The sequence below is a fragment of the Pelodiscus sinensis genome, chromosome 4 (genome assembly GCF_049634645.1).
Source record: "Pelodiscus sinensis isolate JC-2024 chromosome 4, ASM4963464v1, whole genome shotgun sequence".
Classification (NCBI taxonomy): domain Eukaryota; kingdom Metazoa; phylum Chordata; order Testudines; family Trionychidae; genus Pelodiscus; species Pelodiscus sinensis.
The window spans coordinates 30,368,439-30,656,796 of NC_134714.1; the positions used below are offsets into that span (position 1 = coordinate 30,368,439).

The window sequence follows — 288,358 nt, forward strand, 5'->3', positions numbered from 1 at the left end:
TGTCTACACTGCTATTTACACTCATGATAAGAAGGCACATAGTGTGTGTTTCCTATATGGAACCAAAAGGAGTATGTAATGTAGACATACCTTGTTTTACTATGCAAAAAAATTGCTGTGTTATAAAGGCTTTTTTACATCTAGCAATTTCATATCTGAACACAAAGAATTAATCAAATTGGGAGACAGAAACGTGAAGGTCATGTCTGAGCCTGACTCTAACAGGAAGGAAATATAGTATTTTTATAAGCAATGGATAGAAAAGAGTATTTTTCATGGAGGTAACTATCTGTCTATCCAGACTCTTAAGGATCTCTGAGTATGTGCTCACAATGATATTGTAAGTTAATCATGTATTCTCTCATAAGTGCTGAGTGGGAGTAAGCTGGTATTGTTCAAAAAAAATAGCATGGGTTGACATTAATGGCATCTATCAATAAGATACAACCATTATTATGATTGTCTGTAATGGAGAAAGGCAGATAAAAGCTAAAGAGTTAGGAACACTTGAATAGAAGACAGATTTAGACAATCATATTGTGGGGAGCGTTTTGCAAAACCTATGTTCGTCTTTAGGGGACTTGGTAAATATGTTAAAGACATGAAAATTGATGACAAACTACAACCTTTTATTAGATATACTTTGTAATCGATAAGGATGATGAGCCTATTTTTGCCCACTTCCTTATTTCCACGATATTTTTTAAAAATTCATACTCTATTATTGCAAGTGGAACTATGGTTTGTTTGTGAAGAGCTCTTTCTTGAAAGATATACTTTTTAACCTTTAGACTTATTTTTGTGTGTGCTTCTTTTCTTTAGATAAACCAACATTTAAAACACATGGTCCATTTCTCTAGATTCCAATTGTTAACACGACTCTTTGGGGAATCAACACACCTATATTTCGTTCACACGCAGTATGATTACTATACTTGACTAGGAACTGACAACAAACTTTGTACCTCCTTTGCCAATAATGTAGATGGTTCCTTGTACAAATGCAGTATACTTTTCTTTTTATCGAAGTGTAGTTGCTGGTAACCCCAACTATGCCTGAGAAAGTGGTTTGGCCAGTCATCCTCCTCGTCTTTGTGCAGTAGTATATTCTAAAGTGAGTTGCTTTCAGTGTCAGAAGATTCTGTACTCATGGGGAATTTGGAACTAGAGAATCCAGCAGAACTTGTTATAGGATGAGTGTATCTTGGGGACTTTTCCCCCTACATTTGCTTTCACAACTAGCATTAATTTTAACAATACGGAATGCTAAAGGGGCTTGAGATGTCATTCCCTGAACGGACATCATAGAATGTCAAAGGTGCAGTTATGCTGAAACGGTAATACAAGTAATCTGAGAAAAGAAATGAAGCACAAACTCCTTTAGCACCCTGAGCTTTATCTCTCGGTGTTCTTATTTCTGACTTTATTTTCTTCAGAACTAGGGGAATGTCAGTTAAGTGAAGATTAACTGTTTAATGATTAATCCCCTCCTATTTTTTCTGCATAAAAATTGACTTTGTTTCTTTTTTTTATTTCTTTGAGTAAATAAGTCCACCCATTTACTGGATAATTTTACTGTAAAATGCAATCAGAACTTAGTTCCTGTCTTCAGGGATGCTGGATGTCCAAGGGAACCAGGCTTATCATATCCAACCTCTGCACGGATTTTCAGGATAAGCAGTTTTGTATTTCTGTCACTTGGATCCATCTACTAAAATCTTGTTTTTCTGATTTTATAAGATTAAACTCTCCAAGTTGCCTTATTAACCATGTGATTTTCTAACCCTTCTCATATTGCATCTGACTTTGCTATCATTTCATTTCCTCTTTGTGTTTACTTAATAAATACAAGTTATTGCAAGCTCTTAAAGGGATGAGAATTCTGAAGGGCTCTCGAAAACAAGTCAGGGCAGACTAATGGAATATGAATATTTTTGCAGTTCAGTTCTGGGGTTAGCCAATAAGCTAGACAAAGCATCTAGCACTTAAAAACACTATGGTCCTGCCAAGAGTTTGTTGACTTCATGGCTGATGTCATCCTTTCACAAAAGCCCACTATGTGGGTGGCTATGAAGAATGTGTTTCAAATTTTGAGGAGCTGTGGTGAATAAGAGATTGTTTTTAATCACATTTATGTAGGCAATGTGTTGGTATTATTGCTGTGTAAGGAGACTTATGCAGTGCATCACCTTCATGCTACCTTCAATTTGCTTGTCCTGTAATGGTACACTCTCTAGAACATTTTCTTTATAGATTGGCAAACTTGCTAGCTTCATATGCTGCATTTTTTAATTAATTCTATTAACAGCATAAGCTAAACATTTGATTCTGTGGCTTAAGACCTAAGTTTGATTTGTGGCTCATGTCTGTCTCTTGTGAACTGAGAAGCTTCATCTCCCTTAAAGATAATCCCTGGCCAATGGCAGTGTTGCTGAAGTAAAAATAGCATATCTAGTCATAGAAGGGGCTGCTGCATGTTTTTATAGCAGCCCCTGTTGATTAAAAACATTATTGATGGGTTCCCAATCCAGTTCTCCTTAACTGTAAGGATAGTGATAGTATAAATATGTATACGTTAGAACACCTTCATAGCTACACCAGGAATGTAGAAGGATTCTTTGGAAGAGAGATGGCAAGCTATGTCATTATTAGTCTTCCAAAGCTTTACCCCAGGCTTGCATTGTAAAACTGGTGAGAATTCTGTCCGAATTCTATTTGCACAAAAGAGGAATTTCAGGTAAATTATAGTCACGTAACAGAACTATACCACACATGACTGTGCAGGACTTTCCATCTCGTGTTTACTGACGTCTCACATGAAAGCTGCTTACAAGGGCTTTTGGTTTTAAAGAGTATATTCAGTTCTGTTTTAGTCAGCAGAATTTTTTAGCCAGTTAGATAGCTTTCACTTCTCAAACAATTTGGTCTGGTGGAAATGCTCCAGAGTTTGTCATACAATGTCTGGGTGGCAGCTATGTTCGTGCCATCACACTTCTAGAGCAATCAGAATGCTTCATATGTAGAATATTCTTTCCAACTGACATGCACACACTTCTCTTTTTTTCTCTCTATCTCGAAACAGAGTATTTTTCTCACCAACCTGCCAATGGATGCACTTGCTTTCAATGCTCCCCCTTCCACTAGGTGGTGATGGTCACACTCTTTTAGCTTTCCTCCCTATCCCTTAACCGCTCTTTCAATTATTATAATACTGCATAATATAGCTAACTATATTTGGAGCAATTCCAGCAAGAATTACATTTAAGTTTTGATTCATCTTGAGAAAGGGTTTCAAATATTTATTATTATGATTATTGATGATGATGATGATGATACACAGCACCATCAACTTCAGTCTAATGTCTCACGTACTCATTTCACCAGACTGGCTGAGGGGGTTTGGGTGTGGCTGGGTGTAGGGACCCTGGGGTGAGGCCAGAAATGAGGAGCTCAGGACAGGAGCAGAGTGTGTGTGGCGGAGGGAGGTGCAGATGCTGGTGTGGGGCTGGGAATGAAGGGTTTGAGTGCTCCGGGCTGGGCTCAGAAGGTTCAGGGTGGGACTAGGGGAATCAGGGCTAGGGCAGAGATTTGGGATGTGTATGGGGTCCCTGAGGGATGCAGGCTCTGGGTGGCACTTACCAGAAGCAGAAGCATGTCACCCCGTTGGCTCCTATGCAGAGTTGCGGCCAGGTGCCTCTCTGTGTTGCTCTGTCTGCAAGCACCATCCCTGCAGTTTTCATTGCTCTGTGATTTCCAGATCCAGACAATGGATGCTGTGGGGATGGCACTTAGGGCAGGAGCAGTGCGCAGAGCCTCTTGGCTCTGCTGCCCCTGAATGTAGAAGCTGGAACAGCATCGAGTTACAGCAGGTAGGGAACCTGCCTTAGCTCTGTTGCACTGGCAACCAGACTTTTAATGGCCTCGTCAGTAGTGCTGACGAGAGTGGGCAGGGTCCCTTTTTGATCAGTAGCAATACAATTTAACGGATATAACCAAACCAGAAAATGTATTGTGGACTATTGCGTATAGTTAGCACTTATACAGCACTTCAAAGTGCTTTACAGACATGTTGTGGTAGGGTGACAATGACAACCCATCTCTTATTTTAAAGGATACACTCTTATTTCATTGACTTGCCCCCTGTGGTGACCACTTTCCCTTTATTTTATGATGCACTAAACGTATTAAAACTGGTAAGTACACATCTAAAATTAAATGGAAGCTAATGCTAATTGCACTGTATACTATAAGGCAATAGAAAAGTACACAAGAGAAAAATACAGGTTATGTTAAGGGAAATGTCGTTTCCCTAATGCTCTTTAAAATAAAGCATTGTCCCTCCATTTTCATTTGGTTTCCCTTATTTCCACCCAAGAACAAGGTGGGACTCAGAGTCAGAGGCCCCTGGAGCCTAGACCACACCCTGGGGTCAGGTTCTCTGTAAAACACAATCCCCGCGTGCCAAACTGTGCCTGTCCCTTGTTTTTCCACACGGAACACCCTAGCACTACAACTCCCAGCATGCATTGTACCCAGAGCCCTTGGCTTTGCTTTCGGAGGCGGAACACAGCATGCTGGGAGCTGTAGTAATGGGTACTTGTATTAATAGGGAATGTAGTTGGACGGCCTCTCGCCGCACCTCTGCGCTGACGGAATTGGCCTATGGCGCCGCCACTCACCCATCTCCCCGCCCAGCCTGAGGAGGCCGGCAGGCTCTATACAGTGCCCCCGGCCGAACACCGCAAATCACAGCAGCCGAGGTGCGCGTGAGGAGAGGTCGCCGATTCCAGCCCAACACCCGCTCTGGGTAAGACCCGGCCCGGAGGGCGGCAGCGCTACCCGGGCGGGCACAGAGGCGCCAGCCTGCGCAGAGCGGAGGGGAGCCCTCCAGGAGATCGGGGGACGAAATGGCTGTAGGGGCGGATGGGGGGCGGGGGTTTCAGGGACCTCGCCCTGTTAGGGTAGGGGTCTGGGCATCAGCTGACAGGTGCGCGCCGCAAGGGGACGCTGGGGATGCCCCCCTGTGCGGGGGGCGCGGGCGGCAGCTGGCACGACTGGATACCCCGTGTGCTGGGGGCCTGGGCAGGTGGGTGCCAGGGAAGCCCCCTTGTGCTGGGGGCCTGTGTAGTAGCAGGCGGGGATGCATTAGCCGGGATGCGGGATACACCCTCTCTAGGGGCTTGGGCGATGAAATGGGTAGTGGGCATGGAGCAGAGCGAGACCCTGGCCTGGCTGGTCAGCCCACCTGAAGGTAGTGGGTACAAGGGAGTTCTCGGGGGGAGAAAGGATTGCCTCAAGGCCCAGTGGACCTGGACCACACAGTCAAAGAGTAGGCAGGGAACAGGGGCAATGTCTCTTTCCCACTAGCACAGTGCCAAGACCTATTAAAACCAACAGGCTACCAGTACTGGTCTTTGATGCAGTAGTGAAGGGAGTTTATTCAAAAAATACTTAAGGGGCTCAGAATAATTTTGCTTGTTAATTCATGGGTGACTGTGTCAGTGTCCAGCCTTTGTTAGTGGTAGCATTGTAAAATTAACCCACTAAACAAAAAGGCAATATACATTGAGAACTAAAAGCAACAAAATCTAAATGCAGGTGTTCATACTGAAATAAGGAAACAGTGAGCAGCAACTGAAAGGAAACACCACCTGTGAGTACTGCATTTGCAAAGGAAATTTTTGTACAAGAGAGTTGTTGGAAAGTCACTTAATTTGGAGCCTGTTGTATGTGGTCGGTATTACTAGTAGTATTTAGCCTTTTCTAAGCACCACTGACAGACTTAAAAATTGGATCTAGTGGATTTCTGTTTTCAATATCACCCACAATGGGTTAGGCATTGGATAAACAAAAGACACCACAGTGCCTGCCAAATGTAAAATGATGCAAGTGGACGGGAAAGATACACAAATAAAGTGGTCAAAATGGGGAATTACTTCAGCTTGAGAGTTTGTTTGTTTTAACATACCACTACTAGTTTCACCTCAATGTAGCCATTATTAGTCAGTTTCTCTTCTCACTTGTCATCAGGATGTGTAGAGAGGTGTACTGGCTTTGAAGAGCAGAAAAAGCATTCCATGCATAAAGGGCAGGGAATAGAAGTAAGTGTGGAAACTTTTGTTGAAGCAATCTCTTACTGTTGGGCATGCACAGATTTGGTTCACAAGGACAGTGGTTCTCAAGCAGAAATGTGTGTCCCCTTGTGGTATACAGAAGTTTTCCAGGGGGTACATCAACTCACCTAGATATTTGCCTAGTTTTACAGCAGGCTATATAAAATGCACTAGGGCAATCAGTACAAACAAAAGTTTCTTATACACAGTGACTTGTTTATACTGCTATATGTACATTATACACTGAAATGTAAGTACAATATTAATATTCCAGCTGATTTTTTTATAATATGGTAAAAATGAGAAACAGCAATAGTAATAGGGTGCCATGATACTTCAGTGTTTTATTTTCTGATTTTGTAAGCAAGTAATTTTTAAGTGAAGTGAAACATGGGGGTATGCAAGATAATTTAGATGCCCCCAAAGGGTACAGTAGTCTGGAAAGATCGGGAGCCACTGCTCTAGGATAAGTTTTTCATTGAAACACTAGTCAAAAGAATTTAAAATTTCTTGTATAGATAATGGACTTTGCAAATTAAGCTGAAAATGGACTACAGCACATACATGCATTTATTTACAGTTGAGGTGGGTAGTGTTAGCTTTATATGAAAGTGTGTTAAACATTTATATTACATTAGTGCTCCATCCTCTAATCAGGGTTGGACTCCTCATTATAGAAGTACACAGTATGACACTGTTCCTGTACTAAAAAGTTAAAATATAAAAATGGCAAGACAAATAATAATAAACAAGCAGAAAACTGTTAAAAGTACAAAGTTTTCTAGTTACTATTTTCCCCAAACTACTCTCCCTCACATATGAATCATTTGTACATTGATATCTATACCTGTAGCTTGAAGAGTGATTTCATGATAAAAAATTCCTCACAAAGTGTCCCTACATATTAAGTATGGGAGAATGTGGATATGAAAGTAAAAAGCTGAACCAATTTCACTTAGACGTTGAACTGTCATGTTACAACCTGGATTTAATTTGAGAATAGAGCTAATGGTTTATCTGTGCTTGTTTCATTTAAATTAAAATAGGCAAAAGCAGCATTGTTCTTCTGCACAGTAAAGTTTCAAAAAGCTGCATTAAGTCAATGGTCATTTGTAAGCTTTTGAAAGAACAACCATGATATTTTGTTCAGAGTTATGGACATTTCAGATTTACGATCTACTTCCATAACTGAGATTCTACTGCATATGGGTACTAAACGTTATACACCAAATTCTGAAATTAGCATTAGTTGTACACTCATAGGTACAGTATCCCTGACAAAGTATTGCAGAATGAGTTTCATATGACTGATGTGTTGGACCTTCCCCCAGTTTTCCTGGGAAACTCAGCACCTAGATACTACAGTACATTGATTAGCTCTATGAAAATACCTACTAAGGGAATGGAATTGTGACTTGGTTTGCAAACAGGATGGCCATTGAGTAATGAAAAAAGCATCTGAAGTGCAGCAAAGTATAGCAAAAACATTTCTAGAGAATTGAAATCTTGAACTCTGATGACTCAAATGAGGTGGAGGTTGACCAGTCAATTTGTAACTTTGGTTTTCATAACTTTACTGTGCTACAATAGATGTAAACAACTGCAATGTTTAACATCATTCTAAATATAGTGAAGGCATCATATAATCAGTTATTTAAATTTTATCTAAGGTGACTAGGTAATTAGATCCAAATCATCACCATCATCTGGATCACCAACACATGATCTGATCTTTGTGTGAATTTTAAACCTTTCAGAGTAGCATTTCCCAAACTATGGGCCGCGGCCCAGAAAAAAATACTGGGCCTCAGCGTGGCTGCAGGGAGGGGAGCAGAGCGGGGTGGGCTGGGAGGAGTTGTGTGTATGGGGGGGGGGGAAGCAGAGTTGGAGGCAGCGGGGCTGTCCTGCAGAGATGGGAGGAGGCTAGTGGCCGGTGGAAGCAGGGTTGGGGATAGCGGGGCTGTCCCGCGGATATCTGGGTGGGCGGGCAGGCAGCGGAAGCAGGGTTGGAGGCGGCAGGGCTGTCTCACGGAAATCGGGGCAGGCGGCGGAACCATGGCTGGACAGGGGGCGGGCGGGCTAGCTGGGTGAGATCAGGAGGAGGAGAACAGGAGAACCAGCTGCTGGAAGCAGGACTGGACGGGGGCAGCGGGGCTGGTCGGGGGGGGGGGGTCTTTGGGGGAGCAGGGCTGACTGGGGGAGATTGGTGGGGGGCAACGGGGAACTGGCTGCCAGAAGCAGGGCTGGACTGGGGCAGCGAGCTGGACTGGGGAGATGGGGAAGAGAAGGGGGGAGGGAGCGGGACTCACCCGGGCACATGCAGACCCTGGAACACAAGTGAGTCCGACCCTGGGGATTCCATTTTGCCCCCCCCCCCCCCCCATACCCACCCTCGAGTAGTTGCAAACTGCCTGGCAGGTAAACACACTCATGCAGCGTGAGCACATTTACCAGCCAGGCAGTTCGCAGCTAAGGACTGATACACCTAATTATAATAAAACTTACCTAATTAGAAAATACCAGACATTTTATATGTTTGGTAATTTCTCAATTTGTTTCCCGGACAAAACCCTCAAATACCAGACTGTCCGGTACAAAACCGGCAACCCTATCCTTCCTTGCACTTTCCTTTCTAGCCAGATACCCTACCCCCAATATGCTCCTGCTCCCGCCTCCTAGAGTTCCCAGGTGGCGCCGGGTCCCCCAAGTCCTGGCCCAGGATGGGCGGAGGATGCATCCGGGTGAAACACTGAACATTTATTAATTTTCCATTCTTTTTTGTATATGTGTTTATATTTTTGGGCTGCAAAAAACTACTGGAAAAAAAACGGGTTCCAACTAAAGTAAAAAGTTTGGAAAACCCTGGTCTAGCCAGCTTTCTATCCCTCTTACAGTCCATTTATCCAATCCATATTCCCTTAACTTGCTGGCAAGAATATTGTGGGTGACTATCAAAAGCTTTGCTTACGCTGGCACTGGGGGCTTTGGGAGGACCAGAAACAACTTATTTGAATATTCATCATTTGCTTAATGAATATGCAAATATGCAAATAAATGTTACCCATCCTCCAAAAGCTCGTGAATGGATTTATTGGTCCCCGTGTCAAAAAGTTTGGGAGCCCCTGCTTCAGAGTACAGACAATTTTTTTTGTTTTAGATAACAAACAACATACTTCACATAAAATGTGTATTCTCAAGGTTCTACTTTTTTACTAGACAAACTGAGAATTTCACTTCTGTGTCTTTTTTTTTAAACAAATGAAAGGAACTTACTAAAATTGTATTTTCATTCTGTACCTATAAATTCTTGGCAATCAAATTAATTGATTTCTGTTGCAATTTGTGACCAAAAGGTTTGGCATGTGACAAGGAATATTCTTTTCTCACTTTACTGGTCTGGTATCCTCTTTCAACACAGTACAGAACACTGTCTCTTTAATCTCCTAACACCATTTCAGCAGTTTGGGTTTGGGCTTCAGGCTAAAAGTTTGAATCAAGCAACGAACTCAGTAAAGTAGCTCTATGTTACATTTTTGCTGTTTGAGGTTATTTTAAAATCTGTTCAGAAAAGCTTTCAGATTTTAGCATTTGTTTGTACCTAGCTGGTATTGTTCTATGTCTAGTTTAATTACTTTAAATTTTGAGCAGGAAAAAAATAAAGGAATTAAAATCATGAAACAGAACAAGGGAGACAGATAAGATTGATGAAAAGTAAAATCTGCAAATGTTGTATAGAAATTAATCTCTATTTAAAAGTTAGTCTGTTAGAGCTTGTTTACACTACAGAAAAGATTGAAGCTGCCACAGTCAATTTTCTGGGGTTTCAATTAACGGGTTTAGTGAAGACACACTAATTCAAACTGAGAGAGCACTCCCATCCGCGCCATTAGACCTGCTTCTCACGAGGAGTAAGGGAAGTCGAGGGGAACGTGTGCTCCTGATGACCTTCCACTGTGGTGGTGGTGCCAAAACACATTTAAGATACACAACTCCAGCTACATTAATTATGTATCTTAAGTTAACTTTCATCTTTAGTGTAGACCAGGCTTTAGACCTTGAGCTGAACTGCATTCTGCTTTGAGATTGTGACTGTGTCACTGAAACTACCTTGTTGACTAAGTTTAGCTATTAGCTGTAGTGATTCACCAGTCTGGTTGGGCAAGAAGCAGTACATGTTGGTCTGTTTATTAATCCAGATAAAATTAAGTTCCTGGCCATCATCAAGGAGATTCCAGCTCCAAGTTATAACCTGCTTAGTATTAACCTGGGAAGATGAGACATTGAGCAGCTGGCCACAATTAAACATTTGAGCAGAATTGGTCATAGATAGTGCAGCAGGGTGCTTGAAGGATGTCCCAACCACCCCATATGCATCATCAAACTTACTGTAAAGCTGCATATCTATAAAACCACTAACTATTGTGTGGAAGTAGAAGGTGGGAACTGAGGAAGAACATTCCTTTTGAAGTTTTTGATTCTCATCATCTTTATCAGCTTCTTCATTTCAAATGGCAGGATGGGATCTGAAATGAGGTTATTTGAAGCCAAACTTAGCAATTACCACTATGCTTTCTTGATATGGGCATATTGGAATAAAGACCAACACAATTCTGAGGCATGTAATACAGCTAAATGACTGATGATCTTGTGGTCAGGAAAAGCTTTGTTGGTGCTACAAGATTGCCAGTGGTACAGATAATTTTAAGCACTGTGCTACCTGCTGAAGATTAGTTTGGGTGATGCTCAATGTGTTAGGAAGCCGTGAGGCTTTGGGATTTACCATGCTGGTGATACCAAGCAGTAGACATTATTTGCTTGCATGGTTTGCATAAGATAATTTACAGCAGCGGTGGGCCCATTGGGGATCTATGTGTTGGCGTGCAAGGCATTTTGTTTATTGTTCCCCACACACAGGGTTGCCAGATTCTTCTGGTTTCCATCCGTGTCATTTTTTTCCTATTACCAAAGTGACATGCATGTAAAGCAAAAGCATGTGAAGTGAAGGGCATGCTAGCCATGTGCTTCCTCTGCATCCAGTCAAAGTGCTGCCACAGTTGTCAGCCCACCCTATAAATTCTAGGTACACAAGTGCAGTTAGCAAATGTACCCTAGCCCAGGCGACCATCTTCATTATGATAATCTTGTGGCACAAGATGGAGGGCCACTCACTCAGCCTGCTCATTAGTCTAAAGTTGTCCATCACTGTTTTACAGTGAAAAATTTGTCCTAATGTTATGCTTAAACAAAGCACACGAGATCTTTTATAGGGGAAAAGGCAGTACGCCGCATTTATTGAGAATACAACAATTGCATATGCTTTTCAAACACACACATACACACAAAACATCATGCATACACAGTTCTGCCAGATGATACAGTTACCAGTCTAGACAGAGTCTGTGTCAATCTAGTGGGCAGCTAGATTGAGCACAGGGGGGAGCAGGGCCTTGTCGATTGATCAATCCGATACTCCTCTTGAGACAGTGTGGCAGACAAACCCAGAATTCAATAGCAAAACACCCTGCTTTTTATAATCTTTCTTCTCTGTTAAAATCCATGGATCCCGCTCTGTCAACTCGTGATTGGAGTGTTATATTGTTGATGTCAATCGTTCCCAAACATCTCTTCAAGGCTCATCCTGTAATCAATTGTCCTTTTGGGGGTGCCCGCTCTACTTCAAAGTTTGTCAATCTGCCAGTCTGATCCATTCTTTGACCGTGGGTACGCACTGACCGTTTCTCTGCTCTTTTCAGTCTTTTACTGTTTGTCTTCACCCCACATTCTCCCCCTTCTCTGGCCATCTACACGTAAGAATTATAGTGCAGAGTGATTATTAGCCTTGCCTGCAAGGAGACCAACATCAGAGTAGCAGTACTTTAGTCTTTATTTCTATTCAAATCATTGGCTTGTCTCCTGAAATTGCTAACTGGTGCAAATTATAGTGATACTTTTTGAATATCTGTCAGAAACTGGACAAGAGATCCACCACTTCATGTCACATAGGTCGCTGAGCCACATTCACATGGTAACAACTCAGTCAATATTAACATACCCGGATTTGAACTAATGACCTGCATCTATAGGGGAACTAAATAGTCTGTGAAAGGCTTCATGTCTGATTTCTAATTCTCTGAGCCATCTGTTTCCTCTCAGCAGTTCTTAAAGTAGTAACAGTATTTTCACTTAAAAACTTCAATCCCCCAAAAAACCCACTGGGAAAAAATTTTGTTGCAGGAAAAAAAAAAGGAGGGGGGACCAAAATTTTGTTGAGGGAGGAAAAAAAACCACCACCACCCTCCGAGAACCTGGATCACTGCTAGGGGTTACGAGGTAATCATTTAAAAAAAAAAAAAAAAACCCGGACACGCTTTGGGGGGGGGGGGAAGGTGGAGGACATGGGGGGGCAACGGGAAGCAGGGCTGGTCGTGGGGGGCGGGTGGAACGGGTCTGGCCACAGGATATTGGGGGAACGGGGACTGGCTGGAAGGGGGCGGGACTGGCCGGGAGGAAGGGGGAGCTGGAAGCAGAGCTGGTGGGGGCGGGGAGAGGTGCAGCGGCGCTGGCCGGGGGAGACAAGGAAGAGGAATGGGCCAGCGGGAAGCAAAGCTAGGGGCAGTGCAAGGGGGGTGGCCGGGGAAGATCAGGAAGGGAAGTGGGAGAGAACCGGCCAGCCAGGAAGGGCGGGGGGGCGGAGGGGTGAGCAAATTGGCCGGCGGGGAACGGGACTGACCTGGGCACTTGCTGCCTGTCCCGCCCAGGTTCCCGGTGACGCACGAGCGAGGAGGAGGCTTCCCCTCCTCCTCACACTCAACCAATTGAGGGCTCCTGGCAGCAATCGCGGCCCCACCCCCAGCCGGGACTCCCAGCCGCTCCCCCTGCCCCCGCCAGGCTTCTGTCTGGTGCGCAGCCAGAAGAAATCAGAAAATACCAGACATTGCACATGTCCGGTACTTTCTGTTGTTGTTTTGTTACCAGAGCGTGCAAATACTGGACAGTCTGGTACAGTACCGGATACCTGGTAACCCTCTGCCTGTACCTTAGGTCTGTTGTTCATAGCACAAGTACAGGCAGTCCCCGACTTACGCGGATCCGACTTATGTCGGATCCGCACTTACGAACGGGGCTTTCTCGCCCCGGAGGTCGAGGTGGCGGATTGCTTACCTGCGAGCTCCGGGGCGAGAAAGCCCCGTTTGTAAGCTGCTCCGGTGCCCCTGGTCTGCTGGAGACCGTCTCCAGCAGACCCGGGGCACCGGGCGGGTTCCCGCGCTTCTGAGGCTTTGCCAGAGCAAAGCCTCAGAAGCGCAGGGAACCGCCGCTGCTGCCGCTTCAGTCCGGGTGCCTGTGGTCTGCTGGGGACCGTCCCCAGCAGACCACAGGCACCGGGACTGAAGCTGCAGCCGCGGCAGGGTCCCGTGCCTCTGAGGCTTTGCTAGAGCAAAGCTTCAGAGGCGCGGCACCCCGCTGCCGCTGCGGCTCTGCTCCCCGTGTCCCCGGTCTGCTGGGTGGGGGGCGCAACTAGTGTGCCTCCCCCCCAGCAGACCAGGCTTTTATTTTGGACCCTGGGGCAGAGCAGCTGGGGCGCTGCCGATTGGTCCTGCAGCACCGCTCTGGGCACTACTGGACCAACCCGGCAGCACCCCAGCTGCTCTGCCCCAGGTCCTGATTCAGTCGCTGCTGGTCAGTTTCAGCAGCGGCTGAATCAGGACGCCTGGGGCAGAGCAGATGGGGTGCTGCTGGGTTGGTCCAGTAGCACCGAGGAGTGGCGCTACTGGAGCAACCCAGCAGCACCCCAGCTGCTCTGCCCCAGGCGTCCCCAAGTCAGCTTCTGCTGAAACTGACCAGCGCTGACTACAGGAAGCCCGAGGCAGAGTTGCTCTGCCCCGGGCTTCCTGGAATCAGCTGCTGATCAGTTTCAGCAGCAGCTGACTTGGGGACGCCTGGGGTTCTTAAGTTGATTCTGTATGTAAGTCAGAACTGGCGGTCAGTTTCAGCAGCGGCTGAATCTGGACACCAGTTCCGACTTACATACAGATTCAACTTAAGAACAAACCTACAGTCCCTATCTTGTACGTACCCCGGGGACTGCCTGTATGTACTTTGTGTGCATGCCATAAACATGGTATCTCACCAAGACAAGGGCTGTTCTGTTATGATTATCCCTATTTAAGGTGTGATATGCCTGAAACTTCTGAAGGGAATGGCAAAAATAACATACAGTTTTGTTGATGTTTGTGTTTCTGTAGAATGCAACAGGTGTTAAAACTTATAACCATTTAGTTGTAGACAGACTTTGCTTGTTAGTTCCTGGTGTGCTGAAGGAAGCAAAATGTTTCTTTAGCTCATTATCAAAAGTTCTTGTACAGAAAGGGCTGTGAAGGGTAAATTGACACTTTGACGCTTATTGGCTGCTCCTTTTCAGTTGTAAATTTAAGTTCTCCAGGAAGTGAAATTGAAATCTGTTTTCTTGGCTGACAACACCACCTCTAGAAATTAAATTGGGGACTTCCCGAATTGACAGCATAAACTAAAGAGCTCATAATTGGAACATTCTCACTGGAACACTGAATTACATAAAGAGTGACTGAAGAAACAATGAAATTTATTATGAAAAGTCTAATGGGTTTTTATTTCAGAAAATCTTTATCTATAAAATGTGGCTGGTGATGATATTTATTTCATGTGTATGGGTCCTAACCAATTTATTAGCTATTGTAGAACAGAATATCCAAAGCTTTTGTCTTTGTTTTTTCCATTTCAGATTTGTTTTATAGACATGGAAAGCTTTTATTCTAGGTAATTGAATTTTCACTTCAATGTCAAACTAACAGGAACTGAGTCTCACCAGTTTTGCAACATGCTGGTTTTTTAAATGCTGAAATTGCTGCTGTGGCTTTATTCTGCTATCTTCTGACCTAGTCTTTCAAAAATTTATTCCGTAGTTTCCGGAGCTGTGAAGTAAACAAGAAAGAGAATGATTTTGAAAGCAGTTGTATTGCTAGGCTATATCCTGGGAATCAGCACATTTCCTCTTGAGGATCCTGAAGATGGAGGCAAGCACTGGGTTGTCATTGTAGCAGGGTCAAATGGCTGGTATAATTACAGACACCAGGTAAGATTGACCTCTCCAGTTCACAATGATATCTAACAGTGATTCGTGTAATATTATGCAAACACCAGTCACTGTGCAATGTAGTTTCTTCACAGATACCTGTTCCATAAACGTATTATTTGCTCAAAAGTCAGAAATACTTACTGTAGTATGTAACCTAATGCTTATATTAGGTTTTATACCAGACAATTGGAGGATAGGTAATGTGACACCGATATTTAAAAAAGTCTCCTGAGGCAGTTACAGGCCAGTAAGACTAACTTTAATACCAGGCAAATCAGCTGAAACTATAGTAAAGAACAGAGTGATCAGACACCGATGAATTGATGTTGAAGAGTCAACATGGCTTTTTTTTAAAAGGGAAATCATGCCTCAGCAATCCAATAGAATTCTTTAAGGAGGTCAACAAACGTGGATGAGGGTGATCCAGTTGATACAGTGTATTTGAATTTTCAGAAAACCTTGGACAAAGTCCATCACCAAAGGCTCTAAGCAAAGAAAGCAGTCATGGGATACGAGGGAAAGTCTTCTCATGAACCAAAACAATGAGTAAGAATGAACAGTTTTCAGAATGGAAGGAGATAAATAGTGATATCTTCAGGGATCTGTACTGGGTCTCTTACTGTTCAGCATATTCATAATTGGGCTGAAAAAAGGGGTAAACAGGTAGCAAAATTTCAAGATTAAACAAAATTACTTAGGATATTTACATTCAAAGCAGATTGGTGACATCGTTTTGTAACTCTTCACAAGCTGTGTGGCAATAAAATGGCAGATGATGTTGACTTGATAAATGCAAAGAAGTTCACATTGAAAAACAATCCATCTAGATCAGTGTTTCCCAATTTTATTTGGCCACGGAACCCTTTTAAACTCGAAAGAATTTTGCGGAACCCCTCATAACAGTCTTTTATATGGAGCTGAAAAAGTAGACCACAAATAAGTAAGGATAATAATAAACAAATTCTAAATAAGGTCATGAAATCAACATTAAGTTTAGTTGCACATATTTAAAGACAAAAATCAAATTGAATATGTACAAAAAATAAAGCTAAAAAACCTAATATGCATTATATTGGCAGTTTTCAATGTGAAGACTGGTTTTTCTTCTTTTCTTGGCAAATTCTTTTTATATTTGGTTTAATACTGGAAAGTTGGATTCGCATATCTGGCGTGGCATTCAGTCAATTTCTGTATTTTGTTTTTGTTGCTGTGTAATTCGAGAAACCAGTTTCACACAAGGGTAACAGCTGACAAATTGCACGTCTTGATAAAGCTGAATATTCTTGACATAAGCCGCCCCAAAATGTAATCAGAGAAACTTCTTTACATTTTTGTATCATTTGGCTGTCTGAAGCGATTTTGATCACGTTTTCATAATCTCGTGTAGAAAAACAGACTGGCTTTTCTGTTTTACTTAATGGATTTCGAATCCAGTTGTTGTAATTTATGGTTGGAAAATACTTCATGTTGTTTGTTTATAAATCCCAAAGATGATCTGCAATGACGTAGCGAATATCTTCATCAATTCGCATTTGTTTTCTTCAAGGAAATCATTCAGGGTTGGGAAACAAACGGTGGTATATAAAAGGCGATCGTACTACTGACTGCGCGCGCAGCGCTGAGTAGTGACATCATCATCCCCTCTCTCTGACTAAGCTGGCATTACACAGGGAAACTTATCGTGTCAAACACAAATGAAAATTGTTTTCAATAAAGTTAATAAATACTTAAATATTAATTATTTTTAAAAAACCATAAAATGTTATTGTAATGGAATTTTCTCACGGAATCCTTATTTTCACTTTGGAACACCATTTGGGAAACACTGATCTAGCTATACAAAATGATAGGATTTAAATTAGCTGTTATAATTTAACAGGGAGACCTTTGCATAGTTTTGGATAGGTCTCTGAAAATATTTGGTCAGTGTGCGGTCAAAAAACTAACATTAGGAAAGGGATAGATAATACAGAAAATATCAGAATTCTGCTATATAAGTACATACTACATCTGTACCTTGAATACTGCACACAGTTCTGGTTGCCACATTTAAAGAAAGATTGGAAAAGGTAAAGAGAAAAATCAACAAAAATGAGTTGGAATATTTTCCATATGAGGAGAAATTAAAAAGAGACTGGAACTATTAAATTCACAAAAGAGACAACTAAGAGGGGAGGTAATATGTTAGAGGTCTATAAAATCATGACTGGTGTGGCAAAATTAAAGAAAGGAAGTGTTGTTTAGTCCTTCACATAACAAAAGAACTAAGGGTCATTCAATGAAATGACTAGGCAGCAAGTTTAAAACAAAGAAAAGGCAGTATTTCTGCACACAATGCAGTCAACCTGTGGAATTCATCCAGGGATGTTGTGAAGGTTAAAAGAATAACTGAATAAAGAATTCAAAAAAAAGAATTGAAGGAGGATAGGTCCATCAATAGCTATGAGCCAAGATTAGCCTGGAATGCAGAAACCCCATGTTGTGGGTGTCCCTAAGCTCTGAATGACAGAAGCTGGGACTGTCATGAATTTATTGCCCCATTCTGTTCATTCCCTCTGGAGCACCTAGCATTGGCCACTATAAGAAGATAGGATACTGAGCTAGATGGACCACTGGTCTGACCTAATATGGCCATTCTTATGTTCCTATGCAAGTTTTAATTAGTCTGGGCATGAACAAATTTCTGCTATCATCTCCCTATCAGTTCATATTAACAGATGTTTCCTTTTGTGGTATATGTATTTCATATGAAATGTTTTTTATTTTGAAATTAAGTAAAATGCATAAATAATTTTTGCTAATCTAAAAGCCAATCTTGACTTGACTTTTCCTCTTATTCAAACTAGAGATGTAAGCGACTAGTTGACTACCCGAGAAGCCAAAGGTGGGCAATAATTTTTGCCCGGGAGCCACTTCAGAAATTTTTGAAGTAGCTCCGGGCCACCCTGGAAGTAGTGGGTTCTAAATGGGAATGGCCCCAGACCATGATTGGAAGAGGGTTTCCTGCCTCCTCCCCACTGCTAATCCAGTAGGGATTGGCAACCCATGGCTTCATTAGCAGCAGCACTGAAGGTAATCTGCTGCTGCTGCTGGTAGGGTTCTGGGTAGGGTTGCCAGATGGTTTCAACAAAAATACCAGACACACTTGACATTCCATCACAATTTACATTACTTCTTATTAGAAAATACCGGACATTTATATTTTCTCAATTTGTTTCCCGAACAGAAAACTCAAATACTGGACTGTCCGGTTCAAAACCAGACACCAGGCAACTGTACTTCTGGGGTGAGGGGAGGAGGACAATTGCAGGGGGGTGGAGGGTTTAGCAGAGAGGCCTGCTCTGGGGGAGAGGGGGGAGTTCTAGACTGGGGGACACTCTAGCTCCTGAACTGGGCTGGGAGGCACCCAGGTTCCTGAGCAGGGGCTGGAGCTGGATGTGCATGTGGCAACTTGCCAAGAGTTTCTATTTCTGCCTGTGGTGCCGGGGGTGGGAGGATGGCAGCGGTGAGGCTTATGGCAGGGGGTGGGGGGCCCCGCTGCAGAGTCCCGATGCGGTGGGGAGGGCCAGACTGGTGTTCACTCTGTGGTGGGCGGGTGGCTGTGAGAGTGGCCCCTAGTAGTCTTAATTTTATTTTTTTGCTTAGCCCTCTTGTTTCTTGGCTTGACAAGTCAGAAGAGCACCCTCTCCTTTTAAAAAAAAAATACCTCAGAACTGTTTTCTCGTCTGATGTCTTGTTAGCAGGTCATAGAATTTCACTTAGTCGTTTTTTAATCAAGTTTAATAATGGAGGATTGAACTAGAGCAGGTGTTTGAAAACCAGTTCTGTATACTATCGTCTGTTATGTTCCCTCAACTCACTTCTAACTATTTGGTGACTTTTCCCTCTTTTTGTTTCTCTCATCTTCCACTTTATATTCCTACTAGTAAAACATTCAATTAAGTTTCATGCTGTAATAATGTCCTGTTCAAGTACCTGGTCCCAGGACATCTAAGCTTAATGGTTTTGGAGTCTTGCTTTAAGTTTAATATATGCTTTGAGGTTCTATCAATGGACTCTTAGTGATAATAAATATATCTTCCAGATTCTTAAAAATAATGAAAGAAATCAATCACTCTTAACCTTATCCATTGTATTTCTAAAGCAAACATTTTGAGGTCTAAATTTTTTTTAAAGAAATAAGTTAATTTTTTGTAGTTCAATTATTATCTGACTTTTTTCTTGCTCGATTAGTAGACACTAAATGTATGCTCCTTAAGTCTGGAAAGATGAGATTGAATAGGTCTAAAAATGTATCTGTTTCATTTTTGGATTCAGATGATATTGCAGACCTGTTGTACTGTTAAATTTGATACTTTTTTAAAGTTTCAGTTTTAACTTAATAAATTCCCTTCACTTTTTAAGTGTGTGTGTTGGGACTCATTATTTTATCACCTTTTTAAAAATGGGGAACCTCACTAAAGTGCTATCAAGATTAAGAAAATGAAAACAGCAAACCTTTACAATTTCAGAGAAATACTTATGTGAAACCTTCTTTACAAGGAAATTGGTCTAGTCAATCTACAATAAAACCTGCTTTAATATCACCTGAAGAGGCCAATCAAACCTAGTTGCCCAGTAGGTCTAACCTTTAAAGGTGGAACAAATGGTACGTTGGGCTACTATAGCACCTTCCATCTGAAAGCATGGTAAAAATACTGTTTATGCTTCACAGCATCCTTTTGACATAAGTATTGTTCCCTATTTTCCAGATATAGAATCTGAAGTATGGTGATAAATGACTTGGCGAAGTCATGTGCTAAAGCCAGGAATAGAATTCCGGTCTTGACTCCCATCCCATCCCATCCCATCCTTCCTCTCTTACTAGAAATTCTTGAAAATACTTTTAAGTGCTCACTTATGACACTGAGGGCTTGTCTATACTGTCACTTCATTGCACTGTAACTTTCTCACTCTAGGGAGTGAAAGCATTTCCCCCTTCCCTCCCGTCCCCACACAGAAAGTTACAGCGCTGTAAAGCACCACTGTAAAGGGACTTCCAGTACTGGGTGCTCCCAGCATTGTTAGCTACTCTCTGTGCAAAGATGGTTTACGCAGAGCACTCGGAGAGCTCTCTCCCACACAATCCAGTTTGTGTAAATTAAATTACAAGATGTGAATTGTCCTCTCAGCAGTATCTGTTACTCAGTTTATCTGCTTTCATTGCCTCATTGAATGCTATTCTTTGAAAGCTTGAAGTTTGCTTCAATTGCTGTTAATTCTCAGTAAAATATGATCACCCACAGCTTTTTGCCTTGACTAAATTACTCAGATTACTTCCCTTGTGTTTAACAGCTGAGGTGTCCGTTTACACTTCATAGAAGAGGCAAATTTCAAGTAATGTACATTTATACATAATCTTGTATCCTGAATTATTTCAAACCATTTTGAAGGATATCTACAAACAGCATCATTGAAATATATCCTGTAGCCACCTGCACAGCAACTCCAACCAGGCAACATACTAATACATAATCTGCTACAGAACAGTGGGATTGCTGATGGGGAGAGGAAAACATTTTGATCAAGAACTCTGAAGCTAGCCCTCTTCTTATATAAAAGTACCATGGGATTTTTGATATTCATGTTGAATGGATATGGCCTCACCTTTCAAAATACTATGTGAGAGATTCCATACACAAAATACTGCAGGGAACTCAGTTACCATACTGTACTTTGTAAGGATAAAGGGTTGGGTCATCCTTGGAGATAGGAACCTATAGTTTCAGGTCATTTTTTTATACTTGAAATTTAGTCACAGTAACCAGCAAATGGTTCAACTGCACTGATGCAAACTCCAGGGCTACGTCTACATTGCGCTTTTTTGCGCAATAACGCATGCAAATGAGGCACGGCGATGAATATCACTGCACCTCATTTGCATACTTAATGAGCCACCATTTTGCGCAATGTGTTTTTGCACAAGAAGGAGCCGTCTACACTGTTCCTTCTTGCGCAAACCCCCCCTCTTGTGCAATAGCCGTTCTACCACTTATTTTCAGCAGCTGCTAACATGCAGTCCTCTAATGCCATGGGTGCCTAGAAAGGATAGACAAGTTCTGTATAATTAACTGGGAAAGTATTTTGAGAGAATGACTCAGTTTACAACAGTTACAATAAAAAAATAAGAGGCTATATTAGTGCCACAAATGTGGGTGCATCTCATTTTCTTGTGCCATATGACAGCTTTTGCTCAAGCTAGGCTAATGTCAGTTAACTGCCATGAAGACATAACCAATAAAACAAACATACAATTGCCTCAGAACAGTCTATCCTAAATTACAATATAATTCACCAGAGGATAAACTAAGCACATGATCCAATCTTTGTGAGTATATCTAGTCATATCATTCTTCCTCAGAAGTCCAGAAAACTAGATAGGCTGTGCAGGAAACCCTGTAACTCAATAGATTCAGGCAGGTTTACACTTAAAACACTGCATCAGTGCAGCTGCATCACTGTAGTGCTTAAATGAAGATGCTTCTTCTGTCAGCATATTTAATCCACCTACCAGAATGGCGGTAACTATGTTGACAGAAATAGCGTAGTCTACATGGAGTTGTTAGGTCAGCATAACTATGTTGCTTGGGAGGAAAAGTTATTTACTTATTTTCATAACACAAGAATGAAGGGCCACCAAATAAAATTAAGAGGTAGCAGGTTTAAAATCAACAAAAAAATAGTATTTCTTCACACAACACATAGTCAACCTGTGGAACTCCTTGCCAGAGGATGTTGTGAAGTCCAGGATTTTAACAGAGTTCAAAAAAGGGCTTGATAAATTCATGGAGAATAGGTCCATCAATGACTTAGCCACAATGGGTAGGAATGATGTCCCTACATTCTCTTTTTCAGAAGCTGAGAGTGAGTGACAGGAGAGGGATCACTTGATGATTATTTGTTTTGTTCATTCCCTCTGGGGCACCTGGCATTCACCACTGTCAGAGGACAGGATACTGGGCTAAATGGACTTTTGATTTGACTCAGTATGGCCGTTCTTATGAGGGAGGGGTGGATTTTTCACCCCCCTGAGCAAAGTAATTATACCAATATAGATCTGTATAGTAGATCTATCCTTAGGATGCCTTTTAAGCCAGATATCAGGGTGAATTCCAAAAGGATCCCTCACAGAGGACATCTTTCAGTATCTCCCTCTTTTACCCCAAGGAAAGTCCTATGCAACTTGGGGCCATACATGTTAAACTGGACCCAGAAACTAATTAAGTAATCAGTATAGATTATGAGGCACTCTTTTACTTGTGCTCATAGCGAGATGCTTAAGTGGAGGCAATCTTGATTTGAATTTAATCCCACACAAAGAGCATGTGAATATAGCCTGTATTTGAGGTGACACAAACATGGTTGACATTCAGAAGATAAGGTTTTCATTCTTTAAAACACATGATGCCCCATCTCCATGGGCTGGGGTGAGCAATAAGCAGCCTGCGGGCCGGCTGCTGTTCACCAGGGTTAGCCTCTGGTGAGCAGCCACAAACTGTGTTTTCCTGAGCATCTGGAGGTATAGCTGCTTGCAGCTCATGTTGGTTATGGTTCACAGTTTCCAGCCAATGGGAGCTGTAGGAAGTGATGTGGCCTGGGTCATCGCTTTCCGCAGCTCCCATTGGCTGGGAACAGCAAACCGTGGCCATTGGGAACTGCAAGAGGTTTGTACCTGCAGATACTCAGGTAAATAGTCTGGTGGATCAGCGGGGCTAGCCCTGGCAAACCATGTCCAACCCATAGGCTGCTTATTGCCCACCCCTGACATAGGCCAGTGGTGACCAACCAGTCGATCAGGATTGACTGGTAGATCTTGGAGCCTTCGACAGGTGATCCTGACTGGTTTGGCCAAGAGGCTATCAAGTGCAGCATTTCAGCTGCCCCTCCTCGCACTACTGCACATCGCCTGCCCTTTGCCTTGGAGCTGCCCCTCCCCCCGGGAGCCTCCTGCTTGTGGTACAGAGCAGGGAAGGCAGAGGAGGTGGCACTGATGTCAGGATCAGGGACCCCCACTCCCAACCTGTGTTCTATCTCCACACAATGGAGGGGGGCACAACAGGGCTTGGGATGGAGGGAGTTTGCTGGCTACTTTTGAGAGTGGTGCAGGGCCACAGGTAGGGGTGAGCCTTCCTTAGCCTCACTGCACCCAGAATTCATCTGAGATAAGCAGCGCCCAGCTGAAGCCAGCTGTAATCCCCTGCCCCAGTCATGAAGCCCCTCCTGTACTCCAACCCCCTGGCCCAGGCTCAGCTCAGAGCCCCTCTCACACTCCAGATACCTTAGCCCACAACCAGAGCCTGCACCCCAACTCTCTCCTCCTGCCTGGTGAAAGAGAGGGAGAATGGGGGAGGGAGAGAAAAACAGAGTGAGCAGGGGCAGGGCCTCGGAAAAGGGGCACAAAGGAGATGGGGTAAGCGTATTTGGGTTTCAGGTAGATCCAGGATTGCACTTAAATTCAAGAAGTGATCTTGTGCTTAAAAAGGCTGGAGACACTTGATATAGGTGATCAAAGGATATATGCAGTTAAGTAGCTCATGAAAGAGCATGCTCTTGCTCTGTATGCAGAGTCCTATAAGCGGTGGCAATAGAATCGGAAGTCTCTGTTTCTGGGAAAACAGATGAAGAAAACTAACCGAATTCCTCCTCCAAGAAAATTAAAATACTGAAGACAAAAATAAGTACAGGTAGTCCCCGGGTTACGTACAAGATAGGGACTGTAGGTTTGGTCTTAAGTTGAATCTGTATGTAAGTCGGAACTGGTACATATTATAGGGGAAACTCTAGCCAAACATTTCTCCAGAGCTCAGTTTTATTCTCCCACACCTCACTTCCCTCAGTCCTTTATTCTCAAGCTGAGGTGTCTGCTGAGAGAAGCCGCTCCGTGTCTCCCTGGTCTGCTGGGGGGGGGGGGGCGCTAGCTTCGTGTCTTCCTGGTCTGCTGGGGGGAAGCAGCTAGTGCGGAGTTGCCTCACCCCGTTTGTAAGTAGGGATCCGATGTAAGTCGGATCCATGTAACCCGGGGACTGCCTGTATACATAAAATATCTGGAAGCTTTTGTCTTGGAGTTTGCTAAAGAGAACTGGTTTTGTACTTTTCCCCAACCTTTCTTTCCAGCCACTCTGTGCCACTTAAGTCAGAAAAAATATACATCAAGTAACAAATCTACAGATCTTTTAGTTTGTCAAATACAATAGAAAGGATAAAAACAGTGATAAGTTTAATTAAAGAAACTTGCAAATCACCATTTCGATGCCTGAGATGCAGACACTTATATTCTTGCAAGGTTTTTTTCCTCATGCATTCAAATACTAAATTTTCTCATGTTTTAACAGATTTTTTTTTTTGCAGGGAATAAATCATTAAGATTACAGCCTTTGTATCTACTTTGTGGGAAAAATAATTTCCAGTGGTTTTAACATTAGTTTAAGTGAATGCTTTTGGCATTACACCTGAACCTTCCTAATCCGGGTGTCCTCTATCTGGGAATACGTCTACTTCTGACCCCACTAGGGGTCAGAAGAAGTGGCCCTGTGCACTTGAGCTGAAGGAATGGCAGGACAGCAAAGTGCTTCTCCAGAGGCTTTTCTTCCACCACTTTTATAGCAATGGGGGATAGTGCCTGGGAGTGGCGGGGGATGTTGTGGATACAAGTGTGCCCTGGGAACCGTGTGCCAGGTAATCACCCCATCCCTATGCCCCTCACATGGCCTCCCTCTCTGCCTCCCTCCCAGACCCTGCTGCAGCACCCTCCCATGGTCCAGAAAAATTCTTTAATCCAGCATACCCATTTCCAGGGTTGCTTGATTAAAGAGGTTCAAGTGTGTCAGAATGTATACTATAGAGTATAGACAGCGGCTGTGTCTAGACTGGCAAGATTTTCCGCAAAAGCAAGTGCTTTTGCGGAAAAACTTGCCAGCTATCTACACTGGCCGCTTGAATTTCCGCAAGAACACTGTCGATCTCATGTAAGAAATCAGTGCTTCTTGCGGAAATACTATGCTTCTCCCGTTCGGGCAAAAGTCCTTTTGCGCAAAAGGGCCAGTGTAGACAGCTCAGATTTGTTTTGCGCAAAAAAGCCCCGATTGCGAAAATGGCGATCGGGGCTTTTTTTGCGCAAAAGTGCGTCTAGATTGGCACGGACGCTTTTCCGCAAAAAGTGTTTTTGCGGAAAAGGTCCGTGCCAATCTAGACGCACTTTTTTGCAAATGCTTTTAACGGAAAACTTTTCCGTTAAAAGCATTTGTGGAAAATCATGCCAGTCTAGACGTAGCCAGCTAGTTTTGCTGTTGTTGCCATTTTCAGCACTCTGTCATCTAGCCTACTAGGAACAAGTCTAATGGATGTTGTTACGAAAGCTGTAATGGCAGCCTTGTGTACATTAACATTTCCAATGTTGCTGACACTGCTACAATTGAACAAATGGTAGGGACACTTTTTGAAAGATTCTCTGATTGCTAATACAGCTATCACTATTGAACTGAAATAGTTGACATTTTAATATATATTCTCATAGCAGATACTTCACTATCAGAGATATTGTAGCCCCTCACTTATTACTTCAGATCACTGCCATGTTCCTTGAACAGGACAAAAACATAAACATGTACTATCTTGAAGCCAGCAATTCTTACACATTCTTTTTAGCAATATGTCAGCCAGTCATAAGATTAGGAGTGACTAGCTTTTTCCACTAGAAAGTATGTGTGTCAATTTGCAGCTTGATTTTTACAGAAAGGAAAAAAACACAGCTTGATACCAACATAGTGAAATATTGCAGACATGAAAGAAGATGGGGGAGGGGGAGAAGAGGGGAGAGAAGGCATGCTGCATTTAGGGATTTTTTTTACATAGGGAGAGTCTAAAGCTTCCTTTCATAAAATGTTTTTGATTTCCATTTCCATGATGGCGATGTAGCCATAGTGGAATCCATACTCTATTAGCCATAGTCGCTCCTGCCAACCATCCTAGCAGAAAGGTGGAAACTCTATCACTTTCCCCTACAAAGATGGTTTTGCCTTTCAGATTGAATGGAGACCATTTAAAGCTATTGTGGTTAAACATGAACAGGCTAAAACCACGCCTGCATTAGAATCTTTGCCAGCAGGACTGCCAAACAATTCAAAAGGGCCCACTGCTCACAGCAGCAACAGCAGGAGCCAGAGGCCCAGGCCCTTTAACTTGCCACCAGAACCCTGAGCAGTGCTGAAGAGCTGGCTGGAGAAGGCTAGCCCCAACCCCACCCTGCCCAGGGCCTTGCAAAGTCTGTCAGCCACCCTGTTTGCCAGCGTATGCTGTATCTACCTTCTTCTATACAAGTAGCTCTTTATTTGTAAAACACATTGGCAGAGTACTTCTAATGTGGATGCAGATTGCTAGTAAAACTACTCACCCTGAACAAAAACAAGCTCTATGGGTAAAATGAAGCTTTGCCCATATAGCTGTGCCTATACTAAGGACTTTTACCTGCACAGTTATGCAAATCAGGAACCAAAGCTCCATAGCTGTGGCAGTTGAAAGCACCTAGTGTAGCCCTGTCCCTGGTAATGTCAGCAGGGTATGCTCAGAAATTTAACTTTGACTCCTTTTTTGGGGGGTGGAAAGACATGTTCTGTGCCTTGGGGGGAGCTTGCTTTTCCCATCCAACTGACAGGAGCTCACTCACTTTAACAGCCCAAGCATTGAGGAGTTTCATATCTGGTCAACATACACCACGGGCCTGTGTGATGCTTTGTTTTAATTAAACTGTTGGTTTTACCTGGTCCGCACTAGTTCTGAGTCAGATGGTAGTGCTGGCTGAGGTGGAACATCCCCCATCCCTGCAGAGAGGAAGAGGCAAGTGAAGCCTGCCGCAACTGAGGCAATCCACAGAAAGGGCTTGGCTCACACCCGCAAACTGCAGAACCATGGGAGAGGGCAGTGCCTCATCTTGCTGTGGTTCATGCTCAGCTCTGCTTTGTGCCCAACCCCTCCCCTGGCCCTGACAGAAGCTCATTTTTTCCTTCCCCCTCCCAGCCCTAGGGCCAAGAGAAGCTCACTTCCCAGCCCCCCCCCCCATCACTGCTGCTGTGGGGCAGGAGGAGTTCTGTGCTCCCAACAATTATTGGACTGGACATGCCCCTGTTTGTCTTCCTCCACTCCCCACTGCTCTTGTGCTTGCCCCTGAATGTCTAGAAGTGTCTCAAAAAAGTCACATTCCTAACTGCCAAAAGCCCTATTCTAGATGCAGTTATACTGGCGTGAACATAGCACACAACATGACAGAAATTTCTCTCTGAACAATGAGTGAGTGAATTCAGTTGCCATTAAGAAGAATGTCTCCAATTGTTTTTAAAAAGTGCCTTAACTTTAGGGATTGAAGGTTTTTTCTGCAAAAGTGCCCACAGTTTTACACTGCCTGACTTTTACCCCTCCCTTACCTGGAGGAAGCCTTTTAAAACAGTCCCATAGGTATTAATTGGCGGCAGGTATCTGTTTCAGACAAGTTCTTAATTAGCCTCAGGGGCCTGCCTTGATTATGTGGCTGCAGTCTTTGGCAGTTCACTCTGGAAACAAAAAGTCATTCACCCAGCACCTGGTTTATCTGCCTTCCCTCAAACTATTGCAGCCAGCTGCCCAGCGTCTATCACACAGGGTAAAAAGATATTTCCCTACCCCCAAAGCTTTACCCTTTAATTAAGTCAACATGTAATAATTGAGTAACAAGAAATACGGAAAAGAGAGAAAACAAAGGAAACTAATAAATCTGTTTACAAAAGCTAGTTATGTGCACATGAAATTGTTCTGAGTTGGTTATTCTTTGTACATCAGATTTTTATTGTCCATTTATTTAGAGCTTATGTACATAGAGAAATATACTATAACTAGCCAATTAGCCTGTCATAAGACCGGATTTTCAGGTCTCTCCTCCACATCAGTCTTCTCTCCTGAGCCTCCGGTCTCTCGCTCCATCTCTCTCTCTCTCCTCCTCCTTCTACTGTCCCTCCCTCCCCCAGCTCTCCTCTGCCTCCTGTCTGTCTCTTTCTTTCTCTTCTCCTCCCCCTCCTGCCTCTCACTCGGGGGACTTCTGCGCCCCCCTTCCTCTCCCGCTGTGGCACTCGGCTGACTTCTGCGCTGCTCAGCCAGGCCGTTGCAGGGGAGCAAGCAGCCGTTTGGGCCCCACGCTCTCCCTGCAGCATTGCTTGCTCCCCCGCGGTGGCCTGGCTGAGTGGCGCAGAAGTCAGCCGAGCGCCACGGTGGGAGAGGAAGGGGGGCGGGGCCTGGCCGTGTACGTCACTTTATGTGACCACAGGAAACTTGGCCATACTCATGAAAAGTGGACATCCATCTAACTAAAATCATTCCGGACAATGGATGTTTCTGGATTACAAAGGTTCAACCTGTAGTGTATATTTATACTATTATGGTGATAGATATTCTTGTGTAGCTAAGCTCATAACTATTAACTGTAGGCACCAAAGAAGTGGTAGATCATTCGGAAGGATTTCAAGATCAGAATAGTGGCTGCATAGATTACTGCTTTCTTGTTCTCTTTTTCCCTAGTAAGTCTTACAGACATCTGATTCACATCCTATGTTGTTACCTTGATCTCTCTTATTGTCTTGTCTGTCGATCTCTTATGAAAGCAGTTTGGGGCAAGGACTGGTGGTGAACTGCCATACAGATGTCTATGTTCAAATATAAATAAATATGAATTTAACAGAGCTGGATGGAAGAAAATGAAGTCTGATGTAATAGGAAATATAACAGTGTTAGTAAGCAAAGTTAGATTTCCAAAGAAAGTCATGTGAAGAGATTGTGCTACTGCTACAGTATTTTTTTGTTTTGTTTAAACACGGAATGCACCACACCCTTTCCGGGAATCTTGTACAATTACCACCTCTTTTCTATGTCAGACTAGACTCTGAAGACAAAGCTTTTCCTATATTAAATTTTCTAAATTGATACTAAATTGATCTAATTAAACCAGGTCAGACCCCTAATGTGGACTCTCCTAAACCATTTTAACTTTTGCTTAGTATGTGCTAATAACTGATTTAAGCTAAACTAGTAAAAATCAGAATTAAATGTGTTTTAGGGTCTGTGTCAGGAGTTCTCTGGTTTAACTGAATTGGTTTAATTAAACCTGTGTAACTTTTCTACCAAACACTATATCATAGGAGATGGTTAAAACAAGCAACACTGAAAAATTAAAAACAAGCAAAACAAAAGAAAAAACAACCTTCTCTCCTCCCCACCACTCATAACATAACTGGACAGAAAACCTCTTGGTGTAATACTATTTAAAGTTCCACTGAAATGTTGAAAAACATGTTTCTGGCAAATTTCATAGTTTTCTAGGGGTAGAGGAGAATTATTTTGTTAGTAATCTATTAAACATCAATGGATTATTGAACTAATATAATTTTTTATTAGGGAAGTTTTTAAAACAAAATTAGCACATTCCTGGTACAGGCATGTATTTTTGCTAATATACATTGTAGTATCTGTTATCAAAAGAAATTTGAATAGAGCAGCACTGTATCTCTTTAAACAAAATCTGCAGTTATATCCTGTTTATAATAAGAGCCAAAAGTATAAGAAATTCTGTTGTTTAGTGTTTCCCAGAAATTCTGTTAACATACCCTTAAGCTGCTTAATGGTTATTGCACAAGAAATCTTCTAATTAGGTGGGGGAGGATTTTTCCTTGCTCAAAACTGTGTTCAAGTTATTTTCAGATGTCAGACTCCATAAATCATAACTGTTTAGGACAAGTGCTTAGTCATCTAAGGCCTATTTCAGTGCTCATTGCAGTTATGCAGCTACAGCTTAAGTCTTTCATTGATAGCACTGGACTTTGGATCAGACCTTTAATGTCATTAATGGCTCCCCCCTCCCCATTTGGGACATGGAACAATTGGATTTAATAGTACAGAGATGGGTACTATTACTGTAAGTAGCCATTTCTGTACTATCTAATTGCTCTGTGTGAGGGGCCATCTCACCACCACAGTGCTACCAGCTGGCTGTCCTGGGAGTTAGCTTTTCATCCTCATTGGATGCCTTTCTCTAGGTGGTGTCGCCCCCATGTTTCTCCTCATGTCACATCATCCTCTTCCAGACACTTCCCTCCGGCAGTGCCCACTCCAGTCTCTCTGCATCCCCTTCCTGGGGCAGAGGAGGGGGGCAGTTGTTGCTCCCACTGCTCACATCCCAGGGTCTTCTCTTTCTCAGAACACCCTGATCTCCTCCTTAGGCGCTAAAGCCTGGGAGCTTGCCTGGCTAGACCTCTCCAGGATTGCTCTAGCTCCAGAGAGCCTCCTGCTTCCCTAGCAGTCAGGGCCCCACTACTCTCTCCCCAGAGTAGTTGTCAATCCCCCCTTATATAGCTCCCAGCTGGGCCCTCATCAGCTAAAATTGCCTCAGCTGGGGCTTTGCTCCTAGCCCCTGCTCCGGGCTAGGGTTTTGCCCTTAAAGGGCCAGTGGAGGGCAAGTGCCCTGTTACACTCTGGCTGCGTCTAGATTGGCATGATTTTCCGGAAATGCTTTTAACGGAAAAGTTTTCCGTTAAAAGCATTTTCGGAACAGAGTGTCTAGATTGGCATGGATGCTTTTCCGCAAAAGCACTTTTTGCGGAAAAGTGTCTGTGCCAATCTAGACGCGCTTTTCTGGAAAAAAGCCCCGATCGCCATTTTTGCAATCGGGGCTTTTTTGCGGAAAACAAATCTGAGCTGTCTACAGTGGCTCTTTTGTGCAAAAGCTTTGCGCAAAAGGGACTTTTGCCTGAACAGGAGCAGTATAGTATTTCCGCAAGAAGCACTGACAATCTTACATGAGATCGTCAGTGCTTTTGCGGAAATTCAAGCGGCCAGTGTAGACAGCTGGCAAGTTTTTCTGGAAAAGCGGCTGCTTTTCCGGAAAAAAGTGGCCAGTCTATACACAGCCTCTGAGTCCTGACTGGGAAAAAAAGAGATTATTATATTACCATAGTATGCAGGAGCCCTAGACATGGACCAGAAGAACCCTGTTGTGTTAGGTGATGTACAAATATGGTATAAGACAACACAGATAACATGAATATAGATAGACCAGTGGTCCCCAAATTTTTCAGGGTCATGTCCCTCATTTCCCTAGTCTTTGCCAGTGAGCCTGCTGAGCATGGGGCCATGGAGGGAACAGGGTATGGGTGGGGGTAAGGCGGTCAAGGCTGGGATCACAGCTAGGATCTCTACCTGGGGCATGGGGCATGGGGCAGGACTGGAGTTGGGTGGCATTCCCTTCCCACTCTCTGTGGGGGCTGGTCCAGGCCTCATCTGAGCCCATTTGAACATTCCTCCGTACCCTCTATGGAAGTGCACCCCATAGTTTGGAGACACTGATATAGACAGACTGTAGGGGTACAGGAAAACAGTAAGATTGTACATTGATTTGGCATGATTGGCAGTTGTCGTAGCTGCTGACACAATGTCAAGTGTTTTGTAGGGTTCGTTGCAAAGGAGAGTTTTAAGGAGGAACTTGAAGGTGGAGAATATGTTTTGCAGATGTTTATAGGATGCTTCTCCTAAGCATGGAAGACAGCCTGAGAGAGAGCTCTAATGTGCTTGTTTAAAAGTTTAGCAAGTGGATGATGTAGGCTGGTATTATTGGCCAATCAAAGGTAAGAATTGACATTTCAATAGCAAAGGAGAGATGGTAGGTTGGGAAGGACCTTGAAAATGAATATAAGCAGTTTATGTTCCGTGCAGTGGAGAAGCAGCATCCAGTGGAGGGATGCAGAAAGAGAGGATGGTCAGAGTGGCAAGCTAAGAGAAAGCCACTCAGCCTTTAATGACAGCTGTGTGTTCAGGAGGCTTTTAGTCCTTTATATTTACAGCTAGCTACTGAAAGCCCATGTGTGTAAAAAAGCTGAAAATGGAGCCCTTATTTCCCATACACTGTTTATAATGAGAAGTGTTGCTGTTTATACATGTTTTCCAAAGTCTGTTCACAGAACTGCCCCCTGGCTGGAGATACAACCACCTCTTTGCTATCCCTGCTTCTCTGATCAGCTGCCATATTCTACCTGCCACAGAGCCTTTTGGATGCTGACATTCCATCCTGTTCTCACGGGGCCCAGTGATGATAGAACCTAGTGATATTCTGAACAGAAAGAGCTCTCAGCCATGAGTATAATTGTCAGAGACACAATGTGGAATCTTATTACTTAGATGAGGATATTAGTCTGGAGTTTCTTTCAGACAGAAGCCTATAAAGTGATGTTTTTTGTTCCCAAAAATTAACAAGAAATCCGTAATGACATTCCACTCTATTTCAGGCTGACGTATGCCATGCTTACCAGATTGTACACCGAAATGGAATCCCAGATGAACAGATCATTATCATGATGTATGATGACATTGCAGAAAATGAGGAGTAAGTGAAGAATATGGCAGGAATATCAATATATCATATCTATATTTTTTGTGTTCCACAGCTAGCAGTAGTACTTTGTGTGTGTATATAGCATCTCAAAAAGAAAGATCCTAAGCACTATACACAGTATGTACAGGGACCACTTTACCTATCACTGAAATGAGTCCATTTTAGTATGAGTACCTTGCAAATTCCTAAACTTCAAGAGTAAGAGTCTGGACTTATGAATGACATTGTAAACTCAGAGCTTCTTGTCAACTTATTTTTGCATATTGTGATGCAAGTAAATAATGTTTTTTATACATGGTAAAAATTCTCTCTTATGTAGTGCTGTAGAGCACAGACATACCTGTATAGTGTAAGTATCTTTAAAGACCAGGGTTAGCCTGTTTAATTTCCAAAGCATACTATATTTACAAAAAGTAAATTCCCATGCATCATCCCTGCAGAATGTGTAGTCATCATTGGGTTTGATATATTTGGCCATATTTGCCTTTATAATACAACCAACTCTTATATTGCACTTTTCATGAGTAAATATTAAAACACTTTACAAAGGAGGACAATATTTGTGTGCAGCTGCACCCAGTTTCAGTGATAGTCCTTTACTGTAGATTAATTTCAACACTCAGCTCTGAATTTTGTTTCTTAGAAGTTGTGTGGTCACAGTGATAGCCACACCTTAGTCAGCTGCCTTAATTGATAAACTGAATTAGATGACACTAGCTGGTTAATATTTTGCTATCAGTGACTGCAGTTGCACGGCAGTGGCAACGGTTCAGGTGTCAAAAGAGAATAAAACCATTTAAAAGCAGAACCAGCAACTTGAAGTTCCCAGGCTAAAAATATAGTAATTATAGCCAGCACCCTCAGAACAATTTACCTGGTTTTACTACTGAGTTCAGGGGACTTGAGCTGAACATATGGCACAAAGACTGCCACGTGATCATTCAAAAATAGTTTTTAAAGAGGTGATATTTTTGTAAATACAAATATTTGGGCTTCATCTTCATGACATTACATGATTTTTAAATATTTTTCTAGTTAATTTATTGGCACTATATGGCATATGAATTATTCTTAATTTATGTCCAATTTAATTTTCAGGAATCCAACCAAAGGCATCATCATCAACAGACCCAATGGCACAGATGTATACAAGGGAGTGCCAAAGGACTATGTACAAGAGGTAGGAATGAAGTAATCTTTATTATTCACCAGTATGTCTGAGATTTAAAATCACCTAGTGATCCAGGCAAATCTTTTTTCATCCTCCAGACTGTTTGATATTCTCTAAAACATTTAGTATTGAGTCTCTGGTTGATACAAAACTTTCCAGGGTGTTCATCCAATTGGATGACTTGGCCAAACTGGATGTCAACATAAGGGTATATTCAATTGGAGCAGAAACTATAGCAATAGACTATTACATTATTTCTGCACCATACTCATAGTGAAGTGAATGGAAATATTATATTTAAAAACTGATAAATCAATATGTAAACATATACTGATGAATTTACACTGAAGATTTGATGAAAGAATCACTCACTGAGTTTATGGGTCAGTCTTCCAGTATCTGAGTAATTTACAAGTTGCCACTAAGGTTACGTCTAGACGTCATATTCCTTACAGTGACACATAGAAATGGTGAAGCCTGCTTAGGCAAGTAGAGTAAAGACAAGCGTGGACTTTGGGTATATACCCTACATCTCTTTTTACATGTCCAAGCAGTGCCTCCCCATCTACATGGCTATTTTTAGCCATGTAGTGTCCCTCTGGTTCCTTGCTGCCAGTTTTTCTGTGCCTTAGTGAAAACCTCCAACATTGGAGAAGGGCTCTAGTGAGGGGAGGCTGAAGGGAAAGGCTCTAACAACTCCCAGCAGTGGAAAAGAACTTTTGCAGCTCCCTTCTGCCACTCGCCTTCCGGAACCTTTCCTTCTCCCAGAGTGAAAGGCTGTGGCAGTGGGGAACTGGTAGGCTGTGTCTAGACTGGCCACTTTTTCTGGAAAAGCAGGCGCTTTTCCAGAAAAGCTTGCCAGCTATCTACACTGGCCGCTTGAATTTCCGCAAAAGCACTGACGATCTCATGTAAGATTGTCAGTGCTTTTGCGGAAATAATATGCTGCTCCCATTTGGGCAAAAGTCTTTTTCCGAAAAACTTTTGCGCAAAAGGGCCAGTGTAGACAGCAGAGAGTTGTTTTCTGCAAAAAAGCCCCGATCACGAAAATGGCGATCGGGGCTTTTTTGTGGAAAAGCGCATCTAGATTGGCCACAGATGCTTTTCCGCAAAATGTGCTTTTGTGGAAAAGCGTCCTGCCAATCTAGACGCACTTTTCCGAAAATGCTTTTAACGGAAAACTTTTCCGTTAAAAGCATTTCCGGAAAATCATGCGAGTGTAGATGTAGCCGTAGAGTATTTCCCTTTTGCCTTCTCACTGCCAGTGCTCTTCAGTGCTGTATGTAGCTTCATACCGCAGTATGAACACAGTGTGCTTTTTACTGTGGCATGTAACCACATACATCCTACACCAGTGGTCACCAACCAGTACGTCGGGAACTACTGGTAGATCTTGGAGCCTCTGACAGGTAATCCTGACTGGTTTGGCCAAGAGGCTAGCAAGCATAGCACTTTAGCTGCCCCTCCCCCCCCACTGATGCACATCTCCTGCCCTTTGCCTTGGAGCTGTCCCCTCAGGAGCCTCCTGCTTTCTGGGCAGGGCAGGGGAGAGTGAGGATGGGTGCTCATGTCAAGGTGCCCCCCTCCTACTCTGTATCCCATCTCCACAGAGCAGAGAGGGGACACAACAGGACTTGGGAGGGAGTTTTCTGGCTGCTTTTGGGAGTGGTGCAGGGCCAGGGCAGGGGTGAGCCTGCCTTAGCCCCCTGCACCACCACCCAGGAGGCACCTTAGGAAAGCAGAGTCCAGCTGGAGCCCACATCCTGAAACCCTACCCCAGCCACGAATCCCCTTCCTGCACTCCAAGCCCCTACCCCAGCCTTGAGCACCCCTGTATCCAAGTGCCCTTCCAGAGCTTGCAACTAGAACCCCCTCTGGCATCCCAACGGCTTGCCCCAAGCTCATCTCAGAGCCCCTCTCACACTTCAAATCCTTTAATCAAAAACCAGAGCCTGCACCCCAACCCTCTGCCTCAGCCTGGTGAAAGTGAGGGAGGATGGGGGAGGGAGGGAGGACACTTCATTTGCAATTGCGATATGTCTAATTTGCATCCCTTTTACGAAAAAGGGATGCAGTCTAGACACAGCCATACAGTTATATTGCTATAACTGTGTACATATTTATTATGGTATAAGTATCTTTTTTTTCTTCAATTTAGCTTATGTTGCTTTGAAGGTGTTTAAACTAAATCAAAGAACCACTTCTATTCCAAAGTAACTGCACACATGGGGGCTGTGTCTAGACTGCATCCCTTTTCCGTAAAATGCACGAAGGTGGCGTTTCAAAGGGGCAGCAGCGCACAGGGGATCCGGGGATCAGCTGTGTGGTGGCTGCCCCTTTGAAACACCGCTTCTGCTCATTTCAAAAGGGTAGTGGAGCCTAGGGTCAGGGGCTCCATGGCTCTGGGCTCCATGGCTTTGAAATGCACAGCATTTTGAAATGTTGGGGACTCTTGTACATTTCAAAGCAGGCACCCGCGTTGAGCCCGGAATCAGCCTGGCCATCCCAGTCTGGGGACTCCCCAACTAATTCCGGGTTCTGGGGAAATGCTGTGCAGAGTCCGGGATTAGCTGGGGTGTCCGGTTGACCCTGGCTCCACTACTGCCTCTTTGAAACATGCGGAGGCGGCATTTTAAAGAAGCAGCTGCTGCATAGCTGATCTCCGGATCAGCTGTGCAGAGGCTGACCCTTTTAAAGTCTGCCTTGGTGTTTCAAAGCAGAAGTGCTGCACATTTGTGTGGTGGTCACTTTGAAGAACCCTTTCCTCCTTCCCCCTTTGCTGCCTCTATCTTATAAAGCGGGGAGAGGAGGGAGGAATCGACTAGTCAGAAGACTTTCTGATAAGCAAATGCTTATCGGATAGTCAAATAGTTGACTAGTTTTTAACATCCCTACTGCCAAGGGCTCTCTCTGACACTGGGGTTCCCCTACCTACTTGCTACTGGCCCATCCGGGACTCCGCAAACCCCATGTTCTCTCGGCTGGTTCCTGCTCCTGGGACTCTTTGGTCCAGCAACATCTGTGCCAGACCATGGATGTTGCTGGACCAGAGACACGGATTTGGGAGCTTCAACCTGTGGTAATGGTGGTCATATGCACCAGCTCCCAAAGCCCATCCCAATAATATTCCTTTGCATTGCAAAGCACTTGTTGATTCTGTGCACAGAACCAGTCTGTCTGGGTGAGTAGATAAAGCTAACTTACTGTGTTTCATATTTATTTTTAAAACTCTCTTAATCTATAGGATGTTACTCCAAAAAATTTCCTTGCTGTTCTAAGAGGTGATGCTGAAGCAATGAAGGGCATAGGATCAGGAAAAGTATTAAAAAGGTACTTTTTAGGGAATGATAATTGATTTCATATGGCTGGACAGTCGTGTTTAGGGTATGATAATTGATTTCAGATGGTTGGACACTCATGCACTGATGATGAATAAAGTTGGGATTTAATTGCCATCTTCATTATATTGTTGTCCAGTGTAGGATTAGTAAAACTGGCCAATGACTATTCTACATCTTTGGAATGAGCAAGGAGACATTTCTGCTTTTTTAGCAGTCTACTATCAAACAGTGTGTGTCTGTAACTGCCTGATACCAAATACAGTGTGGACTGAGGTCTAGATATCCACAACTTCCACTGCAGACAAGGTGGTGGAGGGAGATAAGAACTCTGCCATTGGAATTGGGTGGAAGAAAGGAGAAGAGTTATGAAGCTGGACTATTTAAATTGGCCATTGCCACATAGTTCTAGTCATGTGGAGTTCACCTTCCATCGCTCAGATTTAAAATAGTCATGTATAAATACAAGATTAGAAGGGCTGAGAAGGGTTCTGAGCTTGTATTAATGGATATATTGCTGTACTGCTGCACAACTGCTCCCTTTTGGAAACTGGAGTAAGGCCTAAAAGGTGAACACAGCTAAATATTTCATTAGTCAAATTAAAAATTTCACTTAGGCTCATCGCTACTCATACATATATGGACATCCTCCCTCACCCCCTGCATAATTGCAAGTACTGGAGTGGATGTGCAGGACTCCTACCACTTATTGCTACTGAGTAAGAAGACAGTAGTTAGTGCTTAATGTTACTTGCACCTATGTGTTGTTGCTGTTTGTATGAGAAGAACAATCATCTGATCCCTGTGGCAGGCTATTCGAGGTCTTCTGAGATCAAGGCCTTTAAGTATCCAATACACAAAGAATTTCAGAACCAGACTAGTACAAACATAAATCTGGCAAAATAGGTACATTTTAGCAGACTGGAGATAGACTTGGATCCTAATTTGGATAAATGTAACCATATGATTCAGAGCAGCTTGGTCACATTGTCGTCTTCTACATAATTACTCTCATGAAGGATTTTGACAATGAAGAAGAACTTTTAGACAATATCTTTCAGATGTGTGAGTCAATCCTGTGTTAATTATGTCTGGTACTGGCTTACAATATTCCAGATACATTGGGAAGCTGAAAACCCCATAATGCACTGGGGGCCTATTGTGCAGCGCCATGCAGAGGGATTGTCTGAGGCTCAGAGTGTAGACAGTATGCTGATGGGTGGGATTTCTCCCATGGGCATAGGTAATCCACCTCCCAAAGAAGAGGTAGATAGGTTGGCAGGAGAATTCTTCCGTTGACCTATCACTGACTACATGGGTATTAGGTTGGTTTAACTATGCCGCTCAGGGATGTGGATTTTTAATACCCTTGAGTGACATAGCTAGCTTGATCTAACTTTTTAGTGTAGACCAGGCCAGAGGATCTCCTTTCTTAATGCAATACAGGTTGAACCTCTTTAAATATGGTCTTCCCTAGCCTGGCACCACCCCCAGGGGTTAACCCTAACTCCCGCCCCCAAGTCCGGCATTAGTGGTGACCCAGTAGGTGCTCCAGGGATAGTGTACTTAGTGGGAAAAACCAGCTGGCTTAAGCCAGGATTGTTGCTGGACCAGAGAAGATGGAGCCCGATGGGATGGGGAAGAGGTGCCCCAGGAGCCGACAATGGAGCCCCAGCACATAGAGGCCAGCAGCGTGGGGGCCAGCTGCTGGGAGCAGAGTCCTACCAGCCCAGGTACCAGCAGCGGAGCTCTGGCCGGCCGAGGGGAGCCCCGGCCAGCTGAGGGAAGCTCCGGCATTCCAGGAGCAGGCAGCAGAGCCCCAGCATCCCTTGGCTGGGGAGGGACCAGAGCCCCGGAGGCCAGTGGGTGAGAGCAGAGGGGCCAGTATTTGCTGGACCAAGGGAGGTCAGTTCCCTGGTTCAGGACCAGTTAGGTCCCAAGGTTCAACCTCTGTCAATCAATTTACAGCCCAAAACTTGGAGTCAGATTACCCATCATCTATGTTTGTTGGTCAATACAGTTGGCTAGTCCCTTTAAAATTTCTAGTATTGTACAATAGCTGAGTTTGAAAGACTTCAATTCTAGTGCTCAAAAATCTCAACTGCATTAGCTTTTGATTGTTAAATTATATTTTAAATTGATTTGCCTTTTTACCACTAACACACGTTTTGGATAGTCTGCAGCATGGATGCTGAAACAAACTATTAAGTCTCAGGACACAAGCACAGTGTTGCAAGGTTTAGTCTCTAACCACTGCTATGAAAGGTTAATATGCAAACTTCCTCTTCAGATATTCTTTTGAAGTCTGACAGAGGTTTCCTGGTTCAAATAAAGTTTATGGTATTGTTTTTCAATTACTTAAAAATCACTTATTAACTATGGCAGTTTTCATGCTGCTTTTCTGGCCAACTGATATAAAGATGTCTTCTATTTTTTTAAAAAACGTGTGTATTGTACCTATACTTGATATTTGATTTTTGAATTCCTGTTGATGCAGATAATGCAGCATCAAGGTTTGTAGGGCTAAAATTCCCAGGTTTTAGTACATTCTAATCATAGAACATATTTAAAGTGTACCAATATTTTCTGATATTTGCAGCACACATTTATGGATCTAAATTAGATTAACACTAACATTAAAAATAATCATGGAAACAGCAATCGAGTCTCATGTTTTGTAAAATTATTTTACAAAAGTTTAAGCTGGGACTAAAATTACCCAAATGTTTATATTACAAAAGAAAGACACTTAAATAAATTTAAATTGCTAGCGTAGAAATTCTGAGCATTCTTAAAAGATGCCTACAATCACAGAATCATTGGACTGGAAGGGACCTTGAGAGGTCTTCTAGAGCAGTCCCCTTCTAGTGCAGGAAGAAGTATTATCTAGAACAGCGGTTTTCAAAATATTTCCTCATGACCCAGTTGAAGAAAATTGTTGATGCTTGTGACCCAGCATAATTTAACTAAAGAGTGGGCTCTGGCGTGGGGCTGAGGATGAGAGCTACAGCTTTGGGAAGGAAGTCACAGAGGCAGGAGGGGCTTGCCTTGAGCGGCTCCCGGTCAGCGATGCAGTGAGGGTGCTAAGGCTGGCTTCCTGCCTGTCCTGGTGTTGCAGGTCATTCTGTGCCCCAGAAGCAGCCAGCAGCAGGTTCCCAGCCAATGGGAGTGCAAAGCTAGTTCTCAGGGCAGGGGCAGTGTGTGGAGCCCTGTGTTCTTTCCCTTCCTCCCCTCCTGACCTAGGAGCCAGGTCTGCTGGTGGCCGCTTCTGGGGCGCAGCACTGTCTTCAGTGCCAAAACGGGCAGGAAGCCTGCCTAAGCACCCCTGCTGATCACCCTGCAGCAATGAGACCCTGTGCCTGACATTCTGTGATCCAATATTGGGTCACATCCCGTAGGTTGAAAACCACTGCTCTAAAAAGACCATCCCTCACAGGAGTATCTTTTGTTCAGTTCCAGATTCTGCTTCCTATTGCATTTCTTTTCTAGTCATTCATTTCTTCCCATAAGCACCCAAAGTACAGTACATAATAAGAATGGCCATACTGGGTCAGACCAAAGGTCCATCCAACCCAGTATCCTGTCTGCCTACAGTGGCCTATACCAGATGCCCCAGAGAGAGGGAATGCAACAGCTAATCCTCACATGATCTCCCCCCTCCCCCCCGTCACCCACCTCCAGAGAAACAGAGGCTAGGGACACCATTCCTACCTATCCTGGCTAATAACCATTGATGTATCTAACCTCCATGAATCTATCTAGCTCTTTTTTGAACCCTGTTAATTTAAAGAGGTGATACAAATGAGCCCACATATTCTGATTTATCTTCACAAATACCAACATGTCCCAAATACTTTAACACAGCGTTTCCCAAACTAAAATTCCAGGCCTCAGCATGCCTGGTGGCTGCTGGCCCTTAGGCCGATTGACCCATCTGGTTGAATCGGGCCCCGCGCCCCTGCACCCGGAAGTGCCGGCGAGTTAAGAGCCGGGCCCTGCTCCAGCGCTATGTGGAGCTGGGTCTCTCCCCGGCTCTGCCTGGAGCGGGCCCCACCCCTGTGCGTGGTCTCCGGCCCCGACCCCAGAGCATCCCCTCGGCCCTGGATGTCTCTGCCGCGCATGGCTCCTCCTCGTCGCCTGCCGCCCATGCGCGGCGTTGCATGTGGGCAGGGAGGAAGTGACATCACGGCCCGAGGTTTTGAAACCCACGCGAGGCACATGGCGGGGCCTGGGTGGCTCCGGGTTCGGCCTCTGGGGCCTGAGCGCGGACCCCGGCCCTGCTACGGGGAAAGAGAAGGTGGGAACCGGCTCGTGCGGCGGCAAGGAAAGGAGAGGGGTGGGGAAAGGGGTGGAAGGAGAAGGGGCTTGAGAGGGAAAGGCACCAAGGGACAGGGGTGCGGGAGAGAGAGACAAATGCCAGGGGGCCAAGTGCAGACCATGAGGGAAAGGGCAGGAGGGGAGGTGTCAGTGGGAGGGGGGACAGGGTGATGCTGGGAGAGGAGAGGAGAGGGGAAGTGCACTGGGGGCTGGAGGGGGAGGTGCTGGGAGAAGGCTTGAAAGAAGGGGTGGGCATGAGGAAAGTCAGGATGGAACAAATTGTGTGTGAGGGCACAGAGGGGCAGGAGGGGAATGGGGCTGAGACTGGTGAGGGGGTTGGTATTAGGGGAAAAGGAGACACCAGGAGGGTGCAGGGCTAAGGGAAGGTGCAGGTGCCAGGGGATTCTGGGGTGAGGAGGAGGGGAGAACTGGCCACCTGAAGCAGAACTGGACGGGGGAATCAGGGCAGGCTGGGGATATTGAGGGGCCGGTGGAAGCAGGGCTGCCAGGGGGTGCGAGGTTGGGGGCAGGGAGCTGGCCGGGGAAGATGTGGGCGGGGTGGGAGAAGTGGCCGCTGGAAGGCGGGCTGGATGCAGGCAGTTGGGCTGGCCAAGGAGATTGGGAGGAAAAGCGGGGGAGAACTGGATGCCAGGGAGGGGGTTGTGGGAAGTGGGGCTGGCCAGAGGCGCAGCAAGGGGAGCAGGGGGGAGGAATGAATCGGCCTGCAGGGAGTGGGACTGACCCGACCCCGTTCCCCCCTTCCCCCCCCACCCACAAAGCATGAGTTAGTCTGGCACAGGGATTCTACTGTCGTCCCCCCCCCACACGCACACATACAAACTCCTTGAGTAGTTGCGAACTATCTGGCTGGTAGACACACTCATGCAGCCTGAGCACATTTACCAGCCAGGCAGTTTGAAACTACAAACTGATACATCTAGTAATAATACAACTTACCTACTGAGAAAATACCCGACATGTTATATGTCTGGTATTTTCTTAGTTTGTTTTTCATGTGTTTATATTTTTGGGCTGCAAAAAGCAGAACTGAAAAAAAAGGGTTCCAATTAAAATAAAAAGTTTGGGAAACCCGGTCTAACCAGCTTTCTGTCTGTCTTACAGCCCATTTATCCAACCCATATTCCTTAACTAGCTGGCAAAAATATTGTGGGTGACCATATCAAAAGCTCTGCTAAAACTGGCACTGGGAGATTTGGGAGGACCAGAAACAACTTATTTGAATATTTATAATTTGATTAATGAATATGCAAATATGCAAATGAACATTACTGGTCCTCCAAAAGTTCGTGAATGGATTTACTGGTCCCCGTGTCAAAAAGTTTGGGAACCCCTGCTTTAACAGGTTTTTATGTAATGACTAAGCTGAAATGTTTAGAAAGTCAATTGTTTCTGAATTTCTCTTGGCAGTGGTCCCAAGGATCACGTATTTGTTTATTTCACTGACCACGGAGCCCCTGGACTATTGGCTTTTCCTAATGATGATGTAAGCATTTTATTTTGAACATTTTTAAAGTTACCATAACATAACTTTAAATCTGATTTTCTTAACACTATTATTTCTTGGAAAGAAAATAAGGGACCACGTTCTGATCTTCTGGTTTACACCAGATCACAATCTGGGACATGATATAAAATGTAGTACTTAATGTTTGAGAGCTAAGGTTCAAACTATTTATTTGTTGTGTGATTTTATTGCTCAGCTTTGCAGAGCATCATCCAGACTTTTTAATTGCATGATTATTTATCTTGCACTCTGTAGTAAATATCATAATCTCTATTTCCAATGGGGGCAGTACATTAGAGGTAAAAATATATATCTCCTTTGTGTTAAATTTGGACTTGATCATAAGATCAATAAGATCACTTATTTAAATAACAAAATGGATACAAGTTTGTATTAAATATTCAAGCAACTGTTATAAACTCAAGCAATTAAAATATATCTCCAAATAACTAGAAGTACTGTAGTATATATAAAGTAGCAATTTTTTTCTAATGAAATGTGTTTCTTTACCTATTTATTTTGCTGTAGTAAGATGGTATTAAAACAAATGTTCTTATTTTACAGCTTCATGTAAAGGACTTGAACAAGACCATTTATTATATGTACCATAACAAAAAATACCAAAAGGTAAATAACAGTGTGTCAGAAGTTGTGAAATTAATAGAGGAACTAATGCAGAGGAAGCATCTTTGTGACTTCTTTGTTTGCACTTCCCTCAATTGTTTAAACAATAGAATCATATTTGTTTGATGGGAAGTTGATTCAAAGTCATGAAATTTAGATCTGGATTGCCCATCTGCACAGGATATATGTTGCATTTTTGGACCATCTTCAGTTGTTTACTTTCCAGTTGTAGCATGTGATTTATTTGGATCAGTATGGAAAGGTTTCATATCATAGCACAGCTCTGTGATACCCATATATTTTGCTTGCCAGTGGAATTGAAAAACATCCACTGTAACTTCACCTTGCCCTTGCTTCTTGTGTTTTGTTAACCCTTGATCCTTTGTCCTATTACTATTGGTTGGTTATTGTTAAAAAAATCCAACAGTTCATCTGAGGATAAAGTGACACTTGTAGAAGCCAATATTTGAATTTAACAATCCAGTAATTCTTTTATCTAAGTGGCTTCTATTCCCATTTCAATATAGGTGAACTCACTGAGACCAAAGAAAACTAATGTATATCTAAAGCTTTTTTTTAGATTGCCTTCTTAAAAGTAATTTTTTATTAATCATGTCAGCATATCCTAGTTCATTGTGTTTAGGTATGTATAAGTGGTGATGAGGTCTCAAAAATATTAAGGCTACAGCCAACTCAGAATGGTATATTATTTACAATAAAAAACCCTAACCAGCTAGTTGAATTCTGCTTGAATTAGCAAAAGGCCCATGTATGATATAAATATAAAATTAATTAATAAACTTTTGCACTGCACTCTTTTCTTCACTTGTTTCAGTTTTTCAAAACAAGAAGTGACCTAATTTGCTTTTATTTAAATATAGGACATATGCACACTATGTTTAGTGCGCTGTTGTAATAGATTATCAGTAAGGACCAGATCAATTACCATTTGAAAGAAGTGGAAACTCCTCTCCAGCCCAGTGTTTTTTTTCTAATATGTCTCACTTATTCTGCAGCTGGTGTTTTACATTGAAGCATGTGAATCTGGATCAATGATGAACCATCTGGCTGAGAATATTAATGGTAAGTGATCAATCAGCTTTTTGGCCTGGTGTTTCCCAGCTTTAAATTGTGCTCCGTTGATCAGAAGTGTGAAAGTCAGGCCTGGAATTATTGCACCCACTTTTCTGTCGAGGTTTTAGCAGAGTATCAGGACTATTGAGTTCTTTTATTAGCTTTGCCACCAACTTGAGACGTTATAGAATCATAAAATCATACAATACTAGAACTGGTAAGGAACTCTAGACATCATCAAGTTCAGTCCACTGCCCTCACAGCAAGACCAAACACCATCTAGATCAGGAGTGAGTAATAATTTTTGCCCAGGGGCCACTTCAAAATTTTTTGAAGTAGCCCTGGGTTACCCCGACGGGCCTAAACAGGAAGGGGCAGAGTTACCCCACCCCCAGACCATGATTGGTCATGGTCAGGAGGTCGGGGAGCCCCTTTGCTTCCCCTTCACGAGGTTTACCGGAACGGTTGACAAAGGCTTCCCTTGTCAACCATGGCACATCTAGACTGCCCCGCTGTGCCGGATCAGCTGATCGTCGGCACAGCACGGCAGCCATTTTTATGTAAATGAAGCGTGATCATTTAAATCGCCACTTCATTTTGCTGTGTCTAGTAAACTTATGTACATGGCTTCGTCGACGGAGCCATGTAGTCTAGACACACCCTAGGTGTCCAGTCCTAGGAATGGGATAACTTGCAGAATGCTTTGAACATGTATCCCATTGTGTTAGAAAAGACTCGACTGGTAATAGTACATTTTTGGATGGAGCTGTTGCTCTAAAGATTTCTTTACCATAGTATGTTCTCTCTATAAGGAGTGTTAATAATGTACAGTATTATTCCAATGGCAGTGTTTACTGGAAAAGAGGAATTTCAGGACTGTTAATACCAATTGTTAGTATGCACGCAGGATAGGCAATTCAGCTGTTCCAATTAAGAATCTATTTCTTCAACTAGGAAAGTGTCTGTATTTGCAGCTTTTTAAATAGTAGCTTTTGCTCAAAGCCCTCTTTCCCCAAAACTACATGTTCTTCATTATATACTCACAATATAGCACACAGTTGGCAACAACAGCAACTGCAGACAAAATATTAGCAGGCTGATTTTTAAATTCAAAACACTGCTGTGTGGAAGTCTGAATATCATGGATTTTATTCATTTACAAGTGTAACATGCATTTAAGTATCGATGGGGAAACATAAACAAAGGTTGCGCTTCAATTTATCTTACAGTTTATGCAACTACTGCTGCCAATCCTAAGGAGTCTTCTTATGCATGTTACTATGATGATAAGAGACAGACCTACCTAGGTGACTGGTACAGCGTCAACTGGATGGAAGATTCTGATGTGGTAAGTTACTTAGATAAGGTATTTGGTGCTTTAAATTTAAGACAGTTGTAAAGCTTTAAGCATGATAGTATTTCTTTATAATTTTGTTATTGGCTTTTATTTAAGATTAAAAATTGTTTAAACTCCTTTAAATTTGTAATTTTTTGCAATGTGGAATTGGATGGCTTGTAAACTTAAATACTTTACTGAAAAAATTCAGCATTTGTGCAAGTTGTTCATTTGGACATCTTTAAATTTAGTTCAGAAACTTAATTCCTCTTTGGTGGGTGTTGAAGTAGGAAAAATTAGAAATAGTCTAGCCCCTTATTTTGAATTCACTTAACCTGAAGTGAATTTGGGGCAACATCACTGCAAATTTTTAAACATGAATCTCCATGTGCAGTTACTGAATAGTTTACTCTGGCTTATTTAGTGGTCCTTAAATATGAACAAAACCTACTCCCATTCATTAAAGCTTTGTCTATACTACACATTTTTGCGGCAGAAAATATGCTAATGACATAGTGACTCATGCAATGAGTCCCTCATTAGCATATTTTCTGCCACAAAAATGTGTACAGTAGTGTAGACATAGCCTAAGTGTTGTTTGGGGCCAAATTTGCAGTGGTAATGAAACACTTCAGGGATTTGCACTGCAATCTGAGAAGATGCCATACAATCTCAACTTCACCCAAGTTTCCTAACTTTTCATATAAATCTCTTTTGAAGTGCTAATAGCCATTGCCCTGGTACTCATCTCCTGTGCAGGGGAAGCTAAGACTCTTCTATGTGTTCCTTGCATTTTTACAACAGCTGTATTTAGATATCTATACACATATACATTTCTTTATGCAGGAGGACCTGGGAAAAGAAACTCTCCATAAGCAATTTCTGATAGTGAAGAAACACACCAACACCAGCCATGTGATGCAATATGGAAACAAAGTGAGTATTCAACTAAGTGGTTTCCAGGACAAGTCCCCCTATATAACATATTCCCTTTAAAATTGCTGTATCCTAGCGAGGGGATAAATCCTCAGGCTCTGAATATCTACCTGAAAAAGTAAAGCCAGTTCAAAGGTAGAGAAGCAGAACTTGAGAGGTGAATGTTACAGCTCAGTCCCAGTTGTATCTAGAACAGCACGCTTTCAGTCTCTGCATTTACTTTCAGATTGGAAAGTGCAAGCCAAGAGTCAAGAAATTCTCATTTCTCTCTTTTACTCCCTTGCCTATAGCAGCTCCATCCTTTGTTCTACACTGTGAACACTTAATCCTTCCTAATTCTCTGCTCACACCCTGAGAAGAGCCAGTAGCCATTTGCTGCTCCTCAGTCCCTTAATTTTTATGTTTCTCTTGAGCACAATTTCATGCCATTTTCCTGGCTACTCTCTTGTTCTCTGCTGTTGCCATGAGTGCCTTGAGGCCTGATGAGAAAGCAGGGCATAGCGACCTGGCAAGCAGACTGAACTGGGCAATTCCTGGTCGGGTTTGCCTCCTTCCAACAGATCTCACTTGGCCCTCTTTTCCTACAGGGATATAACAAAAATAAATGTGGTCTAAAGGCTAATGCAAGGGTCTGGACGTGAGGACATTATGGTTCTCTTTGTGCCACTGATTTAACCTCCCAATGGTTCATGTTACCCATCCATAAAAGGGGTCTAACTAGACCCATTGACAAGTTATTGTAAGTCTTCATAAAAGATAATAAAGTGCTCTGTGCTCTTTGGGTAGCAGCTGTCATAAACTGGCAGGTTATTCATAAACACAATTGAAAGCATCTCTTCCCATTGTTCTTAATTTCCTCAAGTGGCCTTAAATCTGTAAAATCCAGGCTGTTCAACCTGGTGGCCTGTTGTGTTGGGGAACTTTGAAAATGAAGATTAGCCACTTTTAGGGCAACCTGCCATGTGTAAAACAGTACTTGCCTTCAGATGTCTTCCATAGCCAACCAAGTTTAGAGAATTAATAGGTTTTCATGGCAACACAAAGGTTTAAATGGTTAACTTGCCAGCAAGTTAAGGGAGTATTGCCAGCAAGTTAAGGGAGCATGGATTGGATAAATGGACTGTAAGATGGATAGAAAGCTGGCTAGACTGTCGGACCCAACACGTAGTGATCAACGGCTCAATGTCAGGTTTGCGGTCGGTGTCTAGTGGAGTGCCCCAACGACCAGTTTTAGGACCGGTTTTGTTCAACATCTTTATTAATGACCTGGATGAGGGGATGGATTGCACCCTCAGCAAGTTCACAGATGACACTAATGGAAGGGGAGAGGTAGATATGCTGGGGGCAGGGATAGGTTACAGAGTGACCTAGCCAGATTAGAGGATTGGGCCAAAAGAAATCTGATGAGGTTCAATAAGGACAAGGGTAGAGTCCTGAACTTGGGATGGAAGAATCCCAAGCATTGTTACAGGCTGGGGTCCGAATAGCTAAGTAGCAGATCTGCAGAAAGGACCTGGGGATTACAATGGATAAAAAGCTGGATATGAGTCAGCAGTGTGCCCTTGTAGCCAAGAAGACTAATGGCATATTTGGTTGCATTAGGTGGAGCATTGCCAGCAGATCTAGAAAAGTGATTATTCCCCTTTATTTGGCTCTGGTGAGGATACATCTGGAGTATTGTGTCCAGTTCTGGACCCCCCATTATAGAAAGGATGTGGAGAGGGTCCGGCAGAGGGTGACCAAAATGATTAGGGGGTTGGAGCACATGACCTATGAGGAGAAGCTGAGGGATTTGGGTTTGTTTAGTCTGCAGAAGAGAAGAGTGAGGGGGGATTTGATAGCAGCCTTCAACTTCCTGAAGGGAGGTTCCAAAGAGGCTGGAGAGAGGCTGTTCACAGTAGTGACGGATGGCAGAACAAGGAGCAATAGTCTCAATTTGCAGTGGGGGAGGTCTAGGTTGGATATTACGGAAAACTATTTCACTAGGAGGATGGTGAAGCAGTGGAATGTGTTACCTAGGGAGGTGGTGGACTCTCCATCCTTTGAGGTTTTTAAGTCTCGGCTTGACAAAGCCCTAGCTTGGATGATTTAATTGGGATGGGCAGGGGGCTGGACTTGATGACCTCCTGAGGTCTCTTCCAGCTGTATGATTCTATAACTGATTATCTAACAGACATGTTTAACCTGTGTGTGTTTGTTTGCTATCTTACATGAAGAGCATCTCTTCCATGAAAGTGTCACAGTTTCAGAGCATGGGGAAGAAATCATCTCCTATTCCCCTGCCTCCAGTGGCACGCTATGATCTCACTCCTAGTCCCGATGTGCCTCTTGAAATCATGAAACGGAAGCTGATGGCTACCAATGATATTTATGAGGCCAAGAAGATTGCCGGGGAGATGAAAACACATCTGGAGGTAAAGCTAAAAATTGTAACAACTATTCATAAGGGCAAATTCAGTTTTGTTACCTGGATGTAAATCAAAAGTAACTCCAGTGAGACTAATGGAGTGACTGCGAATTGACCCCAGTTCATGATAAAATACATTTTACATCAATAACAACCATCTGATGTTTTTCTTCACAAGTATCTAAACTTCTAGGCTACGTCTACACTGGCATGAATTTCCGAAAATGCTTTTAACGGAAAAGTTTTCCGTTAAAAGCATTTTCGGAAAAGCGCGTCTAGATTGGCAGGATGCATTTCCGCAAAAGCACTTTTTGTGGAAAAGCATCAGTGGCCAATCTAGACGTGGTTTTCTGCAAAAAAGCCCCAATCGCCTTTTTCACGATCGGGGCTTTTTTGCGGAAAACAGTACTATGCTGTCTACACTGGTCCTTTTGCGCAAAAGTCTTTTGGAAAAAGACTTTTGCCCGAACGGGAGCAGCATAGTTTTTCCGGAAAAGCACTGATGATTTTACATGAGATCGTCAGTGCTTTTCCGGAAATTCAAGCAGCCAGTGTAGACAGCTGGCAAGTTTTTTCCGGAAAAGCGGATGATTTTCCGGAAAAACTTGCCAGTCTAGACACAGCCCTAAGCTCTATAGACAAAGCATCATTTATTGGCAACCTACCAAATGGGAATGTAAACATGCAAAAACTAAACTATCAGAGTTTACTGCCAGTAGTTCTACCTCCAGGAGGTATGCACTTGCCCCCATAATGCTTACACAAGGACACCATACTTCAGAATGATTGCCTACTTTAACCTTTTTGGGATAAGACTTTCTCCAAAACCAAACTCTCCCCAATCTCTCTGATATCATTATTGAAGAGCAAATACATTTTCCCAGAAGGCAGCTGAAACAAGTCTAGCCATGAGTACTATGCATTTTCCCCCTTTTAGCAAGGGGAACTAATAGGTTAAATTAGGGCTTTATTAGAAGCCCATAACCTGTAACCTTTCTTATTTCCCTGCTTATTTGTTCATCTTCTATCCAGGGACAGGCTCAAAAGGGACTTTAATTTAAAATGTTATTTATTTTAGAAAACAGAGTATTTTGTAAAAGCCCTAGGGGTTTGCTTGTTTGTTTGTTTTTTTGAAAGAAGGAAGTGGCATTAAGTTAATAGACTCCAGTAAGGGGTCAGGAAAAGCACCTAAGTTGTCTTTGCTTTGTGTGCAGGCTAAACGGATTATTCAGGAATCCATGCGAAAGATCATTTTATTTGTAACAGCATCAGAAGAGCGAACTGAACAAATTCTGTCAGACAGACTGACCATCAGCGACTATGACTGCTACCAGTCAGCAGTGAATCACTTCAAAGCCCACTGCTTCAATTGGCACTCTCCCTTGGTAAGCATAACAGCTAAAAACCAGTTAGTTTGTCAGTAGGATAAGCATAGCTGTCAAGGTGCTCTTCCAAAGTCCGCTTTTACCACAAAACAAAATTGGCTTTATTGAACAACCCTGCATATTCACTTGAATAAGCAAAAGGAAAGACATGCCATCTTCAAGCAACCATCTACAAGTAACAAGATGATCAAAATGGAGAAAAGATTTCCTTCTCTTCTTTTACTGTTTCCCCCTTGCCTTTCACAAGTAACAGGACACTCAGTATTGGTTTTTAATCAGCTCGATTCAATTAATGGCAAGCTTGAAATACAGCACCAAATGTACATAATTCTATCCCACAAAGAGATCTCCTTGACTGTGCATTGCACACTACCAGTGACAGCCCACTTCACAGCATTTGGTTCTTACTGAGTTCATACTAGGGATGTGAACAGGTAACCGGTTAACCAGTTATAGGGCAAGCATCACCCTTACTGGGTTAACCAGTACCTGGGAACAGCCTCATGGGGGTCGGGAGCCACCCCCCCAGGAGGGGAGGGGAAGGGAAAGCAGCAACTGGGAACCTCTCGTGCGGGGGAAGAACTGACCCCCTACACAAGGCTGTTGGCTCCTGCTGCCAGACCCCCCTCCACTTAATCAGTTAACAGGTTAAATCTAAGGTTTAAAGGGTTAACTGATTAACCGGGATTTTACATCCTGAGTTCATAGAAGTAATTTTCTTGAGGTTTATTACAAATAATTGTTCCAGTGATATCCAAGAGCCTCAGTCAATGCGCAGTGCCCCATTGTGTTAGGCATTATGCCAACAAGTAACAGAGGAATCAGTCCCTGTCCCAAAGAATTCAAGATCTAGGCATCCCACAAGATGCACACAAAATAGATGCAGAAAACAGACAAATGGGTGGGTTGAGAGGATGAGGCAATCATAAAGCAGAATTTGGTGGAAAAAGCAGAAGTCAAGTCATCACTTGCCTAATCTACTAAGCATTGACAGAGTGTTCAGCATTGTACATAAGGCAAAAGCATGTATACTCTCTGCCTCAAGAAGTTTATAGTCTGGAGAGACAACCAACACAAGGGAAGGCCAGTTTGATCTACCTTAGAGTTGTAGTTTCAGAGACATTGATTAGAATTATGAGTCTTCCATAAGAGGAGAATTTGAAGTGAGAACTGAATAAAGGAGAAGAAAATGCCTGGCACTCAGGGATATAAAGACATTGTGTGTCTGAAGGTGCAAGGAAAGATGTGGGAGGGGGTAACTTTGGTTTGCTATTAGACTTCCAACAAGGATAGAAATAATTGGTGTTAACAGTACCTACAAAGCTCTTTTACAACTAGCTTAAATAAAGAGAGGTTGGGATTTGACACTGCAATGCTTAACTTTCTTTGTTTAATTTCAGTACGAGTATGCTCTGAGACAGCTATATGCCTTAGTCAATGTTTGTGAAGGAGGATATCCTATTGACAGGTAAGTCAGCTTGCACTATCAGCCTTATTTATTGCCTTTTACTCTGCACTGTGATTTGGCCTCAGCAAAATTGTGTATTCCATTCTGGGTACCACATTTCAGGAAAGAAACTGTAGCAAGTACAGAGAAGAGCAACAAAAATAATTAAAGGTCTAGAAATCATGACTTATGAAGAAAGATTGTAAAAAATTGGCTTAGTTAGTGTACACAAGAGAATACTGAGGAGGAGACATAACAATTTTCAAGTACATAAAAGGTTTTTACAAGGGGGAGGAAAATAAATTGTTTTTCCTAATTTATGAGGCTACAGCATGAAGCAATGAGTTTAAATTGCAAGCGTGGCTTAAGTGGATTTTAGGAAAACTTTAATTGTCAGGGTAGTTAAGCACTAGTGAGGTTGTAGATGCCATCATTGTCTACAGTGCTCTTAAAAATCTGCAAATACCTGTCAGGGAAAGCTAATACTTGGTTCTGTCATGAGTTCCAGGGACTGGACTAAATTACCTCCAAGGTCTCTTCTAGTCCTGTGAGTCTACGTTGGTTTAAAAAGCAGAAGCTGATAATTTGTAAATGTTTAACTTCAAATGAGCTGCATGTGTTTTGCTTCTCTGTTCAGTCTGTTTTATAAATAGAATGCATAAGGTACATACCTCATACTCCTTTCAGTAGTGTGTAGAGTAAAAACACTACCCACCCTCTTGCACATAGATAATATAAACATCAGCATAGATAGTGAGAGACTGCTTAGGCTAGTCAAGAAACACCTGAACCCTAGGGGTATGTAATAAGGATGTTAAGTATTGTGTAATTCACTAATTGAATAGTCAATGCATTTTTGCATTTTGCATCTATCTGATAGAGGCAGCAAGTAGGGGGGAAGCAACTAGTCAACTAGTCCTTAACATCCCTACGTAAGCTATCCGACTCTGTCCCCAAAGCAGCACTTTCCCATTAACAGTGCTGTTTTTAGCATTGTAGCTTCCTGCAGTTGTCTCCCTGCTTCTGGATTCTTTCTATACCACAGGGAACAGCTCCAGAATTGGGGAAAGGTTCTGGCAGCTTCCTGCTTCAGAAGCTTTCCCAGCTGTTTCCCTCCACCAAAGTCTTTTGCTGACACATGGAGCTACAGAGCACAGTGTGGGCATGGTTCACTTCTCTGTGGTGTGTAGACACACACTTCCTTTGCTGACTCAAGAAATGTGCATCGAGAATGTAGCCTAAATCTGAAAGTGGCAAGACTGTTTTTGTAAAGGCATTTCTAACGTAACTAGTTTTTGTTTACATTATAGATGCAGATGCCTAATGAGCAGATACTAATTTCCTTATTTATAAGTATTATATCAAATTAATCTAAATAAGAAGACTCTGCTGTATTTATAATTTTTGCTCTTGTCTGTTGCAGAATACAGCTGGCCATGTACCATGTGTGCCTTGGATATTAATGCAAACAGCATTCCCGTTAATAATCCTTACTAAAAGTGATAGCCTTTTTATGAAACTTTAATAATCAGGACTACCACTGCATGCGAACAGAAGAGAAATGTCAACCACTAGATCAGTTTTAAATAGTGCACTGGGAGTGGTGTCAGACAACACTGAACTGAGTCAGCACTTCAAAGCCTCTCATCTGACATTATGGACTTTGTCGTGTCCCCAAGTCTTTCAGATCTAATTAGTGTTCTACAAAATGCATTTGGGCAGGGTTAGCATTTGAATGGAAATGATTTGTTTCAGAGCCCAATACAGGCTACAGTAGCATCTTTTAAAGAGTCTCCAGTGGAACACTACAAACAGTCTCTTGGGGGATGCTAACTTTATGATTAAAAGTTGATCTTTAACTGTTTTGCATTTAAAACTGTTGGAACTAGCACTAATTAGCTTAACTAAGTATATTATTCATGAACTTACGTTTACAGTGATTATTTGCAAATTGGTGGAAAAATGAACAAGCCATAGTTTGTACATCAAGCTTTACATCCTTAATGCTATCAAGAAATTACTTGTACTTGAGAATTATCCCATTTGTAAATTGAATTGGTATAAAGTTACACTGTTTCCCAAATAATAAAAAAGATTGTCTAATGCTGGAACTTTTAGCACCATTGTGTAAGTGTTATGTATATACAGGTCTGTGAGAGATAGCACTGCACTTGGAATTATCTGTGAATAAAAAGAAAGTTGAATGTTCCATGGGCCCTTTAAAGCATTATGCTATTGTGTCAACAAAAAACTTGCTTCAAGAGCTAAGTAGAAGCTTGTACATTTTGTATGGCTGCCTGAAGCGAACTTCCATACTATATACTTACAACCCGCTTACAGCATACACACTTCCCTCTCCTAAAGGCTATCCCAAACGCTTAAGAAGCCATTTCCTACTGAGAGGTCTGAGAGAGTCATAAGCTGAGAGACAGCCGCGTTAGACTATAAAGTGCTTACTTTAAAATTCTCCATGCCTTTCTTCGTTGTTGTTCATTTCAAGGACTTCGCAAAAGCATGCTATAGATTGGATTGCAAAACCTTCTTTTGCTCTTCTAGGGAAGGGAATGGACCTGGGGAAATAAACTAGGCCATTGTTTGGGGTGTGGCATAGTTGGGAATTCTGGGTAGCCCTTCCATTAGGGGCAGGAGCTGCTTGAAATTCCATTTATATAGGGAGGAGCACCAAGAGGCATTGGTCCGCCCTCAGGTTTCTGCTGCCTCTTAGAAATAGGGAATAAAAGACAAGTTCCAGAGCATGTTTTAGAATGGGAAATAACAGATGCAGTGTTTGCAAGAATCTCTTTCTGCTTGAAGGCTTAAAGAATTAAGCCTTCACTCTTGCTTAAACATCAGATTTTTTTTAACTTCTTCTTTCTTTCAGTTGTGAAATTTTTACAGATGGGGTTAAAGTTTAAAAATAAAAACGAGAGAGAACAGAACAGTGAAAGGCACGAAACATCACTGTCATCATTTTGGCCCTGTGACTTAATAGCATGAGACAAAAAATGTGACATTTGAAGATCACACAAAATAAACCCCCAATCCTGCATGCTTTCACTTGCATATAGACCCAGATGTGTATCTGGAGTCTCACTGAAAGCAGTGAGGTCTAGCTGCATAGGATAGTTTGCAGGGGGTGGGGCGGGGGAGCTGTGAGACCAGCATATTCTGACAGGCAACCAAATTGCCTTCAAAACAGCAGGAAAAACAAACTCTTTCAGGAAGCTGGTTGAATGTATACACCAAACTAGTCAACATTTAAAACCTTTGGAGGCCACTCTTAGAGATACACTCATTTATTCTATATCTGTCATTGACCCCCATAACCCATCACTCATAGGTTAGCAATATTCTCCAGGGTTTTTTTTTCCTTTTAGTAAGGATAAATTTTTTCCAAGTATTCAAAAGAGCCTTTCAGTCTTCTAGAGTTCTACTTTGTAGGTTTGTAAATTTATTGAAAAGAGTCAAGAGGGTCAGGACCCATGGCGACATTTAGATGCCTAATTCCCATTCATATCAATGGATGTTATTTACCTAAATACTTTCGAGGATCTGGGTTCAGAGCTCCCCTTTTCTCTCAGGTAATAATATGATAATAAGGTCTCAAAGCCCCATAACAAATAACCTCATTTTTCAGATGATAACTTAAGTGACCAGCCAAAGATGACATAGCACCTGTGATCTGGCTCAGATTTTCGGCCTATCAGCTCTATTTTCATAACTACCCTATACGCAGGTGGGACTTGTCCTCAAGCAGATGTTACATGATTTGGCATTAATGCATTGGGTGCAACGTGGAGCTTCACTGCTCCAACAAGAGGAGAACTGGAATGACAAAATATAAATTTTAGTTCCTTACCTCAGAGCCATAAGCTTTTTTTTTTTTCTTCAAGAATAGGTTCAAGACTGTCACTTTGCATAGCTTTGCAACTCATGGTGTGGAACATCCATGTCTAAATGACTAGCATAGCATGGAAAAGAAGTCAAGACCTAAGGGTATGTCTAGACTGCACCCCTCTGCCAGCAGAGGGATGCAGATTAGGCTGGGCGAAATTGATAATGAAGCGGGGATTTAAATATCCCATGCTTTGTTAGCATAAAAATGGCCACCGCTTTTTTCCGGCATGGAGCTTTGTCGGAGAAAAGCGGCAGTCAAGAGGCTGATCTATTGCTAAAGAAAGACTTTTCTGATAGAGTCTCTATACCTCGTTTTACGAGGCATAAGGGAGCTATTGGAAAAGGCTTTCTTTAGCGATAGATCAGCCTCTATACTGCTGCCTTTCTCCGACAAAGCTCTGTGCCAGAAAAAAAGCAGTGGCCATTTTTATGCTAATGAAGTGCAGGATATTTAAATCCCCGCTTCATTAGCAATTTCGCCCACTCCTGGCAGAGGGGTGCAGTCTAGACATACCCCAAGAGATGCACCAATGATTCCCTGTATTCAGCTGAATTCTCTCCCCAGGCTGCTGAAATTGTTAGGCCTTTTCATGCATTTTCTTTGTCTTAGCAGCAGCTCAAAAAAACCTTCACTCATCTGGAAGTAAATGTAAATTAGTGGGCTCATCATTCAGTTTGACACAATCACCAGAGAAGGAGCCACTCTTCACCAGCATGTCAATGCTAATACACAATGGTACCTAGTTCACATGAGGGTGTTTTCCGAAACAAGTGTTAAAAAATTAGTCCAGCACTGACCAAAGTTTGGCTGATGAGCTATGGAGTTCTACAATGTGCACTGCAGTCATCCTCAAATGTAATGAGGCTGCAGTTATTACATTTCCCAGGATGCAATGCTTCATCTGAACTTGGAAATGTAGACACATACATATTAAAGATAATTGGCTGGTCCCTCTATGCACATGAAGAGCAGTTCTCAGGTTTCTGTGAAGTTGACAACAACGGGGCAAAGTTTACATTGCTTGAGTTTAAGTTTTATTTCTTGTATTGCATTAAAGCCATTCAAAGGGTGCTCTCCACAACTCAGACCTAAGGTGGTTCCACCACTTCCTCCTTTGATGTTAGCAGGTGCATATCTGAAAGTCCAAAACAAATGTTTTGCAAGTGTAGGGCCCAGCTGTCATGCTAAGGATCAACTTGAAGCCCTCCATTAAAAAGGGGCCCACAGGAAGTTTTTTGCAGTGCAAAACAACTTCTTGTATTGGTCCTAGAAAACCTATGAATAATTCAGCAGGTTCTTGAGCACCATCTTCTGGTACATTTTGTACTTTGTGTCCTATCCTTTGGTGGCTAGGTTGGCAGCTATCCTGCGTTCCTCCTTCTAATGTGGAGAGCATGGACATTGGGGGCACTTCCCCCTCCCCCAACCTGAATAAGGTCCATGATCTTCACCCAGGACAAGGAAGGCGCCCACCTTCTCCGGCCCCTGGCAGGCTCCTGGGAGCTGGCAGACTGCTCCTGGGGAGCGGTGGAGGGCTGGCTGCCAGTGGCTTCCTTGCTCATGTTTTGGGGCCACTGGGTCAGGGGCAGTGGGCTGGCAGGCTTGGAGCTGGCACAGGCACTGTGGCTAGAGTCAACCCCTTTAAGGGCTCCGGGGAGGGGGGAGGGAGAGGAGTGTTCTTGTTTGAGGCTGGAGTGGCAACCAGGGCACCCTGGGAAGGCTGGAGGCCCCCTATTTCGAAATAAGTGTCTATACAGCACTTATTTCGAAATAGCTATTTCAAATTTGGCGTTATTCCTCGTAGAATGAGGTTTACCAAATTCGAAATAAGCGCTCCGCTATTTCAAATTTATTTTGAAGTAGTTGTTTGGCTGTGTAGACACTAGGAAAGTTATTTCGAAATAAGGGCTATTATTTCAAAATAACTTTGCTGTGTAGACATACCCTTCCTTATGCTAAGACAGACAAAAGAAACAGTCATTTGGTAGCTGATTTTTTGCTCCATAGCTATTCACAGATGCCAGGTTATTGTTAGTCACGATGTGCCAGTGTGAGTGTGTGCACCAAATGAGGGTGCCCAACCCCTACAAACATCCCTGTGCACAGTCCCATTTGAAGCCAGTGTTTCGCAGCCTGTCTCTGAAGGCCAGATTTGTTCTGGCTCACATGTGGATGTAACGATGGGGGAAAGAGACAGGCCACCCATCTCTTCATCTCTTGTGCTCAGGGCCTTAGGTGCCATGTCTTTGTCATACCCCAGGCACTGGCCAGAGGAGCTGTCCAGATGCACGTGGGGCATAGGCTGCATCTTAAAAAAATGGCATATTGGCTGGTATGCTGGATCTGCATTCCTGGGTGCTCTGAGCGGCATTCTGAGGCCTCAGGGCAGTGTCTAAATGGCATGACCAAGCCTACTGATACCGTATCTGCTTCACGTTAGTCTGGGCTAAATCCTGCAAGGGAAAAGGCCCAACGTATGTACGATGTGTGTACGATGACAGGTATTAATAGCCACAGTGCTAATTCTTACTGTGCATATGGCATATGCACTCTTTTTTCTCCTTCCTATCCAGGAAATAAGAATGGCCAAGCACCTCTTCTATGTGATTCCACATATAGATTAATGTAAGCATTTTGTCTGGTGGCAGTGGAATGACTCCCATTCTTTTCAATGGGCTTTGGATCAAGCCCTGCATGACCAGCATGTGCAATTGGCAGAGTAAATTATTGCCAGTTTGTACTCTGGCTTCATTTAAGCAGTGCTTTAAAGGTGTCCATGCACAGCAGGGCTACTTGAAATAGCTGTGTTTGCTTACAGACTTTGATGTGCTCAGCAAATTTCTCGTGTGCATTATTCCTGGCCTTACAAGTAAGCAATGTCCAAGTACTTTCACAATGTTTCTGTGGAAACTAGCACATGAGGAACACTTGGCTGACTCAGACAACTTCACTAGTTCAAAGTCCCCTGAAAGGCTATGATTTGCGCTCCATCTGCTGATCAGTCATGTGAGGGCTAGTGGCTGAGTCACTTAGTAACTGGACCCTGACTAATCACATGATGGCTGTGGCTCATCAGACCAGAAAGCTTCCTTCAGTTAAACTGTCAGTTAAGTTTCTTTTAGCTGAAAAGGAGAATTGTAGGTTGAAAGGGAGACACTACACCAAAAACAAAACTACTTTTTATTCAAATAGGTCCCTCCATGTTTGCAGGGCCAGCCCACAACATTTTGGCACCTGAGGCGGGGAGCTCAAATGACCATCCCTCGCTTGGGCCAAAACTTTGAAAGGTCTCACTTCTCTAGTGGCGCCCCCCACAGTCTGGCACCTGAGGCGGCCGCCTCAGTTCGCCTCATGGTAAGGTCAGCTCTGCATGTTTGTCATCTTCACTAACTGGAACTTTGGCTTCCAGCTGAGAAACAGTGATTTTGGACTCTCTTGCAGCATGACAGCAGAATGGTCCAAGATACATGGGCCCAGTTCCTCAAAGGTCTTTAGCCACCTAATTTCTAGTGACCTCAATGGGAGTTAGTATCCTAAATACCTCTGAGGTTCTGGGCTGTGGAACTTTCCCCCGTCTATTCATGGGTTCATATCTGACACAGTTCAGTAATGGCTAGATGTTATCTGAGTTGAGCTGCTCATAGTTTATAGTGGGGACTGGTGTGGTGCTCTGGCAGAAATTCAAAGGGGCCTGGGACTTCAGCTGCTGCTGCTGCTCCTGCTAGTGCAACAGTGGCAGCAACTGGGAGCTCCTGGCCCCTTAAAATCACTGGGCCTGAGGGCAGTGTCCCTTCCCCCCCCCCCCCCCCCCAATCAGCAGGCCTGAGTGGGAAGATGTCTGTACCGTGATTGGCAGTCTCAGCTGAGAAGCCAGTGGACACATGGCCATGTCCCTCTAGCACTGACATTACATCTCCAGCTAGGAAACAACCCTCTCATAGGGACTGGCAAATCTGAACTGCTTCCTATCACTGCTGATGCTGGCATCTGTTGAGGCTTTAAGCAACCCTGAGCTAATAGTTACGCAAAGCTGGATTACCAACACAGTGGTTCTGAGAGCTCCTACATATGCATGGGAATCAGCTGGCTACTACACCTGCCAAGGCTGTGCATTGAATGCTCCCAAGTATGGCTGACCAGTTTGCAGGGGTGCAATTGAAAAGTCCCACCATACTCGTCCTTGCTGCCTTTGGGGTGCCTGTAATCAGGAGAGTTCAGGGCCTGCCAGTTGGCCAGTGGATGCAGGTAGAAGGGGATCATGTGCTCTAACCTCACTTGAGCACTAAGAGTACCCTGCCAGAGTCTGGCTCCCTGGGCTTGCCTTTAGAGAGGGAAACACTCTGGCTACGTCTTGACTGGCATGATTTTCCACAAATGGTTTTAACGGAAAACTTTTCCATTAAAAGCATTTGCGGAAAAGAGTGTCTAGATTGGCATGGATGCTTTTCCGCAAAAGCACATTTTGCAGAAAAGCGTCCGTGCCAATCTAGACATGGTTTTGTGTAAGAAAGCCCCGATCGCCATTTCCGCGATCGGGGCTTTTTTGCGCAAAACAATACCACGTTGTCTATACTGGCCCTCTTGTGCAAATGCTTTTACGCAAGAGGGCTTTTGCCCGAATGGGAGCAGCATACTATTTGTGCAAGAACACTGACAATCTTACATGAGATCGTCAGTGTTCTTGCGGAAATTCAAGCAGCCAGTGTAGACAGCTGGCAAGTTTTCCACAAAAGCAGCTGCTTTTGCGGAAAAACTTGCCAGTCTAGACACAGCCTCTGTGTTTCTTGAAAAATGCCATTTAATTGGTATGTTTTCATTTATTGGTGATTTAGGGCTTGTCTATACTTGGACAATAGCCATCATCAAAAAGTTATTTCCACATAAGCATTCTGGACACACTCAATCTGGTATAACAAGCAGCGTTCCCCATAAGCCAGGCACTTGTGCAGCCACTCAGGAGAGAATCGGATGCTGCCCAGCTGATTAGCAGAGTGCCCACAACTAGATTTTTTGTTTCTAGTGGTGGTGTACATGCATAGGCCTCAGTCCACATAAAATTATTCTGCATGTGGATGGAAAAAATTAGAGGGAACACTGAGAACAGGTTTAATTCACAAAGTGGATCCTAAATGAACAATTAACCTAAACGGGAACATCTATTCCGTATTAGCTATTTTGATAAATTTCCAAGTGTAGACAAGCCCTTAAACTGATTTACTATACTGAAATGGGACCACACTGGCAGACCTGTGGAATGTCAGAGATTCACATTTGTCTCAGGATGAAAAAATCCAGAATTCAGGATAGATTGTATGAGGTAGAGCCCAAGTAGCCTATAATTTTCTCTCAAATAATTCATCCCCAAAGTTTATGAATATTTGCTTTAGTATTGTTTTCATCTTTATATAGAGCCCCCAAGTGGGCCAGGTACTCTACATATACATAGGAGAGCAAACCTTTCCAAAGCCCTGAGAATCTAGAAAGTGAGCCTGCAAGCACTTACCCACTAGGTGTAGTAAGCCCTTAACACTGGGAAAAGTCTTGTTGATTTCAATGAGAGAGATATGGTACCTCTAAAAATCAAGACACTGATTTACATGCCTGAATATGGCTTTAAGGACAACATTCTTAAAGTGACACATGACATTGGGTTCCTCACTTTTGGGGAGCCCAACTTATAGCATGATGCTGGAGCCCTGTTTTCGGAGGACAGATGCTCAGAACTTTCTGTGTCTCAAGTCTCAAACTCATTACTTAGCTTTGAAAAATCATGGCTTCTCTGTGTAATTTTAGGTGCCCAAGTTGGCAAACTGTAGTGAGTAGGAATTTATATATATGTAAAATCCAGAGGAGAAGCTAAGGGGCAATAGTTTGTATTCTAGCCTATAGGCTGGAATAATCATTGTGGAGGGGCTATATAATAGCCCAGTGGAATGTGACTCTTTGTAAGAGGATGGATTCCTTCCCCCAACCCTGTACAGGATTTGTACATAAAGCCGAATCCCTCAGGCTTCACAGGGGTGTCCTGAATTTCACCCTTAGAGCAGAGAAGAAGTTCCTTCTACTTGCCCTAGATACAGAAATGCCCTTTTCACTCCCCATAAAGAGCTCCCAAGGGTTTTTTCCTCCCAAACTACAGATGCCACAACTCAGCTATGCCCTGGGATATATTCCCAATATTACCATCAATGCATCCAGCTTAATCCAAGAAGATCTCCAGGCTCTTCAAACAGTCACTTCAGAATGCACGTGTGTGGCGTGGTGGGCAATAGACTCAAAGACTTTGGGGCAAATCTCTATGACAACCATGGCCAACACAAGGCTCGCGAGCTGCATGTGGTTCTTCCCTCCCAGGGTGCAGCTTGCGAAGCCGCCCCGCTCCCTCCCCCCATGGCTCGTAAGCCACCCCTACACCCTCAAAAATGGCCCTCTCCATCCGGCTCCCTGTGCTGACCTGGGCAGGGGAGCTGTCCAGAGCAGCCATTAAAAAATGTAGAATTAAAGATGGTGTTGGCTGGCGGGAGCATGTGTTTAAATGCATTTTCTTAAAGGGGAGGGCTTTTTTTTTTCTTTTGCTCAACAACCGTGCCCTGTCTCTTCACACTGGATCCACTGATATCTTGGCTCTTTCCCCAGAATGGGGGTTGGCCACTCCTGCTCTATTATATTATATGGAACATATAATGACACAATGTATTTGAAGCCATGACATACTGTATTATTTACTCTTCTCAAATGTAATAGCACTTCCTCCTAGCTACATGCATTACAAGGTAACAGACTCACAGTAATAATTTCTAATTTTTATGCTAGATTGGTCAGTGACCTGTACAAAGGATTTATTTAACACCCACACACACAAAATGCCAAACTACAGCACTAGTTAATGTAGGGACAAAGGTTTCAAACTCCAGAGAGAATGACTGTAAGTCACTGTTCAGCATTAAGGCTGGGTCTCCTTGGAAGGTAATGTAAACATAGAGAGGCTTGTGAACTCCAAACCACTTGCTAAAATACCAGCCATTTCCTTTTTATGGCTAACTGGATACAGAAGTTGTGCTGAGTGAATGCACAACCCCCTTTTCTAATCATAACAATGTGTTTTTCTTATTATAGACCACTCAATCAAACTTGGCCTGTTCCCCTGGTCCTTAGAGTGGATACTCCCACTGCACAGATAGTTGTGGATATCTTTCCTGGGAAGATTGGGTCCTTTATGTACATTAACATGAGTGGAAATTTTGGCTGAGCAAGGGCTATGGGATCAGGCCCATGACGGTTTAATATCAGTGTTTAAACCAAGCAGTCTTGTCTCCATTCTTCGCTCAGGAAGCAGAAAGCCAGCTTGAGGTTTTGTGTGATTTCGCATCAGGACATTTTACAGGAAATTCAAACCTGCAGTGAGATCTCATTGGCAGGTTCTGAGCCCTTGAGAATAGGAGTGGAGAAATCAAAAGGTACTTCAGCAAATTTAGTCCGCAACAGCATGTATTTACTCATGTAACCACCTGAAGATATAAAAACATCAGAGAAAATGACAGAAGCTTACAGTACTGTCGGAAAAGGAAGTGGTATTTATACTATGACCTAGAGTCCTTTCACTGATCTATTTGAGAACAGTTTGTTGTAATGAAAATTGCCTTTTCCTTCTGTGTTTTTACACTATCCAGTTATCTACAAACAGAATGCGATTTTAAAGTGATGACACATGGAAATAAATACATTTAACCAGACATTACTGTACAACAGATTTGATCAAGGATATTGTACATCTAAAATAATGGTAACAGAGTTTCAGTTTTGAGGAGGAAAAAACAGTCCATGGATGGAAGTGTCTAAGTTGCATCATTCAGTGAAGCATATACCGCACAGCATGGGTGCTTCACGCACACACAGTATTGGATTTCATGTTCTGATATTCCATGTATAACAAACCAGGGTACAGAGGGAGTTCCACTGCATGTTACACTTCTATGCCACTGAACACCTCAGTCATGACTAAGGCTAAGATTCTGTTGCAGGCAGTCAAGAAAAATTCATGGAAGCTGAGACCGGTCTGTGACCTTTACAAAAAAACACCTGAAACAGAATGCGGATCTATGGGTGCCCATGTTGTGTGCAGCAGGGCAGCTGTGGAGCAGATAGGAGCTTCCAGAGACCCCCCACTGCAGGTTGGGTGTTGGAGCTCCAGGGTCCCATGCAGCCCATGGCTGGGAGCAGTGGGACTCTCTGCTGTCTGCAGCTTTGGAGCTCCCTGCTGCCTGTGAGGGCTGGAAATTTCAGGGTGCCACTTCTGCCCACAGCCCTGGGAGCCAATTGTGTCAGGGAGCTCAGGGATTCTTCTTCCACCCACAGACCCACTGTTCACCACAACCAGGAGCTTGGAGGTCCCACCCTGACTATGGTGGCCAGGAGTTCAGGGAGTCCTCTGGTGGCAGGGAGTTTGGGGATTCCCCTGCCATCCCTGGTGGCTCGGAGCTTGGAAGTCCCCCTGCCAGCCACAATAGCTTGGAGCTCTGGGGGTGGCCAGAGGTGGTGGGGGAAACTCATAGCTTCCCGTCCCTTGTGGGCAGCTCCCAAGCACCACAGACTGAAGTCATGGAGGTTGCGGGAAGTCATGGATTTGATGATTTCTGTGACTTCCATGACTAAATCGTAGCCTTAATCGGGACTCACAATTTATTCAAACTGGGTGAAATTCAGCCTTGTGCAGGGAATCAGCACTGGGCACTCATACCACATAAGTCCTCAAAAATATGTGCTTAGGCCTTTTACGGGCCTTCTGTTGAAGTGACTCTCCCCTACATAATTTATAATGGGAAAGTTACTCTTCTGTAAAAACTCTGGAGCAACTAGATTAAGCTCCACTGTCCACATCCATTATGAGTTTGTTGCCACAGGGAGGTTTTGAGGTTTTATACTTCAAGTTTTCCAAGGTAGGACCATTCCTATGAATGCTCTGTTTGCTTCTGCAAATGCAAAATGCCCAATAGTGCGACAGCATTTACAACTACACCCAGACTACCACTGCTAAACGACTTAGCTCCAACATGTTTCTGACATCAGTGGTGGCCGGAAGATCTCATAAGATAAACTGTCTCAGTTTTTCCAAGCCTGCAGCACATACAGTACAAAAGCAGTTCTGCCATTATAAAAAGTCTGGCTCTTTGATGACTGGAATTTGTGTCTCTTCCTTGCATATCACTTTATAAATAAAATGGAAATCTTTTTTGGGTTCGCTCTTCAGCAGGTAGGATTTTATGTGATGGGGCTGGGCATCGTCCGCCAGCTGCAGGCATTTGTCATCGACGTGAACGAATAGCCCATAGTCCTGGGGATCTGATACCTCAAACTTCTCAGCGCATTGCTGGCCTAGCTCCTGAGCTGTCGTATCTGTCCGTGAGGCCATTGTCCGTGTCTTGGCATCAATCTCCAGAAAGGAGATGGAGATGAAATCCTGCAAAGAAAAATATAGACGCAGCTATAACTCGCAAGTTCAGGCTCTAAGGATAGATTAGTTACTAAAGATTAGCCTGAGATTCAACATTCAGGGAAGTCTGTATTAGGATTTTGGTTCAGATCCAGTTCTAGAGTTCATAGCATTTTCATTCAGAAAACATGCAACCAAGGAAATTCACTGTTCAAGTGCAGGATAATGGCAGAATGTCTGAAAGGCACAATGCAAACAAGTGAAGTGTTTCTTCGTGGATGTTCTCTTTGTCACAGAGGGAGTGCTGGCTAACCCTTGCACTGCCAAAACACTAGTGCTGTCCATAGCGACTTCTGTTGCTTCTCCACTTGGACCTTCGTTTAATGGGTACCTCGTGTTAGTTACTGATTAGTAACTAATCATGCCTATAAAAAAACTGAACCAAATGATCTTTGCTGCCACCTTGCGTTGAAAATAAGGATGAATGTAAACTTAATTCATGTGCTTGGGGAAGTTGCTTGTTTGGCAGCATATTTCTCCACTGACCAGGTGCAAGATAGGGTGCAGCTACAGAAGTGTTCTTGTCTGCCCTGCCTGAGTGCCACACCTCTCACTTGAAAGCACATCTTGGGAGGAGAGGACAACCTCTGACAACTCTGATGAGACTGACAAGAGTGACTGCTAGCATCCACTTTAAAGGTGTTTTTTGCAATGAGTATATCTCTCCAAGTAGTCACCAGAGAGAGAGGCAGCCATCTATCTCACTGCCAACCCTTTTCAGCCTCTATTGGCATAAACCCTATTCAAGCTGCTTCTTGAGATGACACCGCAGTATGGGAGGGCAGCAGCTCTGAGTAGGCTAGTTACTTCCATGCTCGTCCTTTTTCAGTCCATCCCATTGTGTTTACTGCACCACACCCACACAACCCAAATGGAGGAAGTGTTTGATGGAGGTATTGTATTAATGAGGGAAGAGAGGCAAATTAAATAGGGGGTGGAATAGGCCTTTATTTTCCAGTTACACCCTATTGTACATCAGCTATTATATAACTGCATTTATGCTCTCTATCCCATCTATTTCAAATAGATCCTTTCCAAATTCTCTCTTTTAAATAATGAGAGATTTATGGACATATTCTCTCTCCCATTAATGTGCATATGTGACTGTTGACTGTGCTAATGGGAATCACATATGGCTCTCAATCAATCTCAGTTAACTCACATGATTAACTCAAAATTAATCATGATTGATCAAGTTTTAATCACACCGTTAAACAGAATAATAATTGAAACATTAAATATTTTGGATATTTTTCTACATTTTCAAATATATTGATTTCAATTGCAATAAAATACGAAGTCTATAGTGCTCACTTTATATTATCTTTTATTTTAAATATTTGCTCTGTAAAAATATAAACGATATAAAATATAAAAGAAATGATATTTTTTCAGCTCACCCCATACAAGTACCATTGTGCAATCTCTTTATTCTGAAAGTGCAGTTTACAAAGGTAGATTATTTTGTTATGTAACTGCTCTAAAAAACAAAACAATGTTAAACTTTAAAGCCTACACATTCGCTCAGTCCAACTTCTTGTTCAGCCAATTGCTAAGACAAACAAATTTGTTTATGTTTAATGGAAATAATGCTTCCTGCTTCTTATTTACAATGTCATTGGAAAGTGAAAACAAATGTTTGCTTGACACTTTTGTAGCCAGCAGTGCAAAGTATTTACCTGCCAAATATGTTAAACATTTATATGTCCCTTCATGCTTGGCCACCATTCCAGAGGACATGCTTCTATACTGATGATGCTTGTTAAAAATTTATGCATTAATTCAGTTTGTAACTCAGCTCTTTGAGGGAGAAGTGTATGTCTCCTGCTCTGTTTTACCCACATTCTGCCATACATTTTTTGTTATAGAAGTCTCAGATGATGACCCAATACATGATGTTCATTTAAGAACACTCTCACTACAGGTTTGACAAAATACAAAGATATCAATATGAGATTTCTTAAGACAGCTACAGCTCTAGACCCAAGGTTTAAGAATCTGAAGTACCTTCTAAAATCTCAGAGGGATGAAGTGTGGAGTGTGCTTTAAGAAGTCTTAACAGAGCAACACTCTGATGCGGAAAGTATAGAACCCAAACCACCAAAAAAGAAAATCAACCTTTTACTGGTGGCATCAGATTCAGATGATACATTGGTATCATGCATTGGTCTGCAATGCTTCAGATGGTTATTGAGCAGAACCCATCATGAGCATGGATGCATGTCATCTGGAATTGTGATCAGAGCACAAAGGGTCATAAGAATCTCTTGGTACATAAAACTGTTGTGATGCCAGCTGTAACAGTGCCATGCAAATGCTTTTTCTCACTTTCAGGTGACATTGTAAACAAGAAGTGGGCAGATGTGAACAAACTTGTTTGGCTGAGCCATTGGCTGAGCAAGAAGTAGGACTGAGTGAGCTTGTAAACTCTTAATGCTTTACATAATTTTGTTTTTGAAAGCAGTTATTTTTGTACATAATTCTACATTTGTAAGTTCAACTTTCATAACAAAGAGATTGTATCACAGTATCTGTATTAGGTGTATGCAAAAATACTATTTCCTTTGCTTTTTACAAATATTTGTAAACAAAAATGATATAAAATGAGCACTACATACTAGGAATGTTAGATAGCAAATAATTGAATAATCATGTAACTGCACCAAAATGTAGCTGTTACATGACTATTCTATAGTCCCTGGGGGTGGGGCCAGCAGCCAGTGTGCTCCTGGCCCCACTCCCGGGAGGTCCCCTGACACACCATGCTTCTGCCTCCCCATGGGCACTGGATCCTGCATCCCACCCCCCTTGCTGTTTCTGATATAGAGGCAGCAAGGGGTGGTGAGTGCATGTTGTCAATAAGATTAACTGATAAACCTAGGCTTATCGGTTAATCATGTAGTTGACTACACATTAACATCCCTACTACTGTGTTGTAATTGAAATCAATGTATTTGAAAATGTAGAAAACATCCAAAATATTTCAATACATTATATTCTATTATTGCTTAACAGCACAAATTAGTCACAATTAATTTTTAAATCACTTGAGAGCCCCAGAATCATGAAACAGACTAGATCCATTTATCCAGAAGAATATATCATTCAAATTTGCAGCTTGTCTTCAGAACTCAGACCAGACTGCTTTAGGATTAATTCCATTGCTCTATCAGTCCAGAGATGAACAAATTCTCCACGCTTTCTCTTTTCCCTGTCTCTCTAGTGCAGCCTTCTTGCAATTTCTTTGAATTACCGCATTACAGTAATAAATCATTTGGGTTGCTCTAGGGCAATGTTTCTTAAACTTTTTGAGACCACGGAACACCAAACAATAATATTTTTTTTATGCAGAACACCTATGAAAATTTTCTTCAAAAAAAATTGTTGTCAGATAAAAAAAAGACTAAAATAAAGAAATAACAAAAACAAAGAAGAGGTCGCGGCACACCTGCAAGTTGTTTACGGAACACCAGTGTTCCACGGAACATAGTTTAAGAAACACTGCTGTAGGGAAATTCCTAGGAGTGGTCTTTGATGACGGGTGATAGGGATTAGGATCACATGCCTGTCTGAATCCTCTTAATGGATTCCACCAGACATTGCATCAGCTTCCTACTTCTCTATCTCACTATTAAGAAAAGACAGGACTATGAAGCACTTTAAAGACTAACAAGATGGTTTATTAGGTGATGAGCTTTCGTGGGCCAGAAGCTTATCACCTAATAAAGCTCATCACCTAATAAACCATCTTGTTAGTCTTTAAAGTGCTGCATAGTCCTGTATTTTGCTTCAGCAAGACCAGACTAACATGGTTACATCTCTATTACTATTCACTATTAAGAGATTGTCAGAAGCTGCTGTGACAGATATGACAAGTTCTTGCCTTATTCCAGAGAGACATCCATAGTATTCAATGAATGGTTCATGTACTATTGTGGGCTGGGTTAACCTCTTGCAGGGGGAGTTGTGGCAGACGTAAGGCCTGGAAGGTCAATGGATTATACTGAACAATCTGCAAGACAAAAATGGGCTTTTGGGACCATACACATGATGTGGATTTCCTGGGGCATATCTAGTGGGAGGTGAATGCAAATTCTTCACCTTTGGTGATGGGAAAAAAATAGCTACTCCTTGAAGGGGTGGGTGTCCTTGTCTGCTGGTTACCTGTTACATGAGGCCAAGATAAAAGGCTCCAGCTGTAGAGAGGAGAAACAAAGCTATTCATGGGGTCACTAGTTTTGAGGTGAGGCTATTTGGAACTGTTCACTAGAAAAAAAACCACTTGGTGTTGGAGCTGGGGAAGATTGTTGATCTCTGATAAGCTTATTAGAATGTGTATAGGTTCTGATACGGGTTTTAATGTGTTTTTTCTGTAATGCTTTCACCTTATGAATGAATGTGGTTGCTTAAAAGGAGCTGTGGTAACCTGTGACTGCTGGCAATTACAGCTGTCCACAGCCTTTGAAGAGAAAGCAAACCTGACCTGGTTAGGATGCCTGGCTTGCTGGGAATATCACAGAGTAAGGAGGAAACTGTTCAGCCTGAAAAAACCCTGGTCAGGAGGGAGAGAGACATACATCTGTGCCCATGAAGGATGACAGCTGCAGAGCTGGGGGAGCCTCAGACTGGCTACCCTGGAGGGTCCATGCAGAGGGGGATACAGATGCGATGGCTCTGAACTGTGATAGCTGCTTAGTTTTCCACCCTCATTTTTTTCTACTCTTCTTCCTCCCCCGGCTCAAGCCTCCCACTTCTCACAGCTCCTGTTATAGCTTTTTTCCACTCTGCACTTCCTTGCTTCTTCCCTGGTGCCCAGCACAGAATGTAAGCTCTCGGGGAGAGGAATTTTGACTTCCTCTGTCCACAATGCAGTGCCCTAGGGGTGCACTGAGTAACAGTATGTGGGCAATAAAATTGCTGCCCCGCTTGAAGCCTGGTTTCTAGTCGGATTCTGGATCGATTTCTCACACTACGGAAGCTTCATTCTCCACCACCCCCTCTCCCAAAGCTGCTGACCTGCACCGACGAGCGGGATGCCCGGGCCTTGTTGAGCGTTCTCCTCCTCTCCCACCGGTGAATGGAATCCTGCACTTCCATGCTCAGCTGCCGAGTTACTGTTATTTTGTCATAGTTCTTGATGTGCACCAAGGCGCCGTAGGTAGTAGTTAAATAATAGGAACCTACAAAAAAGACAAGAAGATCCCAAAACATCATCACATCAGAATCTACCTTACTTTGTCCTCCCCAGCTCCCTTCTCCTATGTTCATTCACCTGTTGTGAATTGTGTGAGCTCTGGGGGACATGGATTGTCTGTGTTGGTTGTACAGTGGGTCCCTGATTGTTGTTTGGTGTGTTTAATTGTGACCGCAACAGAAACAATAAATAATGACCACAAAGCTTTTCATTCCACTCTGGTTCATGTAGCTGGAGGTGCAACACCTGCTATCTCACCTGCTTGTGTCACTTCCTTCACACACTGCTAGGAAGGAGCAGTGACTGTTTGCGGGCTGGCAGGACTGCATGTTTGTAAATGGTATCTTAAGGTTAAACACAGAATTCATGTGAATGAGCAGTCTCCTTTTTTTATGGATAAACCCAAATCCACAACCTTCCCTCAGCCTGTAGGACCATTTGGAGCTGGGACTTCCCTTCTGTTCTGTGTTTGCACAGCACCTAACCCCATGGGTCCTGAGGGGTAGCCAAGGGGTAGCCAAACTAGAGCTTCAGAGGGGTAGCTGGTCTTGAACCATGATTGGGGCTTTGGTGATGTATCTAAAAATAATGTACTTGCAAAAAGCTGTGCAGGAAATAAGTAACTAGAGTGGAATGAATCATTTATAGTTTAGTTTAGTGGCCCAAATGAAAAACTCAAATAATTTCATTTTGGGTCACACAGAACATTTTTTGATCATCTGAATCTTAAAGGGTGTGTCTAGACTACTGAGTTTTGTCGACAAAAGTGGACTTTTGTTGACAAAACTATACCAGCGTCTACACTACAGAACTCAGCAGTTTTGTCGACGCTGGTATACCTCATTTTATGAGGCATAACACCTTCTGTCGACAGAGTGCTGTCGACAGAAGGTGTTATTGCCTGTAGGGTTGCGTCTAGACTACAGGGTTCTGTCGACAAAGCAGCTTGCTTTGTCGACAGAACTCAATGTGTCTGGACGCTCTTTGTCGACAGAAGTTTTGTCGACAGATACTGTCGACAAAACTTCTGTCGACAAAACGCGGTAGTCTAGACGTACCCTTTATGAAAACAAAAGAAAAAAACTAAAGACGGCAGGTGATCAAAATGGCCACTAGATGGCAATTCAGTAACATACAGATCCTCCCACTCCTGTGTGCTCCTGCTTCCTATGGTTGTTATGAAACTCAGAGGAATCATCTTGGGTGGCCAGACAAATTAAGTACAGAAAAGACTTCAAATAATATTTTCAGAAACACACCAGGCTCTTAGCACAAAGACAAAGCAATTTAATTGTCTCTCTTTCTGAATGGAGACCCCATCTTTGCAGTGAATGTTAGTCCACTTCCCCTTTGGACCATCACAGTGTATTTATAACTCAGATAACTTTGCCAGTGGTGTCAGCTGGTTCACACAAATACTCTGGGGGTTGACAATTAGGCATGACCAAAGACATACCAACCAATTAAAGCACTGGCAGAATCTATTACTGAAATGTATTTTTAAATTGGGATCAGTACACTTTCTAACCCCGGGGCCAAGATCTTCAAAATCTCTCTGCCTCCTATGTCCGTATGTAGGTAGCTGAATTAGTGGCTTGATTTTTAGTGTGCTGAGCCCCTAAACCTCTAATGGAAGTCAAGGGGAGCTGTTGAGAATTCAGCTTTTTAAAAAATCTGCAGAGATATTTAGAAACCTAACTTTAGATTGCCCCATTTTGAGGCATATGGGGGCAGCTTACGCAATAGCTGCCTGACCCTAGCTAGAGCTCTTTATCTAGTTCACGAAACTGCCATGTATCCCACAGAGAAGTACATTGTCATTTCCAAAGGGAACATGCAACAAGCTCTTTCTCACCCTCTCCCAGCTGCAGAGCAGGGTCCATGAGCTCCATCATGTACTCCACATTCAGAAGCACCTCAGTCAGGTTGCTGCGGGCCAAGACATACATGAGCACTGGGAGGAAATCATCTGCACCATAAGGCTTCCCTGCAACCAAGAAGAATACACCCAGGTATCAGCAGGTTATTCGGAAAAGCAGTGGTTCTGACACAGAAATGCCACTTCCCATTAAATGGCTCCCTCATGGACAATTTCCATTGGGTTACCTCAACTAGACGGTTCATAGCTCAAATATGCCATGAAAGCACACTGAAAACTGCAACATCAAATAATAAAAACCTCATCAATCCCCAACAACAAGCCCCAAGGTTGAAGACTCCTAGTGGTTTCTATTTTATGATTCTTTATCAACTTAAAATAAAAATTTGTGTTGTTATGAAACAACAGAAAGAGACAATTGTGGACTGACACAAAGGCTGCATCCTGCACCCTTAAAGCTCAGTTCATTGTTGTCCAAAAGTGCAGGGTCTGTGGTTTGTGTTGTTCCCATCAACAGAGTGGACTACAGACTTATGTACACTTTGGGTTCCTGCTCATTCTGTCTGACTGTAGAACCAGGGGTTACACAGAACCTGAGAGAGACCCAGGGGAAAGTGAAAGCAGCATATAGAAGGTGTCTCTTAGGGCTGGAATCCTACTTTTCTGGTCCCGCAGGAGGTGACTATTGTACCATATGTACTAAATTACAATGGATGCCCCAAGGAGGCTGGGAGCCAAAAGGAAGCATTTTTATATTCAGATGTGTTTTGCATTGGGATATGACAACAAAGAGCTTTTCTGTAGTACTGAAAAATCAAACACGTTCTCAGACTTGGTTTGGAGACCAGTGGTGGAGGCAAGAGGTGCCTTCCCCTGGCCTCTTTTAGGTATACATATGGCATCTTTTCAGGTTCACTTTGCAATTGAAAAGTGGCCACTGTTTATTCATTCCACTTGGTTGCCCTTAGTTACAAAACCTGGCTCCACAAGTGTTGGAGATGTAGAATCCTGAGCTACAGAACTGATATGGTTATAACCATGGCATCTTGGAATAAGCGCTCGTCAGAGCTCCTAGGCTAAGCAATGTCAGGCTGAGTAAATATTTGGATGGGACACTTCTGAGGTAAACACACCTTCTACAGAAAGTGATACTAATGGGATTGTGAGTATGGTCTTGTGCTTAATGCATCCATAGAGAAAGAGAGAGAGAGAGAGCTCAGCTGTGAAGCAATCCATATTCAAAATACGTAAATCTCTTTGGGACCTTTTAAGATGAAAGGCGCTATATGTAAACTCTTATTAGTATAAATCAAAATAGGACCCAAGGAGAAGTTCCATTAAATGAACTATGAAGAACCAAAGGTCAACTTCTTATCTAGAAGCTGGTCATCTCAATTTGAACTGGCATGCCTTTTGTTCATAGTATACAGTACATACACGATAAGGTTGGCTTACCAGTTCCGACTTACATACAAATTCAACTTAAGAACAAACCTACAGTCCCTATCTTGTACGTAACCCGGGGACTGCCTGTATATACTTGACATCAAATTCTCCTTTGACAGAGGAAGATATTCTGCTAGAGTTTAAAATAAATGCAAAGCCTAGTTCTTGATAAAAAAAAGTAACTTTAAAATAAACCAGAAACTGTATCTAATGAGCAATGTCAGATGAGTTAAAACAGAGTGCCTGAAGCTGTGACTGTTGTATTCACTTCTGAAGCCATAAGTTAGACTAGTTTGTACAGAGTCAGCACATATGGTAGAAGGAAACTGTAGCACTATTCAGTGAAAGTAGAAATAATACTTGGTGGTGCTTAAATATCCAGTTAACTAAATGATGTTGCAGGTCCCTAGGCAAACCATTAAAGGGCTTCATTGTTTAATTAGTGTCTGGCTGAATGTTTTATTCATACTGTGTTACTAAGCCTTACGTTTCTATGAAAGCTCGAGTTGGCTGACAACACAGGGGCAAACCCTTTATTGTCATAAATTTTAATCTAATATGAATGTGTTAATATGGTTGCTATTAAAGTTTTGTGCAGCTGAAAAAAATATGCAACAGAGACACTGAGCATTGGAAAAACTGCTGGGAGAAGGGTCCTGATTTTGATCTCATGTACTGTATACCAGAATCAATCAGGATTAATGCTGCTGGTGTCAGTGAAGTCACACTGGTGTAAAGACAGTGAGAGGGAGCATACAAGCAAGCCTTCAGGAGCCTACTTAGCTTAATTGTTTCTGCCCCTTCAAATGCTTTATTTAAGAGCTGAAGTAACTGATGGACAGAGCTAGACAATCAGGCCTGGAAACTCAAGTTTTCTGGGAAGCTCTAGAAAGATACATTACTGCAGCAGCAGAGCAGCCTTCAACCTATTGCCCCATGTCTCAACTGGAAGGACTACCTGTAGCAGGGAGAGGGTAAATCAGTCCTTATGAGGGTTCTGTGTCCTCTTTGCTAAAGTGCCCAACACGGATACCTGTCTGGAATCTGAACATTTGTCTCCTGGGACCTAGACTCACAACACAAAGTCCTTTCAAAAGGTCACCAAATGCCTCCCTGATGAAGAAGACCTACTAGCCCAGGCTGGACTCGAATCAGGGACACAGAAGTGCAAGTTCCATGTGCACTCCCCTGAGCCAGCTAGAGTTAACTGATGATATTTTCCAGGACTCTTACAGAATCTCTCCATTTCTGTTGTATTGACTAAGCTGTGGTTTACATTTACAACCAGGCTTTGAGTCAATTATTTTTCATTCCTAGCCTCTCATTTCCCTAAGAGGATTTAGCTGCTTTGCTCACCCATCCTTATTATGCACTTCTCAATTTTAAGATGTGATAGAAATATTATTTGAGAAAGACTTCTGTCATTCCAGCTGTTTGCATGACTTAATTATTAGACTCTCTTAATTTTTTTTATTATTAATGCCGTCAAACCAGGGAGGTTTGTGGTGTATGCTCACAATTTACATAAAATAGTTGACTTGATTTCCGTCTCCCTCTAGGACAGGGATGGGGAACCTAAGGCCTGGGGGCCAGATGCAGCCCCTGGCTTGTCTGGATCTGGCTCCTGAGACTTGGGGCTCCCCCCGCAGCATTGTGGAGTCCACACTGGCACTCCAGCCCCCCACCTTCTTACCATGGGGGTTGGAACATACAAAATCTACTAGCCTGGCCCCGCCTAGGCTCCAGTGTGTGAAGGGAATCTAGGGAGTGTCTCTCTCCTTCTCCGTCAGGGGCCATACCAGCGAGGGGCTGTTTTTTCTTTTTTCCTTCTCACTTGTGTGCAGCCACTAAATGATTGTTCTGTGGGTCAGCAGCCCCTGACCCACAAAAGGTTCCCCACCTCTGCTCTAGGAATACAGGCCCTGATTTCTGAGCCTCCACAGCCACATCTGAAGTTAGTTGGAGCTGTAAGCACTTGCTGTCAGGAAACATTGTCTATGGGTTATGGTACTGACATTGACCCACAGGTTCAAGTACTTGCTTTTGCCACAAAATGCTGAGAGGGGCTCAGCTACTAAATGGGGGGCATAGAAGTACTTATCAAAACACCATTGAAAATTGGGACAGTGATTTTTTCCCCCATCGTACTACTGACTGAGTACTTGATCCAGACATTTCTCAGCACCTGAGGATGCGCTGAGAAGCCCCATCTCCCAGCAATATTGCTTAGCACCTTGCAGAATCAAGCTCTTCTTGCTCCGATTTAAATGGAGTTGAGGCAGCTTGTGTCAGTGCTCATTTGATCCTTTCCCTGTAAGAATCTGATCAGAACCCTGCAGATGTTTGAAGAACATCAGGTCCATGCTTGTCTACTGTAACTTGATTACCCAGCCTTACTGAAAACATCCATGTTTGGTTCGTGTCTTTCACAGAAAAGCTCTTTAACAGCTAGCAGAATTATATCCTGCGGTTACTGTCCCCACTCCCCACCCCAACTGCAATCGCCGTGACATTGGGCAATGGGCTTGTGAGTTCAAGGTGGCATCATCCACTCCAAATCACACTTATTTGCTTTTTTCCAGTGTCAGGAAACAGTTGTTTCATAAACATCCGTAAGAGGCTTAAAATAAGCCTACTCCTCTGCCACATACCCACCCTGTTACACTAAAGGCAAAAAGGCAAAGTGTTTGCAGTATCAGCTGCTGGCTGCTCTGCAGTGCTTGAATGGAATTGGTATTAATTAAATGCATGGTTTAACGCCATTGGGATGCTGCCCAAGTTTGCATAAATAAATCAGGGCTCTGCACTAACACATTCAGCTAGACACTTCTCCAGTGGCTCTTCTGTCCAGCAGGCCTGATAATTATCATATTAAGCTTGGAAGGATTCAATGTCAGTAAACATTGATTTGATTGTACACAATATTTCCATCAATAACAACTGTGATCTACAGAGAGGAAAAGAAAGAAAAAAGTTGCTTGAGAACTAAGAGTTTGAGTTTATTACTTTGTATCTTTTGGTATGTAATGTTGACAATTTGTGTTTTAATGGTTATAAACTTTAACTTTTTGAATTTCAACATCTTCTGTCAAGAAATAATTACGGTTTGACCTTCCCATAATTTCATGCCACTGTGTAAAACTAAATAGATAAAAATTTTAAAAAGTCTTAAAAATTAACAAGTGATATTATCCAGAAGGATAAAAATCAAATTCTGTCAAGCCTAATCATAATATAGTAATAATGCTTTGTACCTTTATTGCATTATGCGAGCCACACAGACATGCAGCCATTGCTTTTGAGGCATTTTGTAAACATGCATGCATGAAGTCTCACAAAAAGTTCTCCGAGGAATAAGGTGTAGAGCAGAGTCCACTGGGCAGGAGGATTGGAGAATGAGTTCACCTCACTTTGACCCTGCAGCAGAGGCGCCTGACCCATGGGCTGGGTTGTGACCCCCCTACCAGATGGAGATTAGGGTTGTGGTACCAGGGTGATCAATGCCCTTTTCGTGGGGCAAGGAGGAGGAGTCAGAAAAGGATGACAGAGGCCATCGACCCCATGAATGTGGACCCTGAGCAAGTTGCAAAAAAGACATAGTGCAGTTGGTGGGTCCCCCTTACTAAAATACTTGGAAACCACTGCCTTAATTTGCAGGTCAGAGGAGTCCGTTCATATTGGCACTTTGACCCAAATGCAGCAATTGTACCATGTAAAATAAATAGAAATGGAGAGGTAGCCGAGTTAGTCTGATCTTGCTAAAACAAAAGGAAAAACTATGTAGCACTTTAAAGACTAACAAAATGGTTTAATAGGTGATGAGTTCTTATGGGCCAGACCCACTTCCTCAGATGATACTCTCCAGTTCATCATTAATAGTAACCTTCATATAACATCTTCTGCAAGGCCTTTGTCTGCTACAAGGCAAAATTACTATACAGACAGTGTTCCCTATAAACAATGCGCTTATGGAGCCACTCAGGAAACACTGAAATGCCACCCAGCTAGTTAGCACAGCTAGATTTTGTTTCTATTGGTGCACATGACTTGGTGCATATAAAACTGTATTCTGTACATGGATGGAAAAAATTAGAGGGAACATTGGTACACACCCGATCACACCGCCTTCCTTGAATTCCTCCATTGGCTTCCCCATTTTTAATACATCAAGGTCAAGCTGCTTGTTTTCATTTTCCACGTCTTTGGTAATTCTGCCCCTCTTTACTCCTCTGCTCTTGTCTCTTATCACATCCTCCCTACCTCCTCCACTCCACCTACATGACTTCTCCGGCCATTTGTCAGCCTTCTGAGCAAGCATTTTTGTACTTTTTACTCTGACCTTCATGCACAGAACTGATCATCAGCCCACTGCCCTCTCCTCTTTAAGATACATCTCTGCTACAATGCCGGCAAGAAACCAGTTGGTTAAGTATGGCTAGGTCTATTTGTGTCGAACAAATTGTATATCTATCTATGTGCATATACAATTGTATTCTTTTGCCTTCCCCTGCCTGCATCTCCCACTGGTAAAAACAGCTTGCAAGCTTTTCAGGGTAGGAACCATGGAGAGCCCCATGTCTTCATATATGTGTATACAGTGCTCAGTGCAGCAGTGTGGCTGTCCTAACTGAGGCCTTTGGGTTTTACTGCATTATAAATATTATATTTCATTGTGGCAGCTCTGGGAGGCTTCAGCCACATCTGGCTGCCATTGTCCTAGAACCTGTACAAGCATTGAGTAGATGATGGACCTTCGCTGAAAGACCTTAGAATCCGGAAATACTAATCATGCGTTTGTAACATTACCATGCAGAAAAAGGCTCCGAGAAGCAGATTTTGGCATCTAATGCAATCCTGCTCTTCACGCTTTGCTGAGGCCATGTATCTGGCACTTACTTTGCATGGTTATATTTTAAAAATAGTAAATCAAGCAATGTCACAATCTAATGGATAATGGAAAATCTCACTCACAGGGGGCGAGCCAATAGTGGCTGGGGAAAGGCTCTTCATGTTAACAAAGGCACCAGCTCTCATTGTGTAGGGAATTTAAGCAGAATGGGATGTCAGCTTCATTCCAGAAAACACAACAAAGATCCAAGAGCTGTAAAGAGGAGGCTGAAGCTCAGATCAGTCACCACGTGGCTGTACCTGGATGTAGGAAGTAAATAGCAATTCCAGCCCCCTGATGAGGGAGACTACAAATTGGTTAAGTCTCCTCTAGCATATTCAGACCCGCCCTCACCCCTTGCCTCCTTCTGGTGCAGCTGGGCACAGAAAAAGAGCTGGATAATGTTCACATCACATGTGCCCTGTGTGTTTGGAAGAAACTAGCAACTTCCCCATTCTGTTTTACCCTGTGTCATTCTTCCAGCACAAATCTTTTCCCCTAACAAAACATGAAGGACCTGATCTGCTGGAAGATCAGAATCAGGCCTTAAATGCTTCAAACTCTTCTCAGCACAATTATGAAATTTAATACAGATCTGGGGTGCTGGTGAGGCAGAAACAAGTGAGGTACTATGGTACAAAGATGTGACAGTCCTTTGCTATGAGGAACTGGTGAAACCACAACTAGAGCCCTGTGATCAGTTTCAGGTGCCTGAAAGATGTTGATATGTAGGCAGGATGTGAGGGAAGAACAAAGATTAAAGTGCTACAGAAATTCATACATAGAGAAATATTGGAAGGTGTAATAGATTAATCAGATGATGACCATGGAGTCTACAAGTACATGAAGGCTGAAAATGCCAGAGCTGGGGAAAGCAATCATGTAAGGCAGTCCAAGGAATAAAGGAACAATTTTCTAACAGTTTGGTCTATTCATATAGACCTTGAGGGGAAGTGGTTGATGCTTCCTCATTTGAGTCACCTAAAATTGACTGAACAAAACATTGGATCATATATTTCAAGGAACAAGTCTGTATTGTCTGTGGGGATGAATGAGGTGAATTAAATAGGCCTCATCGGTAGCATTTCGTGCTTTGTACAAATAGTATGACTCTCATGTACTATGCTTCTAGGATGAAAAAAGAGTGTAGTAAAGGTAAATCCAATTTTTCAATTGAAGGGTTGTTTTATTTAAATCAGATTTGTTTACTTTGTTATTTAAATGACAGTAAGTTTTTAATTGTTAAAAATAAACGTATTTTGAATATGAAATTTGGATTTAATTATGGCAAGGGGAGAGATGTGGAGAATCAAGGAAGAAACCCGGGGGGAGAATTGGCCTTGAGATTTTCTTGTGAATAGAAAAGTGTGGCAGGAGGCTGGGGTGTGGAGACAGAGCAGCCACCAGTGAGGGACAGGCTCTGGTGGGAAGGCTTGACAAAATAGCAGGATGTGAATTTATAAGGAGAGAGCCCTGGGAGGCATCCAGGGCTGGTGGGCTGAGGTATGGGAAGAGGTGGACCACCAGAAGACCAGAGTGTCCATTGGCAAGGAGTGCCAGAGAACCGGGGGAGAACTTGTACAGTATGCCAGGCTACAAGGAGTTGCTTCAGCAGAAAGGCTTGCCCCTTCACAGGGTGATATGGTTGAAGAAATAGGCAAGGAAGATGGATCTTGTCTTCCACTATTTTCAAACCAGAACAAGAAATAGTGATCGGGTCTATAGCTTCCTTGTTTTGAAGTCTAGGAAGCTACTAATTTTTCACCAGATGATTATCTATTCCCTTGTGTTTAAATTCTAAACATAGCAAGTAGGATTTGGGGCAATTAAACTGCAGAAAACTTAGCATGCATTTTTATTATGTAAATTCAACTTCTGACATCAGGTTAAAGTTCTCTGTCAAGTCTGCATGCATGTCGGCTGAGCAACATTTTTCACCAGGACATATCCCTATATTTCACCTCACACTTTTGTTTTCCTTGCTTTAAGCAATGAGAATTCTGGAAACTCTCTGTGGTTCTGCTCTGTGGTTATAACTTGAGGAATGATTAGGAAACTGCCCTGGGTGGTTATTGATTTTTATGAAAGTATAAGGAGAGTGCCAGGTGCCCCGGAGGGAATGAACAGAACAAGTAATCATCAACTGATCCATTCTCCGTTGCTCATTCCCAGCTTCTGACAAACAGTTGGATAGGAACACTATCCTTGTCCATCCTGGCTAATAGCCATTGATGGACCTATCCTCCATGAATTTATCGAGCTCTTTTTTGAACCTGTTAAAGTCCTGGGCTTAACAACATCCTCTGGCAAGGAGTTCCACAGGTTGATTGTGCGTTGTATGAAGAAATACTTCCTTTTGCTTGTTTTAAACCTTCTACCTATTAATTTAATTTGGTGGCCCCATGTGCTATGTAGAGTAAATAGCACTTCCTTATCTACTTTGTCTATGCCAGTCATGATTTTATAGATCTCAATCATATCCTCCTTTAGTTTTCTCTTTTCCAAACTGAAAAGTCCTAGTCTTATTAATCTCTCCTCATATGGAAGCTGTTTCCATCGGCCTAATAATTTTTGTTGCCTTTTTCTGAACCTTTTCCAATCCCAATATATCTTTTTTGAGATAAGGCAACCACATTTGCACGCATTATTCAATACTATGGATTTATATAGAGGCAATATGATATTTTCTGTCTTATTATCTATCCCTTTCTTAATGATTTCCAACATTCTGTTCACTGTTTTGAATTAAGGGCACGAATGTTGAAAGCATAATGAAACTTCAAAGTCAGGCTGGACTGACTTATGAATACAGTGAAATCTTATCTTAAGAAACTGGAGTTCACCATGGTGAAAACAGAGTTGCATACACTAGCCTCCTACCTTAAGCCTATGCTTTCCTCTCTTACCATATAGGGATTCTGTCCTGGTTTTGACTCCAGCTCTGTGAAATGATCATAATCCTCACAAAAATACTCTGACTTTGGGGTTTAGATAGAGGTGAACTTTAGCTACCAGACCTGGTTATGAACTTCCCCAGACTTCACAGTTGTTTGGATTAAAAATTCTGGTTCAAATTCATTACAGCGGTGATTCCCCACTGCAAAGTCTGGAGAGAGATAACATGTTCCTCTCTGGGCTTATTTCCAGTTTTAATGGAAACTCGAAACCTTTGTGACAATTATGTTTTATCTTGAAATATTAGGTGGATTCTCTGAGCTAAATTATCCCTGAATTGGCACAAAAGAAATGCAGCCAACTGGGAAACCACACCAAGTAGTGTAATTAATTACTATTACTCTGCAGTTACCATTCTTGACATAGCTTTACTTTTGTCTTTTTGGCATAGGGAATGGTTTGGCCTTGGGACTTCACGTGCTCTGCAGTTGGAAGAGATGGGAACTTATTGATTCAGTGATGAGCAAAAGGAGTTTAATGAAGTACAGATAATTATAAAGAAGGTTGACCACAGAGCGTACTCTTCCTTTATGAAGAAAACTGCCTGACTTGAAGCTGGCCTAAAGAATGAGAGGGATTGGATTCCTCTTTTCTGGGTGGTCAGGAAGGATAAAGAAAATCCCCAGCACAGTTAAATCTGACTCTGAACAATCTAAAACACATAGTTAAATTTGTCAGAAAACATTTTGTATTGCTATTAGGACAATCAAAATGAAATATATTGTTTCAAGTTGGTTTGACCCGAATTGGTATATTTTGTTTTGCTGAGCTAACCCCTAAATGGTCAGTTTAGAATCATTTCTATAAAACATTAAGCTGCCTTTCCCAATCATCTTATGGAAGTCGTAGTTTAGACCCCAACTCACTTCTATGGATTATATCTGTTATAATGCAATGTGGAGTTCCCTCTGAACTACTGCATGTCATATCATAGGAGCCAGATGTATCTGGGTGCATCATATGAGATATAGTCCCACCAGAAACCTGGCCCATGGGGTGTACAGGCAGTCCCCAGGTTACGTACAAGATAGGGACTGTAGGTTTGTTCTTAAGTTGAATTTGTATGTAAGTCGGAACTGGCGTCCAGATTCAGCCGCTGCAGAAACTGACCAGCGGCTGACTACAGGAACCCTAAGGCAGAGTTGCTCTGCTATGGGCTTCCTGGAATCAGCCGCTGCTCTGTTTCAACAGCGGCTGAATCTGGATGCCTGGGACAGAGCAGCTGGGGCGCTGCTGGGTAGGTACCCGCAGCGCCGCACTTCAGCGCTGCGGGGATCAACCCGGCAGCACCCCAGCAGCTCTACCCCAGGTGTCCCCAAGTCAGCCGCTGCTGAAACTGATCAGCGGATGATTACAGGAAGCCCGGGGCAGAGTTGCTCTGCCCCGGGCTTCCTGTAGTCAGCCTCTGGTCAGTTTCAGCAGTGGCTGACTTGGGGACGCCTGGGGCAGAGCAGCTGGGGTGCTGCCGGGTTGGTCCAGTAGCGCCCCTCCTCGACGCTACTGGACCAACCCAGCAGCACCCCAGCTGCTCTGCCCCAGGCGTCGGCGAGAAAAGCCTGGTCTGCTGGGGGGGGGGGCGCACTAGCTGCGCCCCCCCCCAGCAGACTAGGGAGACGCGGGCAGTGGGACCGCCGAGACGTGCTGTGGTCCCACTGTCCGCGTCCTCTGCGGCTTTGCTTCGTGTCTCCTTGGTCTGCTGGGGGGCGTCCCCCCCAGCAGACCAGGGAGGCACGGAGCAAAGCCGCGGAGGACGCGGGCAGCGGGACCACAGCACGTCTCGGCGGTCCCACCGCCCGCGTCCTCCGGGGCGAGAAAAGCCCCGTTCATAATGCGGATCTGACATAAGTCAGATCCGCGTAAGTCAGGGACTGCCTGTATAGGGCAAGCCTGTGGGCAGTGGTGAGCAAAGGGGCTACTTAGGTAGCAGCGGAGACTAGAGCCTAGACCCTTTAAATTGCTGCTAGAGTGCCATGCAGAATGCTTCAGGAGGCTCTGAGGGCCACTGGGGGAGGGGCTGCATGGCAGGCTGGCTGCCCCAGTCCCTTCTGCCCCTATTGCCCATGGCCCCGCCCCTTCTGAGATCATGGAGCCTGCCCTCCTCCCCCCACACCTTGCCCAGGGACCGGGCAATTCTGTCGGACTGTCTGGTATGGGGCCGTCAGTCACTGAAACAATAGTTCCCATGAGGCAGCGAGCTGAACTGGGAAACAGCATAAACATTTTGTTGAACTGATTTGAAATTCCAGTTCAACAAATCAAAACACTTGGAAATTTCTGAAACACTTCAATTTCAGGAATGCCAAAATGTTTTGTTTTAAGATTTTTAGTCAAAACAAAACACAACATTTCAACACTTTCGAATAAAATATTTTCAAAATTCCCATTCCATGACAAATTGTGAGTTTTTGACCTTCGAGGCAAAAACAAATGTTGAAATATCAGAATGGCCTGGGGGACAGAAATTTAGAATTTTTTGCAGCTTGCGTTATAATTTAGAAGCAATGCACAAGAATCTCATGGAAATTATGCCAGAGATGCAGCTCTGAGGGTTAACACTTTGGTCAGTCAAAATTCAAAATGTGGTTTTACAACGAATATGATAATGAATTTTCTTAACATACAATGCTGTATATTACATCCCAATGTGTCCAAACATATTTCATTACAGTTAAAGTCTATCTTGATCGGACAGATACACTAGAGAAATGTAGTAATGGTTTTCTAAGCCTAGTGAAGCATCAAGAAATAGTAAAAGATAATATTAACACTTTTCACCCACACAAATGCCTGATCCTCCTCTGTACATTTCAGTCAGGATTTTGGGAAGACCAAACCCAAGAAGTTTTCCCCAGATAACTCTTCTCTGGTTTTACACTTTTAGTTGAGTGCCTTGTGGGACAGGACTTTGGGAGTTTAGGAAGGGCTATGTAAACCCTTGTGATGATTTAGGAAATCTATCTGGACAACTTATGCATTCTGGTTGCTATTATGATTTATTATGCAGTTGTTATTATGAAAAAAGCTGTATCATTAATTTATCTCTGTTTCTGTGTATCCACCATTGCCAACAAAACTTTCAACATGTACCTCCCAGACCAAGGACAATGGTGGGCCGCTAGTACACAACAATCATCTCTTCAGACAAAGTTCTTTGGGACATTGGGTTTGCTTTTGCTGGGAGAAAAGGCGTGGGGAAGTGGAGAGTGTGAATTTCCCATGCAGGATAATGAAACTGAGGTGACTAAACAGGAGGTCATAAAAGGACTTGGTGGGGTGGGAAGGAAAGACTCACAGGAAGTTTGGCCAGGAGAGAGGAAGGGGACAGATCAGCCAACGTCAGAGCAGGCAAGCTGTGGGGAGAAGGCTCCATTATTTCAGAATCGAAACCATGCAGTGCAACAGAAGAACTCTCGATGGCACTGAAGGACGCTGATCCCAGCCCACGGAATGGTCTGGAATGATGAGGAAACTGAGGCATGAAAATGTATGCATGGTTTATATTTTCATGCAAAGCTCTGTACTTCTTGATCTAGTAAAGAGAGAGCAATAGGGGAAGTCTTAGAGGTCAGCACTGCTTCCAGGGACTGGATAGTAGGCCACATAGAAGATCTGTACCCCAATACCGTGCCAAGATGCCTTAAGATTGCCAGTGTCCTAGCTCCATTCAGATTCCAGAGGCTTAAAATACATGGAATCCAAGAGCTGGAAACCCTTACAGCAGTCTCCTGAGGGCCAGGAGGAGGCTCTCAACTGGACCTCTGACACTTGTGCAGAGCAGAAATGATGATCAATGAAGTGTATAGTCTTGGACCTGAAGAGATGATTGTTAGATGATTGGACCTGAAGAGATGATTGTTGTGAACTAGTGGCCCACCATTGGCGAAAGTTTTGTCGGCAATGGTGGATTCACAGAAAGAGAGAGAAATTCATGGGGTACATCTTATAACATTTTCTATCTGAGCATCTTAGAGTATTTTATAACCATTAAATCTGAACATACCTCTATGAAGGAAAAATGGTAAACATAGTAGCCAGCAAGTTAACTTCCAAACCAAAATCTGTCCATGTAAACTGCAACAAAACCCTTAATTCCTTGGGTATCAAAGCCATGAAAAAAGCAAAGCAGAGATGAAGTGGACAGAGAGCAAATGTTTCAATATATTTCTACTATACCTGGGTTTCCCTGAGCCATGGAGTCATAGATGAGTTTACAGGATTTCAGCAGGATGCTAATCTTCTTCTCTGGGGAGTATGCCTTGTTCATGAGTGTAAACTTGTGAAGGATTTTTTCTAGCACGACAGTTTCAGGCACACTGGTGGTGACACCCAGGTCTGTTGTGGTTGTGTTCTGTACGACCAACTGATTCTCCTTCAGCATCTGTAAGGATCCATCTTTGTTGTGGATTTCCTTTAAGTAGGAATCGATGGCATCTTTTAAAGGTTTCAGGACACATTTGTGCAAAGCTGATTCAACAATCACTTCTGCATAGGAAAGGGGCGGGGGAATAAGAAAACATGAGATCCATGAAAAAAAATTAACTTAATAGTACAGCTTCAACCCTAAACCAACCTAGTGCAACCTTCAAAAACCTGGGCCACATCAGCAGCAAAGGTATTTAAAAGATATTGTCAGTTACAAATTTAAAAGGTATTATTGGATGCAAATAAATGCAGTTGCTAAAATAGTGTTGTTTTCATCAGGTTGGCATTCAGTAGGTGCGCTACAGGCAATTAACACACCGAAGGGGCAGAAGCTGGTGGGGGAGGTATAACCATACCCCATGGGCAGGATTTGAACCAGAAAATAATATCTACCAGTTGAGCAAAAGGAGTAACTTCATTAACTAGCAGCAATAGTGTGACACACATTTTATCAGACAACCCACTGACGGGAGGTGGAAAGTAAAGCAGATTTCCACTTGCCCACACTACTTTTGGTTGCTTTTTCTTACTCTGCTTTTCTGCACCCTTTCAGTGTAGGTTATGCTAATTTACTGATATGCATCATCTGAAGAAGTGGGTTTTGCCCATGAAAGCTCATGATACCTTCTACATGTTTTGTTAGTCTTTAAGGTGCAACTAGACTATTTGTTGTTTTTTAAGTTTTTCCAGTTGCAGACTAACTTGGCTACCCCTCTGAAGCTTACTGATATGCAGTAATTTATACCACATTTTACATCACTTGTGAATATATGGCCCATGAAGCCTATTTCCTAAGAGTTGCTTAACATTCAACAGAAGAGAAAAAAACCACCCAGATGACAGCAAGCTTGAGAAACTATAGGAAATTGCATTATGCCTGTTGCCTACTACAATAATATGGTTCAATGGCACTGCAGAACAGTGCAGCTGCTCAGACAGAGCAGGTAATTACATTTATGGGCATGATACGCAGCTGTTTTAAAGAATCTATTACAGGTGACAAGGGAGACCATCTGTGGGCATGAGTGGTTAGTCTGGAGAGGAATCGGAGTCTGAAAACTTTTCCTAGGGAAATCCCCGCTGTTCTCAGTAAAGCTATCTCTGGGCAAGTTTAACCTGTAAGAAATCTGCTGACTTTAGGCCAGATCATCCTTTCACTAGTCTGAAGAAATAGGGTCCTGCTCAGAACCTCTCCCGGTCTCCAAGGCATTGATTAGTGTGGACCCTGCAAACAAAGGAACAGCGGAGTTTTGGTGGAGCTCTGAGGGCCTAGAGCCATCACCGGGTGATCCTAGCCACTGATGACACTCAGGGAATGCGTGGACTATTTAAGTTAAAGCCTATGGCTGTTTTGAAGGTGATGGTGCTAGATATGAATGCCACTCACAGTGGAGAGAAAACTCAGGCAGTGGAAACCTCCCTCTACAGGAATAACCCATAATGGAGCCAGCATTTAGAGAATGGGGACAGTAGTCATACACCAGAACTCATAGAGTTGAGGGGTTTGGTCTTCACTTCTAAAAAAGCTGTGCATTTTACTGCAGGATAACTAATGTGTTCAAGTTATCTTGAGGTAAAGACACAGTGAAAACCAGGGACTTTAGTTTTACCACAAGATATACTCATGGAGTTCAACTGTATATTCTTGCCTAGAGGTGACCTCATCAAATTTACTTCACAATAAAGTGTCTTGTCTTCAGTGTGTTTTTGTGATAGTTCACATAGGTTAATTACTCTGAGGTTAAAAAATAAAGGAAACAACACCATGGGTTTTTAGCAGTGAAGACAAGCCCACAGTCACCTCTTACTTGACTGATGGTTTTTTGCTCTGCTTATTCCCTTCTCAGTTTGTCTTTAAAAATAGTATAATTTGTTGATGTTCATTAGTATGCCTGCAAACCTCACTTTTTAGCCTTTGTAGCATTAATGCCTTAAAGTTTGTGGAAGTGTAGGCTGTGAAGAAAGAGAGAAAGAGGACAGCAGGACATGTCAGTCACCACTAATGGCATCAGATAACACACCTTATGCAAACAGGAATGGGTGTTCCCATTTTTCTTCATTTGAATTCCTATGTCGTGGGGTACTAAATAATGAGACTCATGACCTGTCTAGATGTGAAGATCAGGGATGATAAACACCAAGATAACATTACAATATAGGTGCTTCTTAAAGCAATGTTCAAGTTCTCAGAGTGGCTAGCAGGACTTCAACAGGACTGCTTGTTGTTTTTACAGTTATAGACTAACATGGCTACTCCTATGAGACTTTTTGCCACAGGAAAGAAATAGGGTGTATGATTTTGCATCTGCAGATATTTGCATGACATAAAGGATTTTACATATTTCTGTACTACTCTCACAAATAAACTTTAAACTACTTCACTTCTTGGTACAAAGGCTACTCTGAATTTTAAATTAAAAGCACTATATTGTTAATAGGGTTATTCCCCTTGAACAGAAGCTGTGAAATAGGTAAAAATGAGACGTGCGCTGTATTATGACGTACGGGCTGTGAATGCAGCTCCAGTGTTTTTACCAGTTGTGGCACATGAAGCAAAAATTCATGGGCCCTGCCTTTGAAAATAAACCATCACCTTGCCTTTCCAAGCAAATAGTTAGCTGCTAATTACCTGAAACGGATGTCAGCAATGGGGTAAAATTTTGCTTCCAGAGCTCCACTCTAATGTCTTACTTTGAATGGACCTTCTCAAGACATGGAGGTCCACAAAGAGTAGAATTTTTTAACAGAAATCTGCTCTGTGGACCTGGCAGCTGCAGACAGCTTTTTGTGATGCTTAGGGAAGACTCTGCTTAGTTGAATTACTCTCAAAGCCCGTACATTTTGTTCTAATTGGTCAACAGAGTTTTAATACTACTCCCCTGAATACAGCCAATCTCAGAGCAACTTTAGCCCACATTTAGCCCACATCACACATCTAACAATTTTCCAAGGAAACATTTTTCTCCCATATCACTTATCACCCCCAAACCTCCAGAAACACTCCCCCTGAAAAGATTAAAATGTGAGCATTACCTAGTTGTTCTTCGGAATAAACAAATGGATCTACGAGCGATTTCAGCTCTGTGCTTTGTATTAAATAACTCTTCAGCTGGGTCATCATCATTCGAATTTCTTGTAGCATCTCTGTGCTGGAACTCTGTTTTGCCATCATCTCTAGACTGTACACTTTATAGTCCTGCACCAAATTGCCAAAGTAAGAGTCTTTGTCCTGTGACAGCTCTACAATCTTCTTCTGCAGCTTTCTGTCAGCAGATAAGAAGACTGTGAAGACATTAGTTAAGCTTACAAAAGAGAGTCTGTGCTTGGCCTTACCCAAGATCACAGAACGTGTCTTTTTAACGGCAGGGCAACTCAATTGCTCTATGTCATCTTCTGTGCTGCTTGTGGAATAAGAATCAGGCTCAGAAGCAGAGGTCTGAGCCAAAGTATTGCTTCCTGGACAATCCAGGGAGGTGTGAGAGCCTTTAAGTTCAGATGAGCTAACAGATTTACTGCTAGCACTTGATTCATCCTGAGTGTCTGGACAGGTGGTATCATCTCCTGGCTGTGGCCCATCCTTGGATGAAGATTGTACGTTGGGTGGATCTGGCTCTGCAATGTTTATTTGTTTCAAATTGCAGGTGCTGGAAGCAGACCACTGTTGAGAAATCCTCTTCTTTCTTGGTGGTGGGATGGGGGGCGCTTTTACAATTGCAGTGGGCTTTATTAACAGCTCAGGCAAGTTCTCCTTTTCTACGGCTTTGGGCTTTGCTTCCTGGCACTCTGATATGTCTCGCTCAGGAACCTCAACAGGCATTTTTACTGCATTTCTGCACTGAGAATCATTACTCTCTGTACAAACATCCCGTTCTTCTTGAGTGCATTCCCCTTTAGGCATGTCACATTTTTCAGACTTACCAACGCAGCTCTCTTCTGAAGTTCTTTCAGATGGCCGTCTCCTTGGAGGTATGCAGGGATGAGTACATTTCTGAGAGGTGGCTGACAATGGGTCGCTGGATGAGCCAGCTTCTTTTCCCTTTTCTTCCTTATCTTTACTCCCCTCAATTTTCATTTCCTTGGTGCTCTTCCCCAATTGTTGAAGAAGTAGCTGGTCCTCTTCACTGGCAGTCATGGAATCCTTAGATAGCTTTTCAGGTGGCTTCACAACTTGCCTATGAGGAGGAGGTGGCGGAGGGGGCCGGCGAAGAGTCCTCATAGGATTTGGTGTGGTTGCACTACGGAGATCAGCGCTTGTACTGGAGCTCTTGTGAAGAGGTACATCTGGAGGAAGAGGATTGCTGCACTCCTCTATAAAAATAGGATTCACAAACCACAGCCGGTCATTTCCTATTGACAGCTCAATTTCACATGAACAGTGGTTTGTGCTACTTGCAAACTGCTGGCTAGACCTTAGATTGTTCGTGTGCGCAAGGCTTAAGGCAGAGTCTTTCACAGGCTGGGAAATCCCCTCTCCTGTTCTTCTGTGGTTTAAAGAGGAGTCCCAGAAACCTGTAAAAAAAAATTAGAATGAGACAATATCCTGAGAGACTGTTATGTCTGACAAGACGTGGGAAAATTACTTTGTATCAAAAGGTGTGATGTAAACTTTGACCTCAAATCCATTCTGGACCCAATCCTCTTTGGGGTTCAAACTCAGATGCAGGAAAGAAAAAAACCAGACATTTCCCTAAAAAAACTGTTCATACTTCAATTGTCAGAAGCGTATCCAAAGATTATTATAAAACAGCTTTCCTTACATTTAACAACCTATTGACATCAATGCTAAGCATGGGACACTTCTAGTCAACTCAATTAGCCTCATTAGCACTGGGACTACAATTGACAGGCACCTTTTTTCTCCCTTTCCCTCTCCCTTCTTATTCTGAGGGTCTCCTTCCCCCCTCCCCACTCAAGATCATGTCACCTGAAGAAGTGAGTTTTGCTCATGAAATCTCATGATACTATATACACTATACAATACTATATACATGATATGTTAGACTCTAAAGTGCCTAAGGCTTGCTTGTTTTTAAAATTACAGACTAGCATGGCTACCCTTGTGAGAAAGTTAACCTTTGATAACCAAGTAGGAGGGAGCATGACAGTGTTATGTTGTGGGGAGTTTCACAGTATAGGAAGAAATCAGTGGCAATGCAGAGAGCTTGAGTAGTTGCAAGTGTCCATTTTATTGCCTAGTACAGACTAACTAGAACAAGCCCAAACTAGCTGTGGGCTAGTGGGCTAGCCCAAACCCCAGTGACCTAACTCAGTTCCTATAACAACAAGATCTATATCTACAACCCAGTACACAACAGACAGGAATGGGTGAGGGCTAGTATGTTGGAGCTGAGTTTCCCTATTGCATGGTAGAAGTTGGAGCAAAGCACCTGCCACTCTAATTCCATCATGGCCAACTGCTTTGCCATGGCTTAGACTCAGAGAATGGAGCATAGGGTCAGACTGAATCAGCCCCAAGTCCACAGAGTCCAGCAGCCAGCACCAGATGCTTCAGAGGAAGGTTGTAAGAACCCTGCATGTGTGGTATGATCTTTCCAGGCCCACTGACAAAAGGGCGCAAGGGTGGCAGCTGCCCCAGGGCCCAGCTACTTAAAAGAGCCCCAGGTCCTTTAGATCACCACTGGGATTCTGGGGTAGTGTGTGTGCCAGGCAGCTCTGAAGGGCTGTGTCTGGAAAAGCCGATCCAATAGCCCCACCCCTTCTGGCCCTTCCAGGGCTATGGAACTTCTCCCCTCCCACCTCCGCCCCACACACACACTTTGCCCAGGGCCTGGTGAAGTCTGTTAGCAGCCCTGGATCTGATCTGTGTATTTGGTTTTACTCTAGTCTCTAATAGCTGAAGATTGGCTGTCCCTTCTGCAAACCATTGTTAGCATTCACTGTTATAGCTTTGGGTATTCCTGGTGGCCATAGAATGCCTGGTCCCTCTTTGAATCTTGCACTGAAAGCCTGGCTTTCAGTCCAGCTTCACCACTACAGATCATGGCAGTGAAACAGCCTGGAGAATTCTGTGCATCGCTTTAAGGCTTTATACCAAAGTACCAGAGAACAGTTAAAATATTTCAATGTCATCTGCATCTGCTTCGCAGAGAGGTCATTGTTTCAGTTGAAAATGACTTTGATGCACTGAAAACCGATCTGCAGTGTTTGTAGCATTTTATTAAAAAAGGATTGAAGTGTTTGTGTTTGTAAATGTCTTATCTGCATTTTTAGTGTCAAATTTAACCTTGGATAGGATTCCCCTTCTCTCTGAGATGAATTCCTGTCACTTGCATGAAAAGACCATATAACTTAAGATACCGCTTGTTTGTAGCCCCTTTTGTGGTTGTTTAGTACAAGTTTCACTGTATTCCCTGTAGGAAGTATCAGGATGCACAACAACTACTGCAAATCCCTTCTCTATTGCTTGAAGGAAAAAACTGATGCTTGTTTGTAAGGGTATCCACTGTTCAGTCGTAGTCACTCAGGAATCCCACACCTAACCAAAGGCATGTCAGGAAACAGAGGTGGAGTACAGTTAGACACCAAGCTAGTGACAGGTCCCAAGGGGACTCCCTCTTCACTTTTTATTATGTGTTGGGGGAAATATTCCTGCTTAGGGTCCCCAGTGGGCTAGCATTGCTAGACACAGTAGATTAGAATGAGGATCCTACCTCTTATTTTACCCAGCCAGGACCCCTAAGCCTAGAACTGATGCTCCTTGCACACTGCCAGTACACATGGTATGACCCTGTGCCTTGCCATCAGGCACAATGTTCATTCTGCCAGGAGAAGTCCCACTGATTGACTGTAACTGCTCTCAGGAGCCCACGCTATGCCTTCAGCCAGGCTTTCATGCCTGTGTCCTCAGTGTTAAATTCTGAGGGCCAAAGCCTCCTCACAGTTACACCAGCATAACCCTGTAAACTTCAGATGGGGCTGGAAGACAGGAGACTTTGGCAGTGAATCACTAAATTAGCTCTTGGGTTCATTTTGAGTTTCAAAATATGAAAGCAGCTTAGTTCTCCTCTGCCTTTCCTCACTTTCACACCTCTTCTAACTCTTCTGGTTTTCCCTGAGGTTACTTTAACCATGATAGGGCTCGCACACATGATGTAGTGGCACCAATGCTAACCATACTATTACTTTTTCTTCGCATTTGTCACGTGCTGCTCAAAACCTGCCGGTACCTCGCAACTGCAGCAGTTTCTTACAGTGAAACTTATGGACATCACACATCTCTGTGGGCACTCTCACCACTTATTGCAAACAGAATCAAGCTGCTACTTAAACCATAAAATATGGGTCTGGTATCTAGGACAAATTTTGGTGTATACGCCTGTCAGAGTATTTTCTTACTCAGAAAGGCTGAGACTATAGTCTCTTCATATTCTGGTTTCCTGCCTGGGGAGATGATGATGATGGATTGGACATGGCTGTTTTGCAATAAACAAATACATATTATTGGGGGGCAATCAATCTGAGAACAAATTAAACTAACAACTGCAAATTCACAGCCATTCATTTGGCATCACCTAGTCACATACCGTGCTTCCAAGATTAGCAAATGGGGCACACTTCTCTTTAAATTGTTAGACCCACCATATGTGAGTAAATGCAGCACAGTGGAATTTGCTTATCTAGGCAGTGGTATGGAATTACAGCATCTTGTGGGTCGAGGAAGTGACAGGCACGTCATCCACCATCCCATGAAAGGGGAAGCTGATAATTTTCTCAGTAAAATACAAGCACAAAGTACTACACAGAAAACCCATACTCAGCATCCAGGCTGAGTAGCCTGGATGGGCATTGTGCCAATGTCTGGACTTGGAATGGGGGAAGATTTTTTTTCTCCCCAGTAACAGAGAGCTACACACAACTGCCTCCCAGAAGCTGTTCTGGGGCAATAAATATTCTCTCCCATTGCAGAAAGAATAGGATGATTTGCTCTCCGCTCCTCTTTTGGCACACTCATAAACCTACTGCTTCCCACCCCCAGCCTGCTGCCACATGGGTGTCTGTGCTGCCTTCTCATTCACCAGAAACACACGAGTTCCCGTTGCACCTGAAAGGGCTAGATTTTCCTCTGCCCTCTCAGTGATGTGCCAATTATAGGGGATTCTTTATTTGATGAATCCACTCTTTGAAAACCACATTTCAGGGCTCTATACCTTATACTCTTTGACCCTTTGTGTAATAACCAGGTCCTGAAAAGGGAAGTTAGCTTGCGGCAGGACAGCTAATTGTTGTCCCATGAGAATATAACACCATTTTTGAAGGAAGTGGACACTGACACAATAGAATTTCAAACAAAGCCGTCTTTCCTTCTGGAAGAAAAAAAATGGCAGCTACCTAGTGCAATCTGTCTGAATGCATTAGAATGTGTTTTAAGAAGCAATAAACTCAGTACTCAATACTTCATCCTCTTCGACCTTGCTAAGGTGTCCTGGAGTCCCAAGGATCCTTGGTGATTTAGCAACCCTTACAGAGCCACTGCCAGAAGTGCTTTGTCTTCAGACATGTCCCTGGAATCCAGGACACAAGTTCAGATGCCAAATTAGGTTTTCCAGGTGTCTGGTATTCTACCGGAGAGTCCGGTTTTTGTGCCCTCTGTCTGGTAAAAAAAAATTCAGAAAGTACCGGACATGTGCAATGTCCTGTATTTTCTGTTTTTCTGGCTGGGAGCCGGACGGAAGCCTGGCGGGGGTGGGGAGAGTGGCTGGGAGGTGGGGCTGCGATCAGCACTGGGAGCCTGTGGTAGCGTGCAAAAGCCTGACGGGGGCGGAGGGAGTGGCTAGGACTCCCAGCCACTCCCCCCGCCAGGCTTCTGCAAGCAACGAGAGGAGTCGCAGGCTGGGAGGCAGGGCTGCGATCTGAGGAGAAGAGATGCCTTGGGGAGGAGGAGAAGCCCTGTCCCTGCTCCTAAGCGCTGTTCAAGTGTGTTGTGGCACCGTAGTCTAGGGGAGAAGCCTGCAGGTGCTTTGTAGTTGCGTTTAGGCGCCTTCCATGGGCTCGCAGACAAAACTCACTGGGGTGGAATTTCTGCTTCTTCCCACTGGGACACCCAAAGACCTGGCTATGGGGGAGTCACTTTCCTACCCATGATTGCCTCCTCCATCCCCCACCCTGCCATTGTGTTGCCCTGGGGTCTGCCTCTCTCTGCTTTGGATAGCAGGCAGCTGCTTTGCAGAGAAGGCTCTGCTGCCTCCCTCTTTGTTCCCAGCTTGGTGGCTCTTGGTAGTAGGCACAGAGGATGTGTGTTCAGTGTGAGTGGTTTTTTTTTTTTTGCTTGACAAATTTTTAGCCCATGTGTTCGGTATTTTTTGACATCTGGCAACCCTAGATGTCATCACCTCTATTGCCATCACCACAGGGTTAAAAAGAGGCACAAAAACTCCTCAATTTGTTTTTTGAAAAGCAATTTGTAATTTTGGCTGCCTCTGTCTCTGAATTCCCATCTGAGACACCTTAAAGAAGCCTCATTTCCAAAAGCCCTTTGAAAATTAGAGTCCTTAAAGTGTGTCAGGTTGGGCACACAAAAATTGCAGTTCCCAAAATCACAAACCACCTTTGAAAATGTAGGATTTTTTTTGTTATAACTTTGAACTGTAAAGTAACATTTTCTGATATCAACAGCCAAGGTAGTTTGGACAGAAGCAAAACTCAAAGTAATAATAGGTGATCCTGAAACTTGAGTGAATCTGCTGGCTAAATTCATCAAAGCCAGTATGAATTGAAACTGGTGGGGTCTGCCCAAACCTACTTGGAAATATAATGTCGATTATAAAAAAAAATACCAAACAGGTGTGAAAACTCCCAAATGATTACAAACTATTAATGATAAATTAGGTCACTACAAGATATCTTGATTTTGGTTTGTTCTATTGGATAGTGTAATGAGAGGTTATTAAAATACTGTTTACAGAATAAAGCATTTCTAGATATATTTATTTGACAGAAAGCACCAAGTAAAATAATTTTTCTGCTATATTAGTTCATGCAGAAGAAACAATGGGAGGAGCTATCATGCGGAGTACATTAACTTAGCAAACAACATAAGAACATAAGAATGGCCATACTGGGTCAGAGTAAAGGTCCATCTAGCCCAGTGTCCTGTCTTTGAAGAGTGGCCAATGCCAGATACCCTAGAGGGAGTGAACAGAACAGGTAATCATCAAGTGATCCCTCTCCTGTCACCCATTTCCTCTCCTGTCATCCCTCTGACAGACAGAGGGTAGGGTAGTGTTTCTTAAATTGTGTTCCATGGCACATTGTGTGCTGCAAGGCAGTTGGAGGTGTGCCGCGGAGAACAACAGAATTCAAAATGGCCACCCTTAAAGGGGCAGGTGAAATTTTCTCTCAATAACTTTCCCAACTTTCCCCGATTACTTTTTTTCCTCAATAACTTATAACTCCCACCTCCGACTTTTTTTTCCCCCTCACCAAAAAATCCCAAAAAATTATTGTCTGGTGTTCCTCCGTCTTTAAAAGTTTAAGGAACACTGGGCTAGGGACACCATTCCTCCCCATCGTGGCTAATAGCCATTGATGGACCTAATCTCCATGAATTTATCTAGTAAACAAGGCTTACAGTACTTGGCTTCATCATGGATATAAAAGAAGCCATGGGTGTAATCGCAAAGAAAAGTCAAAGCTCATCTGGTTCAGAAAGCAGAAGAAAAGCTGAGCAGCAACCTAGTGTTAGAGATGGTTGTTAGATGATTTAAGTGGAGTGGGTTTAGTGGTAAGGAATCGGAGCAGCAGCGGCCTACTTCAGTTAACAGAACACTGAACTTAGTGGGGGAACAAAAGTGCATGTGAGCAACTGTTATCTAAGGCATTATGATTTTGAACAATCATTTGCAGCAATAAGTAGAGACAGGAGTCATCATAAAACTTTGTTCCAGTTTGTTACTCTCTAGACCTGATTTTTTGGGTTAAGCACCAAATTCCTGTACCTTGAAGCCACCAAAAATCAATTCCAAGGCAAAGTAAGGAAAGCAGGTCAGCTTTATACATCAACATAAATTAAGATGGTGTAATCAGCAAATCGACACTGGCCTGATATCCTTCAAGCAAGAGTATTTTTCAGAATGCCATGGTTCAAGGTCACTGGTTTGGAGGTGGGTCAAGTAGTCAAAAATACCTAATCTTCTGAAAAATCTGGCCCAGCCAAAGCTTGACCCAAGTAACCAAAAGCAGATAAGCTCTAACACTTGATATAAAGAAGAAACTGTGGTAAGTATTTGCTCTTAAGGCAATACCATTATAATAATCTAAGAGTATATCTACACTGCCACCCTAGTTCGAACTAGGGTGGCTAATGTAGTCATTCGAACTTGCAAATGAAGCCCGGGATTTAAATATCCCAGGCTTTATTTGCATGTTCCCGGGCGCCGCCATTTTTAAATGCTCTAATTCAAACACCGTGCCCATGGCTACACGCAGCACGGACTAGGTAGTTTGAATTAAAGCTCCTAATTCGAACTACCGTTACTCCTCATTGGTCACAGGTCTTTTTTCCTCCCAGCTACATGAGGACAGGGAAAAGATTGTGAGGTAATGAACTGCTGCAACGTGAGGGTGATTTTAGTTTTTCATTTGCTTGGATTTTCAGATATTTTGAATATTTGCCAGGTATGCTGAATGGCACAGATGCACTTTAGTTATGCTGGCATGTCATTTAGTGTGGGATTTTCTACATTATATCCTGGGCACCAAGGCCCTTTTTCAGTCTGTCTGAAAAAAAAATCCATCTCCCTGCACATAGGCTTGTCAACCTGGCTACAAAAAGCCTCAACCGCACGTCAGCCTCCAGATTCTCATAACCTTGGATAAAGCTCAAGTTGTTTGACAAAAGACTTACCTATCCCCAGGCTAGCAATGATTTCGAGGTCTGCAGAGCTATTGGCCTCCAGTATAGCTTGGGGCAACCTGAGCGGGAAAGGCAGCAAATCCCTGTGAAAATAAATAAGGCAAAAATCCAACCATCAGGAACTCAGTTTTGCAGTTTGATTTTAGAGTTCTGATTTGCTAGCAATTCTAGCTCTATTCTGCCAGGGGTGCAGGGCTCTTAATGCCATTAAAGTCAGCAGCAGCACAGCTGCGTCAGAGCAGTTGTGAAGCCCAGACAAGGAAAGTGGCAAGAAGCACTGTCTGAGATTATTCTGTTCTCAAGCAGATTCCCTGTGACAGTGAGGCTTCTTTGTGCCAGGCTGGTCACTTCATCTTGGTTTCTTCTATGCTAAAGAAGGGATTTGGATACCCCGCCTCCCCCAACCACAGGGCCACTGTGAAGTTAAATGACTAATATTTACATGAATAACAAATATTTACATGAATATTTGTAAAACAACTTCGATGAGGCCTTTGGATGGAAAGTGCTATGATAGAATCATAGCGTTAGACAGGACTGCAAGGGACCTCTAACCTATCCCTATATTGCACTTCAGTACTTAGACTGTGAGCTCTCTAAACCAGGGACTCTCTTTTTGTTCTCTCTGTATACAGTTCCTAACACAGCATTGCTTGTGGCTCCTAGGTGCTACTGTGGTGCAAAGAATAAAGAATAATATGTATGTACAAAGTTATTATTACTTATCACTAGAATTATCTTGGGAATAACAAGAATATCATCTCTTCCTAGTCTGCCTCTGCCCTTTATGTACAACCAGAGCTTAACATATTTCAGATTCTAAATAGCAAGGTAGGATTATGGTGCAGGATCTGGCTACACTAAAGGAGGTGACAGTGAGTGACTGGTGAAGGATCATACGGGCAGTGGGAAACTCGCTACATTTGTCAGTTGTCTTTTCACAGACTTTCTATATTTGGGGTTTTGGAGGGTGTAGAATTTGCTGGATGTTAACTAGTTTCCACTGAAATACACCTTCATTCTGAATTCTGTGGTAATGTCACTTTTGGGATTGCTGCAAATTGTTTATGTTTGCTCCTAACAATAATGTGCTCTACTGTCTCTCCCTACTCCCTATCCTAGGAAAGCCCTTCAGAGTCAATACTAAAATTAACAAGATGGTGAAGAGCTGGGTCTGGATGACTGCGTGTGTGAAAAAGCTTAACTAACGCTTCTGCAAGCAGCAGGAAATCACTTACAAAAAACAGCCACATGACTGGATGGTCTCTATTTAAAATAAACTGTATGACTTTGCAGTTCTGAGAAGGGCCCTCTGTTGGTAGATGAACCCACTGTGAACTGCCTTCCCCTTTACGAAATGGTGTATATTTTGCTGACTGAAATGCACACACCATAGCTTGTTATGAATGCTAGTGATGATAATGTAGTAGTCAGGCCTGAGATAGAATTTGGGGTCTTGTTTTCCTCTTCGACTTTTGATATTTTTATATTCTTACTAATATGTGTGAACAAAGAACATCTGCCCACAAGCAGATGGGGTGAGAAGAGAAAGGAAATGGAGCTCAAGTGTTGTTGTGTAGCATGGAAGTTTAAGATACAAGCACAAAATTGAAGGACTGTCTGGCTTCAATTCCTCTCCTGAGATAAAGTCAAGCAATCAGTCAGAAGGGGTGAAGCCAGTAGAAATGCCTGTCCCTGACTGAAGTACAGCCTCACTCCTTACCCTCTTCCATGGGATACAAAAGAGTGGTACTGAAGCCCCCAGGCCCAAGATCCTCCAAAAACGGAACATGACCATAAATCAGGGATGGGCAGTAAGTGGCCAATGGGCATAGGCAGTTTAGCAGAGTTATCCCTTGGCAGGCTGTCAGCACTTTATTTATTTGTGTGTCTGGAGGTACAGCCACTTGCAGCTCCTGTTGGCTGTGGATTGCCATTCAATTAATAGAAACATCAAGAACATAGATTACATTCAGTAATATAATTTATAAAAGGAACTCTGGGTACGTCTAGACTACAGGCTTTTGTCGACAGAAGTTTTGTCGACAGATACTGTCGACAAAGCTTCTGTCGACAAAGAGCGTTTAGACTACATTCAGTTCTGTTGACAAAGCAAGCTGCTTTGTCGACAAAACCCTGTAGTCTAGACACAACCCTAGATGCAATAACACCTTCTGTCGACAGAACTCTGTCGACAAAAGGCGTTATGCCTCGTAAAATGAGGTTTACCAGCGTCGACAAAACTGCTGAGTTCTGCCGACGTTATGTCAACAGAACACAGCGGTAGTGTAGACGCAGGTATAGTTTTGTCGACAAAAGTCCACTTTTGTCGACAAAACTCTGTAGTCTAGACACACCCTAAGTGAAACGTTTTCCTTTTTGCTGGGGGATGTACATTTTTAGCTGTGATTGCAACGCAGAAGTGAGCCAAGTTGTCTTTTTGTTTTTCCCAGTGGATCATATAATTAGAGACTCAGCACTAAGGCTCTTAACACCACTCTGGCTGTGTAATAAATGTCCTTAAATGTACCTCCTGGCCCTTTTACACAGCCCAAGCAATGTAAGGTAGCTTTAGGATAAATGAAAATCAGACCTTTCTTAGAACATGAATAACCACTGAAAGGGTCATGCTCTTTGCATTAGGAATGACAGCAGTTTTCGTCAAATTTAAAACTCAGCTAGATAAATCAGGAGCAGGATGCTCAGATTGTCAACATGATTGGCAGAAAGGTGTAGATTAGATTAGACTGGATTGCTAAGTTAGGTTATCTGGGAGGATTCCATTAGAGCAGGCCTGGCCCTGCTGAAATGGACAAGATGTCTTAACAAGTCTTTTCCTGCTCTAGGATCTGTACAGTATATTTCTGAATTTCTGTATCTATTTCCTCAGTGTTAAATCCTCTCTCATTATATTTTTTTGTTTCATGCTGGTCAATTAATAGAAATAACACAAGTAACACTGAGACTTCTATCAGTATCTGGATTAGATTCAGATTCTTCTGAAATGGAAGGAATGGTTTATTAGTCCAAACTTCTAACGTGGAATGTCTATCCTCAGGCTTGAAGAATTTAAACTTAGGTCCTGTATGCTCTATATGAACATTAATGATTCCATGGCATTTTTTAAGCAGTAGGTTAACCATGACACCTTTTTACCAAATATTCCCTTACCCAACTACTGTATAGCAGGCTGTGCACCAGCCACAGGCCCAAGTTTTACAGATTTTATTTAGACAACGCTTCCAGGAAGTCAGTGGGACTTGTGTCTGTGTAATGATTAAGAACAGCTCAAAGGTAATAACTATGGTCTGAAAGGCTAGTCATGGGCCATGAGCCTTTCTGAGAGCCAGAATTCAGTTTAATGTGAACTCAAGTAGATTATGGTTGTAGATGTAGGCCAAAGGACACTTGTAAAAGCTCTAGGATTATGAAAGCCCACAGAGAAAGACTGAAAACAAGAACAACAAGGAGTCCAGTGGTACGTTAAAAACTAACACATTTATTAGGGCATGAGTTTTTGTGAGGTATAACTCACTTCCTCAGATGCTTGAAGAGAAAAGGAAAAAAAAGGAATGTCATGTGAGTTTAAAACTTTAAAACTTCAAAAGCAAATTCATTTGCAAATTTGACACCCTGAAAAAACCATATAATAGAACCATAGTGTTATTCTCACAGTAATTTCCCTTCAAGTATTCTCACCTCATTACTTTAAGTCTTCTCAGCAATGTTGGAGATGAATCACATCCACTCTGATTAAATTAGCACTGATGTAACACTCCCATCTTTGTATCCCTTCCCTTGTTTCCTTTCTTTTCTCTTCAAGCATCTGAGGAAGGGAGTCGTATCTCATGAAAGCTTGTACCCCAGTGCCCTAATAAATGTGTTAGTCTTTAAAGTTCCACCAGACTCTGTGTTGTTTTTGCTGAAACAAACTACCATGAGGGAAAGCTGAAAGCAAGGTTTGCCAGCCCTCTGTTATCTAAACCCACCAAGTTCCCTCCAGAATTAACACTACTAGAAGGTGTACTATTTAGAACTTTACTTTACAGAAGTGTAGCAGAGCTTTTAAAGATAGGAATACAGTGTGTGACTGAACATTCTATCCCTAAACAACCAGAAAGTTTGGGTCTGGTCTCAGACCTGGATATGAATCTTATGACGGGGCTTCTTAGGAAAATGGTCTGAACTGGAACTCAGCTCTCCAAACTGAGGAAGTTTTAATTTAAATCTTAACTAGAATTTCACAATGTTCGGGGCCAACCTCAAATTTATTCTCAGTGACAGTATTTCCCATTTTCCTCTTTTAAAAAGAAGGAAAAATAAGCATTCCTGAGGCCAGATGTTACTCTTTATGCTACTGGTGTGAATCGCTGATGTCAATGGGGTTACCCTGACAACAGAAAATTTTCCCTTACTCTGCAATTGAAACTGTGCAAATAAGGAAAGTAGAAAGATTATTTAAGAATTGGTTACTTTGCATGATCTAAAATATGACATTAATTCACACAGGAAACTTGTATTTCTAGACTAAGCTGTCCTTCCTGTTGTTCTGTGAATGCCCTCAGGTCAAATTACCAGCTTCAGCACCACTTGTCAAGATAAAAACCAGTTCAAGCCACAGTGTTACCCCCAGTCACTCATGAGCTAATCCCCTCTATGAGCTCAATGAGTTCAACTTACCTACTGACACAGTAGAATGCTACCAGTTTGAAGATGTCCTCAAACACTAGAACAGATCCTTCCAGATATAGTACTGATGAGAAAAAAGAAAAATATTGAGTGACTACTCTCATTGAACCCTATGAGGGAAAAAGTCATATGGGTTTCATGCTCACTTATGTGTGGTTTCCTAGCCATCACTTGGACTAGTACAAATGGCAAAGAACTGGCTTCAGATGGCATATTGCAAAAAGATTTTTTCAGGGAAGAAGAAGGGATGAAGACCCAGCTTGCCTTAATATTAGTTAATTTAGAGGATGTTAAAGTATTATGATGATAATAGAAACAGTGGGATGAAAAATAGATCACAGCCAAATACAGTTTGTTCTAGTTAAATCTGTCACTGGCAGATGGCCGTTTTGGAACTGACATGTGGCCATTCTCCTTTGCATGATTCTTTCCCAACAACTACATGTGTGTGTCTGAAAAGCATTTTGAAGTTAAAATGCAAATAATTATTTTTTTACTGTATGTGTGAGTTGGTGTATTTCCATTCAGTATATTCTTCTCTCTAGGTATTTGTAGAATGGGAGTAATTTATTTCTATGAGAAAATAGAGTCTAAATTTTTGTTGCCAAGAGTCTAGTATAAAAATATACTAGAGAGTTTTGCAGTAATAGTCCAAAATATTTACATTATTGCAGAGGTTTTGGCCATTACCATACAATAATACAAATAATATCACCTCACATCTCTATATTAACTATATATATTTATATTCATTTTGGGCTGCCAGTAAATGCTGTGTCCACTGCAAAGGTGTTGGAACTAGGAGTGCTGAGTTGTAGCTGCACCTCCTTGCTTAAAGTGATTTTAGTCATAGACAGGGTTTACAATTTGGTTTAATGGATACCAATTGTTCCAAGGGTGACTATGCAGATTAATGCTACAATGCTACAATAGTGGCAGGGGGAGGAAAGAGAGAGAGATGGAATTCTAACAAGTTGCACAGGTCTCATAGCATTTAGTAGTAATTTAAAATAGTATACTATAGAATGTCAGTGCACCTCAGATTACTGAATTTTAGAGGCTTACCAGAGAGTTTTCAATTCATATAATTCAGTACAATTTGGACATTGATTACAGTTCAGACAGGGCAGCATAACTAGTTTTAGAACAGTTTTACATGGCGGTTTTTTGTTTGATTGTCTGCTTCAGAATTTCCTTCCATAATAGCAAAATGGCACATGAAAAACTAACACATTTTGTGAGTCTCTGATTTCAAGTGACATTATAACTAGCTGCTCCTCTTCTGTTCTGGCACATTATTATTCTGTAAGACAATGGAACACCTGCATAATGCATGGGTTTTTCATTGAACTACTTGAGTTTCATTCTCCTTCTATGTACATCACTGTAAATCAAGAAGAATTCCAATGAAAGGAATGGGTGGAAACCTGGGCCCACTGAAATCAATGGGAAATTTGCTGTTGGTTTCAGTGGGGCCAGGAGCTTGATTGATGTTAAACCTGCATCAGTGGGATCAGATTCACTTTCTGAATCTGCATCCTCCGTGGAGGCTCATGGCTACCAGGATTGCAATTGGCACCATGGGTTCAGTGTTTCAATGGACCTAGTGTATTTGGAACTATCGTTCCTCTTCTTTTTAAATCAGAGATGTCCAAATTGACATCAAACAGACATCAAAACTCATTTTCTACTCCCTGTGATTTTTGCTGGAGATGCTCTTAAGTTTTAGGATACAATAACAATAATTTACACAGACCTCCAAGTTGTAACATATTTAGTCTGAAATTCTGCCAAGGCTCACCTAGATAGAATCATAGAATCATAGAATAATAGGACTGGAAGGGACCTCGAGAGGTCATCGAGTCCAGCCCCCCGCCCTCAAGGCAGGACCAAGCTCCACCTACACCATCCCTGACAGATGTCTATCTAACCTGTTCTTAAATATCTCCAGAGAGGGAGATTCCACCACCTCCCTTGGCAATTTATTCCAATATTTGACCACCCTGACAGTTAGGAATTTTTTCCTAATGTCCAATCTAAACCTCCCCTGCTGCACTTTAAGCCCATTACTCCTTGTCCTGTCCTCAGAAACCAAGAGGAACAAATTTTCGCCTTCCTCCTTGTGACACCCTTTTAGATATTTGAAAACCGCTATCATGTCCCCCCTTAATCTTCTTTTTTCCAAACTAAACAAGCCCAGTTCATGAAGCCTGGCTTCATAGGTCATGTTCTCTAGACCTTTAATCATTCTTGTCGCTCTTCTCTGTACCCTTTCCAATTTCTCCACATCTTTCTTGAAATGTGGCGCCCAGAACTGGACACAGTACTCCAGCTGAGGCCTAACTAGTGCAGAGTAGAGCGGCAGAATGACTTCACGAGTTTTGCTTACAACACACCTGTTGATACAACCTAGAATCATATTTGCTTTTTTTGCAACAGCATCACACTGTTGACTCATATTCAACTTGTGGTCCACTATGACCCCTAGATCCCTTTCCGCCATGCTCCTTCCTAGACAGTCGCTTCCCATCTTGTATGTATGGGACTGATTGTTCCTTCCTAAGTGGAGCACTTTGCATTTCTCTTTATTAAACCTCATCCTGTTTACCTCTGACCATTTCTCTAACTTGCTAAGGTCATTTTGAATTATGTCCCTATCCTCCAAAGAAGTCGCAACCCCACCCAGTTTGGTATCATCTGCAAACTTAAGATAGAGCCACTGTGGGGGAGTTGCAGAAAAGACATAAGCTAAGGCTGAAATCCTGATCCTACATAAGTCAATGGGACTTTTGCCATTAATTGCTGGGCTTAAGGACTTCTTGATCACATTCCCTTGATCCCTGGGAGGGGGTGACATAGACCTAGGCCCACCAACAGAGGGGAAAAAAAGGGGCAACTGTCCCAGGGCCCAGTGAATCTAAGGATTCACTCTGTCTAGTGTGGTTAAAGCTGTAGACATTGGAAATGACCTAAGTAGTGTCTGCTGGTACAAGAAGGGAGCTCACGATTTAAACTTTGATCCCTAGTTAACAGAATAAAAATGTATAGAATTTGTAGTTTCCAGTTTTTTAATATTTAGTTATAACACAGCACCATGAAACACCTTACACAGTGAATCAATCATAAGGTAAATAGAAAAGGGAAATTTTCACTAAGATCTTGAAGAAAACAATTTGGTAAACTGAAGGGGGGAATAAGGACTAGAATGAAGCCACTAAAAGAAAAGTCAAAATTTCCAACTGTATACAGGAGGGTAGAATTTGTTTTCTACGGATGGAGATGGCTAGAGAAGTCAGTCAAGAGAGTGATGTTCCTTGCTTGGTGTTTCCCAAATGGTGCTTCGTGGAACCCCAAGGTCCACGAAGTGAAAATAAGGTTTCAGTGAGAAAATTCCATTACAATAACATTTTATGATTTAAAAAAATAATAATTAATATTATGTGATTTTTGGTTTTAAATATGTGCAATTAAACTGGATGTTGATCTCATGGCCTTGTTTAGCATTTGTTTATTATTATCCTTACTTATTTGTGGTCTACTTTTTCAGCTCCATATAATAGACTGTTATTAGGGGTTCCGCAAAATTCAAGTTTAAAAGGGTTCCGTGGCCAAAAAAAAAAAAAAAAAGGGAAACAATGCCCTTGCTTAAAGGGCCACCCTTACAGAATATTAGCTCACAGCATGAAGGAAGTTCTTAAAGTTAAGGTACAGAAATGGGAATCTGAAATTCTAAATTTTATTCCCAGTGTAATGCCAACAGATGGAACCAAACCAGGGACCTCTGGAGCTTAGTGCATGAACCTCTATTGCATGAGCTAAAAGCTGTTTCTCAGCTAAGGCTATAGAAGACAATCATCATTCTCTCTGTACAAGTGACATCATTACTGGACCTATCCCCATAAGCCACCACATCAGAGACTCATACAACTGCACATCCACTAATGTGATCTATGCCATCAAGTGTCAGCAATGCCCTCTGCCATGTATATTGACCAAACTGGACAGTCTCTACGACAAAGGATTAATGGACACAAATCAGATATTCAAAATGGTAACACACAGAAACCTGTTGGAGAACATTTTAACCTGCCTGGGCACTCACTAATGGATCTAAAAATGACTATACTATTACAAAGCCATTTTAAACACTAACTGAAAAGAGAACCTGGGGAGCTTGCCTTTATCTGCAAATTTGACACCTTTAATCAAGGTCTGAACAAAGACATGAACTGGTTAGGCTGCTACATTCAACACCCTAATGACATCAAAAGTTAAGTATTGGGCACTTAGACCCCACTCTATTAGCCTCATTTAGCATGGACACTCTAAGGGTATGTCTACACTAGCCCCCTAGTTTGAACTAGGGTGGCTAATGTAGGCATTTGAACTTGCAAATGAAGCCCAGGATTTAAATATCCCGGGCTTCATTTGCATGTTCCCAGGCGGGCACCATTTTAAAATCCCCTTAGTTCGAACTGACTGCCCACGGCTACACGCGGCAGTCAGAAGTTAATCCGAATTTAAGACCTTAGTTCGGATTAAGTGTTACTCCTCCTGCAATGAGGTGTAACAGTTAATCTGAACTAAGTACTTAGTTCGGATTAACTTCTGACTGCGGCATGTAGCCACGGGCAGTCAGTTCGAACTAAGGGGATTTAAAAATGGCGCCCGCCCAGGAACATGCAAATGAAGCCCGGGATATTTAAATCCCGGGTTTCATTTGCAAGTTCAAATGCCTACATTAGCCACCCTAGTTCAAATTAGGGGGCTAGTGTAGACAAACCCTAACTGACAAGATTTTCCCCTCCCTGACAAGATTTTTCCCTCCCATCCCCTTTTTTTCTGCTATTTATTTGTACTTCTGGACCCCTTGATCCATTCATCTGAAGTAGTGCCCACAAAAGCTCATGAAACTATTTACATTTTTTGTTAGTCTCTGCAGAACCATTCATTGTTTTTTAACCTTTTGAGGAGCTTAAGGTAGCACTTCTAATATAGACACATCCTAGGTCTCTCTCATCCCAGAATCACCTGTGAACTAAATATTTTCCCTCTAATATATTCTATGGCATGGACCCAGGAATAAGCCAGCAGGTTTCTTACAGCATCTGAACAGTGAGTTAAGAGTACAGGTTGGGCCTTCCCGATCTGGCACCCCGGGATCTGACTGGTCCTAGATGAGGGATTTTGTTGGGCAAGGGGAGGTCATCTCAGGACCCCCTGCTCCCACCCCTCCTCTCGGCCAGCTCTTCACCTCCTGCTGACCCTGCAGGGCAGCCATCGCTGCTCTGGGACCTGCAGGGCAGCTGCACATGCTGTGCTGGGGATCTGGGTCCTGCCAGGCAGCCATGAGCACCACGCTGGGGCTCAGGGTCCTGTAGGCAGCCACATACGCCACACTGGGGACCCATGACTTCAGGACAGCCATGTGTGCCACACCGGGAATCTGAGACCTGCAGGAAAGCTGCAGGTACCATACTGGGGCTCTGGGACCCACTGGGCAGCCGTGTGCTGTGGATCCCTGCCCCACCAAGCTACCACAGCTCCCAGCCCTGCCGGGCAATCACACACATGTCTCCCAACCCCGCCAGGCAAACCTGCTGCTATATGCTGATGGCAGGCTCACTACAGACAGCCCACTGCCCTGCCAGCACCACAGGGATCCTTGCCACTGGCCCTCCACTGGGACAATCTGTTCCTGCAACAGCCATGCCAGACCATAGATGCTGCCAGACCAGAGAATCCCGGTTAAGAGAGTTTCAAGCTGTATTTCAATAGTTTTCACTAGCACTGGGCAAATAATTATTTCTGATTTGCTGGCAGTTCCAAGAAACTACTTTGGGGTTGAACAAAACATTCTGATTTTTTTAGTTAAATTCGCAAGAAGATGTAAATGGCATTCACAAAACTGAGGAGGTGCCCCCCTTACATGCAAAGCACTTTGGTGGGAAACCCGGCATTCAAACCCACTCTGGAGCTGGGACTTGAACCCATGTTTCCTACATCAATGTACAAACCATGGACTCTGGGGTAGAGCTTTCTCAGTCGCCCCTGTTGCCATCGTTCCCCTTTGCAGTACTACTTAAATAGTCACTAGGCCCAGGGGATCATGAGAACAATTTATAGTCTGATGCTTAGGGCACTCACCTAAGAGGGGGAACATCTTAACTCAGTGCCCTGTGCAAGGACTACCTTCTGGTAAGCACCCTCACAGCTGCATTATTGGCTATAAAAGGATGGCAATAGCAGTATCCCCTCTCCAATTTTGTGAATGAAACTTGAGTTTCCTTGTGAATCTAGTTAAAAAATTGAAACATGTTAGAAATGTCAACGGGTTTATTTTGACATTTCCCCTTTTTCTCAATCCCATAAATTTACCAAAATAGATCCAAATTTGTAAATTGTTTCAGTCAACCCAAATCTGCGTTGTTGTTTTTTTTGGGGGGGGGGGGGGGGGGGGGAGAAGGAATGGAAAAGGATTCACATCCATTTTTCTCCAACTGTGGTCTACTTGTTCCATATTTATCCAGTAGAATCATAACCCCCCCCCATTCTAAAGTGAAACAGCTTTGTTTTCTTTGAACCAAAGTGCCAAGCATATTTTGATTGCTGGTTTTGTCACCATATAGTGCAGTGGGATGGTTATCATGATAATGGTCAGTTGGCGCCATTTATTATTGAATGACAACATTGATTTTTTAAAATAAACATTCTCCTCTATGAGGTCATATTTAGCCTTTAATATATGAGAGAAATCAGACACAAACAGTCATTTGCTTTGTTGCTGTATTCATGGCATATCATAAAAAGATTTATATTATGAAACATTCTTTTTTCTAATGGTTAAAGCTGCGGAGTTGCCATGTGGGAGAGGCTAGTGGTTTTGGCCCATTAAAATGAACAATGCTGTCTTGTAGAGTCTGAAAAACCGATTACAATGCAGGGTACATTGCAGGTAATAGACTATAAGTGCCTTGACACATTTGGGATTCTGTATGGCCCCTGCTGAGCAAGTGGTTAGCTCCAGGCACCTGCCTACAAGCAGGAAGAAAGTTTAACACCCATTCAGTGATATTTGCTGGTCACGTTGTACCCTTGGTGGGAGCCTGCAATAAGACCAGCTCACATAGCTTGAAAGATGTTAAACTTGTCTACATGGGTGTTCATGGGCCTTTAAAAATATTGAGTTCACTCAAATGAGCTAACGTGATTGGAAAAGTGCACCTATATCTTTGTTTAAGCAGACCTGAGCATGGCCTCTCCTTTCCTATACATAGCAGAAGCTTGTAGGCTGAAGAATGAGATGTATTTTGGAAAGGTCACTGTCCATGGTCACAGTCATAGTACTGGGGTGAATCTCAATCAGAGAAGAAGTTCTTTGGTTTGGTTATTTATTTATTTTCTATGTTAAACTTAATCTGATGTCCAGTTATAACTATTATTCCTAAAGACACTGATGAGTGTGCCTGTGTCAGGCTACTTCTCCAAAATATTCCACTCATTTATGAACCTCTGTCTCTTGGGGATCAGTCAGAGGGATGGATTTGATTTAACAGCTCATTTCTGTCTCTAACTGTAGCAGTCCCAAAAGGCTTCGTGTTGGAGGTCAGAATCACACAGGATACATGTGTATCCTCTTCTGAGAGCTTGTTTTTCAGTAGAAAGACTGATTGTAGCCGTAAAAACCCATCTGATATTTTGGATTTCCTTCTTCCCCTGAAAGTTGTTAGGTCAAACTCAATCCAGACTAGAAATTTACTTTAAAAAAAAAAAAAATGGAAGCCAAGAGTTCATGTAATTTCTTGATTCCAGCACCTGGTACTTTAAGAAAGAAGGCATCACAAGACTCTCATAAAATTATTAGAGTTGGCAATACTCAAGAAGCCACTCAATGATTCAGTTGGTACAGTTGGAAATAGGACTACAATAATGAACTCTATGGAACTGTCAGTGTGCTCCTGCAAGGCCAGTTAATGAGCAGCAGCTAATGTACACTAGAATTTATACCTAGCTGGTACAGATTAATGCATTAGATAGTCAAGCCCTAAAGAATGAATGGGCCATCAAGACTGAAGTATCCACTCTTACCAAGGGCCTCTCTTTCTCAGAGTGGGAGGAGGTCAGTCTCCAGAGCTGTTACTCTGATATTTATAACACCATATTTTTTTTAGCATATCAACAAACTAAAGAAGAGGGATCTACCATTGATTACCACGGTAACATTTAATTTTCCAACTGGTACAAACAACACAGGGCAGACAATTCCACTAGAAGTGTCTTGTGGAATTTTGAGTCAATGCAGAACATCTAACTGCAATGTAGGTATTATTTATTTCAATTCATATTTAGTCTGCTCGCTTTTCCTCTGCCCTGCTCAGTGCCCACAATGAACACTGGCATACCCTGTGCAAGGTCAGGGGGGAATAGGACAGGTTCTGAGATAGTCGAGCCCCGCCGCTCCATTTTCAGGGCAATGGGGTATGAATGTATGCACAAAGTCTTCACCTCTCACTAATTGGGGATATGCTCAAGGATTTTTATTTATATCTGATCCTACAAGTGATATATAAAGCTCTTCCTCAAGTGTGTTTATTCCCCCACCCCTTTCCATTGCATGGCTTTGTGCAGAATATGCAGACTTTTGGGATTCTCAACCAGGGTACGTGTAAGCTTGGGGATACACAGCAGCAATGCTGGAGTAAGGCTTAAACTACCTAAGCTACAGTTCAGGACCTCACAATATGAAAGACCTCTAAAAATGAAAAAACTGACTCCATTTCAAATTTTATTAAAATTGGTTGACAAGTAAAGGAGATATGAAAAAAGTTTCTCTCTAAATATAGACATTTTCATGCAAATATGTAAAAAATATACACGTCTGATTCACAAATACTGTTATCTTACCCTTACCCCTCACTAACTATTCATTATTGACAGGCAGGAGGTCTGGGCTGAGGGAAAAAATGATAAATTGCACTTGTAAAATTAGTATTTTTACAAGTAATTTTACTATCAGTCTCTTAAGGCAGTGTTTTGTTTGCCAACTGGTAAAAGTCTGACCAGTCATAATTTATTTAAATAAAAGTCTGCCTTCATAATTTATTTAAATACAGAAACAAATAAATAATCTCACTGCCAATAAAAACCGGGAAAATGTGAGATCGGAGACAGCAACGTCATGAAGCAATTTTGTCAAGCATATATTCATATGAGACTAGTCGTAGGAGTGATGTTATGTATAGCATGCCCCTTGACTACTAATAGCTGGAAAGCTGTCATCTTTTAAGTTATAGCAGGCTTAGTCGTGTAGTGCCTTCACTCCTGTTTATTTTCTTAAGTGTTAGTGTGCTCTCTTTTTTTATCTGTATATATGTATAAGTATGTATTTCAGTGTGCACACTGCTTTCTGCACTATCCATGCTTCACATGATGGAGTTTGCAGGTGATTATCTTATAGATTTGGTTCAACTGGACCTTGAGGAGGATAGATTTATGCTGGCTTCCCTTGATCAGTTTGGGAAAACTTCACTGTATTTTGATAGTTTTTCAAAAGAAAAATCCCAACAATTCATTGTTTTGTAGTGAAAATGAAATTGGAATAAACATTTGCACATATTTTATATAGTCTGGATAAACTTTGTGTTTCCCTAACAAAATTAATATTGTTTTATTTATTCATATGAAAAGGATAATTTTCCTTATTCGTAGTGTAAATAAATAATATATTCTCTTGTTTTCCTGTGAGACTATAAAGCTTTTGTGTTTATATATTCAATATCCTTTCTGTGAAAATAATATACTCTTTTTATGATATGGAGCCTTTTACATAGCATCGAGCTTCAGGCTGTCATAATTCAGTCCTGCACAGAGATCTTCTGGGTGTACATAAGCTCATCTAGATATCTGCCTCCTTTTAGAACAGTCCATGCAAAAAGCACTAACAGAATCAGTACAAACTAAAATTTCATAGAATGACTTGTTCATGCTGTTCTATGGACTATACACTGAAATGTAAGTACAATATTTATATTCCAATTGATTTTATAATTATATTGTAAAAATGAGAAAGCAAGTAATTTTTCAGCACTAATGTGCTGTGACATTTTGTATTGTTATGTCTGATTTTGTGTACAAGTCATTTTTAGGTGAGGTGTAATTTGGGAGTACGCAAGACCAACCAGGCTCCCAAAAGGCATACAGTACAGTTGCCTGAAAAAGATGAGAGCCAGTGCAACAAAACACCTCACAGTGCAATCACAGCCACCATTAATTCACCTTAAATGCTCCTCATATCACGCAGTGCGAATGACTGAAGCCCATAATCACAGTGTTTTCTTTTCTTTGTTGCTCAGAAAGGGCAGGATTCAGGACAGGATTCAGGAAATAGCTGACATAACTTGGTAAGCATGAAAAAGATCGGTAACTTGGTAAGCATGAAAAAGATCGGTATCTGTAGGTTTAAAGCTATCTGGTTGTGATGCATTAGAAAGCAGATCCACTTTCACTAGTGCAGCTAAGGAATCAATTGCAGAAGCTCAGCTATTGGACCAGCTTCTCTGTGCCACTGTTCTTTTGCCTCTTCCCTTTGTCTAATTGATCTCTCCCCCCTTCTGAACTCCATCATCCAGGAGCTCCTTTGACTATGTGAATTGCTGCTGATTTGACTCAGCAGTGTTGCTTGCTTCTAGTTGTAGTACTCATCCACCTGTGGGAACAAGGGCATGAGCCTAAACTAGAGATAGGCCCACAGTGGAATGGCCCAAAGTTTGATCTCTGATCCCATCTTTCCTCCTCGACTTTTGGAGAAGTTGAAATCTGAATCTAACTCTGAACTTCATGACTGTGCCTATTTCTGTGATGGGCTATGTAAGTGATCAGTGCAGGATACAGATCTCTGATTGGTTGGAACAGAACCAGTGCTTTGATACTGATTTGCTTTGTCAACATCTTCATTATCTCTGCAAGTTTGGGGAGAATATTCGGTGACTGCTCCTACATTTCTTCCAAAGACAGTAATTTTCAGCACTTTTCATATCAAAGTAAATTATTTGTCCTTTTCAGCTTTGCCACACAACTCTCGTGTGCACTGAAGTACAATAGCTGTCTATAAGCCAAGGTACTAGCATAACCAACTATATGGTTGTGCTAATGCATAAGCTAAGATACCGTGAAGCATAACCTAATAAAATATGTCTCATTATAAACAACATATTTGAATAATCTTGGACATCTCATTTTCCATTTATAATATCAAAGTTGTTTGTTTTTGTTAAGTTTAAGAATTTCAATTATGCTTAAATTCAAACCACGTGAAACCTCACTGAACTCAGTGGAGATACATCAGGCATTATTTTTGTTTAAAGCTCAGAATTTTTCAATTATTGCTCTGGCAACCGGGGGGGGGGGGGGGGGAGGGGGAGGAGAGAAAGCCACAATTGTTAAAGTCCTAACTCAGTGTTACACCCATTATGTTTTAACATCAAACAAATTCTTTTTAGTAACCACACAGTACACCTCCATCATAATCGTTCAGGAACTCACCCTTGCAATCAGTCTCAGTGCCAACTCCGCCCACACATCTACACAAGCGATTTCACCACTGGACTGAACCACATCAGAGGCTCATTTAACTGCACATCCACTAATGTGATTTATGCCATCAAATGTCAGCAATGCCCCCACTGCTATATATATTGGCCAACTGGACAGTCTCTATGGGAAAAAATTAATTAACACAAATCGGATATCTAAAAAGGCAACACACAGAAACCTGTTGGACAACATTTTAACCTGCCCTGGTACTTGTTAATGGTTCTCAAACTCACTGTGTTGTTTCAGGCCAATTCCACAAGCCAAATACACAGGGAAGCCTTGGAACTTTTAATTTCATGTACAGGTTTGGGACCCATCACAAAGGTATGAATAAAGACATTACCTGGTTAGCATACTACCTTTCACATAGTAATGACTTAAAAACAAACAAACAATGGGTATTTAAGAACAATTTGCACCTTCTTTATCAGCTTCATCTAGCATGAATAGTCTAATTGACTATTTTTCCTCCTTTTCTTCTTCTCCTAACAGAGAAGTCTTCAGGGAACTTAAACACACACAAAAAAGGGATGTCTAGATTGGACATTAGGAAAATCTACTTCAATAGGACGGTGGAGAAGCACTCGAAGGCCCAACTTCAATCTATATCCCAACTTAAAAGAAAACACACGCACACACACACACACACACAAAACCAAAAAAGTGCCATTGTGGCTTAACAACCAAGAAAAAGAAGCAGTGAGAGATAAAAAGGCATTGTTTAAAAAGTGGAAGATAAATCCTAGTGAGGAAAACAGAAAGGAGAATAAACTGTCAAATTAAGTGTAAAAATATAAGAAAAGACAAAAAGGAGTTTGAAGAGCAGCTAGCCAAAACCTCAAAAAGTAAGAGCAAAATGCTTTTTAAGTATATCAGAAGCAGGAAGCCTACTAAACAACCGGGGAGAGGGGGACCCCAGAACAATCGAGATGCTAAAGAAGCACTCAAAGATGATAAAGTCACTGCAGTGAAACTAAATTCTTTGCTTTGGTCTTCACGGCTGAGGATGTTAGGGAGTTTCCCAAAACCGAGCCATTCTTTTTGGGCAACAGGCCTGAGGAATTGTCCCAGATTGTGGGGTCGTTAAAGGAGGTTTTGAAGCAAACTGATAAACTTAACAGTAACAAGTCACCAGGACCAGATGGCATTCACCCAAGAGTTCCAAAAAGAACTCCAATGTGAAACTGTAGAACTATTAACTGTGGTTTGTAACTTACACTTTAAATCATCTTCTGTATGTAATACAAGTAATATTAGGTCCCATCAGATCCCTGAGGGAGTCAGAGTCCAAGAATATTGATTCTTACTTTTTGGAGGGCTTCAAGATAGTAGGAAGATAGCTAATGGAACACCAATATTTAAAAAGGGCTCTAGAGGTGATCCTGGCAATTACAGACCCGTAAGTCTAATGTCAGCACTGGGCAAATTAGTTGAAACTATAGCAAAGACTAAAAATGTCAGACACATAGATGAACATCATTTGTTGAGGAAAAGTCAACATGGTTTCTTGTAAAGGGAAATCATGCCTCACTAATCTACTAGAGTTCTTTGAGGAGGATCAACAAACATATGGACAAGGGGGATCCAGCGGATATAGTGTATTTAGATTTCCAGAAAGCCTTTGACAAGGTCTCTCACCAAAGGCTCTTAAATAAAGTTAGTTTCCATGGTTTGATAACTGGTTAAAAGACAGGAAACAAAGGGTAGATATAAGTTTTCAGAATGAAGAAGGGTAACTAGTGGTGTCTCCCAACGGTCCATACTGAGACCAATCCTATTCAACCTATTCATAAATGATTTGGAGAAATGGGTAAACAGTGAGGTGGCAAAATTTGCAGATGATACTAAACTGCTCAAGATAGTTAAGACCGAAGCAGATTGTGAAGAGCTTCAAAAAGATCTCACCAAACTAAGTGACTGGGCAACAAAATGGCAAATTAAATGTAATGTTGATAAATGTAAAGTAATGCACATTGGAAAAAATAATCCAAACTTTAGCTACAACTACTCAAGAGAGAGATCTTGGAGTCATTGTGGATAGTTCTCTGAAAACATCCACTGAGTGTAGTGGCAGTCAAAAAAAGCAAACAGAATGTTAGGAATCATTAAAAAAAGGGACAGAGAATGTCTTATTGCCTCTATATAAAACCATGGTACGACCACATATTGAATACTGCATACAGTTATGGTTGCCTAATCTCAAAAAAGATATATTGGCATTGGAAAATTATTTACTTGTTCCCATAATAAAAGCAATAGGGGTCACCAAATGAAATAGGTAGCAGGTTTAAAACAAACTAAAGGAAGTTTTTCTTCACACAATGCACAGTCAACCTGTGGAACTCCTTGTCAGAGGATGTTGAGAAGACCAGGACTTTCCAAGGTTAAAAAAGAACTAGGTAAATTCATGAAGGTTAAGTCCATCAATGGCTATTAGCTAGGATAGGCAGGAATGGTGTTCCTACCCTCTGTTTGTCAGAGGCTGGAAATGGATGACAGGAGAGGGATCACATGATGATAATCTGTTCTGTCCACTCCTTCTGGGGTATCTGGCTTTGGCCACTGTTGGTAGACAGGATACTGGACTAGACAGACCTTTGGTCTGACTCAGTATGGCCATTATTATGTAATAGGTTACAAAGGGAGGTGATAAACTGTCCACATTAGAGGTTTTTAAGTTCCTGCTTGACAAAGCCCTAGCTGGGATTATCTGAGCAGGAGGTAGGCCTATATGACCTCCTGTGGTCTTTTCTGTTGTGTAAAGCCTCCATCCAATCCGGTGTAATGTGAATGTAAGACACGTAACTTTTTGTATTATAAGTCATGTTAGTTTCAGCCATTGCAAGTCAGTGCCTCTCTGCTACTGTATGCCATGTAATTCTCAGTTGTTCTAAATTATGCCAGTTTCTATTGCAAGCCATGTAACTTTCATGTAACGTTTCAAGTTCTGCCACTTCTTGCACAATTTGTAACTTCCACCTATTGCTTGAACAATCTTTAAGCTCTGTAACATTCTGTCCAGTGGCAAGGGAGTATGTGTGTGTGTGTAAATGGTGTGAACAGGGTAATGTCTGTGCCTTTGTGGAGAGGAGCCAGGAGATCACAGAGAGGAGCCAGGGGCTAGGTGTGGTCTGATGTAATCTTTGCTTGTGTAACCCACACACCTAGGGTGGTTCACTATCCCATGCAGTGGTACCTAGACCACAGCAACAGATAAGAACAAGAGACCTCTACAACATAGGCTAAGAGCCACCTGGCTTGTAGCGCCAAGGGTAGCAGCTCCTATACTAAGTTTCAGAGTGCTCAGGTTCAAATCCACCTGGTGGCAGTTACACTTGCATATGAGACACACAAAGGAACAGAAGTGCAACAAAAATGAGGAGAAGAAGAAATTAATATACATGAAGAAAATGAGGTCTGGGTGGGCCTCTTGGTGACAGAGAAAGAACTCAGTGTAGGTGACAGGGGCCACCCAGCTCAATGAAGAGAGCATACAGACTAATGGTCCCCAACCTTTTGGAGGTGCGGGGGCAGTGCCCCCCATAGCCTCACACCTGGGGCCGGTGCTCGCCATGTGCCCGGGCATAGGGCCACTCATTCACTGCATGCCCGGGGGCAGGGCTGCCCATGTGCTGTGCACCTAAAGCCGGTGCTTCCCATGTGCCACACGCCCGGGCACAGCAATGCCCATTCGCCGCACGTCCAGAGCCGGCGCTCCCCATACACTGTGTGCCTGGGGGCGGGGCCACCCATGTGCCCAGGGGCGGGGCCACCTATGCGCTGCGTGCCCGGGACTGGCACCGCGCATGCACCGTGCGCCCAGGGTGGGGCTGGCCCCGAGCACTTGGCGGGTGCGTGTAAATGCCCCGGCGGGTGCCATGGCGCCCGTGGGCACCGCGTTGGGGAACACTGATACAGACCATAGGTTGTATGATCAGCTCACTGGCCTGCATTGGTGAGTGCAGGCAGATACATCAGACTCACCATACTTGGCTTCTTTTGCTGTCTGCGCAACTTGTCGTGCACAAGGGTGTGAGTGTATGAACGTGTGCACATATGTGAAGGAGTTCTATTCTCTTTTTGCTTGATTCAATAGTGGCATTGAATAAATCAATATAAGTATAACCCTGGGTTGGTCTCCAGTGAAATTCGGTAACATTTTCCAACCCTAATCTTCTATGACTCTGTACCCACAGAGGGCATAGAGAACAACTGATCACCATCATCTTTGTAACAGCCCTACCACCTCATTACGCAGAGTTTGGAGAGAGTGGTTGAGTTTTGTTCTTTAGTGTGACTTCCAGCGGGTTTCTTAGGTAAGTGTTACAGCTTTAGGCCCACAGCTCTTGTTCAGACCACATCCTATGGGCCATCTGTATTATGTATTTGGAATTTTTCAGTGTGATTTTATGAGCTGAATACACATTTTAGGCTGGCCCATAATTCCACTGACCCCCTAGCACTGTGCCTGGGGTTTCCTTTTTAAAAGTGATACTAGCTTGTGGAGCTCTGCCAATGAGCAAAGACGGGGCAGGACAGGAAATACCTGGTGCACAGAGTCTGATCAGAGGTACAGGGACTCTGGACAGAAGGTCTTTGTCTCCAGGTGATCACTTACCAGGATTTGTGGGTTGGGTCTATTCCAGTGAGGGGCAAACCCTGTTTCCCAACAAAATGTTAGGGACCTCCATCAAGAAAATTAAAACAACCTTGTGGAGATTCCCACCTTGTACCCGCTTCTCCCAAGTGCTTGGGATGGGGTGAGAGGACCCAATATTGTCCATAAAGTGCTATCGTTCTCAAGGTACTTGGGACACTTCAGAGATCACCCTCATCATAGCAACATGAAATACACATTATAGCAATAAAGTTAAAAAAAGTCTTACAAATCTCAAAAATATAGAGACACACGCAAATAGGGAGAATCCAAATAAAAATAGGAGATTTAGGTGCATCAGTCTGAGTGGAGGAGAAGGTGCTAAAGAAAACACCTTAGGAAGAGAAAGATTTCAAACATGGGGAGAAAGCTATTGATCTTGATTTCAAGAGGAGAGTGATTTCCACAGCCTAGGGCTATGTTTACACTGCAGAGTTTTTGTGCAAAAACAGCCATTTTTGTGCAAAAACTCACAGAGTGTCCACACTACAAGCACATTTTTTCACAAGAAAACGTATAGTAGATCGTCAGAAGACAGGGCTTTTTGTGCAAGAGTTATTCCTCTTTCTATGAGGAATAAACCTCTTTGTGCAAGAGCTCTTGCGCAAAGAGGCATGTGTGGAGGGACAACGTGTGCTCTGATGGCCATTCTATGAATAGCCATCAGAGCTTTCTTGTGCAAGAGCATCCATGGCAGTGTGGACGCTGTCTTGCACAAAAGCACATGGCAGCATGGATGTACTTTTGCGCAAGAACTTTTTGCGGAAGATCTCTTCCGCAAGAAGCCTGCAGTGTAGACGTAGCCTAGCAGACACCATCACCAAAGCTACAGTACCTGTTTAAAGTCTGTCTCATGAACTCATGGCCAAACCTGCAACCCTCTCTCTCATGAGCAGTCTTGAAGTCAATGGGACTAATTACATGAGTCCGGGTTGCAGAATGAATTCTAGAAAAGCAATACCCATGCTGAAGTTCTGATGCTTACAGTACTTTAACTATGTTTGGATGTCTCATACTCTACAACCTTCCTCAGCTCTGGTTTATTTGCCTGGTTAACTCTTTAATGGTTTTATCAAAAATCATCTGTTCTTCCCTATTTTGTAGGTGAAGTGAGTTACTTCTCTTATTCACCCCTTGCTCTGTGCATTTGGAAAGGACTCACATCCTCTCGTGTGTCAAGAAAGAGAATCAGTTGTTATATGGTGCACATTCAAAATGCAAATGTATTTGCAGAACTATAGAAAGAAAACTAAACTTGAAATAGACATTTTATGAAACTGGATTTTAAGAATGAAAATCTTGAATAATTCACATCATTTCTCAGAATTAAGCAGGAAACATAACATATATGGTGCTTGAGGAGTGCTTTATTAGATCCATCTCCCTCATTTTTATAACCATATAGAAGATTCATAGATGTTAATAGATAAGAAGTCCTAGTTGGCTCTCAATAATATGCAGCATTGTTCATGGGTTAATAGGACCAATAAGAGCTGTTGTGCAGTGTAAATGGCTTCTTGTACATTGTTTTTCTCCTGTTGTTAAAGGCACATGGACTCTAATGGTGAGTCTAAACTTTACACAGCACCCTTAAACTCTAAACAAGATACGCAATTTGCGCTCTGCATGTATTTTGAAATAGGTTATTTCAAAATTTGGTGCATCTACACAGCACCAAATTTCAAAATAACATGCTATTTTGAGACATCCCTTAACCCTCGTGCCGGAATAGCACACCCATTATTTCAAAAGATATTTTGCAATATTGGGTGCGTTTCACAGATGCGGGGTAGGTACCTCAGGTATTCCAAAATAGCCTCACTGTCTAGACGTACCCTAGGTGTCTGATCTTTTTCTACTACACAGGTTAACACTAATGTAACTCTTGATTTACATGAGTGTAAAAGAGAGAATCAGAGTCTGAAGATTCTCTGTTCCAAGATGGTTCTAATCACCTGAAATTACAGCTGAAAATGGGCTAAGCAGATGGTGTTCAAAGCTGGAAAGATTTCAGGTTAGGGATCAGGATTAGGGCAAGTCAAAAGTAGGGGTTTGAGCTCAGATTTAAGATAATAGAAATGCCACACAAACTAGTAGAAATACTACTGGGTCTCACGTAATTTCTGCCATCTCTCAATGGAGAAAACCTTATAAACTAATTTTTTTGCAACTTGTCCATTTTCTTGGGGGGCATACAAATTGTAATTAAAACAAAAGAGTTATCTTTGAATTTGGGATCTGACCTAGAAAAAAACCCTGTAGGGGCAGGCTTGGATCCAAGGCTTCACACTCCTCATTGTCATTGTCAACTCATGCAATCATATCACGAGTCTCCTGATATTTGCTGTTTTTCTCAAAACCCCAGTGGCTGGATTCAGGATGTTGCAAGAGAATCTCAGTTGTCATTTTTAAAAAAATTGTAGGTTGTTATCCTTCATGGTTTGGAGACAGGCACAACTGGAATTTAAATGCCCTGGAAGTAAGAAAATAGAACAGGTCAAATTCCACTCAGCTACACCTGTGTTCAACCACTGAGCTCAATAGAGCCCAGTGTTGAGTAGGACTGTACAGGTGTGTCAGAGAAGAAGTTGTCCCCATTTCTTCATATCTTCTAAAAAGACAGCCTCCAAAAGGTGATAACTGAGGGTACGTCTAGACTGAGAGGATCTATCGGAAAAAGATACACAAACTGCAGAGTGCATTTTGCGTTTCTTTTTCTGATACTTTTGTCGGAAGAGGCTTTTCTGAAATTGGCCCTGTCTAGACAGGGCCAAATTTCAGAAAACTCCCCTCTTTCTAAAGCCCCCTTCTACCTCGTGGAACAAGGAATACAGGGGTTTCTGAAAGAGCGAGTTTGCTCTTCCACAAAAAAAAGTGGAAGAGCAAATATTCTCTGGCTGTGGCAGTTTTTTCGGGATAACTCTGGTATCCCGCAAATACCCCCCCCCCCCAGTCTAGCCATACCCTGGATCTCCAAAGGCCAAATATTTAGTTCCTTCCTTTAGAAAATTTTAATTAGTGGGAAACTGCTTGAGCAAGGACTAAGAAAACCTTTAGCAAAAGTATCAGAGTTAGACCTATATGATTTGTGGGAAAAGGTTTGAAACTTGGATTTGCATTCTGCCAATAAAAATATTTCTTAACAATGGGCATATTGTCTAACCCACATGAAATAACAACAAGTCCCCTATTAACAATTAGAAGGCAGGAAATACAGCATTTCTATTTGTTAAAACTCCATCCTTTATATAGAAATTCTTATCAGATACCCTCAAGTCACATAGATAAACTTCTTACAGGAAAAAAGTAACAGGAACATACCAGCAAAATAATACGTCCCCTGGACAGCTATGAAACTAATTCTACACAAGAAGATCCTCAGAATGTTGTTGGGACACAGTTATCCAAATATCACTTTCCTTTATTTCATGATGTCTGTAAATCAAGAAAGCAGCTAGGAGTCACCATGATTAACTCAAAGGTTTGTGATGTGCAGTGGGAGGCTGCTGAAAGAGTAAAGGAAGCAAAACAAGGCCTCAATTTAGGATTCTCAGAGGAACTAGAAAGGGACTTTTCAAAGTCAGAACAAGTGATGTCCTTGGAAACCCCCTGGGACACCGGCAAACTAGGTGCCAGTTCTTGCCAGAGCTGTCAGCGTCAGATTAGCATTGACAAAATTCATAGCTGGAAACTATACCAGCTTGCTTGTATATTAGTATTGTTGAAGATAGGTGTCAGGTTTAGAAGAACATGTTTAGACTCTGTGGAATGCTTGAAAGTTGCTGCATGTATTAGTTTCACTTGTAATGTTTATGCCTAAACTATGAGGTGATTTGTAAGTATTGCTTGATAATTGTAAAAATGCCTGCTCTGGACCAGTGAATCCAGACAGGAGGAATGGTGCACTGCCCAACAGCAAGGGCTACCAAAACTAAATGGGCCACTGTGAATATCTCACATAAAGACTCAGTTAGTGACCCTCTCACACCCAGCAAGGTGATACTTGCAAGAAAGTCCATTCATCAGCTTGCATGCTGGAATAAGGGACAGTGAACAGGGTCACACGAAAATTTCCTTCTCTTTTAGCTGTTTGAACTCTCACAGGGCTGGAGCTAAGAAACAGAGCTCGCCAGGGTGAACCTGGGTTTTCTTAAAACACATTCAGAGCTGACAGATTACTACAATTCTGTCACCTTTTTAAAGATATATACACATACATATATGCACACACACGTTGCCTGCTTTAACCTGTAAATAACTTTCCTTTCCTTTTCCTGATTAATACATCCATAGTTACTTTACTATAGGATTGGCAACAAGCATTATATCTGGTGTGAGATCTGAGGCACTAGTTGATATGGGGTGACTGACTGTTGTCTCAGGACTTTTGGTAACCTGAATCTTTTCTGATCTTTGATGTATGGCAACTGACAAATCACTAAGTTCAGCTTGCCTGGGTGGCAAGATAGACTGGAATGCCCACAGGTCAGTTTGTGAATCTGAGGTAAGACTGTTCTAGTGCTTCAGGAGTTCACATATGTTACGGGGATGGTGACATTTAATCCCAGATCACACCACTAGTTTGGGCTGTCTGCCTTGCTTATTGGCTGTTTGCCCTAAGGTTGGCACCCTCAGCTGTGATTCACTCCAGACAGCATGACACCCTCATCCAGATTTCAACTGGTATGACAGTTCCTTGTAGGGCAGCTCTAATTACAGATTTGGTCAATTTTGTCAAGGATGATTGGTATATCATAGTAAGAGTACTCTACACTCAGGGGTGCTGAAACAATTTTTACAGTGGGGTAGGCAGAGAGCCACTGAACTACACTAAATGGAAACCATGTCAAGTTAGGGCATGCTGCAGCCCCTGACCCTCCCCCCTTACTTTCAGCACATATGTCTACATCCACCTACTCAATGCACATTCCCACACTAAGCAGTTTCTTTTGTTTGCCTCAGCAAGTGTCCTAATGCTAATGTTTACATGGCTTACATTTGTTCCAAAATAAAAAGAAATGCACTTTAGGAAAGTAAAAGAATATGAACTGCCACAATACTAATCTCAAAAACTCAGCACTTGTATTAAATCCATTTAAAGTCTTTTGACATGAGATTCTTTGCTAAAGCAACTATCTTTCAAAGAAAAAAAATCAGAGCAGATGTATTAGGTTTCTCCAATTTTACCATCTTCTCATGTAGCTTTGTATCTGATACAGTCCTTTAACTTTATTAAAAATAATTCATTTCTATTCCTCTAGATTGAACAAGGTGAGTGACTTACCCTAAATGAAGAAGAAATCAAAAGCATGACCCTTAGAGCTTGCTCTAGTCTGTTGCTGTCAAGCTTTCTAAGTATGAAGAACTGACAAGGTATCTAGGACACATCACTGACAGAACTCAGGCTAAAAATAATGTGAAGAGCCATGATAGGAATCTGACTTCTGCATGACTATGGAGATCATGATCCATGAGGTGCCATTTCTCATGCTTCTGAATGGGAAGCAATTTTTAATTTTACCATTCCACTAATTGTACCATTTTGATAAATATGGTATATAATTACTTACTTGCTGTTATTCACAAGAAGTTCATTTCTGTATGCACCCTAGACTATCTGGGTTATACATGAATTAAAACTGTGAGGAAATTATTTGGAGAAATGTTACACTAAATCCTTAAGTTTTTTTGTCATTCTTGGGGACAGATACTGAGCTGGAGTAAATCAATGTAAGGAATGGAGTGAATTAATTACACCAGCTGAGAATGAGGCCCAAACTTCTACCTTACTATGGATAGTTCACGTACAGAAAAATTTTTAAAAAATTAGCTACACTATTATATTGTGGGTTTTTTTTAATAAGAGTTTCCTTTATTCCTAGGAACCTGAGATTTTATAGTGCAGAATACAAGCTGAATAACTGTAGCATCTGGACCCAATGATGTGGGTTCAGAAATTCAATTTGCTAACAGCTCCAAAGAATAACTGGTAGTATAAAAATATAGCTCTCCAAGCAATATCTAAATTATATTTTCATAGAGTTTTAGAAGATTGGGATTAGAAGAGACCTTCTAGACACCTAGTTCAACTCTCAGCTCAGAACAGTACCAACACCCCAACTAAAATATTTATTTACAATAAAGAATCTTCTCTCCAGATCCTTCAGTTATCCCTTAAAGTTCGCATAATGTGTTCTTTTGGAATAATGCATAGATATTACTACAGAAGTTTAATAATTCTTAAAATTGTTCAAGATGGTTTGACACACTGTGCCATGAAACACCATTATACACAATTCAAGACTAGATGCCTTTTTGGAAGATGTACATTATCAGAGCCAAGTTACTCAGTTCAATATATGATTAAATAAATCGTATAATAAAGCTCTATGGCCTAATGATACACTGCAAATCAGACTGGATGATTTGAAGGTCCCCTCTATCATTAAACTCAATTAATCCATTAGTCTAGGAATATTCCTGAGCTATTACGGTTTGATAATCCAGACAAACAAATATAAGAAAAAAAAGTCAACACAGTAACTGTGAGGGAAAAGAAACCACTAATGATTCTAGTTATCAGAAATTAATATAAAACATTACAGGATGAATCCAAGAGTAAAACTTGGTCCCCACTCTGGCTGGCTGTGTATACTGTTGTAAGCCCTCTTCCAGCAGCAAGGGCTAGGTCTTTATTTTCTAGGATTCTTTACAATTTCTTAATTTTTGGCTTGATTACCCCCCTCCCCAGTAACCTAAAAACCTATAACCACTATGGGGCCTTTGTGAGGCAAATCCATATCATGCACTAGCACAAACTGAGGGGGAGGGGAAAGGTCAGGTTGAATGGGCACAAATATTGACAGTTTACTGTTACCATTTACCTCAGGGTGCAGAAGTCCTATCTCATAGAGCTGGAAGGGACCTTGAGAGTTGTTGAGTCTAGTCCCCTGCCCTCATGGCAGGACCAAGTACCATCCCTGACAGATTTGCCCCATATCCCTAAATGGCCTCCTCAAGGATTGAACTCACAACAGTGGGTTTAGCAAACCAATGCTCAAACCACTGAGCTATCCCTCCCCCACAGTCCCAAGAAATTAGAACAAACTGCATCAGTAAGTTAGGGTATATCTCCCAGCTTCACATTCTCAGTTTGTAGATCCCCAACTTCACACTCACAGTCTGGGGTTCCAAGAGTCCAGGAAAGATCAGGGTTCCTGTTTCATAGGTTGCTCTGGGGCTCTACCATCTCTCTTGCCATATTCATATCATCTGGCGAGGACTCCCAGTCCTCGCCAAAGTCATTAGGCTGACATAGATGCTTGCTATAAATTTCTATGCTCCCACTATAATGCATGTAACTGCAATGCTCCCCTGCTGGAAGTTGTGGTCTGTGGTGAGTTCAACTTCTGGTTTGTTCTGCCTGAGTCTCAAGTGATCAAAACTGCTGCTAGGTTCTCACTTCTGCTTACCACTGGCTAAAAAGCTGGATCATCTGTTTAGCTTTGCTTAAGTAAGGTAACTACATCTTTTAGCTCTGCCTTGTTTTTTAAGCTATAAGAGGCTCAGTGGTCTTAGAAACTCTTCCAAGTCTCTGCCACCCAAAGAGATATTCCCAGCAGCTTTCTAGGAATGCACCATTTCTTTATCCTCTGGCTCTGTCCTGGGCCTCTTATCCCCTCTCAAGCAAACATCAGTTTTCATCAGGGTGACCCCATATCCAGTCCTTGCCCAATTCAACTCTCCTTGCTCTCCAGCAGATGCCATAGAAGTGTGAGGGCACAAAACTGCATCTTTCACACAGTGCGACATTGAATGCTCCATATGCACTAGGTCACACTGCAGGGAGGATGCCATTTTGTTCTACTAACTGGCCTCCTCTGCACAGCATGACCTTACACACCTTATACAAGTGAAGTCATGCTGTGCCCCTCTGATGGAAGATGTGCTAGGGCTGCAGGGCAGCGTGAAACAGACGTGCCGGGGCAGAGCCAAGGCACATATTAAGTTCTGGTGACTTTGTGCTCACACAAAAGTCTGTATTGGACTTTGATTTCCTCTTGCTTTCTTATAAAAGGTTCAGTCAGCCAATCAGAGAACAGAAATAGCACTAACACTCCTTTGGGAACCAGTCCTACACTGAATGCTGAAGACACAGTCAAAACAAATAATTCGGGAACCACCAACTGGTCAAAATGTTTGTACTAAGTGTCTGAATAAGGAATAAATTAGCAAAAAAACAAAGTCTGTTGGCAGCTATTTTAAGAACAGAAATAAAGACTTAATAGATTGAGATTGATTCTCCATTGCCTTGCATGTTCTATCACTACTGACACCTGTATAAATGCTTCCATTCTGGATAAAAAGCTACCCTTATAATATGGAGTATGTTGCATTATCCTGTGCACAAGTACAAATCAGTAGAGAACTGGGCCAATTAATCTGAACAAATTTTCCTAGAGGAGTCAAGATCTGCTCATCAATCTTTTTCATTACAAGCACATTATGTACATACTTTGCAGTCAAGAGAAGAGACAAAAGACTTGAGAAAACTTACGTGATTTTTCTTCTTTAATGTTATACTCCTGCACATCAGAAGCTGCATTCTGGCCTGGGAAGTAGACTGAAAGGACCATGTTGTTCATGTTACCATCTTTCCTAACTAGGAATATCTGGAACAGAAGTAGAAGCTTGTGAATTTGATGTTAGGCAGCAGAGAATAAGATTCTCTCCAGTAACCATAGAAAAGCCTTTTTCAATTCAATTCAAATCTAACACATTTCATTCCAGTTTCACTCCATGACAAAGATCCCCAATACTGTGGGAATATTTTCTCTGGGCGAAATTCATCCCTGCAAAAGGGACAAGCAAAATCCCAATGCACCATACACATCCCACCTAACCTGAAGACAAAGCTGCACAACTTCTCACATTTTGTCAAGGGACACGACCTGATGCAATACCTCACAGAATGGTGAATTTACCCAGTACATCCTTGCTCAAGTTTCTAACACTGGTATAAGAATAGGGGCCACCTAAACCTGCATAGGAAGAAAGATTAAAACAACCATAAGTTGATTTTATAGCCAAAAAAAAAAAAAACTCTTGGTCCTGAGTGGCTCAAAGCAGTGGGTGTAGTGAACTAGCACAGTGGCAAGTTTAATCAAGAAGAGAAAGGGCTTTCTGGCTGAGCCAGTTCCTTCTATACACGCTACGAGCTCTGTATGCATTTCGCAGTAGTGAGTTACTAATCACACTCCAGTGTCAAATATTTATTTAACTTGCAGCTTGAAATCCTAGGGGCAAAGACAAATCTTTGTCATCATCTCTTCCTTAAAGAAGCTATAGGTAAAAGACAGCCAGTCAAGGTGTTTATAAAAAGGATTTGGCTAATTCTGGAGTCATGGTATTAACATTATAAAGAAGTGAGAGTCTGGGAAATGATTCAATAATTGCAGTGCAGTGGAACTACACCCAGAAAGCTTTGATTTCTTTGGAAGAGGAACTTGTCTCATAGCCAAGTGGCAATGCGGTATTGCCATAGAGGGAACTGAGTATAGCTCAAACCTTCAGGTTGGGAGCACGTCACATTCACGCAACCACCCTGGCCACAGCCTAGAGTAGTTTTGCTATGATGGGAAGTAGAGTGTCTATCTTGTGTGGCTCTCCATTCAATTCAATAGAGTAGAGAGCCTGATAAGGTCTTCTGCTCTCGGATATGAAATCCAGTCTTTCAGCTCATAGTTACACTGGATCAAACTCACTGAACGGGCAGCCTGACCCCAGGCCACGATGGTGAGGAACAGCCCAGTGACATAGGTTAGAACTCTCAGCTGTGGGAGCTGAGGAACAAAGATTAAATAATTCCCTCCCTCTTCTCTCATCACCGAAGATGGGAAGGTGGAGGATGCTCACACCCAGTGTTCCCTCAAAGCTGCATGGCAGTCCCACCCACTCAGAGGCTCAGGGCTCCGTGGACTGACTGGGTGGGGCTGATTAATCACCTGTGAAGCTGTGTACCTTAGAGGGAACACTGCTCACATCCATCTCGGGCATCTGGCTATCTAGGCATTCCTATCCTTGGAGAATTAATATATGTTTGACTCCTGAGATGACTGAGTTATTATCACTTGATCCATTTTGGTTCAATTCAGATTAACAAGGTGAGAAGTGAAACCTGGAAACTGGTCTGTTCTTTTCTGTTCAGGAAGGCTCGTTGCCATGGTTCCAAAGGTTAAACTTGGGCCATGTCTGCTGAAATGTGGCCTTAACCACACAGGTTTCCCAAAACGTGCAGCTAGCTCGTTGGGTGGGAGCTGTTTGTGTAAGTCTTTCCAGATTGTGCTTCTGGGGGGTGTTGAGAGCAGCTCCGTTCTAGAATGAGCTCCAGAGCAGCAGATCATGTGCTGCCCTACCTCTCTGACATTAGGGCAGGGGAGGGCAAGATGCAGCCCACCAAGCCTTTTGATCCAGCCCATAACCCACCCTGCTAAGACCCCGAGGCAGGCTCTCCACTTGCTGCAACCTGAGGCTGCTCAGAATGGCTGGCAGCACCCTCCAGGCCAGGGATGGGGAACCTTTATTGGTTGGGGCCACACAAAAAAATATCGGTCGGGGGCCACATACAAGTGGGAAGCAAAAAATAAATTTAAAAAAACCCCAAACCTCTCACTGATGTGGCCCCCGACTGAGATGGACAAAGACACTCCCTATGTTCCCCTTGCACACGAGACCCTGCGGGGGAGCCTAGTAGATTTGGTGTGCTCCAGGCCTGTGGTGGGACGGTGGGGGACTTGAGTACCAGCATGGGCTCCCCAATGCTGGAGGAGGGGCCTGAGTCTCAGGGGCAGACAAGCTGAGGGCCATATCCAGCCCCCAGGCCTTATGTTCCCCACCCCTCCTCTAGGCACTGAGCACTTCTGGCAGGATGGAGGAGGGAGATTTTGCGCACTGACCCCACCCCAAGCCCAATCACCCTTTCTATAGAGATGTGCGTCCCTTAACCACTTACCAAAATCTTGGCATGGCCCCACATCAAAAAGTATTGCCCACCCGTGCATTAGGAAGCGTATATCCGATGCACCCCCTTGCACAGGACACAGCATCAGCACATGCTGGTGACACTTTTCTCCCTTTGGGTGTCACACCTCTGTAGCTGCCTCTCCTGACTGCCCATTGCAAAGTAGGAAGGATCACGTCTGTGAAAGAAATGGGCTGGGGGAGCGGAGGTACAATTTGCCCCCTAATATCCTTTGGAGACACTGCCCATCCCTTTATGTCTTGGAGAGCTTTCAAGACATTTAAAGTCGCAGCAGCTGGATGCCTTTGCAGGAACCAGCAAATGTCAGAGATGTTGGTTTTTAGCTTGGCACAGGCTGGATTTTGTCCCTCAACACTGACTCAGAAAATGGAAAGGCGACATCCATAGCCATCCTCATGAGGCCATGTGACTTCCCTGCGTACGCTGCAGTTTATGCAGCCTATTCCCATTTCTCACCTTGCCTTCAGCTAATGGTAACACGCTCATTTCCACGACAATGGGTGAAAATACCCACTACATCTTCCATTACAATCTGGAGATTAAAGAAAATGGGAAAGGGAGGATCATCTTTCCCAGAAATGAATTTCTCTCTTCAGGCAAGCTGCAAGCGCTCAGCCAGTCTGACATTTTCTAATGCTCTGTCCATGACCTGGAGGGAGAATACACCAGCTAATGTATCAACCCCCACTCCACCGAGCAGTATCAGGATTTCCATACCTTTCCTTCAGGATTTAGCCTTATTTCTCTAAATTTAAACCATGCAACACAGTGTCATCCTATAGATCTGGTCCTTTCCTTAGGCCTAGGAACTTGTGCCTTACTCTTGGGTCTTACTCTTCAAGCTTCCTGCCTGGTCACTAAAGAGAGCATCTCTGCTCCATTCTGCTGAAGTTTCGTCCAGCTGACTGGCTTCCGTGGTGTGACGTAGTGGGGGTACTTGCTGGGCTGTGGTGACCCCTGCTGTCTGGAGCAAGACCCAGCAGGGAAAGCCTCACTATGCAAGGGTAATTCCAAACTTGTTGAACCACTGGCCAGACACCCCCCATGGAGAGGAACAAAGGAAGGTGGAATGCTGCCCTGGCTGGGGGGCAGGGCTGGAAGAGGGTTAGTTAGCTCCTGGCTGGAAGGCAGGGAATAAGGAGCTGGGGAGGGGGCTGGGACTCCCCTATCTCAAGGGGGGCACTGAGGCCTCTTAGCCCCAGTTCCTGTAACCAGATTACATCTGTGCTGCGCTGTGCTGGAGGAGCAATAAACCACCCTCAATTCCACTGGCTGGTGCAGTATGTTTATGCCATTTCGGGGTGCAGGAGATGGGGGACCCCCAACGCGTCATCACACCTGGAACCTTGCAGTTCCAGGGGAACTTTTCTACTCTTTTCCTTGTGTCCCTGAATTCAAGCTGCCCTTTATATTATCTCTCAGTAGACCTAGATCTGAGTCAATTAGCTTCTACCTGTGATCCTGGGAATTACTCCCGTCACCTGGGCAATTGGCTGAGCCTTGCACAAAGTGCAGCCAAGCCCCAGCTTCTCTAGAGCAGTATTTCTCAACTTTTCTTTTTATAAAGTACCCCTTTAAAAAAATTAAGTACCCCGTACCTACAGTTTTCAGACACACAATTTTTTCTACCATTGCGACACATTTGTTTAAAACAACTTAATCGTAGCCGGGTAGACAATGAAATTTTTGGGTGTAAAAAGTACAAAAATAATAAAGTGCTGTAAAACTTAAAACAAAAATTCAATTTTCTCCAAATTTCAGTTGTGTTGATGTACCCCCCAGATGTCTCTCGAGTACCCCTAAAGGTGCTCATACCACTGGTTGAGAAACACTGCTCTAGAGGGAGAATAATCAGGTCTTAGTCTAAACCAGATACAGCCTTTACTGTGAAAAACCCTCCCTCATCACAAATACCAGACCATTTTTTTGGTGTGGGGGGAGGGATCACCCCACCTCATGCACTGGGGTTCCATTTAAAAAATTCCCTCAACACCACAGCAGTTTCAAAGCTCATAACATGATCAGACCAAATACATACTCTCCACCAAGTGCAATTCTGCCCCACCTATTCAGACTGAGCCCAGTGACAATATGCTGATAAGCAAGGTACAACTAAACCTGAGTACAGTCCGCAGGCCTGAGTTGACTCTGAAGTCTGTACTAACTTAACCCCTTCCTAGGACTTGGCTTCATTGGTAAGCTAAAGAACAATGAAACCATAACACTCAGCCTAAAATTTCTCCTTTAATTTGGCTGTGCTCTGGGTTCCCCTGCAGCTGCTGCAGCAGCAGCTTTATGTTTACCACAAATCCTAGCTTCATTCCACAGTGATTCTCATTTCACCATTTTAGCCTCTGCTGTTTGCACACCACTACTTCCTCCATTTAGCCTCAGCTAGCAAATGAAGAGAAGTGGGAGCAGCTAACTGTAGTAAAAGAAAAATTGGGCTTATCCATCCTAATTGCATCCCAGTTCTTTATGACAAAAGAATTCCTGAGAGTTTCTCTCCATAGCCAGAAAGGAGGGGAAAAACCTGAAGCCCTGGTTCCAGCTCCAAGGGAGAAGTAAACAAGAAAAGTAAAGATCCTGATACCTGTCCCTCTCCCCTTCCAGGTGACCATATTTAAAAAAATAAAACAGCCTGGGAGAGGGGGATAGCCCAAGCTGTTCCTTCTGCCCCCGGGCGGGGCTCACCCAAGCCACCTTTTCTGTCTCCTGGGGCTGGGACTGACCTGCCCCACACATCTGATTCTGGGGCTGAGTTCCCTCCCCCCCCAACTCTGCAATGCCCATGGTGGGGTCTATCCCCTGAGCCCAGGGGCTGACCCCTCTCCTGAGCTGGGGGGCTGACCCCCACCCTTGAGCCCCATGCCACCTGCAGTTGGGGGCTGAGCCCCCCCAGCTCTGCACAGCCCATGGCAGAGTCAACCCCCCTCCAGCCCTGTGCCACCTGCAGCTGGGGCTGAAGATAAAAAAGGACTCTTTTGAATAGGACACAAATATATTAATTATATAGAAGAATTTAAGTTCAGCTTTCATGATAGAATTTGCACTACAATACTTCAGTGAGGTGAACTGAAGGGTTTTTTTTAACAGTGTAAATATTTTGTAATAAAAATAAACACAAAGTGAGCACTATACACTTTGTATTCTGCATTATTGAAATCAATATATTAGAAGATGTAGAAAACATCACAAATATTTGAATAGATAGTATTCGTATGATTGATTTACAGTGCTATTAATCGCGATTAATTTTTTTAATCGCTTGACAGCCCTACATTTTATATCTTGTTCTGTTTACATAAGAAATTCAGTTCTTGTTTATTTTGGGAGCTACTATGAATGATTGGAGTGGCATCATTGCCACCAAGAAAGTGAAATCTGAGAAACCAGAACAAAACTTTTAAAAACACTGCATGTTTGGTTGGGGTTTTTTGGTCAATTAATCTCTCTCAAACACCTGACACACACATGGGAGGAAAGATTTCTCTCTTAAAGCTCCAACCCCTGTATCTTTTGAATAAAGGGTTGACAACTGTGTTGTCCTGCAAAGAACACAAGGCTTAATTTTAAGTAAGGTACAAAAAACCACAAAACAAAAACAAAACAAACCCCCACACCCCAGAAAACAAAATTGACACCTCAAAGAAGCAAACTGGGGATGTGAATACATTTGTTGTTGTCAACCTTTAAGATTTCACTTTTTAAGAAAGCTACCAATCAGATATTGGAAAAATGCTGCAGACTACAGAGAGCGTATGGAGATATCTGAAAGCACCAAAGAGCAGGGATATGAAACAAAAAGGAAAAATTGTTCCCAGACATCAACTTTTAAGTAAATTAAAGGTATAAGCCTTCTCGATCACACACACACCATCACTCGAGAGAGAATGGAAATGTCTATCCCACAAACATAAGAACAAGCTAATCACCACGGAAAAAGGTAACAAACACCAGGTACTACTAACTATGCTTGCTTTCACATGAGAAGAAACCACACCACACCTAACCATCTCCCCTGAGGTGCAGAAAATGTGGTTGTCTGAACTGAAATTATTTTGGACAGTTGCAGACTTACCCCAGCTGTTTCTTTGCTGAGTATCTCTCCAGCCCTGTCCTGATTTGTGTTCAGCTGAAGCCAGACTGGGCACGTTTTAATGAGTTTATCGAGGACACAGATGCCAGCTGCTGGAAGGCAGTTTTGCAGATTGATGGACTGATGTGGCAATTTCTCATCATCATCTTCTTCACCAGGATCTGCAACAGGACTGAGACAGCACAAGAGAGCCCCTTAAGCAGAAGTTTGTTGTGAAGAAGTGTAAACACACACATTACACAATGGGCACTGGACTCGAGACTATTATTTAACAGTTCTATTGTGGTAGTGCCTAAAAGACAACTAAGTCAGAACCCTGTACAGGCACAAACATACAGGAAATGAGAGTTTCTGCCCAAAGTAAGATGGGCTTAAGCTATAAATTCACCTGGGGGAAGGGGGGGTCCAGTCATTGATGGGTATTTTGCTCTGGTATCTGGATTTACCCCTTTCCCATTCTTCCAGTGATGGCACCTGAAGAACATGGTAGAGGTTCATTGTCAGGGTGGCTGGCTGGAAGCTCACACTACCCCATGCTGTAACTCTTTGGATAGTAACAGAGAGGTAGCCGTGTTAGTCTGATCTTGGTAAAACAAAAAAAGTAGGCATGTAGCACTTTACAGACTAACAAAATGGTTTATTAGGTAATGAGCTTTCATGGGGCAGACCCACTTCTTCAGATCATATTTGAAAGTGAAATGGCATGACTGTTTTACAACAGAGGGATACAATGAAGAAGTAAACAAATCAGCTACATAGAATAGAAGGTAGAGGCAAGGGGATGAGGAAGAGACAAGGAAGGAGGAAATTGCTCCCCTCGCCCCTGCCTTCTATTCTATGTAGCTGATTTGTTTACTTCTTCATTGTATCCCTCTGCTATGTAATGGTCATGCCATTTCACTTTCAGAATATGAACTGAGGAAGTGAGTCTGCCTCATGAAAGCTCATCACCTAATAAACCATCTTGTTAGTCTTTAAAGTGCTACATGACTGCTTTTTTGTTTTACTCTTTGGATAGGTCAGCCTCCCGGGGCCCAGTTTGCCAGTTGAGGGATCTAACTGCCTTTGACTTTAAAAGGAGGCATTTGTCTTCTATAATAGAAGATTAGAAGCACCAAGGCTATCAAACCACCTTTCAGGAATACCAAATACATTTAACCTTACTGTATTTTTAAAATGAACAGGGACCCTGCCAACTCATGTCACCAGAACACCTTAGGCTTGGCCTTCATGCTTCTCAGGATTCCTGGCATCATACAGTAGCTTTAATGATTACTCTAAGAATGCCACAGGGAGCACCCAACCCAAGCCCCGCTAAGAAGTATGTCACCTTTAAGATATAGTGAGTTAAAGGTCAGATTTTAGCTAGGAAGCCTTGTTTCTCTACCTTTTAAAAAGTCCTTTTAAATTTAAAGACTTTGAATAAATAAATATTGAGACCCTATAACAGCATAAACAATTGAGATTTCCCGCCCCCCCCCCTCCCCATTGCTATAATTATATTTCTCTGCAGATGCTAGAAGCAGGTGGGATAGCATTTGCAAAGTGTGACATTTGAAATCCCACCCCTGCACATGCTGGCAACAGGGTTCAATGAGCACACACCAGAGCCACAGTGTAGCTTTGTGGGAGTGTGTGGGGCTGGGATAGTCCCCACCTTTAGTTAAAACCATGGCAACAACCAGGCTGAGAGAAGGAGGTGGTGTGCTTAGGGGCCCAAGTCCCTAGAGGATCTGGGCATCCGTGCTTTTTGTGCACAGTTAAATTTAACACAGAGAAAGACCTGCCTTTAATTTATAAGGATTCCTCAGTCAGCTTGGACTGAAAAAGAGGTTATTCACTGAATGAGGGTAGGTCTCCTCAGATTAGTGGAGACTGCAGGACTGAACCCAAAGAACACAAGCAGAACTCATCTCATGCTGCTAAACCAAAGGGAGCAGAGGCGAGTGGATGCAATGTGTATGTCTGAACACTAGAGGGAGCCCAGGGATTAGACTGACAAGGAGCCTGATTCTTCTCCTTTGTGGGACCAGCTACACTCTTAACAGACCTTGGGTCGTAACTGGAAAACTGAGGGGCTACGTCTACACTGGCCCCTTTTCCGGAAGGGGCATGTAAATTTCACTAGTCGTCGTAGGGAAATCCGCGGGGGATTTAAATATCCCCCGCGGCATTTAAATAAAAATGTCCGCCGCTTTTTTCCGGCTTTTAAAAAAGCCGGAAAAGAGCGTCTAGACTGGCCCCGATCCTCCGGAAAAAGTGCCCTTTTCCGGAGGCTCTTATTCTTACTTCAAAGTAAGAATAAGAGCCTCCGGAAAAGGGCACTTTTTCCGGAGGATCGGGGCCAGTCTAGACGCTCTTTTCCGGCTTTTTTAAAAGCCGGAAAAAAGCGGCGGACATTTTTATTTAAATGCCGCGGGGGATATTTAAATCCCCCGCGGATTTCCCTACGACGACTGCTGAAATTTACATGCCCCTTCCGGAAGAGGGGCCAGTGTAGACGTAGCCAGGAGGTTTTGAAAGTAAATAACTAGTCTCCTCCCCTCCCCCCACACCTGTGAATAGCTACTGCTTGAGCAAAAGGCACTCACTCTATAATAATGCTTTATATAAAAGCTTTGTAAGTTTTTAACGCCATGGAAAAGAGGGTGAAGTACACATTGGGCAGTGAACACCATTTCACTTTGTATGGTTACTTACACCTGGGAAAAGGAAATGTAACATATTATCCAATCAGAATTCTTCATTCTGGTACACAGATCTCACACCCAGTTTGCACTGGTGTAAAAACTATACAGGGTGCATAGGCTGGAAGAGCCAGGCGCAAGACATTTGCAGTTCTTGCACAGATGTTAGAAACCATTGGAAAGGCAACATTTGTAAATAGTGACCAAAAGTAGCATCATTGTAAGTAAAGAGAGAAACCACATCAGTCGTCGACACTCACTGGCAGAGAGTTTTACAAGTGACTTCTACCCTGTGTACAAGAATGTCTCTCACCTCTCCATGTGCAAGCCTTAAAACAGGGCTACTCAGCCTGCGGCCTGTTTATTTGTGGCCCACGGTGGAGTATAAGTTTATGTGGGGCTCAACTCACAGCCTCTGGGTGGGATCCTTTGAACATGGCCTCCACTGGGAACATGCTCCACAAGGGCGAGGCATCTCCCAGGTGGGGTGAGCATTGAAACAAGAGAAAGGGCTGGCTGGAACAGACAAGGTGTTGGTGTTTCTAGCCCCCAGGGAGGAGATGGCGGGAGTACTGGGGCATTGTGGGAAGTGCTTTGCATTCATGCCCCTCAGTGTGAAAAACTATTTACATATATATGCAACCACACTTAAGTTGCATTCCCTCAGCATGTGCTGTGAGTATCAGTGTGGCCCCCAGGGCTTCCAAGTTGAATAGCCCTGCCTTAAAGTCAAAAAATTAAAACTCCAGCAGGGCAGTATGTTTTTATCAGGGCTCAGGGAACTTGATGTTAGGTTGAATATTTGTACTCATAATTCTGATTGCCATTGAGCTCACTTCAATATATAATTTTACCACCTGTCCTATATTCAGCATATGGAGATATGATCACCCTAATAATGATGCTAACCTCCTTTGTAAAGTACTTTGCACACTACTGATGAAAAATGTTACATAAGCATTAGTTTTTTCTCTTCATTATTCTTACCACTGGCCCTGTGTATTTTTAAAAGATCACTTTTTAAAAGACATTTCCAAGCAACTATGTGCTATTTCTTTTAATATCAATTTCTATTGATTTGTGAGCTGAAATTAAACTGTCTCTATTTTTTCCTCTTCGTTTAGTATTACTTAGGGAAAATACAACTCTTATTATCTGGGGCACATTGTGAAGTAGGTCAAATTTCCGAGCTGAACTAACTGAAAGTCTCCTGTCAAAGGCCTTAAGTCTGGGTAGCATACTGGGTCCTCAATTTAGGTTGTCAAAACCTTTTACAAAGTTTAAGACCAACAGAAAAGTTTCACTCCATGGAATGCCTTTGAAAACAGCTCTTTTTGAAGTATGTACACCCACATACCCAATCACTGTGATTGTGGTAGTGCAGGAGAACTTGACATTAATCAATCCATTCTCATTTTGGAAGCAGAGAGAAATATGAGACAAACAGAACAGCTAGTGATAAGCTAACCACATAAAAAAAAATTATATAAAGCATTATTTTTGTCACACAGGTGAGGAAATCTTTTTAAAACAGCAGTAGATGATGCTTTGAGAGTGTCCTTTAAACACAAGTACAAAGAATCCATTAAAATAAAAATGAATAAAAGCTTTAGCAAATTAACACACTCCATCTCATATCCTCCCGGTCTTTTTCTCCCCTTTGCGACAACTATCAAAATATCTACAGGTTAATTTAGTCTTGAAGATATCTGCCAAGGAAACGCATGTGAGGCAACAACAATTAGTGGAAGAAAGGATTTCAGAAGAGGAAAAATACAATAAAATAGCCTATAAGATGTTGCATGAAATCCTGTCTAAAAAAAAAAAAATCAGACAAATAAGGCTGGACCCCTGAATCCTGCTAATAGAGTGAAAACTAGCTTTAAAAGCTCAACAATGTTCATAGTTGTTTGTGTTGGGGAAGGGATAGATTTTCAAAAGTGATCCGGGACCAAAAGATTCAGATTTGAAAAACAGCATGTGCCAAAGTGTGTGCCTCATGCTGGTTTTTCAAAAGTGTGTGCCTTCTTAGGATTCTAAATCCCTTTGGAAATCTGCTCTGCTGCACTCAAAGGACTGCAAGCTACACTGCACAGGCATAGCAGACATCCTGTACGGAGTTTCACTGACTTCCGTGGCACTTCTCAGTTGTGTTAGTCCATCCATATGTTACGCACTGCAAGATTTAATCATCAATGGTGTACATAAAGGTGAGGGTAAGCGTGAAGCAGAATTTTGCAGGGACTGCTGCTTTTAGATCTAGTGTTATCAGCATGATTATAACTAGTAAACTAGAGGGGTTAGTATAGGACACTTGTTAACATACATCCAGAGAAGCTACTAAACTGGGAGGAAATGCAAATACTAGCAGAGCCAGAAGACAAATAGATAAAGCAGCCTGGAATCAGATTAGATTAGAAACAAAGGGAGAATGTGTTGTGGAAGAATGCAAGCTTAATACCTAGAAACTGAAAGCAGTTCAATGAGAGAAGAGACTATAGAAAACAGGACTGCTGGGAGAAACCTGATGACAAGAATGAGTTACAGCAGATGAGATATAACCTTGCAAAACACTAGGACATCAGAAAAGATAAATGCAATTTGTAGCTGCATATGCAGAGTCATCACATTGCAGGATAGGAATCGGGCGGGTAATAGTCTCTCACTGTACAGTTCCAATCCAATTGTGAATATTGCACCTTAATAATGGAAAGGTAAATGGCAAACGGGAGGGAGCTCTGCAAAGAATAAGACAGATTACGGGTGAAAGGGGCTGACTGATGAGCAAAAATAAATCAGCTAAACATGCAGAGTTTGGCTCATTTACTGCCAGCCTGAAGTGCAAAGGAGAATTTGGTGAGCTAAGACGGGGTGCAAAGAAGATCAAGTAATGGGGTAGAATTAAGAAAGGGACAGATTTTACTGCCAGGAAGCTCCGCCTATTAGGGTATAGAATATCTTCCCTGTGGTACAGCTGGGAAACCCATTCAGGGCCATCCTTGGAATTTATGGGGCCCCATGGAACTCATCTTCCATATAAACCACACATGACTTGTTCCCACCCCCAGCTTGCTGAGAGTCAGAACCACTCCAGCCTCCAATAAACAGGGTGCCTCGCTCAGGTGGTCTTTGGCCAGGAGGAACCAGTGGTAGCTAAGTAACTGCTCAACCCCCAGCATTTTATGCACATGTTACCATAATTTGGAGGACTACTTGGATGGTAGGTAAGAGCCACTCTTACCTGGTGTTCCACTGGTGCCCAAGTTTTTGGGTCCCCAGTGCAGCTGTGTATTCGGCATATGCCTAGGGACAGCCCTGACCCCACTTCTTGAAAAATCCAAATGCTACACACTTTTGCTGTGTCTACATTGGCACCCTTTTCCGGAAAAGGGATGCTAATGAGACACTTTGGAATTGCAAATGCCGCGGGGGATTTAAATATCCCCCTGCATTTGCATGAACATGGCTGCCGTTTTTTTCCAGCTCGGGGCTTTGCCGGAGAAAAGTGCCAGTCTAGACAGGATCTTTCAGAAAATAAAGCCTTTTCCGGAAGATCCCTTATTCCTCTTAAAATCAGGAATAAGGGATCTTCCGGAAAAGGGTTTATTTTCCGAAAGATCCCATCTAGAGTGGCGCTTTTCTCTGGCAAAGCCCCGAGCTGGAAAAAAGCAGCAGCCATGTTCATGCAAATGCCGCGGGGGATATTTAAATCCCCCACGGCATTTGCAATTCCAAAGTGTCTCATTAGCATCCCTTTTCCGGAAAAGGGTGCCAATGTAGACAAAGCCTTTCAGTTGTAGATTCTAGAATGCACTGTAGAGTCAATCCTGCATTGGCAGAAGGCTAGAGCGGATGACCTAGCTAGCTCTTCTCTATCTATGCTTCCTGGGACCCCCATGCTGTGCTAGTCAAAGGGTACACAGTTGCAACACTTGACTTCTCTGCATGCAGCAGCCATAAGATCTGGATGCCAGGTGGTGTAAGAGCTTAGCCTGGCCATTTCATAGCAGACTTCATAGGTAGCTGCACAGAGCTGGGGAGGGGGGAGATTAGGGGGCAGAACTCCTTTTGCTCATCCAAGTGCAAGGAACCATGCAGGCTGCCACACTGAGCAGTGGGTTGATTCCATTTTGCTTGTTTGGCCCTCACATACAGCTAATGACTTGTATCCCCAGCCTTTTTCTGGGTGACAGCTGCCTTCCTGCCCACACAGCTCAGAAGAGATTTGCTGGGGACAAGAGGGACATTTTTGTTCTGGACAATGTAAATATGAGAAGCCAGCCCTGAAGCTGCCTGCATCATTGCTGGGTTCTTACTGCAAATCAGGATTAAATCCCCTTGCCCCCAAGCTGACTTCAAGCAGCTTGCTGGGAACAAGCACAGTTCATATTCTCTTGGCAACGTGGATTAGTTAGTTGCATGATTACAAAAGACACTGTGCCTTATTTGGCAGGATTGAATGGCTGCACTGCTGGAAATAGTCCCAATGGGATGGTAATTTGCTCTCTCTTGGTAACTGTATAAAGATGTCACTGCTGTAAACTCATTTGTTCATCAAGGAGCCAAATTTATAACCTATACAAACCTCACTGAACTCAAAGGCATTGACAAGGGCTGTGAGCCTATCAGCCCAGTGCAGACTTGGCTGGCACTCATAACGTGTACTAAAACCAGCCAGAACACAGAAAGTGTATGTTGCCTGGCTACAGAAACACAGATCTTTACCACTGATCTGCATGAGAATCTGTCTACTGTTAGCTGTAGGGGGCCTATGACACACAGCTGAGTTACTCCAATTCCAGCCAGGAGACTGCACTAGTATATACTCGCACTAACCAGTTCACTTCAGTTGTGTGTGTTAGCCAGCACCAGTTCTGAGAAAACTCACCAGATCTTCAGAATGGCCACAAGTAGAAAAAAGCCCTTTAAGGTATTTTGTCCGTTTGTCTTGATTTGGCATTATTTGAGTAAGCCATTTGTCAGAATTGATGACCCGATGAGTTTGTTTTGTAATACAAGACTGTAGCTACATTTCTCTTGAATCTTACATTAAATGACACCAAGAGAAAGAATCAAGAGTTTTGCTATGCTTTCCTTGTCTTAGGAGAAAGGATGCTCAGGAATATTTAGATTCCGGGGAAGAGCAGGAATCCATCTATAGGTCTCATATTTGTCAGACAGCATGCTACAGAGAAAGAAAGAGGCAACAGCTGTCAAACACCACTTGTAAAGATGAGAGCAACAGATTAATCTTTGGATCACAAACGTCAAGTACCAAGAGACTGCAATCAAGGACAAGCCAGCTTGTGACAGAAGCACATAAATCTGTGTGATACCTTTGAATGCAGTAACATTATCTTCAAGGAGTATCAGATCCAACACAGGGAGACAGCTAATGATGTTACAGCTCTGTTGGAATTAGATGGAAAATTGTGATAATTGCTAATTTAGAGAGCCCAATTGAGAGCAAGGGGCTGGGTGGGGAGGGTACTTCATTTGCAGTCCATGCAAAAGCTGGCAGAAAATGAGAAAGTATGCATTTGTGGCATGCCTCACAGACAAGCAAATTAAAACAAATTTGAGTCCAGTCCTTCGCTGGAATAGAAGCAAACGACACCACATCCTTTATAGCAAGTTTCATGTCACATGATGATAGACAGTAAGTGGAGTTGTGCAAACTGATTTCTTGTGTTTCTAGCTAAAAAAAAAAAATCTGTGGGGTGACAAAACAATTACAAGCTTGTGTCAAGCTGAAAAGTCAGTCAAATAAAATTTCATTCAAATCAAAATGAAGTATTTTTTATTCAATTTTCATAAAACTGAAGGCATTTTGAAGGCGTAAAATAGGTTTGAATAAAAAACAAAGCATTTAATTTTAAAAAAGTATTAAACTGTTTAGGCTGACAGAGTTAAGGTTGTAAGCTATCTAGTCACACAAATCCCACATTCACTCTCAGCAGGATTGGGCAAGGGGGTTGGAATTGAGGGGTCTGGAGTGGGGGGGGGGGCTTTGGGCTGAGTCTGGCACAAAGAGGCCCTGGGAGGGAGTCGGGGTGTAGCAGCACCTCAGGACCAGGGCAGTTCCAGGTGCAGGGAGGGAGTTGGGGCATTGGCTCCAGGAGACTGTTCAGGAATGAGGTACAGAGTGTGGGCTCCACCTGGGCAGCACAGCAGGGCTAAGGCTCCCTGCCTGCTCTGGCTCCGGCTCCACATTGCTCCTGGCAGTGACCAGCACATCCCCACAGTCTTTGGGGGGCAGGGAGAGGAAATGGAGTTCCCTGCATGTGTAATCCACATACCTACTGGGTGTGGTTCACTGTCCCATGTAGTGGTACTTGAAGAGAAAGAATGAGTTTCCTCTACTACAGTCAAAGCTGAGAGCCAGCTGGCTCTTAGCTCATGCACAAAGCTCCAGAAGGCCCAGGTTTGCTTACACCTGTCAGCCCTACATAAGCACTATCCCAGCAGTGCCAGTTGGCCCTGGTTTTGCCCCAGCTGCTGCAGAATCAGCACTCAGGGCAGGGGCTGTATGTAGAGACATCCCTTCCTGCCCAGGGATGCACCAGTCCAACAAGCCTGCCTTCACCCTGCTGTACCGCTGGACTTTCAGTCCCTGATGGGCTTTGTCTCTATGAGGCTACTGTAGCCAAGTTCCAGGAGACTCCTACCCAAACAAGGCAGGTTGGTAACTATTTGGGTCATTCTAAAATGAACAGTTCAAATGGAGGAAGCATTTTTGTCAAAGCTGCATTTTTTGGCCCTCCCAAAATTTCTCATCCTTCCCCCATTGTACATTCCAACCCTAGACTTCAAAATAAAGATTAACTAGGATTGTGGTAAGCTGTAGAAGAGGTGACAGGCTAGGTTTGCATTAGACAAGCCTTGTGACAGGGCCTTCTACTCAGAGGTGACACCTCCTTCAGGCAATTCTGGGGATTAGTTCTATCCTCCCCCTTCTACCACCTGGAGCTCACCTCTTTCTCATAGTTGCAGCACAGCAGCTTTGCAACTTGTTACTTCAGTCTCATTGTGAGGCCCACTCTAAGGCTAGGAGGGAGATGTATTCCCAAGTCCTTCTACTTAAGCAGGATCAGGCACCCCTCACACCCACTGCCCTGACCCTGCCACTCTTGTACCAACTCAAGCTGCGCCTCTCTACAGTAATTAGTAAGGAAACCCAGACTTACCCTCTGCTCTAAATTCTAGTCCAGTGTTTCTACCAAGCAGTCAAAGTCTACATCTTCCTTAAACTTACTGCTCTCCTACCTGGACTACTTCCTATCATCTCTCCATTCTAGTTAGACCCACTTTTCCTACAGCCTACTCAGTCTCAGGAAAGGACAAACCATGCCTGTGATCAGTCTCTTGGCTTTATGTAAGCCCCACCTAATCCCTCACAGGTGAATTTGCTTCCATTTAGTGGCTTCCTCCTAGCCAAAACCTCTCCTCCATTAAAATTGCCACCAGGAAATGCTATAGTTAAGGTTGCTCACCCAACATTAAGTCAGTGCCTTTGTAAATATCAGTGCACAAAGGCTTTTTGATCACATGATCACATATTGCTTTTTCATTGTAGTTCCAAGAGAATAATTGAAAAGGGCAGGGGAAAAGTATACCCTTTAAATGTTATCAGAGATCATAGCAACAATCATGTCAAGCATTTGTGGGGTAGACATCCATTTATTTAACAATCAAGTTTCTTCTTGGGTCTTGGTACTAGAGTTGATAAGAAAGGAAAGGAAATAGGTAACCGAAGAATCTGCAATAGCTACTGGATAGCTTAGGGGTAGGGCACAGAGGTTTCCTGCCCCATACGTTCTCGGAGAATTACAAGAAAGAACTGAAAACAAAATTAGATAAGAAAGAGAGTGATGGGCTCTAACCTGATATCACTGGATACTCCCAGGCTACGTCTACACTGGTGCGTTCTCATGCAAAAACTCTTTTGCGGAAGAGTTCTGCAAAAACTCTTCCAGAAGAGAGTGTCTACACTGGCATGTGCTTTTGCGCTAGAGCATCCATGCCAGTGTAGACGCTCTCTTGCGCAAGAAAGCTCTGATGGCCATTTTAACCACAGGGCTTTCTTGCGCAAGAAATTCATGTTGCCTGTCTACACTGGCCTCTTCTGGAAGCGCTCTTGCACAAAAGGGCTTCTTCCTGAGTGGTGGAGTCAGAGTTCTCGCACAAGAAGCCCTGATTTTATACTTTAGAATGTTAGTTTACTCGAGCAAGAACACATGGCCAGTGTAGTCAGGCAGCAAATTTTGATGCAAGAGCGGCCGCTTTTGCGTGAGATCATGCCAGTGTAGACACAGCCCCAGTGAGGGAAGTCCAGCCTATAAACAGCCAGTCTTTCTTTGTAAGATATGTGCACTACTTGATACAGCTTTTTTCAGGTACCTCTGGCTTTGGAAGTAGCCTAGTGATTCTCAAATTGTGGTCTGTGGTCAGCACAGCACATCCTCACATTTAGTGGTTTCCTCTGTCCTGCCCCATTCTTTCACAGTTTATTTTGACAACAGCCTAACTACAAACTCCTTCAGCAGAGCTCTTGTCTATTTATTGTAATCTGTAAATCACCATGGAACTATCAAAATGATAGAATAGTAACATTTATGATGCATGTTCCAACAGCCAAAGAGTGAATAATATTTAAGCAAATCTTCTCTTAAATGCAGAGTGATAAAGGTTCCCTCTCCTTTATTTCTGGATCACCTACATGCTATTAATTCAGTAAATGTCTTTGTACCCCATTTTTGTTCTGTTCTTTGAAGCCCTCTTTTGAAACATATTGCCCTGAATGTCAGCAATCAGTTCCCTCAGACTGAGTGCTCACTTCTGTAATCTCTTTGATACTTGTCAGGCTTGAAACTCCTTACCTCAGAGAGCTCAGCAGGAGCCCAAATGGAATAAGCTGGTGGTTGTCTATTTCTCAGCAGATGAATGCTTACCTCAGGAAAACCACTACTGATGCTGGCACTCACAGGAGGAGCTTTCAGTGTTGAAGGGAAGAATGAATAGGCCATGGAACCTGAATTACTCTCTCTCACTAACAGTGGTGCCTCTAGGGCTGTGAATTGAGGCATACTGATGAGGGTGATCGAAGGAGGGTTTCACTGTCATTGATTCTGCTATGTCTTATCTGGGAACAGGTGGAAGGCTTCAGTCTCTTGGATGTGACCCTGGTGCCTACTAATAAAGTACCATATCCTAATTTTAATGGACACCTATGTAATAGTATTTCACAGGTCCAAATACCTTCCAGCCAAGGATTTCAAAGCACGTTGCAAACATTAACCCTTGACCTTCTTTTACACAAGCTGAAGTTCAATGTTTTCCACTGTGGATGTCCAAAGCTAGGCACCAAGATACATATACAGGCACCCAACTAATTCTCCGGGCGCCACTAATGAAGGAAAGTGCTGATCAGCAGGATTAAGGATGTTGCTAAATTGTGGAAAGTTCACAGAAGAGCCATGAGAATGATGTAAAACATGCCTTATAATCGAGTTATCTTTCAAAGAAAAGGGGTTATTTATTACAGTCTCTAAGTATTTACGTGGGGAACTGAGGTTTAATAAAGGTCTCTTCAGTCTAGTAGAGAAAGGTATAACGTGACCCAGTGGCTGGAAACTGAAGACAGACAGAATCAGACTGGAACTAAGGCATATGTTTTTGATAGTGAGGGTAATTAACCATTGGAATAATTTACCTAGGGTTATGGTGGATTGTCAATCATGGATCATTTACAAATCGAGATTGGATGTTTGTCTAAAAGATATTGTCTAGGGATTATTTTGGGGAAAGCTTGTGTTATATAGGAGGTCAAACTAGAGAATCAGAATGGTCCCTTCTGGGCTTGGAATCTAGGAACTATATTTTAACAGCAAGAGTTTTGGCAGACCCACTGACATGGACGGGAGGAGGGAGAAAGGGTCAACTGCCCAGGGGCCCAACAATTCAAAAGGGCCTGGGACTCCTGGCCACGCCACTGCTACTACAGTTTCAGCCAAAGCCCTGGGATCTTTAAATGGCAACTGGAATCCTGAGCAGCATACCCCAGGTGGCACTTAGGGCTGGCTGGGGAGCGGGGTCATGGAGAAGTCCCAAAATCTGCCTCTTCTGCTTGAGGCCCCATCCTATCTGGGAGCACTGAGCCATCCCCCCAAACCTTGCACAGGGACCAAGCAATTTTGTTGGCCCCTCTGGGCTTTGGCCTCCCACTTCTATATTCCAATTGTAATTAGATCCCACGTAGAAATAAGTATGTTGGGTTTGGTAGTTCCCTGTTGGGATTCTCTACATCAAAACATCCATGTAAGTGGCAAGTCAAGGTTAAGCCATGCGTTAGCAGACGTTTGTACAAGAGGAAGCTTGCTGAGCTCTTGCCCATATCATGCTTGGCTACAGTCAGTACTGTTGGGACCTTACTTTTCTGCACATTAAACTCCCCCATATAATTAGAAATATTATCTTGTAATGTTAGTTCAATTACTTCTGTGCAGGTCAAATTTAGTCCCGAATTTAGGTTTTGTAAACAAACTTTTTTGAAAACCTAAAATCTATAGCTATTTGGAATTTCAAAGTTGTTCCCATTTTTAGCAAAATGCAAAACAGCAGTTTTATTTCTGATTTTTAAAAAAGGTTCACAATTTTTTCTGAAAAAAAAATCAAAATGTCCTATTTTGCAATGTCTTTTTTTCTCCCTTTTGTGTTACTCTGTCCAGTACAATGAAGACTGTCCAAGTTTGTTTTCTTCTTTATTGTATCTTGTTTACTTCTTTACTGTATCCATCTTTTCTGCAGGTTTTCTTTTTTATTATTCTCTAATTTTTCAAAGATTCCTCAACTATGAAATAGTTACAAAGCAATAAAGGAAACTATGTTACTTCGATGCTCTGTAACTTTTCCAATATTAAGGATTTTTTATAAAGTTAGAATAGAAAACACAGTTAAAGAAAGGCAAACTCCTCCCCATGCCTAAATATTATTCATTTTCTTGCATTCACTGGGGGAAAAAGGGTGTGGGGAAGGGTGTCTAATATTTTAAATAATTTTCTATTTTTGAAAAACAAAATTTCAATTAGAAACAAATATTTTCATTTTGTTCCATTTAGAACTTCTGAGTCAAAAATTTGAAATAGTTAGTCCTACTTGATACGTGCCTATTTTTTAATGAAACCCTCTTTTCCAAACAGCAACCGTTCACCAGGTTTAATTGCACCATTATGCTAGTGTATTCCAAACCAGAAACTGAAAGTGACTGGTCTGCAGGCATTGGTCATACTAAAAGGAATCCAAAATATAAACACAGTGCACAACTGGGAATGAGTCAAATAAGATTTTTTTTTAAAGTTCTTTCCAAAGTTCATAATATAAAGTATTATTAATATCTTAGGCAAAGGATTTTTTTTTTAAACAAATGGTGTCCCTCTCAATTATTTATGTGTTCTATTCAATAGCTCTGGTCCAACTGACTGGGGGTTGAGTAAAAATCTTTGTCAATATCATGGGTCATTGAGTCACAGTTGGGGTGGTCTTCGCCTAAAACTTCTTGACATGCTTTGGAATCAACAAAGCAAACTCATCCATATTTTGCCCTGCTGGTAGGCTATCCAAATTCTCCCTAATATTCTGCTTCGTGGGCATGAGGAAGTTCAGAAAACCTGCTTTAGTTCCTCCTTTTTAAAAAAAAAACCAGGCAACTACTTACAAAAATTCCCTTCCTGCTAATTTTCTCCTCAGTTGCTATGGAGCAAAAATATCCCTGCATACCTTGTTCACAAACAATTGGAAATGGAATTACCCTGCAAACAGACCTACAAAGCCCTCGCTTCAGGAAGATTTGCTTTTTTGTTCCCTTGAACTTATGAAGCCTTTCTCCACCCCAGAGAAATGCTCAGGGAGCAGGGGAAGGCTCTGGTGATAGAGAGTTGCCAGAGCTTTTCCCTGCTTCCTCCCTAGTGCCTGAGCCAAGATTCAGAAAAGGACAACACAAATTACTAGGGGTGTGGAACAGCTTCCGCATGAGAAGAGATTAATAAAACGGAGACTTTTCAGCTTTTAAAAAAAGGAACAACTAAGGTGGGAGGGTGGGGAGGGAGGAGATATGATAGAGGTGAATAAAATCATGATTGGTTTGGAGAATGTAAATAAGGAAGAGTCATTTATTCCTCATAACACAATAATTTAGGGTCACTAAAATATATTAATTAAAATAAACAAAATGAAGTGTCTTCACAAAAAGCATAGTCAACCTGTGGAACTCCTTGCCAGAGGATGTTGTGAAAGCCAAGACTTTAACAAGGTTCAAAATAGAACTAGATAAATTATTGGAAAATAGGTCCATCAATGATGGGCAGGGATGGAGTCTCTAGCCCAGGCCTTAGCAAAATAAGGCCCACGGGCCAGATCCAGCCCACCAAACAACCAGATCTAGCACATGGATGCAGCAGAGAGCCTCAGGCAGGCCCACTGTTCAGAAAAGTGGCTGCCAGGCTGTTTCTCTTTCAAAACTGTGACCCTGGAGGGGAGAGGTGTAAGGTGTAACCCTCTGCTCCACTCCTGCACTTATACCCCTCCCAGACTTGGCAATACCCTCCCCCAGATCACAATACCCTTCTACCCCAGGTCACAAATCAAACCCCTGCACCCCAGTCCCTTGTCCTAGCTTACAACCCCCTCCTGCCCTCGGTCACATTCCAAAAGCCTGCACCCCAATCACCCACTCTATGTAACAGCTGCCTCCTTCACCCATACTCCCTCCCAGACCCCACTCTCCCTCCTGCACCGCAATCCCTTACCCCAAGCTCTCTTCTGCACCCAACCTCTGTCCCAGACCCCACACCTCCTCCATTAATATCATGGAAGCGTGAGGCCCTCGACCACTTTCTGAAATCTTGGAGTGCCCCCCATCAAAAATTATTGCCCAGCCCTGTTCTAGCCTGTTTTCCAGAAGCTGGGAATGGGTGACAGGGGAGGGATCACTTGATGACTCTTGGACATTTGGCATTGGCCATGTCGGCAGACAAGATACTGGACTAACTGGACCTTTGGTCTGATCCAGTACGGCCATTCTTATGCTTTTCATTGTGGCAGGCAGCTACGCATATCCTACATGCTGCCACCCGTGCAGTCACATCCTCAGTTACACTTAGGTTTCTTTACACCACTCTTGAATAAAGGAGTATTCAAATAGGCTATGCTTCTACAGAGTTAAAGCTGCTTTACTCTGCCAGAGTGATGAAATGGGGCCTTAATGTAACTTGATCAGGCCCTCAGTTTCCAGCTGATAAATGGCCTCATTCTGCTATATTTAATCCTGCTGAGTAGCTCTACTGAAACCAAAGACCACTCAGAGTGAGGTACTGTTTAACTGAGGAGTGTCCAAATGGGGCCCTACACATTTCCCTTCAAATGAGTCAGAATAGTTAGGTACAGCTCCCAGTATGGTAATTCCAGTCCAGAGACTCTTCTAGAGAGTTTATATGATTCCATTTCAGTGACGTTCAAAATATATTCCAGATTTTAAGAAACAAGGCCTGATTCAATCTAGTTATGTTGATTTAAACCCAGAACAATGTAGGGCTTGTCAACACAGAAAAACTTTGATAATTATACTGGTATAATTACACTGGTATAGCTAAATCAGTACACTTGTACTGATATACCTGCACTTCATTAGTCTAGTTTATGTGTTTCAGTTTAGCTTAAATCATTTTCAAAACAACATAGTCTACGTCTAGACTGGCATGATTTTCCGCAAATGCTTTTAACGGAAAAGTTTTCTGTTAAAAGCATTTGTGGAAAAGAGCATCTAGATTGGCACGGACACTTTTCCGCAAAAGCACTTTTTGCGGAAAAGCATCCGTGCCAATCTAGACGCACTTTTGTGCAAAAAAGCCCCAATCGCCATTTTCGCAATCGGGGCTTTTTTGCGCAAAACAAATCTGAGCTGTCTACACTGGCCCGTTTGCGCAAAAGCTTTGCAAAAAGGGACTTTTGCCCGAATGGGAGCAGCATAGTATTTCTGCAAGAAGCACTGATTTCAGACAGTAGGAAGTCAGTGTTCTTGCGGAAATTCAAGTGGCCAGTGTAGACAGCTGGCAAGTTTTTCCGCAAAAGCAGCTGATTTTGCAGAAAAACTTGCCAGTCTAGATGCAGCCCATAAAGTAATCAGACAAACAAACAAAAGACCAGCCACCTGTACTCATATAAATAGGGCATAAATGTACAATGCAATAATTTACACAAGTATAATTCCTTATGGGGGTGAGGTTCTTTTATTGTAGCATAACAACTGCATTGTAAATTCACACTGTATCTTAGACTGGTATAGCTGCCTTTGCAGAGAAACTCTTAGTTGATTGAAGTGGAGATAGTCTACTGATACCATTGAAACAGAGTGTAAAATCTGGCCATATGTACTGTAAGAGAGCCGGATGGAGTTGTATGCAAGCAGGAAATCACCCGTGGCTGCTTAAAGTCCAAGAGTTTAACACCTTTATTGTTGTTCTTACACCATTACATCAAGGAGATGTCACATAGACATACCCGGGTATTGCTAAACAACTGGGGATCTTGTATGTGGCAGATTGAGGTATACATGTCAGGCCTTAGAAACCTATAACTCTGCAGGTTTGATCACCCAACTAGTGCTCACAATCAGTAGGTCCCAGCACCAAAACAAGGTTGATTTGAAGACGTTTTAGTAACTCAGCATCTACTCAGCATTTTTTTTTCATTTTCAAAGTACTCTGCAGAAAGTTACCTTAGCATTTCAAAGAGCGGCACAAAAGTGAATGATACTAACACTGGCGGTTTCACATAAAATGACCAGCACTTAAACACATCATAAATATGCTTCTGAACATGTGGATAGAACACGAGGCAGTTAGTAAAGCAACTAGGCCAAGAGAGGTCAGAATTCTGCTGAGGATACCTTCATTTTGCCTTCATTAAACACGGAGGAAGAGAAGGGCAAGTCCCTTTGTCTAGTTTTTTTTATCCTTCCAAACTACATAATGTATCCCACCAGTTAATGATTAGGAGCTCAGTTCCAGTGCAGTTCAAATTGTAGCCATCCTAACTAATACATTTAGTCTCTGCACAAAAAGAAAAATGGCCCCAATTCAGGCTATTGCTGGGCTGAGTAAGCATGAGGAGCTCAGTGTGTTGAGCGGTTTCTGTTTTTTTGTTGTGCATCATGAGTGAGATTCCCTGGAGATGACTTAAAAAAAAAAAAAACATTTTTGGCAGTGAGGCTGAAATGCTGAGCCAGCTCACAGGCTACAACTTAGCCAAATGGGCCTGTGTGATTAAGGACAATGTGAGACTGCACAGGAGACTGGTAGAGATTTGCAAAACAATATTGCAGGTAGCCAGCAAAGCTGGGAGGCTGCCAGCCTTTTGGTGTTTGTCCTTGCTTGCTTACGTTTCCCAAGCAGCTCTGCACTTAACCTGATTCACAGATAACCTAGTTCTCAGACAGCTGCATTGCAGCAACTGCCTACTGCTTTATGAAATACAATTTATTTGTATTTTTTTAAACAGTGTGCGCAGCCTTTGGAGAGCCAAGTATTTGCTTGTCAGAGCAGGTTGCCCTAGGAATAGGGCACAGTGCTTCTTCAGCTATGGGTGCTGAGATAGCACTGATTTGGAGTGCAGTCTCTCAGCTGTGAGTCTTGGGGGTGGGAGGAGGTTGCCCCCCCACTTCTGCATCACAATCCCAAAGACATGAAATGGCTGGCAAAAGAAATCTGCAGCCTACAAAAGATAAATAGCTTCTGTGAAGGGGACTGGATGTTGGAGAAGGTCAGGCACAGCACCCAGCCACTGATGAAAAGCAAAGCTAAGTAAGGAGAAGATGGTCCCTCTACCTTCAGAGAGTCCAGCTAGCAGAGGGTCACTACCTGCTTTCTGCAGGGCAAGGGAGCTCTTGAATCGAGCTCTGCTTCTAGCCGAGTGCTATCCTCCACCAGTCTTGGATCCTCCCTTTTAAGGAGCCATCCCTCTTCATGTGTTATAGGCCTTATGGGTGTGCTGGGTTGGGACTGATTGTGTGCAGAGCTTTTTAATATCTCCCTTATCAGGGTGGGCACCTGCCCCACCATGTACTCCACTATCCAAGACAGATGACTAGGGAGGAATATAAATATATTTCTTGAGAATGCAGGAGAGTTATCAGGAAGGTGAAAGCACAATTGGAATTGCAGCTGGCAAGGGATGCGAAGAGTAACAAAAAAGATTTCTACAGGCATGTTAGCAACAAGAGGGTGATCAGAGAGTGGGGGGCCCTAACTGGATGATGGAGGTAACCTAGTGACAGATGATGTAGGAAAAGCTGAAGTACTCAATGCTTTCTTTGCCTCTGTCTTCACGGACAAGGTCAGCTCACAGACAAATGCACTAGGCAACGCAGTATGGGAAGGAGGTGGACAGCCCTTGGTGGGGAAAGAACAAGTTAGGAACTATTTAGAAAAGCTAAACATATACAAAACCATTTAATGCATCCAAGGGTACTGAGGGAGTTGGCAAGTGTCATTGAGGAGCCTTTGGCTATTATCTTTGAAAACTTGTGGAGATTGGGAGAGATCCCGGAAGACTGGAAAAAGGCAAATGTTGTGCCCACCTTTAAAGAAGGGAAGAAGGACAATCCAGGGAACTACAGACCTGTCAGCCTTACCTCAATCCCTGGAAAAATCATGGAGGGGATCCTCAACAAATTCATTTTGAAGCACTTGGAAGAGGGGAAAGTGATCAGGAATAGTCAACATGGATTCATGAAGGGCAAGTTGTACCTGACCAACCTGATTAGCTTCTATGATGAGGTAATTGATGCTGTGGATATGGGAAAGTCAGGGGATGTGATATACCTTGACTTTAGCAAAGCTTTTGATATGGTCTTCCACAATATTCTTGCCAGCAAGTTAAGGGAATATGGATTGGATAAATGGACTGTAAGATGGATAGAAAGCTGGCTAGACTGTCAGGCCCAACGGGTTGTGATCAGTGTCTCAATGTCAGGTTGGCGGTTGTTTTCTAGCAGAGTGCCCCAAGGATCTGTTCCTGGACCGGTTTTGTTCAACATCTTTATTAATGACCTGGATGAGGGGATGGATTGCACCCTCAGCAAGTTTACAGATGACAGTAAGCTAGGGGGAGAGGTAGATACGCTGGAGGGCAGAGAGAGGGTCCAGAGTGACCTGGACAGATTAGGGGATTGGGCAAAAAGAAATCTGATGAGGTTCAACAAGGACAAGTGTAGAGTCCTGCATTTGGGATGGAAGAATCCCAAACATTGTACAGGACCGAATGGCTAAGTAGCAGTTCTGCAGAAAAGGACCTGGGGATTATAGTGGATGAGAAGCTGGATATGAGTCAGTAGTGTGCCCTTGTAGCCAAGAAGGCTAATGGCATATTGGGGTACATTAGGAGGAGCATTGCCAGCAGATCTAGAAAAGCTTGCTAGTCCGAACTATCTAGCCCGTGCCGCGTGTAGCCGCGCGGCACGGGGTTCGAACAAGCCGGCATTTAAAAATGGCGCCGGCCGGCTTATGCAAATAAAGCCCGGGAAATTCAAATCCCGAGCTTCATTTGCACGTTCGGTATGCATACATTACCCCGCTAGTTCGCACTAGCGGGGTAGTGTAGACATATCCTAATTTATCCTGTGGGAAGGGCCAAGGAGTTTCTGTCCAGGGTTGGCCTTAGGGCTGGGCAAACTGGGCCCATGCCCAAGGCGCTGTAGCTAGAGTGTGAGGGGCAACTGGGCATGGGTGTTGGGAGGGAGCGTAGGGTATTGGGCAGGGGGGCAGTGTGGCAGGACATGCTAGAAGTGCAGGGCTGGATTGGGGGCACAAGTGGGAGGAAAGTGCAAGGGTTGGGATGAAGGGGGTACTGTACAGAGATTAGGGCAAAGGGGGCACATTGCAGGGGTTAGTGGTAAAGGGGGGCCACAGAATGGAGGTGTAGGGGTAGGGGAACCCATGGATGCCAGGGGAATTGGGTGGTGCGATGCTCACAGGCGTCCGAGGCACTAAAACACAAATTTGCCCAGGGCTCCATTTCCCTCAAGGATGGCCCCGTCTGTATTCTACTCACCCAGGACTGTCTTGCTGTGGCAGAGTATCTGCCGGGTGCAGCCTGATGCAGAGGGAACTACATGGGAGAAGGCCTCAACAAGGGGTAAGAGAGGAGTTCAGCATCCATCTGCACCTGGGCAGGCCTTGGAGGGATGGGTATTTGGAGACTCAGCATAGGCTCTGGCAGATACAGAGCTATTAACATCTCCTCTCTGGTTTTCCAATGCTTAAGCAAGCTCCCTTGTTAGAACCTAGTGTCTTTCTGCTATTTAGGAAAATGTGACTAGTACAACCAGCTATGCAGAGCTCACATCTGCTAATCTCTTCCCGCTCAAGTAATCATTTTCACTCACAGAAAGATGTGACTTGTACTATTTTTGGTATTGAGCAAAGCAGAGCAAATCGCTTTCAGCGTGAACCTTTGCCATATGGAATCCTTAAGGAAATGCTGGCACTCTCCCATCCCCCATGCAGTTCATATAGTTTCAAAGATGGAAGCTCCGGGGTGAGTTGGAATTAGTTTAGGTAACTCGAAAAGGTAGAAGGTGGACAGAAAAAAATGTGCTTGTGGCTACAGCAGTAACCACATCTGGTGAAGCTTGAAGTTAGCTACATTTCCAGAGCTTAAACTCTGCACTTTGCTTGACCACAGCTGCTTGCATTGCTGTTTTGTCACAAAAATATAAAACCCACATTTTTACTTTAGAGTGGAAAATGCCAGATTAAAGGGTGTTCTCATTGCAATGTGAGCACAGCACATACCAGGCCTGATTCTAACCTCCCCTCTATCCATGAAACTTGAACCTCGGGAAGGCTCCAATTCAGTGAGGCAATTACAAATGGGCAGGTGGGTTAATGTTCTGCTGAATTAGAACATTGGTCTGAGTCAGGGAAGGCTCTGGCCTATTGGTTTCAAGTATTCTCAGTTTTTCTATATAGGATCCATGCTGACCAGCACCATGCTTTGAGGGGAGAAAGGAGGGAAATTAGGTTCTGTGCAGAAACTAGAGGATAGCAGGAAGTATCTTCTTTAGGAGCACAGGGTATGGCTACACTGCATTAAAACATTCATGGCTGGCCCATGGCAGTTGACTTGAGCTAGTGGGGCTGGCTGTGAAACCATATAACTATGACGTGGACATCTGGACTCAGGCTGAAAGCTGAGATCAGGGACCCTCTCCCTTCCCGGTGTCCCAGCATCAGACTCCAGCCTGAGCCAGAATGTCTATACTGCAATTTAATAGCCCCATGGCCCAAGGCCTATGAGCTAGTCAGCTGCCATGGGCCAGCCACAAGTGTTCTAGTCACTCAGCATGTGCTACAGCATTGTTGGCTGTCACTGTCACTGGATTTCCCATCCTTCTTTGCATGCTCTCTGTGTCCTTAAGCACTACAAGGTAGATAACAGTGCAAAAGTCGTGCTTGAACTACCCATTCTCCCTTCTGATATTGCAACTTATCACAACTATCATAGGAGGATGCAAACTACAGAGTATGTGTGTAGGGTCTGGATAGAACTGGATGCACAAAGTATTTTTTCAGTCATGTGTCTGAAAAATAAATACCAGATGATTTAGCCCCTATGTCTTTAATCAAACTCTCTTCTCCTCAGACTTGTGCAGGGTGCTATGTAACAATGTTGTTGCTCTCCGACTCCATATGTTCATGGAGTGCTTTGGGGACCTGCAAGATGGAAAGCACTCTAAAAACGCACATCATTATTCTTACAGAAGTAGGGCCTTAACCTGCAGCCACCTCTTTTTTAAAAGGTGATTAACTCAAAGATCTCTCACTTCTTTTGTCTTTATTTCAGTCTGTAAAATTACTTCACTAGCTGATTACCACAGTTAGGTAGTGAAAACAGCTTCCTGTTCAGAGTCACAACGTATTATTGCTTTGGCTGAAATTTCAGCTCTGAGCTCCAGGGGGCTTAAGGCTGTAGTTTATCCTACAAGTGCACATCCCCTCACTCTCAGTCTATCCCCTCATCAGCCAGACCGGTGCTTAAAGCTCTGGGATACTGAAGACACTTTTCTCCTCCTATCTCTGGAGCTGGACTCCAGAATCAGGCCAGGTACATAAGAATGGCCATGCCAGGTCATATCTAAGGTCCATCTAACCCAGTATCTTGTGTTCTGATATTGGCTGGGGCCAGATGCTTCACAGGCAATGAACAAAACAGAGTAATTATTGAATGATTCATCCCCTGTCATCCAGTCCTAATTTAGGCAGAGCACACTGAAGTCAATGGTAGTCATTACATTAACTTTCATAAGCTTTCTGCCATACCCTGGAAGTTCCAATAGCAGAACCGCTAAAGTGTAGTTTGCTTTAGTTTGGCAAATCCAGCATATTAAGTCCTGCAATTTCCAGTTGTGCTGCAAATTTTAATAAACACATGTTCTCATGGGTCCAGCTGTGTTAAACGGCAATTTGGACATAAGAGACAGAATGTCTTTAACATGTTAAAGTATGTGATAAGGGGGGATCCACAGCAGGAGTACCACAAGGAGGTGGCACACAGTGAGTAGTAAGCCGCCTGTCAAATTGGTGGAATCTGGCCACAGATGCTCTAAAGAAAAATCTCTCTGTATGTCTAAAGCTTGTGGAGACATCTCCGATACCAGCCACCCCCAGTCAGCCTCCAGTAAGAGGGTGAGGTGGAAAAGAAAGCGGTGGCAGGCACGCTGCAAATTCTCAGCTGGAATGTGGTCCTGTAGGGCCTTTAGCTAGCAGTGGTAAGTTAATTAGTGCCTAAGGGCAGGGGGCAAAGATCCTATGGTTTCAAAATCAGGAAGGAGAAACTGGCTCACTCTAGGTCCTGCTCCTCCCTGCACCAAGATGAGCTTGGTCCAGGAGAGAATTTGGCCCTAACCATGGATAAACTTTAGGTACCTAACTTTAGTTACCCAAGTTTGACAATGTTGTTTTAAATGACTTCTGCACTATCAGATGGGGAATTAGTATCAGTGTTGGGATTAGGATTGATGAATTCCTGGTCCTTAGACCAAACTTCATGCCATACTCCTCTCCCAGAAACCTTTATGGTAGTACCTGTTTCATTTGCTTTAACATGTCTCTGTATTGGTTGCTTCCAATAACCCTGAAGCTCACACCTCTATATGCAAATATTGTCATTCTCCATTGACTGTTCTCTTGTTTTCAGTGTATGCACATTCAAAAGGCAAATCTATGTCTTGTGTTGGCTCCTTTAGCATATTAAAAATTTTCAGCACATTGGATCTCAACTATATGTCAATGGATTGACTTCCTAGTGTCCTAATTATTCCTGTCTCAGTCCTTATCTCAACCTGTGTTACTTCTTCGATGTCCTTTTTTATGGTGTCCCAAATTATACAGGATACTAACTCTGATTTAAACATCCCTTAAAAATAGTACAATCATTACTGCTGACTTGGGGCAATTTCTTTTTTGACTGCAACACTACCTTGCAGTAGTGTAACTGACTCCATTGTGGTTTAGAGGGTAGCTAATAAATATACATTTTCTCCTAAATCTCATGATAACATTTTATAGTCCCACAGTACCAGTCATCCATCTAGGCTTACAAAATGCTACCCAAACAGACACATGCACCCCCTATCTAGAAGTCATATCTGTGTGATAAATTGTGGAATCATAAATTACAAATAACCTATAAAATCATGAGGGGTGAGGAGAAAATGAATAAGGAAAAGTTATTTACTTGTTCCCATAATATAAGAAGTAGGGGCCACCAAATGAAATTAATAGGCAGCATGTTTAAAACAAATAAAAGGAAGTTCTTCTTTACACAGTGTACAGTCAACTTGTGGAACTCCTTGCCTGAGGAGGTTGTGAAGGCCAGGACTATAACAGGGTTTAAAAGAGAAATAGATAAATTCATGGAGGTTAAGTCCATTAATGGCTGTTAGCCAGGATGGTAAGGAATGGTGTCCCTAGCCTCTGTTTGTCAGAGGGAGGAGATGGATGGCAGGAGAGAGACAGCTTGATCAATACCTGTTCGGTTCTCTCCCTCTAGGGCACCTGGCATTGTCCACTGATGGCAGACAGGATAGTGGGCTGGATGGACCTTTGGTCTGACCCAGTATGGCCATTCTTATTTTCTAACCTGCATCTTTGATGCCTTCACTCACATTTTGCCCACTGATCTATCTGCCACAGAACTTAGTTTAACATTCCAAATCCCAGAGCAAGTTCAAAGAGCTATATTTTCTTTTTAACTAGCCTGCCAGAGAAATAGTTCCTTCTCTCCCACACATCTAGAATTCCTCCTCTCTCCACTTTCAAAATTACATTGGTCCAAAGTGGGGCTGTCAAATGACTTTAAAAAAATCACAGTTAATTGTGGGATTAAAAAATAATCATGATTAATTGCAGTTTTAATTGCACTGTTAGTAGCAGAATACCAAATTTAAATTGTTTATGCATATTTTGGATATTTTTCTAATGGTTTCAAATAGATTGATTTCAATTACAACACAGAACACAAGCATACAGTGCTCACTTATTTTTTATTATAAATATTTGCACTGTAAAAAAGTTAAAAGAAATAGTGGTTTTCAATTCATCTTATACAAGTATTGTTATGAAATTTCTTTATCACAAAAGTGTAATTTGTAACTGTAGAATTTTTTTTTACATAACTGCATTCAAACAAAACAATGTAAAACTTTAGAGCTTACAACTCCACTCGGTCCCACTTCTTTTTCAGCCAACTGCTAAGACGAACAAGTTTGTTTACATGTAAGGAAGGTTATGCTGCCCAATTCTTATTTACAAGATCATCTGAAAGTGAGAACAGATGGATTCTGCTTGATAATGATCTATGGCAGTGCAGACTAATGCACCTTCTTTTCATCATCTGAGTTAGCTGTCACCAACAGAAACTTAATTTTTGGGGGGTGGTTCACGTTCTGAAGTTTCCACATCAGAGAATTGCTCTTCTAATACTTCTGACAGCATGTTCCACACCTTGTGTATCTCAGATTTTGGAAGACACTTCAGGTTTGTAAACCTTAGTTCAAATGCTGTAGCTATCTTTAGGATTCTCATATTGGTACATTCTTTGTAGCTTGTGAAATCTTCAGTGAAAGTGTTCTTAGATCGAACAGTGTGTGCTGGGTCATCGAGATTTCCATAACATGAATAAAAGTAAAACCATGAAGCAGAAGACATATAGTTCTTCCCCAAGAAATTTAGTTACAAATTTAATTAATGCATTTCTTTGAAATGAGCCTCATCAGCATGGAAGTATGTCCTCTGGAATGGTGGCCGAAGCATGAAAGAACATACACTGACGCTGGTTATTATGGTGCCATGAAAAAACTTCTTTAAGACTGCAGTTAATTGTGAGTATTTTGTAATCTAGTAACTCGTTTTTGGTTTAATTGTGTAAGTTAATTATAATGATGTGCAAACCCTAGTCCAAAGCTGAGGCTATATTTAGTTTTAGTTTCATGTTCAGGGTTAAGGTCCAATAATTCGTTGTTCTTTAGAAATCTAAATGTGAAATTTTGTGCCATTAGAAAGTGGACATTTCTTACTTGCCAGTGAGAAGTCTTCAGATATTAAGCAATTTAAAGAAATACATCTTAGTGTAAATATTTTAATTACTTTTAAGAGATCTTTATGGCTTCCCCAATTACTTTATGATTGGATTCTGGGAAACTAAACCACCTGGTTTCTCAAGTCTAGGGATATAAAAAGGTTTCTATATAATAGGTAAAAACTATATCAAATAGATTTTAAAACTATAGCAAATAGATTTTCTATAATATACATGGCATGTATCAATGCAAAATGCACAATGGTATGCTGAATAAAGCACACTGATGAGTAATGCAACCATACCAAACTCATGCTGAGAAGAGCTTTATATCACACTACACCACTAAAGCCTCCACATACAAGTAATATCAGTGTATGAGTACACACACAGAGAAAGAGAGAAGCATACAGAGCTTATTTCACCCACCGCTAACTGAGTTCAGGGTGGAACACAGAAACTGTTAGCAGCCAGCAATTTAGGCCAGGAAGAATGGTATATTTAGTTAATTTGGCAGTGGAAATTTAGATACACAGAAAGGAACTAGTTGAATTGTGTAGGAAATCCAGATCAGTGTTCCCCAACCTTGTTAACAGAAAAATTGGGCCCTTGGGAACCACGCAGTGGCTGTCAGGAGCTCAGTTCGATTTGTCTTCTCAAAAACAGATCTTTCAGGCCAGATCTACACTGGTGGAGAAAATCAATGCAAGATACACAACTGGAGTTGACATAACTTGCGTTGATTTTCTGGGACAGCCCCACAGTGGGAAACTCTCCTGTCAACTTCCCTTACCCCTTGCAACTGTTAAGAGTACTGCGGCTGACAGGGGTGCCCTCACCGTTTGATTTGGCAGGTCTTTACTTTCATATTAACCCCTACCATTATGACAAGGCATAGCTTCAATGTCTCCAGCATCACCTCCCAAATGCTGACCAGAGACAGCCCTGCTTAACTTGTGACAGCTGATAGGATCACAAGCTGCAGTGTTACAGGTGCAGATAAGACTTATGTTTATCTAAATTAAGTCCATGAGGCATTTACTATCTAAGTCTTAACCTATCCACAGCAGATTTATTTGGATAACAGCTCCTCTTTCCATCTTTAAAGCCATCGTCTAAGTTTGGTCTTGCCTACAAACATGTTAGTCACAGTGGTGGCACTTTCTTTCCTATATGTCATTTACAATCAGAAAGCAAAACATTAATCCAGGCACCGCTTGCTTGCCCACATTCTTCTCTATGGCTTGTAACATTTTCCCATAGCAATTTATCTGTGGCCATCTGACCAGCTCTTACCTTCCCCATTCTGAGAAGATGCATCAAATGTGGTATTCGGATATTTGAGTACTAGCTTACGAAGTGGAACTTTCAGCCTGCTCCAAAGCTCATTGGAGTTAATAAGTTAATAAGAATCTTTCTGTGGACTTCAGTGAGTTTTGGATCAAGGCCCTTATGAATTGAGAGCTGAAGAGGGTGTTTTTAAAACAAACAAACAAACAAACAAACAAAAAACAAACTACTTCCACAGTGCTGGTGAGAGGTGCAAACAGCTGGTCCTAGAAAGGAGATCTTTGTTTAATCACGCAACATACATATAGCACAGGCAGCGGCCATTGCCGGCTTTTTTGCATCTCCCTTGTAACATGTCTCCACTTGACTTGAGGAGACAATCCTCCTAAAAATTATCACGCATACAGAAATTATGGTTTTGATGCAGAAATTACTGGGTGAGGTTCTTGGACCTGTGTTATGAAGCAAGTCAGTTTAGATAATCATAATGACCCCCTACTGACCTTAAAAACTGTGACTCTATAAAGACAATTCAGTTTCCAGATCAGTCAGTTCTTGGCCACATGGCTACAAAGTTAGTGCCAGTTGCAATGGCATGTTTTGTGCCAGAGCCAGTTGTCACTAAGAAATGGACTAAGACCATCAATTATTTCACACAGAAAACTGAGTCACTGCAGAACTAAGTTGGATGCAGACTCATAAGTGAAAACCTCTGCCACTCATTCTAAGTCCCCATCCATCTATTTTCCTTAGTGGCTATTTAATAAGAAAATACTTCACATTATGTATCTTACTGAGCTCTTGTCTGCTCTTTTCATTATCTCCTCCAGACATTTGCCAGATGCTGGAGTCAAAGCATGTAACTTTTTATGAAACCATGCTCCCTAGTTTTGATCATCTCACATTTCTCCAGATGTTTTGTGATCTCATCACTTGTTAATTTTCCTAGGAGCTTGTCTGACTCTAGGTCAGACTTATTGGTATATAATTTCCTGGTTCCTCCTATATCCATTTCATAAAGACTTTGATTAGGTTGGTTTCTATCCAGCTCCTAGTTACCTTTCTCCCCACATGTCTCTCTAAGGACCCATTAATCCATTCTCTGGACCAGTAGTCCAATCAACATCTCTTTCATATTTCTAAGGTGTAACCTGGAAAAATGCCTATATTTACTGATTTAGATTACACAAGGCTGATTCTGGTGCCGTTACTATGGACTAATACTTTGTAAATTGCAAATGCACTTGTGTGTTCCATATTCACACAGATACTGTAATTGTACACAGAAGTTCGGATATGTGGCCTACTATGGATTTAACCAGCCACTCACAGAGTCAGGTATTACATTGGTATATGCAACAAAGAAGATTGCTTGGTCAATTGCTCGTGCATTTCTTTATTCAAGAATTGTAAAAATCCGTTCCCTATCCTTCAACAGAAATGTTTCCCCATCATCTTAAGGTTGCTTGTGAGACAGATAAAATACAAGGGTTTAATATTTTCCATAAACATTTTGTGATCATTATGCTCTATTCTATGCGGTTGTAATAGGAAATGAGCTGGGCAGCACACGTACAAGTTCTTAATTCTGTAGTGTGTTGGGCAAGAGGCCGTAAATTCTGTATTTTAAATATCACATTACCAATCTTTAGCAATTGTGTGACAAATCAGAAGAGTTAGTGATACCATGAATTTCCTAATATGGAAGTTAATGTCTACAAGTAGGGATTTACTGATAAGAAGTGGAGACGGTCAGTGGAAAGAAAGTAAAATCAAATGTGCTCCTAATAAATCTAGCCAATACTAGCATATGAACAAGATAGGGAAACACATGCACTTTGCATTATCCCTGAAAACAGCTTTATTACGCTCCAGGCCACAGTTCCATGATATATTTTCTTCCTCTTGAAACTCTAAACTGAAACAAATCTTTCTGCTATGCAAACATGTGGATCCTTTCTGCTGAGCTGAGAAAGTTATAAAGTGCCTAATTCATCTCATTTCTCAATAGTTGGCACCTTAACTATCATGGCTGCAGGAAATTTTGACCAAGTGCATACTTATTCATTTACAACAGCATTATGTTACCCTTTTGGGTCCAAACTGATCATCTGAATAACTGGTCTATTTGATTTGATTCTTGTTACTGTGTACACCTTGCACTCTATTGTTTAGCAGTAGCCTGGATCGAAAACAAACCTCACTCATTTGAATAAGGTAAACATTTTAATATCTCAAGGACAAGATACAAAGATTAAAGAAAAATCATTCAAGCAGATGTAAGGCCCAGACCTTGGAGCCCTTGCTTATTTTGTGCTCACTTTCCTCCCTAAATAAATCTACCAGTTTAAGTGAGAGTAAAACTGTTTATCCACGTGAACAAAGGGTGCATCATCCAGGCTTAAATATACCCAAATTGCTTATCATCACAGTGATATTTCAAGAGCACAGCTCCCCAGATCCCTTTCTCCAGATGTACACACATCATTTTTTCCCTTTGGCCACAATCCACTGCTGGTGACACTAAGGGCATTTCCCTTAACTACAGTAATTTCCCCCCCTTGTTCAATCTGCCACACTGTGGAACAAGGGTCTGCTGTTTGATAATCCAAACTAATTTGTATTGCTTTCTTGGCTGTTGTATTGCTTTCTTGGCTATATCTATCTTGCAAATTCTTCTACCACACCCATCATCAGGATATCTGGGAGCCTTTAACAATAGGAAACACTGAAGGAGTGTATCAGACAGATAAGAGGCATTCACAATACCTGGGATGTTATGTTTTTCCACTGGGGTAACCAAAGGGTTCAGCAGTTATGTCATTTTCCCCTGATTGTTTTCCATAGGAAACAGGAATGCTCAGCTTCAGAGTGGACTCCTCAATATAGCTGAAACTTGGGTGGCTTCCAAACAGCCCTTGAAACTGGAAACCCTTGAAACAAATCTGAAGACCAGCTTTCTCCCTTGCTACCTCCTCTTAGGGCTTGCTCCCGCAAGGTGCAAAGCATGCTGATCCATACCCAGGAAAGCATGTAAACATCTTCCTAACTTTAAGCAGGTTGGAGTCAGTTATGTGCTAAAATGCAAAGCTGGATCAGAGCCATAGTGACCAGCATGTTACAAAACTGCGCCCTTATTCATTTTTCAGCATTTTAGCAAAATCATACCGAGTCTCTGGAAAAGATTTGTCATGTTTCTAAAAGCACATAACTCCCTGATACACACTTCTTAAGCAAGAACCTTGCTTCTGCTCAACTTGTTTCTTCCCTCCCCAAATATCTGCCTTTTCTCTTCACATAATGGTGCTAAAGTTGGTTTTAAATAGGAATAAAGTAGCTAAAAGAATTGCAAAGTGATTGCATGACCCAAGTGTAAATGTACAGCTGTGTGATTGTACAGCTGATAACTCCACGTACTGCCGCTGAATGGAGCAGAGAGCCCTTTGTTAAACAAGCAGCGAGTGAAACAAAATTCCTGTTAAAAACTTGCAATCGCTAAAGTTTCAAGACTTACCCTGAGAAGTCCCAGCTTCCCTCAGCTTCTGCCGATGTTTTCATCATTACAGCAAACTTTGAGACACTTTCTGTTTCAGAATGACTTTAGATCTCCTGTGTAAAGAAAACAATCCTTTCCCATCCCTGGGCAAAGCCTCCTCATCCTTACTGTTTATTCTGAGGAAGATAATATTTCAACCCAAGGTGATTTAATTTCAGCTTCTGCCTCGGTGGTACCAGGGGGACCATGGACTAAGAAGTACTGAAGTGAGAGAAAACTACCAAGAAGATCTGCTTTTAGCCTCTCTTCTTTCTACTTCCTGTATTTATATGAACAGGGGATTTCAGGAAGAGGCAGTCCTTGGTGGTCAAGGGGGTGTGTGTGGTTTATTTTTTTTTTATAAAACCATTTTTAGCAGTGAACTTTGGCTCAGAGCATTAGCATGAAGGGCCTGGAACTGTCATGGGGGAAATAAGTTTTGCAGATCTACAGGTATAGCGGGGCAGCAGAGCATAGTGAACTTTATAAAGGATTTTATATGGTAATGCAAGGGCAGTAAGTCTCCGTCTGCAAATTCCTGCAGCGGGTGTATTTGTATTGAGTGAGTAAGTGGAACCAGATGGAGTCTGGAAACCTTTATATTTACATAGGACCTAAGGGAAAGAAGTGTCTAACACTGGAGAAGTTCAGATTTTCAACAAGGTCACCACTGAGTGCAAAGGATAATGAAGGGATGCTAATATTACAGGGCAGCTACTAAGAGAAATACCATCCATAGCATATGAGCTGTACTTGGAGAAGATATTTCACCTGGCAATATTCATTAATAACCCAGTTAAAGTAGCAGTGCTTGCTTAGAGTATCTGAAGCACTGGAAGTGTATCGAACATAGAGCTGCTGGGTACGCTTTAGGGACATGCTGATATTCAGATCCCAATGGCATTCCTGTTCATCAGGAAATATGCCTGTGATAGGGTGCAATGTCAGAAGTCCCCTTGGGATTGTTCCCCAGTGTGCTGATCATGCCATTGATACCTCCCTTCTTGCTCTCTAGGGCTGCCCACCGTGCTGTCCTGCTGGGCCAGATCCTCTGGTCTCTCCCAGAAAAGGCACAGAGTTGGGGCAACTACCCCTTCAGAGCAATGCAGATACTGAATCACTTCACCTCTGGGAGGATGCGGTTCTTGGCACAGCACTACGATGTAAGAAACTAGTCGACTATCTGAAAAGCAGAAGCTTATCGACTACTTGACTATCAGAGAACAGCAGCAAGGTTGGGGAGAAGGTGCTGCTGCAGTCAAAGAGGGCTGGGTTAGTCCGCTCTCCCAGGGGGAAGCCTGCATATTGAATCCCTCATTCCAGCCCCACCTCAGAGCAATGATTCAAATGAAACAAAAAACAAAAATTGACGTAAGGACCTGAGCAACTCCGGGTAAAACTTCTAATTGTAAACAAATTACTTAGATCAAGTCTCAATAAACTCTTTGCACCTCATTTCTTTTTTTGGAATGTGACAGTTTCTCTTACGCATAGGCTACATTGCAACATGAACTCGGCACCCCTTTGACCCTAATATGGCTTACCCTGGTCTTGGGCCAGGGTACATAGGAGTAAGTGGGGCTACGTAACCTGTTACTGCCCTCCTCCTAGGAGGAGGGAGAGGTGGGGAATAAGTTTGTGGGCCTTAATGATGATCCTTCATGGCATGGCAAAAGTATAGATCAGTGTGATGCAGTGACCACTCGGTGCCTACTGGCAGAGGGCACAGCAGGGGCAAATGGTTTTACAGGGATCCCTTGAGACAGACTGATGCATAATAGTTTGCTCCAGCATGGCCTGTGAAGGCTCTTCATGATCTTGGGGTTCATGAAACAATAAACCAGTGAATGAGATTTTAATACTTTTTAAAAACAAATGAGAGCGTGGTGGTGAACTGCTGTACACAGCTACACTAGGCTCTCAGCATCCAGGGACATCTCTAAATCCCAATAGTCACAATACAGCCCTTCTGAGGGAGCAGCTCTATATTATAGTCGCCCACAAATGTATCTCTCCCGTCGCAATCATTGCAAAATGTGGTATGGATAATATTTAAGGAATTATATATTTATACTGGAAATTTTGTTCTCAAGCATAGATGCTGCATCTGTGGCTGCTCCAGGGCTGGAACATCCATGGAAAAAAATTAACGGCTGCATAGCAGCCACCAGCTGCCAAGCCTCCCACCCACCCTCTAGCATTCTCCCCTGCCCTGCACTGGAAGCCCCATTGTCCAACTCCTTTCCCCTCCCTCCCTGCGCCTCCTGCCTGCCATAAGTCAGTTGCTCTGCCGTGTGCAGGAGATGCTGGGATAGAGGGGAAGTGCAGGGGCAGGACATGCTCAGGAGCGGGGGCGGAGAAAACTGGGAAAGAGGAAGGCAGGAATAGTGTCTTCAGTGGAGTGGGGGCAGGGCCTGAGGCAGGGGAGAGATATCGAGCATGTCCTGGGTAAAGAGGAAGTTGGTGCCTACGTTCTCAAGGTCTTGGAGTTAAGGCAGGTAGTAAGCTGGGGACATACTTGGAGACAATCTTTTCAGTCAGAAGACAATGGGCACCTTGTTTGGCTATTTGCATACTGTGCATTGAATGCCTCACAATGCACACACACTTGCATATCCAGTCACACACAAAAGAAGCGATTGCAAAATCTGCAGGAGAGGAAATCTACCAGAATAAACATGTGGTTGGGTGTGTGTCCTATTTACGAATGCAAAGAATTAATCTCTTACATCTTGGATTGCAAAGCAACACAGGGGGTCCTTCACTGAGGAGGCAAACTGACCACACGTACTTGTCTAAGCCACCCCGATTGTAAATTTTACATCTCGGTTCTAGAATGGATTTACACGTAACCATTTATTCCTAATACTTCTACTTGCTATTACTTGAATTTCTGTGGTTTGCTAAACGTAGGCTTGGGCTTCGTAACCAACTTATATCAGTGTAACTATATCAGTGGGGCTGACAGACTTGCCAAGGGGGGGTAGAGGGGAGAACGTCTTTGTGCTCTCTGAAGGGGTCGAGGTCTCATACAGAAGGGGCAGAGCCCTAAGTGCCATTCTCCACCAGCCCTTTGTCCAGCCTGGAGTGTGCCATGTGGGGCTCTGGCAGCCATTTAAAGGGTCCAGGGATTCGAGTGCAGTTGCCACAGTAGCAGTGATGGCAGCTGGGAGCCCTGGGCCCTTCTGAATCCTCAGGCCCAGAGCAAGTGCCCATATTCTTGCCCCATCAGTGGCCTGAACTACATCACTCAGGGGTGCGAATAACCCACATTCCTCAGCAACATAGTCATACTTATCTGACCTCTGGCTTCTCCCATCAACATGGCAACCACCTCTAATGTAGGGGCAGTGCCTATGTCAATGGGAGAAGCTCTCCTGTCAGAATAGGTAGCATCTTCAGTGAGCTCTACACAGCAGCGCAGCTGCACTGGAGTGGAGCTGTAAGTCAGACAAGCCCTTAGATATGTTTACAGTGAAATTGAGTACAAATGCTGTGTGCTGTGGAGCAGTGATCGTAGCTGCAGCACGCAGAGCAGAGGCGGGACCACTCACCATTGGGAAGCTCAGCAACATGGCTGGCAACTGGGGAAGAGGAGTAGGTTATGGCCATGTTGCTCTGCTTCTCCCCTCCGCCATGAGTGAGTGTGGGGGGCCCACCCCTGCTGTTGGCGCCAGACCCTGGCTAGTACCCCTGGCTGGGGTAAGGGGTGGGTGTAGAGGAAGGGCCAGGAAGAGGTGGAGAGAGGGCAGAGCAGGGGTGGGGGATGGTGGGACCTGGGGGATTGTCTCAGTGGGGTGGGGAAGAGCCATGCGGGGAGAGCGGCCAGTCACATGACTGGTGCTCCCCGCTGTGTCCTTCCTCACCAGTTGCCCTGCCTGTTATGTAACTAGGGCTGCCACCTTTCTAATTGCTGACAACACCCTTGACCCTTCCTCACCCCATGGCTTCCACAAGGGACCTATTCCTGCCACTCACTCCTCTCTTCCCCTCCCCCCGGTCTCCTGGGACTCACCAGCTGCCTATTCTGCCCAATTTTCCACTCAGGGCCAGTGGGGCAGAGGTGGCGGTGGCTCCTGAAGCAATGGGCCAGGGTATAGCAGGACACTGTGGGGGTCAGTCTCCAGAGCAAGGGGCAGGAAAAGGGTGATTCCCTGGAACAAGGGCCAGAGCAAGGAGAAATTGGTCCCTCTAATGAGGGGCTAAGGCTGGGGTAACAGTGGGGCTCGGTGCTGGGAGCAAGTGGTCAGGCAGGAGATAGGTTGGTCCCCAGCAGGACACAGCCGGAGCTGGTCCCCAAAGGAAGTGACACATGTAAGGAGGGGACAGTTCCGACAGCAAGAGGCCAGAGCTGGGGTAACTGGGGCACAGCAGGTGTCAGCACCAGAGCAAGAGGCTGGGGTGGGGAGGGGTCAGTCTCCATAGTAAGGGACCAGGGTTAAGGCAATCAAGGCACAGCAGGGGTTATTCCCCAGAGTAAGGGCCAGGGGTGGGGAGAGTATTTCCCTTAGCGAGGAGACAGGGCTGAGGCAATGAGGGCACAGTGAGGGGCAGTCTCCAGAACAAAGGGCTGGGTGGGGAGGTGCCGGTCCCCATAGTGAGGGGCCATGGCGGGTTCCTCACAGGATTCCTCAGGCACCTCCCTATGGCGGACACACCTACCTTGTGGAGCCAGAGCTAGCCACTCCTCTGACCGGTGTCAGCAGCAGAGCAGACAGCAGCTCCTCCATGTGGCTCCAGCCACAGCTGCTGCTCTTCCTGCTCCTCCCCCCGAGTGGCGGAAGCTGGTTACTATAGCTGACCAGATTTAGGCTATGTCTACATTGCCAGGCTATTTTGAAATATGTTATTTCGAAATAACTCACAAAATAACTATTTTGAAATAAGCTTATTCCTCTTCGCAAGCAGGAGTTATTATAAAATAACAAGCCTGTTATTTTGAAATAACAGGCTTGATAGTGTGGATGCTCGTCTTGTTATTTTGAAATAAGGGGAGTTATTTTGAAATAACTCCCCAGTGTAGACATGCCCTTAGGGTACCGCAACACAGCAGCGTTTTTTTCAGAATAACTGACGTTATTCCAAAATAACAGTGTGTGTCTACACAACAAGCCTGTTATTTCAAAATAATGGGCTTGTTATTTTGTAATAACACCTCCTGCTTGCGAAGAGGAATAAGCTTATTTCAAAATAGTTATTTTGTGAGTTATTTCAAAATAACTTATTTCAAAATAGCCTGGCAATGTAGACATATCCTTTGGTCAGCTATAGTAAGCAGCTTCCGCAACTCGGGTGGAGGGGTGGGAAGAGCAGCAGCTGTGGCTGGACTGCTTACTCTGACTCCTGTAACCCTCATTTCATGAGGAGTAAGGGAAGTCGGAAGAAGAGTGCTCTTCCTTCAACTCCCTGCTGTCAGACAGCACCTAAAGCTGAGGTAAGCTATTTCCACTTAAACTACACAATTGACATGGGCTATGTCTAGACTACTGGAGATATCCCGGAAAAACTCCATCCAGGAAATGCATTTGCTCTTCAGCTTTTTTCTGCAGAAGAGTAGACACACTCTTTTGGAAGCCCTATCTTCCTCCTACGAGGAAGAAGGGCTCTTCTGAAAGAGGAGGCTTTTCCAAAATTTGGTCCAGTATAGACAGGCCAAATTTTGGAAAAGCCTCTTCTGAAAAAACTATTGAAAAAAGGAACACAAATTGCAGAATGCAATTTGTGTAGCTTTTTCCAAAAAAGCCTCGTAGTGTAGATGTAGCTGTAGCTGAAGTTGTGTAGCTTATTTTGACTTTAGCCCTGCTGTGAAGATGTACCCGTAGTATCCACACTGCCAGGTTCCTTTTGAGGGATGGTGTGTTTGGAAAATGGACACTTCGCCATTCTAAAAGTAACAGCCATGGCTTGATGAGTGAGTCTACATTGGCCATATCTGGTGGAGGTGGGGAGCTGACCCATGGCAGGCACAGACACCCCTCCTCATGTCAAGGTCAGCTGACAGCAACGCCCCTCATAACTCTGGGTTCCCCTTGGAAGTGTTACAGCCAGCAGAACATTACTCCGCTCAGAGCCAGAGGAAACAGGAGAGGTATTTTGACTCAGGTGTTTCCCTGGCTATAATTCTTCCTGGGGTGATGCTTAACTCAGCTGGGTGGTGCTTAACAACATAGTATAGTCCAGGGGTCAGCAACCTTTCAGAAGTGGTTTTCCGAGATTTAATTTATTCACCGGTATGTATGGGTCTGAGTGCCGGCGATACTTTTTAAAGTCAATAATAGTCCTTACAGCAGCTTCATTAATAAAGAAATTAAGATGCAGATCTTACCGGTTAGTGTGATCCTTAGCCTTGCTTTGCCTTGCTGAGTTCTCCAGTCTTGGGCTTGTAGTTTGATACCTGAAGCAGCACACAAGCCTCTGAGTGTTCAGTCAGACTCCCCAGTAAACTGTCCCCCGCTTCCACCTCCCTACAGAGATGCCAGCACCCACCTACTCCCTTCCCCCCCCCCATCCCTGTGGAATCTCTTCCCCCTGGCCAGGTGGGGGCTGGGATAAAATCCTGCTTCTCAAAGTATCAGGCACCAGCTGTCTGTGCTGTCTTAACTCCCAGGACTCCCCTCCTCCACCTCACAGCACAGACAAACTGCCTCCCTGCTTCCACCTCACTCCAATGCCAGCACCTGCCCACTCCCTCTTTCCCCCACTCAGCCTATGTAGTCACACACGTGCTGCCCCCATCCCCAGCTGGGTTGCTGGGTGCCTCTGCCCTGCTACCGCGGCTCTGTTACTGGAGGAGCAGCCACGTAGCCCACACCCCCATCCCAGCCACCCAGGAGCAGCCCCTGGGTTCAGCCCCACTGCCAAAGGAACAGCCCACATGGCCGAAGCCCCAGCCACCAGAGCCAGTCTAGCTGAGCCCCCATGCACCCAACAGCAGCAGCAACTCACCTGCTTTCACCGGCTCACTGCTGCTTCCACTGGATCTCTTCTATAATGGAGTTGGGCAGGCAGAGAAGGGGGAGAGCACCAACTGCTGGCTGGCACACTGCCCAATCTGCAGCCTCTCTCCGGGTATGTCTACACTACAGCACTAATTCGAACTAATTTAGTTAGAATTAGTTAATTCGAACTAAGCTAATTCGAACTAGTGCATCTAGACTTAAAAACTAGTTCGAATTAGCATTTTGCTAATTCGAACTAGCGTGTCCACATTGAGTGGACCCTGAACTGAGGTTAAGGATGGCCGGAAGCAGTGCCGGCAGGGCATCAGGTTACGACTTAGAGTGTGGAGCTGCTATCTCAGGCTAGCCGAGGGCTGTGCTTAAAGGGACCCGACCCCCACCCTGGACAGACAGTTCTCAGGGTTCCCCGCTTGCTTGTCTACCTCGATGAGGGACAGCAAAGCAGTCCTGTCTTGGAGTGCCCTGAGTGCCCTCACTCGGCACATCACAGCACTCGGCCATCAACCTGGCTGCACTTGCCGCAGACTGCTCTCCGGGCGGGGGGGGGGTCAATCGGGGGGATGTCAGGATCCAGGAGACCCTGCAGGAGAGCTTCCACCCCGAGGAACCCGCAGAGCCACCCCAATCCTCCCCATCGGGGGCTTGTATCCCATTCCTCCCTCACCTCCTTCCACTTACCCCTCTCTAGCCCCCCTTCCTGATGTAAAAAATAAAGGACACGTGTGTTCAAAAATAGAAACTCTCTTTATTTAAAAAAACTGGGGGTGGGAGAGTGGGATTAATCTCTAGGGAGACTGGGAAAAGGAGGTGGGAGAGGGGAAGAGAGAGGGTGGGAGAGGGGAGAGGGAAACCTGGGAGGAGGGAGCTGGAATGTGGAAGCCAGGGGAAGAAGGAGGAGGGGAAGTATAAAACTATGGTACGCACACATCTTCAGTACTGTGTACAGATGTGATCTCCTCACCCCAGAAAAGATATTTTGGCCTTGGAAAGGGTTCCGAAAAGGGCAACTAAAATGATCAGGGGTTTGGAACAGGTCCCATATGAGGAGAGGCTAAAGTGACTGGGACTTTTCAGTTTGGAAAAGAGGAGACTGAGGGGGGATATGATAGAGGTCTATATAATCATGAGTGGTGTGGAGAGGGTGCATAAAGAAAAGTTCTTCATTAGTTCCCATAATAGAAGGACTAGAGGACACCAAATGAAATGAATAGGTAGTAGGTTTCAAACTAATAACAGAAAGTTCTTCTTAACAAAGCAAATAGTCAACCTGTGGAACTCCTTGCTGCAGGAGGCTGTGAAGGCTAGAACTAGAACAGAGTTTAAAGAGAAGTTAGATAAAGTCATGGAAGTTGGGTCCATGGAGTGCTACTAGCCAGGGGGTAGGAGTGGTGTCCCTGTCCTCTGTTTGTGGAAGGCTGGAGATGGATGGCACGAGACAAATGGCTTGGTCATTGTCTTCGGTCCATCCCCTCCAGGGTAGCTGGTGTTGGCTGATGTTGGCAGACAGGCTACTGGGCTAGATGGACCTTTGGTCTGATCCAGTATGGCCGTTATTATGTTCTAAGCTCAGGGCTCACTGGACCACCTTGATTTTCAGGCAAACCTGTTCCTGGGTTCGCATGTGGCCTTTGGTGGCCAGGCTGGCAGCTATCCTGCCCTAGATGGCCACATTCCTGTGCCTAGTGTGGAGGTCGTGGACGTTGGAGGCCTCCTCCCAAATCTGGATGAGGTCCACGATCTCTGCACTAGACTAGGCGGGTGCCCGCCTCTTGCAAACGCGGGCAGGCTCCCGGGAGCCGCCAGCCTGGTCCCGGGAAGAGGCGGAGGGCTGGGTGGCAGCGGGTGGCTGGCTCGTGCCGTGCCAGGTGCAGGGTCTGCTGGCTGGATGCTGGCAGGCTTGCACCTGGCATGGGCACCATAGCCAGACCGTGCCCCTTTAAGGGCTCTGGGGCTCGGATGGGGGCAGAAGAGTTTCCCTGGTTGTGCCCAGAGTGGCCACCAGGGCAAGCTGGGACAGGCTAGCCTCCCACTAGTTTGAATTAAGTGGCTACACAGCCCTTAATTTGAGCTATTTAATTCGAAGTAGGCGTTAGTCCTCGTAGAATGAGGTTTACCTAGTTCGAATTAAGCGCTCCGCTAGTTCGAATTAAGTTCGAACTAGCGGTTTGCATGTGTAGCACCTATTAAAGTTAATTCAAACTAACTGCTGTTAGTTTGAATTAACCTTGTAGTGTAGACATACCCTGCCTGCCCCCTGAAGCTGGTTCTACGGCTGCACACCGACCACAAGACTCAAGCGGCAGTGTGGGCTCTCGCTGTGCGGGGGAGGAGGGGCAGGGCTGAACTCCCGCCCCACGTGCCAGTAAAAATCGGCTCGTGTGCCACCTATACTCTAGTCCAATGAGAGTAAAGGGGTAATTTTAGAATGACTGTGGTCCAAACTGTGATACACTTACTCACAGGAAGCCCTGTTTAAGTCAATTGATGAATAGTTTGACTGCACTGCTCTGTGTGGCTGTTTTGCCATACATTTTGATGAGCCCAGGATTTCACCCAATGCAGAGTGAGGTGCTGCTAAATATAAGGAAGGGAACCATATTCCAGTCCATTGTTTTTTAGATTTTTGACAGTCAGCATGATGGTGTTTCACTTGTGTTCATGCCATCAGACATGCTATTTCAGAGAACTAGAGAGAAACACTCATGTTGGTCTTATACATTTTATTGACAGTGTACATGTTGATATATAGAACATTACAATACTGACCACTAGGTTCTTTATAAATTTATAGTTCATAACTATTTTTTAAAATTTTCACAATAAAAATAATCAAATGCCATGCCAACATTTTGTAACAAATTATCACATTAATTCCATTTGGATTTCATGACATACATCTCTGTACAAAGGACCCCATATCACAGTGCATAAGGTCACAGTCATTGAAAAAATAAATAACGCGATAAATAGATTTCTGTTATTTACAGTTTACAAAGTTGTCACTTTCTTTTTTCAAACTGAGCAGCTCAAGAAATGTATCGTAGTATTTAAAGAGGTACTGAACCTCCGCAGGATGCATTGCAAATGCCTGCAATTATTAAATAAAAGAACATTTAAAAGGATCATTTCAGAACATGTCTATACTGTAGTCACAGAGTCTGACTGAAGCTCAGATAGACACACTCAAGCTAGTTTTAATCTAGCTAGCTCAGGTACCAGAACAGTGAAGCCAGAAGGCAGTGAATGCTTCAGCATGAGCTATACAAGACCTCCCTGAACCCTGGGTAGATTACATAGACTGCTAGCCTCCACTGACGTGTACACTGGTGCATTTTCATTGCCCCAGTACCAGAGTCGGGTAGATTAAGGTAGCTCATGTTTATCCCCATGACCATAGTGTAGATGCATACCTTCAGGTCTTCACAAATGACACCAAAGGCTTTTTGGCAATAGAGGAGATAATGGGAGCCAAATTCTGCCCTTGGTTACACTGGTGTAAACCTGGACTAACTCCAGGGACATTACAGTAGTTTCCAAAAATCCAAAAGTAAGTCCAAAGTAAGTGAGGGCAGGAATTTAGTCATAGCTTTGTTGCACAATTTCAGCCATTTTGAACATAACTGCTGCCGTGTTAGCAGGTTTATTTCTTGCATACCGAAACAGTATATGAATAATGGCCATAATCTTGCTGCAACATCTCTATGGGAAAAAAAAGGCTCGGGGGCAGATTTTTTGGAGATTTCTTCTCTGACTGATATATTTGGATACCATACATCAACCTTCACATTTGCCTTTCAAGTTTGCTGAGATAATCTCAAAGATCAACAAACCCAAGATTAATTACTTACCAACAATCACCTTTAAGGTAATATGAAAATGACAGTAGTTTCCCATTCCCATTCCCATCTTTTAGACAGTGCTTTGTAATCCAAAAGAACGGTAATATGCAGAACATGCGATACATGAATTGCCGTGTTCATCACCTATATGAGCGAGTGTAGGAGGTGCTACACATACCACCAATTCTGCATGTGCAGAACCTTAGCGTTGGCCCTGGGAAAAAGCTTAAAGACTGCACACACTGGAGTGCTGTGTTCTTCCACAGGCACTATGATGAGGCCAGTACAGTAAAAGCCACTAGAAATACATAAATGTAGGTTCAAGACGACCCCACAGAAAGTTTGTTTTAATATGTGCATTTTTTGTTCTAGATAACTATTTTGGTGGTGGTAGGCTAGTAATTAGAATACTTAGGAGTTATCTGAAAGGCAGTTCTTTTCTTTTCAAATGGAGCATTGATCACTTGGGTACACAGTTTTTCAAAAAAGCTGAAAACTGGTTTTGATGCAGGACTATGGGAACTGAATTCCTCTGTAAGCCTGCAGTTAGCTAACATATCAATCCTCCTATCCTGCCACCCAGCAAATTTAGAACAAGTTTAGGGTTCCAACTTAAGGAAATAAAAAGGACAATATATATTAAGTTATCAGGTACACATTTTAAAATTTCTTTTTAGTGTTTGAACACAAGTAAGCAAAAGATATGAAGCCCGCTGCTACAGAATTTTACATTTCAAGGTGCTGGATTATTTAATAGTAAAATTCTTTGGTTTTGTCAGTGTATAAATGTCATTCGGTGTTTGCCTTAAACTACACAAGAAGCTTAAAGGGTTTCATTATCAGGCAGTGCTTATAAACACCATTGAAAACACCAACCCAGGTTACAAATACATGACATACCATTTCAACCCACCCAGGAATGAGCCTTGCAAAGGAAAATAAGAAAAATAATTGGCAGGAAACTTGCACAATTAGACCAAAACACCTAAAGAAGAAATTCAATCAAGTACATGAATTTTACGCACATTCACAAAGGAATCCAGTGATAGGAATGGAAATTCTGTGTAATTAGAGTGTAAAAATAATGCAAGGAAAAATGTGGTGTTATCTCTTAAATCTTGACAGGATCCTTAATAATTAAAACTTAAACCAATAAAACTATATATATATATATTGGCACACTAATGATGACTGTGCTGAGAGGAAAATGCCTCATGAAACAAGGTTTACAGGAGCGGTTGACAAAGGCTTCCCTTGTCGACCGATCCGCGTCTTGACTCGCGCACTGTGCCGACAATCAGCTGAGCTGGCACAGTGCGGCGGCCATTTTTATTTGAATGAAGCCGGGGATATTTAAATCCCCGTTTCATTGACTATGTCGGGTAGCCTATTTTACATGCCTCTGTCTACCCTAAGGGCAGTTTACCTTTTGTCTCCACTGTGCTACTGTGAGGGGATAGTAACAGAAAGGAACAGTTCTTCAGGCAACAGGTCCTCAGTCTATTTTCCTTCCTTTCCATTGGTAGTTTACTCCATTTGGGAGGTAACTCCTTTCCCCACAGCCTGCTCCACTAAAGACAGATGATTTTTCATGTCTTGTAGATTATGAAACATTTAGAAAGGAGCCCAATTTTTCATAAGTTTTAAAGACAAAAGGGAGGTGGCAAGTTCCGTCAGTTACAGCGGTGTAAATCCTCAGGGACTTCTACAGTATAACATTAGATTCTGGCCCTACCTTTTTGTTTAAGGGAGTCTATGAAATATGAGATGGAAGGGAAACGAAAGTGATACAAAGCCCGGAGATCATGATCTGTTGTTTATTTAGGCTCCAATCCAGCAAGGCACATAAAGACTTGCTTAACTTTAAGCATGTGACCAGTTTTACTGAAGTTAAGCTTTGCTGGATTGAGAATATTTTTTTCTGGAGTCGTACCATTTTTCAATGCTATTTTCTTGGCAACTTCTGTATCACATTAACAGTTTCCCCTCTCACATTCACCAGTTTTCTTTTCACTCATGCACTAAACAGTAACTATATTATGCAATAACACAACATAAATTCCAGACTGATCTAGCTAACTCTGTCAGGGTTAATAGAACAAACAGATGCAGATTTTTACATACACAATGCGAACAGATGTGATTTATAATTTTAATAATTTCAGGAAGGCAAACATGAAGCCCTGCTTTTCATTTTTTTTTTACTGGAAAGCTCCCAAATGTGTCATGTTTTTCGGACCATATGAGTGATACTTTTACACACAGAAGGCACAAGTATATTATTGGTATGTTATATAGCATCTTGAAGGTATTCAGACAGTATAAAACAAGTGGCTCCTAACCCTCAAAACGATTTTTCTCAAGCCACTCAGTTTATCTGCATGGCTTGGATTATATTGATTTATTTCTTTATTTTTGTATACGGAGAAAGTGTATAGAGGAAAAGCTTCAGAGTAAGCTAATTTACATAACTTTTTCATCAAGGCCCTGATACAGTGCATAATACTTCTTTGGCAAAGTACATATCCCTGCTCACCTGGTCCCATTAGATGAGATTTTTATCAGTAATTATTTCTAGATTATCTAGATTGGTAGATTATCTGTAACATTATAAATGCTAGACATGGGGAGGCTGAGCCATGGGGTTCAGAGTCAGCACGGATTCACAATCCAAATGCCCTCCAAATTGAGGGATAGACAAAATGGGTCACTATTCTTCCAGGGCCCATTATAGAGATGAGACCAATCTGTGAAATTTGAGTCTAACGTTTTGTTTTGGGACAATCTCTGATTAGGACAAAATATAACAGTTAACTATAGAATAGGTTTACTCGACCATGATAACGACATCCTTATAGGCAGGGTAATTCAAATAAATATTTAGCATACCCAGTAATTCCAACCAGCGTGTTTAGGACTGGCTGCCATAGAACCAGCAAAAGGTCTCTCATCTTTTGAGGTTTGCTTGGCTCCAAAATACCCAGATCCAGCCTATTATTGTCTTTGAATCCATAAATGTGTAAAATGGTATAACTTGTTGATGCAACAAATTGCTGGTGCCCCAACTGATCAATAGGGGCTTGACTGTAACTTAGGCTATGGTCCTGTAGTTTAGGAATACCCATTATGCTCCACCAGGGCTACCTAGATTTGGGTCTGAAGATAAGTGGATGCAGTGAGCTTGCGACTCCCCACTACCTGTCTGGGGGTAGGTAGATGAAGAGTGGGGTGGAACCTAGGCTCTGCTTTCCCATGCCAGCCAGCCAGCCCATATGAGCCAATATAAGGGGCACAATAAATTACTCCCATTATAGGATAATTATCCTCCTGGAATGGAGGGGAATAAAGAGGGCAGGGGCTATGTCACTGAGGTACAGTTTTGCCCTGGTTTACAGCCTTTCTAAAATATAAGGATAACACAGGTGTGCATGGATTCAACCTCTTCCCATGTGAAACCACAGTGAAAGTATTTCAAATGCCATTACATTTGTCTCCCAGTAATTTGCACATACTGGTCACATTTACCTATCTGACAAAGCCTCTTAGTCAAATGCCTTTTGTTGCCATCTTTAGGATTGATGAATTCAGTCACTTGAGCAAGGTAACTCCTCAGAATCTTAGCTTGGTCACTAATACTGACATTTGGAACAAAGGACAGTAAGACAAATAACAGATATGTTGCTCTTTTTCTTTAGGACTATATTAAAAGGATCCCATTACTATTAAAATGTAACAGCAAAATAAGTTAATTAGTTAGTATCCTCATACGTACCCCCAAAATAACCTTAATTATAAACACGCTGCCTGGGGTAATTGAGGTTGTGCTTTGAAAGGAATTATTATTCATATATTAATCATATAAATTGAATATATATAAAGAACCCCCCATAAGCAATTTAATTTCTTAAGTATTTTAGGAGTAATTTAAAGTATTCTTTTTGACAAATAATGGGCATATTGATATATAGTCTTAAGTGCAAAATATTAATGCATTTCTTTAGGAATCTGATAATTTGTATATAAATATTTTAAAAATAAAAAATAAATATATATAAATTTAATTGTGCTTCTTTAGAAACCTTTATATACTTTTCTGTTCATATACAGTTTTAAAATACACTTAAGAGTTAAATAGCAGTTTCAAAATATATTATACTTTTCATTAATCTTCTCGGTAACTTCAGGTCAAACTGTGACATTACACAGTTTTTGTAATGTTACTCATTACTATGGACCAGATTCTTCTCAGTTACGCTCAGGAAAATCCAGAGTAACTGTTTCAATCTACATTTATACAGGTGCAAAGAACATCAAAATCTGGCTGTGTCGGGTTAAAACAATTTGGCTCTAAAGTTAGACACACTTTAAAACTTCCTGCATACAGTCCAACTAAGGAGATAGTTCCCATAATAGATTTGTTCTTGTCAGAGTTATTTATTATTTGTACTACATAGTACAGGGCGCCCACCTCTATTAAGTTTGTGGGGGGGAGGGAGGGTATAAAAACAAATGGAGAAGATGAAGCAGCTTCGAGATTAATATACTAATAATGAAATAAATTCTTCCCTCCCACAAACCCATGGGGCATCAGAATTGAAAGAAGGTGTGGAATGTGTTCATGTTCAATTTTTCAGATGATAACAATTGTACCTAGAAACTGAGTGCCCTGTTGAACATTAATCTTTAAGTTTCTTGTAAAATTACAAAGTGGGCTTACTAGTACCAATGCAAAATGTTACTTACAGGCTTTAATATTCACAAATATTAGTTTATATTTATACAGGATTCCTTGCTGATGGTATAACACATTTTTCAAGTATCAACATTTGCATGTATAATCTCTTTTGAAGATTAAGACTCTTTCTCTTAGTGTGCATCATCAAAAGTGATACACTATTAATCATTTTCTCTTCTTTCTCTGTAAAATTGTTCATGTGTTCTGCACATTTTTTTTTAAAAAGAGAGTGATTTAATATTTAGAATCACCAACAAAGGCTTATAAATGTCAATGCAGTTCTTCTATAAACAGAGCACTTGAAGAGGAAAAACAAATGTCCACAACAGTGCATGCCATGTTATGTTCATCGGACTTTCTGGTCCTGTAGCTCTGATGCTTTAATGGAGCCAAGAAAAATACTACGCCAGCCTCTTCTTCTTCCATTAAACAGTAAACATCAAAAAAGAGTGAGAGAGAGGAGAGTGTTTTCTAATCTTGTTCAGACTAATGGCGGTGCATGATTGTCTGCATAGGGAGAATAAAAACCAAAGCAGAACACCACGAAAAAAGGAATTTTGAGTTCTCTGCATGAGATCTGCAAGTTGGATGATGGAACAGCAATACCCAAAGAGGAAAATGCTTTACTTGCCTTGAGCTAGCATGTTAAAAGAAAGGTCTGCTTTCCTTTCACGTAAGTAAAAGTGCTTGTTGGACGACAAAGCAGGAAAGAAATTCAGATTACTGATGAGAAAGTAGAAATATAAAATGTCTCCTATCATTTATAGCACAAAGTATCAAGATTATGTCAAGCCTCTCTCATGGTTGTGGTTTGTTTTAAAGATCTTCTCGGCACATTGGAAAGTTGACAAAGGTGAAGACGTTAAACTCTATCAATACAGAGAAACACAGGAAAATGGCATAAAGAAACAACACGTAGAAGCCTAGTTTCCTGTCAAGTTTCCATTTATTTATATGGATTCCACTCACCTGCAAGTATACAAAGCATTAGTTAATGGAATCTCAAAGGACACAAACTTTAAAGGAGGACCATTTGAATCTGCTGTCTTTAAACATGCTAAAATACTGTTTTGGTCATTTTACAGGTCAAAAAGGACACTTAATTTTTTCAGATGGAGATAAGGCACATAACTGATCAAGTTAATCATAAGGCTTTAATCTGCAGCTACATTAAACCGCCTTTACACTGCTCTAACATATAAAACATCCTTAAAGTGGGTGTAATTTAGGGTGTATCCACACTGCAGCTAGATGTGTCCTTGGGCAGACATATAAGCACAGGCTTTGATTAAGCTAGCTTGCTAAAAATAGCTTGTAGCCACTGCAGTGCAGGCATTGGCACAGGCTAGTGACCTGAGTACCATACTCTCAGAGGTCTTAGGACAGATGTGGAGCTTGCTCAGTCAGGAACCTAAGCAGGAATAGCACTGGCTCTGACCTAGTAACATTCAGGCACCTAGTCCATGCTGCCATCTGTGCTGCTGTGGCTGCATTATATATTGAGCTTGGTAATTGATCACAGATAGTGTAGGTATATGTGCACACATTAGAAATTACACCACCAGCTACAACATAAGGGTACTGTGAGATACTTTCAGAACCTTTAGAGCTCTGTGAAGAGCTCTTAATTTAACTGAGAATCAGGTTCATAAGTGTGCGGGTTCAACATACTCTGAGTCATGCAGCTCCCATTAATTGCTTTAGTACAGCCTAAGTTATCAGGTAAAAGAACCTCCAGTTCTGTCCCCTAGATCTATGTTGTGTGGGACACTGGTCCTTACTTCTTTCAACAGCTGCTCAGATGCAGAGAACACAGTATCAAAGGAGGTTAGAAGTAATGGGAAGTTACATGGCTTGTTCCCTTCATACAGTTTGCCAAAATATATGCCACCCAATTTGTACTCTGCATAGATATTGGCCAAATTTTTCAAACCTGGGTGGCTGTCTTAAAGTTCAGCTCCCTAAATTCACATTTAGGTTCCTAAATAAAAGCAACCTGATTTTTGAATGATCTTTCACTTGTGACCATATCCAGAGCTGGAATGATGCCACTCATGCAGCACTGCTACATTCTCACTGACACTGCTGAACACTGGCCATGCAAAATGCAACTGAAAATATTTGGTCTGGCACAAGAGATCAGTTCTCTGCAGCTCGAGTTTTCAAGTTCCTCCGTCATCTACATCCAGTCTCTAAATCTTTCATTTTCGGTTGAACTCCAGCAAGTTGTAACTTCTGGGTCAATTCTATGAAGACTGGACTAATGCTCCCCAACTGAATTTCAAATGGAGGACCCCCAACAACATAAGTGAGAGTAATGGGAGTGTGCCGTAGCTTTTGCACTCAAATGACATTGCTTCAGCTGTGGCAGGAGCCTGGTCATTCTGCCCATCAATATCTCATGGACACCTTTGACAATAGCATTTAGCTAACCCTCCCATACCTTGCCAAACTGCTGGGTGTGGGGAGGTGTATGACACAATAAGCTCAAATACAACATGACTTTTGTCTTTTAGAGTATAAATTGGGAAATTGCTTCATGGTGTGACAAAGATGAGAGCCAGCAATGATCTCTACTGAGGGCTAGGCTGGTAAAGGGATTATGTCTGTACAGATCACTGTTAAGATGCATTGCCAAGATAATTGTATATTGACTAGGGTCTGATTTTTGCAGTCCTGATCATCCTACCATCACATTTAGTGTGTCATTAGTACAACACACAGATAAGCCACAGATATACAGCAAAGTGAAGTCTATGGTGATGACCACATATGTTATGTAGTCTCCTCTGAGGGTCCAAAGTTAGAGAAATATAGTCAGCAAATGTTAATGGATATTTGCACTTTCAGAGTCTGGTTCTGCCCACATCGGCCTCAATGAGAGTTTTGCCACTGACTTCAATGCATTCCGGATCAGGCCCTAGATACATTGGAATTGCTTTCAGACCCAAATTAATGTTTCACTTACTAGGCCTTATGTGTTCATTTCTGAGGGGTACTTAGCTCCACCTGGGAGCTGAGCGCCAGATTTAATGTCACTGAAGTAACTGGATGCTAGATCAAGCTCTGTATGAACAAATGCTATTCAGAATGGTAAGTACTTCCAGTTTCTCCTGCTGCTACATACAGAGTAAATGTATATATCAAATTATGACATGAAGTAAATACTCGAAGGGGTCATATTTTGAACCACAGAAATACTTACAGTAAGAGCTACAGACCCCAGTAGAAGCACAACTGAATAGACCAGCCCTTTGCTATTTATCTTAACCTGTGAAAATTAGATATAAAAGAGAACTTTAGAATGTTTAGACCATATTAAAAGTGCAAAAGAAAGTTAACTGCTTCTTGATTTATAATATTCTCTATTCTAATTTTTTAAAATGTCTAAAATTCAAAATGAAGGGCTTGTCACAGGGAACTGCACGCTGCAGGAGTGTCATTTCTAAAGTATATAATTGTGTGGTGCATTAATTGACCCGTGTTGATCCTGCTCAGGCACACTAAACATTTCCCAGTGTGCCTGCACTACATTAAAATGAACTAGAGGTCTACTTGGACCAATTAATGTGCAACACGTTAGTGCACATTAGAAATGCTTCAGTGCTCATTGCTTCACTGTATTGACAAGTCCCGAATTACAATTTTAAAAGTCAGAAATCCTAGATGTTTAATTCATGGCAAAATTTACTATCATGGGAGAACATAATGTTTACAAGAATCAGAACAAATGTGTAAATAATCAGTCTTGCTTAAGTACCCCCCCCCCCAGCACTTGTATATTGCCTTTGGTCAATCACTCTCAAGGAGAGTAAGCATCATCCTTATTTTATAAATAGGTAAACTGAGGCACAGAGTGGCAACGAGATTTGCTCAAAGCTGCATAGTCAGATAACAGACAACAGTAGAGTCAGAAATAGACACAATTGGTCCTATTCTTGTGCTACAATTAACTCACTTTGAAAGCAATGGAAAATAATTGCATCTTGTGACAAGAAAATATGCCTCCCTTTTTCTCTGGCCAGGAAATAAACTGGTGTCTTATTTAATTACCATTTAAAATGCTGAGTATTTTTACAATGTTTTCTGAAAACAAAATACAAAAAATAAAAACAAACATATATATACGTACCGTTGATCCATAATCAATCAACATAGTTTGCATGCCCCATGGTACTCCAAGGCCTACTAAAATGTCAAATACGTTGCTTCCTATTGTATTGGATACTGCCATATCACCAAGACCTGCGGGGCGGGAAACACAAACAAGAATTCTCAGGTTGAAACACACTCAAGTCAAACATTTTGTAATGAGGCTGCGGAGGAGAGAGAAAGAGAAAGTTCATTGAACAGCTTTGATGACACTTCAAAATGAGCTAAGTGCTACTGCAGCTCCCACATGGGCAATTTGCCAAGTACCCAAATTCAGCAGGTAATTTGCATAATATTTACATAACCTTTCAAAAATATGCTCACAACCACTATACTTTTGTGCGAGTATCATCTTTGATAGGGGAGTAAAAAAGGTTGAAAAGCTTTGTCCTGCTCACTATGTAGTCCCAGGGCAAAACTGGTCACGAGTTCCCCTGTAAAAACCTGAGTGTGGGTGGAGATTGTTTCTCTTAGGATGTATTCTGGCAATGTGGGCTCTAGCCAATCTGAAAAGTGATTGTGAAAAATGCTGAGCAGCATGGAAGTAGAGGACATTCATCACTGAGCTGGACTACGCCCTTATACTTGTGAGCACCAAGTTCACTTTAGAAATTTCACTGTTTAAAAACAATCCCAAATGATAATGAACTATGAGAACCAAGTGTGAGCAGGTGGTAAGGTCACCAGAACCTGGCTCTTACTGAATTGTTGTCTCCTGTTTTCAGTATTAGCTGGCCTCTGGATTTTTATACCACAATAAGGATGGCAGGAGTGCTCATCCCAATTTGTTTCTCTCTCAAGGACCTGTTTAATTATCTGTACTACTGCCAAATCCACAAAATACCTGTCAGGAAGGAGGAAGAGATCTATTATTGTTGAAAGTGCTCTGCAATTAAGTTTATCTTTGTGGAAGAACTCTGAAGGCCACGAAAGACCTCCAGCTGGATCACAGGCAAAACCTCTCCTCCCAAGGCAGGACTTGACATGGTGAGACATGGTCATTAGCACAGACAGTCCATCCCTGGGGTATCCTTGGAGTTTGTGTTTATGGTCAGGGCTGGCCTTACCATGAGGCGAACTGGGGCGGCCGCCTCAGATGCCAGAGTGTGGGGGGAGCACCAGTAGGACCCAGAGTGTGGAAAATTGTGTCTGCTGCTGGTACATATGTATTCTCTCTGCTCTAGATGCACAGTACCCTGAGAGGGGTAGAAAAGGAAGAAGGCAGAATTGAGACCTTTCAAAGTTTTGGCCCAAGCGAGGGTGCACGGGGGCATCATTTGAGCTCCCCGCCTCAGATGCCAAAATGTTGTGGGCTGGCACTGTTTATGGTGAAACCTTTTGCTGCTTTCCTTCACTGTCAGTGTATATCCGCATTTGCCCATTGGGAATCCTATTAAAGCGCTATGCATGGCCTACACATGTTACATGAGAGACTGGTGATTCTCCATATGCCACTTCAGCAAGCTTTTCCTTGCCTGTATTCTCATAGCAAGTAATCTTGACCAGGTTTTGTCTGTTATGAGGTGATATTCTAGTGCAAACATCTGGCTCACAGAGATCAATAATAAACCCCCAAGAGAATATTAGCTGGACTATAAAATAACTGCACTAAGCAGATTATCTTTATTCCCCATTGATTTCTCATTTAACATTTTGAGTTATTATAGAAACTCTAATAAACATAGATAAAGAATGGTAGCATTTATTTTCTGAACAGATTCAGGCATTATGAAGGTATGACACTGATACAATTTTAGTACTTTTCTCCCTGCATTTCTTCTTCAGATCTACTGATTCAAAGATCATACTTGAAAGAAAACAATTTTAATGGACAGTGTCCCATACCAATTCTGAAAACAGCGGATCTATTTTGGGGAGATTTTCTTACATGCAATGCCTTATATGAAATGGAGAATGGATTATTTTTAGTATATAATTCTTTTTTGTGAGGCATATCCAAAACATATTCAAAGAACAGATTTTGTGTGAAATGTTTAGTGCTTGCATTCATAAATGAAACATTTTAAATATATTTATGTTGTTCACATCTTACATTACAGATGTGGGACTGTACTGGCGCCTGGTGGCTATTTTATGATTTCTGAATTGTTGGTTCACTGAAGCCTATGTGCAGCCTGGAAAACAAAGAGCCATCTTTTAGCATTAAGGGCTCTTGGAGCTAGAATACTGAAAAATGCTATTATTACTATCTGTTCCTCTCTCACGGTGATAGAAATGAACACATTCATACTTATTTGTTTTAAGCAACAATAGTAAAGGATGTTGCCATAAATATTTCTCATTTAAAAGAGTAAAGCTTAACAAAAATCAAAAGCTCAGCCATGTAGGGTATGTCTAGACTACATTGCTCTGTCGACAGAGCTATGTAAACTAGCTTACCCGACATAGTCAATGAAGTGGGGATTTAAATAATCCCCGCTTCATTAAAATAAAAATGGCCGCCACGGTGTGCCAACAATCAGCTGATCCGGCACAGCATGGGAGTCTAGACATGGATTGGTCGACAAGGGAAGCCTTTGTCGACTGCTCCTGTAAACTTCGTTTCACGAGGCATAAGGGAGTGGTCGACTAAGGCTTACTTTGTCGACCGATCCACGTCTTGACTCCCGCGCTGTGCCAGATCAGTTGATTGTCGGCACAACACGGTGGCCATTTTTATGTTAATGAAGCAGGGATTTTTTAAATCCCTGCTTCATTGAATATGTTGGGTAAGCTAGTTTACATGGCTCTGTCAACAGAGCCATTTAGTCTAGACATACCTGTAAATATGACCTGGAAAATCTTTGCCTTTTTAATAGGAAAGTTAAACTTGGCATGGCTAAAATTAATTCACTTCTACTCATGGAGCCTAAGGGAAGATGCTGGGTGTCTCCAAGTTGGAGAAGAAATATATTTGAAGCTAGTTAACTTTTATCATTTCCTTCCCCCCTTCCCAATATCTTTACCCATCATCTTAAGAACATCCTCTTGAAATCAATGCAAGTTTTACAAATAATACCTAGGATATGGTCCAAACAGCAAACTGTTTGTATGTGTGTGTGATACTATTTTTATGGCTGATGTCTTCAAGTCTAGCTCTTGTGTACATTACATTTTTCTGATTTGACTGATCTATGCTGCACAGCTGAGGTTTTGTTGTTGAATGACATGCCAGAAGAATATTAAACTTTTCCTAATGCTCCAAATTCTTGGAAATAATAAGTTTCCTGTACTTGTAACCAGAGTGGTAACAAGGTGGGGACCAACTTTTGTTCTGTATTTGTATAGCACCTTGCAGAGTGGAGCCCTTGTCCATAATTCCTACTGCATTTCAAACAGCCTTTTGAAAAATCCTGCATATTAAAGAAACCAAAGCACATAATATTTAATATGAAATTTCTGGAACACTTGATCAGAAATGATACCTTGTCTTGCTACTATTAAGCTGGCCATGCAGTCTGGTACACTCGTGCCTGCAGCTAGGAAAGTAATGCCCATGATAACATCAGGGATTCCCAGAGTGTATCCAATAACAGTTACCTGAGAGAAGGGAAAACAGACATTTAATAAAACTGGGAAGTCTCTCTTATTTTTATCCTCTATTTCCAATACAACTGGGACTCACTCTTCACTTTAATATCTGGATGTGGCCATTGGGAAGGTCAGACACAGGAACACAAACATTTCTGTAATGATACAAAATTGTAGCAACATTCTGACTAAAAATCTCCAGCAATGAAACAGTAAGTACTCATAGGCACACTCTTAAGGGTTTTATGAAAGCCATTTAAAGTGCTCCTCTTTGAATATTTGTAACAGGATGTGCAGCCCTTAAGGGCACTTACAGGCAAGCACAGCCTGCTCTTATGTTCTGCCTGCAACAGTGAAAGGCTGTGTGGTTATCAGGACTGAAAGCAGCTGTTCGTTTGGCAGCAATGCATCCTGGGAAGAGGGCAGAACTATAAAAGATCTCCCTTTGCCATAGCAAGAGAATGGCTTGGGAAGAGGCAAGACTTGTTCTGAAGCTCTTGACAGCAACATTCCTGAAGGGAACAGAGCCTGAGTCTCTCTGGACAAAAGGCCCAAGTGAAGCTTTGGATGAGCCTAGGGAGAGTCAGCAGCCTGTGATAGGGATCCCAATAAGGATGGGAGGAAGGGTCTCAAGAGGGAGTGTGTTAAAATACTGTGAAAAGTGGCCAGAGAGAAGGCTTAACAGCCATCCAGCTAAGCAAGCCTAGGAAGTAGCCTTTGGGAAGAATAAGAGGGGCGAAGCAGGAACATTTGAGACAGAAGTAGACAGCTACTTCATTGCTCTAGCCGATTAAGCCCATGTATCCCAGTGCTGCAACCCTGTATTGTGCTTGCATGCGTAAGAAAAGTCTGTTTGCAGATCCATGCAACCAAGGCACAAAGGACTCTTGGGAACCCCTGCAACCAAAGGGAAGAATTTCCACAGACTAAAGCAGGCAGTGATCCTGAAGCAGAACTGGGTAAAGAATGTTTGTTTGGGCTCTTTTTTCAGTGGCACCATGTTTCTGGTTTTTTCAAAAGATAGCATCCATATTGATTGGACACTATCTCACATTTAAGTTGTGATTACTATGGACAGAGTGGCCATCAGGGCACCTGTGCTTTTTCTGGGAGGCCTCTTCTTTCGAAAAAAACACATGCCTTTTTCCGAAAGAGTTCTTTCGGAAAAAGGCTTCTTCCTCGTAGAAAGAGTTTTACCACTGTCAGAAAAATCTCTGCATTCTTTTGACTTTCTGTTGAAAGAACGCAATTGATGTGTGTCCATATGTGTAGTTTTTCCAGAAAAATGGCCATTTTTCTGGAAAAACTCTGCAGTGTAGACATATGCTGAGAGAGTATTTGTGGGGACACTGATGCCTGGGCGCATCTTGAAAGTTAGATATCAGAGACACTGTTACTTCATGCCTTTGATCTTTCCAGTTCTGAAACTGAAACCAGGGTTGAGAGCATCCTTTACTGAAGTACAGTTGCTAAATGAAGGTGTGGCAATGTGGTACCAGGAAGAATGAATAGCTGGAATATGAATCTCTCAACCAGTGTTGCCACATATTGTAAATCAGATAGAGTGTGCTTTATTATATAATGTAATACGTTAAACAACAATTTAAGGGAAAATACTATATTCAAGTGGAAACGGAAAAATAAGATAATCCCCAAATGTATAAAATACTGTCAGAGTTATCAATATGTACACCAGACAAATAAAGCTGTGACACACAGCTCTCAAGCCTCAAGCAAGTTATGACTATCAGCTGCTTGTAAATGAAGATGCTTCCAAAAGGTCACACCGTTCTGTTACATATTTCATTTCCCACAGTACATATTATGAAATAGTTTGATTTTTTTCATTTTATTGATTTTTAATTGAGGAAAATGCTTTATCCACTCTGCTACTGACCTGCCTACCCCTCAGAAATACGAACATGACTTCTCATTAGCTCTGTTTCTCTTTGAATAGAAAGAGGATGCCTTTTTAAAATGACAAAATAGCTTTTTTAATGACAAAGAGTCTAATCTGAGTGACTGTACTATTCATATCTCCTCTAGATGAAAATATGCATTTAAGCAATATGTACTAACAAAATTAGAGTGAATCACATGGACTAGTATTTCAAGAAGAATGTTTCTGAATGGACCATACCTGATGTAACTTCACCAGAGCAACTGAAAAGGTTTATAAGTAACTTCTATGGGACTCTTACTAATTGGGAAAATAATACTTGGGATTAATATAGTTCATTCCATCCAAAGCATTTTATACGGATTCTGATCCTGCAGCCTTTATTACTCATCTGAATTACTCTGTGAGTATGTGTCAGGATCAGGCCTTAGGGCCATATTTTTAAAGGTATTAGGTGCCTAAAGATGCATATAGGCACCTACTGGGTTTTTTCAAAAGTACATAAAGCCCTAACTCCTATTCAATATTAGGAGCAAGGTGCTGAGAAACTTTTGAAAATTACACTAGGTCCCTATTTGTATCTTTATCTCCCCAACCTTAAAAATATGGTCCAAAAGTACTGTCCAGAAGAGAGACTAGCACATAGATCAGATATTAGAATAACTACTAGACAGCACACACCCTACTGTGACTACATTTTTGTTTTTTGTACATCTAAAACAAACTAGGATTAGCATTGAAGATGTTTGCCATCTGGGTTGCACATTTAATTTCTTAAAACAAGGTTTTGTCACATCCACTTACCATCCACACCATAAAATAGGAGAACAAAGCAATCCACAGAGTGGATAAAATGAATGTCAGCATAAAGAAGTTCTCCCAACGTGGTTTACTGCAGTTTGGAATGGTACAAAAGAGTAGGAATAGCAATGGCCATGTCAAAATCCATTTTACTTTGTTCATTTTTCCATCTGCAGAAAGAAAGGAAAATAATATATTTAACTTTAGTGTCCCTGCAGCACCAGGCCCAGTTGTATATATATACACACTACATGAATGGAGGAGGAAAATACAAACAGGCTTGGTTACAGCTATGCATTTTGGTTTGGAGGTTATTCGTCTTCCTTGTCCCCATATAACCATTTTCTTCCTATGTATAGTATGTTAAGTTCTGCCTTTGGATACATCTGTAGGGTTCTCTCTGATACAAACCAGACACAATGTACATACAACCAACAATGAAATTGAGCCACAATATATTGCTCTTTTGATTTTGAAGCAGAAGGTTGATAGTACTGCCATTAAAGGGCACTTTATCTTACCAGTAAGCACCCCACCTGAAATGAAAAGCAACTTACAACTTCATTTTTTAAAGAACAGTGTAAATACGGTCCCACTTCTGTGCAATATCACTGAAACTTTTAGTTGATACAAAAGCAGAGACTTTGACTCTCATTCTAGACTGTGCCTGTGAAGGATCTAGTGCTAGAGAATTTACAAATAATAGATTATTATCTGCATTACAATACATGCTCTTTGCTTCACAGACAAGACATGAAATGCCAATGTTTCAAAAGTGTGAAGTGTTGCTAATGTGCATGTAAATCTCAATTAATGAGATCAGAATTTTAACGGGATTTTCAGAGACTAGGGATTATATTCATATTCCTTGAGACATTTTTAAAGCATTATGCCAGTTCGCTTTCCAGAATGACAAATGAGGGGCACAGCCAAGTGCTCTTTATGTAGTTTTGTTTCAGATAAAATTAAGCTTGCGGAGGATTTTGTGAAATAGTATAAATGCCCTGATCATTATCTATGAAAGTTCTATACAAGTGTGCTGTTCTGTAACTGATAGTCATCCAAAGAATAAAAAACAGATACATCTCCACTGTAGTCAATGTACAACTGTTGTAAAGGAGAATAGAATCTTGATTAATAACCCTTGATGCTTTCTTTAATGCAGCAAAAATTAGTTGTAGAGGACACAACAAACAATGTGATGCTATCTTCAGCTTTAAAAGATGGTAGGAACAATGCCAGAACTCCAACTTTTCATTGCTTACATGAGGCTGTGCTGCAATGAAGATAGCTGGACCACTGCTTTGTAACAGGAATTTCTATTTTTTGTCATAGAACTTCATTTTTAGGCCCTAATTTAGCAAAACTAGTGGAAAGTCAATTTGAAGATTCACTGTTTAGCATGTCCTTAAGTGCTTTGTGGATTCAAAACCTTGGGCAGGATCCCTGTCAAGTTATATGCCCTCAGTAAAGAAATGAAAGATAGCTACTGCTAACTCCACACTTGTCTCTCCATATATTAAAGAAAGTTTTTCATGCAGGGTGACAAAATGACGTCAACACGTTACTCGATGTTGCCCTGCCCCCCAGCCTCAACAGAGTCCCCAGAAGGGGAAGAGACGGCCAAGGCTCAGGATTCTCCTCCCCCACTCTCAGGGGGTGCCTTAGGCTCCCCACTGTCCTGCAGCTCCCCTAAAGGAGGACCAGGGGGCAGCAGCAGCAGCTCTTTGCTGCACTGGGGGCCCTGATGCTCCAGGACCGAGTGGGGAACTGTCACTTCCAGCTTCTTGGGCCAAGTGCACTGGGGCTCCCTCATTTTTTGGTTCGAACTAATGCATCCCGGCACGCACTTCCTGGTTCAAATCAGCTGTGATTCAAACTAGCGTGCTGGCGAGATCATGCTAATGAAGCGTGGGATATTTAAATCCCCGCTTCATTAGCAATTTCGAATGCCTGCATTTGCATCCCTAGTTCGAACTAGGGTGCAAGTGTAGACATACCCATATAGATCAGGTCTAAAGCCAAGGAAGTGTTACACCAGCATAAGTGAGATCAGAATCTGGTCCTTAATTATTTCCCCAAAGGAGAAACTGGTTCACTCTAGGGATTCTGCTCTAATTTACATGAGTTTTACACTGGTGTAACTGACTAAGGTAGAGTTACTGATGAATTATACTAGCGTAGCTGAGAGCAGAACAATTCCAGCCTTGTTTAAAGTAATTTAATATTTTCCAAATCCATATGCTCTGTATTATATATCAGAGGCTTTAAAGGCTATGTCTACATTACAGAGGGTTTTTTTTAAAAAAAAAAAATGGCTGTTTTTCCGAAAAAACTGCAATTGCGTTCTTTCAAAAAAAATCAAAAGAACAGAGGGGTTTTTCTGACATTGGTAAACCTCTTTCTACAAGGAAGAAGCCTTTTTCTGAAAGAGCTCTTTCGGGAAAAGGGGTGTGTGGAGGGGGAAGAGGGCATTCTTCCTAAAGAAGAGGAAAGAAAAAAAGCACATGCCCTAGTGGCCACTCCATCCATAGTAATGATCACAGATTAAATGCGAGATAGTGTCCATTCACTGTGGACACTATCTTTCAAAAAAGCAGATCACTTTTTCAATGCACTTTGGCAGTGTGGACGCTCTCTCTTGGAAGATGTCTTCCAGAACGCTTCTTCCGAAAGAAGCCTGCAGTCTAGACCTAGCCTTTGAGAGCCAAACATTTCACAGAGATCATTCTCTGGGAGGCCTATTACATTGTTTATGAGAACCAAGTGACAGTGCTACAATAATAAGTTGTATATCAATTTTCAGTATATGTTCTAATGCTTCATTCTTTTATTTCCTCTCAAAAAGTTTTAGAAACTTTAGCATGAATGACTTTAAAATGCAGTCATTCCTAGGTGAAAGGTAACACATTAATAACACACAATAAAACTGTGATGAGAAGGGAACATTGTCAAACATCTACTTTTAAGAAGTGTCAGAAGATTTTATTGTTGTTGTTATAAGATGTGAAATACCCACATATAGGAGATAGGAACTTGGTTTTAAAGTTTCATCCAAAAACCCCACACTTGGTAAACCAAAATAGTGTGACACTGGAGACAAAGTGACAGTTCATGCTAAAGTCCCCATGTCTCAACTGAATCAGTCTGGAAGCAGTCTGGCTCATCTGTACATTAGTATTGGTAAAACAGCTGTTATAATTCTAAGAATGTGTTTAGTGTTTAGAATTTATGCAATGCTTTTGAGTTGCTGCATGCATTAATCTCATTTATAACATCAATATTTCATTTTGGAAGGTCATATTTGAGTGTTTGTATTATGAGCCTCTGTGACTATGTAAATCACCAGACAGGAGAGACATTACATTAGCTTGAAGGGCTGCTTATCAACAGAATGTTTTACTGACTTCCCAATAGGCAGATGTTAAGAAGATAAAACACATTGTTGTTCTGCTCTTCCTCCCATGAAATGGGGTCATGCAAGTGGATTGTCCCCATCAGCTGCAAACTCAGAGCACATGTCTGCAGGAGGATAAAAAACCCGTACAAATGAAACAAGGTATCTTTATGCTGCTTGGTCTCTGGCCCAAGGTTTCTAGGTACAGAAATGCTCTGCTGCATAGCCTGGGTTAGCCCTAAAGAACATATAAACCTTGATAAACATAGAGGCTTATTACTTTTGAAACTTAACATTGTAACTCATTTGCGTGCATATGTTTACATGCTTTAAAATGTGTAAATAGCTCTGTTTCTTTTTCCTGTTTCATAAATCTCTATAGTTTATTGCAGAATTGGCTACAATTGTTGTCCTTGGTGTGAGATCTATAGTGCATTGACTTGCAGTAAGTGACTGGTCCAATATTCAGTAACCTGAATATTGCTGTGATTCTTGATGTAAAGGATGATTTACCACAAAGACATGCACACCTGGGTGGCAAGACAGATTGGAGTACCACGGGGATGATCTATGGCTCCTTCTTATAGCACCGGAGGAGTTTGTACTTGATAATTGGTCAGCAAAGTCTAGTATAGAATTTACAAGCTGGTGCCCTGGTTCCTAACAACACTGGTACTCATACTCTTGAATCACTGCAGGCAGCGTTACACATGGAACTCAGTTTTAACTACCTTAGATGGGCCAAAAGCTATGACGACACTGCCAGGAGTCAAGAGCACTGTAGCAGTTCAGGTGTTTCAAACTTGATATCTAGGCCACTGAATCATTTCTTCTGGGATTGAAGGAGGAGTAGATGAGTAGGAAGAATGCATTATTCAGCATATTGTGGTATAACTTAAATTGAGAACTGCCAGAGAGACTAGAAACAACGGTCCATCTAGTATAGTATCTTCTCTGATAATGATTGAACCAAATGCTTTAGAAAAAAGTGTCAAAACCCTCAACAAAAAAAGACAGTTATGGAGGGAGCTTCTTTCTAACCACAGGCAGTTACTGGCTGAAGCATAAGTGTTAAAGCATAAGTGTTGACACCTCTTGCAAATGTTTATCCCAAGTGGACATACTACAAATATTATTATTATTAATTCACATAAATCTCAGATGTAGGGCTGGTTAAGAAACAGAAAAGATTTCATAGAATGTTCTGCATTTACTTCCTCTGTTTTGATTTGAAATTTTGAAACTTTAAAAACAATTGCTGACAATCCTTACTCTAGTCCTTTTTGTAATTCTACCAACCATTTTGCTTCAGTGTAACTGATGGCAATAGATTCCCTTGGCTAATCCTCCAAATCCTCAGATAGTGTAAATCTGAGAAGCTCTACTGAATCAATTGAGTTGTGCCCATTTACATCAACTGTCCATGTGTTTGCTTTTTTAAAAAGTATTTCTTAAATTTCAAAATTTTGTTTCTTTAGTTTTTTAAACAAAAGTATTTTTAATCAATTTTAAATTCTTTATCTCCTGGGTCCTAATTATGCTTTATATTTACAGCTGAGATTTAGAATTATTTATATCAGTAATATTTAATTCAAATTTTGATCTTAAGTCATGTAGTAATGGGGAATGTACAGCTCCACATAGGGGCTCTTGTACTAAACCAAGCAAGAAGTATCATTGTGCAACAAAGTGGTGTTATTCTTAAGGGCTAAGGATTGATTGGATTAGTGTATGAAATTCGGAGTATGTAAATTAGACAATCAGCCTAATTTGTTTTTAAGAGTCTGCTGTAAGAGGCACTTATTAAATTAATAGTTTATAAGTGTTGCATCCCTACTGTGGAACCAATCATGGAAACCAGAGACACAACCCAAAAGGTTCAAACTAGAGGAGTTCTGAAATTGTATGTCTGAATGTTTTTTGTTGCTTTGATAGAAACTGCCCTTTACAGAATGACAGTTTTTCAGAGTCTGACCTGCAAAAAATGTCAAGGTTTTTATTTTTTCATTCCAAATTGGAAAATAGTATTCAAAACCTCAAACATTTCTGTAGTGTGGAAATTCTGATTTCCCTGCCAATCCTAGCTCCAACAAACAGAACTTTATTACAGACTTTCAGAGATCAATTTGTTTGCAGCATGACGGGATCCAGCAAGTTATATTTCCTGGTGTATGCCCTTACAAGGTTTCTTAAAGGAACAGTACACTACAATGAAGACAGGTCAAGAAATTATTCAAGTCAACAAAGACAAATTTTGCCCTCCAGTATTATGGAATTACTTTAGATTTACAAAGGAGGGATGCAACAAAAAGAAAGAAGTTATTGAGTGGAGCTGCTCACTATGTGTCTTGCTAGTTCCACTGTTTGTTTGATTTCTCTTATTACTGTCTGTTTTGTTACTGCCTATATGAGCAGATTTCCTATAGTGATGGATAAAACATACTAGTGCTACTTAAAGCAGTCATAATCCCTTTGTGTATACCTCTGGGATAAAAATTAAAATGCAAATCAAATCACAACAGGGACCAACATCTTTCTTACTAAGAAGGAGAATAATTGACAAACACATTTTCCTCATTTTTGAAAAATCAGTTTATATCTTGCATTATATGAATCTGCACAGATATATATTCTGTGATAGAGACCAGCAACCCAAAAAATAAATGCAAACAGAGCAGCCTAAGAGGGAAACTGAATTTTTATCACAATGTTGTCCCTAGATAACATTGACTCCTAGGGATAGCTCAGTTCATTTGGTGTGTTACAAATGGAATATCCTAGGGCAACATCAAATCTGCAAGTTTTGTTCCAAAGCTGCCTCTGTTTTTAATGTTGTCTTCCAAGATGCAGGTACAATAGGATAATGGGTAGGATTTTCTAACCTCCTTGGCCAGCAGCTCTATCTTTTTAGTTCTGGAAATAATTTCTTATCTTCACAAACCCTGTATTTCATTATAGTGAATTTAGAACCCATCCTGTGCAACAATGGGTTCTCAACTTCCATTAAGGCAATGAGAGTTCAAAACAATCTACACACCTTTTTACAAGAGACTTGAAGAGGTGACAATAAATGGGATTTCACTATGTGCTTACAGTTAAGGATGTATTTAAGTGCTTTTCCTGAACCTAGGTTGTGCAAAGGCTCTTTTTCATCAGTTCAGTCTTAAGATCTGCTGACTCAACCTCATTCTGATGTACTACAGGATTTCTTAAAAATGCTGCTCCCAAGGAGTGACAAGGACACCTCCCCTTGCAAAGTCAAGTGAGTCACCACCATAATTGGATACCTGGCCTCCATCTGCCCAGGAAATGAAATAATCCTGTGGTCATTCCTCAACTCAGTTTCTCCACACTTAACACTGAGCACTGTCTTCCCCTTCTAGATCATCAGATCTTAAATGAGCACTGACATAGGGAGAGAATTCTTTCTTTGGAGCCCTTCTGAGGATGAACAATTTATTAGTTTGTACACAATCTTCTGGGCTTAAGTTCTGTTTTAAATTGTATTATTTAACAACCCCAGTTTGAATAAAAGGGATTTAAGTAGCTATTATTCTAGTGGAGAGATGAGACCTATTTTCTTTTCATAATTTTTTAAACTGAGTATGTAAAAAAAATGTTTAATTGTAATGGTGCTTTAATTATCTCACTCTTTACATTTTGTAGTTTATATGCTGTTTATAGTCTACTTCATATTAATCAAACAGTAAAGTATCAAAGGAACCTCAGCTCTTAAGAGCTAGCTGTCCAAATGATAACGTGCAGGCCATGAGAGATCAAGATACTTTCTCTTTAGGAAGCACAGTTACTTTTCTCGACAAGCCAAAGCCAAGATCTGATAGTATAATAATCCCTGCCGTGGCAGCTGCTGCTTTTGTGTGGCATCTTGAGATGGGCCTGAACCAACCCTGGGCTCAGAACTTGGGTGTTTGAAATTCAGACTCGGATCCAGCCTGGATATTGTAAATTGAGACTATCTTTACTTCCTTCACGTAACTCTCCCTTTACTTCCAATTCCCATCCCCCAAAGCCTTAGTTATGTGACTGAGCCCCACTACTGAGGGGACACCACATATAACAGGGAGTAGATCACTGAGACAATACATTCAAATTCAGCATGACTCGGAGGTAGATTAAATTGCACTTACATCTATTTCAGAAGAATGTTCTGACAAAAGTAACCCTGGTGTGTAACTTGAAGAACTCCTTGCCAAAGGATGTGGTGAAGGCTAGGACTTTAACAGGATCCAAAAAAGAGCTACATAGATTCATGGAGATTGGGTACATCAATGGCTATTAGCCAGGATGGGTAGGAATGGTGTCCCTAGCCTCTGGTTTCTCTGGCAGTGAGTGACAGGGGAGGGATCACATGAGGATTACCTGTTGTGTTCCCTCCCTCTCGGGCATCTGGTATTGGCTACTGTCGGTAGACAGGATACTGGGCTAGATGGACTCTTGGTCTGACCCAGTATGGCCGTTCTTAGGAAGAAGCAAGAGAAAACCAAAAAATGTGTGACTATGGAACTGCAGGAAAAAAGGTTGGACTAATCCATAGCCATCTTAACTGGGGCTCTAAAAAATAAACTTTAATTAAAGTGAATTCCCTACTTTGCAAACTGCAAGCACCTAACTTGGAAAGTCCTTTCAGTGTCTATTCTTCATAGAGCTCTTTATAGTACAGAAAGAATACATGAACTTCTGATCTTTAGAAAATGTATGTTACTTATTCCTGGTCTGAAAATGCATCAAAAGATAGACAGAGGGGACACTGGGAAGCTGTCTGAAAATTGCCTTTCTCCCTAAAGCCAATTTCAAATGTCAGATTTTTTTTTAGGCTGCTGATTGTACCAGGGCACTTCAACAACAACAAAGCATGGTGTTGTTTCTTTACATTTTCCCAATGTTATTGAAGTAGGTGCTTTCGAGAGCAAAAAATAACAGAATTCTCCCTCAGAGAATGTGAGCTGAGCAATGAGCATCCAAGCAATAGATAATCATCCCCAGACAACAGGGGAGTAAGAAAAGCTGAAAATAATGATGAGGATTTAAAATATCTACTCTCTCTGCTCTTATGTAAACTTTTTCACTTCTAGCTGAACTTTTGCTCTCTCACAGTCTGAAATATCTCATCAGGCATTCCTCTTTAGCCTGTTGGGCCTCAATTATCCAAAAAAACCATTCTTAATAAATCCAGAAAGACTGCCTTAAAACAATGCCAATGGCATAACTTGGAGCCCTGTCTTCAGTTCAAACCATTCTGCTACCATGAATATTATAGTACACAGGAAACCTTACTAGGATCTTTTTTCCCCCTCTAATTTTAAATCAAATCTCCTAGAGCATGTCTACACTAGGAAGATATTTCAAAAGAACTTATTTTGAAATAATAACTCCCAAAATAACTATTTGAAAATAGTGCATCCACACTACCGGGAAGCCTTAAAATTAGTCGGAGGCGGGCTCCCTTAATATGAACACACCTCCTCGACTTAAAGCCCCAGGAAGCACTGGGGAATAATTACTTTGAATGACTGTGTCAGTGTGTGTGGGGGCGGGAGGTAGTTATTTCAAAATAGCAGCAGTGGAGCATCCACACTACTGCTACTTTGAAATAACTATTTTGAAATAAGTGTTATTCCTTATGGAAAGTGGGAGTTATTATTTTGAAATAATCAGCCAGTTATTTTGAAATAATGAGCTTTGTAGTGTGGATGCTCCACTTGTTATTTTGAAATAAGTGAAGTTATTTCGAAGTAACTCCCTAGTGTAGACCAGGACCTAGGTACTGAACAAACCCAGAAACGAAAAAGGTTCCAGCCACCAGAGAAGTGATTTATTGTAGTAGTAGTGGTAGTAATAGTAGTAGTAATAAAGCTTTAGCTCGGGTGACATTTGCCCAATGCTCAGCTTCTGCTCTGTGTAGAAATATGAAAAGAACTATTTGGTAAAAAGAACTGTGATGCTCCAAACAGAACTGGAAACAAAGGATCATGTACTGAAAATATCTATATTAAAAATTATCTTTACAAACCTGACCATTCAATCCTGTGTATATACTTATCTGTTTATATTTTCAGTGATTTCAAATTGTGACATTGGAATGGTCATGTGCATCCATACATGTAAATAAACTTCGTTTATTCTGTTGTACAAACAGTAAAAAAAACCTACATAAATGCACTTGTTTTGTCAGAAATCTAACAGGTCTGTTTTTTTAACAGATCAGTTGTCTTCCATGTTTCAACTTCACAGGAGAACTGATATTTATTACACAGTGGGTTCCAAACAGTGCACACTATCAGTTCCAATAATAAAGTGCATACTATAAAAAAATGTGCTCCAGTATTTCCCAAAATCAACTGCATTTCTAGCTTGATCATTAGCATTTTAGCAATTGGATCTCACAGAAACCAAAGAAGATTCTCTCCTCTTTAATGTTCAACAGCTAAAATTCCTCTTTCAGTTTCAACAGAAGTCAGTTTTCTGCTTTAAACAGCTATTTTTCACCATTCCAGATGTGGCTAAATTTTAGTGGCAGAATGTAAATTGTCATTTTAACAGATAGATAGCCCCTTTCTAGAGAGCCCCTTTCATGAAAGGATTTCAAAGTGCTTTCAAAATGTGAGTAATGTTAGTCACTTTTTACACATGAGAACTACATATGCATATAACCACGAGGGCCTATCTTCCACTTGTTATTATGAACCTCTTTTTAACTTCCTTTTCCACGAAGAAGTCTTTCTGTCCTGACATTAACATACATGGCACCAGCTTATCCTTTTCCAGGAGGCAGTGTAAGTAGTTCATTCCAAGACTATTATTGGGGGTATGTTGGTTAGATTGGTCTATGTAGACTATATATTTAGTTCCCTCTCTTCCAATTATCACATTTATACATACATCCCAATCCTGGAAAATTCCAGATCAGTCTTGAATACTTACCCAAATCTCCAGTCAAGCAGTACCTTCGTCACTTCTGCACATCTCAATTGGGAGTCAGTGGCCTAAACCCTGGATGTTATTGTCATCCAACCTTAGCATAAGAACTTCAAATCAATTTTATAGTCCCCACCCACCTGACTGACTGACTCTTGCTTTTTGGCATTTTAATTACATTTTGTTGTTCGTTGTATAGCATCCTCCTTCTCTTCAAGATCAAACCTACCGGGGGCTGAAAATGGAGACATGTTGTCATGCTCATTCTCCTCCTCTTGATTTTCCACAATAATGTTCCCATTTTCAATATTTTCATGTTTCCCATTTTGAAGTGGTTTGCTCATGCCATTGGCAGAGTGGATCAGTCGCTGACGCTGCACAGGAACACAGACCAAAACACCAATGTCATCTTTGAAAAACTTTGCTAATCTTGTTCACCTGGTCAGTTGTCTTCTTTGAAATCCTAACACCTTGGAGACTCCTAATTAAATTCTCAAATGTATCCCATTTTAGCACAGATTAATGAGCATGGCTCATTGGGATGCACTTCTCACCCATGGTTTCAAGCCTCAAGCCAGGAGCTGGGCTCATACCCAGAGGTGACGCTGCAGTGCTGTACTCAAGGAACTGCTATACTATCAGAGGTGTTGTCCTTCAAACGAAACATTAATTAATTAAGGTCACATCTGCCCCTTTCCAGTTCCTTCCCCACTCCCCTTCCACCCCATTGGGTAGAATTTAAAGATCCTGCCCTACAGCATCCCTGGTCTGATTAAACATAAGGGTTATCCGTTGCTTTTCTGGAGCACATATTGTTATACTCACTGCACTACCATAGCTACAGTGGTTCCTATTCAGAATAAATATTCACTACATAGTGGAAGCTGAGACACTGTACTCAAATCTGATATTAAATATTAAAACTAATAAGGCCTTATGGTTGATTTATCTATCATAGTATCTTCCTTCACTCAGTTCATTACTCTTATAAGTGCTCACATTCAATTCCAAGTGTCTAAAGGGGAAAAACATCCACCCTCTTCTCCTGATAGAAGAACTTCTTATTCTTTACTGCCCTTATACCTTCATGGGCCCCCTTTCCACAGTGATCTACCCTTCAGTGAAAAGGGCTTAGTATGGCTCCTATGCAGTGAGATAAGTCTCTGCTGTCCTAAGAGCAGAGTTGGAGAGCCAACCTGTGATTCCAGCACCAAACGAATACTAAGTGGGACGGCGGTCCTTTGGCAAACTCCCTTCAAAGCACTCATTTGTTATTCTTTTAGTGAACTTACCTCATTAATAATGAGTCTGCTTGCCATCCGCAATCTGGTTCTTGGTCCAAATTTATTTGTAATCATTATTCGTAAGCCAGCTTCAGGGAAGCGGAATTTCGGGGGACTGGAGCAGATGATCTCATCCACCATCACCACTGTATTTTTGCCATATTGCTGTTTTCCCTTCACTAGTGATCACAATGCCAAGAGTTAGATAGGAATGCTTCCCTTTGCCTAGAATTGTCCCATTGTCACTCATGCAGGGATCACATTTACCTGAAGTCTTGAATTTCCTAGCAACAATCCCATTGGCTACGTCTACACTGGCATCCCTTCCGGAAAAGGGATGCTAATGTAGCACATCGGAATAGCAAAATCCGCGGGGGATTTAAATATCCCCGGCGGTATTTGCATTAACATGGCTGCCGCTTTTTTCCAGCTTGGAGATAAGCCGGAGAAAAGCGCCAGTCTAGACATGATTCTCCGGAAAATAAGCCCTTTTCCGGAGGATCTCTTATTCCTACTTTGAAGAGATCCTCCGGAAAAGGGCTTATTTTCCGGAGAATCACATCTAGACTGGCGCTTTTCTCCGGCTTATCTCCAAGCTGGAAAAAAGCGGCAGCCATGTTAATGCAAATACCGCGGGGGATATTTAAATCCCCCGCGGATTTTGCTATTCCGATGTGCTACATTAGCATCCCTTTTCCGGAAGGGATGCCAGTAGACGTAGCCATAGTGTTTCTTGAGCCTCCTGAATTTGATCATCACTGGCTCTCCCCATCTATCTGATTCAGATGATGTGCTGAACAGGGTTTCACTACTTTGAGTAAAAATGGGCTTGTATACTTCCCATCTAACCATTCATTCTGTGTTTACATCTAGCCATTTTTCTTTGTTTACATACCATCACCATTCATCATGGATTAGCAATCTTTGCACAAGCCACCCACAACTGAGAGAGCATATACTGCTCTCTGAAAACTGTACTGCTATCCAGTTTGTTTAAGGTGCTTAGCGTCTATGCAGCCTGTTGCCTCTTCTAGACGCCTGTCAGAGACCCTTAGTGTTGGGTTCCCGCTCCCTGCAGATCTTAATTTTAATTGTATAGAATATTATCAATATGGGATTTCAAACTACCCAAATTTAACACAATTATTTCTAGACAATTGTTACATTTGATCCTTTAGTACAAAAGAACTTTAAAATCATACAAAGGTAAAGGTTTTGTGGTACGTATTACAGTAATAAAAGACACTATACTAAAACACAATAAAAGTGCAACTCAAAGCTTCTTAAATTTAACAAATCCATGCTAGTATTTCCATAAACACTACCAACTACACACAGCAAGCGCAGCAAGGCTCAGCAGACAGGAGACATACCCATGTGCAGTTAGAAAACAGGGAAAGAAGTATGCATGTGACTGATATAAAAAGTATCTTTGTAGTAAGTAGGGAGAGAAAACAGAATTCTTCTCTGCTTGTGTAATTGCCCTTTAATTTTTTTGAACAGCAGATTACTTACATTAAGAGGAGCAGAATTTAGGAGGCAAAAGTGAAAGACAATCATTAGTGCATAGTTTCAGCCAGGAAGCAAAAGAAATCTGGGAAAACATTCAACTCAAATGAAGGAATTACAATTGATCTGTCATATAAATGCATAGCAAGCTACATAATAACTGAGCCTACATTTGTTATTCACTCTAGTGGTTACATATTTTTGTTTTTTAGGAGGTCAGTTTCCATACAACATGTGCAAACCACATAATCTTTTGAAGCTGGTGGTAGCATCTTCTAACACATTTTGAGGTCTGAGAACAGATCCTCCCATTAACATTAATCCCCCCAAAAAACCAAGTTGAGATTGCAAATCACTAGTAAACCCTTTTATCCTCCTTTACTCTACCTCTTGACATTGAGGGAGGTAGAACTTTGCAAGAGATCATTTTGTGTTTCATTAAAATAAGGCTTTCAGTAAAGGCATTGTGCTCACACGATACATATAAAGATACCTTAAAGTTTCAAAAGAAAAAAATGTTCTGCACAGGAAATCAGTTAAGTAGTTTTGCCTTGCAGTTTAATCTACAATGAAGGATGAAACTAGAAATAATTTTATGCTGGGTGAAGGTAAAGCAGCAATTATCCTCCCACTCTCAATATCTTCAGCCAGTTAATTTAATGGAATATTGCAGTTGATGCAAAATAAGAAGCAGTGCTCTTCTGAGGGCTCTCTGGGAAGTGATTACACTGAGGCTATTTTTCCTGTGAAGAAGTGTTATAAGCAAGATAGCCTGAACCTCACAAGTCATGATCTGACTCTCATTTAAAGGAAACTCACCCATAGCAGTCTAACTCTTGGATTAGTCAAGAAAAAAAATGTTTGACAACAATCCTGGTAAAAAAGAAAGCCCTAAGATCTTTGATATAATGCAGTCTCTCTAGATTAGCTGTTCTCAAGTGAATGTCTCTAGTGAAGTCTCAAAAGCACTCCTTGATCATGCAACTTGCCAGTGAAAATAACACAGAAGCAGTGCAGTCACAATGGAACTAATTTTAGGAGCACTAATGAGATTATGGAAAAACACACTCAGGTCAAAAGGACTTTTGATGAATTACAGGTAAAAACTATATCACTGAAATACAGTGCAGTGATTATGGGTATATGACTTACTGTAGCCCTGGGGCTGACACAGTACATTTCTCTTGCCTGTTTTTCTCTTCAATCTGATGCCATCTGCTTCTGAAGACACATGGCCCAGCTCCATATGGTCCAGCTGGGTCCCATTTCACAAAGAGCATTAGTGGTTTTTACAAATAAAGAAAAAGCATTTTCTGTGACTCCTTTGTACATCCTGTAAGGGAAATATCCCCCAGCCATGGTATTTTTTCCCATAAATAGGCAAACTTTCTGATCATCACTCAGGGTCTGATGCAAAGCCTACTAAAGTCAGTGAAAAGCCATTCATTGACTTCAACAGGCTTTGAATGAAGCCCTGGTGCATCTAACCTGTGTTCAATACAGACTTGGTGAGAGCTTTCTGTTACCAACGAGGAATCCAACCCATGTCATTTGAGGGCAGCGTGAGTCAATATTAATAAAAAAAAAAAGCCCAGAGCACTGATCTACTGTGCCTGTCTTTTTAGAATGGGAGCATTATTAACAAGAGTACAAATCTTTTGCCACAGAACTCGTCCTTGAAATTGAATTTTTCTCAGGGTGAAAAGCTCTCTCTCTATGAAAATCCAGTAATGGAACTTTTTATGTTTCACCAGTGGAAGCTCTTGAAAGTAATAAAACTCATGAGCATCAAAGGCAGATATACTGTATGTGAACTTCCTTTTTATCTGCACCTACAGTAACAGAATTCCCATCACCAGCAGGAAGAAAGTATCTAACTGAGAGCAGCTGTTCTGTGTGAGAATGTAATCAGACTTTGTTTGTATGGATAGGGACAGATTAAGGTCAGATCCAGACCTCTGAACCCCGGAGGAGATGTAAAAGTAGATTCTGAAATTTGCTAGCTACAAGCAGGAAGCAAGGCAGCAGGTCAGCTGGATTGCTGCCTACAGCTGATTAGGGATGATATTGGGTAATTGAATAGTCAAGTAACTGCATGAATTCTTATCAGTTACTTGACTACTATAATCTCCAGGGGTGGGACTGGCAGCCAATGCAATCCAGCCCCACTGGCAGGGAAACCCCCTCTGTACCAGAGGCAGCAGCGCAGGGTGCCACATGGGAGCCAGTTTAAAAACCAACTCCCTGTGTAGACCTGCTGCCCTGCGCTGCTGCCTCTTACACAGAGGCAGGAGCACAGGGTGGCAACAGATCCTGTCCACGGGGGTCCAGCTCCCTATAAAGAGAGGCTGCTGCAGGGGGGGGAGGGGAGGAGATGTGAGGCTGCCGTGAAGCAACCTCAGCCTTCAGTAGCCCAGGCTGGCCACAGGCAGAGGTTGGTCCAGCAGCAGGGGCTGCTGATGGGGACCAGTCTCTGTCCACAGTGGGCCCAAGCCTAGGCTTATCGGTTAATCATATAGTCGACTACTCGTTTACATCCCTACAGCTAACAGCAGCCTCCCCAGTCCCCCCCCCCACCCCACACACTGGCAGTACTTGAGGAAGGTGGAGCTCAGCTCAGGAGGAAGCTGGTCAAGGGCAAGTCCAGGCAGAGGTAGTGCAAGGTCACGGCAAGTTACAGGTTGAAACTCTCTTGACCAGGACACTCTAGTCCAGCAACATCTGGGTTTGGACAGGACCACAGATGTTCCAGGACCAGAGAGTCCCACTGGAGAGCTAGCACCCAAGAGCCCTGCAGGCTGGAGCAGGAGCCCAGTGCACACACAGGTGGTGGGGCTGTGTGGCGCGGCAGTAGAAGCCCAGTGAGCAGAGGAGGTGGGGCTGCCTGGTAGGGCAGCGGGGCTCACAGGGTAGTGGGGCCAGTGAGATGGGGGAGCCAGCTGGGAAGGCAGCAGTCGGGCTAGGGCTGGAGGAGGCTGGTGGCTGGGGGGCCAGAAATGACCACCCCTGGGTCCGGCAAAATCCCTCACCTGGGATGCAACCGCCTTTAGGTGATGGATCTTGCTGCCTGATGCACTTAGTTGTGAGGCAACCTGGCTGAAGCTCCTCTCCCCACTACCTATCGCATCTCCTTCACAGCAGTCATCTTTCTCCCACCTGTCTTCTCTTTCTCCTGGTAGGCAGGTCCCATTCCATCCCTCTGTCCACTGTCCCCATACCAATGCCCATTCCCATGCTACCCCATCTCTGCTTTCTAGTGGTGGTTTGGTCCCTCCCATGTAATCTCGAGGCCATGGGCTCCTCCTCTCACAGCAGATCTGAGACTGACAAAGGGGAGGGGCATTAGATTTGGGGAGGGATTTGTCCTCAAAGCAGCTGAAAAGTTAACATGGAAGAAATTTGTTGTGGGAAAAGTTTGAAGGGTATGAAATTTGACTGGACCTAGGATTTTGTTAGTCTCTTTATGTGATGCCTTTAAGATGCTCAGAGCACTTTACAAACATTAATTTGTCCTCGCAGTATGTCCAGGAGATAGATGGGGGTAAGTTACCATTCAGTATTATTAGGCCCAATTTTACACAGTGACTAGAGAAATTGGAGCTTAAAAAATATATGTGACTTGGCTAAAGTCACACAGCAAAATAGCTTTCATGCCAGACACTGAAATGCTAGGTCTGCATTCTAACCTCACATATATTCCCTGATGGAGCAGATCAACCCCAATACCCCTTGAAAGGACTCTGACCAATTGGGTGATGTACACCACTACCCACCTTTTTGCCATATAGGAAGATTATTCTCTGAATCCTGAGTAAATCTTCCATGCATTCAGGAGAACGGATAGTTCACTGTGCAGCAGTCCTGCTGTTACCCAGACAGCCAACATAAAGAAAGATCCTAATACTTGCTACAAAGCGTTTTTCTCTTAGCCATGCCATGGCTTCATATAAGAAATAGATTCATTTATTTAATTTTTCATATTTATTATTTATACTAAATGATCCCAGCTGAGATTGGGGCCCATTATGCTAAACCCTGTACAAAGAGATTGTAAAAGACAATGCCTACCCTGGAGAGCTCCTAATTTAAATCCAGATGGTAGAAAACAGGAGAGGTCATATTCCAAATCTGTGGTGAAGGGGAGTGACCCAAAATGCATTGGGCAAACATAGCTTTAGCCCACCTCCCTTATACCACTATCTGCCCTTTCCCAATGCTGTCACATTTCCAGGAGGTACAGGTCCCTGACTTTTGAAAATAAAGAAGCAGCAAGACCTGTCCAGTCAGGAAGCGCTCAAGAAGTGAGAGGGGCTGAGTCTCACAGGCAGCAAGGACTTGAGTTTGCAGACAGAGAAGGAGATACAAACAGCAGACAGAAGGAAATGCAGCAGAGCTGAAAGATTCATGAAGAACAAACGTGTAGACTCGCTCATGCTGTAAAGGCAGCAGGACATCTTCTGTATGTGGCTGCCAAAAAACCCCTTTCCCCCTTTCATACATCCCTTAGATATTTGTTTAGGAAGAGACCTTGTCTTCCTAGTTTTCAAACTCAACCTCATATTAGGATGGTTTCTTTTGCCCCAATTGCTACCACTCTGGCCATTCCACTCCAATGCAGAGTGCACTTTAAGATGGGTGAGAATTAAGTAACAGACAGTGCAAATTACTTTCACAGAAAATAAAATGTTTCACTTATGGTTTTGTAACTCATTCTCTTATTGCTGAACCAGAGAGTAGAAGATAGCAATGCTGCAAGAGTACAAAGCAGCATGCTTCTTCATCTCTAGAAGGAAGTATGATTCACAAAGGCTTGGTTGCACTGGATCTGTCAAGTTAGCCCAATAAAATGTCATCATCCTTCTTAAGATTGAATATTATCACTGTTTTGATCATAATTGAAAAAAAACCCCACACTGTATGCCAACTCTCTTCACTTCCTGTCTGCTCAGCCTTACCTTTCCATAGCAATGGCATGGATGGGTCATCATAGCTTATGTTATAACATTCATTACCATCTTCCAGCTCATTGCTGACTGTATTGCCATTCCCAACATTCATGCTTTTGATGGTGAACAACTTTTGCATCTTCACATTGTACCTGAAAGTGCAAAGCAACAGGTCTGAGAATGCTGGATTATTGGAATAGTTCTGCAAGCTCCCAGGCTGATGCAGTGAAACCCAGCACAAAAGGATTATTTTGTGACAACCAACATTAAGATAGAAAACAACTGAGATTATCAAACTCAGTACTGTGACTAAACTTTGACAACCTGAAGGCCATTTTGCAACCTGACAGAAGAACATGGACTACATCTCCCCTATAGGATGCCGAAAACACGGTTTCAACTCAAAAATACATTCCCTGGAAGGCATTTAGCCCAAGATGAAGCACTGCATGCTGGATGTGAAGCCTCACCAGTCTTCATCTCTATATCAAAGAGCATGGCTGCAGCAGCATACAGAATAGAATTTAGGCCCTAGGACAAGCTTTTGGCAGGATCAAATTCCACATCAAAGGAGCCTGAAGGACATCCTCTGTATACTGAGAGGTTTAAGTATATACAAGGGTTCTTCTGTCCCCTAAGACTTTAGTTTGTTCATGGGTCATGAACCTTATAGGATTTCTAAAATTTACTATCAATATAGGCGCAATTACACCTAAATGAATTTCACTGAAATCTGTCAAACACAGATGCCACGTTGAATATACTCCTTCGTGTTAATAAGAGTTTCACATTAACTCCTTAATAGTCTATAGGCTATAAGAGAACCATTACATAGCAACTATTTTTGAGACATGTACATCAGTCCTGAGCTGCTCTTCTTCTCCTTCCTTTAAGGATTACCTCCTTATCTCTGAACATTTATCAGCAGCTTTCTGATTTAAATGCCTCCACTGAGGAAGTCATTTAAAATACTTGTTTCACATTATAGGGTGCATGTTATCACTCTTATGACAGAACGGAGAGTATGTCTACACTACAGAGTTTTGTCAGGAAAAAAGGCCATTTTTCTGACAAAACTTGAAGAATGTCTACACTGCATTTTTTTAATTGTATCCTTTGGTATATATGGTTGTGACTATTTTCTTCCACTATTTGATCTGAGGAAGTGGGTCTGGCCCACGAAAGCTCATCATCTAATAAACCATCTTGTTAGTCTTTAAAGTGCTACATAGTCCTGTATTTTGTTTCAGCTACACTGCAATTGCGTTCTTCTGCAAGTAAATCGAAAGAGCAGAGTAGTTTTTGAGATGTTGGTAATCCTCATTCTATGAGGAAGAACGCCTTTTTCCAAAAGAGCTCTTTCGCAAAAAGGCATGTGTAGACGGGGAAGAGGGAGTTTTTTCGGAAGAAGAGGGAAGAGGAAAAAGCACAGGTGCCCTGATGGCCATTCTGTCTATAGCAATCACAGCTGACATGCGAGATAGCGTGTAGGCAGCCTAGACGCTATCTTTTGAAAAAGTGCATAGCTTTTTCGATGCAATTTTGCAATGTGTATGTTCTCTTTCACAAGAAGTTTTTTTGGAAGATCTCTTCCGAAAAAATTTCTTGGGCAAGTAGCCTGTAGTCTAGACGTAGTCTGAGAGGTAAGGATTTCTGTTGCAGTAAAAACTGCCAAAATATGAGGACTTTATTTCCTGGTGAAAGAGGAAAATTAAGCCATAATCAGGTGCTGCATTGCAAATGAGTAGCCCCAATGCAGATGTAATGTCTTGGAGAGTTGGATTTGTGGGCAAGGGGCCTGGCTAACTGCTGTCAGGAAGTGTGACAGTAGCTGAGCCAGTATAACAACAGTAATAAGGGTGTCAACATGTGACAGGTCGACAGTGTACAGAGGATGTCTTTCAGGAGATGTTTTTCTGGTAAATACATGCTTAGCTGGTTGCCTGGTAGCTCTTTCACTGGTCAGTTCACAGAGATTACAGAAACCAAGTCAAACTGCTGGTGTTTATAAAGCTACCAGGGATGCTTGGACAAGGCCCTAAAACAGGAAAGTTCCCAATTTACAAGGACCCACAATCACAAATGGTGGTAAAACTGGGAGAATGCCCTCTAGAAAAAAGCCCCTAAAATATATATTCATGTTCTGTTTCACCGATAATTTCCATGCTACTTTACAGTCATAGCACTAGCGAATCCATTTTTTGACTTTTTCCTCAGCCACCTCTTAGATTGGCTGTGACCTATTATATAATAACAACAAAACATCCACAGACTTGCTGCTGTCTGTAGTACATACCCCGAGAGGGTAGCACAAAAGTGGGGGAGGTAAGACAGGGAAATGAGATTGTTACAGTTCCCCTCAGCTTGAGATCAGAGCATGATGCAATTCCAGAGGAACAAGTTACAATTAAAGAGCACCCAAAGGGCAGAAGTACTTACTTCATGATAAGTATGTAGAAGGAATACATAATGATGAGAATAAGGCTCTCCCACCTCAAAGAGAGAAAACAGGAAAGGGATTAATAGGGTCATAGGAGTTGCTGTAATCTTTGGTATGTTCAGCAGGGAAAGTGTTCTCTGCCTTTGTGTGCACTGAATTCCCAGGGGTAGCATTAGAGAAGGTTTCAGGTCCCAGAAGAAGCAAAACTCTTTGAGGTTTGAATAACACACGTTTTATGAATATTTTACGTAAACATTACAGAACTGTGCAAGAGCTAAGGAAAATAGAGCTGCATCCTGCCAGAAGCAGTGACCAGAGCCATTCGGCCAGCAGAGCTCATCAGGTGCTTTGGAATGGCTCTTATGCCTTCTTTCAGGAAATGCAGCTTGCTCTCCCCTAGATCTGGGGGCGGGAAGGGCTCCCCAGTTTGGGTGTTGAGGGGAATGAAGGAAGAGAGGGACATGGCCCTTCACCACAATTTCTTTGTGGTATGTGGTGCTACTGAAAGTGCTAACACTTCTTTATAGCTTGATTGGGAAAAGCACTGCACCTGTATTTGGCTGTCCTTGGTTCAAGTGTGTAAGGGGATGAAAGTGCTTCCTGCTCTCCATGCTACACTCTGCAAACTCAAGCATGGGCAGGGGCTGTTAATGTTGTCTGGCTATTATTCTTCCTTTGGTTTTCACTATTTATCATTAAAAAAAAATAAAGACAGCAAGTGGTGTCTCCTGTGGGTCAAATCCAGTGCTCACTCACACCCTGCAGGCTGCCCTGCCTTTGTACAGGATGTAAGCATTGAATCTGTAGCTACTGATCAGTGACATGAAGAATACAGTAATTTGAGAATTTATTAATAAAAAACTTACCACATTATTTGCTCATCATATATGAACTGGAAGAAAAGGAAACAAAGAAATTGACTAGTTCTCCAGTCCACTTCAAAACTGGTCAGCAGCTCTATACAGCAGGCTAAGAAGCTTCACAGAGGTATATTTACTTATTTGCTACACTGTCATTTCCAATCTCAAGCTGCTGGAGCTTTCTCCTTCCCACCCTTCCCATCTCAAAGCTTCTACTTTATAGGCTGTCAGTACTGTAGCACCAACCCTAAAGCCAAGATTTGGGCCTTTCTTAGAGGCTGATATTACAGTCTCTCTCTCTCTCTCTCTCTCTCTCTCTCTCACACACACACACACACACACACACGCGCGCGCGCAAATTTTTGAGAATTAGCAATCATGTGGCTGAAAGAATGGTAGGGCTCATAAAACTGTGTGGTCTCCTATTTTCCATCAAGTCCCTTCAAAATGTGCTCCAGAATTGTTTTTCCAGCCTGCAGCTACATAGCTAGTTCATCAGAACAGTTGTTGACCCCAATTTAACTCCACTATATGCCAGCAGTGTGGCTGAATGGGCTGTTGCTGTATGTTTCTATTATGAATAAAATAAATTAAGATGAGTCTCCCTCTTCCTGTTACCACACATTTAAATATATAAATACAAGTGTTACTACAGTGCTTTGGAAAAATATAAAGTCATTTCATATACACCCCGACTTTGCCAACCATACTCTGCTGTGTTGGCACTTTGCCAGGAGTATATGGGGGCAAATTTAATGTGCCCCCCAAAGCAAGATTGTCATCTTTAGTATGGTATGAAGTTTGTAGATCCCTGCATGTTCCAAGAGAAGCTGCTTGTAAGAGGATGGAACACTCCAACCTGGGACTGGAGTAAGTACTTAATTTGTAATAAAAGAGGGGCCAGGACACAAGCAATTAGATTAGTGTTTCTCAAAATGGTCCATGAAACCGCTTTGAGAAACATGCTAACTGGCCGTGCTGGTTTGTTTACTTACCTGCACCATGACAATGGAGCCTTGCAGCTCCCATTGGCTCCAGGTCATTGTTTGCAGGCAAGGGGAACCGTGGGAAGCGGCAGCCTAGCCCACGCACTTCCCGTGGCTCCCCTTGACCGCAATAGCGAACCACAGCTGTGGGGCTCCGGGGCAGCGAAGCCAGCAAGTAAACAAACTGGTTTGGCCAGTTAGCATGTTTCTCCAAGTGGTTTTAAGGACCACTTTGAGAAACACTGCATTAGATAGATGCTAGGGCACAAGCAAGGGTTTTTTTTTTCCCCCCACTTTAATAGCTGATATGGTAAGCCCAGAGGTGCCAGGGCTATTTACTGCCAAACCTAGATGTGTCAATGCTTAGCCCTGGCACAAACTAAGCCCAGCTCTGAGGTAGAGCGATGGTCTGTTTTGCAGAGTTTTATGGGCTGACTTTGGCTATTGGTATATTTGAAAAGTGAGCCTTATTCCAAAGAGCTATAAGAGGTTCTGGTATTTGAATTCTTCCTCATGCTGTGTATCCTTATTCCTGTGGGTAATTAATGTCAATGGGACTTCTTATGCGAGTAACCACTTTGCAGTACAAAACAAAGGCATCATAGTCTGGCCCTCTGTAATTGAACAGTGAAACATATTGAATGTTAAGAGGGACACTTACAATAATAAGAAGGATCACAGAAAGTGTGTAGTACGAAGAATCCCTGAACACAGACCACCAGGTGAGACGAACGACCTTAAAGAAGCAGTTTTAGTCAACAAGCAGTGATTTCAAAGTTTATAAGTTAAACAAAGGGCTTGATTTTAAAACATTTAGCTGCAAGAGTAACTTTATTCATAAGTAGTCCCTCTAAATCCAATGGAAATATAATGGGGATACATTAAAATTACATGCCTATGTGTTTGCAAGATTAGGCCCTAAAACATCTCTATAATTATCACCATTAATAAAAATCTTATAAATGTCTCCATTAAAGAAATGTATTTCTTACTAATGATATTTTAATTGGATATGGTTCTAGGTGACCAAGAAGCAATGTACAACTTGCTGCAATTCTGCAAATTAACAATTCCCTCTTAATTTGAGGTGGAAATATATCAGATTGGGGTATAAATAACTCACCACAGGGGTCAATTCAGGAAGGATTTTTTTCTTCCCATTTATACTGTTCAATTGCCTGAGGCTATAAGGGCACATGGAAAGAAATCACCTGCCTTTGAATATCAGGTACTAGCCACTTTGGAAAGCTGAGACTATCATTATTTTTGTAGCATTACCTATTTGTAAAATGCATCTGAATTATTTCTAACATGATCATTTCCCTAGATTTAACAGCCCTTTCATGTTTGTTTTCCATTAGCATCCCAATATTTCTCATAAAATGTTTCTGTGCAAAAGAAAAAATTAAGCAACAGAAAGCCAAAAAAATAAAAAAGGGTAACCTACTAACCTGTCCTGCAAATATTCCACAGACACCAATAATGCAAAGGATGTTGAAAACTGCTGACCCAACAATGGTGCCAACTCCTACATCACCATGAGTGATAAATACACCTGGAGAGAGAGCAATAGAATCACAATTAACTTCTATCACTTCATTACTAGAAATGCCTATTTGTTCAAAACATGTATCAACAGTAAGCAAAAATTTGAGATCATTTAAATGTTTAACCAAAATGAGATTAATAGCGAGGGCAACATATTAGCTTACTGAAGTTTTGGGATAGTGAACAGCTGTTTCTATGCATATTTCTATATATAAAAAAAACCTTTCCTGCAGGATGACAGAGCGACATCATCACATCATCAGCATCCACATGCAGCTTCCTCTTATCATAACTTAAAGCAAGGTCAGGGTTTGGGTGTGCCAGGAAAACAGGATGTGCCTGGAATCTGATTTTTTTTCCATCACATGGAAAGGAAGGGGGCTGAGTAGAGAGATGCTATACTCAGAGTCACCATGGGAGACAGCTAAACTGCAGAGTGACCACTGGGGGCAGCCACACCACCAAGGAAGTGGCCAACTGAAGACAGGACTTGTCATCTTGCCTGCCACTGGCCTATGTAACTGGCCCTGACCCTTGATCCCAGAACCGGACAGTGGCGGGAGGGAGAGAAAAGCCTCACTGGCACCACCACTGCGGCCTTCCTACAGGAGCACCACTGGGGCTGGGCACCGCATCACTGGCCCCTGCTGCAAGAGCTACAGGCCACTCCCACCCCCCAGCACTGTCGGGCCATCCAGAGCAGACACGAGCATCCAGCCTGAATGCCCCCTCCCCATTCCCCATTCCCAGACCAGAGCAGACCCAGGCAATGCCAGGTAAATCTTCTAGTTCACATATAAAATAAGGAAATAGTATTTGCCTCCCTCACAAGGATTTAATGATGCACTCAGATAATGGGGCCCTATACCTACCTAAGATGACAGAGTCCAAACAAGAAAGCCCCCATGACTATCCTGAAACTCTGTTTTCAACTAAAACAAACCTGTTTGAACACACAGATTTTGATATCATGGACCTTGATGCTATCACATCCCCTCTATCTAGGGGACTGTATTTGTATATTAGATGCCATGGAGTAGGTAGCTATTATAGTCTTATGTGGGTTTTACTATATTTATATTCTACTTACAATGGTTCAAATTCCACATTGATTTCAATAAATTTGCCCAAATGTAACAAAAGGAAAATTTGTTCCAGTATACAGTGGATGACATTAAAAATCTTAATTTTCCCACCAAGGTTTGATTAGTACCAGCAGCATCTTCTTAAACCTTAAAGTGAAAGTGTGGTATGATGCTATGACCGTGCAGGCTTTGAGTATTTAATGGTATTAGATGTAGAATGAAACCAAGCAGAACTTCAGAATATGACACCTGTTAACTCAGATCTAGAGCCCTGTCAATCCATGCTCTTTTTTTGCAGGTACAGATATGGATACACATTTTCAATCTAGAATCCTGAAAAAATGTGGATATACACTTTATATCCATGGGTATCCACATCTACAGATCAATTTTTCAGATGCAGTTGCCAATTTTGTAGCATGCAGGGCTCTACTCATATTTCCTGCTATAAGTACAGGGAAGAAACCTACACCAGTACATGTGAAATCATTCAGTGATACAGAAGGGTATATCTTCATTTGGTATCTATTGAAATCTAAGTTGAGGCTCTGTTCCTGACTTTTAATTTGTTTGCAAGCTTTGTTGTAGCCATATTTGTTCCAGGATGTGAGAGAGACAGGGTAAGTGAGGTAATACCTTTTATACAAGAGACAAGCTTTTGAACTACACATTGCTGAAGAAGAGCAGAAGTTTGCCCAATAAAAGGTATAACTTGTCTACAGTACGGTATCCTGGAAAAACTCTGCTGCATCCAGGGAACGTGTCTGCTCTTCCCAGACAAAGAAAAATAAGAAGCGGAAAGAACTAGGCAAATTGCAAACCGCAATTTGCGTAGCTTTTTCTGGAAGAACAATGTAGTGTAGTCATAGCCTTAATGGCAAATGCTGCACATGCTATTATTGTAGATCCCTTACCTATAACAGATGCAAATAGCTCTGGCGTTGAACTTCCTGCAGCCATGAAAGTGGCTCCAGCAACATCTTCGCTCAAGTGTAATTTCTGAAAAAAAAGAAATATTACTACAGCATTGCAGGTCTTTTTACATAGCACACTTATAGTTATAGATAGAATCCTTTTATTTTCTTGCTCACAATACTGTGAAAGAATCAACACCACTTATCATACGGTTCAAAGGTTGAAAAGCCTATGTATGAGACAGAGACCACATGCTTCAGGTATATAAAATATGTAGCCCTTAACTTAGTGGGAGATCAGTTAGGGTATGTCTAAACTACGTTCTATTTCTAAAAAAGGATATGCAAATTCTGTGGAAATCTACATATCTTCTTCCAATCTCACTTTTGAAAGCAGAACTTTCGAAAGTAAAAGTAGTCTGGACGGGTTTTTTTGGGGAAAAAAAACCTTTTTTGAAAAAACCGCATAAACCTAATTTTTTAAGGAACAGCTTTTTTTTTGAAAAAGGGATTGTTTCTGAAAAAAACGTGTCCAGACTACTTTCACTTTCGAAAGATCTGCTTTTGAAAGTGATATCAGAAGAAGATATGCAAATTCCCACAGAATTTGCATATCCTCTTTTGAAAATAGAGTGTAGACTAGACATAACCATAGATAATATTATCTATTTACATTAAAATATTTGAACTATCCACGCTGATTAGAGAAAGACTACTCAGATGTGGATTCTGGAAGGTGGAATGCTCAGGAATGAAATACTCATGACTTCACATTTGAAACACTAAGAATAGTTTCAAGAGTTACAGGGGAGAACTGGCTTGAAAAATGTGGTAGCAGAAGCATGTGAGAGTCAAGTATAATCTATGTGAATATGTCTTGAAAACAGTGGGCCTGAATCTGATCTTGCTTACTCTAATGTGAACTCCAGTGAAGTATATCAAATCAGACAAGTGTAGAACTAGAGAGAAGACAGTGTCCCACAGACAGATCAAATTTTATTACAGTGCTTCTTGAGTACTAATCTGAAAACAATTACCTTAGAGTTTTGAGCCAAAGCCTCAGTTGGGATAAATGCATTTAGTTCCACAATTGGGCTAGGCCTATTTGCACAAGCTGAGGAACTATCCTTTCTCCTATAAAGGCAATATTATGGGAAAGGTTTTCTTTTTCCCTAGACTAATTTTGAATACCCTATCCCCCTTTCAAGGATAGAAGAGTACCTAGTGATAAATTAAACAGGTCAGAGTATTTTTCAGGCACTCTTCAATATTTTGAGCTGGGAGAAAGGGCTTCATAAAGAACTCATGGCACAGAAGCACCCACAGTTCTCTAAAATGATCTATCACCAATAATATGGCTGACAGAGTTCAACGCGGATGTGCTAACTACTCTAGACTCTTGTTAGTTGCCTAGCATTCCGGAGATACCTATGACAAGTACAATAGATTTTATGAAGGACCAACAGCAGAAGCAACAATATTATAGTGCATCTTATAAATCATGTATCTAAAACTATGCCGATAGTTTATCTGAAAACAGTAAGCAAAGATTACTGCTGAATACTTTGCAAATATTCACTGCTACAATCTATTCTGTTCACTGCTACAATCCATGTGTTTTCCTGTTGATAGGTACAGTATATAACTCCCACTGATGTTTGTGGGAGTACTGAATATGTACCGAGAGAAGAGAGAAAAGATGCCTTGCTTGCTAGAACAGCTGGTTAAAAAAAATCTGTTAATCTGAGCGTATCCCAGATCTATTCTCCAAATAAGATTTTCCATTTTGTAATAAATTCTATATTTAGTTGGAAAATTTTCACCCAAATACATTTTGGACCAAAAGTTTAATTTTCCCCCTATTTTGATCAATCCCACTAATATCTGATAAATAAGTTTGTAAAGTGTTGTAACTAATTAATCGTTTAGTATAACAACACATTATTAGTCTTAATAATATATATTATTTATTGTACTATATTTTCTAATTAAATTTCACTGATTGGGTCCTGTACATAAAATAACTGTCTTTATATAGGTATAATTCTCCATTTCCAATTATTCAGCATGTGTTGCCCTTTGGGTTGGATTTTCAAAAATGCTTAGCATTGACTGAACTCTACTTTTACTGGTAGGAACGGGCCAAGTGTGGAGTTAGATGCATTAAACCAACTCTTCTACCCTACCAACCAAATCCCAACAGGCCAGAAAAACAGCACCAGCACACCTCTTCCTCTGACCGATGAGAGTCTTTCTAGCTCTTCTTTTTCCAAGTGACTTTTAAAATAAGGATCATAGTAACAAACTCATCTAATGATAATCTATATATGATCCTCTATACCACCCCATCAATGTGCTTCATATTTGTGATAGGGGGAAATTATGTGGCCATGTCCATTCAGTCATTAGTCTTTTTGCCAAGATGGTTGTGAAAGGTGCCAATTAGCACAAACTGTAGTGAGTTTATGATGTGGAGTCCTTTCCACTGAGAAATGGTTGGAGGTCACCACATTTTTTTGCTAAAGAACTTCAGATAGCCATTGGATGGTTCAAAACATCCTATCCTAAAACCTCCAAGGAACAGATTTTCAAAAGGTGATTACATTTCTCTTTCACTTACCTCACAAATTTTTTCTAATGAAGGAACAAAGAAGTCATCACATACTATAGCCAAGGCATAGAACATATAAAGGGCCTGTGGGAAAAAATAAAGTAAGAAAATGTAACTCAGTCACAGGGAGAGAAGAATGACAGGATGTCTATTCAAATAAAGTATAAACAAACTAACATGAATACATGGCTCCATTTCTATCAACTACAAAAATCTATATTGATGAAGTTATGGCATAAAAATATTAGCATGTTCTCCTACTTAACAGTATATTCTAGGAACATAAGAAACATGTGGAATCAGGTATAGAAATACAAAGAGACTCATGGTATCACTCAGGGGAGTATACTGCCCTCACCCCCGCCCTGTACCACAGCCAACATTTTACTTGCTAAATGGGGTCCCCTATTCCTCTGAGTGGCCCTTTGTGCACCCCACCCTCTGCAGGCACCAGTCTTAGGAAATGCAGGGAAATTCTGCCTGCTTAGTGCTCCCAGTAAGGTCAGGGTGCCAGGGCTTGCCCCAGCTCCTAAACTCCAGCTGCATAGTGGGATTAGGGGCTTACAGCCTCCCAACTCCACTCCCCAGCAGGAACACTGGATGAGCAAACAGGGCTTGCCCCTGACTCCATTCTCCAGGCCTGCCTGGAGCACTGGGCGGAGAGGGGCAATGCCCCTTGTCCGGGCATAGCCAGAACTGGGAGTGAGAGCGCCTGCTTCCTAAGTGGATGGGCCACAATCCAATCAGGCCCACCTGTGGCTACAGCTCTGTTGCTCACACAGTTTTTAAAGTGTTCAAGTTGATTTCTGCTATTTGAGAATTTGGTTGCAAATGCAGTATTAAAAAATCTGCTGATTTACAGAGTTCTACTAAGAAAGGAGAACAGAACTGAGTAACTTCTGGCAACTAAACTGAGAAAAAAAGGAATCACAGTAAGACAAAACTTACACTAACAATATGAAGAAACACTGCTCCTTGCTGCCGCTCCTTATTTGTAAATAGATCCTCAGGAAATTCATTAATTGCTGAAAGAGAGAAACAGACATTAGAAAAATATTTATAGGTCTACCTGAAAATTGTACAAGTGGAAGACAGAAAAATAGAGATGGATATTTATTATTGGTGTTAATTAAAGATGGAGGAGCCATCTTTACCAAAGACTATATCATTCTGTTTGGTGTATGATAGCCTGCCAAAGTCTCTCCAGTTCACATATGAGAAAACAGGAGGAAGAGTCTCTGCTGATATCAGTGGTCTTTGCTCCAACAGATTAAACCAATATTCAGACGCTGCCAGGAGTTTCCTGCTGAAGTCTCACTTTGACTACTTTCTTTTCTAATTATACTTCTGAAGTAACCAAGGCAGGGGTAAATCTCCCCTCTCCCAATATTTCTGGTTTCATGTATGCTTTATCCCCCTAAAACATGCAACAGCTGTAGTCTGCTATTCATTCAAATTATGGTGCTATATAAATGTTTGCATGTCACTTTACAGAGATGAAATAAATACAAGGCACATATCCAAAAAGCTTGCAATCTAAAATTAGACAAAGAAAGGGATGCTAGATAAAGGAGAGATGAAAAAAGGAAAGTGGGGGTTAAAATGTATCATATAATTGCCTCAGTGCAAAGATGAAAACCCCCCTCCCTGTTCAGTTTTTCCTGCCTATAATCACAGTTATTTTTGTACCAGACCATTGGTAGCAGGAGTTATTTAAAATCAGAATTGCTAAATCTTATCTGCCTCACAAAAGGCAAAGCCACTGTTTTGCAAAATCCTCAAAATCCTCTGACTGAAAGCTACTGTAGTCAGTGGTCTATAAAAAGTTAAGCATAAAATAAAAGTTCAACTAGATGTCAAGGAGTAATAACTGTACTGCATTTCGTTAGCCTCTTCTGTAAGGCCTGAACTTCAGAGCAAATATTCAACATTTAATACATAGAATTTGCCCGGGATTAAGAAGCTGTTTTTTTCTCTGTCACGCATTTAGCCAAGGAGAAAAAGTCAGTAGTTTAAAAAGTATTTTGTTTAGACATCTTTGACTGTAATTCCTTATTTTCAAACCTTTGATAAACCTTCCAGTCCACGTTTCTCTTCTGTGGCCATTGGGGGAAATGGAAGGAGTGACAGTAGCAAACTTTCTATAATCCAGAACATCTGGCAAATGCTATCCAATACCTTGTTGAGTTATGAAATGTCATTCAAGGAACTGAGGAGTGCTTGACTGCATAACTATCATCAGCACACAAATTTAAGGCCACTAACTTAAACCCCACAGATCTGATTCTGCTATTAAGTGCATCTTTGGAAAAAACTTTACCAAAGCCAAACCAGCACAAAACTGACTGAGAAAAGAATCAGGTATCTAGAATTCACAGTAAACACACAAAGTCTGCATACCTGTAAAAGCAGCATGAGGAACCAGCACTGGCAATGAAAACTGCACACTAATTAAAAATAATTAATGTGGCTATAATAAAGAGCTGTTTTACAAAGAACTATCAAAACAAAGATAATATACGATCAAACGACCCATCAGTTAGGAAATCTTGTACCCTCCAGATTCAGTGATACCAAAATATTTCACAGATTCATTTTGGTGCCTATGAATTGTTTCAGTCAAAAAAAATTAAAAGAAATTCTGAAAAAATATTGTTTTGACATTCTGTTCAAAATGACCTTTCATGAGGGATGTAAAAATTCCTTTAAAAGGTAACCATGTAACGGCTGAAAATCTTAGTGGTTACACAGTTACATGCACTGCAGAGCTTAGCTTTATACTGCAGAGCCTGCAGCGAAGCCTACCCGGGAGCAGGGCCAGCAAGGGCTGCCAGCCCTACCCCCAGGGACACTTTGCTGCGGGTTCTGCAACTGGCTCCCTGGGAGCGGGCCGGCATCCCCTACCAGCCCTGCTTCTGGGGAGCCACAGCATGTACCCTGGGACTGAGGGGCTGGGCTGGACCGGGCCCACCATGGACAGGGGCTGCACCTTGCCTGCAGTGAGCCCCCCGGGGCTGGAGCAGCCCCCTGCTCAGAGCAGGCAGGGAGCTGCCCCAGCGTTACCAGTTGACCAGAATCAGTAAGCCTCACCTTGCAAGGGTGATGCTTAATGATTAACCAGTTAATATTTATTTCCCTACCTTTCATTACAAAAATTCCCTTAGTTTTATATTTAAAAAAACAATAAAATGTTTTAAACAGTCAGAAACAAAATGAAAACATTCAGTTTAATCTGATGTCATTTTTTTCATGAGTTGGAATCACTGAAATTTTTTTTTTTAAATCTGCTTTTGGTTGTATCCAACACTAATATTTCCCCTCAATTTTTTGGAATGGCCTGCAACCAAAAAATCTATTATTTGCACAAATCTAGTATTACTCTGGAGTGAAAGTGACATTCTTAATCTCCTGCAGGAAGACAGTGTAGGATAATCTATGAACTACTATTCGTCAGTGTTCCATAACCCTTTGTAAGAGGCCAACTCAGCCTTTTATATATCAAAGTGCTACAGAGTTGAATAGGTTTCTTATATTACTTAGTAACTGCTTTAGTACTATTGTAATATTTGGGCTTACAAGTTTACCCTAACTATGAACTTAGTGAGATGCAAATAAAAGATCATAAAATATCACATTAATCTATACTGTAAATGTTGATGGGGAAAGGTGAAAAGAGGAGACAAAAAGCTTGAGTTAATTAAAACAAAAAAGAGTACGGCTACAACTCAGTGATTGCATAAAGATCATGTTTGACTCTGGTAGCAAGAGAAATGTGGTATCAGAAATCAATGGACTAAAATTGGTGTCTCAGAATTTAGGCCTAACTGGTGGACAATATGAGTGTATGGACTCTTCCATCTATCTATGTGTCTAGACTACAGGGTTTTGTCGACAAAAGTGGACTTTGGCGACAAAACTATACCTGCGTCTACACTGCTGCTGAGTTCTGTCGACATAACGTCAGAACTCAGCAGTTCTGTCGACGGCTGTAAACCTCATTCTACAAGGAAAAACGTCTTTTGTCGACAGAGTTCTGTCAACAGAAGGCGTTATTGCATCTACACTGTCCTTTGCGTCTACACTGTCATGTCGACAAAACGCCTTGCTTTGTCGACAGAACTGGATGTAGTCTAGATGCCCTTTGTCGACAGAAGCTTTGTCGACAGCATCTGTCAACAAAACTTCTGTTGACAAAACCCTGTAGTCTAGACGTACCCTCGAAGAAGACTCTGGTAGAAAAATCATGCTGTCAGACCAATTCCAAACCTTATTTAAAAAACCCTTATGTTGTACAGTAACAGTGTCATGTTTACACCTTTGACTCTCTGAGCCAATGTATTCTTTCAAATTAATACAACAGCACATATCATTACTGCAATATATCAATATCTCTTGCCAATTCAATGTGATTTAAAACATTCCCTCGTGTGGCAACTGTGGAAGGCAGTACTTCTGGGATAACATTATAGCACCAGCACTCCTTTGCTACAGTTATTGCCAAAAGCAGAATTTTCCAGGAGGGCTCGTCTAAATAAAAATATTCATAGCAAAAAAATGGCAGCTTCCAGTGAATACGGCCTTAGATGTGTATCTATTCATTAACAAGCAACATTAAAACCAATTGTGTTCTCAAGCACAAATACTGAAGAAAGAATCTTTTCATCTTCTGGGAATGGGAATTGTAGCTGCCTCAGATGGAAGGAGAAGATTAAATTGAAAGCAAGAGGTGCAGCGTGAATAATTTTGCCAAAAAGAAACACCCACCAATTGTCCTGAAGACAGCTGGAAGTACATAAATATTCTCTCTGACAGCACTGTTGCAAGTAAATTACTGCAGATCATCCTGTTGTTACCTTGTCCTCCAAGCCCACTTATGCCACCCACATGTCCATTATCATTATCTTTTGAGTCCTGACAAATTTACTAGATTATAATCTCTCACGGAGAAGAGCTCTGTCACTTATTTGCCTGTTCAGAGAGTGGTGGAATGGGTCCAAACTCTTACCTAGGGTTCCTTGGCCCCACTATCATGCCAATTAATAACTGATAAGAATAATAGTTACTACAGGGCTGGTATGTGAACAGAGAGAAGGGGAAGTTGCAGAGGAGGTGCCTAGAACACTACCTTTCTGCAAAATTTATGAAGGAGCTTGAAAACTCTACTGAGCCATGAGCATGGAACGCAAAGAGCCACCTTTAACAGATCAAACTAGGAGGGCTACATGTTCAGCGCTACCAATATTACATACAATAAAAGCACCAAAATGCATATGAAAGTGTCTAAATAATCAGCCTCAAAATAAGTCCTTTCCTATAGACAACCTCCAACCTGAAGCAAATACTTACCAGCAGCTACACAACACACCACAGAAATACTTACCTAGGAACCTATCCCTGCAACAAACCCTATTGTCAGCTCTGTCCATATAGCTACACTATCACAGGATATAACCATGTAAGCTACACCATCAGCGGCTCATCTACCTGCATATCCACTAACATGATATTTGCTATCCAGTGCCAACTTTGGCCCTCAGTCATGTATATTGGCCAAACCGGACAGTCTCTGCACCAAAGGATAAACAGACACAAATCAGCAATCAGGAATGGTAACACACATAAACCTGTAGGGAAACACTTTAACCTCCCTGGACATTCAGTAATGAATTTGAAAGTAGCCATCCTTCTACAAAAGAATTTCAAAACCCAATTACAGAGGGAGACAGATGAACTGGAATTCATTTGCAAATTCAACACTATCAGTTTAGACTGAATAAGGACCTCAACTGGTTAATGCATTACAAAAACAATTTCCTCTCTCTGAATATTTACATCTCCAGACTAAATGCTATTGATGAGCCGCTTCCATCCTGACTTGATTAGCATCATTAACACAAGCAACATCTTCCTTACATATACTCCTGGGCTATGTCTAGACTGGCATGATTTTCCGGAAAGTTTTCTGTTAAAAGCATTTTTGGAAAAGAGCGTCTAGATTGGCACGGACGCTTTTCCGCAAAAGCACTTTTTGCGGAAAAGCGTCCGTGCCAATCTAGACGCGCTTTTCTGCAAAAAAGCCATGATCGCCATTTTCGCTATCGGGACGTTTTTGCGGAAAACATATCTGAGCTGTCTACACTGTCCCTTTTGCACAAATGTTTTGCGCAAAAGGACTTTTGCCTGAACGGGAGCAGCATAGTATTTCCGCAAGAAGCACTGATTTCTTACAGTAGGAAGTCAGTGCTTTTGCGGAAATTCAAGCGGCCAGTGTAAACAGCTGGCCAGTTTTTCTGGAAAAGCGGCTGATTTTCCGGAAAAACTGTCCGGTCTAGACACAGTCCTGCTTTTGTAACTTCCACTCCAATTCATCTGATGAAGTGGGTTTTACCTACCAAGTTTATGCCCTAATAAATCTGTTAGTCTCTCAGACTATGTCCGCACTACCAGGTTATTTATTTCAAAATAATAACTCCCAAAATAACTATTTCAAAATAAGCTTATTCCTCTTCACAAGCAGGAGTTATTATTTTGAAATAATGGGCTTGGTAGTGTGAACACTTGCCTTGTTATTTCAAAATAAGGGAAGCTATTTCAAAATAACTCCCCAGTGTAGACATGCGCTGATGTGCCACAAGACTCCTCATTGTTTTCTCAAAGTAGAGTTTAAAAGGAGTTGCAGGCAGAAGTTAATCCCTGTGCCTCACTCTGATTGTATACCCTGGTTTTTAAGTGAGAATTTACAGAGCAGAAGCCAGGGGGAACCCGTGCACAATACTGACACCTGCCTATATTTAGGCTGGTTACCAGATTAGTCCAGTAGGCACTGCTGGGTAGCATGAGAGCATTGCTCCCATATGCCCTGTCTATACTGCTGGAGGCAGTCTGCCAATGAACTAAGTTTCAAAATCTCATAAGCCTGATAGAAAATCTCAGCAGCCACGTGGATCAGCTGTTTTATAACCTGCCTTGGCATGTGATTTCTTCACTTTATCACCAGTTGGTTCACTCAGAGAAGCAAGAGCCACATCAAATATTAATAGGCTGCTGAACATATATATGTAATATATGTATACTTATATAAAATATAGATACTATATTTCCTATCACCATTATTTACAACGGTAGTGGCATTCTTCTACAGGGAAAAAAGAAAAAGATGCACATAGAGGGCTCTTGGAGTAAGAACAATGCTGGAAGGGGCTTGTGCAGATGTAATGTACAGATGTAGTTGTGACCTCATTTCCTGTTCATTGTGCAACATCTCTGGCTATGCTAACCTGTTCTCTCCCCAGGCACTCCGGGAGCACACAGCACTGGCATTCTGGATACACCTAGTGCAGGTGTGACACCAATAGGTGGAACCGAATTGAACATGGGACCTATGGAGCTTAGTGCATGAGTTAAGGCAGCACAGGAAACTCATTCCTTCTCTCTGTAAGTGGTCAAAATCCACCACATGGGAGAGTGAACTATATCCAGTAGGTGTGTTGGTTACACAGATGCAGAAGGGAGTAAGGCAGAAGGCCTAGCTTAGCTACCTGTACCTTCCCACTACTCCACTCACTCCCATAAATGTGCTCAGAAGCAGTTAAAATCCAGCCCAAAATATTACCTAACACATTCCATTTGTTCAACCAACCATGGCAAATTTAGGTGATGCTCTCCCAAAATGGGCTGCCTTTCTATATTAGGATTGCCAAGTTTCTACTCACACAAAACTGAACCCTTGTCTCGCCTCATCCTTCCTCTAGAGAGGCTTGTGCAGATGGAAGGTAAGGTGGCTCCCTGTGCCATCCTTCCTTTCTTTCCAAGACCCTGCAACAGGTTCTCCTCGGCTTGGGGAATGATAGCAAGCGGATTGGAGTGTGAGGGTATCCCGAAAAAACTCCACCATATCACGGAAAGCATTTGCTCTTCTGCTTTTTTCTACAAGGAAGAAGGGGGCTTTCAAAAGAGGGTTTTTTTCTGACATTTGGCCCAGTCTAGATGGGCCAAATGTTTGAAAAGCCTCTTCCAACAAAAGAATCGGAAAAAGGAATATAAAATGCTACAAAAACTTGTAATCTACCCATACCCTGAGTTTGCTGGGAAAACAGGTGGGGAAGCTGGAGATGGTTCCTCTGACAGAACAATGAGCAACACCAAAACAACACCAAAGCTTTGCACACACCCACAGTTCTGCGCTCAGACTGGACCAGTATTTGATTTTTTTTCGCTCGATGAATGTTAAATTTCCCCACCTTGTCTCAAACTGAAAGAGGAACAGGAATGAATGAAGAAATAAATCGACTTATGAAGGAATTCAACAGCTGATTTGGTACGGGTGGGGAGGAATGTTTTTTAAACAGAGTGGGTGAAATTATCAGACAAGATTATCAAGGATCCAACCCCATGTTCTAGAGGTCCCTAAACTTGGAATGCCAGATGCTGGGACTAGAGGACAAGCAATAGATCACCAGGCAAGTGCCTTGTTCTGTTCATGCCTTCTGAAAGATCGGACACTGGCCTCTTCAGCTGTTTGTGTTGACAGTAGAGGTGAACAGAGCGAAGGAAAGAAAAGAGGCTCTCTTATTGGTTTATTTAGGATCCACATTCTCATTGGGTCAGCAGAGCTGTACTCCTATTAGCCAGTCAGGATGGAGAAATTGCTTAACTCTCGAGTTATAGTAAAAACGCTTAAATATTCTATTTTGTTGAGACAAAAAGGGGATATTGAACGTAGTTTATAGCTGCTTAGGAGGAAAGGAAATTGCATAGGTAAAGTCTGGTTCATTTTGGGTGGAGCTATATGTTTTCTGTGGTTAGGCTGTATAAGCTGCTCCCTGAGGGGTTGCAGAAACTTTGCCTGTTGATAATTTGGTTTGTTATACTGAAATATCTGAGGACTAAGAATGTTTTATGGGGAAAGGAGTCCTGGGGAGCCTAAGAAAAGCCAAACTGTGCTGTGCCATCTATAGCTCTAGAAAGACTGAAGACCTGAAGAAGCTGTTGAGAGGTTTTCCTCTTGTGGGGTCTTGAAATGAGTACTAAGGCAATGTTTTATGTGAGAAAGCACCAGCTAGCAACAGTAAGTACGAATGCCAAATATAATATCAGAGGCTACTATTGGTAGAAGGAGGTAGGAACTCAGGTTGTGTCTGGTTTTGCCTTTACATCACCTTTAAAGGAACAGAGAAAGAAAAGTCTCCTGGACATAGATAGGAAGAAACTTCGGATAAAACATTATCCCCACTCTTCACTGTAGCCAGCTAATAGCTATGCTGGGGGGGGGGGGGAGGGGCAGGGGCACCCTTTACGTTTTACAGACTATTTCTTTCGTTGAGCTACATGGTCTTCATGATAGAAATCACTCCAGGTTACAGGCAATGCATATTCCACCAGATTACATTGCATATAATTCTGTGTATGTGCATATAACACATTACAACTTTGTCTCACTTTGTGGCCAGCTAAGAAGTAATATGTAGATAGCCAGAAGGGCTGAATCTGGGATATGTTCATTTGCATGTTTCTGAAAATGTGTTCCTTAAATGAGAAATTGTAACATACATACAGCTGGGAGATCTGATAAAGTTGGATTTTCAGCTCTGAGTTTTCATTAGAATTAGGCTATTTCAGTTGGACCTAATTGCTATTTGTGATTTTGAAAACCTTTCTCTAAAGGTCTAAAAGGATGCAGCATAATAGGAGTATTGAGAGTACAATCATGCAGGATTTCACTGCTGTATTCATGTTGGCCCGTGAATGTACTGCTTAATGTTTGTAGTCCTGAGACAGACATATTTGTCATGTGGCTGCTGTTACATTTGTTTGTGAAGGAGGATTGTTAAACTTTTTTGAAAACGACCTGTGTAAAGAAATGAACTTTAATGACATAATTGAAGAATGTGCTGCCAAAGAGCTGGACAGGTATAATAGATTTAAATACAAATGACAAATTTTAATTATTAATGCAGAATTTTGTTTAAGAATTTATCCATTAAGTTTCTAAATTTACAAGTTAAATTAAGTTTCTATCAAATTTAACCAATTCACATTTAATATGAAAATAGCCTTCAATTTGCGCATTTGATGCCTTTTTTCTATTTTTTCTCCAAAGGGGGCCCTGCAAAATTGTGCTGCCCTGGGCCCCGCAAAACTCTCATCCGCCCCTGATTGCAGCCTTCCCCACAGGGAACAAGTGTCACTGGCCCTGCAGCAGCACAGAGTCCTCGCCTTGCTGTCATGGGACTGAGGAAATAGAACCATGTCAGTGGAGATGCAGAGGGCTCCCTGCACTGCTGTAGGGTGGGGTCACCCAGCAAAAATACTGTAATCCCAACCCCGACTGACATGCTGAAATGGATGTTTACCAACATAGTAATTAATTGAAAACACATCCTACCATGCTTATACATGCACCACAAATTCAATAATGCCAATTAAATGTTTCAAGGGAAGGGATGTTCCTACATGATGCGGGAAACGTTCTTTATGGGCACATGATACCAGGAAAGCGAGTATTTTAACATTACAAAAAATCTACTTTTAACCCCAGGTGCCTGCTGAAAATATGACAGTTTCCAACTTTTGAACTCCTGTTCCCATTCTGCAGCTGTTTTTCAGTTCTTTGTATCAAAATCATACATGGACAATCTCCAAAATGATCATTTCTGCATGTTAATATACACACATTGGTAAAGACGAGTTAGGGACCAGAAGTTCAAAGACACACATCTGTTTACATGAAATAACTGTGGACGGAAATCCCTCTATGTGTAAATCTTTAGTAAGAGTCGTTAGCCTGACAGCCCAGCCTAGGCAATGACAATACATGACAAGGACGTCTAGCATGCAACACCACTGAACATATTTGAGAGGCTTTTGTACGTAATCATTTTAATGTTGTGCAAAGCCAAAGATGAAACTTTCTATCCAAAGCTGAGTACCATATGGCAGGAGGCACAGTAAGCTTCCCCTTCCCTAGCACAATCTGTAGAAATTACTAGCAAATTTAATCTCTGCAGTATATTAATTCAATTTGCATTATCAGTGCCATGGCAAGTAGCAGCTTATGAACGAAAGGACTGCCTCAACTCTAAACTATTAAATCCATTTAAAATTTGTATTGTAAAAGGGTGGTGTGTTAATGAAATAGCTTTTAAAAGTTCTCTTTCTATCAGTATGAATTTACGGATGTCTCTGTAAAAGACAGGATTAGCTGTAGAGAAAAGTTACACTAATGCCTTATTAAAATATAAATTTACATTTAATTTTTTTAAGTAAACTACTTGCATTATTAAATCAGAGTCAGAAGACTAAATCAAAATACTTTACTTGCTAAAATATAGACATTTGAAGTGCACGATACATTCACCTCTTGAAAGAGCATTCCACTATACCAGCATATTGGAGAACATTTCATGTGCATTGATCCATCTCTGTTAATGTTTTAAACTCAAGATTATGAAAGGACTCATACATTTGGGACTATTGACTTTTTCTCACTGGTTCCCATTTGCTATTTTCTTTAGAAAATTTCTTAAAAGAGCTGGAGATTTTTTTAAATCACCAGACTGGTTTTCCTTCTTTTGTGACATTCCACAAGGATATCACATAGATTAGCATTAAGGATAGTTTATGTCTGATTGATCCACACAACAGTATGTCAACGTAATTATTGCAAGATATCAGCAGATCAGTAATAAGACCACAGGAACTTGACTAGAAGGTGATCTGTAGCTTCAATTTCACCATGAAACTTCTAGAGCAACTCAAGGCAACTATTCTAAATCAGCAACAAAGGCCAAATTGTTTGTGCTTAGTTTTGCTGTACTCTGTGTGTTCCATCTTCTGTTTTATTGCATGCGGTTAATCAAGAAAAATCTTTTTGATTCCAGCTCCTGCTGGTAGTATCCAACATTTACTGCCATTTGACAGTCATTCAGTTGCTAGTGTAAATGAACTGGTGGTTTCAATGACCTCGGAGAAATAAGATGGCGTCTCTCAGACCAGTGATAACTGGATGTTTGGCTACTTGAGTGACTCCACCATCTTTAGGACATTGCTCTCCTTGCTTTTGCATAGTACCAGCACAGAGGCAAAAGTTTGAATTAGCATGGAAACTGAACCATCTCACCACCTTTCTCTGCTAGCCAAGGTTGAATTACACTGGCGGGGTAGCCCAGGCAAATTTAAATGATTACAACTGTGAACATCTGGTTTTGTGGGCAACATGAAGATTTCAGCCACAAATGCAATACGTGTTTGGGATTCTCCAGTGAGGGTCTTTGCCCGAATTTTCAATTTTTTGTCCTGTGTAATCTCTTGATTTCTGGGCTTGGTGGACTCTTGTTTCACCTGATTGGCAGGGTTTTGTAGTTTTGGGCTCTGTCCACCTGACCAGAACTCAGACAGGCTGTTTTCTGTTTCAATAAAGACTAATAGATGGCTATATATCTGGAAAAAGGTAATTCTGCTGTGAAAAGTAACTATAAAAAAATCTTCTTATACTCACTCTTTTTTTTAGTTAGCACTGTAAAACTCATACAGCAACAGGAGCATGTGCCAGAGGTTATTCTGCTACCTGCATCCCCAGCAAAAAGTGCTATCCAAATGCCATTGTACAATGATTGTAACTGATGACATTGGAAGAATCTAACCCTTCTCTCAGACCACAAGATGAGTTTTGTAGTGCTGGCAGCTAGACAATCCACTGTGATACTTGTAAACTGAACAGATTTGCTCTGGAAAATATTGAGAGGAAAGAAATGTGCAACCCCAAGAGATAGTCTTCCTGAGTCATTTTTCAGAGCAGAAGTAAATTTTAAATGAAGCTGTTCATGCTGCAGTGCCTGCAGCAGTGCTAATACATAAAAATGGGTATTTTAATCCATTCTACTTCAGCTATGGTAATGACAGCACATTTTTCCCCAAATGTAGAATGCATGGGGAAAGAAGTTAAATGTTATTTTAAAAAGAACTTTTTTGATTTTTATTCTTACAATTTCTCTGAAAATGTCAAGACACAGAATCAGAGGAGTCCATGTTAGTCTGTATCTGAAAAAATTAGAAATGCTGTGGCACCTTAAAGACTAAGGGTATGTCTACACATCATTCCTCTCTCTCAAGAGGAATGCAAATGCAGACACCCGAAATTGCAAATGAAGCGGGGATTTAAATATCCCGTGCTTCATTTGCATAATTGCGTTATGATGCAATTTCACAATAGCCCTATTTCGAGAGAGAAAACAGGGTTATTTCGAGATAAAACCCTTCCCTCAAAATAACTCTTACTCCTCTTTGAGTATTCAAAGAGAAGTTATTTCGAGGGAAGGTTTTTATCTTGAAATAATCCTGTTTTCTCTCTTGAAATAGCTCTATTGCGAAATAGCGCCATAATGTGATTATGCAAATGAAGCATGGGATATTTAAATCCCCGCTTCATTTGCAATTTCGGGTGTCTGTATTTGCATTCCTCAAAAAAGAGAGAGGAATGAAGTGTAGACATACCCTAACAGTTTTATTTGGTCATAAGCTTTCATGGACAAAAACCCACTTTGTCAGATGCACGGAGTGGAAATTACAGAGGCAGGCATAAATATACTAGTACATGAAAAGAAGCGAGTTACCTTATCAAGTGCAGGAGGCCAATTCAATCAGGGTGAGTCTATACAGCAACCTTACCTCGAAATAAGCTACGCAATTTGTGCTATGCAAATTGCGTAGCATATTTCGATGTTATTTCGAAATAAGGCGCTATTCCAAAACATCCCTTATCTGTTGTACAATGAGGTTTATGGGGATGATGGAATAATGAGCGTGTTTTATTTTGATATAACGGGCTTGCTCTTCAGATGCAGAATAGCTATTTCAGGATACCAGAGGTATTTCAGCATCCCAAATTAGCTTCACTGGGTAGACATAGCCTCAGGGTGGATGTGGCCCACTCCCAACAGTAGATGAGGAGGACTGAATACCAAGAGAGGGAAACATGTGTTTCTAGTGATCCAGCCATTCCCAGTCTCGATTCAAACCCAGATTAATATAGTCAAGTCTACACATGAATTATAGCTCTGCAGTTTCTCTTCATTCCAAGGAGAATGAAGTGTTCTTCGACCAGTTTTTGTACATTACCTTTCATCGTGTCCGATTTGCGCCCATTTATTCTTTTGCATAGACAATGCTTGTTTTGACCAATGTACACGGCAAAGGGCATTGCAGGCACTTGGTGGCATGTATCACAATAGTAGATATGCAAGTGAATAAGCCTCTGCTGCTGGGGCTGATGTGGTTAGGTTCTATGATGGTGATGCTTGAGTAGATATGTGAGCAGAGTTGGCAACAGGATTTGTTGCAGGGATTGGTTCCTGGTTTAGTCTATCAGTGGTGTGATGTGTAGTTACCAGCGAATATTTGCTTCAGATTAGAGGCCTGTTATATCATTATAGAAGGCAATCAGGTTCTTCCAGGCATGAATTATTCTTGGTGAATTCATGTTGACTGTCACCTTCCTCTTGTCCAAGTGCTTCAAAATGGATTCCTTGAGAACCTGCTCCTTGATTTTTCCAGGGGCTGAGATAAGGCTGATCAGTCTGTAGTTCCCCAGCTTCTCCTTCTTCTCTTTTTTAAAGATGGGAACTACATTTGCCTTTTTTTCAATTGTTTAGAACCTCTACAAATCACCAAGAGTTTTCAAAGATGATGGCTAGTGGCTCTGCAATCACATCAGCCAACTTTCTCAGCCCTCTCAGGTGCATTAGATCCGGCCACACAGACTTGTATATGTCCAGATTTCCCTTTCACTTCAGTTCAGTGCTCTTTTTCCATCTCCTGGTATTCCATTGGGCATTTGCTGCTTGGTCTAGAAATTCAAACTATAACCATATCTAAAAGAATACAAAGACAATCTCTTTCCACTACCAATATGTAGTGTTTATTTTGACAATCTGCATTTCAACCACCTCCTATTTTCAGACAGAATCTAGCCAGAAGAGAACAAGCTCTTGACAGTTTTGGAGAAGTTCATGAAAACCTCAACCCTAACATCTGAGGAAAAATTGATATTTTTCATAGATTATTTTTAAAAACCACCAGATTCAGAAGTGACATGTAAGTCACCATTAATTACACCTTAACAGGCAATGGGATATGGATGTTAGACATCCTGGGACAAATTTAGAGATGATATGTAGAAGCAGTGGGGATATAAATCGTATGTTGGTAAACAGATGCATGACCCTAGAAATACATTTATTCATCAAAGTCTAAGGGCTTGTCTGCATCAGGACATCAACTACAATAGCTATTCCAGAACAGTTCTCTTTATAGATACTATTCTGGAATAAAGGTGATTTTATTCAAGAATAAATTATTATGTATTGAAAGTGCATGAAATATTCCAAAATAAAATGATTTTGATTGCAAAATGGAGAAGTGTAGCATGGAAACTAATTAAAGGAGAAGATTCAAAGTTGTAAATTAAAATAGATCTATCTGTCCTCTACTTTAGCCTACAGTGCTTCACACTCACACATTTCTTGTGCACCAACAGGTGACAACCCTTTGCTATTATTAAATATGGCTATGCAATGTCATAGGGTGCCCAATGTTCTATATAGAGAACACTGGACACAGCCTTTGCCCTGCAGAGTTTATAATCTCAGGCTACGTCTAAACTGTGAGTTTTCTTGGCAAAAAATATGCTAACGAGGGGCTCATTTGCATGAGTCACCATTTTATTTGCATATTTTCTGCCAATCCGTTTTTGCGCTGGGGTTTTTGCGCAAAAACAAGCAGTGTGGATGTTAAATATTATGCACAGAATTCTGCCCAGCAATTTATTAATGAATCTTCTTTGCTACCCTGTAACAGAGGCTAGCCTCTGTTGATTTACTATTGTGCATACAATTCAGAATGAGGGGATGATGCTCACCAAAATCCCAAACCAACCAGAAAAATATTTTTCCAATATGTGTTTGCACTGGTTCCATGGGATTAAGGTGTGTAGTTTATTCTTGAAGCCTTCAGGGAAATTAATTTATATAGTATAGGAAAGAAGAGACCAGGGAGTCACTCTCTACAAATATTGTTGAGGTAATAATAAAAACAAAGACAGAGAATTATATGGAGTCCCAGGTGTTAAGGAAGGAAAGGTTTAGATTAAATATTGGGATAAAGAGTAAGAGCAACAAGGAAGTGGCATACATATCTAAGACTGCAGATGAAGCACAATCACTGCAGATATTCAAGAAGTTACATTATTTATACGGCTCTGTAAATGTGCTTTATATAGCAAATACAACACTTCAGGTATTTACTATATAAAATAATCTAGAAACAAAATACTACAGGAGCTTTTTACCACACAAGGGGTAAGGACTAGACTATTAGGGTGTGACTATACTACAGTGTTTTTTCGAAGTAGCTTTTTTTCAAAAAAAACTTCACCTGAGTCTAGACTGCAGCCATGTTCTTTCAAAAGTAAATTGATAGAACATGGCAGTTTTTTGATCGTGGTAAAACTCATTTTTCGAGGAATAATGCCTTTTTTTAAAAGCACTCTTTTGAAAAAAAGGTGCTATTGAATGCAAACTGTGCTTTTTCGAAAGAGAGCGTCTAGACTCTTTCACAAAAGCAGCTCGCTTTTTCGAAAAATCTGTTTGTAGTATAGACCCTCTCTTTTGAAAGAGGCTTTTACAAAAGATTCTTTCGAAAAAACCTCTTTCAAACAAGACTTGTAGTCTAGACGTAGCCTTAGTGAGCTATTTTGTGGCCTTGTCCTACTAGGATAATAATTTCTCTACTCACACTCATAATTACAATCAGACAATACCTTAGGACTAAGATGGTACTCAGTGTGTAACAGAATCACAATCTGACCCTAAAGTAATCTTAGGCCAATCCTTGCATTCCAGTGAAACGTGTACCTAAGCCTTTACTAATGGTGTTTGCTGAACTGTCAAGTTTTATCTCTCATGAGTCTAGGCACAAATTCTGCTCACTCATCCCTCACAACTATCAAGAAATAAAAGAATTTACTCATTCTCCCTCCCCCCCAAAATTACTTGCCCCAAATTAGTGGGTAAATAGAATTTTATGAAATGGAAATGAACAGGCATCTGCTGATATGAACCAGAATACAGAGTCATTTTATTGGAAAGCCTTCTAGGAGGGCATTATAGTGACACAGAAGCTGCAATGTTCCATCTCTCAGAGAACCAATGCCCCTGGATACGCGGGATGGGAGAAAGCCCTAGGTGCAGATTAAATCTGCCCTTCTCTAGTGAAATCCTTCAGGGAGAACAGAGGTGCAGAGAAATGCAGTCTGTATCTCTGTCTAGCATCTCTCTGGAGATATTTAAGAACAGGTTAGATAGACATCTGTCAGGGATGGCGTAGACGGAGCTTCGTCCTGCCTTGAGGGCAGGGGGCTGGACTCGATGACCTCTCGAGGTCCCTTCCAGACCTATGATTCTATGAATGTAGCTTGATGAATATAGCAGTCCATTTGACCTAACTTCATTAATTCATATTATTTGGGAATGCACAAAGTCACTATACATGCCACTTAGGAGTAAAATTAGATGAGTTTTCATCCTCACTTCTCCCAACAGTTTCTTTACTGCAGTTCAGTAGAATTCCATTTTCTGTTACTTCACACTCCTAAAAACCCTCTCCCTGTCATGAGAAATACTAGGACTAGAAGCTTCTTTTTGCTTTCTAAAATATTATAATTTGTTTTATTTGGTGACACCCATCTCAGCAGATCTGTTGGAATGAGTGTGCTACATATTTATATAACTGCTTTTCTCCGGAGAGCTCAAAGTACTTTACACAGAACTTTGAGTAAGCATCATTATAATACTGCCCCCTTTTTACAGATGGATAAAGCTTCCTTTATACCATGGAGACTATACTAGCACAGCATGTCAGCGTAGCTATGCCAATGTGTACGGAAGGGGGTTTTCCATCTGCAAATAACTGTGGCTATCCACATCCATGTATGTGAATGCAGATATCCGCAGCTCATTTTTGCAGACATTGATGTGGATAACAAATGTGTCTAGAACCCTGAAATGTGCAGAATTCCACATTATATCTGTGGGTATCTGCATCTGTGGATGCGGCTAGCCACATTTGAGGATGCAGATGTAGATACAAATTTTGTATCCAGGTAGGCCTGGCCATCCCAACCCCAGCCATGTTCCAGGCATGGGGGAAAATTTCCCCCAGAGGCCACACCCTGCCACTGCTCCACTCCATTCCACCCCCATTATACCTCTTCCTCCAAGCACTACCCCTCATTTGTCCTATTGTCCCCATTCCTGGCAGTCTGCTCTGCTCTGTACTGCCCCCACCCCCTCCCATCCCTCTGCACCACCTTTGCAACACATTACAGAGATTCCATTGTTAATACTCACACAGCCCTGCCCCAACCTCTGAGGCGCAGGCACTATTCACATAGCGAGCACTGTCCTGGAGTAAGCATACAGAACATACAGGAAACCCCACACTGGTGAGTTCACCACTAGGGCAGAGGAAACACTAGGAGCAGCAGAGCAGGGTAAAGGGCCAGGGAAACCCCTGCTGCAGCGGTACAGAGGTGTCCCTTGGTGCAGCTGGGCAGAGGAAATGGCAGGGGAAACCCTTGCTTCAGTGTCACAGGGAAACCTCTAGGGATTCTCATGAGAGCCCTAGAGCTGGGGTTTTCATTCACATATGGCTGTGCTGTACTCTAAGCAGCTGTGACTTGGGCAAAGCACTGCAGGGGAGACTGAAAATTAGCAGTGGCCACTAATTTCCACAGGCTGGGTTCATCCTGGAAGGCATTTCGCTGTGTACGGTGAGCAGGGAAGCAAAGGAGGGACTTTTACTCAACTGCGAGTTCTGTCCAGAACCATATGCAGCTTGTCTTTGCACAGTGATGGTCACCCCTCCCTGTTGATGGCACAATGGGGAGGGAATCTCAGCCTTCAGGGGTCAAATACCATGATGGGTGGCACAGCAGCTGCATGACACTTTTGATGATGTCTGTGAGTCAGATTACCGAGATGTAAAAGATTCATCGTCTAACTGACCCTGTGCTGGCAGCAGCATCACACAGAACCAAAAAGCCTCCTTTCTGTAATCCTCTGAGTCCCAGCAAGTCACTTTAGTACTTTCTCAGACCCAAACCTCTAACCAGAAGCATCATCCACAGCCTCCAGGGCTGCGAGTGGTTTGCCTCATCAAAGGTTCAGAACAGCTCCTGTCTGCAAGCCTGTGTGGATGGGCAGATTCCTCCTCTGAGTCTGGGTCCCTCTCCCCCTCAGCACACTCAGCCACAATTCCCTCCTTCTGTCTCAGTCCAGTGTCAAATGGTCCCTGAGCCCTGCACATATCCCTGGGGGTCTCTGGAGGGAAAGTGGGGTCACCTCCCAGCATATCATCCAGCTCTTTGTAGAATCTGCAAGTCATGGGTACAGCACCAGAGTGTCTGCCTGCTTCCCACCACCTTGTGGTAGGCATTTTGCAGCTCCTTCACCTTGAACCTGCACTGCAGTGCATCACGTTCATGGCTCCTTTCGGTCATGCAGCTTGATATGTGCCCATATATATCATAATTCCTATGGCTGGAGCTCAGCTGGGACTGGACTGCTTCTTCTTTCTGAATGCTGATAAGGTTCAGCACCTCAGCATGGCTCCAAGCAGGGGATCTCCCGGTATGGCCAACTGGAGACATGTGCTGAGAACACACCACACACCACACACCACCAAGTAAACAGGAAGGGGACTTTCACATTTCAAAAGAACACAAAGGGTGGGTCTGAGGGTTGGTCCCCTGACAGCAGGAAAGCAGAGTTCAAACAGAGGCAAGAACAGGTGTGTGAGAACAGGTATGTGAGAAGGTGCCAGAGGCCAGTCTTGACACAGTACTATACATGGTGTCCACACTGGCACCCCAGCTCTCTATCCAGAACACAGCAAGCTCTATGCTTCTTGCCAATGTGGTTTACCTAGAGTGAAACAACTGCAGATCTAGTGCACACTAAGTGCCTTGCCAGTGTGAACACCTCGAAAGTTATAATGTCGGGGTCTGATTCATTGTGCAGTAACTTGCCAGTGAAGACTTGGCCTTCCTGGTGCTAGGCTGCAGTTCAAGTTAGCACTTGTCAGGTGCTAACACAATCATTCTGTGCAGCTCAAGATTCATGGTAGAATAAGGCCCCTTTCACTCAAACTAGGATAACTCAAGCATGCAATCCTCCTGAAATATTCTGTGATGCTCTTGTATAAAAGACATGACCCAATGAAACTGCATTTAGAGCTGTGGTTTAACTCACAGAAGCTGTTTCAAGTACAGGTTGAAGCTCTCTTAACCGGGACTCTCTGATCCAGCAACATCCATGGTCTGGCAGGATGTTTCCGGAGCAGAGAGTCCTGGTAGAGGGCCAGAAGAAGGAGCCAGGCTGGCTGCAGGGGGCCCAGTGGCTGGGAGCCCTGCCGAGGTAGTCCGGTCAAGTCAGCAGCAGGGCGACTGGAATGCCAGAGGGCTGAGTCTGCCATGATGGGGCTGGTAGGGCCAGGAGACCCAACAGCAGGCTGACACTGTAGGACTAGCAAGGCCAGAAGCCCCGCAACTGAGCATTAGTCTGCTGCAGCAGGTGGGAGCACTAGCGGCAGGGCAGCAGTCTGCCATACCAGAGCTGGGAGCTTCAAAAGTGGAACTGTGAGCTGCCATGGCAGGGCAGCAGAGCTTGTGGTAGGTGGGGAGCCAAGCTCTGATGCCCTGCCATGGAGGAGAGGGGGGCAGAAATGACCTCCGCTAGTCCAGCATAATCCCTCATACAGGACCATTCAGGTCCCGAGGGTGCCAGACCAAGGAGGTCCAATCTATAGTTAAAAAATGTATGAATTTTAGTAACTCAGGCTCCACTAATTACTGGTGAGCTTAAAAGAAACATACATATTTTTAAAAAGCATGTTGGTGTTTGAATAACTGATTAATCAATAGGATGGATCTCTTTTCCTAGTGAGTTCATACTAGTTGGATAGGAGTACAGAGCCCAATTCATATTGTGATTTGAAAAATACAGAACACACTATATTGGACGCTATATCACAGAAGGATTCCATTCTATCAAATATATTTAACATACCATCATGACAGTACTTGGGTGTACAGGTTAACGTGCAGGTAAGAAATGAAATTAAATGCATTTGTACAGGAAAAAAAACATTTTTTCTCTGCATTTTTTCTCCTGGCAGGAGTGGAAGAAAGAGATAAATCTGGCTTTTCACCAACATTGACTCCTTAATTGTAGGCGAAACTGAGGCCAGTCTGGTCACTGAACAAGTGGAGCAACTTAAACATTAAGATAACCACAGTCCAAGGGAAATTTTCTTTCTCTCTAGACACTCCTGCAACATCTTTTGAGGATTCCCCTTACACCAGAGAAATTTTGGGGGAAATCAGCTGCCCTGAGAATCAGGCTAATGTTATTTATAGGGTGACTCATCAGTTTTAATAACATAATTTTACAATTCAATACACCATGTAACACCAACTTTTTACACAGTCCAAGTATAAATACAACAAAACAGAATAATGTTTTGGCACTATAAAATGAAAATTCATTGTCAACATAAGCCCACTATCAATATAGGCTTTACGTACACTGAATAACATATCCAGGGGATCAGAGAAACATGTGTATTCATTAGTTTGACACCATGAGAATTCATGCATGAGAATGAAAATACTTCAAAAGACATCTCACCTGTTTTCATTTCACTTAACTCAGATCCAAAGGCATATGTGTCATAGAGTAAGGCACATCAAAGACTTACCGATAGAAGTCAAACATGAAGGACAAAATTGGCTTTGTTTCTGAGAATAACTACATGAGATAACCGGGATTAACAACTGCTAAGGGTAATTACCATTTCATTTACTATAGCAAAAAGCTCCATGTTAATCTGTACAGTTGTTGTGTGTACTGCATTAAATGCTTTATCCCAAAATTATTTTGCTGATAACTGTGCTTTAGCTACACGTCTTTATTAAAGCCACCAATAAGCAACTTTGACAAAGCCATTGGACCAATATACTGAACGAGATATCAGATTTACAAATTCTTACAATGCCTAGAAAAGCTACTATTATTATTCTCTGGAAGGTAACAAGATATTGGAAGAGGATTGAAAGATTCCAGGTGATATAGAGGAATGAACTTGCTCCAAGGGATCACCAGATGAAAATCTGAAGTACAGGCAGTCCCCAGGTTACATGGTTCCGACTTACATCGGATCCCTACTTACAAACGGGGTGAGGCAACCCCACACTAGCTGCTTCCCCCCAGCAGACCAGGGAGACGCGAAGCTAGCGCCCCTCCTGCCCCCCCAGCAGACCAGGGAGACACGGAGCGGCTTTTCTCAGCAGCCACCTCAGCTTGAGAATAAAGGACTGAAGGAAGTGAGGTGTGGGAGAATAAAACTGAGCTCTGGAGAAATGTTTGGCTAGAGTTTCTCCTACAATATGTACCAGTTCTGACTTACATACAAATTCAACTTAAGAACAAACCTACAGTCCCTATCTTGTACGTAACCCGGGGACTGCCTGTAGTTATTCTTTAACATGATACACTTTTTGTGAGACGAGGGAATTCCTTAGCTCAGAATTTTCTGCCATTTTAGGTCACAACACCTGGAGGGGGCTGCTTGTCACTTACCAAATCAGTGGTTGTGGTCACCAGTGTTGTTACGTGCTGTGGAATGATGTTGCTGCTTCAATATTTTCACTGTTCTTGAAGCACCAATGTCAGCTGCACTAGCAGAAAGTGCAGTGTGCTAATTCAACAGACTTCAATGGTATTCATAAGAAAGACTATAGGGTTAGTTCAGTTTCAAAGATGGTTGGCCAAATTTAGTGTTGACAAAGCACAATACTAGTGCCACATAGGAACTACAGGTACACTAACACATCTGTCCCTGACCATGACAATGGTATCAGCTCAGTCAGTGCACCAGGATACTGTCCCCTTGAGTGGCCAAACATGTCTATGACTTTTCCTTTTATACATTAATACAAACACGTTTTGTAATACATGCCAGACACTGCTAGCTACCACCTTCCTCCCTGTACCCGATAACTGAAGTGAAATATCATTATCCGTTACCCTGTCATCCCAGCCTTATCTCATAAAGGGTCATTGTACTGCATTCTTGGTTTTCTTGTACCATCCTGTTCAGACAATAAACTTAATTGGTTAGCCAAAACCTAATGTATTGTTATTTTGCCATGGCCAGGGGCTCATCTAGACTATGATAAAGTGTCGAAATAGGATGTGCAAATTTCACAGAATTTGCACATCCTCTTTCAACACTTTATTGTATTCTAGATGAGCCGTAGGTTTACTTTGGTTCACACTGGTAGCTATGACTAGGATTCCAGCAAGGACTACACTTATCACATTTGGGATTGCACTCAAAGATACTGAACAGTGCAGTAAGGGTAAGATGTACAAAGGTTCTGACATAAAGAAGTATTCATAATCTTACAGCAAAAGGATATCTATCTCCTTCTAAGACACTTAAAATGGGGCCTCTAGCTTTTGAATGTGCAATTTTGTGTGCATTACTGTCTGCATGTGCACACACCCCCAATGGATAATCCCAAATAATGCACACAGAATCATGAGCATATGAACAAATGTGTGCAAAACAAAAATCAGAGTCTAGGAATCTAACAATTTTGCTCATAATTGCAAGTATAAATTTCCTCTCAGTTCAAGACACCAAGAGATAAGAACATGTAATGCTACCATCATCATAATATCAGTAATAACTGAAGAGTTAAGATGTTCTAAGGCACAAAAAAACAGTGTTGCTTTAAATCAGACAACTGTTGGGTCACAAAACTTTTAACTAAGTTTGTTTTAAGTAATCATTAAAAAAATCTTTGAACCATTTCTCACAAAAGGTACTATTCCCCTTGACAGATATAGAATGGGCACACACACACTATAAATTAGTGTTCTCACAGGGCAAGATAGTGGCCCATGGGGACATATACAGAAGTGAGGAATATTAAAGACCCACATTCTTGCCTTGGTAATTTTCCAGAGTTTTCAGAATAACTAAATAAATAAATAAATAAATAAATATTTCTATTCTGAAATGCCACCACAGTGCCCCAGGAGTCTTGTAGTTCAGATGTATCATGCTTTATTCTCCTCCATAGGCTGGGCTCCTTGTCATACTACATCCCTCACAAAGAACCATGAAGTCCACTTATGGTGAGGAGAGATGATGTGCAGTAGTTGCTTGTCCACGGTGTGTCATGGAAGATTAAGTCCATCTCGGGAGCCTAGCCCCTTAAGGAGAATGGAAGTATGAGGGACCTGAATTACAACTTTTGCGACACAGCATTTGAGAATGAACATATTTGTTTTTGGGAGATAAGCTTTTTAATGAAAGAAATCAAAATTTTCTTCAAGGCAGAACATTTTATCATAAAAATTCCATTTAGTTAAAAATATAATTTTCAGTTGAAAACCTACATTGGCCTCTGTTGGAAACCCACCTAGCATAAGCCACTGTCGGAAGAAAGGATGCTTGGCTAAATGGACTTTTGATCAGACTCAGTATGATCGTTCTTATGTAATTTCCATCACTCCTAACAATAAGCAAATAGGTATTGTGGAGGCATAGCTAGGCCTCAACACCCACGAGCACACCCGCTAGCAGTACTGTTTAGGCATAGAATCATAGAATCATAGGACTGGAAGGGACCTCAAGAGGTCATCGAGTCCAGCCCCCCACCCTCAAGGCAGGACCAAGCTCCGTCTACACCATCCCTGACAGATGTCTATCTAACCTGTTCTTAAATATCTCCAGAGAGGGAGATTCCACCACCTCCCTTGGCAATTTATTCCAATATTTGACCACCCTGACAGTTAGGAATTTTTTCCTAATGTCCAATCTAAACCTCCCTTGCTGCACTTTAAGCCCATTACTCCTTGTCCTGTTCTCAGAAACCAAGAGGAACAAATTTTCTCCTTCCTCCTTGTGACACCCTTTTAGATATTTGAAAACCGCTATCATGTCCCCCCCTTAATCTTCTTTTTTCCAAACTAAACAAGCCCAGTTCATGAAGCCTGGCTTCATAGGTCATATTCTCTAGACCTTTAATCATTTTTGTCGCTCTTCTCTGTACCCTTTCCAATTTCTCCACATCTTTCTTGAAATGTGGCACCCAGAACTGGACACAGTACTCCAGCTGAGGCCTAACTAGTGCAGAGTAGAGCGGCAGAATGACTTCACGAGTTTTGTTTACAACACACCTGTTGATACAACCTAGAATCATATTTGCTTTTTTTGCAGCAGCATCACACTGTTGACTCATATTCAACTTGTGGTCCACTATGACCCCTAGATCCCTTTCCGCCATGCTCCTTCCTAGACAGTCGCTTCCCATCTTGTATGTATGGAACTGATTGTTCCTTCCTAAGTGGAGCACTTTGCATTTCTCTTTATTAAAGAGAATGACTTTGCATGACTGGGTCAAGGACAAACACGGAAAAGGAGTTGCAAGGGAAAAGTAATTGTAATGCCCCAAGCAAAGGAGGTGAGTAGGGAAGGAATGTTTGTACATAACAAAAATTCACATGAGTATACTTTCCTGGTTATCATCAGACATATAAACACACTTTTACGCAGCCAAAGATTGAGTAGTATTTTCAAAATTCGCACTGGAACTTAAGTGCTTTTGAAGTTTTTCTACAGATGGAGTACCTTATTTCTATGACTTTGTGGTTTTGTTCTGATTTCACATTTGGGATCATGACTTTAGCTCATTAATGCATAAGAAAACTCTAAATATACCAATCAGAGGTAAAACTAGCTGCATTCCACCCTCCCCCTTTTGGTATATATTATTCAGAGACTCTAATATACATGCTGCTTGAAATATTTCAGACTTCAGTGAAATCAAATGAAAAGGTCTTGGGAGTCTGCCTTTTTCTTAAATGGAAATTTAGGAAAGGAAAAGCCATCCACTATGATATGAATGCCTGCTGTGCAGAAAAGCAAAGCAGCTATCTCAGCCCTAGAGAAAATACAAACTGCATTTCAAGGTGTTAAGCTTCATAAGCTCAAAGAGCAGTTCTGATCCTGTTAATGTTGGAAGTAAGGAGACTTTGCTAACACAGTAGAGGGATTATTCACCCATACACAGTCATACACTAAAAGTATTAACAGTCCTAAGATGATCAGCTATCTTTTGTTAAACTGAACATACAGCAAAGGGCTCGGAAAATTTCCTCTTCATCTACCTCTACCAGAAAGGATCAGTGAAACAGCTAGAACAAACAGAACCTATCCAGACCTGTTCTGACCATACTGCAAATGGATGGCATGGTACGAGGCATCCTCCCATTCTTCAGATTCACTGGATTAAGTAGCTTGAGACATTAGCCTATTAGCTCAGAATAGAAGGACCTATGCCACCATGCACCCACAAGTCCACATATATTTAATGTGCATTGCCATATCTTCCTTCTATAACATCAATAAATAAATCTGCTCCACCCCCCCACAGAAAGAGAGGAAAATGGGGGGGGGGGGGGGGGGAGGGAAGAGCTATATGACCTAGAATTTATGCTAGGTTCAGTGTAAATTACTTTGAACCTACAAGTTTCAGTCAAGCACAAGACACACAAAGTTATGGGCTTCTGGAGATTCATTAGAAGACAGAACTATATTAGATAATCTTACTTAAAAGAAATGTTATATTGTAGGAGGGAATAGGAACTTTATGTATCTTATAGAAGGATTTGAAGGGGGTTATATTTTTAAAAAGAGCTGATATAAAATGTAGTCTGAATAAAACCACAATAAAAGTCCTGGAACTATATTTACTAGAGATGGTTTCAGATTACAATCACAATTCTGATTTGTACAAGATTTCCTGGGGAGGGGAAAGATATTCAGATTAGAGTCCCCAAATCTGGAATTTATGCTCCTAGTTCAGATCCAAAAGCTGAAGGATCCTAATTCCCTAGATCTGTTCCAGACAAGGCCCAACACAAAAGAAATCTTATGAGAATCACTGAACTCCTAGGATTTTCACTAGTCAAGATTATAGAAGTTCTGTGAACTCAGTTTGCAAGATTTCATCACCTTCAAAGCTGAATCCAAACCATGATTCAGACACAAATCCAATCACAAGCCTGAGGGGTGCCTCTTATTTCGAGCACCCTAAACTCAAAATAAGAGAGCGCAAAATTTCGAAATAATGTGCTATTTCGAGACAACCCTTAACCCTTGTGGAATGAGGGTTACCAGGATGCCGAAACAGCACGCCCATTATTTCAAAAAATATTTTGAACGGGAAGCTTGTGAAGATGTGGGGTAGCTATTTCTGGTTACCTCTGGTATCCCAAAATAGATGTGCAGTGTAGATGTACCCTAAATGTGTTCTGGAGCTAAAAAATCCCCTCCTCAGCCCACCTCTAATATTTGCTCCATGGATAAGGATTTAAAACATTTCTCTCCGGTTTTACCTTCTAAAGATGTATATTTCTTTTACTTTTAAGGTTTTGTTTTAAAGTGTCTTTGAATTTGTCCTGGGAGGGAGAAATACTCTTCTCAGGTCTTAGGAATCACTGACTACTTTTAAAGCATAAAAACAAAGTGATGATTTGTGTTCTTAAAGTTAGGCCTTTGAATCTATATTAGGCACCTAGATAAATTTGGTTTGATTTTCAAAGAATCCAGTTTACATTTTATTTCAGATCCTGATTCAGCAAAGCACTTAAGCATGAATCTAAATTAAAGATAATTGCATGTTTAAGTCCTTTGCTCAGTCATGGTTTTATGTTATACTAGAAAACATGACACATAAGGGACGACTGAAAAAATTAGTCTAGTTTAATCTGGAAAAGAGAAGACTGACAGGGGACATAGCTTTCAAGTACCCAAAAGACTGTTACAAGGAGGAGGGAGAAAAATTATTCTCCTTAACTTCTGAGGAAAGGACAAGAAGCAATGAGCTTAAATTGAACCAAGGGAGGTTTACCACTGGGCATTAGGAAACATTTCCTAATTGTCAGAGTGACTATGCAGTGGAATAAATTGCCTAGGGAGGTTTTGCAATATCCATCATTAAAGATTTTTAAGAGCAGGTCAGACAAACACCTGTCAGGGATGGTATAATACTGAGTCCTGCCATGAATGCAAGGGATTGGACTAGATGATCCCTTCCAGCCCGATGATTTAATACAAGTGGAACACAGGCTCTAGTCCAGGAGGTAAATATAGCTGAGCCACTCAGTAATAGCGAACACAATGTAATTAAATTTAACATCCTTGTAGGTGGGGAAAATATCAAATAAACTCACCACAGTAGCATTTGAAAAATAAACACAACACAAAAATAAGGAGGCAAGTTAAATAGAAATTAACAGGAACAGTCACAAGAGTGACATGCCTGCAAGCTGCATGGTGTCTATTTAAAACACCATAACAGAGGCTCAAACTATACACCCCAAATTAAAAAACAAACAGACAAACAATAGAAGGACAAAATACCCACCACAGCTAAATGGCAGCATAAAAGAAGTGTTCACTGACAAAAACAACATCTTTTAAAAATTGCAAGCCAAATCCTACTGAGAAAAATAGAAGTAGCATAACCTCTGGCAAATCAAGTGTAAAAATATAATTAGACAGGTCAAAACAGAATTTGAAGAGCAACTAGCAAAACCCACAAAAACTAACCACAATTTTCTTAAGTACATCAGAAGCAGAAAGATAATCAGGGTGCTAAAGGAGCACTCAAGGAAAACAAAGACATTGCAAAGAAGCTAAATACATTCTTTGCACTACTTTAGAGAACAGATCAATTATACTAATTTTCAAAAGGAATGCAGAGGTGATCCTGGCAATTACAAGCCAATGAGCATAATTTCAGTATCAAGCAGGTTGGTAAAACTATAGTAAAGAAGAGAATTAATCAGATAAACAAATTAACACGATTTGTTGAGGAGCTGCTTTTTAAAGGGAAACCAGACCTCGCTGATCTATTAGAATTCTTTGAGGGAGTCAGAAAGTGTGTGTGGACTAGGGTGATCCAGCTGACTTCGTATATTTGGACTTTCAGCAAGTCTTTAACAAAGTTCCACACCAAGTCTCTCAAGCAAAGTGAGCAGTTATGGAATAAGCTCCTCCAACAGCATTATATAGTTAAAAGATAAAAAACAAAGAGTAGGAATAAATTATCAGATTTCTCAATGGAAAGAGGTAAATAGTGGGCTAGCAAAGGATCTGTATTGAGATCTGTGCTGTTCACTGTATTCTTTGTGGAAGCAGAATCTCTGTAGAGATCCCAACTGAATAATTGGGAAACCTGTGTACAGATACTATGTAAGGAGCTTCTCTACATTTATACACACATATTGAAAAACATTTTTAGAGTCTGTATCAAAGTATTAGTCACTAGCATAAATGAAAAACAGGCTTTCTATCAAAACAAGAGAAGTTTGTTCACGTCTCTCTGTGTCAGAGATGGTAAGCATTGCAAGCTAATATGATGGATGCCCATTTGGATAAGAAGTCAAATGTTTAGAAAGAGATGTGAAATCAACATGAAAGGAGCGAATAGGGAAAAAAAGCCATGAGAGGTTATCTCTGTCTATGAGTAAAGATAATGAACTTCGGGGTATTTCTAGAAGCAAAGACGACTCCTTGGAGTAACCTGTCAGAGCACTGAATTCATGAAAGCAGGGCTCTCAGCCAATCTTGGCTGAAAACACCGTAGAACATTTTTTAGACATGTATTCATAGAATCATAGGGTTGGAAGAGACCTCAGGAGGCCATCGAGTCCAATGTCCTGCTAAAAGCAAGACCAATCCTAACTAAATCATCCCATCTAGGGCTGTCAATCCGGGATTTAACAAGTGGTGGTAGAACCTCCATCCCAACAGGTTTCTAAGTTAAACAGGTTAAGTTTAGACTCCAGAAGGCATGTTATGATTTTACTTTATGTTACCTTTATGTTTCCAATATCCTTACTGAGTATCACCTGAATCTCTAATCTTTGATAATAAAATTATTCTTATTTACACTATAGATAGACATATCCAGGGTTATGGTGTTAGGCAAAGTGCTGGTCCTGAGCTGAAATTTATAAGATGTACTGTTCCTTTGGGAATAAATGACCTGATGATTCTGCAAGGCCACTCAGGTTGTTGTGTGCCTACTGCTATGTAGAGACAGGGAGCAGGGCCCGTGGTGAACTGGAAGGCTGTGCTCTTGTTGCTAGAGACTAGTGGTCAGGAGCTGATCCACAGCAAGCAAGTGCCTTACAATTCTGGAAAGTGTTACACTTATATCCACTTAAAATACTCTAGAAATGAGAAAAATGAGAGAAAGGACAATGGTCAAGTTTCATTGTTGTTTACTGCATTAGAGTAAACTACTGTGATGCTGCACATGCCCACCCTCCACTGATGACTTCACTGCCAATAAAAAAAAAACCCAAAGAAGTAAATCTAAAAATAGAAACAGATCATAAAATAAAGCACAGCTGGAAGAAAATTGATAAGAGAATTTAAAAAAATGTATCAGAGGGGTAGCCGTGTTAGTCTGAATCTGCATACTGTCACTGGTACATTCTCCTGCACATCCACCAACGTAATATATGACATCATGTGCCAACAATGCCCCACTGCTATATACATTGGCCAAACAGGACAGTCCCTACGTAAAAGAATCAATGGACACAAATCTGATATTAGGAATGGCAACATACAAAAACCTGTAGGGAAACACTTCAATCTTCCTGGACACACAATTGCAGATCTAAAAGTAGCCATCCTGCAGCAAAAAAACTTCAGGACCAGACTTCAAAGAGAAACTGCTGAGCTACAGTTCATCTTTAAGTTTGACACAATCAACTCTGGATTAAACAAAGACTGTGAATGGCTTGCTAACTACAAAAGCAGCTTCTATTCTCTTGGAATTCACACCTCCAGATCAGCTGCTAGAAGTGGGCCTCATCCTCCTTGATTGGATCCACCTGGTCATCTCCAGCCTGATCCTGGCCTGCATATTTATTCCTGCCTCTGGAAATTTCCACTACATGCATCTGACGAAGTGGGTCTTTGCCCACGAAAGCTTATGCTCCTACACTTCAGTTAGTCTATAAGGTGCCACAGGACTCCTCGTTGCTTTTTTAAAAAAATGTTCCGCATAGCAAGGGCATAAAGGACATTTCGTATAGAATGTTTTCCCAGCCATTATTTCATTAGACAACTTTCCTTTTTAATAAACTATGTGTTCATAGAATCATGGAGTTGGAAGAGACCTCAGGAGGTCATATAATTCCATCCTCTCGTTTCATCCATATATTTAAAATTTTCTTAGAACTAGTTATTTCCAGGCAACCATTTGCACCGAGGGCTATAGCTGGATTGAGATGAACAGCATTTATCCCAGAGGGGTAGCTGTGTTAGTCTGTAGCTTTAAAAAAACAATGAGTAGGCCTCTAGCACCTCAGCGACTAACAAATACACACACACACACACACACACACACACTATCATGAGTTTTCATGGGCAAAACCCACTTGGCTCATCTAAGAAAGTGGGTTTTGCCCACGGAAGCTCATGATACTATATATATTTTTGTTAGTCTCCAAGGTGCTGGACTATTCATTATTATTTAAAGCATTTATTCCAGACATCAATACACTAAATTGAAATAGCTAGAAAGCCTAAAGATAATGATGATGATGATGATGAGCATTATTTATAGTTTTATAGAACAAGAATATAAAAGATCTGAAGCTAAGGAATGAAGGTTGAGATTTTCAAAGATAACTGGGGGATTTAGATCCATTCTGATTTTAATGGATATTGTATCTGTAATCCCTTAATCAGCTATGAAAACCTAACTGGAAAGTTTTGACTGCATATTTGAGGAAACTGTTTTCAAGTTTTCATTTGCAATGGAATATAAGAGATATTTCAATTGGTAGATATAAGAAAAATATTCCATTAAGACAATGTTACATATTATATAATAGGCTATTTTAGATATTTCTATTATGCCCACTACTTGGGATCTAATCACCAAATATAATCTAATATAGTCTCAACTAGGAAGAATAATTTCATCTCTGATTTCAATGCATGAAAAAGCAGAGGAATCTTAAGGCTGTTACAAGGTTGCTCCATTTCTGCTTCTAAAAAAGGAGAAAGAGGAAGGAATAAAGGACATAGCAAGAAGAAAGATGAGTCAAAGAAAAAGTACTTACAAAGAAAGGAGATAGGCCATAAATACCACTTTTGGAACAGTACTGTAAAAGTTTAGATGCAGCAGACATTATTAATGATTAAACCTGAAAGTACACGATGCCCCTTTTCCCAAGACCATTACCTGTTTCTTGGCTCTCTGCCGAGCAAAAGCAGCAATCCAGCATTTTGCTGGGTAGTTTCCATTGGAGAAGATATCAGTGACACCAACTCTGGATATAGTCTAGCTGTAACTTTCTATATACAGGCAGTCCCCGACTTACGCGGATCCGACTTATGTCAGATCCGCACTTACGAATGGGGCTTTTCTTGCCCCGGAGCTCACGGGCGGTGGGTCGCCACCCGTGTCCTCCGGGGCGAGAAAAGCTTCTCCCGGTCTCCGTGGTCTGCTGGGGGGGGTTCCAGCAAAGCTGCTGGACCCCCCCCAGCAGACCAGGGACACCCGAGCAAAGCCGCCGCCTGGGGGACAGCTCAAGTGTGCCCGGGCTGTCCCGCTGCAGGCGTGCTCCGCGGCTTTGCTCTCCGTCTCCCTGGTCTGACCAGCAGACCAGGGAGATTGGGATCAAAGCCTCGGAGCACGCCAGCAGTGGGACAGCCGCGGCGCGCCTGGACTGTCCCGCTGCCTGCGTGCTCTGCGGCTTTGCTCTGTGTCTCCCAGGTCAGCAGACCAGGGAGACGGAGCAAAGCCATGGAGGACTTGGGCGGTCCCACCACCCCTGTCTCCCTGGTCTGCTGGGGGGGGGGGGGTACAGCTAGTGCCCCCCCCCAGCAGACCAGGATTTTCTTGCCTACCCCTGAGGTAGAGCAGCTGGGGGCTGCCGGGTTGGTCCCGCAGCGCCGCTCTGGACCAACCCAGCAGCACCCCAGCTGCTCTGCCCCAGGCATCCTGATTCAGCCGCTGCTGGTCAGTTTCAGCAGCGGCTGAATCAGGATGCCTTGGGCAGAGCAGCTGGGGTGCTGCTGGGTTGCTCCAGTAGCGCCGAGGAGCCACGCTACTGGAGCAACCCAGCAGCACTCCAGCTGCTCTGCCCCAGGCGTCCCCAAGTCAGCCGCTGCTGAAACTGACCAGCGCTGATTACAGGAAGCCCGAGGCAGAGTTGCTCTGCCCCAGGCTTCCTGGAATCAGCCGCTGATCAGTTTCAGCAGCAGCTGTCTTGGGGACGCCTGGGTTTCTTAAGTTGAATCTGTATGTAAGTCAGAACTGGCATCCAGATTCAGCCACGGTTGAAACTGATCAGTTTCAGCAGCAGTTGACGCCAGTTCCGACTTACATACAGATTCAACTTAAGAACAAACCTACAGTCCCTATCTTGTACGTAACCTGGGGACTGCCTGTATACAGACCAGTCACACACCACACACAAGTATCTCTTCTTTAACCAAAAAACTAACACAGCACCGTTTGTCTTTTCAAGACCGAACACTTGCTAACACACTAAGAAAAAGAAAAACACAAAAGATGATGTGTAACAGCACCATCTGGTGACACTTGCCATAACATATTCAAGATGGAGGAGGGAAAGGCCTACTATATCTTTCTTTTTTAACCCTCTGCCATTGCAGGACTTCTCTTTACAACATATATTCTACTGCTCTGAAATTGTTTACGAATTTACAATAAATTGGAAGAAAACCCATCTGAGTAGATTTCTAAATTGAGTTTCCCCAGGATTTAATATTAAATTATCAAAATTCAATGTAGAGATGATTCATGGAGACTAAACTACAATAGTGCTTGCAGTTCAATTTTAACTAACAAACATGCTATTGGGTAAACCTCAAGGTTTTTTCAGAGCATAGTGTGATGGACAAGCAGACAAGAAAATAGAAACACTCTGAAATCTTCTTAAAGTTGTAACTTCAAATACTGAGTATTTCCACTAGAAAACTTGGAAATCTCAACATAAGACCCAAGTTGGATTAGCAATTCTACCACTAGGCCTTTCTATCAGATGAGGAAGTGGCATTACATGAAGGGGTACACTAAACACTTAAAAGCACTTTGCACTTACTGGATTACATGCTTAGCTTTACGTACAAATTGTGAAAGATTAATTCATTCTTTCATTAATCTATCAATACCATGGTAAACACACTTAGTAGGAATATAACTAGAAAGTTGCAAAGTATATATGTATCTGGAACTTGGCTGTGTTCTATAGTATTCTCTATCCCTTAAACTAAAATAAAAAGGTTAGAAAACATTGAATATAAAAGTATCAACTAAAATACTAAAGGTCTGATTCTCTTCTCACACTGATGTAAATCCAGAGTAAAGGAACTGTACTCAGTGGAATATAAACTGGAACAAATTAGCAAAAATCAGACCCTAAAAGCTCCAACTCAGCTGGGGAGACTCTTCAATCCACTGAAGACAGGAAATGAGTTGGTGTACTCAACTAAATCAATCCCTTTTATATAATAGATCGATGTCACAATGACTGTGATCATTTTCTGTCTCCATCTGAGGGTAAGTTTGTATTTAGCCACTGTCTGGGTAGGTATAGCTCGGAGCCTAGAGAGAACCATCAGCTGTTTTGAACAGCTAATGACTTATCATAGAAACATAGAATACTAGGACAGGAAGGGACCTCGAGAGGTCATCGAGTCCAGTCCCCTGTCCCCATGGCAGGACCAAATACTGTCTAGACCATCCCTGATAGACATTTATCTAACCTACTCTTAAATATCTCCACAGACGGGGATTCCGCAATCTCGCTGTGCAATTTATTCCAGTGTTTAACTATCCTGACAGTTAGGAACTTTTTCTTAATGTCCAGCCTAAACCTCCCTTGCTGCAGTTTAAGCCCATTGCTTCTTGTTCTATCCTCACAGGCCAAGATGAACAAGTTTTCTCCCTCCTCCTTATGACACCCTGTTAGATACCTGAAAACAGCTATCATGTCCCCCCTCGGTCTTCTCTTTTCTAAACTAAACAAACCCATTTCTTTCAGCCTTCCTTCATAGGTCATGTTCTCTAGACCTTTAATCATTCTTGTTGCTCTTCTCTGGACCCTCTCCAATTTCTCCACATATTTCTTGAAATGTGGTGCCCAGAACTGGACACAATACTCCAACTGAGGCCTAACCAGCGCAGAGTAGAGCGGAAGAATGACTTCTCGTGTATTGCTCACAACACACCTGTTAATGCACTCCCCTTTCCCCAGGTCTCAGTTGGCTTGGGGGTGGGGGAGAGTGTGAAGTCTCCTCTCCTACCAGGGACACGTGGCACATAGAAGCAATAAGGAGTCCTGTGGCACCTAATAGACTAACAGATGTATTGGAGCATTAAGCTTTCGTGAGCAAAGACCCACTTTGTCAGATGCATGTAGTGGAAATTTCCAGAGGCAGGTATAAATATGCAGGCCAGAATAAGGCTAGAGATAACGAGGTTAATTCAGTCAGGGAGGGTGAAGCCCACTCCTAGCAGCTGATCTGGAGGTGTGAACATCAAGAGAGGAGAAACTGCTTTTGTAGTTGGCTAGCCATTCACAGTCTTTGTTTAATCCTAAACTGATGGTGTCGAATTTGCAGATGAACTGTAGCTCAGCAGTTTCTCTTTGAAGTCTGGTCTTGAAGGTTCTTTGCTGCAGTATGGCTACCTTTAAATCTGCTACTGTGTGTCCAGGGAGATTGAAGTGTTCTCCTACAGGTTTTTGTATATTGCCATTCCTAATATATGATTTGTGTCCATTTATTCTTTTACATAGGGACTGTCTAGTTTGGCCGATGAATATAGCAGAGGGGCATTGGTGGCACATGATGGCATATATTACATTGGTAGAAGTGCAGGTGAATGAACCAGTGATGGTGTGGCTGATCTGGTTAGGTCCTGTGATGGTGTCACTGGTGTAGATATGTGGGCAGAGTTGGCATCGAGGTTTGGTTCATGGATTGGTTCCTGAGTTAGAGTTACTGTGGTGCGGTGTATAGTTGCTGGTGGTAATTTGCTTCAGGTTGGCAGGCTGAATGTGAGTGAGGACTGGCCTGCCTCCCAAAGCCTGTGAAAATGAAAGATCATTGTCCAGGATGAGTTATAGATCACTGATGATGCGCTAGAGAGGTTTTAGCTGAAGACTGTAGGTGGTGGCCAGTAGTGTTCTATTGGTTTCTTTCTTGGGCTTGTCTTGTAGTAGGAGGCTTCTGGGTACATGTCTAGCTCTGTTAATCTGTTTCCTCACTTCCTTGTGTGAGTATCATAGTTTCAAGAATGCTTGGTGAAGATCTTGTAAGTGTTGGTCTCTGTCTGAGGGGTTGGAGCAAATGCAGATGTACCTTAGTGCTTGGCTATAGACAATGGATCATATGGTGTGTCCGGGATGAAAGATGGAGGCATGAAGGTAGGCATAGCAGTTGATAGGTTTTGCTCCAATACATCTGTTAATCTATAAGGTGCCACAAGACTCCTTGTCACTTTTGCAGATCCAGACTAACACAGCTACCCCTCTGATATGTGGCACATAGAGGGAACCACCCCTTTCAGACTGAAGCCCTGCCCCTTCCACTTGAGGCCTGGCCTCTTCCAGGGGCCCAGAGCCGACACAGAAACATGAATAAAAATTCACAAAGTGGCCTCCTTGTTATAGCTAGTGTTTCTCCTAATCAAGTAAAACCAGACAGTCAGAGTAGAAAATGAAACTATGATTTTGTCCAACTACACACTTGTGTTTAAAGATTTCCAAAAATTGTATAAAACAACCCATTGTTCTGGGATTTTACAAAGGGGTGATCTCCCTGAATATGCTGGCATGCATATAAAACAACAAGTGAAGCAAATATTAGAAAACTAGTGCACTGATTATTGTGAATCATTCTAAAACAGCCAACAGAGATCTTTCTATGTTGATCTTGCTACTTTGGACAACAGCCAAAACTTTGCAGACAGACAACCAGATAAAATCAGAGGGTTATATTTATTTATCAAATGCTGCCAGAGAACAAATGATTTTAAAATACATTTTAAAAAAATTTTAAATTTTAAAAATGGAATTATAATAAAGTTTGATAAACTAGACCACTCTCATAAGCAATAGACCTTGTATGCACAAACATTGTATGTGTATACCCTCTCCAACATCCAGCCAGGTTAAGTCTAAAACTGCAATAAGTCTTAATGATGCCAATCAAGCAGAAACCTGGCCTGAAGTAACCTGTAATTTTCCTTTATTTATTTTTTATTTTTTTTAAACATTTGTTTCCTCAAAAAGCATCACCTGCCAAATTTTTGGGAGCTATTGTGTAGTATATTTCATGCTTCAAAAGAAAAAAACATAAGTCTTAATTGCATACATACAAAATGCTCAAGTGGTACACAAAACTCATTTACCTTGAGTTATCACCTTGTCTCATTTTATGCATACAGAAATCATTTAAGTTTCCCTGGGGATTAGTTCATGATTTTTTTTTCAGTTTCTTTTCTCCAAAGTTGAAAATATGTATTGCCTGCATATCATCAACTGTTTGCCTCCAGAAAAAGTAAAACATATTAGACATATCTGAAAGTTCTAAAAGAGTTTATTCAGTACTGCCTCTGAAAAAAATTAAGCATGCAAACCAACTATACCCTTGTCAGTATCATGAAAAGATAATCAGGTCGATGTCTTTGCTAAAGAAAGCTGACAAGCACCTTTAACCCTCTTGTAAAATCCAATTTACCTTGGAAATTTATTCCTTGGAGTATCACATGTGATTCAAACAATTACAAAGGGAAAAACACACATACAACAAAAAAAGCAGAAGCCCGAAAGCACTGGAGCTAATGTATAATATATGATAGGATTTCTTTCAGGCTGTAAATTATATGTCTTCCATGCACATCTTCAGAATTGCATACCATTGTCATGAAAATCAAGTTTGTTTTCAGCAAAAACCACAATGACTCTCATGGCCTTTAAGATTAACGGATTTATTTGGGCATAAGCTTTCATGAAAGCTTATGCCCAAATAAATCTGTTAGGGTACGTCTACACTAGCTTGTTAGTTTGAGCTAGGTAGGGCAATGAGGGCAAGAGGAGTTGCAAATGAAGCCTGGGATTTAAATATCCCAGGCTTAATTTGCATGTTCCCGGGCGCCACCATTTTTAGTCTGAACTCCATGTCCGTGGCTACACACGGCACGAGGAGTAACGGTAGTTCGAATTAGGATCTTTAATTCGAACTACCTACTCCATGCCGTGTGTAGCCGTGGGCACGGAGTTTCAGACTAAGGGGGATTTTAAAATGGCGGCACCCGGGAACATGTCTACACAACACCCTAAACTCGAAATAAGATACGCAAGTTGTGCTACTCAAATTGCATGTCTCATTTCAAAATAGGATATTTTGAATTTTAGCACATCTATACAACGTCAGATTTCAAAATAACATGCTATTTTAAGCCATCCCTTATCCCTCGTGCAATTATGGTTTACCGAGATGACGAAAGAGCACCCCTGTTATTTTTAAAAGTATTTTGAAATAATGAGCGGCTTGCGTAGACGCGGGGTAGTTATTTCGGGATACCTCCAGTATCCCGAAATACCTTTGCAGCGTAGACATAGCCTTAGTCACTAAGGCCACAGGACCTCTTGTGATTTTTACAGATACAGACTAACATGGCTACCCCTCTGAGATTTGTTTTCACTGTTATTTATAGGCAAGGGCTGTTCGTAAACAGAAAATTTCTAAATCCAGAAAATTAATTATGAATTCCATGATTACTCACAGCACATGCCGCAACTTAAGTGTGGTTGCATATACATGCACTGATGAGCATGAATACAAAGATTAAGGCAAGACTACACAACACACTGTCCTTATTTAAGTCAGTTCTGCTGATATTAATAAAATCCAATATTTACCCGAATTCCATCCATATGTCAGCGCTTTTAATGAACTAGGAATATTGGTTAATTGAACAGTCAGGTAACCCCATTAATTCCTATTGGTTACTCGACTATTATATAGTTTCTGGAGATGGGGCTGTATCAGAGGCAGCAGCCCCTGTCAGAAATGGAGGGGGAGTGACCAAGCTCCCCATGGACAGAGGCTGCTGCACCTCCCTTTTAACAGCCTCTGTCTGTGGCAAGCCTGGGTCTCCCATGTACAGAGGCTGGTCAGGCAGCAGCCCCTGTCCACAAGGGTTTCCAACTCTGCCTGATACAGAGGCAGCAAGAGGGGAGAATATGCGAGTGGTTGAGAAGATTAATTGATAAGCCTAGGCTTATTGGTTAATCGTGTACTCGACTACTTGTTGACATCCCTACTTTAATCAGTAATTGTTCAAATCTCAGTACTTAAGAGTATTTGCAGTCTTTACCTTCTCTGTCATCACCTGAGGAATTTCCTTTTCTTCAGCCATTAGTCTGAGTGGTTGTCGGACTGATTAGGGATGGTGTCTGCTTGGGCTGGCACACTACTGAGACCATAGGAGTTTTGTACACTCCATTACGGAGCAGCACAATATTTACACTAATTTCAAAGTCAAAGTATTTTCCCTTTCCTCTGTTTTTTTTAAATCTGAGTTATTCAATAAATTGTAGAAATATAAATAAATATGGGCCAGATTTTCATAGATTTCAAAGCCAGACAAGACCTTTATGATCATTTGACTTCCTGCAAGCTATGGGCCAAAAAATCTCTTTGAATAATTTCCGTGTCAAGCCTTTATTTTCTGTTGGAGGTACAGTATATCTTTTTTAGAATGTGACAAGGAGTCCTGTGGCACCTTGTAGACTAACAGATTTATTGGAGCATAAGCTTTCGTGGGCAAAGATCATGACAGCTTATGCTCCTATAAATCTGTTAGTCTATAAGGTGCCACAGGACTCCTCATTGCTTTTGCAGATTCAGACTAACATGGCTACCCCTCTGTTACTTTTTTAGAATGGTGTCTAGTCTAGATTTAAAGACTCCAACTGACGGAGAATCCATTACATAGTTGTTCTAATGATTAATTAACCTCACTGTTGAATACTGGTGCTTTATTTCAAGTCTGAATTGGTCTTTCTTCAGCTTCTAATTTTCCTTGTCCTATTTCCTGCTAGTGAAAATTGGCAGAGGGCCAAAAATGTCAATAGAGCAACACCAATTAATATCAGCTGACAATCTGGCCCATAAAGTTTACAAATGCATCCAGGAGTACAGTTCTATCCCATTATAAGGAAATATTACCTAACATAGAACAAAATAAAAATAAACAAATATTTTGTAACCCAATTAATAAGTAAATCACATCAACTTACAGATAACCATACTGGCAATGAAACACTCCATTCTGATAACTTATTATGGCATATAAGATTATAAATTTTTCATGGCAGGCACTGTGTCTATTTCCAGATCTGTACACAACAGTTCCCCAACCCTGACTGGGGTCTGTGGACACTATAATAACATATGTCATATAACAATCAAATAAATAAGTAAATAGCACCAGTATATTATTCATGAATTAGGTTCACACTAGGAGAGATGGAAAACATCTAGACATTAAGGTGAGGGAGTTACAGTACAGGATGAACCTCTTTAGTCCAGCACACTCTGGTCCAGTAACATCCACGGTCTGACATGATTTAGTTAGCCTGACATCCACATATTATGGATGTGGTCAAGTGTCCCGCAGTTCCATAAAGTTTGTTTACAGCCATCAGTTCTGGCTCTCAGGCTGTGTCCAGACAGCCTGTAAATGAGGTTTACAGGATCTTTTAAAAAAGGGTTTATTTTTCGAAAGATCCGCATCTAGACTGCCATTTTTTTTTAAAAAAAAAGCTCCATTTCGAAAAAAGTGGCAGCCATATTTATGCTAATGAAGTGTGGGATATTTAAATCCTTGTCTCACTAGTCATTTCGACATGACTAATCTACATCTCTCTGTCGACAGAGAGGTGTAATCTTGACACAGTCTTAGTTCGAGCTAGGGATGCAAATGTAGGCGACCGAAATTGCTAATGAAGCGGGGATTTAAATATCTCGCGCTTCATTAGCATGATCTCGCCGGCACGCTACTCTGCTCAACAGCTGTTTTGAAAGTGAAACCAAACCCCTTGGTTCGAACTAACATGTCCCGGCGCACACTTTGGGAGTATGTGCGCCACCGCTCCCTGTGTATGTATGGGGACCGTAGCGAGTGTGTGTCACTCCTCTCAAAGAGGGAAGTAAATGAAAGGATTTGGAAATTTGGTAGACATGGCTAGAGCATCAAAAAAGGATGAGAATGATGGTGGTAGCATCCTTGGTAGACTGCAAAGAGATGCAGTGAGATCTGAGAAACCCAAAAGAAGGTTACGACTGTCAAGACAAGACATTATCAGAACATGCAGGGTCTTTATAGTCAAAGAGAGAGAAAATGGAGGATTTTGTAGGTAATGGACGAAAGAGAGGCAAGAGTTAGCGACAACATCCATGTTGGGAGGGGAAGGGACACAGCGATTACACTAAAGGTGAGAGGTTAAGGGGGCAGAAGAAGGGAAGAGTTTCCAATGGATCTAGAGAAGGTAAATGTGTTTGGGAGGAAAAGGACGATGTTCAGTTTTGGTCATAATGAATTGTGTTGGCGGCAACAAGACCCAAAGGCAGTCAGAACACAGGTAAGGAGTGAAGATAAGAGCTGAAAATCGTCCCCTTAGAAGGCAGCTCGTCATTCAACCAGCTGTAATCACAGAGACAGAGAAGGTGCCAGGAACAGAGATCTGAGGAGGCCCAACAGAGGGCAAGGGAGGATCTCCCAAAAGAAAAGCTGAAGAAATATTATTTTAAAATACAAATATCAATGTATTTATTTTTACATATATCCTAAGAAAGCCTTTGGGATGAGAAAGTGAAATGAGAGTAAAGGAGTTTACATACATGGGGGCCTGTCTTCCATTCCTTCTATATGCAAAACCCCCGCAGTGGCTTCCATGGGAGATTGGAGTGCACAAGGCATATAGGTAAGCTGGCCTTTAATTAAGTCTGCTACATAAGTACAAGGCAGCAAGCCACTCCTCCTCTGGAACCACAGTGAGCAGCCCTGATGGATTACACAGAGAAGTATGTGGGGCTGAACAGCTCCTAGAAAGCTTAACTTGAACACCTGCAGCTTAAAATTCTTGTCATATTTGTGTTTTAATAAGGGCTGATCATTGCATACCTACACAAACAATAAACCCATTTTAGTTATGTATTACCCCAGGGAAAGTCTTTATTTGCAGCCATTCCAGGCAAGGTTCTTTCAGAAACCGCAAGTCCCCCTTTGACCGCAAATATAGCTAGTAACAAATACACCATCATCATGTTTTATTATCAGAACATTACTGGGCCCCGCACAAACAACTACAGGCACAAACCAGCCACATCTATGCCCCAAAAGATTAGCTGCCTCAAATTATTAGAAAAGACCAAATAAGCAAGAATGTTATAGGGTGATACTGGCCCTTTAAGAGGGAACAGGGCCAGTGTACTTGGTGAGATGATCCCAACTGGGCTATAAGAAAAGATTAATAGGCTCTAGAAGGGGAGGAAGCCAGGTGGATCAGGCCTATGAGTCAGTCAAGAAAGGAGCAGCAATGGGGCACACATTGCCAACTCCCTGGCAAAAGGGAGACAAGCCAAAAGCAGGACATTCCCAAGGGAGTGACTGCCAGAGCTGCTAGGAAGAAGAGGTGGTGGGAAACCATTGGGAAAGGAGTGCTCTCTAGGGAGAAAGCCCAGGTGGCAATGCTCAGGGAACACAGCACAGCAGATTCCTGGAGGAAGTCCAAAAGCAGGGAGGATTGAAAAGGAGGGAATCCCTGGAAGCTGGAATGAGCAACTGTTTGTATTGTGTTCAGAGATATGCAACTTCCTGGAAAGGGACTCTACGTGTGGCAGTGGGTCCTCTATGAACTTGTTTCAGAGAGCAACACAATGTGTGGAACAGGACAAAGGTAAGAAAAGAGTAACAAAAAAGAGGTATGTTTGCAGGCACTCTTAAACCCCTGCAGTGCCCTTGGTCCCAGCTCTTGTTTGTGTAAATATCAGCAGTGAAATCCTTGCCCCACCCATGTCAATGAAATATTTGCTGTTGACTTCAGTAGAACTAGGTAGGATTTCACCCCATGAACATAAAGATTAGACTATCTGACATGTCAGAACATGTTTGGCCTACATAACCTCCTTAGCATAGTACTCAGAATTCATCTTGTCTCAACACAGACCACAATAGCAACTGCAGAGAGACTCTTTTTAATGATGAAAAAAATATTCATTCCCCAGGATACAGTCTGGACAGCCGTGTCCCCATTATCTTCCAGTTGGGTATGTCTTCTATACGGCTTTGCTATGAGAACCACCACTCCTGGTTTAACCCACAAGCAGTTTCTCACATGCAAACTCATTCCCCGGTGAATTACATGAACTTTCTTACCAGCCACTCATGAATCACTTACAGCAGTGATTCCCAACCTTTATGATACCCGGGACTGGCAAACCCATTCACAAACTTTTGGTGGATTGGTAACATTGTATTTGCATTTTGCATATGCATTATGCATATGATGAATATGCAAATAAAACATTACTGGCCCACCAAAAGCCCAGCCTCTAGGGCCCCTAGGGCCAGCCCTAACCCCTAAAACCCCCCAACCTTCCACTACTCCGCACCACCAGCCACTGACTCCAGGGACCCTGGCATCCAACCCTCACAGTGCCAGCCTCCCACCCTCAAAGCCCCCCCAGTGCCAGCCCTCCATCCCAAATGCTTCAGTGTCAGTCCCCCCATCTTAGAGTCACACCACCAGACCCCCCAGTACCAGCCTCCTGTTTCCAGAGCGCCACTGCAACCAATCCCCCAGAGCCTACCCCAGTGCCAGCCCCCAATGTTAGCCTCATCCCCACCCACCTAGCTCTGTGCTGCTGCCCAGCGCCTCCCCTCCCATCGCAGCTGTTGGGAGAGGCGTGTCCTGCCCCACCTCTCAGCCAACCGGCGCTGAGCGGGGGGGGGGTGTCTCCTCCCAGCTGCAGAAAGCGCTTCCTGTGGCCTCCTGCCACACTGGGAAGTAGTCTTCCATGGCTGGGAGGAGACCCCCACCCCTGCGAGGCACTGGTTGGCTGGGAGGCAGAGCAGTACATGCCTCTCCCAACTGCCAGAGTGAGAGCCCCGGCCCCCAGAGCCACCACAGCGCAGCAGCCAGAGGTTGGGCCTGGGCTGCCGTAGCCCAGCATTTGGGAGCCACTGACTTACAGGGTAACACCAGCAAACTCCCAGTCCCAGACCTCCCACTATGGATGTGCATCTTATACTATTCAACCCCCTCCTAGACAACACAAACTCACAGAAAGTCCAGTGTTTCATCAGTGGAAAACAATAGCACAAATCCTGTTATCTTAAGTGGAGGTTTTCAAACACAACTGTTTCCGTGAAACAGAAAAACGAATTTATTAACTACAGAAAGATGGATTTTAAGTGATTACAAGTAAGGAGTCATGAAAGTCAGAATTGGTTGCAAAGAAAATAAAAAGATAAAACTCAAACTCACAACTCACTTAGTAAGCTAAATGAATTGGAAGCAATGGTTTTTCTCACCACCTAACCTTACAACCCAGAACCCTTCACCAAGTTGGGTATTTCTTCAGGCACTGTTGCTACTATTTTCTGTACTCTATTCTTATACCTTTCTGCTATCTCTGGCCTAGCCTACACTAGAGGGAAAAGTTAAATTAAGATACGCAACTCCAGCTACATTAATTACGTAGCTGGAGTCGATATATCTTAAATCATGTTTTGGCACTGTCCACACATCAGGAGGTCTATGGGAGCACATGCTCCCATCAACTTTCCCTACTCCTAGTGAGAAGCAGGACTACCAGCACCGACAGGAGCGCTCTCTAAGTTCAAATTGGAGAGTCAAACTCTGCTTATTCGAACACCAGAAGATCGACTGTGGCAGTGTCAATCTTCTCTGAAGTGTAGACAAGCCCTCTGAGGAGTTCAGGTAGCAGCCAGTCTGTTTACATGGGAACCCCAAATATTCCACTGTCAATATGTAAAGTTGTCGTTTACATCCTTCTTTCTGCCTGTGACAATCCACTTTACTTTATTGACACTTTGGGTGTTGGTTAGGGTTACCATCCATCCCGTTTTTACTGAGACTGCTCCATATTTAAGCTGTCTTCCAGGCATCCCAACTTTTTTTAAAAAAAGGGGCAAAATGTCCCATATTTGCACACCCCCTGCTGCTCCTTGAGTTCTCCAGTCAGCGCAGGCACAGCAGACTTCTATTTGTGGCTGGAGGTAAAGCAGGTACCAGCATGTGGAGTCTGGAGTCAGGCAGGGTGCCGAGGGAGAAACCAGTTAGTAGGGTGTGTCTTCCCTCTCTGCGCCTCTTAAAGAGGAAGGTAGGTCTGCCAGCCTTTCAACAACATGAGGCTGAAGCCCCAAACGATGGTGCTGCCCCAGGACTGAAACCCCTTTCTCTGGTGCCTCACTGCTGGCTGCAGCCCCTGTTCCTAGGCAGCCTTTGCTGCGGGCCTGAAGCCTTTTGCAGCTGCCAGCTCCATTTCCGGCCAGCCCCCCAGTGCAGGGCTGAAGCCATTTTGCCGCTCTGGGGTTCAGCCCTGTTCCCAGGCAGCCCCCGCTGCAGGGCTCAGCTCTGTTCTCACGCAGCACTCACAACAGGGCTGAAGCCCTTTCATCGCCATGGGGCTCAGCCCCATTCCTGGGTGCCCTCCACCCCCTGGGGTCAGTCCCTTTCCCAGTCACCCTGTGGTGGACAGCAAGATTAGGACAAGGTAGGCACTTCCAAAGAGCAATAACCATTAATTGTAAGTGTATCATTTAAATGTTTTACTTATTATTAGTTATAACGTACATGTCCTTTTAATGGGTGCTCAGTCAACTTAATGTTATTTTGAATGTTTGTATTGCATAGTTCTGATTGATTGACACTGAACTTTCTTAAATCTAAGCAATTTACCAGGTGTCCTGTATTTGGCATAGGGAAATATGGTCACCCTAGTGTTGGTTTATCTTTTGTTTCTGATGAACTGTTTTATACCTACTTTTTTAAACTGAGGGCATGTTATAACAATGTTATACAGTAGAGTCTTTTAACTTGATATACAATGTTGTAACATAGATTTTACCAGAACAAAAATGTTCAACAGACTATGAGTTTTCAAATGATATTTCACAAGGCCTACTTAGTACAAAATTTATCATGGTCTGGTAAAAAGCATGAATATGGGGTACAATCTGTCACAAGTACCATCTGCAATTCCAGCACCTAGGAAACATGAAGACTAGATTTAGCATTTCAGCTTTAATTTTCACGTGTTGATGACTTGGGCATGTGGACTGCCAATAGTGGCATCAGGCTAGGAAAATATGATTTATGCAGAAGAACTTTAAAAGAGAAAACAACTGCTACTTTGGTGGAAAAACTTTTTTGCCTACTTTATGTTGCTGCAGAAAAGTGAGCAGTTTGTGTGTGATACAGAGAATGAAAATGAATTAGGTAGAAGAGTTTATTTTCACGACCACAATAAAGAATGATTTAAACAAACAACTGTTAATGCTCATACAGAGTGTAACAGCTACCACACCATTCAAAAGGTGTTTCTAACTAGATATTTTTTCAGGAAGGTGTCCCATGTACTAGCAAATGAAGAGCTGCACATGGCATATTTTGTCCCCTTTGATCAGTAGATTATTTTGAACTGGTTCATTTGAGTGAAATAATGATAAGTGATATACTTGATGGCACTTTAATGTTTAGAATGATGTACAACACTAATGTGTATGTGACATGTACATCTACAGCTTTCTTTACCTTACAATTCTTATTTAAGGCTCCAATTCAAGAAATTTAAGTACATGAGTAACTTAAGTACATGATTAAATGCTTTGCTGAAGTTGGCCCTAAAGTAGTTTTATAGTGCATGCAAGAGCATTACCTAGGCTCAGAATGAAAAATACATAGGAGACTATCTCCAAGGGAAATAAAATTCTGAAGTCTGTTTTTAAAAAGACTTAAGCCTCTCAAAAGTCCATGAAATATGGATTTACCAAAAGCAGACAGGGTCAGACAGATTTTTTTTTAAGACGTGGGAAATTCAGTAGATCTAATCTACCTGGACCTAAGTAAAGCATCCACTATGGTTGCATATGATGAAATTATTACATTTGACAAAATGGAGAATAGTACAAGAATTATACGGTGGTAATGAACTAGCTAAGGGGAAGATCATAGAGGTTGTGCTAAAAGGAGAAGTATCTGTTTGGTTATTTCTATCACTGTTTGGTTAAAGGTTAGAGTGGAGTGCCTCAGCTATCAGTTTTGGGACCCATCATATTTCATATAATGGAATCATAGAATCACAGAACACTAGAACTGGAAGGGACCTCGAGAGGTCATTGAGTCCAGTCCCCTGCCATCACGACAGGACCAAACACTGTCTAGACCATCCCTGATTCAAACCAGGAAGTGTGCTCTGGTCCGCGTTAGTTTGAATAAAACCCCTTGGTTCAAACTAATGTTACTCCTCAAAAAATGAGGAGTAACGTTAGTTCAAACGTTAGTAACATTAGTTCGAACCAAGGGGTTTGATTCAAACTAATGCGGCCTGGAGCACACTTCCTGGTTCGAATCAGCTGGCGATCGGAATAGTGCATGGGCGAGATTATGCTAATGAAGTGTGGGATATTTAAATCTGCACTTCATTAGCAGTTTTGGTCGCCTACATTTGCATCCCTAGTTCGAACTAGGGTGCAAGTGTAGACGTACCCTTAGAGAGACAAAAAATTCTGCTATAATCAAGAAGCTCATCAGTTGGAAATGAGAGAGGAGGAGAGAGACCTGGATGTATGGGTCTATTACAGGATGATCTATCAAATCCACGGTCCATTTTGGTCAAATTTCACAGTTATATGATTTTAAATATGATAAATTTTGTGATTTCAGATACTGAAATCTGAAATTTCATGGTGGTGTTTTTGTCAGGGTCCTGAACCAAAAAAGAATTGTGTGGGGGTTGCAAGGTTATTGTATGGGGGTTACAGTCAGTGTTCCCGCTAAGATTTTTCCATCCATGAGAGAAGTGAGTTTTGTCTTGTGCACCGATATTGAGGTCATGTGTGCTTGTTTGGATGTGTACCACTGTGGCACCAGTGGCGCTACTCCCTGAGTGACTCTCCCAGCACAAGGACCCCAACCCAGCCCACACTTGCTGGGTCCCCTCCTCTGGGGAGGAGGGAGACCTGTCCCCTGAGGGAGTGCTGCTCCCAGGACAGCCCACGTGCAGGGGAGGGACTGCCCCAGACTGATCCCCGCAGGGCTGGCTGCGAGTCTCTTGGAGAGTAGAAGCAGCACCACTGGTGAGTACCACAGTGCACACATCCAAACAAGTAACTTCTCATTGTTTTCTTGCATTCCGTGCTTAACTATCTGGTGTCTCTTAATATTTTAAGCTCTTTGGAGCAGCAATTGACTTTTTGTTCTATGTTTGAATACCACTTACCATAATAGGGGCCTGCTCCACAATTTGGACTTTTAGGCACTACAATAATACAGATAAACAATATTTAACACTAATAATTTTTACTTATTTTCCACCTTTCATCTAAAAAGTTCAAAATGACTGAAAAGTGTTATCCCCAGCTTGCTGAAGGAGGAATTTAAGCACCGAGATGTTAAATGATTTGTCCATGGCCACCCAGTGGAGAAGTCAGGAATACAAGGTGGATTCCCAACTCCATATGGTAACCCGTAGAACACAGGGACTCATGCAAGGGAATCATGGTAAACCGTTGTTTGAAAGCTCCAGCATGGGCCACTGCTTCAGTAGCAGTGCAACTTAGGGTCAAACAGGTAGCAACTGAGAGCTCTGAAGCAATAGTCTTCAAAAGGTTTCTCTAGAAACCCTTCTTCCATATCAAAGGAGAAATAACAATGGGCTCTAAAGAGAACTGGCTCCAACTACCCTTCATTGGAACCTTTCTGTCTAACTGCAGATTGAACAGGGAAGTGATTCAGTAGTCCGGATGGAAACAATCCAGACAAAGGGTGCAACAGAAGTGATAGTGTGACTCCATGATGGAAAGGAATAGAGTTAACCAAGCTTTATAAAGGCCAAGAAAGCAAGCAAATAGATGGACTATAAGAAAAGGAAAGACATATGTCAATTCAACACTTTCTTGCTTATTACACATTCATTGATAGTTCATCTGTGAAAGTCATGGTCTTCCCTTTAATCTACAATATATATCCTCTAGAAAAGGCAGTGCAGCAGGGTATATTCTCTCCTCAATGTATGCTTACAATTCTTATCCATATAAATAGAAGCTGGAAATGAATAGTCGAAAGATCCCTAACTCTGGGTATGTCTACACTACCACCCTAGTTCGAACTAGGGTGGTAATGTAGGCAACCGGAGTTGCAAATGAAGCTCGGGATTTGAATTTCCCGGGCTTCATTTGCAGATTGCCGGGTGCCGCCATTTTTAAATGTCCGCTAGTGCGGAGTCCGTGCCCCGCGGCTACACGCGGCACGGACTAGGTAGTTCAGATTAGGCTTCCTATTCCGAACTACCGTTACTCCTTGAGGTAGTTACCGTTCCACGAGGAGTAACGGTAGTTCGGAATAGGAAGCCTAATCGAACTACCTAGTCCGTGCCGCGTGTAGCCGCGGGGCACGGACTCCGCACTAGCGGACATTTAAAAATGGCGGCACCCGGCAATCTGCAAATGAAGCCCGGGAAATTCAAATCCTGGGCTTCATTTGCAACTCCGGTTGCCTACATTACCACCCTAGTTCGAACTAGGGTGGTAGTGTAGACACACCCTCTGACAGTATTTCACCCATTGCAGTCTGGGGTATAGGATGGGCAATATTCAAGGTTGGCCAGCAACAGTTTTAAAGACTGGGATCCCGGTGCTGGAAGATGGCAGCAGCTTCCACAATTTTAAAGCCCAGCTCCAGCTCTAACAGCCTCCTGCCATGCTGCTCATTCCAGGAGCAGCCGGGCAGCCATCATGCAGCCCTGGCCACAGCTCCAGCCTTGGGAAAGGGCAGGATCTGGGGCCAGGGCCACATGGCTCTGCTGAGGAGGCAGGTGGGATTAGAATTCTTTGTCCGTGCCCACACAGGCATGCATCCTAGATGGATCTTAGGTTATAGTACCGTTACCCTACCTTCTGCACAACTGCTGCTGGTGGTTATGCCGTCAGAGCCGGGCCCAGCCAACATTACAATTACTGCTCTCCAGTGGCCCAGTTCTGAAGACAGCAATGCAGAAGTAAGGGTGGCAAAACCGTGACCCTCCTAAAATAACCTTGTGATCCCTGTGCAACTCCCTTTTGGGTCAGGACCCCCAATCTGAGAAACGCTGGTCTTCCACATGAAATTTGTATCGCATAGGATAAAAGCACACAAAATGCCAGATTTCACAGGAGGACACCCAATTTCACAGTCCATGATGCATTTTGCGTGGCCATGAATTTGATTGGGCCACCAGTGTGATACAGCAAATACAATCCTCAATTATCTCAGGTCAGGTATTTCCAGTAGAGATAAGGAAGCTTTAGTGCCACAGTACAAGGCCATTTGGAAGATACCATTTGGAATACTGTGTATAACTCTGGCCACCCATTTTCAAATAAATGAATCTGAATTGCAACAGGTGCAGGGGAAGGCTACTCAGGCGATCTGGGAATGGAGAGCCTATTTTTAGGAGAGGAGAGTAAAAGGGCTTGGCTTGTTTAGCTTAGCAATATAAAGGCTAAGAGGGAATATGGTGGCACTCTATCAGTACATTAGCTGCCCAAACACCAGGAATGGAGATGAGTTACTTAAGCCAAAGGACAATGTTGGTACAAAAGCAAAGGGAATAGACTTGCCATGCATAAACTTAGGCTGGAAATTAGGAGTGAGTGCAGTGACATCCTGGAATAGCCTCCCAACAGAGGTTACCAGGGCAAACATGGGTGCCATGTGAACCTCTGGCTGGGGGAAGCTAGCCCCCAGCCCGAGCCCTTTCACCCAAAGCTCCACCCCTTCCACCTCTCCCCTAGTAGAGCCCAGAGTATCCCCACCATTGATACCACCTCCCCTTCCAGACTAGCCTCCTAGCCCTGAAGCACTTGGAGACCAAACAGCTACAGCCCTCCCGCCCTCCACCCCCAGCTCCAGAGTGCCGGGGGGATAGGAGGAAGGTGCTGATATAACCTCCCCAGTCCCAAAGTACCTGGAGGGCAGGCAGCGTGACCACACTCCTGCCTGGAGCCAGGCCACAAAGCAGAAGTAGGGAATTTGGGGATGGAGCGTAGACAGGGCCATACCTGGCCATTTGGGAAAGCCTATGGTACCTGTCAGTGACTCCTGCAAAACAACCTTATGAGCTTTAAGATAGAGCTTGATAAACTTGAGTGGAATTATATGGCAGGATGGCCCACAACGCCTGTGTTCAGTGGCCCTGGTACCCTTCTGGCCCTATGTCTTAAGCTCATAAATCTCCCATTTCAAGGCGTCAGCCAGGGTCCTGGATGAGTCAAGAAGGAATTGCTGCCTCAAAATGCTATATCCTCTGAAGCACTGGAGATTTCCACAGATGGAGATGGTACATGAGACGGGGTGGGTGATGCTTTAAGACTGCACAGAGAATTCCCTCTCACTTGCTCACGTGCTTAGGGTCTGATTGACTGCCACAGGAGGGGTTAGAAAGCAATTGTGTGCAGGTCAGATTGGCAGGGATCTGGGGGTAGAAGGGTCACCTTTCTCTGCAGCTTGAGGTGCGGGTCACTTGCTAGGATCAGCTGCATCTTTCACTAAATGAGTTTGATACTATTGTAGGGGGTTCCATTTCAGACAATGGTGAACCCTGGCTGCTTCTCTTATCCACCTGTAGCACACTCTAGTTTAATTCCATGAGGATTGGAATAGTTTAATTCAGGTTATTGGGCTCAGAACTGGGGTGGTGGGGTTTAATGGCCATGGGATACATACAGGAAGACAACCAATGATCAGGTGGTCCCTTTTGGCCTTTAACTCTAGGATTCTATGAAATCAGAAGGATAAACAGTTGCTAGAAGTGCTCATGCTTAATAAAAACCACAAAAGCCTCCATTATGCTGATCAGAAAATGACAGGATAAATTATTTAGGACATTAAGTTGGTAATGCCTGAAGAACAATTTTAAATAATTGAGAGCTGTATTTTTAGGACAGGCTCCCCCCTACTTGCCAATTTGGTTCAATTAAAACAAAAAGTGTTAGTGTAATTAGATGCTATTGTTTGACACCCTAGAGTCCACCCACTTCCTTTTGGTGCAGCATATCTGATCATTTGCTCTGTGCTATTAATTTCAGTGGGGCTATGTATGAAATCTGTAACCCTACCCTCCATCTTGTGTTAAGACCTGTGCTAGCACAGAAGCAGAACAGGAGTCAAGGTTACTATGCAGCATACGTGTGTTCAGGCTCCAAAGTACCTGACCCTTCAAGACCAAAGTCTACATGCACTCTGTGCCCCCTTTGAAATCATGGATTCACTGTTATTTTCAGTGTTTCTTTCTCTGCAACATGTATAAGAGCAGAATTTGGCTCTCAGTCTCTGGGTCCTCCATATTTTACAGCTTCATAATACTCTGCAGTTACTGTACAGGAAGGGTCACGACAGTTGGTTCCCACTTTTGCAGCAACTCCACAGCTTAGGCCAGTGCTCTGAGGGAAGATGAGGAGCTCAGATTTCACCCTCTCCCCTGCATGGAAGAAAAAGTAGCAGATCTGCAGCAGTGCTCTTTCCCAAGCACTGCAGGTAACTCACATAGGAGGTAAGAAAATTCTTTATGTCCCCACCTTACCCATCTGTGAAGGCATAAAACAGGGCCCACAGAAAAACCCCTGGAAATCCTTTTGATTTTGTTTTGTATTGGATTAATTGGACGTTTTCTCCCATTTAACTCTAACATTGAACAAATAACTACACAGTAGCTATGTGTTTGGTAAAAGGATTTACTCTTTCTTTTCCTTTGCTGTCAGGACCTCTCACCCATACGTGCCCAGAAATCACAAACTGAACAAACTATTGCCTTTATTGTATTCACAGCTTTATCTTGAAGAACATTTTGTTGGAAGCACATTTCACCTAGATACTGTAACAGAATAAGTGGGTGTCTCAAGCAATTTGGAATAGCAACAAATTGCCGACATTATCTTGCTGATTTCTCCGCCAAGTACTATAGGTGTGCTGTTTTAAGAGGCATTTGGAAAAGCAGAGTTATGATACTTTATGCTAACAATGCTGTTCAAATCAAAACACACTCTGCTATCTCCTCTTTGTTGATGTGCTCTCAGATTACTCCATTTTCTGACAGAAATACTTAATAGTTTTGCCTAATAGAAAAATCAGTGTAACACCAACAGAAAACAAACATGTAGAATTCCTTAACTGAAAGTGTGTGTACTCCTTTCACTTGACGCGGTTTTCAGCAAGCTCCAACATTGATGGCTCAGTAGGTGACCATTTTGTATCACAGAGAGGCTATTCTGTGAATAATGAATTCATAAGAAGTTCCAATAAAATCCAAATTTTTAAGGGTAAAAAAATTAGACTCATAAAATAAAGGAATGGCCTAACAAAACTTGTATGTAGCTTTTCACCAATGGATATTACCTCACCCAACTTGTCTCTCTTCACAAAAACTTTCAGATTATGTAGAGCTGGTCAGAAGTTTCCAAATTCTGATTTTTCAGTTTAAAAAATCCTAAAATATATCAAGTTTCAATTAAAAAAAGGTAGGGGGAAAAAAGCCACTGCCCATATCCCCTTCCTGTGTTTCAGCCAGGTATAGAGCATATTGAAAGTTTTGAATTTCAGTGAACAAGTTAAAAAAACCTGACTATATTAATAGACAATATTTGCAACCAAACAATTGTTCCAGTGATTAGGGTGCTAACTTGGGACTTTGGAGAAGAAGGTACAATTTCCTGCTCCACCAAAGACTTTTGAGTGTCATTTGGCATGGCACATAAGCTCTCTGGGTCCTGTGTACCCTGCAATTAGACACCAGAAGCTGGTCCTACAGCAGCTGTTTCAGGTTCATAGGGCTCGGGCTAATGGGATGTTTAATTGCAGTGTAGATGTTTGGGTTCTGGCTACAGGCCAACCTCTAGGACTGACACCTTCTACTGGAGGTAGCCAGCGCACACCCTGTGTGCCGAGTCTCAAAATGCTATTCTCTGAGTGTTGGACATGTTACTATGCTAAATGAGCCAGGTGCTATTATAGTTAGGTCTGGTTTATAGATATAGTGGGGTGCTGTAAGCCAATGATCATCACCCCCCCCTTAATCTTATCCAGCTTCCTCCCAGTCCCCAGAACTGTGTCAGGAGCGGGGCTGTGGCTCTGGGTAGGTGGGTGGGAAACAGACATGGTTAAGGAGGCCAAGGGGCCAGGAGCAGAGCTTCCAGAGCAGGGCTAACAACAGCTGGGATCTATTATGTGGACTCCAGGCACAGAGCAATAAACAAAGCCCTGGACATGGGACTGCCGGCAGCCAGGAGCTGAACTCCAGGCATGGGGACAGCAGAAGCTAGGACCCCATGTGCAGAGCCCTAGTCATGGGACTGGCAGCATCCAGGGTCCCCTGTGCGGGGCCAGATGGGAGCTAAGCCCTGGGCTCAGGTCCTGCAGCTGGGAATGCAGGTACAGGGCCAGAAGTGGAACCCTGGGAAGACAGTGCCAGGACCCTGGGCATGGGATGGCAAGTGGGACATGCAAAAAAAAGTGAGACCCGCAAAAAAACCACAGCACTCCCTTCCCCCCCCCCCCCCCCACCTAGCTCCCACACCTATATTTCCTAATCTTTGAAGCCCTGATTTAGGAAAGCCCTTTAAATCCCTTTGACTTCAATGGGACTTGATATACACATGCGTATTGTTTTCCTAAACCACAGCCTTAATTTTGTTATAACCTCAACTTGGCAGTGGACGTTCCACCATATTCCCTATAAACAGCCACAGATGTAGAATTATATAATTAAGCTATTTTAGATCATTTAAAGAGGTTGCAAAATATGTACTAATACTAGTCTGTCATTCGGAAGCTTATGCAGTTGGACTCATGGTAACTAGGGAAACCTGATTCTACAGGCAGAGGGACAGGAAAAATAGTACCTACAAAAGAAACATTTTACTTAAAGCAAAGTTGCTTTTAATACCTGAAATAAACAAAAAACACATTACAGTGCAGAGCAGCATAAAGGCTTCATTAGTGTTTGTTTGGGATGACGCACATTACTCACTCCTGTGTTCCAAAAACTGCAAACTCTTGCCAATAAAGCCCTGTGAACATTGCACATCAGCATAGACCACGATGTTAATTAACCTTTTATAGCAAGAATTTGCTGTTTTTTGGACTACAGGTATAAGTAATGCAGGTCATCCCAAACAAATGCCAATCAAGCCTTAGCATTGTACATCCTCACTGATTATATAATTGCATATACAAACATGCACATTAGTGCCACTGAGAAAGTAAAACACTTTGTAGAGTTTGTCCTTTTGATATGAAAGCATTCACAGTCACAGTTCCCCAATCCTTACATAATTCTCAGATTTAATCTCTGCCTGTTTACCATACAAGCTAAGGCACAAAATGGTCCCAGCCTGTGTGTCCTTGGACAGGAGAACCTTAGAGCAAAGCCCAGTGAAGAAAATGGAAATTTTCTTTGTGGACTTCATTTGACCTATGGATCAAACCCACAAAAAGCTCACTGAACCCAGGCACAGGGTTACCAACTTTCTATTTACAGAAAACTGAACACTCTTGCCTTGCCCCTGCCCCAACACTGTTCCAAGACCCAGCTTGCTGTCACTCCATGATCCATCCATCCCTTGCTCAAGCTCCCCTACACTCCCTCATTTCCACCAGGCTGGGGCAGGGCATTATCGTGCAGAAAGGGGGTGAGGGCTCTGGCTGCAGGTGTGGGCTATGATATGGGGTGGAAATGAGGGAGGTTGGGTATAGGAGGGGGTTCAGTCTAGGACAAGAGGATGGGGATGAGTATTTTGGGCTAGGGTCTAGGGGTGGAGCCAAGGATCAGGGACTTAGCTACAGGAGGAGCTCTTGGTTGGGGTACGGCAAGATGGAAGAGAGGGGCTGGGGTTTGAGTTGCAAGAGGGGACTTAGGGCTGGGGATTGAGGCCTGGAGCTAGGCTTCAGAGTGCTGGCTCTGAACAGTGCTTACCTCAGACAGCAACATCTCTCTCGGTCTTGTAGGCAGAAACACGACCACATGCCTCTATGAACTGCCCACACCTGCAGATGCTGCCCCTTCAGCTCCCATTGGCCACCATTCCTGGCCAATGGGAGCTGGTGAACTAGTGCTGGGGGGAGAAGCAGCATGCAGATCCTCCGTGGCTATCCCTCCACCTAGGAGTCAGAGACAGAAGGAGATGGTGGCCACTTTTGAGGAGCCACACAGAGCTGGGAAGATAGCCTGCCTGTGCTGCTAACATAAGAATGACCATAAAGGTCCATCCAGCCCAGTATCCTGTCTGCCAACAGTGGCCAATGCCAGGTGCCCCAGAGGGAGTGAACCGAACATGTAATGATCAAGCCATCTCTCTCCTGCCATCTGTCTCCACTCTCTGACAAACAGAGGCTAGGGACACCATTCCTTACCATCCTGGCTAACAGCCATTAATGGACTTAAATTCATGGAGGTTAACTAGTTCTCTTTTAAACCCTGTTATATTCCTAGCCTTCACAACCTTCTCAGGCAAGGAGTTCCCCAGATTGACTATGCGCTGTGTGAAGAAGAATTTCCTTTTATTTGTTTAAAACTGTCTGCCCATTAATTTCATTTGGTGGCCCCTAGTTCTTATATTATGGGAACAAGTAAATGAATTTTCCTTATTCACTTTCTCCACACTACTCATGAATAACTTTATAGACCTCTCTCATATCCCCCCTTAGTCTCCTCTTTTCTAAGCTGAGAAGTCCTAGTCTCTTTAATCTCTCCTCATAGGGGACCCATTCCAAACCCCTAATCATTTTAGCTGTCCTTCTCTGAACCTTTTCTAATGCCAGTACAGGCAGTCCCCGGGTTACGTACAAGATATGGACTGTAGGTTTGTTCTTAAGTTGAATTTGTATGTAAATCAGAACTGGTACATATTGTAGGGGAAACTCTAGCCAAACATTTCTCCAGAGCTCAGTTTTATTCTCCCACACCTCACTTCCCTCAGTCCTTTATTCTCAAGCTGAGGTGGCTGCTGAGAAAAGCCGCTCCATGTCTCCCTGGTCTGCTGGGGGGGGGGGGGGGGGCGCGCTAGCTTCGCGTCTCCCTGGTCTGCTGGGGGGAAGCAGTTAGTGCGGGGTTGCCTCACCCCGTTTGTAAGTAGGGATCTGATGTAAGTCGGATCCATGTAACCCGGGGACTGCCTGTATATCTGTTTTGAGAGGAGGGAGACCACATCTGTACACAGTATTCAAGATGTGGGCATACTGTGGTTTTATACAAGGGCAATAAGATATTCTCCATCTTATTCTCTATCCCTTTTTTAATGATTCCTAACATTCTGTTTGCTTTTTTGACTGCCACTTCACGTTGCATGGACGTCTTCAGAGAATGATCCAAAATGACTCCAAGATCTCTTTCCTGATTAGTTGTAGCTAAATTAGCCCCCATCATATTGTCTGTATAGTTGGGGTTATTTTTTCCAATGTGCATTACTTTACATTTTCAACTTTAAATTTCATTTGCCATTTTGTTGCCCAATCACTTAGTTTGGTGAGATCTTTTTGAAGTTCTTCACAGTCTGCTTTGATCTTAACTATTTTGAGCAGTTTAGTACTGTCTGCAAACTTTGCCACCTCACTGTTTACCCCTTTCTCCAGATCATTTATGAATAAGTTGAATAGGATTGGTCCTAGGACTGACCCTTGGGGAACACCACCAGTTGCCTCTCTCCATTCTGAAAAAATTTACCATTTATTCATACCCTTTTCTTCCTGTCTTAACCAGTTCTCAATCCATGAAAGGATTTTCCCTCTTATCCCATGACAACTTAATTTATGTAAGAGCCTTTGGTGAGGGACCTTGTCAAAGGCTGTCTGGAAATCTAAGTACACTATATCTACTGGATCCCCCTTGTATACATGTTTGTTGACCCCTTCAGAGAACTCTAATAGATTAGTAAGACATGACTTCCCTTTACAGAAACCATGTTGACTTTTGCCCAACAAATTATGTTCTTCTATGTGTCCGACAATTTTATTCTTTACTATTGTTTCAACTAATTTGCCCAGTGTTGACGTTAAACTTACTGGTCTGTAATTACCGGGATCGCCTCTAGAGCCCTTTTTAAATATTGGCGTTACATTTGCTATCTTCCAGTCATTGGGTACAGAAGCTGATTTAAAGGATAGGTTAAAAACCATAGTTAATAGTTCCACAATTTCACATTGGAGTTATTTCAGAACTCTTGGGTGAATGCTATCTGATCCCAGTGACTTGTTACTGTTAAGTTTATCAATTAATTCCAAAACCTCCTCTAATGACACTTCAATCTGTGACAATTCCTCAGATTTGTCACATACAAAGGAAGGGTCAGGTTTGGGAATCTCCCTAACATCCTCAGCCGGGAAGACTGAAGCAAAGAATTCATTTAGTTTCTCTGCAATGATTTTATCGTCTTTAAGTGCTCCTTTTGTAACTCAAGCATCCAGGGGCTCCACTGGTTGTTTAGCAGGCTTTCTGGTTTTGATGTACTTAAAAACCATTTTGTTATTATCTTTTGAGTTTTTGGCTAGCTGTTCTTCAAACTTCTTTTTGGCTTTTCTTATTATATTTTTACACTTAATTTGGCAGTGTTTATGCGCCTTTCTATCTTCCTCACTAGGATTTGACTTCCACTTTTTAAAAGATGCCTTTTTCTCTCTCGGTGCTTCTTTTACATAGTTGTTAAACCACGGTGGCTCTTTTTTTAATTCTTTTACTGTGTTTTTTAATTTGGGGTATACATTTAAGTTGGGTCTCTATTATGGTGTCTTTGAAAAAGATCCATGCAGCTCGCAGGGATTCTATTTTAGGCACTGTACTTTTTAATTTCTGTTTAACCTCCTCATTTTTGCATAGTTCCCCTTCCTGAAATTAAATGCCACAGTGTTGTGCTGCTAAGATGTTCTTCCCACCACAGGAATGTTAAATGTTTTTATATTATGGTCACTATTTCCACGCGGTCCTTTTATATTTACCTCTTGGACCAGATCCTGTGCTCCACTCAGGACTAAAGCCCAGATCTCTCATATGATTCTGAACAGAAATGATGTTTCACTAATCCATTAGCTCCAATTTTATTTTCATTCCAAACATTTACTATTAGTGTCTGTTCTTTCTTCCTAGTACAGCTGATCTTTTCATTTCATCCACCAACAATGCGGTTCATTTGCCATTAGAAACATGAAGAGTATGTGAGCTTATCTTGTAAAAGGCACTGATTCTACAATATGCAGAATCTATTATGTACCAATAGCAACAGGGGGTAAAACTTAATACATATTTTATTTAGAACTGTAGTATTGATAAAGCCAGACTTTCTATATACCAGCGAAACTATCCAAAGATACATTAAAGAAGCTACTGCAATAGTTCAATAGAAAGACCAATCTGCACGTGTTCATTCTGATATTCAATGTCACTATAATGAAATGGAATGCCTTTTCTCCACTGAATTGTGTGTGTGCTTATCACAAGAAAGTTTAGATGTTCTAGCCCCTACTCTCGTATCATTCTAAGTTCTGGAGCACCCCAGACTATGGTAAGTCTGCAGTTGAAACTGTTTTTCAATGGAAATTGGGTTTTTAGATATGAAAAAAATGTAACCATTTTTAAGAAGGTGTTTGTTTTTCATAGCATATTTCAGGGTGGCATTTTCATTGAAAAAAACCCAAATAAACCAATGAAAACCTAAATATCTGTGCCTCCTGAAAGATAAAGCTGGGCTATCTCATGCTTCAATTCCCCTTGGTGGATCAGGATCTCCAGCATGACTTTCATCTCCCATGATGTCAATCAGCCATATGGCTGATTGACACATATTCTTCCTTCATCAAGAGGGGAGATCATGGTGCACCATGGGAGATGGACTGAGAGCAAGAGCTGGGCCTACAGAGAAGAATAGAAGATATTATCCAAAATATTGCAGTTTTTGATTTTTCAGTTAAATCTCAAAATATTTTACAGAATGCATTAAAAAATAATTTTGACTAGCTCTACTCTGCTAGATATCAGAGCATAACGATTTCAATGAACAGGTACTTCACCAGGGCCCAGCAGATGAGACAGAGCCAAGAGCATTTATGGTTGGGATGAAACTTGATGGATGTGGGGGGGGGGTGGTCTACACTGCATCCATAGCTCAAAATAAGCAACACAATTTGCATAGCTTATTTTGAAATCTGGCGTTGCCTATACCGCACTTATTTTGAAATAAATCATTATTCTGAAACATTCCTTACTCCTCGTGGAATGAGGTTTACATGGACGCTGGAACAGTGAGCCCGTTATATTTCAAAATAACAGGTGCACTCAAAAGATGTGGAATACTGTAGTTATTTCAGGATACCAAAGCTATCCCGAAATAGCACTGCAGTGTAGACGTAGCCAAGGAGAACAGCAACGTACTGAAGGGAATCATGGTTCAGACAAAAAGATGCCATTATAGCACTAACCCAGTTCCTATTATGGTGGTCATACCGTTCCATACAATCAAGAGCAAGCAGTGTCTCATTTTGACACCTCAAAACACACGCAACCTAAGGACAAAATTCCTGAACATTACCCATCCCTAAACTTCTTGGATGACCTCACAGCTCATACTTTATGTAACAATAAGTACAAGTGTTCTCACTTCAAAAATCTGTCCTCCCACTACAACTAATCAATAAAATTTGAATAGAGGCCCAGTAAAGCTACACATTGTTGTCATTTATTTTATGAGACAGAGATGTATGTCTGCAGCAAGACAAATGAGTCAGCTAAGCTGTCTTCAATAAAGTCACATGTAAGTTCCTCCAAAATAATATTTATAGTACGAAGGCTCGTCAGTTAAGAAGTATGGTGGAAACATAAGATTGAAAGAAGGAGTAAAATGTAAGCAAATATACCCCCTCACCAAATGAACAGAAATGGCTAGAAAGATTTAAATGTCTTTATGCAAATCTTGGGGATTTTTCCTTTGCAAAACACATGAGCCACGTTTTTCAGATGTGACTAAAGTATTTAATTGAGCAATCAAAATCACTAAGGAGGGGGCTGAATTTCAGAGGGCACATGTTCAGTAGTTTCTGAAAAATTATACCCTGAAAAAAAGTGCCTCATAGGCTTCCAAATACCAAAACAAGAAATACTGTTTCTTAAATAGAGCATTATCTTTGAACTAATACACTGTGCTTGGAATGTGGAAGCCTCCTGGATTGTAGTACACAGGATCACTGGCTGATTAATTGCAATTATTAGTCTTTTAGAGCAGCAAATAGTGCTCTATAGACCTTTCAAACACTATGTTGTACTGCACACTTTTTAGCAGTTTCATACAAATTTAGGATCTAGATGCAAAACATTTTTAAAAATAATTTTCGCCTTTTCCAAAATGTGATTTGGAGCAGAGATTGAATCCACATCTCCTCTTAGCTGAGTGCACTCATTACTGTGTAAAAGTGTCTGTCTCTTGTTTGTTTTCTCTGGAGCGATGAATATTTATACAAGGAGGAACAGCAACTTCAGCAGGAGAGCTTGAGAGACCCGCCCTAGGATACCAGATTGCTCTGACTACCAGGCTCTCATTTGAAATGAAGGAGATTCAATCTCAAGTCCCTGCTCCAAGTCAGACAACAGCAAATGGGCCTTGGTGCTCCCACATCTCAGGTGAGTGCCATAATCATCAGGATGGACACCCATACAGACATATTCCTAAGGACCCACAAAGTTTCTGAAACCTGCTTTGGCTCAGCCCCTGACTACCTTTTATGGAGTACTGTGCTGCCTCACAATCTCTTAAAGACTTCAATATAGCTGTCGGATCTAACAAGTATCAGGTTTTAGGGATGCTTGCCAATGGGATCCACTTCTGTAGTCATGCCTAGGATCAGTCATGCTTATAGGATCAGGCCCTGCTACTAAGATTGGTGTTTCCCCAACTAGCTTGACAATCCTGCTTTGGAGCTGCTTAAACTGGAGCTTGTGTTTGGGCTCTGAACAGCTATGGAGCAGCACTGAAACTTATGTAGCTCTGTGAAAGTTGACCAGTGGAGACTTTAGGCTTCTGCAAAGTTAGTGAACAAAGGGGCAGTAGTTTTGGGAATGTCAGTGACAAACGTTGGTCTTAGATACCTAACAAGACAATGGGTCACCCACATAACTTTGTAAATCTGGCCTTCAAGTGCTGAAAACCCTTTTGAAAACTGGGATTTAGCCTTTTAATTGGTTAGGGCCACATACCTTTAACAATCTAAGTGAGAGTGCCTGACATTCTTAATGTATTCATCCCCAGCACCTCTATGAGGATGACAAGAGCAGATGGGGAGCTGAAGCAGAGAGACTAAGGACCACACTTTTAAAGGTATTTTGGGGTCTAAACATGCAGAAGGTAGGATTTTCTAAAGTGTCCAGGGGCCTAACTACAATAGGAGTTAGTAAGATGTTCTGAAGCACTTGTCTCCCTTGGTATTTTTGACAATCCCACTATATATCTACCTGTGGGCACCTAAATATCTGGCCTTAAGGAACTTGCACAAGATAAAACAGGAAGACCACAGAGGAGGGGGAAACCTCCACCTCCCAAACTAGCACCTCAATCCTGTGCCAGCCCTTCCCTGATCTATGGATGATTACAGAGATGGGTGGCTACCTTATCATACAGAAGAACTTCACCCTTCGTGCCACCAGCTACAGCACCTAGGTTATTTATTTTATACAATACTAGAAGATATACCCGCTGTTGTTCAGATCCTTGTGGGGGCTCAGGGCAAAGGTGGGATGCAGGAGTCGGATCAGGGACCGGGGGAGCTCACCAGGGGTGCCCAGAGTGGGGAGGACAGCTCCCTGGTGCACTCAGAGCTACATGCGGCAACTCCTCCCAGGGAGCTGGGACTGTGCTCTCTGGCCTTCAGCTTCTGCAGGAGGAGTGTCTCTTCCACAGGGGTGTGGCCAGGGCCTTGCTGCCCAGCTGTCCCAGACCACATGAGCTCGGGGAAGGGCAGAAAAGTGAACTTCCCTGGTTGTTTCTTTCCCTGGTTGCTTCGCCACTGTCCTTCTATGACAAAAATATGGTTACAGCTAATTTAAGAAGAAACTTTAATTTTTTTTCTTTTAGAAGGCACTTTGGTAACATGAATTACGAATTATGTCTCTGAATATGAAGTTTAAAGCTATTTCTCTCTCTGGAATTAAGATTTTAATACTTTGCCTTTTATCTGAATTACACCAATATTCTTTAAACCCAAGAGCACAAAATTCCAGCCTTCCCCAAATAATCTGAGTTTGTTAACACAAAACTGCTCATTCATAAATCCTTCCTCATCTCCATGAATGCTACATTTTTTTAAAGGTCACTAAATGCTCAGGGTATGTCTACACAGCAAAGTTATTTCGAAATAACCCCTTGCCAGCTCCCAGGTTTCCCCCTCCCCTCTCCCACCCTCCCTTCTCCCCCTCCCACCTTCTTTCCCCAATCTCACCTAAGTTTCATTCCCCCCCCACTCCAGTTTTGTTCAATAAAGATATTTTGTTGTAATGAACACGTGTCTTTTATTGTACATCAGGAAGGGGGGTTAGGGAGGGGTAAGTGCAAGGACGTGAGGAAGGAATGAGGCATAAGCCCCCAGTGGGGCACACCAGGGAGACTTACTGCCTGCAGAACATGCTGCCAGGCTCGCAGCAACATGTCCAGGAGCAGCATTAGAGTGCCCAGGGCGGCTCCGGCTCCATGCTGCAGAGTGCTGTGGTGCCCTGAGTGAGGGCAACCGGAGCACTCAGAAAAAAAAAATGCTTTGCTGTCCCTCAGCAAGGTAGGCAAGCAAGCAGGGAAACCCTTTAAGCACAAGCCTCAGGTACCTTGTGTGGCTGCTGCCTGAGGCTAACTCCTGACCTGATGCCCTGCCAGAACCAGTTCTGGCTGGCCTTAAATGCGATTCAGCGTCCAGTGTGGAGGCGCTATTTCAAAATAGCAAAACGCTATTTCGTAATGTATTTTGTGTCTAGATGCGTTATTTCAAAATAAGATATTTCGAAATAACTCTGTAGTGTAGACATACCCTCAGTTAACTCACCAGGAGTGTGGAAAAGGTAAATTCAGAGTGGGCATTATCTGTCATTGGGAGTTTATTTTTACTCTCCATTTCCTATCTTCTGCAGATGTACTGCTTCTTGTGCACAATTAGGATAGATCTTTGGCTGGTGTAAATCTGTCTAGCTTAATACCTGCTGAGGAACTTGCTCATTGTGAAGATACCAGGCTACAGTGATAGCAGACAACAACAACAACTCTGTTGTGTGAGGCTGAGAAATATCTAGCTAAGCAGTAACTCCTCAGGAATTTGAGAAAATTTAAAAAATTCAACTTCCCTAGTTTTAAGCCACAAAGATGCTGCATGAATAGTGAAAAAAACTTATTTATATAATTTATTACATTAAGTGTTGTCTCTTGATCACATTTTCACATATTCAGAGGAGCCACAGAGATGAAACTAGTTGACTGCCAGGGAAGATCTTACAGCCCTTGCCATGTTTCCAGCAATTGTTAGACTCACCTTCATCTGCAAGATACTGACATTCACACGATCTCGTTCCATTAAGTTTGACAAGTGTAAATCCTGGTGAAAACAACTTATAAATCTGCAAAACAGCGATGTACTGTAAAGCAGGTTCCTCTCATTAATTTGCCATTGGCTATACCACTCTTGCAGCGCTGCTACACGGCTACTGTACTGGCTCGTGAAATGAGGAGTAACGGTAGTTCGAACTAGGAAGCCTAGTTCGAACTACCTAGTTCGTGCCCCGTGTAGCCGCGCTGCACGGGGTTCGAACCAGTGGGGTTTTAAAAATGGCGGCTCCCCGCTTATGCAAATGAAGCCCGGGAAATTCAAATCCCGGGCTTCATTTGCAAGTGCGGTATGCCTACATTACCCTCCTAGTTCGAACTAGGAGGGTAGTGTAGACATACCCAGAGAGACTCAAGGTGAAAATGGTACCCAGGTTACTGGCCTGCCTAACAGACTAGGGTGGTGGTGTTACCTATGGTGGTGTTACCTAGAAAGCAGGTAAAGGGTAGGGTGAGGGAAGAGATAAGAGTTCTGTTTTTGCCATATTCAGTTTGAGCTGTCAGACCGAGATTTTAGTTTGGACTGGAGGCAAGTCTGGAATAAAGCAATAGATCTCTGAATTATCAGCATAGAGAGGGAAGCTGATTGCGTGGCTATGGCTGAGGTTTCTGAGACACAAGGAATAGAGGGAGAAGAGAAGGGGGTGAATACCACAATCTTGTGGAATCCTCTGAGAAATTTGAAGGATGGATGCAGAGGATCATATGAAGGACACACAGGAGTAATTGGACAGATAGGAGAAAAACCAAGCGGGAACAGAGCCATAGAAATCAAAAGGGAGGGTGAGACTTCAGAAAAATGTCAGACAAGTGAAAAAATAATCTTACCACCTAACAAATAATCCAACAACAGACAACAATTCAGAGAGATTTTCTCCTAAAAATATGGAAGTGAAGACATATTTTTGTAGGAGCCATTTCACCTCAAGAGATGCCACTTATCCTATCCTCAGCACTACATGTGAGGTTTACACTAATCAGCTTTTTCTGAAGTGTCCACTGTCACATCAATAGCTAATACACAACACTAGGAAACACTGATTTACAAAAGGCAACCCAATTCTGCTTTCAAAACACAACTGTTTAATAATCCCCCCGCATTCCCCCCCCCCGAGATGACTGAATTATTTTTTAAATCATGAATAATTTGATAAACAAAAGTTCCAGCAAAAACAAAATGATACTCTGAACAACATGTCCTAGGACAAACAAGATATTTGACAGATGGCATTAGATTTTGGCAATCTTGCAAAATAGATTTTACATATTTTTATCAGCTAATACCGTGGCACAATAAGATTTCTCATTTTATTGATATCTTTCGCTTTTTAAATATTGGTGTGTGAAAATTATTGGGGGAGGAGAGAAGCCATGTTTTCTTTTCTTCAGAGCTTTGCTCAAAACAAATAAAAAGACTTGAATTATTTTCTATTATAGCATGGTCCATGTAGTTCTACAACCAATTATGCCAAATTTCTATTGCTGTTTTTTCAGTAGTGAAGCTGGCTGGCAATGTAAATAGTGTCTAAAGCAACAAGCTTAGAATTTATACCTTTTCAAACTGTATGAAAATCTTTTGGCTAACAGCTGTTTCCTAACCCAAAGGTCAAAGCATGCTTTCAGTCAAAGTGCACATGTATTCACATACTCATGGTCTTAAGGCAGAATCAAAACACATTATAACTCTGGTTAATCTCATAATTGCAAGAAGCTTTTATCTGTGGCTGTTAAATAAGATCCAAGTTGCTTCTTCAGTTTAAACATAGAAAGTCTCCATGCAACCAAAATAGCAGGTCAGTGAAGGGTTAGCTATAACACTTACATAAACAATGAGTTAAATGAAAATTACCTTTAAAAACAATTACTATTGTTTTCACAGTATGTAGTCATTGTGATGATGACTGCAAAGGTTTAATGAGACAAGTGTCCTTTTAATAAATGTACTACTTAAATTAAAAAATCAATTTGGTGTACAGGATGCAAATATAGGGAGCCAAAAAAAAAAAAAAAAGACAGTAGAGCAATGAGTTGAATGACTTAGAAAAAATACATAAGCTTGATGTGTACAAACTAATCCATGTTTATATTCTATCTAGATCAGATTCTGTAATATGGTCTGTGTAGGTTCTCATCTTGCATTTTTTTTGTATCCAAAACTTGCAATGACTCAAGGGATTTATTTAGCTTTAACTAGGGATCCTGACTGCACTATAGTAGTAATCACAGTGCTGCAAAGATGCTTTTCATATTTTAAAAGGTCCCAGTCTTGTTTGATAATGTTCGTAATGGAGCCTAAAGGAGTTGTTTAATTAGATGAAAGTTGGATACCTAAGACTGGCATTTCCAAAGAATCTAAATTTTCATAAAAGCCCAGTGTAATAGATGGAATAACTGATGCACCAAGGTGTAGTAGTAACTCCTAAGCCGTCGGGGCCAGTTGATGCTAGTGTCAAGATGAGATTTCAGATTTTCCACACCCTATATTTAAAGTTCTGGACGACACCTCATACAGAGCTGGGTAGGTAGCTACTTTTAATGTGCCATAAAATCCACAGTAAGGTACAAACACCTAACAAACATTCTACACCCCACCTAACAGGCAAAGCAATAACAACATGTTTAAATACGGCCATGAGACACAATTGTGACCCATGATTGTAATTTAACATGGCTCCCTCCAGCAATTAAAACAGAACATGTGGGATAGTCTGTAATAACATTCCCTAACACGGTCGTAGTCTGAAGAAAACTCTTTTTGGTGTCCAAAGAGAAGACAAGTTATAAAACAGCAGGCTTCTACCATGCTAAGGGCAAAATTCTTCTCTCAAAACCATATTGCAGTCTCCCTAAACTTTAATTTTCTGAACTCCCTACCAGTTCTGTGATATAGAAAGGCAATACACCCATGGGAAGGCCCAAGGAGGTGAATTTTAACCTTATAGGTTGCAACTTTTTCATTAATAAAGTAGTAATACTCCAGCATTTTCCCCTCCTATTTCCTCTCTAAAAAGGGTCACAGTTTGCAAGTGACTTCATGTAAGTTTCATGAAAGCTTTCCCCATTCTCCAACCAGGTTAGATCACAGTGTCACTGAACTCAGTTAAAGCTCATCTTCAACAGCTTATAGGAGCATTTTTTTATCTTTTAGGACCATACCAGTGATGGGATGAATCTGAGCACAACACTCGTGTTTTCCAACCTACTTCACATCTCTCTTTCTTGTCCTTCTGGGTATGAATGGGGGAAAACAGTTGCTAAACAAAGCAAGCTTTTCCAAATAGAAATACAGCAGAATTGAATTATTCTCTATCAACTTTGCACCTTCTCAAAGCAAAAGTCATCTGTGT

The 288,358-nt window shown here is 42.2% G+C and overlaps 3 protein-coding genes and 1 long non-coding RNA gene across 11 annotated transcripts in view; 2 read left to right on the forward strand and 2 right to left on the reverse strand.

Annotated features, from left to right (window-relative positions):
* Positions 1-4,648: 4,648 nt before the first annotated feature.
* LGMN (legumain) lies at positions 4,649-54,333 on the forward strand. 4 transcript variants are annotated; one of them, XM_006133664.4, is made up of 15 exons: positions 4,696-4,807; positions 5,599-5,653; positions 15,053-15,222; positions 32,556-32,653; positions 33,761-33,842; positions 37,078-37,163; positions 42,917-42,992; positions 43,578-43,640; positions 44,654-44,720; positions 45,941-46,059; positions 46,894-46,983; positions 49,200-49,397; positions 50,605-50,775; positions 52,176-52,243; positions 53,646-54,333. In XM_006133664.4, the coding sequence occupies exons 3-15, from the start codon at positions 15,085-15,087 to the stop codon at positions 53,683-53,685; spliced, it is 1,296 nt and encodes a 431-aa protein (XP_006133726.1). In that variant the 5' UTR covers positions 4,696-4,807; positions 5,599-5,653; positions 15,053-15,084; the 3' UTR covers positions 53,686-54,333. The 4 variants fall into 4 exon arrangements, with proteins under 4 accessions (XP_006133723.1, XP_006133726.1, XP_006133724.1 ...); XM_006133662.4 differs by lacking the exon at positions 5,599-5,653 and adding an exon at positions 6,031-6,101 and having other exon boundaries at positions 4,721-4,807; XM_075926688.1 differs by lacking the exon at positions 4,696-4,807 and adding an exon at positions 6,031-6,101 and having other exon boundaries at positions 5,635-5,653.
* A 9,257-nt stretch (positions 54,334-63,590) lies between these two features.
* RIN3 (Ras and Rab interactor 3) lies at positions 63,591-165,762 on the reverse strand. Of its 3 annotated transcripts, none has more exons than XM_025189929.2 (10): positions 165,467-165,762; positions 134,327-134,516; positions 127,762-127,876; positions 102,947-103,019; positions 98,258-98,349; positions 89,428-90,903; positions 86,146-86,454; positions 72,660-72,791; positions 70,627-70,790; positions 63,591-65,577 (listed from the first exon to the last, which is right to left on the reverse strand). In XM_025189929.2, exons 1-10 carry the CDS (start codon positions 165,511-165,513, stop codon positions 65,269-65,271), a joined length of 2,907 nt encoding a protein of 968 aa, XP_025045714.2. In that variant the 5' UTR covers positions 165,514-165,762; the 3' UTR covers positions 63,591-65,268. The 3 variants fall into 3 exon arrangements, with proteins under 3 accessions (XP_025045714.2, XP_075782802.1, XP_075782801.1); XM_075926686.1 differs by lacking the exon at positions 63,591-65,577 and adding an exon at positions 65,605-69,622; XM_075926687.1 differs by lacking the exons at positions 102,947-103,019; positions 127,762-127,876; positions 134,327-134,516; positions 165,467-165,762 and adding an exon at positions 101,966-102,806.
* A 9,398-nt stretch (positions 165,763-175,160) lies between these two features.
* Positions 175,161-288,358, reverse strand: part of SLC24A4 (solute carrier family 24 member 4) — a 139,560-nt gene continuing 26,362 nt past the window's right edge. For both annotated transcript variants that reach the window (XM_006133660.4, XM_075926689.1), the window contains exons 3-17: positions 220,868-220,944; positions 219,929-220,003; positions 217,309-217,393; positions 215,213-215,316; positions 214,423-214,497; positions 212,782-212,807; positions 211,915-211,968; positions 209,485-209,627; positions 203,030-203,199; positions 201,967-202,111; positions 191,408-191,574; positions 188,598-188,712; positions 185,153-185,265; positions 184,226-184,291; positions 175,161-181,989 (exon numbers count right to left, since the gene is read on the reverse strand). In XM_006133660.4, coding sequence (XP_006133722.2) covers positions 181,837-181,989; positions 184,226-184,291; positions 185,153-185,265; positions 188,598-188,712; positions 191,408-191,574; positions 201,967-202,111; positions 203,030-203,199; positions 209,485-209,627; positions 211,915-211,968; positions 212,782-212,807; positions 214,423-214,497; positions 215,213-215,316; positions 217,309-217,393; positions 219,929-220,003; positions 220,868-220,944 — 1,568 coding nt within the window. In that variant the 3' untranslated portion in view covers positions 175,161-181,836. The remainder of the gene's footprint in view (positions 181,990-184,225; positions 184,292-185,152; positions 185,266-188,597; positions 188,713-191,407; positions 191,575-201,966; positions 202,112-203,029; positions 203,200-209,484; positions 209,628-211,914; positions 211,969-212,781; positions 212,808-214,422; positions 214,498-215,212; positions 215,317-217,308; positions 217,394-219,928; positions 220,004-220,867; positions 220,945-288,358) is intronic.
* The window catches only part of LOC142829090 (uncharacterized), a 15,693-nt gene continuing 155 nt past the window's right edge, over positions 272,821-288,358 (forward strand). The window contains exons 1-4 of one of the 2 annotated variants that reach the window (XR_012903325.1): positions 272,821-272,956; positions 281,881-282,058; positions 282,684-282,752; positions 288,160-288,358. The exon at positions 288,160-288,358 is cut by the window's right edge and continues 155 nt beyond it. This is a non-coding gene — a long non-coding RNA (uncharacterized LOC142829090). The remainder of the gene's footprint in view (positions 272,957-281,880; positions 282,059-282,683; positions 282,753-288,159) is intronic. The other variant, XR_012903326.1, reaches the window with a different exon arrangement.

What these genes read in the sequence shown, in the direction of transcription:
- LGMN (XM_006133661.4), top strand. Translation starts at nt 15,085, where the DNA reads ATGATTTTGAAAGCAGTTGTATTGCTAGGCTATATCCTGGGAATCAGC. An exon ending in GACATTGCAGAAAATGAGGA is followed by an intron (nt 32,654 to 33,760) that starts GTAAGTGAAGAA and finishes TTTAATTTTCAG; the next exon opens with GAATCCAACCAAAGGCATCA. An exon ending in GGATGGAAGATTCTGATGTG is followed by an intron (nt 46,060 to 46,893) that starts GTAAGTTACTTA and finishes TTCTTTATGCAG; the next exon opens with GAGGACCTGGGAAAAGAAAC.
- RIN3 (XM_025189929.2), bottom strand. Translation starts at nt 165,513, where the DNA reads ATGATGAAAACATCGGCAGAAGCTGAGGGAAGCTGGGACTTCTCAGG. An exon ending in CATGGCTCAGGGAAACCCAG is followed by an intron (nt 72,792 to 86,145) that starts GTATAGTAGAAA and finishes TCTTGGTTGCAG; the next exon opens with GGAAGCCTTATGGTGCAGAT. An exon ending in TGCTCTGCAGCTGGGAGAGG is followed by an intron (nt 70,791 to 72,659) that starts GTGAGAAAGAGC and finishes TCTTTTTTGTAG; the next exon opens with GTTCCTATTATTTAACTACT.